The 288,358-nt window shown below is 44.6% G+C and overlaps 2 protein-coding genes across 2 annotated transcripts; both read right to left on the bottom strand.

Annotated features, from left to right (window-relative positions):
• Nucleotides 1–41,009: 41,009 nt before the first annotated feature.
• On the bottom strand, nt 41,010–126,725 carry CLCN4 (chloride voltage-gated channel 4). Its single transcript, XM_003920295.4, has 13 exons — nt 126,225–126,725; nt 124,769–125,032; nt 99,294–99,448; nt 96,781–96,880; nt 89,526–89,713; nt 86,528–86,650; nt 77,537–77,743; nt 77,325–77,405; nt 75,499–76,044; nt 71,448–71,634; nt 69,997–70,395; nt 62,990–63,206; nt 41,010–45,144 (listed from the first exon to the last, which is right to left on the bottom strand). Exons 3-13 carry the CDS (start codon nt 99,435–99,437, stop codon nt 45,054–45,056), a joined length of 2,283 nt encoding a protein of 760 aa, XP_003920344.1. The 5' UTR covers nt 99,438–99,448; nt 124,769–125,032; nt 126,225–126,725; the 3' UTR covers nt 41,010–45,053.
• Nucleotides 126,726–138,082: 11,357 nt separating this feature from the next.
• On the bottom strand, nt 138,083–270,048 carry WWC3 (WWC family member 3). Its single transcript, XM_039475502.2, has 23 exons — nt 269,457–270,048; nt 220,916–221,025; nt 216,988–217,191; nt 205,657–205,733; nt 204,753–204,832; nt 192,692–192,821; nt 188,944–189,093; nt 184,680–184,753; nt 173,282–173,524; nt 166,922–167,011; nt 165,661–166,226; nt 160,303–160,423; nt 158,715–158,789; nt 157,922–158,008; nt 156,733–156,925; nt 154,906–155,079; nt 154,380–154,531; nt 152,469–152,634; nt 148,103–148,267; nt 146,077–146,169; nt 143,641–143,868; nt 143,040–143,167; nt 138,083–141,131 (listed from the first exon to the last, which is right to left on the bottom strand). The coding sequence occupies exons 1-23, from the start codon at nt 269,735–269,737 to the stop codon at nt 141,065–141,067; spliced, it is 3,654 nt and encodes a 1,217-aa protein (XP_039331436.1). The 5' UTR covers nt 269,738–270,048; the 3' UTR covers nt 138,083–141,064.
• Between the last annotated feature and the right edge of the window lie 18,310 nt (nt 270,049–288,358).

Here is a 288,358-nt window from a genome sequence, read left to right as displayed (position 1 = left end):
TATAGATAAGTGCAGGTCTAGAGACTAGAATCATAGAATTGATGGACTCATTGGGAACACTGAGCCAATCATTTTCCTTCACTGAGGAAGAAGTAGAGGCCAGATTGTTTTGAGTTGTCCAAGGTCACAAATTTGGCAATTACTAGGGTAAGATTTAGAACTCTGGTCTCCTGCCAGTTCACCCCTGTCCACCACCTGTCTAGATTCCACCCTTTAAGTCCTCTCCAGCCTTCTAAATAAAGACTTTCCAGGTCTATGTTTGTCTAAGAGACATAGCTGGCACACCAATTACCACACCAGGTTAGTATAATGAAACCAAATTTTTTTCTCCTCAATGTTATAAGTAAACAATATTGAAGAAAACAACTTTATTCAAAGACCTGCTGTTGTATGTCATTTTGCGTAAAGTCACACTTTCCAAGAACCTATCGACAACGTTAAGTGAGGACTTAGTGTAATGGAAGTTCCAGGCTGGAGACAAAACCTGGAGCCAGCATGTTCGGTATCTGCATGGGGATGTTAATATACAGGAACAGGAGATAGAGGAAATGCACATGGTTCATGAGCTGAAAAAATTAATCAGCACAAAAAGAGTGGAAGAATGAGCTTGTAGGTTATATAGTCACAAAGAAAGTTACATGTAACAAGTATTAGCTAAGAATCTATGTACATAGATTTCTTTCTTTTTTAAGGTGCATGAATTTTATGATACCACATTTGTGTGTTTGATGATTCATTTCTTACGGAAAATACAGGTAAAGAAAATGAGGAAATCTGTTTGTATGACAAAGTTTCATGTATTCTAAGGGCTGAAATAAACTCCATGGATGAGCAATCAGTGGACTCAAAACCATTAAGTATTTTCATCTCTGAAGCTAAGGCCTCAAACAAACAGTGACCTGGTTCATATCCTATAGAGAGAATGGAGAGAGAAAAAGACCTTTCTAATTGTGAAAGCTTTTGTCTAGCTCAGCTTTGGGATACCCAAGCTGTGATGACCTTTTCTATTTTGAGGTCAGGCAGTCTGTATCAGGCTACTGGCGACTTGTCATGAACAAATTTTGCCAAAAATAGAATGTATTTGGAGCCCATTCCTCCCTTGAAAAAGAAGATGTAGACCTCCACAGCTGTTGGTATAAGGTGTTACTATTCCTTCCATTTGGAAGCAGCATCAAAATAAGCAGAACTCATTCATTAGAGGTGGCCAGAGACCAGCAGTTGCCAACATCTAAGTTGGCAGCTGCACATACTAGGAACTGTACAGTGGTATTTCCTATAAGCAAAAGAATGGATCATTAGTCCCTGACAAGTGAAAACCTATTACTTGGAATTTATGAATTGATAATTCTATTTATCACAAGTATATGATGACTCATTATTTTCCCACCCAGAAAGCAAGCAGGTTTTTTTCTTTCTTGTGGATTCCATTGAACACGTTTTTGATTGCCTGGTCAGCTGAAGACAGTCTGTTTCCCTTTTTACTGTCTACAGCATGTGGCCCCCTGAGGCCATTTATCCAGCCCCCCCACCGCACTTCAGGAAGGGGCACCTCTTTCATTGGTGGTCAGTGAGAGGAGCACAGTATGTGGCGGCCCTCCAACGGTCTGAGGGACAGTGAACTGGCCCCTGTGTAAAAAGTTTGGGGGCGCCTGGTCTATAGGTATGTCTCACTTTATGCAATAAGTAGAGTCCAGAAAAATTATGAGTGAATTAAATTTTTGAATATGGAGGCATATTTTAAATGCACAATGAGAACAAACAACTGGAATAAAGCTCGTGGTGAATGATTCTCTATTGCTAAGTCCTTGTTCTTTCACGCTGGTCAGCATAATGTCTCAGAGATAGTTTCCATTTCTTGCAGGCTGCCTCAACACTTTTGTGAGGTAGAAGAATGAAAAAATTGAATATGTGCATTTATTAATTTTCCATCTTATATGGAAATGAAGATGTTAGCACAAGTCATAACCTATTTTTTAATTTTGCAAGCTTATTAAATTTTATGTCCTACAGTATATGCTCTGTTATTTTGGCAAGTAAAAGGACAAAGGTTGAGAAAGCCTTCTAGTTGAATGTGCATTAAAATTCCTTGTTTGTGTTCACGAAGAACTAGTACTATCTCCAGAGGGATTAGGGGCCTGGGGCAAGTCACATGGGATAATGGAGTCCTCTATTGCTGAAATATATTTCCTTAGGCAAAATCTGGTTAAAATGAACTTCAAAGCCCCCTCAGATCAAGAGAGACCAGAACTTAAATGTCAGGATCAGACGGAGGTAAAATTGTGATTAAAATAAATTAAGATAGGAAAAGTCACAAAAGGCAATATTCAATTACTTATTTGCAAAGGATTATTGTGCCTCTCCTAACACCCAGCACTGCGTCAGAGAATGGGGATTCAACTATGAAATAGATACTGCCATATATTTCAAGAAACTCACAAAATAGCAATGGAAATGTACATGCAAATATGGAAACTAGGTACTATGTGAACAAGTCTAATTAAGTGCCAAAGGTCATGGGGGCTTCATAGGGATGATGACAGTTGACCTGGTCTATAAGAACTCCATTTGGTTTTCTTCAGCAAGGAAAACAGAAAATCATTCCGCACCATGGTGACAGACCCATGAGACTGAAACTCCCAGGACTGGTGGTGAGGACTGTCGGATTTTTAAAACAAAAATGATTCAGACAAGGTCTGTGGTTCTTTATTATAAATAACTTGATCTTTTTCATTAATGTAATAATTTTAAATGATGAAAAGTCAAATAGTAAGGACTTATGAAATGAAAAGCAGTGTCTTTAGCCCTGCTGCTACCTGCCCCTACCTCAGTCTCACCCCTGTAGGTGATCTCTTGTTTTCAGTTTTCTGTCATTTCTCACCAAAACTCTAAATAATAGCTCACCGAAAAATGTCAGAAAGGTGACATTCCAACTGAGAACAGCACTAAGCTCCTGGGCTAAGGTGGAGGTTGAAGGGCTACAGGGAAATGAGTATGAGCTCATCCTCTATTGTCTTATCAACTAGATTGGATAGATATTAACACTCTACTCTGGAAGATGAACATTTTGCCCAATTCCACTCTCCCTTACTTGCTGGACTCCACTTGTGATGCCCCTTGTAATGATCCAGACATGAACACCCGCTGGATGAGCCGTAGATATTGTGAGATGGTGCGCTCACTTTCTTTAGAGAATTTTCATTGTTGTACCCAGATGTAAGTACTAACCAGGCTGCTTCCCCAAGTGAAGGTGAGAGGGTTGTGCTTCAACAAGTCCCCTTTAATTGAACCTCACCTCCTGCTCTCACTCTATTTTACCTGTGTGCTTGAACCTAAAAGTCGCTTTAGGTTTGTAAGACACAATTTGACTCCCACCTCCATTGCAACTTTCACAGGAGAGTCTGGGATGTTCTCTTTCGTCTGCCAACTGGCTTTGCAGGTTCTGCTTTAGAGCTCCCAGATATTTGGTGAAATAGTTCCTTCTTTGATATGCACTCCCCAACCTCCCAGTCCTTCTTTGTTTATCCCCTTTGGTTGAGATGAGTAGGTGTATTAGCTTTCTATTACTACTGTAACAAATAGCCACGAATTTAGTGGCTTATAATTTCATTAATTTATTACCTTATAGTTCTGCATGTCAGAAGTTTTGGCACAATGTAACCCAACAGGTCTTCAGCTTACGGTCTCACAAGACCAAAGTCAAGGTGTGGCAGGGCTTCATTCCTTTCTGAAGAATCTGAGGATGAATCTCCTTCTGAGCTTATTCAGGTTGTTAGCCAAATTCAGGTCCTTATGTCTGCAGGACAAAGCTCCCCATTTCCTTGTGGGCTGTTGGCTTGGAGTCTTGTTTTAACTCCCAGAGGTTGCCCACATTCCTTCTAGTGCTTTTCTTGTGGCCCTGTCCTGCAACCCTAAGTCCCTCTTATGCTTTGAATCTCTCCTATTTCTTCTTCTTCCACATCTCCCCACCTCTATCTAGCCTAGGATAGTTCTCTGCTATTAAGGACTCATGTGATTAGATTGGACCCACCTGGATAATATGGAATAATCTCCTTAATTTAAGGTCCATAACCTAAATCATGTCTGCAAAGCCCCTTTTGGCATGTAATGTAACATACTCACAGGTTTCAGGGATTAGAGCATGAGTATGGGGGGAGGGAGGCATTCTGCCTAACATAGCGGGCACAAATACTTTTGCTCGGGCCACAATCTTCAGCTCTGACGTTTTGGATTCTTAGAAGGATTACTCTAGCTTCAATGCAGAGTGAAGCCTGAAGAAAGAGGCAGGAAACAGAGTGCCCAGTTAGGAGACTATTTGGAAAGGAATGGCAAACAATAGGGAAGTTCATCAGAAATAGTGGAAACTGGAAATAAGGAGGAAGATTTAAGAAGCATTTCAGGAGTAAATGAAATCTTTTTGACACAATCGAATATGAAGTTATACAGAAGTATTAATAGTTCAGGATGGTTCCAAGGACAGAGGTTTGGTCAGTAGATGGATAGCACTGGCACTAAGTGAAATGGGAGGCTGCCTCTCCAAATCCATCCCCAATTATTTTTCCACCCTGCCACAACCTTAGCTTGAGTCTTAATCATTATTTGCCTTGGTTTCCACTATGAGATTCCAGACATAATCCAGTTTTCTCTAAATCTTTTAATTTCTAAGATATCAGATATCTTAGCCTTTCTTGAAGGCCATGAAGCCTCCTAAATGTTGGCCATGAAATGGCTCAAGGAAAGCAACCTGTCACCTGCCTGGCTTAGAAAAGGATATTGAAGGATGCCAGAGGATATGTCATGATACCCAATAGTTAAATCCATTTTTAACTCAGAATTCGGCCCACTCTCTCTAATGAAAGGAACTTAGCATACATCTCCCATCCCTACTCCACATTAAATACTAATTGCAGCAAAGAACCCAGAAGACAGTAGCCAGCAGAGCACTCAAATTAAGACAAAGAGTAATAGGATCATAAAACCATTCTTGATATGCCCAAGCTGCATTTGGTAAGGTCCAAGCTAAAAAACAACTTTATGTGTTTCCACTGAGAATCTGCAGACCAGGAGCCCAGTATAGCCTAAAAGCAAAACTACCCTCCTCTAACTCTAAGCATGCATCTAGCTCAGGCTAGGAAGCCTATAGGAAACTAATCTCATTTGTGAGGTCTCCACCCTCATAACTTAATCACCTCCTAAAGGCCCCACCTCTTAATACTATTACATTGGTGACTAAGTTTCAACATATAAATTGTGGGAAACACATTCAGACCATAACCCCCACCATTCTTTGGGAACTTCCCACTTCTGTCTCCCCTACTGCAAGAATAGTCTCCAGAGACCACCTGTCACCTGTATTCCTGGTTATTTCCCCTTGCAGGTTCTTTCTATGGACCATCTCTCCCAGGCAAGCAGTAAGCAGTATTCTTTTTTTTTTTTTGAGACAGATTCTCTGTTGCTCAGGCTGGAATGCAGTGGCACAATCTCAGTTCATTGCAACCTCTGCCTGCCAGGTTCAAGCGATTCTCCTGCCTCAGCCTCTTGAGTAGCTGGGACTACAGAGGTATGCCCCACCACGCCCAGCTAATTTTTGTATTTTTAGTAGAGATGGGGTTTCACTATGTTGGCTGGTCTTAAACTCCTGACCTCCAGTGATTCGCCCACTTCGACCTCCCAAAGTGCTGGGATTACAGGTATGAGCCGCCACACTGGGCCGCAAGCAGTATTCTTGAGAGGGGTCTCTTCCTGAGTACCCAGTCTATTCCTTGGAAGTCTGCCTCTTTGCCAGAATGAACGTTCAACCCTGAAGCTGCCCCAATGGCAACTTTCTTTCTCCTCTTTGTCCTCACAGAGGTTGCCAGCCTCTAGACTTTAGACATGTCCAGGCAGGTGTCAGAGAGCAGTCTCTGTGTCCTCTAAACTCTGAGGGTCATTTGCCCAGATTTTCTATGGACTTTCACTCTAAGCTCTCCTCTGGTCTTGTGGCTATAACTGGATAATGTATTTCTACTGACACTTTCTATACATCCTCGAGTTTCTTCAATCAACTCTCAGCTGCCTTTACACACCTTTGAGGTGAGTGATAGGCTAAAGGCCCCTGGACAAACATAATCTCTGACCTTATCCTACATACATGATCTACCCCAATATGGTTTAGATGCTTGTCCTCACTGAATCTCTAATGTTGGAGGTGGGGCTTGGTGGGAGGTGTTTGGGTTATGGGGGTGGGTCCCTCATGAGTGGCTTAGTGTAATCCCCTTGGCGATGAGTGAGTTCTTGCTAATTCATGTGAGAGCTGATTATTTAAGGGAGCGTGGCTCCTCCTCCTCTCTCTCTCTCTTGTTTCCTCAAACTCCATGTGACACACAATGAGTAAAAGTTCCCTGAGGCCTCATCAGAAGCCCAGCAGATGCTGGTGCCATGCTTTCTGTACAGCTTACGGAACCATGAGCCAATTAAATCTCTTTTCTTTATAAATTACCCAGTCTCAGGTATTTCTTTATGGTAGTACAAATGGCCTAACACAACCCTTCGCCCTAGAATGCAGAGACTTGCCACATATTCTCAGTGTTGAGGCCTCAGTTGAAATGGGAAATAAGAAATGTCTCATTCATCATCAGGTCATATCAAATTAGGGAGCAAAACAAGCTTCCAGTATTTGAGCATGTCAGAGAGCTAGGACACCCTTAACAACACAGTGTTAAATGTTTTGTGCTTCAAGCAAAGTTTGGTCAATTGTAAAAGAAAAAAAAAAAAAAGGATTCTACAAAGGATAGGCTGGGTCTTCAGACAAGGAAGTATCCATGCCTGGTATGAAATGAAATGGGTCAAAAACAGTTTGGAGTTCAATCAGAAGAATAGCAAAGTGATGCTACGGTGGGTTCCCACATGAAAACCATTTGTTACACTCTGTTGGATTACCAGCTTGTTAATATCACCAATGGCACAGCACACACAGCACCAGGAAAACAGCAAATGTTGATATAAATGAACAAATGGATGGATAGATAGATGGGAGACAGGTGGATGGGTGGATGGATGGATGACAAACAAACCCTGAATTCAACACCCTGGGTCCCTTGGTCAAACAAGCTAAACGTTTTCATCAGTTACTTAAAAAGGAGTAACTGGAAGTTACAACAGAACCCTGCAGTATATTCTTTAAAGTTTGTGGTAAAGATTTATTCAACTTAATATTTAAATGGATATAGTTTTCTTTCCAAAGCATGATTCATCTCTTCTCAGCTGACCCTTTTATTTTCACAAAGTTCCAAGTTAAAGAACTCCTCTGGCTATGGTCATAACTTGATTTAGGAATTATCTCTATCTGGATAATGAAATCAAAATAGCTATACCCTGAATGTGGGCCAAAACAGATAAGTAACAGCCCTTGCATATTTTGTCTCCACCAGGTTTATTTCTGTCCAGGTATGCTCCATTTCACATTTGCTTTTCCTAGTGCAGAGCCATCTCTGCTATTGTTCTCAGGGGTTATCATGTTGTCGATAGTAAGTGCTAAATCATTTCTCAAGAAAAGAACACTTTCTAAGAACAATAGGAAGAGTGTTTCAAATGCAATTTGATTGATCTTTATTCTCAGATAATGGTTTCTGGTCTAATGATATGGCATTTCTTTCTCTTTCTATTGAGTGGCAACTGAATTCCCTTTTGCATTGCATAGTGGTATATTTATTGACTTACTGCAACTCTTGCAGTGCACCAAAGCTTTCTTCATCTAGCCACTTCCTTTAGGTGAGACATTTAGGTGACCTTTAGGTGAGACATTTGGGGTAAGGCAAGGGCTTCTCATGGCTTACTCATTCCCTCAAAGGAGAAGGTCTCCCCCACCATGTCCAGCATTAACTTAGTCAATAAACCTGTAAAGCCTGCTCCCTCATTGAGGCACTGTTCTGTGCCCAGGCAGTGTATGATCATTCCCCTAAAAGAGCTCATGGCGTAGGATAGAAAATGAGAGGTAAGTGAATAATCACTTCCACTCAAAAAACTTTTGTTGGATCACCTGACCAACATGGTGAAACACCATCTCAACTAAATATACAAGAACTAGCCAGACATGGTGGCACATGCCTGTAATCCCAGCTACTCAGGAGGCTGAGGAAGGAGAATTGCTTGAACCCGAGAGGCAGAGGTTGCAGTAAGCAAAGATTGTGCCATTGCACTCCAGCTTAGGCAACAGAGCAAGACATTATCTAAAAAAAAAACAAAAAGAAAAAAAGAAAAAGTAAACACTTTTGTTTAACAAATATTTGCCTCGCCTCAAGCATATGCATGGGAAAGTGGCCACTGCAGTCTTCTGAGCACAATGGCCTTTCTGAGACCTGTTTGAAAGTCATGTTTCTGCCTTCATGACTTAAAATACAACAATGAACAATCCCAAGAAAGACTTTATAATTCTTTTCCTAATCAATCAAAACTTCACACCTAGAATCCCTCCTGTTTCAGTTATCTGTTGTTATATAACAAACCACTCCAAAACGTAGTGGCTTGAACTAGCAACAATTTATTTTTTCTCATGATCCTGTGAGTTGATTCAGCTGGATGGTTCTTCTGGTCTATTTTGCCTTGGCTGGAGCCGCCCACTCAGCTATATTCAGCTGGCATCTGGGCTGGGTGAGAAGGTTCAAGAAAGCTTGACTCATGGCCGCTTGCTTCATTCATGTGGCTCGTGCCTGTAATCCCAGCACTTTGAGAGGCTGAAGTGGGTGGATCATTTGAGGTCAGGAGTTTACGAACAGCCTGTCCAAGGTGGTGAAACTCTGTCTCTACTTAAAATACAAAAATTAGCTGGGCATGGTGGCACATGCCTATAATCCCTACTACTCAGGAGGCTGAGGCCAGAGAATTGCTAGAACCCAGGAGATGGAGGTTGCAGTGAGTCAAGATTATACCACTGCACTCCAGCCTGGGCAACAGAACAAGAATCTGTCTTAACAACAACAAAAAAAGGGAAGGCTTTATTCACATCTGGTGCCTAAGTGCTTCCCCACATGGGCACTCCACGTGGTTGGTTTGGGCTTTCTCACAGTGTGGTAGTCTCGGGATAGTCAGAATTCTTAAATGGCAGTTGTCTGTAGAGAGATGAAGTCAAAGAGGCCATTCCACTTAAGGCTTGTGCTCAGAAGTCCTAGAATGCCATATTCTCCATATTCTATTTGTTGAAGCAAGTCACTAGGCCAGTCTAGATTCCAGTGAAGAGGAAATAGACTCTGCTCCTTGGTTGGTGGAGCCACATGCACATGATTGGAAGAGAAGAATTTATGGTGGCCATCTTTGGAGACCACTTCCTAATATGAACTAAATCCCCCTTTTTGTGTAATGTTTTCAAGTTACACCATTAACAATAATTTAAATATTGTGTGACAGGTTACATAAAAGAGCTAAAAATTTGTCACGACGTTGTCAGGAAAGAGGAATAATCAATACCACTTTTGGAAGGACACATCTGGAAATTCTCCACAGATAACCCTCTGTGGTAACCCTCAAACCCTGGAGCTTTAGCAGAGGTGTTTAGGGCACCTAAAAACCTGCTTCATACAGTGCACATTTCGTAGGAAAGAATAAACTATGATTAGCTAAGAGGGCTGCATTAGTCAGGGTAGTTTAATCACTGCAGCAAACAACTCCCAACTCCCAGTGGTTTTTCTCTCATACATATCAGTTCAATGCAGGCTATCAGTTAGGCTCTGTTCCACAGTCATTCAAAGACCCAGGGTCCTCCCATCTACATAGCTCTAAATCCCTGGGGCCTCCTCCACTAGATGCTCTGCATAGATCATCCCTCAAGGAAAGAGAAAGATATGGAGAATCACATGGAGACTATTGATGGACTAGGCCTGGAGATGGTTTTCAACACATTCTCTACTTAACCGTAAGGAATTCTAGGAAATACAGTCAAGTTGTATGTCAGAGAAAAAAAGAAAACCAGTTTGGTAATCAACTAGTTAGACTCTGCCACAAACTCTTACCAACCCAACCCTACCTTTCTAAAATGTAAATGCCCTCTGCTATTTCTAAACAATGCTTAATTTTTATTTAATGCTTATTAGCAGCCATTTGAGAATAATTGGATACAAGATACAATTCTGAAGAAATATCTGAGTAGGGTCCTATGAAGAGCTTTAGAGCCCTTAACCTCTAAAAGATGTTACCGAAATTTCATCCACACCTAACCCACTTTCTTAATGTCAACCTAAATAAAAACAATACTGAGCCCTATCCCCAAAATATAAGGAAGTCCGACAATGTCCTGATTTTTCTCATGACTAATTGGTTTGTTTTTTCAAAATAATTAATTCCCCTTAGAATGATTGTGTGTGTGTGTGTGTGTGTGTGTGTGTGTGTGTGTGTGTGTGTGTGTATAGTCTGCCTATAACAGGGGTCCCCAAACTTTTTACACAGGGGGCCAGTTCACTGTCCCTCAGACCGTTGGAGGGCCGGACTATGCAAGGTGTGAGACCCTTCACAGCCAGCGCTGCTGCCTCCACTATCCCAGACAGCAGTGTACAGTGTCACAGGCCCAGCACCACCTCCAGTGCTGTGTACAGGGATGGCGGTGATCAGCCTGTGACACTGTGTATACAGCATCCTGGACATCTGCAGCAGCGGTGGGCCTCTTCTGTGGGAAGCCCACTGCTGCATGTTTCCCCTATTATAAGACACCTCCTAAAAATAAGACAGCCCCCATCTTTTGGGGGTAAAATTAATATAAGACAGGGTCTTATAATAGGGGAAACACGGTGTGTAGTCATGTGGGGGGAGCCTTTTGGACAAAGGGAGGTTATAGGGGCCATGATGTTGTTGTACATTTGGGGGAGTATGGGGGCCATTGTACTGTGTAGTAATGGTTATAGTGCTTTGCCTTTCTTCCTACTTCTGCTGTTATTTCACACTGCTTCCGCTGATGTGGGGCGCCACAGCCGCAGACCAGATGTGCATCATATGACGCTCTTCTGGAGCCGTGACGCGTGCATCCTGCATCACCAGAAGTAGTACTGTATGTGAGCAATGCCACGCTTTGTGGCGCCACCGCATACAGTACTCCAGGAGCACAGGATGCAAATCGCATCCTGTGCTCCTCTCACTGACCACCAATGACAGAGGTGTCCCTTCCTGAAGTGCAGCAGGGGCCGAATAAATGGCCTCAGGGGGCCGCATGTGGCCTGTGGGCCGTAGTTTGGGGACCCCTGGCCTATAAGATAATCAACTCTAGCCCCGTACCTACAGAACAAATGCCAGAAGATAAAGGACAGGAATATAGAAAACTCTGGTGAATGCACAATTTTCCATAGAGCTCTCCACCCCTACCCCACCAAGGACACTCTTTAACACCTTCAAGCCAACTCTGACCCATCTTGTAAGTAACTTAATATTCCTGAAGAGATAGTGCAACAGTATTCTTCAGTTCTGTATTGACAAACCATATAACTTCTGGGATCCTGAGTAGTTTGGAAGAGGATATTATTTGAACAGAAAACTTGGGTTTGTATTTGCTTTTGTTTTTGTTCATTTGTTTATTTTGAGGCCCTAAGGAAGCTGGCCAGAATGTTTCTCCACCTAACCTATTCTGACACTTCAGATATTTGAGTCTGAAATTTCCAAATCTTTTATATCTGTAATCAGTTCATAGAGAAGACTGCATTTTTTTTTTTTTTTTTTTTTTTTTTTTTTTTTTTTTTTGAGACGGAGTTTCACTTTTGTTACCCAGGCTGGAGTGCAATGGCGCGATCTCGGCTCACCGCAACCTCCACCTCCTGGGTTCAGGCAATTCTCCTGCCTCAGCCTCCTGAATAGCTGGGATTACAGGCACGCACCACCATGCCCAGCTGATTTTTTCGTATTTTTAGTAGAGACGGGGTTTCACCATGTTGACCAGGATGGTCTCGATCTCTTGACCTCGTGATCCACCCGCCTCGGCCTCCCAAAGTGCTGGGATTACAGGCTTGAGCCACCACGCCCGGCCAAGACTGCATTTTTATAGGAACATGGAAATAAGGTTCGGTTAGCATAAGATTGGCTATGCTGCTGAAACAAAAATCTCAAAGGCTTAGCACAACATAAGTTTATTTCTCACTTACATGAACTCCAATGCAAGTTGGCTAGAGTTTGCCTCCATCTGGTGACTCAGGGATCCAAACATCCTCCATCTGGTGAGGCTACCATCTCAATATGTGAATTCCCAGGTTGCCATGGTTGAAAAAGAAAGATGGAAGAGGCACATCAGTTCTACACTTCTTTGGCTCATACATAACATATGCCATGTCCTCACATAATTCATTCAGTAGAAGTTGTCAGATGACCTCCTCTTAACTTCAAAGGAAGCTGGGAAATTTAGGGGAATGCATTGTAAATTTGACAAATATTAACCATTTTGCCTTATAAAGGAAATAAGACTACTTTCAGAAAATTAAACAGACAGCATTCACATATCATGAATGGAACTAGGAAGTCAGGAGTGTGTGTGCAAATGGGTGACAAAAGAGTCTGGGAGATATCCAGAACTCCATGAACAATGTATTGCTCTGGAAAAATCATTGGCTAATCTAGAGATTAACAGGCATGGGGCTCTAGGTCAGGTCACTGACAGTGTGTCCATTTTTCCTTGTCCCAAAGAAAGGATTCCTAAACTGACACTTTTGGCATTATTGCAAGGTCCTACAGGACCCTTGTTTCAACTTCAAATATAATTTAGACATGCTGCAGAAGGGAAAAAACTAGAAATAGAAGTGTAAAATTGAGATAAAGCTTCCCCTGTTCCCAAATTATAACTTGCTATGTTAATGATGTTACTAGAGAAAACGGAGAGAAAGCATGTCCTTCAGTGCTTCCTATGATGAGAGCAAAGTACAACAGATATCACCAATTGCCATCATTTCTGCCCCAGGTGAAACAAAGCCATGTGCCAGCCATGTTTGGCTACTGGCACTCCTCCACTTGCCTGCACCCCCATCTTGGAATTGGCACCCCCAGCTCCAACATTTGAAAGATAAAGAAAAATCTCAGCAATAAAGGACTTAGAAACCCACTTTCATTCATATGTGATTATTACTTGATACTATCTCATAGGAAAAATAGAATAAACTGTAGAAAAACTCCTCGTTTGCCTATCTCTTGGTATTTTGAAAGACTATCCCAAAACTTCCAATGAGATAGTCAAGACTATCAAGGAGAGGAAGTTATTCCTGATCTTGGTAAAATCCAGAATTATACCAATGTTATTCTAGAGAAGTAGGTCTGGAAAGTGATTATAAACTATTCCATGGTGTTACATTATTTCTTTTTTTACAAGGCTATTTTTAATATGTGGGATATGCTAATCTATCTGAAGATCAGGAAAATGTTTATCCAGGAAAGAGGCAGATGCTGAATCTGACGAATATAAAAACTCTTATTCCTTAAAGATAAATACTATTAAGAGAGTCGTATGATTTACTAGAGTCACCATGACCTGAACAGAGTAGCCCTTGGGACCACCCACCAGCCTCAATTCTAATTTCTTGCTATCCACCCAGTCTTTTCATTTCTAAGCCCACTCCTTGAATGCCTGGACACCAGGACAGAAAGCTTCAGGGTGGTTGGTACGAATACCCCAACCATGTAAGGTAGTGCTTCCATTTGTATCTTGTGTTATCTCTTAGTCTTTCAGGTGTTTGACTAGCTTGAGTCGATTCCCCACAGCCCAATATGTCTGATGAGATCATTCAACTTGACTTTCTGTTTTTGAAAACCCAAAACCTGGCAACACCTCCTCCACTGCCTGAACAGTCAGTTCACTGCATCTCAACTCTCCTGTCTCTCTGACTGCACCAGTAAAGATTTCTTCCCTGAATGCACCTGTACTCTCTCACAGCCAAGGGGAAATTCTTTCTACTTCTAAAGAAATAAATACATTAATGATTTGGCTCTCTGCTTGCCTATTGCTGGTGTATAGGAATGCTTGTGACTTCTACATGTTGATTTTGTATCCTGAGACTTTGCTGACATTGCTTATCAGTTTATCAGATAGATAAGCTGATTTCTAGATAGAGGATCATGGTGTCTGCAAATAAAGACAATTTGACTTCCTCACTTTCTATTTGAATATTTTTTTATTTCTTTCTCTTGCTTGATTGCCCTGGACAGAACTTCCAATGCCATGTTGAACAGGAGTGGTAAGAGAGGGCATCCTTGTCTTGTGCCGGTTTTCAAGGGGAATGCTTCCAGCTTTTGCACATTCAGTATGATATTGGCTGTGGGTTTGTTGTGAATGGCTCTTATCATTTTGAGGTATTTTCTTTCAATACCTAGTTTATTGAGAGTTTTTAACGTGAAGGGATGTTGACTTATAAGTGGGGGCTGAACAATGAAAACACATGGACACATGGAGGGGAACAACACACACTGAGTCCAGTTAGGGGGTAGGGTAGAGGAGGGAGGGAGAGCGTTAGGAAGAATAGCTAATGCATGTTGGTCTTAATACCTAGGTGATGGGTTGATAGGTACAGCAAACCATCATGGCACACATTTACCTATAAAATAAACCTGTACACCCTGCACATGTACCCCAGAACAAAAAATATTTTTTAAAAAAATCACCTTGCTTTAGAAAGAATGTAATATAATTGAACCGCTGATCATCACTTTCCAGACCTGCCTCTCTAAGATGATGCTGGTGTAATGCTGGATCTTACCAAGATTGATACAACTTATATAAACTAAAGTCATTCACCTTTGTTGTCATTTGTGATTTAACAGGAATGGGCACAAAAAGAACCCAATTCCTTAAACTACAAAGTAGCAATCACATAACTCTTTGCTTGTTAAATTTGTTCAGCTACAAAAACGATCCTAGTCGTGTTTGCCTTAAATTTCTCCCTTAGGACCACAAGAAAAATTTCATGACACAGCCAGTGATGCATAATGTGAAGCTACCACAGAAAACCATGATTTGTATTCACATCAAATCTCAGAGATCTGAAGTCAGATTGGTGAACTAGAACTTCTATTTTGCTCCCTTGCATTTAGAGCTCAAGAAGTCACTATGGGAATGAATTTTGATTCCCGTACACTCAGAAGAATAAGGATTTTATGCATTTTTGTTTTCCTGCCAGTGAAAATAACAGCAATTTCAGCTCACTTTCTTCATACCATCTGACTTGGAATTTAAGCCTTTTACTTGGATGGCTTACTATGGCCATTTATAGACCTATAATTTTACGTGCCACCTTCCTATAAAATTCACTCCGATTTGTAAACCCAAGGCCAATGATGCACAAACCAGGTGTTTGGAGACACATTAGACAGAGTAGCTCAGAGAAATGAGAACACTTGAGTCTAGGTTAACATGTTTCTTGACCCTTCCTCAGACCTTGGATTTCAGCAACTTAGCAGGGCCAACCTACACACAAAGGAGCTCCGTTCTCTTCCCTCATGTGCCTGTTGGCAGAAGGCAACTCGTATGGAAAGTGGTTTTTGGAATCCAGGTGGTTCTACATGAGGTTCTGTGCAGAGTCAATGCCTCTGCAAGGAGAAGCAGGCTTGCCCACACATGGCTTGCCTAGAGAGCATGTACTGTTTGTATTTATCTCCTTGTCTTTAGGCAGCCCACTGTCTTACAATAGCGCAGTGCAGGCCCTGCAGTTGGTATGACATCAAAACCTGAAGATGTAGATTTCAAGTGCCAGGTCTGCCTCTTATTTTCAGGGCCACTTTCAGTGCTATTCATAGGCCACCTTTGGAAGTTGTTCTGAAGAGAAGTGCCAAAGAAGAAGGTATTGGAAGCCTTTTGCTGTACCCACTCGAAACCGGATTTTCTCATTCCTTCTCCCTTCCTTCATCTTCCAAGTTCTCTTATCCCTTGAGAGAACATCGGTTATTTCTTCATCTGCCCATGTGTCAGCTGGGTTCTCCAAGAAGCATGCACAGAGATGGAGTTAGGAATGCAACACATGTTGGAGAGTAACACCTAAAAAAGAAGAATTGGGCAGAGGAAGCTTCCAGATTGTGAGGTTGACCTGGCAACTTCTCCATCAACCCAACAGAGAGCTCTAGAGGAAAGATTGCTCTTAGAGGAGTCCCACAAGCCTTTATTGCCTTGTTCAGTCCTTGGTCAGGAACTGCTCTAAGAAGTCCATATCCTTGGCTCTAAAGCTAATACAGTCAGCCAAATACACTCCTCAAAGCTTAGCAGCAAGATTTTTCTTGAAGCTTGAGAAAAGATATGAGCATCACATCTTCATGTCTGCCATGGCCAGCCACCCTTCCATTGGGAAATAGCCCCACTCCCAACTCCATGTAATTCTAACAGGGCAAGGAGTCAAGATCTCTTGCTTTCATGGTCACAGACTGAGCACATACCCCAGGGTAGGTCAATCCAAATCAGTTTTGAACATTAGGCGTGGAGTGGCCAAGGTCTCTTTCTCTGCAGTAATTAACTCTAAGGACCATAAAAGCTTGGAGCTTTTTGGGGATATCTTGTCACCACGCAGATATACTTGTCTAAGAATCAGGCTGAGGCAAGCAAAATCAAGAGATTGAACAAGAGACAAGAAAATAGAGACCTGCTGGTTACAGATAAGACACCTAAGGACCACTTCAAATCCTCTTGGTCTCTGCCCTGACTAACCCACTGCTACTGACACCAGCTCCATGTAGGCTTTGACCAGCCTCATGCAGGTGCAGCCTGACAGTGTTTTCTAACCTCAGACTCCTCTGAGACTGCCATGAGTTCACTTTCTACTCTGCGGCTTCTCTCTTGTAAGACACCTGTGGAACTGGCTCAGCACTCACCTATGCAGCCCATCCATATGAGAGACGTCAATACCCAGTGGGGCACACTTGATGAATGAGGGACAGAGTTGGTGGATAAATGCTTCCCCCTTTGTCTTCAAGAAGGGCAGTCCTAAGATGGGTTCCATAAGGCTGCCCTGAAGATCCCATATGGCATTGAGCTCCAGTTTCCCATGGTGCCACCCAACTCATTTTTGCATGCTTCTCTTAGGTCTCCTGCATTCCATTTCCCATGCTGCATCCAAAATTACCCTCACACAAGCCTTTGTCTCAGTCTTCTTGATGAGGGAACCCAGTCTATGACAACACTGTTTGAATACCTGGATCCAGCTGTTCCTGAAACGACTTCTTTGGACTTCCTAGTTCCTTGAGCCAACAAAATTAGAAAATTTTTTTTCCTTTGGTGTGTGTGGGGGTGTGTGCATGTGTGGAATGTGTGTGTGGGGTGTGTGTGTGTGTGTGTATGTATGTTTAAGCTCACTTAAGTCTTTGTGATTTGCAACCAAAAAGAACTCATCAACACAACTCCATTTTCCTCTTCTAAGTCGCCATCATACCCCCATGACACCACCACTTCTACCTTCCCAACATCTCTCTACCCTCCCAGTTAACTCTAGTAACATGAAGCAACATCACTAACTCCTCCTCATCCATCTCATCCCAGAGGTATGGGGATGCCAAATCTCCTTGGAGATGCCAAATCGCTTCCAGATATGAAATCTTTCAACCTTTTGGTGGCTTTGGATCTAACATGTGTCTCTCGTAAATGGCACACTGAGTTTGAAGTGCCTAAGGCAGGCATCCCCAAACTATGGCCCGGGGGCTGCATGAGGCCCCCTGAGGCCATTTGTCGGGCCCCCCGCCACACTTCAGGAAGGGGCACCTCTTTCATTGGTGGTCAGTGAGAGGAGCACAGTATGTGGTGGTCCTCCAACGATCTGAGGGACAGTGAACTGGCCCCCTGTGTAAAAAGTTTGGGGGCGCCTGGCCTAAGGGAACTTCAGCTGCATCCAAGCAGGAAGATAAAGAAGCCAATCTGGAGTTCTGGAGACAGACCAAGGCCAGAGACTGGGGAGGGATGGTCAAAACCAAGACCCAGGCTAAGGTAGCAGACAGAGCTTGTACAGATGAGAAGGACAAGGATGTAGCCCCGCAAGCCCATACTTATGTGGAGGAGGAGGGCATTGCTCATTGTCACCTCAAAATTACAGGCATGTCATACAGGCCCAGAAGAAACCTCAGCAGCAAAACAGCAGGTGCCATAGAAGATGAAAAAAGATTCAGAAAGTAGCAGAACTCACACTGAGTGCTCCTTTCCTCACACAGGGACCCCATCTGTCTGGGCATTGGCAAGGATCTGGACCTGGAGGTGCAAGTGAGCCATTTCAGCATCTTCAGTCACAAGATAAGCATGAATCTTCTCTCTGAGATAGCTCCTTCGTTAGTGCCAATCAGATCACTAAAGGCTATTTTTGACTAAGACAGGAACATGGTTTTGAAGGCCTAAAACTCATTTTTCTGCCCTCTCCTAGACTCAAATCTCTCATTTGTTATCCTAGATTTAACATTTCTTCATTAAAAATATCTGGGTTTGGTGGCTATTGATCACTTCCATGGCAGAGCAACAGATGTTAAATCTATTTCATTCAGAATTTGTGCACAATGAAGGACTCTGGAAATGTCTTCAGCTCAAATTGCATCAGGAGGGATTTCCAAAGGGAGAGGGCAAGAGCTGACAGCCCACAAACCTGATCTAACTTGGCTTCGAGAGGTTGGGTAAGTATGCATCCCCGGGAGGAAACAGTGTGAGGTTAGCTGAATAGAAGGGGAGGTGACAGCTGGTTTTTGAGAAGGCATTTTGATGAAGTTTGTAAGCAAGGAAAAGATACTTGCTGACAGACAGCAGTCACTGCTGTGATAGCAGATCATTTTCTGGGGCTTTGACTAGGAAAGCATTTTGTCTTAAGCAAAGCATTCATATTGCAAATGCCAGACAGTTGGCATAGGCAGCACACGGTCACGACATTTGAAACTTCAGATGTTGGAGTTCACTGCTCTTTTATTCTTCGTAAAAGAATAAAAAAAAGATTATATCGTAAAAGAAAAGACAAATTCTTTGGTCATTGTTCCCAAAACATTTGTTTGCCAAAACTGAAGTATGTATCACAAGAATAAATAGAATCTGATCCCTGGTGCTTGCATTTTGCTGGACTGTGTACTCTAGCAAGATGGTTGGGGTATGGAGGAGCAGAGGAAACTTCAAGTTGCAAAGGGCAAAAGCATTCCTTTCAGCTCCCTGATCCTGGATATCTCTTTAGCCCGCATGTTAATTTGCAAAGAGAAGCTTGGCAGTGTCCATTTTCCTAAGCCTTGATGTATTAATCTGTAAATTAAAAAAAAACAAACAACTATGGACTAGCTTAGCACAGAGGTCTCAAATGGTTCTCACTGCTTTCAACATTGTTTCAATTCATTTGCAAAATTTGCAAATCAAACCAAAGGCTGGCAAATTATGGCCCATGGGCCATATCCAGCCCACCACCTGAGTTTGTGTGGCCCACAGACCTTGCTGGAGCAAGCTGCCACTGGGAGCGAGGAGATCAGCCAGGACATCGCCCTCTGCCCCTATTTCCACTTCTGTTCCCACAACCTACCTCCCAGGCCAGTGGTGCTGATCAGGGTCCACACTAGCCACCACCTACACAGTGAGGTCTCTGCTGTGGGAAACTGCTGAGCATCAAGCAGTCCAGGACCCTCCAGCCAGCTGCCCAAGTTGAGATGGCCCAGCTCTCCAAGAGGACAGAAGGGTGCATGAGGACCTGGGTGTCACCAGGACAGAGAGCGAAACTGATCATGGTAGCAATCTTTCCCCAACTCAAGGCCCTCCCACTTCCTCCTAGAGCCTAGGGTTGGGATTCAAAGGCCGGTCACTCTTCCCCTAGAGAAAGTCTGCAGTAGATGGCACCTGAGCAGACAGCTGCCCGCCACCCAGGAGCAGCCACCCAATCAAATGGCGCAGGGCACCACAAGGCTTCTCTTTCTTGTTATCTCAGAATTCACATGGTATTCTCATTTTTACCTTTTGGACTGCAAAGCCTAAAATATTTAATATCTGGCTCATTGCGGGAAAAGTTTGGGACCCCTGGTATAAATTTCCATAAAACACTGAATCCAAAAGAGTAATCGTTAAGGTGAGGAGGAGGCTGGAGAAGGGGAAAGCCCTGAGGGCCTATGTTGGGAAATCAGAGGTTCATAACATGCATTTATGAGAAAGATGCAAACTATAGATTTATAAACCTGAATCCACACAATTCTGCAAGTTGCATTCATTTCTTACCTGTTGTGTCATCTGCACGCCAGGCTTGGTTATGTAGGGTATTTGAATGCCACCTACTGGGCACAAATGGCCTCCACTCATTGGAAACAATCATTCACACTTGAGAAAAAAGGAGGTAATAGCTGGCATCTAATTGCATTGCCTGCACTGGGTCACACTGCACAGCACAGCTGGCTGAAGGGCTTAAAGTACAGGGAAAGGTATTCTCTGCTGCAATCCAATTTCTCACTCATGCAGAGTTTCTCAGCCTCTTTGTGAGAGGGCTGTCCTGTGCTGTCAGCTGTGTCTCAGCCTCCCTGGCATCTACTCATGTAGGAGATTGAATAGTGTCCTCTGAAAAGATATGTTCAAGATCTAAACCCCAGTACCTGTGAATGTAACCTTATTTGTAAATAGCATGTTTTTGCAGATGTCATCAAGTTAAAGACCTCAGGATGAGATTATGCTGGATTTAGGTTGGGTCCTAAATCCAATGACAGATGTCCATATAAAAGAAAGGAGAGGACGATTTGAGAGGCAAAGACACAGAGGGGGAGGCCGTGCGAAGTCAGACACAGAGACTGGAGTGCTGCTGCTACAAGCCATGGAATGTCAATGATCGTGGGTGACCAGCTGGACCTAGGAGAGAGGCACAGAAAGGATTCTCCCTCAGGGTCTCCAGAAGGGACCAACCCTGCTGATATCTTCATTTTGGATTTCTGGCTTCCAGAATTGTGAGAGGATAAATATCTGTTATTTTAAGCCCCCAAGTTTGTGATAGTTTGATACATACAACAACATCAGGAAATGAATACAACCCACTAGATACCCATCACATCCTCCCCCAGCTGTGACAATAAGAAAAAGTCTTCAGATATTGCCAAACATCCTTTGAGGAGCAAAGTCACTGCTGGTTGAGAACCACTGTGTAAGCACCATGCCCTCCAATCTGAAAGGAAGGAAATCTGGAGCTCTGTAAAGGCTGCCCAGCTATTCTACAAATTGAACAGCAGACGAATACCATCAATGTGTGAGGCAGATGGGAAACACCATCAAACTGAGGGAGTTGAAATGCAGAAATGACTAGGAAGGTTCTTTTTTGTTGATGCAGACATTTTGTTGACATAGACATTCTCCATAAACCACCACTAAACACAGCAGGAACCCTTTTTAATCCATTTTGATCACAAAACGTAAGAAAATTATCATCTTTGGTTCTTTATGAGGTAGGAGGTGAGACCAATGTCCTAGAAACAGAAAGGAAACTAGTGACTATCACATGCGCCGGGAGTCCCTCCTGTCACACAAGGGTGTGTCTAGGAGAAAGTGCAACAAAGGCTTTGCTTTCGCCTCCTGACTCTTGGCCTCTCCCACTACCAGTTAAGGCAAGTTGTTAACTTTACCTCTGTTTCTGGGAGTGAACTTGGGCCACTTCCAAAAAGAGCATAGCAGTGCTGTTGCTGGGTAGAAGTATGAGCTTGAGAATCAGGCTGCCTGGCTTCAGAGCAGAGCTCTGCCATACTCTAGCTGTGTGAGCATTCTCACGCCACAAAACCTTTCCAGCCCTCATGTTCTCATCTGTAAAATGGGGACAGCCATGGTGTCTTAGTTCAGAGTGACTCAAATTGTAGTGAACATCAAATGGGCTCAGTCTAGAGTTTGACTGGCATAGTAAAGTGTTCAGGAAATATTTGCTATTTTTATCCAGAATGAAGGACATTCATAAATTAGCCAACCAATCTGGTGAGAACAAAAACTATTTCTGCTTTGAAGGAAGAAGAGCATAACATAAAATATTTCTCCTTTGAAGGAAGCAGGGGAGCAGAGCTATAAAATCTTTGGATTCCAAGTGCCCCAAAATGGAGCGTGCTTGGGCATTGAATTTTTGATTATTTGGATAAAGGATTATCCACACACACAAAAATTGTGTGGGTAATCAAAAGAAGCAATTAATCCATAAATAAGTGAACTATAATCAGCAAGTGCCATCAACAGCAGATCTCGCTCCCAGCAACAGACAACCTACCTACATGTGAGGTCAGGGTCTCTGCCCTGAGAGGCCACCAGCAGATTCATGACAGCAAGCTCTGACCTTGATTTGGTTACAGTAGTCCACAAAGCCAATTTCTGAAAGCACACAGGATAGCTAAACATCACAATGACATTGGTTCTCCAAAAAAAAAAGTCAAAAATCCATAATTTTTACTATGTGAACAGTGGGTGTATTCATTTCATATCACTGCTGTAACAAATTACCACAAATTTTGTGGCTTAAAACATCATAAATTTATTATCTCATAGTTTCAGAGGGCAGAAGTATGAATGGATCTTATGAGTTAAAAACCAAGGTGTTGGTACAACTGCATTCTCTCTCTGGACTTTAGAGAAGAATCTATTCCTTGCTTTTTCTAGCTTTTAGAAGCTTCTCACATTTCTTGACTCAAGACTCCACATCACTCTAGTTTACGTCCATTGTTTCATCTCCTTCTCTGACTCAGACCCTCCTGTCTCTTTCTTATAAGGATCCTCATGATCACATTGACCCACTTGGCGCACCCAGGATCATATCCCAACCTCAAGCTCCTTAATCACATCTGCAAAGCCCTTTTGCCATGCAGGGTAACATATTCACAGGTTCCAGGGATTAGGATGTAAGCATTCCTGGGGGCAATTTTTGTGTCTACCACAGTGCAGAAATCCTGGTGAAATGTATATCTAATCTAGGATGGTAGAAATCATGTTGGATCATAAGAGAGGACTCCTCCAATTATGTCATTTTTGAGATTGTGATTCAAAGCATTCTTCTTATCCATGAATGTACTGAAGGGCACTGAAGGCATACAGAGGTCAGGTTGAATATATTAACAGAGTCAGGGTCAAGGGCAGCTAAGAGAATACATGTGACATCCATACTAAGAGTTCTGAATAAAGAAGTCAGCTCACCTCTGGTGTAGCAAGGAAGTCACAGTGGAGTAAAAAGATTCTCAGGGGCTAGGTAATGAAAGAACAGAGGCAGCCTGGTTGTCTGGACAGGTTATAAGCATCTTAGGTAGAAGGCATCACATTGACTCAAGAGAGCTAATAAATACCCCAGTCCCCTCCTTCCTTTCTGCAGTGATAATTCTGAGACACATATTCTAAACTACCCCAGCAGCCAACAGCTGCAATTTGCGGAGTAAAGCACACTTTGCTCGTTGCCTTTCCTTTTTTGTTTCACCTCTTCCCCACTCTGTTATGCTGTTTCCTGGCATCACCTTCCAAATGAATGACTTGCACTTGAATCCCCCAAGACAGGGGATTCTGCTGTTGGGGGAACTCAAACTGAGACAGCCCCCTGGTACTGGCCACAGCCTCTTTAGAGGAACATGAAGAGAATAAAACACTTTCCCCAGTGCCTGTCATTATGGAGTGCTTGGGAGTGAGAGGAGATTCACTGTACTTTGGAAGATATCCATTTGCTGATGGAGCAGTGACAACCAGTCCAGACAGGGGAAATAAAAAAGGTTAAAGACCTGAATTCCAAAGAGACCCAAGACACAAAAATGTATCCTTAGCTCCCGATATCCCTATTTCAGAAAGACAAAGATTAGACTGTTCTTTCTCCTTCACCATATGCTCTGTCTACCCCTGAATATTAGCTTTCATCCTTTCACAATGTCTCCTCTTTTAATTTATTCAAGACTAGTCTTGACTTGTAGCCACAAACACTTTTTGAGTTATGCCAATATGTAATGCACTAAGTTATGAGGCTTTGGGATAAGGCAAAGAGGGAAAAGATATATTCTTAGTCAGTGGTGTGCTAGTAAATGCTCCAGTGAGGGAGAGGAGGAAAGACTGGTTTATAGTATTTGCCAATTTCTGTGGTGTAAACATTTCCACTATGGCTGATTTTAAGCTAGGAATACGACATCAACTCGCCCATAAAACACCTGCAAATGTAACCATCAGCTCTTGAGAGCTGGTACAAGCTAGCTTCATTATGCCACTACCCAGCATTCTAAGACTATATAGTGGCAATAACTGCATAGTCTGGATATACTATCTGCTTTGTCAGATTTACTTCCAAAGTGGAAAATGGCTCAACACCACAGAGATTTGTTTCTTATTCACATGACAGCTCTGGGCAAGTAAAGAAGTCACTGGGAATTCCTCCTCCTCAGTCATTCAGAGGCCCAAGCTGACAGCAGAGCTGCCATTATCAACACATGGCTTCCAAGGTCATTCTGGGTCATCATCATTCCAGACCAGCAGAGAGGAAGATTGCAGGGGATTGCTCATGGGCTTTACAGGCTTCACTCCTACACACATTCCATTGGCTAGAACCAGTATTGACCATACCTAACTGCAAGGGGAGCTGGAAAATGTAGTCTAGCTGTGAACCCATGAAGAAAAGGAAAACACAGATTTGGTGAGCACTGGTTATCTCTGCTACAATCACATTTTTGGGCATTCATGCTCTGCCATTTGCTGTGCCCAACAAGTTTGTATGGGTAGATGGATTGCTATATGTTATAGATGAGAAAATCAAACTTAGAGAGGTTAAATGATTTGCCCAGAGTTACACAGGTAGGAATTAGCAGAGCCTGGATTCAAAACCATGTCCATCTTATGCCAAAGTTAAAGCCCTTCAATCGATCATTTTCACCTGGCTTCACCTCTATAAAAAATGATGGCCAGAGGTATTATGATCCTAAATCAGATACCAGCTAAACGAATGTTCTTTTGGCAAGACACAGTTTTCAATCTGCCTCTCCCAGCCATCTAGCCCCAAATAAGTGAGGCTGAACGAATGCTGGGAAGATGGCCGCCTAAGAACAGCTCAGGACTTCAGCTCCCAGTGAAGGTGCAGAGGGTGAGTGGACGCCGCATTTCCAGACGAACTCTTATTGCCCACAGACCAGGAGATACCCAGGCAGAGGAGTCGCCAGCGTCGCAGTCCCAGCCGGTGCGGCTGTTTTGGCCCCCACGGGGCTGATTCCGCCCGTGTGGCTGCTGTGACCACGCCCTGTTGCCGCGGTTCTCCATACAAAAGCCACTGGTCTGGGAGCCCTCTTAGCTGGCGAGCAGAGCCTTGAGACGGCAGAGTTGCCCATTCATCTGAAATAGCGAGTCAGGCCAGGAGATTCCTAGGCAAAAAACCCGCCAGGAGCCGGCGCCACAGTTCGAGCCGACTCCGTGAGTCACAGCACGGGAGATCCCGGCGCCTTTTCAGCAGGCGACCCGAACGCGGGGTCGTTCAACTTAAAAGAAAAGACTCTGAGTCAGGGAGCCAGGTGATCAGGCTCGGTTGGTCCCACCCCTCCACCCTCAACAACAACGAAAACAAAAACAGTAATTGGAAACCCTCTGGGTTGAGCCCTCCAAACCAAGCACAGCTGAACCAGGACGGTCCGGCTCGGTGGGGGAGGGGCTTCCGCCATTACTGAGACTCTCCACCGCTACGGAGGCAGGCCCCCGTTGCCGAGGCAACCCGCCGTTGCCGAGGCAACCTGCCACAACAGAGAGAGTCCGCCATAACAGAGGCGGGGCCACCATTGCCCAGACAGTTCTAACTACGCCCATATAAAAAGGACTACAGGGAAGAGCTCAGGGCAGCTGGGCGGAGCCCACAGCAGCTCAGCAAAGTCCCTGCGGGCAGGCAGTGGCTAGGCCTGCTGCTAGCTGGGCGGGTCAGACCTGAAAGAAAAATCAAAAAAGGCACTAGTGCAACGGAAACTGATAAAGCTCCAACTCCCTGGGACAGAGACAGACAACAGGTGGATAAACCCACAAAAATGGGAAGAAACCAGTGCAAAAAGGATGAAAACTCCCGAAACCAGGACACCTCTCCTCCTAAAAGGGATCACAACTCCTCACCAGCAAGGGAACCAGACCGGATGGAGAAGGAGGGTGATGAAATGACAGAATCAGACTTCAGAAGGTGGGTAGTAAGAAACTACAATGAGCTAAAAGAACATGTTCTAACCCAATGCAAAGAAAATAGGAACCTTGAAAAAAGATTGGACGAACTGCTGACGAGAATGGACAGCACAGAGAGGAGTATAAGTGAATTGATGGAGCTGAAAAACGCAACACGAGAACTTCGTGAAGCATGTACAAGCTTCAACAGCCGAATTGACCAAGCAGAAGAAAGGATATCAGAGGTCTAAGATCAACTCAATGAAATAAAAAGAGAAGGCAAGAACAGAGAAAAAAGCACAAAAAGGAATGAACAAAATCTTCAAGAAATGTGGGACTATGTGAAAAGACCTAATCTACGTCTGATAGGTGTACCTGAATGTGATGAAGAGAATGAATCCAAGCTGGAAAATACTCTTCAGGATATTATCCAGGAAAACTTCCCCAACCTAGCAAGGCAGACCAATATTCAAATCCAGGAAATACAGAGAACACCACAAAGATATTCCTCAAGAAGAGCAACCCCAAGGCACATAATTGTCAGATTCACCAGGGTTGAAATGAAAGAGAAAATGCTAAGGGCAGCCAGAGAGAAAGGTCGGGTTACCCACAAAGGGAAGCCCATTAGACTCACAGCAGATCTCTCAGCAGAAACCCTACAAGCCAGAAGAGATTGGGGGCCAATATTCAACATCCTTAAAGAAAAGAACTTTCAACCCAGAATCTCCTATCCAGCCAAACTAAGCTTCATAAGTGAAGGAAAAATAAAATCCTTTGTGAACAAGCAAGCACTCAGAGATTTCATCACCACCAAACCTGCTCTACAAGAACTCCTGAAAGAGGCTCTACACATATAAAGGAACAACCAGTACCAGCCACTCCAAAAGCACACCAAATGGTAAAAGAGCATCAACACAATCAAGAAGCTGCATCAACTAACCAAAAAAACAGCCAGGTAGCATCAAAATGACGGTATCAAATTCACACATAACAATACTATCCCTAAATGTCAATGGACTAAATGCCCCAATCAAAAGACACAGACTGGCAAATTGGATAAAAAGCCCAAACCCATCAGTGTGCTGTATCCAGGAAACCCATCTTACATGCAAGGATACACAAAGGCTCAAAATAAAGGGATGGAGGAAGATCTACCAAGCAAATGGAGAGCAAAAAAAGGCAGGAGTTGCAATTCTCATCTCTGATAAAATAGACTTTAAAGCAACAAAGATCAAAAGAGACAAAGAAGGACATTACATAATGGTAAAAGGATCACTGCAACAAGAAGAGCTAATGATCCTAAATATATACGCACCCAATACAGGAGCACCCAGATACATAAGGCAAGTTCTTAATGACTTACAAAGAGACTTAGACTCCCACACAATAATAGTGGGAGACCTTAACACCCCATTGTCAATATTAGACAGATCATCCAGACAGAAAATCAACAAGGATATCCAGGACCTGAATACAGACCTGGAACAAGCAAACCTAATAGACATTTACAGAACTCTCCACCCCAAATCCACAGAATATACATTCTTCTCAGCACCACATCACACCTACTCTAAAATTGACCACATAATTGGCAATAAATCACTCCTCAGCAAATGCAAAAGAACAGAAATCATAACAAACAGTCTCTCAGACCACAGTGCAATCGAGTTAGAACTCAGAATGCAGAAACTAACTCAGAACCGCACAGCTTCATGGAAACTGAACAACTTGCTCTTGAATGTTGACTGGATAAACAATGAAATGAAGGCAGAAATAAAGATGTTCTTCGAAACCAATGAGAACGAAGACACAACATACCAGAATCTCTGGGACACATTTAAAGCAGTCTCTAGAGGAAAATATATAGCAATGAGTGCCCACATGAGAAGAAAGGAGAGATCTAAAATTGACACCCTATCATCAAAATTGAAAGAGCTAGAGGAGCAAGATCAAAAAAACTCAAAACCTAGCAGAAGACAGGAAATAACTAAGATCAGAGCAGAACTGAAGGAAATAGAGACACAAAAAACTCTTCAAAAAATCAATAAATCCAGGAGCTGGTTTTTTGAAAAGATCAACAAAATAGACAGACCACTAGCCAGATTAATAAAAAGGAAAAGAGAGAATAACCAAATTGATGCAATAAAAAATGATAAAGGGGATATCACCACAGATTCCACAGAAATCCAAACCATCATCAGAGATTATTACAAACAACTCTATGCACATAAACTAGTAAACCTAGAAGAAATGGATAAATTCCTGGACACCTGCATCCTCCCAAGCCTAAACCTGGAAGAAGCCGAAACCCTGAGTAGACCAATAACATGGTCTGAAGTAGAGGCAGCAATAAAGAGCCTACCACCCAAAAAAAGCCCAGGTCCAGATGGGTTCACAGCTGAATTCTACCAGACATACAAAGAGGAGCTGATACCATTCCTTCTGAACTATTCCAGACAATCCAAAAAGAGGGAATTCTTCCCAAATCATTTTACGAGACAAACATCATCCTGATACCAAAACCCGGCAGAGACTCAACAAGAAAAGAAAATTTCAGGCCAATATCCATGATGAACATAGATGCAAAAATCTTCAATAAAATACTGGCAAACCGATTGCAACAGCATATCAAAAAGCTCATCCACCATGATCAAGTAGGATTCATCCCAGGGATGCAACGCTGGTTCAACATATGCAAGTCCATAAACGTAATTCACCACATAAACAGAACCAAAGACAAAAACCACATGATTATCTCAATTGATGCAGAGAAGGCTTTTGACAAAATTCAACAACCCTTTATGCTAAAAACCCTCAATAAACTAGGTATTGATGGAACGTATCTCAAAACAATAAAAGCTATTTACGACAAACCAACAGCCAATATCATACTGAATGGGCAAAAACTGGAAGCATTCCCTTTGAAATCTGGCACTAGACAAGGGTGCCCTCTCTCACCACTCCTATTCAATATAGTACTGGAAGTTCTAGCCAGAGCAATCAGGCAAGAAACAGAAATAAAGGGTATCCAAATTGGAAAGGAGGAAATCAAATTGTCTCTATTTACAGATGACATGATTGTATATCTGGAAGACCCCATCATCTCAGCCCCAAATCTCCTGAAACTGATAAACAACTTCAGCAAAGTCTCAGGATACAAAATCAACGTGCAAAAATCACAAGCATTCCTATACACCAGTAATAGACTTCAAGAGAGCCAAATCAAGAACGAACTGCCATTCACAATTGCTACAAAGAGAATAAAGTACCTAGGAATACAACTAACAAGGAACGTAAAGGACCTCTTCAAGGAGAACTACAAGCCATTGCTCAACGAAATAAGAGAGGATACAAACAGATGGAGAAACATTCCATGTTCATGGTTAGGAAGAATCAACACCGTGAAAATGGCCATACTGCCCAAAGTAATTTACAGATTCAACGCTATTCCCATCAAGTTACCAATGACCTTCTTCACAGAACTGGAAAAAAACACCTTAAACTTCATATGGAACCAAAAGAGAGCCCACATAGCCAAGTCAATTCTAAGCAAAAAGAACAAAGCAGGAGGCATCACACTACCGGACTTCAAACTATACTACAAGGCTACAGTAATCAAAACAGCATGGTACTGGTACCAAAACAGAGATATAGACCAATGGAACAGAACAGAGGCCTCACAGGAAATACAACATACCCACAACCATCTGATCTTCAACAAACCTGACAAAAACAAGCAATGGGGAAAGGACTCCCTGTTTAATAAATGGTGTTGGGAAAACTGGCTAGCCATGTGCAGAAAGCAGAAACAGGACCCCTTCCTGACACCTTACACCAAAATTAACTCCAGATGGATTAAAGACTTAAACATCAGACCTATTACCATAAAAACCTTAGAAGAAAATCTAGGCAAAACCATTCAGGACATAGGTGTAGGCAAGGACTTCATGACCAAAACGCCAAAAGCAATGGCAACAAAAGCCAAAATAGACAAATGGGACCTAATCAAACTCCACAGCTTCTGCACGGCAAAAGAAACAGTCAGTAGAGTGAATCGGCAACCAACAGAATGGGAAAAAATTTTTGCAGCCTACCCATCTGACAAGGGGCTGATATCCAGAATTTACAAAGAACTAAAGCAGATCTACAAGAAAAAAACAAACAAGCCCATTCAAAAATGGGCGAAGGATATGAACAGATACTTTACAAAAGAAGACATACAGGAGGCCAACAAACATATGAAAAAATGCTCATCATCACTGGTCATCAGAGAAATGCAAATCAAAACCACATTGAGATACCATCTCACACCAGTTAGAATGGCGATCATTAAAAAATCGGGAAACAACAGATGCTGGAGAGGATGTGGAGAAATAGGAACACTTTTACACTGTGGGTGGGAATGTAAATTAATTCAACCATTGTGGAAGACAGTGTGGCGATTCCTCAAGGACCTAAAAATAGAAATCCCATTTGACCCAGTAATCCCATTACTGGGTATATATCCAAAGGATTATAAATCATTCTACTACAAGGACACGTGCACACGAATGTTCATTGCAGCACTGTTTACAATAGCAAAGACCTGGAACCAACCCAAATGCCCAACGATGATAGACTGGATAGGGAAAATGTGGTACATATACACCATGGAATATTACACAGCCATCAAAAACGATGAGTTCACGTCCTTTGTAGGGACATGGATGAACCTGGAAACCATCATTCTCAGCAAACTGACACAAGAGCAGAAAATCAAACACCGTATATTCTCACTCATAGGTGGGTGTTGAACAATGAGAACACATGGACACAGGGAGGGGAGCACTACACACTGGGGTCCGTTGGCGGGAAATGGGGGAGGGGCAGGGGGGTGGGGAGGTGGGAAGAGATAGCATGGGGAGAAATGACAGATACAGGTGAGGGGACGGAAGGCAGCAAACCACACTGCCAAGTGTGTACCTATGCAACAATCTTGCATGTTCATCACATGTACCCCAAAACCTAAAATGCAATAAAAAAAATAAATAAGTGAGGCTGAAGTTTTTTAATGAATGGCCCCATCAACACAACTCATAAGAGGTGATGCATTTTAGCAAACAGGGACTGATTTAACTTGCAATTGCTTCCCTCTGAAGAATGTGAGAATCCAAGGTGACTGGGGACACTCTGGCTGGCACAGACTGGAGTGAAATCGCATTTTCTATCTCAAGCATAGAAGGAGTGGTGGGATGGAGCTAGGCTCTTGGAAGGGAGGAGGGAGCTAGAGTCTCTGCAGGGCCCAATTATTAAATTGCAGTAAAACAGCTCAACAGGAGAAAAGCATACAGACTCATTTAATACCAAGTTTTACATAGCATGGGAGCCCTCCTAAGGTTATGAAGGCCCAAGGAAGCAGTTATAAGTCAGTCACTTATATACTGAATTAGACAGGGAATAGTTAAGTTGTGAATAAAGCAACTAAATTATGTGGGAAGGCTAAAAAGATAAGAGTTATTTTAACAAGGTCTGTATGGAATTCTCTCAGTTTCAACTTCCCATCCTTGATGATAAGATTGTTATTTCTTTCTGTGTAAGAAGGATGTCTTTCACATGAGAATTTCACCTTCTGCTTTTAAGAAACAAAATGAAGATCAGAGTGAACTTCTTGCACCTGTTTTTGTTGTTATTGTTGTTGTTTAAGCTCCTTTCATTCAAAATAGTCATTATGCCAGAGCAGCATATTTTGGGGTGGCATAATATTAGCTCCTTCAGAGTCAAGTTGGAAATAGTGTCCTGGGATGTCCTACAAAACCAGGGTCTACCTGTCACAGTGTCTAGACATCATCTTGGATGTCACAGCTGAAAAAATTTTTGAACTACTTTTCTAAAGATTATGATATTCTCTCTTATCTATGGTTTTATGTTTTCATTGCCCTTAGACCTAGTTATGAAATGTGCCCTTCAGATATTTTTCTACTCAGTCAACAGAATCACTTAAAGTTCTTATATTTGGAAGACAGAGAGAATCTATTAACCAAATCCAGAAATACTGAAATTTAATCTCATTTCTATTCTCTCTCCACATTGAATACCAAAGAACTTTGCAGTCAGTGGGGCACTTTTCCCCTTTGATGTGACATGTTCAGTAAAGTCACTGGCATGGGTTTCCTGAGCGGTTAGTCATTGCAGCTTTTAGAGTCTGTCACACTTCTTTGCAGGTTCAATTTGATCAAAGATACATCAGGGCACATAATATCTTCAGATTCCACTTTCATATTCATTCTTTGGAAGTTTAGGGTTTCTGAACTAAGCAGCTCCTCTCAGGCCATGAAACACCAAGCCGATTACTGTTTTCTTTGGACACGCAATGTTTTATGTGACATTTTACACAATGGCAGATGGGTCTTTTTTGGGGAAATGCTCCATGTCTCCAGAAAACTCTGCCAGGGTTACTTTCCTGATTTACTCTAAAAGGTCACAGCTAAAGAACAGGCTTTCAGCATTTATCCATTGTTCAAAAGCATATATTATATTGTTTTCATCAATACACAACATACGAGAACTGACACTGAAGAAAGATAATGGAGACACGGCTCTTTGGCCTTGAGAAACTCATAGATTTGACCCCAAAACAGTCAACCCTAATTTTTCCTCTTCAGAATTCCCACATTAGAAATCAATATTCTATATTGGCTCCAGACTAAAGAAATAAAATAGAATCACAAGTTACCCCATCTGCTTCCAGGTACTGGGCTTTGGAACTTCAAATGAAGCTGCTATGTAAAGCAGGGCCTGCTCTTGTTAACTCCTGGAGTCAAACCTGAATTCCAAAGTGCAGAGTTGAAGCCGTCATGAGCCCACATGGTCCCACCCATTTTGGAAACAGCATGTGCTTTGCCGTGACATTCTCTGGGTCCACTAATTACAAAAGCAAAACCCAAATCAGATGCTGTGATTTCCCCCAACAACAGCTCCATTTCAGAGCCTGTAATCATCGTTTGTACTTTCCCATGTCTGTCTGCGGGAGCTTCCTCCGCCTGTCTTCCCCGAGTGGCAGCTGGTGCTGTGAACGTTTGCTTGAAACAAACATTTTTTCCTGGGCATACATGTCTGTCCCCTCGCTCTGGGCGACCAGTGCACAGCCTTGAATTATGTATGTGTTGGTGTGGTTTTCAGATAGGGAATGGCAATGCCGTGGAAAGGGAGTCCCTGAGGGGGACTGAGAGTGAGGCTGGATTCTGTCACCCTCATGCCACACAGAGGTATCCCTTCCCCTTGATGAGTTTTGACTGACGATGCCTCTCTGTGTTCATCTCAGGGATGATTTGGAGCTCACATTACAATATGATTTCTGGGGCCTTTGAAGTCCCAGCTGCAGGGGTAACAGCACTGTAGTGATTAGGGGGCCAGCCCTCTCTGGGAAGGGGGTAGCTGCAGAGTTGAATGCAAAATGCAATTAAAAAGGAGCACCTGGGATAAAACCGAAGCAAGGAATGTGACTTTGGCTCCAAGCAGGAGGAGGCTCATTTAATCACACAAGAATGTTCATCTCAACCAAGTGCTTGATTCAGGAAAAGCCAAAACTTTGAAAACAAAAAATGAAATGATAACCAAAAAAAAAAAAAAAAAAAAAAATCCCTCTGACCTGCCAGCCCAGCAAAAGGATGCAGAAACTCTTGTTAACACCTTCAGGGCTGCCCAAGGAAAGATGAAGTCTGCAGAGGCTCAACTCAGGGAGCTGGTGAGGTCCTTTTGCTTTTTCTGCCATCCGAGTACCTTCACACTTCCTCAGACGTGCACAGATTCTCACTTTTCTTATCACTTCTCATGCTCATTCTGCCCCTCCGCACCCAGTCAATTTCCCAGGGGCCAGGCCTGGTTGTGTGTGTGTATGTGTGTGTGCACATGTATATGTGTGTGTGGTATTTTTCCAGTTTTAGCCCCTTACTGCCATTAAAATTTATCCTCTTTCCCAGGACAGACCAGTGGTTCTCAACTGGAGCTGCCTCTAAACCAGCTAGAGGGTTTGGTAAAACACAGAGGAGTAGGCCCCATCCCCAGACTTTCAGATTTACCAGGTCCAGGGTATGACAGAGAGCTTACATTTCTAACGGACTGCTGGGTGACCCTGATGCTCCTGGTCCAAGGGCCATACTTTGAGAACCACTGGATTAGACACACCTGTTGGACTGAAAGACTAATTTGAGCTAAGATGGGTTGTCATATTGTAGAAAAATGTTCCTGGACTTGAAGTCACGAAGAAGAGCCAAGTTTGAGCTTCCTCCAACCAGACCATCTCCTAGGTATATCAACTTGAGCAAGTCCCTGGAGCCCAGGGGTTCTCAATTTCACATTAGACTCACCCGGTGACCTTTTATAACATTGTTGGAAGATCCCACTCATGATGGACTTAATCAAAATCTCAGGGCATGGCTCCAGTGCATTGGTATGTTGCAAAATCTCCATAGGTGATTCTTCTGAGCCTCAGTTTTGTCTTCTAAATAATAGGTATACTTTTTCCCACACAGGACCATTGAGACAAACACAAATATTAAAATCCCTTCATAAATGGCACAGTGCTATTCCAATGTTAAGTGTCATTTTCTGTTCCAGAAAACATTTAAATTCTGACAGAGGCCATAAACATCTCAGTTAATATCTAAGTCAGGACAGATCATTCTGGCACAAATTAAGTTATTGGAGAAACTTGGAGGATGGAAAATCATTTTAACAAATCCACCTTATTCCACTGACACACACATCTCTCCTTGATTCTGTATTTGAAGCATTTCTTTATATTTTACATCTAGTCTAAGAAAGTTAAATTACTCTTCATGACCATCCAACGGTTTTGTGACCCCAATTTACTCTAAGTCAAGAGCCAACAAACTTTTTCTGTCAAGGACCTGAGAGTAAATATTTTGGGCTTTGTAGGCCAGGCAGCCTCTGTTGCAATTACTTAACTCCACCATTGTATCACAAAAACAGCCAAAGACTAAAACAAACAAATGAACAAACATAAAAAGCAGCCATAGACAATATGTAAACGGCTACACATGGCTGTGTGCCAGTAAGCTTTATCTGCAAAAACAGGCGACAGGCTGCATTTAGCCACGTGCTATAGTTGGCTGACCACTCCTTTAAGTTTCGAATAAAAACACAAAAATGTTCAAGTTGACTCAAGAAAGCGGCTAGGAATCTTTCTAATGAGATGTACCCAGCAAAGAGTGATTTCGTCAACATGCTTGTATGCATGGTCTGAGTGTGGGAGGCAACTGAGGAAGGATAACAGTGTAGTCACACAGGCAGCTGAAAGTAAGCCAATCGCTTTGAAATCACCAATTGGCATGAGACTTATGCCCAGGTAAGATGACTTCACTCTTCCTGGGCTCACCATTAGGTTCTCAGAAAGAAGCAAATGCACCCTTTCCCCTTAAATTGCTGTTTTCTGCTTAAATGCTGAGGGAACTCTTCCCCAGCCGTGGGGAGTCATTGAAGCAGGACAGGAGTCCCCATCAGTCTTTGCCTTAAACTAGCAATTTTCATCCAGCGTTAAGAAAAACACCGAAAGGACACCAAAGAGTGCCCCCTTTTCCCACGCTTTGTAAATCACAGTGCTCTCTTCTATACAATTAGGGGAAGGAATGGGGGAGATTTGCATACCTCCCTCCCACCCAGGACACTTGGCAATGTCCGGAGACATTTCTGGAGTCACAACTAGGTGAGAGGTGCTATGGCATCTAGTGGGTAGAGGCCAGATGCGCTGCTCAGCATCGTACAATGCACAGGGTGGCCCCAAATGTCACTAGTGCTGAGGCTGAGAATCTCTGAGATGGAGCATCATGCAGGAGGAAAGCTGTAAATGGGAAAGTTTGAGGACTGAGAAATAGGACTTACAGCTCTCATGCCAAGCTTCTCTCCACCCTGTTTCTCTGGACTGGCTCCTTCAGTGGCCCAATCACTGCAGCCATTACTCCTTTTTCCTTTGAAAGTAAGAGAATCTTAGAGCTGGAAGTAAACTCAGATCACCTGGTCACCTAAGGCAGCACTTCTCAAATGGTACTCTGCACACAAATCACCTGGGGTTGTTTAATTCTGCCTGACTCAGCAGACCTGGATGGAGCTTGCAATTCTGCATTGCTAACTGGGACTTGCTCCAGCAATACAGACACAGGTAGTCCCTAGATCACACTCTGATTAGCAAGTCACTGCTTTCAGATGATGTGGCTGCAGTGCATTAAGGTTAAGTTAGTTCTCCCAGTCACTCAACTAGAAATTCTCAAAAGAAACTTTAAAAAGACTTCCTGGACTCTCATGCTCTAGCCACCAATTTAGTTAACCGCAAAATCCACCTTTCCTCTGGCACCTTGCAGCATCCTGCAGACACTGTACCTTGGAGGCACTTTAGGAAGTCATCTCCACTGAATGCAGTCCCACTCTTTCTCCCTAGCTTTTTTTTCCCCCCGAAACAGAGTCTCACTCTGTTGCCCAGGCTGGAGTGCAGTGGTGAAATCATAGCTCGCTGCAGCGTCAAATTTCTGGGCTCAAGTGATCCTTTCACCTCCACCTCTCAAGTAGCGGGACCACCAGTACTCACCACCATACCTGGCTAATTTTTAAAAAAAATTTCATAGAGATTTCAGTCTTACTGTGTTGTCCAGGCTGGTCTTTAACTCGTAGCCTCAAGCGGTCCTCCCACCACAGCCTCCAAAAGCACTGGGATTACAGGCATGAGCCACCACATCTGGCCTTTCTCTAGCTTTTTAATGACCAGTGGAGACTCCTGCTCCACAGAGCAACTTGGTTTGGCCACTCCTGGAGAAAGTTCCTTGCTGATCATGTAAACCACTTAGCAGCCATTCCTGGAAATGTCTTTCTGGGGAGAGGCTGAAGTTTGAGAAATGTCAGAAAAGGAAACCTGTTCATCCAAAGGGAGCTAGCCCCAATTTTCACTTGGGTTTGTATCAGCTGGAAACAGGTGGAAGCCCTGAGAGAGTGAGTGTGTGCGTGAAATGAACATGGAGTCCCATAGAAGGAAGGAATGTTCTACTACCAGCGAGCATCCTCTGGATCCAACCAGTTAGGAGTCTGTGGGACGAGAATTTATGGATGTGTTTTCAATTTCTCTGACAGAATCTGTTTGGATTGAGGATGGCTGTTTCATCTTTGAAATACATGTTCCATAACAAGCGCTGGAATCACACATCAATTGCTCCCTTCGTTCTGTGAGCCAAGCCCTGAGTAAAGGGGTTTAAAAATCCCCACAAGGTGCTCTCTGCTTATTGCTCATTCAGAAAGAAAAAACATTTCTTTAATGAAATGTAATGTCAAGGAAAAGCCAGAAATAGATGCTCCCTATCTGCCTTCACATATGGCAGCTTCTTTCTGGCCAATTGACGACCAATGAACTGGGGAAGAGTTTTAACAACGGGCACACCAGGCACCCCATGCTCAGCCGAAGCATGCTGTTCCTGATGGTAGTTGATGGAGATGGACGTTTCTAGTCCTTTCTCAACCCATGAAAGCCCAGGAAACCCATACATGACCCAGGGTTTTATTTGCAAGGCCATCCGTTAGCTCTAGCTACGTCTCCAGAATTAAAATGGATGGGCTGTCACTTTGTGGACAAATCCTATTTGTTCATTCTCCCCCTCTGGCTTTTAACGACATCATGGTGACAGGAAATGTCCAAGGCCCACAAACGCTGTTCTTTCATGAGTTTTACTAACAGACTAATTTCTACATTAACACCATGCTGGAGAGATTTTTCTCTGTCTGGAAGCGCAGAGGGTATTTAGTTTTAGGTTGCTTAAAAATAAGCAAACTATACACTTTCTTATGTTCCATGAATTCTTGTTCCAAATTTCAAACTAATCAATACATAGCTCAGTATCCATGCATACTGATGCTTTTGCTCTTCAACTGAATATAAAGTTACAGACATGGAATTTTCTACCAAGTGGCTTCCTTCTATAATTTCCTATTAATTTGGAGACAGAAGGTTTTTTTTTTTTTTTTTTTTTTTTTTTTTTTTAGAAAATATATCCCTTAAGAGATCTGAGTTTTTGTTTTGTTTTGCTTTTTAGAAAAATGACTGCAGAGACTGGGAAAAAAGCATTTGGCTAGTCTGATCTGTGTTTACTTTCTGTGGCCTTATAATTAAACTAAAGTGTTACATGTTCTTTAACAACACAAAATTAATTGAAGTAATTTCCAATTAAGTCTACTGAGATGGCTTCATGATGAGAGAAGATGATAATGTCTACCATTTGCCTGGTCATATTCTATGCCAACTACTGTACAGCAATTACCTCATTTAATTCTCACAGCCATGCTCCTGTGGCAAGAGCAGTAGCTCACTCTACAGAGACGGGGAAACCCAGGCTCAGAGGAATTCAGTTCCTTTGACAATGGCACACAGAGCCAGGACTCAATGGATCCGGAACTCAAGTGCAGTCCTATCAGCCTGTGACATTGGTGTGACTCCCTGAAAACTCAATACTGAAATTCTTAGGAAATGATTCTGGCTGGGTGCGGTGGCTCATGCCTGTAATCCCAGCACTTTGGGAGGCCAAGGGAGGCAGATCACTTGAGGTCAAGAGTTCGAGACCAGCCTGGCCAACATGGTGAAACCCTGCCTTTACCAAAAATACAGAAAATTAGCCAGGCGTGGTAGTGTGCACCTGTAATCCCAGCTACTAAGGAGGATGAGACAGGAGAATCGCTTGAATCTGGGAGGCGAAGGCTGCAGTAAGCCAAGATCATACCACTACACTCCAGCCTAGGTGACAGGGCGAGATTCCCATCTCAAAAAAAAAAAAAAGATTATACTCTTTGCTCTTAGGATACCATGAGACCACAGAAGTTTCCAGGCATAGCTTTAAATGCCACCGATGCCACCAATATGCCAATGGCTTCATTTACATCTCAAACCGTAATGATTCCCCTGAACTCCAAACCTGAATGTCTAAGAGACATCTCTCATGTAGCATTTTCCAAAAGGGAGCTCCTCACCTAGTCTAGCGCATCTCAGTAAATAGCAACTTGGTTGTGCCATTTTCTACAAGTTCCATCAGCAAATCTGTTGGCTCTACCTTGGAATTACAGTTAGCCCTCCATCTCCATGGGTTCTGCATCTGTGGATTCAACTGTGGACTGAAAATATTCAGGGAAAAAATGGCTGGTTGCATCTGTACTGAACATGTACAGACTTTTTTCTTGTCACTATTCCATAAACAATGCAGTGTAACAACTGTTTACATAGCATTACATTGAACTAAGTATGCTAAGTAGTCTAGAGAATGTTTAAAGACAGGAGGACATGGGTGGACTATATGCAAATAATATAGCACTTTATATAGGAGACTTAAGCATCATGGATTTTGGAATCTATGGGGGAGTCCTGAAAGAAATCTCCCACAGATACTGAGGAGCAACTGTATAACTGGAATTCAAGAATTTTCTAGGGCAAGCTCCCATCATCACTCACCTATTTGCAATAGACTCTTTTTGTTGTTGTTGTTTTTTTTTTTTTTTTTTTTTTTTTTGAGACGGAGTTTCGCTCTTGTTACCCAGGCTGGAGTGCAATGGCGCGATCTCGGCTCACCGCAACCTCCGCCTCCTGGGTTCAGGCAATTCTCCTGCCTCAGCCTCCTGAGTAGCTGGGATTACAGGCACGCACCACCATGCCCAGCTAATGATTTTTGTATTTTTAGTAGAGACGGGGTTTCACCATGTTGACCAGGATGGTCTGGATCTCTTGACCTCGTGATCCACCCGCCTCGGCCTCCCAAAGTGCTGGGATTACAGGCTTGAGCCACCGCGCCCGGCCTCTTTTTGTTTTTTTAAGATGGAGTCTTGCACTGCTGCCCGGGCTGGAGTGCAGTGGCACGATCTCAGCTCGCTGTAACCTCTGCCTCCCAGGTTCAAGCGATCCTTGTGCCTCAGCCTTCCAAATAGCTGAGATTACAGGGACCTGACACCACACCTGGCTCATTTTTGTATATTTTTGGTAGAGAGAGGGTTTCACCATGTTGGCCAGGCTGGTCTCAAACTCCTGATCTCAAGTGATCCGCCCACATCGGCCTCTCAAAGTGCTAGGATTACAGGTGTGAGCCACTGTGCCTGGCCTATTTGCAATAGACCCTTATCCAGAGCCCTGGCTTCCAGTCTTGCTGTCCAACAGCCAGAATGGTTTGTGGACAACATGAGTCAAATCATGTCACTCCTCTGAATTCCAGGACTTTACCTGGTCCTTGAAGACTCTGAAGCATCTGCTGTGTCTACCCTCCTCCCAAAGGGAAAACAAACCCAATTTCAAATACCCCACTCCCATCCCAAGGCTACAGCCATCCACCCCTGGTGAGCCCCCAGCAGGCTAGACCCATTTCCATCTTAGGACATTTGCAGTTTCTGTCCCCTCTGCTGAGGATACCCTTTCCCCAGCTGTGCCCCCAGCTGGTCCCCTTCCCTAACCAGCAGGGATTCCTCTAACCACCCATATTAAATAGCACCTCTTCTAGGTCAAGGATCTGTAGGCATCGTTTGTTCCTTTCTTGTCTTTCTTCCAAATTTTCTGTAAAGTAGAAAGTAAAACAAACACACACACACACACACACACACACAAACTCATGGGAAAAGACATAATTCAACCCTTGTGGTTCCCAAAGTAATAAATAGAAAATTTTCTGTTGAAAGAAAGGATGAAAGAATGAATGGATGTTAAACCATTGCCCAAACTGTACTTCCCAGCCTTCACACAGGGCAAACACACACATGGCCTGTGGACAGTGTTCCTACCCAGTCCTTGGAAATGGAGAGCCTCAGTCTGAATTTGTATTTGGTCATCACCCACCCAGCCAAGAACAAGGAATTTTAAAACTGACTGAATGGACTTCAAAATCTGTATATCAGTCTTAAGGATGAGTCTTTAACTTTACTGAATAGTCCAACCAAGTCACAGGAACCAGGTTTCCAGAAGTTCTACTGTGTAGAAACACACTGTGAAATCAGTATCTCTTCCATTTACAATATGTTTGTTGTGGACTCTGTGCTTGTTTTATTTTTAAAAATAGAGTTCAAACATTTAATATTTAATAAGGTGCCAACATTTACACAGAGTATTACAATTTAAAAAAACAACAACAACACTTTGCTATGTGGTCATTCCAACACCAAATGTGAATATATCTCATAAAAGTTGCATGTAGGCTCATTCCCAGCACCTCTAGGATGGCAAATAAATAGTTATTACCGTGCCAGTGAAAATAGAGTCTGCTTAATGTTTCCCAAGTCAGATATACAGGCTCTCTCCTCATGTAAATCATTTCAAAGGCTAGAAGCTTAGTCTAATAAAACACTGCCCACACAAAGTTAAAATGAAAGCATAATATTACAATTGCATGGTAATTCAATAGTTCTCCTTGGGTTTCTCATCTTTTCCAGCTCAGAATCTAATAATGAATACTAAGGAGAATTTGCACATATTGGTAATTTAAAGTAATCAGTTCTCACCTAAGTTAAATAAACTGCTCTAAAATTTTCCATTTCTGTGACTTATTAGGCTCAAAATCTATCTATTTGGACATCTCCTTTGTAAGGTCTTTGGGAAGAACCAAATAAAGAACAGAGATTACCTGGTTCAAAGTAACAGTAAGCATTGTATATTGAATGACTGACTTCTAGCACATTCTGCCTTTCCCTAAAAGCCACATGACCATCTGTATTCCCAGGGGATGCACTAAAATCCACTTAGAAGAAATGCACACATCACTTCCAGGGTCCCCTTATTTGGTGCTTTTGTATAACACATTTGCTCAGTAAAAGCAAGAAACAGGTGATGTGTGTCATGAGAGAGTGCCTTTCCCATGATGTGTTGGTGGTTTTTTATGTTAAAAACTGATTCAGAGAGAATCCAGAGAGTTCTAGAAATGTCTAAAGCCTTTAGTTCTGGAAGAAGAAGAAAAAGAAAACATTATTCTGAAAGATGCTTATTTTATCTCCACATGTCTGTGCTATTCATCAGATCACCAGATAAAGTGGATGTAAGTTCTGCATTTGGAGACAGCAAATACTCTCAGGATCCCTACCCAAGTACATTTACAAGAAAGAGAGACAGAGCACATCAGCATGTTTCCCATGGGGTTTGTCTGAGCCCCCGGGCCCATGGGTGAGTGGACCACATGGCCAAGTTAGGACTTCACAGAAGGAAGGCAGTTTGCTGTGGCAGTCCCTACCACAGACTCCTCTTCCTTGACCTTAGTCCACCCCTCTGACTCTGGCCTTCTATTGAGGAGAGCCTGAACCCCACAATAAATTAGAGGCTCAATTTGCAAAGTAAAGTAAGACTGGGTTGTTTCAGTCAAGCAACTCTTCCCACTGTATGCCATGAATTTGCAGACATCTCTACTCTAAGCACTGGGGAAGACGCAAATCCCAAGGTCCTGCTCGGTGACCTTGGCCGGGAAGCTTATTTTCTTCTCATTCCCCCCCTTGGCCTCAGCCAGATTAGAAAGAAAGGCTGTGGTTTCACTGACCTCTGGCTATCTTTTCACTGTTTCAGCTTCCCTTTGGAAGCTATTTGTTTCAACTAAAAGGACCTCCTGATTCTATAAAGCCAGGCTATGACTAATACTCTTTCCCAGCATGCACTGACTCTGAGGAGACCACAGGGCAATAAGAGGGGAACTACATGATGTGGTCGTTAAGACTTTTTAGGATTTAAAGTCCAGGAGAACCTGACTTCACTTGTAAACGTTCCGTGGAAACCACAACACCAACACTAACATTAAGACCTGTTACTCAAGGCTTACATGCTATAAATAAGACAATGAATTTTATTCTTTTATAGGACCAATGATTAAATTCTCTACTATTGACTGGATACTGCCATACTGAGGTGGCTATTGGATGTTATTTTGGAAGGAAGGAACCAATTAATCACACAAATGTTCTTAGTGTGTCAGCATGATCTGAATTAAAATTTCTTAACTTAGAGAAAATATATATTTTGCTAATTAGAAGTTTCATGAAAACCCATTTGTAGCTTGATTTTTGTCCAACATGAAAATTCTTATGAGGGCTAAGAAATTATGGATTTGGGCTGGGACTTCTAGGTCAAATCTGAGAGAACGGATGGGGAGCAAAAAGGTTAGAAGAACATTCACAGGGGTTTGGAAAGATTGAAGACAGGAAGGGCAATGACAAGGACATAATGATGGCATCCAATATGGCAAACTTCCCCTCCCGAAGACCAACACTCTTCCTTAGTCAGATAATACGAATGTCGTTCAGGTGCCTAGCTCAATGTTTTCCTTCCCACACTAGTGTGTGGCTACCAGGAGCCACATGGCAGGCTTCCAGCCAATGGATACAAGCTGAGCATCTCTGGGGAAGCTTTCCTTTCCTGACAGACATTGTACCTAGTTGCTTGCCTCTCCTTTTCTCTTCCCATTTAGAAAGCAGACATGATACCTGATGGTTCAGGAACCATCTTTCAACTCTGATGCAATAAGCCAGAGGACAAAAGGTAAAAATGGTGAAAACAAAATAGCAACGGAATGGGGAACCCAGTGATATTATGGAGACAGTCCTGGAGTACCCCCTCTCAGGGTTCTTACTCAGTCCTTCAGTGTTTGCTGGGTTTTCTGTTATTTGCAGCCAAATGCACACCTAAGTGATGCAGCACTATCCAGTGACAATGAGATTGAAAAGGACGAGAGGCACTCAGTGCAAAGGCAGGGACAAAGACTTAAGAGCAAGGGCAAGTGGGATAATCTTACTTACACAGATCATATGGTGGATCTAATACATAGCTTAATTCTTTCCTGCAGAAAAGACTAAAATCCTGACTAAAAGAGTAAATGTGTCATTAAGTTCAAATACAAAGATGCCCGGTGCTCAAATTGGCTGTATAAAATTTAACGCTGTCCTCCTGTGCTGTGATTGCAAGTATGAAGTGCATGCTTATACATTCAAACTGGACATTTTGCATCCTACAGAGAAGATAATGGAACAGATTTAGAATCAATTTAGTATTTCTCTTGCAATCCATTTGGAGGGTTTCCCACTGAGAACTCATATGCCTCATCCTCTCCACAGTTGTATCTGATAAGACCTGAGAGGAAAAATAAGTGGTAACACTGGGTAGCCTGTTTGGACTCTTGCATATGCTACTTGTAAATGAAAGCACGCTTATAACAGACTGGGGGACTACCAGCTATGGCTCATGAAGTGCTGAGATGATCAATATTGAATGCATGGGCAAAAGCAATAAATAAATGAAGCAAATGCAATGGAGATGCAAATCAATGATTGGGTGTGTATACCCTCAAAATAACGATGTGTCCCTTTGTATGGGAGGAGACAGCACAGTACTATATGCTCCAATAGTTCATCGCGCAGGCCCAGGATGCCAGTCTTGCACAGAGAAATGATTTCTTCATACTCATCATGGCAGGCGTGCCTGGTGTTGGTTCAGAAACTGATGGATAAGCCAGATAATAGGCTGAGAACAGGAGCAAGAAATGGGATGGTTGTGAGCAAACCCACCGACATACTTGCAGCTTTCACTGTGTTCAAATTTAATTTTTCTTTTTCATCAAAGTAAGTGCAAATGTCTTTAATATGATTCAGTAACATAGCAGCAAAACTTCAAAAACCAATAAATAAGGACGCTGACATGCTGATACCCTTTTGTCTTTTGGACTCAACGCTTCACGTGTGTTTGTAAGTTACAAACATCAGCCTTGAGCAGAAGGGGTAAAAGTTTCTTGAGTCAGCATTCATGCTCCACATACTTGTATAGATCACATCATTTACACCCACCCACATGCCCCCACAGCAGTAGCAAACTCATTAGGAAACACAGCTTGAAACTCATACGGGGTTAAAGCTATAAAATGCCTAATCATTGATACTTTTGTTTTTAAAGGTTTCATTCTTCTTCCCCTCCTTTCAAACAAAGCTTTTGTTTCTGCTGTCCCCAATGCGTGATCTTTCATTGTAATAATAACATATCATTTATTTCTTTTTAAATGACACAGTCAGTGTTTTTCTGAAAATAATTGCCACCTTGTTGCTAATTAAACATGATGGATTCGGGGTCCTGGTTTGCCATCTGGGCCATATGTCTCAGAACATCCTTTTTTGTGATGATGCCAAGAAGTCTCCTGGAAAATAAACAAAATAGAGAAAAGAGGTCAGCCTTGCAATAGCAACTCATCCCTGTCCCTAAACCCCAGTGCCTTTTCCATGTGGGCACAGAGACAGACAATACTTCCCAGCTTCCCTTGTGGTTAGGCAGAGCCAATGGTGGGAGCACTGGCCAATGCCTGTGGGTGGAGGTGACAGATGCCGCTCCCAGGTCTCCTGTGCATTTCCCCCGACTCTCTCTTCTCATCTGGTAGCCAGAGACACAGGAGACAGTGAAGGGCTCTAAGGATTGACTTAGGAGCCACCAGATTCAAACACCTGGGTCCAGAGCCCACACCTGCTGCAATCCACATTGGCTCTAACATGTGAGAAAAATAAACCTTTATTGCATTAGGCCACAGAGATTGCAAGCTTGTTTATTACAGCAGTAAACCTATGATGACTAGTATATCCTCTTAAATTTCAAAACTATAATCAATTTTAAAAGGGTTTATGAAAGGCATTGTCAAAACTTGACCATACCACAGGAATTCCAAGTATAAGGTATTTTAAGTATAAGAAATTTTAAGTATAAGATAAAAAGTGATTCTATTTGTAATTCTATCTTTCTGGGAGGATAAAGTTTGACATTCATCTCTGACTATATATGTAAATTGCCTCCTCTCCCAAAATTTCATTGCTTTCAACTCATATAAACGATGCCATGGGCAGGGCACGTGGCTCACACCTGTAATCCCAGCACTTTGGGAGGCTGAGGTGGGTGGATCACGAGGTCAGGAGTTTGAGACCAGTCTCACCAACATGGTGAAACCCCATCTCTACTAAAAATACAAAAATTAACTGGGTGTGGTGGTGTGCACTTGTAATCCCAGCTACTCAGGAGACTGAGGCAGGAGAATCACTTGAACCCAGGGGTCAGAGGTTGAAGTGAGCCAATATCGCACCACTGTACTCCAGCCTGGGTGACAGAGCAAGACTCCATCTCAACTAATGGGCAAAACAACCAGCCAGCATCATAATGACAGGATCAGATTCACACACAATGATATTAACCCTAAATGTAAATGTTTACAGGCTAAATGCCCTAATTTAAAGGCACAGACAGGAAAACTGGATAAAGAGTCAAGACCCATTAGTTTGCTGTATTCAGGAGACCCATCTCACATGCAAAGACACAAGTGCAAAGACACACATAGGCTCAAAATAAAGGGATAGAGGAATATTTACCAAGCATATAAAAAAAAAAAAAAAAGCAGGGGTTGCAATCCTAGTCTCTGATAAAACAGACTTTAAACCAACAAAGATCAAAAATGACAAAGAAGGGCGTTACATAATGATAAAGGGATCAATGCAACAAGAAGAGCTAACTATACTAAACATATATGCACCCAATACAGGAGCACCCAGATTCATAAAGCAAGTTCTTAGAGACTTGGACTCCCACACAAAAATAGTGGGAAACTTTAACACCCACTATCAATATCAGACAGATCGATGAGACAGAAAATTAACAAGGATATTCAGGACTTGAACTCAGCTCTGGACCAAGTGGACCTAACAGACATCTACTGAACTATCCACCCCAAATCAACAGAATATACATTCTTCTCAGCATCACATCACACTTATTCTAAAATTGACCACATAATTGGAAGTAAAACACTCATCAGCAAATGCAAAAGAATGGAAATCATAACAGTCTCTCAGACCACAGCACAATAAAATTAGAACTCAGAATTAAGAAACTCACTCAAAACCACACAACTACATGGAAACTGAAAAATCTGCTCCTGAGTGACTACTGGGTAAATAATGAAATTAAGGCAGAAATAAATAACTTCTTTAAAACCAATGAGAACAAAGACACAATGTACCAGAATCTCTGGGACATAGCCAAAGCAGTGTTTAGAGGGAAATTTACAGCACTAAATGCCCACAAAAGAAAGCAGGAAAGATCTAAAATCAACAATTAACATCAGAATTAAAAGAACTACAGAACCAAGAGCAAACAAATTCAAAAACTAGCAGAAGTCAAGAAATAACTAAGATCAGAGCAGAACTGAAAAAAGAGACACAAAAGACCCTCCAAAAAAAATCAATGAATCTAGGAGCTGTTTTTTTTTTAAAGTTCAACAAAATAGACTACTAGCCAGACTAATAAAGAAGAAAAAAGAGAAGAATCAAATACACACAATAAAAATGGTAAAGGGAGTATCACCCCTGATCCCACAGAAATACAAACTACCATCAGAGAATACTATAAACACCTCTATGCAAATAAATTAGAAAATCTAGAAGAAATGGATAAATTCCTGGATACATACACCCTGCCAAGACTAAATCAGGAAGAACTTGAATCCCTAAATAGACCAATAACAAGGTCTGAAATTGAGGCAGTAATTAATAGCCTACCAACCATAAAAAGCCCAGGACCAGATGGATTCACAGCCGAATTCTACCAGAGGTACAAAGAGGAGTTGGTACCATGCCATCTGAAACTAGTCCAAACAATAGAAAAAGAGGGACTCCTCCCTAACTCATTTTATGAGGCCAGCGTCATCCTGATACCAAAACCTGGCAACAAGAAAAAGAAAATTTCAGGTCAATATCCCTGATGAACATCAACGTGAAAATACTCAATAAAATACTGGCAAAGTGAACCCAGAATCACATAAAAAACCTTATCTACCACAATCAAGTTGGCTTCATCCCTGGGATGCAAGGCTGGTTCAACATATGCAAATCAATAAACACAATCCATCACATAAACAGAATCAATCACAAAAACCACATGATTATCTCAATAGATGCAGAAAGGCCTTTGATAAAATTCAACACTGCTTCGTGCTAAAAACTCTCAGTAAACTAGGTATTGAGGGAATGTATCTCAAAATAATAAGAGCTATTTATGACAAACCCACAGCCAATATCATACTGAATGGGCAAAAGCTGGAAGCATTTTCTTTGAAAACTGGCACAAGACAAGGATGTTCTCTCTCACCACTTCTATTTAACATAGTATTGGAAGTTCTGACCAGGGCAATCAGGCAAGAGAAAGAAATAAAGGGTATTCAAATAAGAAGAGAGGAAGTCAAATTGTCTCTGTTTGCAGATGACATGATTGTATATTTAGAAAACCCAATCATCTTAGCCCAAAATCTCTTTAAGCTGATAAGCAACTTCAGCAAAGTCTCAGGATACAAAATCAATGTGCAGAAATCACAAGCATTCCCATACACCAATAATAGACAAGCAGAGAGCCAAATCATGAGTGAACTCCCATTCACAATTGCTACAAAGACAATAAAATACCTAGGAGTACAACTTACAAGGGATGTGAAGGATCTCTTCAAAGAGAACTACAAACCACTGCTCAAGGAAATAACAGAGGAGACAAACAAATGGAAAAATATTCCATGCTCATGGATAGGAAGAATCAATATCATAAAAATTTTTATACTGCCCTAAGTAATTTGTAGATTCAATATTATCTCCATCAAGCTACCACTGACTTTCTTCACAGAATTAGAAAAAAAAAAAAAAACACTTTAAATTTCATATGGAACCAAAAAAGAGCAAATATAGCCAAGAAAATCCAAAGCAAATAGAACAAAGCTGGAGGCATCATGCTACCTGACTTCAAACTACACTACAAGGCTATAGTAACCAAAACAGCATGGTTCTGGTACCAAAACATATATGTAGGCCAATGGAACACAACAGAGGCCTCAGAAATAAATAACACCACACATCTACAACCATCTGATCTTTGACAAATCTGACAAAAACAAGCAATGGGGAAAGGATTTACTATTTAATAAATGGTGTTGGGAAAACTGGCTAGCCATATGCAGAAAACCGAAACTGGACCCCTTCCTTATATCTTACACAAAAATTAACGCAGGATGGATTAAAGACTTAAATGTAAGACCTAAAACCATTAAAACCCTAGAAGAAAAGCTAGGCAATACCGTTTAGGATCATAGGCATAGGCAAAGACTTCATGACTCAAAGACCAAAAGCAATGGCAACAAAAGCCAAAATTGACAAATGGGACCTAATTAAAGAGCTTCTGCACAGCAAAAGAAACTATAATCAGAGTAAACAGGCAACCTACAGAATGGGAGAACATTTTTGTAATCTATCCATCTGATAAAGGGCTAATATCCAGAATCTACAAAGAACTTCAATGAATTTACAAGAAAAAAAACAACCCCAACAAAAAGTGGGCAAAGGATATGAACAGACACTCCTCAAAAGAAGACATTTATGCAGCCAACAAACATATGAAAAAAAGCTCATCATCACTGGTCGTCAGTGAAATGCAAATCAAAACCACAATGAGATACCATCTCATGCCAGCTAGAATGGCAATCATTAAAAAGTCAGAAAACAATAGATGCTGGAGAGGCTGTGGAGAAATAAGAATGCTTTTACACTGTTGATGGACATGTAAATTAGTTCACTCATGGTGGAAGACAGTGTGGTGATTCCTCAAGGATCTAGAACTAGAAATACCATTTGACCAGCAATCCCATGACTGGGTATATACCCAAAGGATTATACATCATTCTACTATACAGCCACATGCACATGTAAGTTCATTGTGGCACTATTCACAATGGAGAAGACTTGGAACCAACCCAAATGCCTGTCAATGATAGACTGGATAAAGAAAATGTAGCACATATATACGATGGAATATTATGCAGTCATAAAAATGGATGAGTTCATGTCCTTTGCAGAGACATGAATAAAGCTGGAAACCACCATTCTCAGCAAAGTAACACAGGAACAGAAAACAAAACACCACATGTTCTCATTCATAAATGGAAGTTGAACAATGAGAACACACGGACACAGGGATGGGAGCATCACACACTGGGACCTGATGATGGGTGGGGAGCTAGCGGAGGGATAGCATTAGGAGAAATACCTAATGTAGATGATGGGTTGATGGGTGCAGCAAACCACCATGGCATATGTATACCTATGTAACAAACCTGCACATTCTGTACATGTATCTCATAAATTATTTTAAAAATGCCACTTACCAGAGTTCATTGTATGGGACCAGCAAGACTGTAATATTACACAATGCCAAGGAGCACTGTTTACAAACACTGCAGTGTAAATCGTGACCTCTGGATTATACAGTGCACATCTGCACAACCATTCATAGCAACTCTTGCTTCATTCTTTTACTAAATGACCACCTGCAGGAACATATCATGCCCCTTGGGTAAAATGAAAGGTCTGAGAGAAGGAGATGTGTACAACTTCTTTGGAAAAAAGAAGTTCCATTGCCATGTAAGTTTGCAAAATACTACTCATTATATCTCCATTATACCCAAAGAAAGGTGTATGAGAAAGCAAACTCTGGTAGTCTCACATTAAAATACTGTATAGCTATTAAAATAATGAGTTTCTACTCTGTGTAATATAATATACAAAAAAATCAGAAAACACAATTGTAATATACTGTCATTTATTTAATTAAGGCCAAATTAGTCAAATTTGTCTCTTAGTGAATATGGAGGGGATGTAAGTATTTTAAGTAGTATTCAAATCAGTTACACAGTAAAATAAACACGAATTAGTGAAACTCAGGCCAGAATTCTGATGTTTTGGGCTCTGACTACACTGGACCTTAAACAGTCTTGGAAAAGGTATTCATTTCTTGTGTTGGTTTCCCAGTCTATCACAATGAGGGAGACAGAAAATACAGTCCCTTCCCCTCCATCTCACAGCAACATCTTTAGGAGAGAGGAAAATAGTGAAAGAGCATTTTAAGCAAACAGAATAATGATGATATGAATTACAAAAGCATTAAAAGAATATGTTATGACCCTACAGTGATCATTTATCTTAAATGGGGAGGAATACTTGATAAATGTAGAAAACAGGACAGAATTTGATAATTAATACTTTGTAACTCCCAATGTACTAATTAGCTTAGCCAATAATTATCAATGGATACCAAAATCATTGGGTGAATGGTTGCTGGAAAACAGAAAATTCACACAGTCTCAAAGTACTTTTCTAGAGATTGTGAACAAAGAGAAAAATGTAACTTAACAATGGAGGGCTCTGGCCATCAGTACCTCATCCAAGCAATGCAGCTTATCATCAACAAAGTCAGAAAAGCAGACTCTATAACATCACCTATGTTGGAATGCTGCCAAAAATGACTTAAACCAAATTGAATCATGAGGAAGTAATCAGACCCAGAATGTGAGACTACTGGTCTGGACTCTTCAAAGGAAATCCATGCATGTAACAAAGCTGCACATGTACCCCTGTATCTAAAATAAAAGTTGAAATTATTTTTTAAACTCTCTGTCATAAAAAAACAAAACAATGCAGGGAACTATCCTAGACAAGAGACCAAAAAGGCAAAGCAATGCCACGCACAAACTTTGATGGAATTCTAAGTTAAAATTTGAATATCAACTTGATACTGGATGATACATTGAGTTACTGTTAATTTTACATCATTATGGTTTGGTAGTTATGTAAAGAAAATGTCCTTATTCTTAGAAGATGTCTGCATCATTAATAATTGCTGAAACCTGGAAGCAACCAACATATTCTTTAGTGGGTGAGTGGATAAGCTAAACCATGGCATATTCAGACAATGGATATTTTTCAGCAATAAAAACAAAAGCGCTATCAAGTCATGAAAAGATGTGGAGGAAAATCAAAATGTGTATTGCTGAGTGAAAGAACCTGGGCTGAAAAGGCTACATACTGAATGATTCCAACTACATAATAAGCGACATTCTGGAAAAGGCAAAACTATGGAGGCAATAAAAAGATCAGTGGTTGTCAGGGTTTGGGGGATGGAAGAAAGTGATAAATAGGCAGAGCACAGGGGATTTTTAGGGTAGTGAAACTACTCTGTATCATCCTGTAATGGTAGATACATGGTATTATATATTTGTCAAAATCCACAGAAATATACAACACAGCATGCATCCTAAAGTAAACGACGAATGTTAGTTAATAATGTATTGATATTGGTTCATTGATTACAACAAATATAATAGTAATGCAAGATATTGTCAATAGGGGAAACTGCTGGGGGAGAAGGAGATATATGGGAACTCTGTACTTTTTCTCAATTGTTCTGTAAACCTAAATGCTGGTATAACCCTGAAACAAGACCTACCTAAAGGAAACAAATGTTAGCACTCTTCTTTGCAGTGAGATGCTGAGTTCTCCTGGGAAAACCCGTCTGTGAGTTTCAGTTGATAGATTCAAGGCCCAACAAGGGCTCTGGTCTCCTCACATAGGAAGGTTGCTGGGTCCAGCTGGCAGAGCCTGAAAACATTTCTTTCCATCCTAATTTGTCTTAGTTGCTTCGGGCTCAACTGTCATAATGAGGGTCCATTGCAGTCAATCAACCAGAGATACACATTTTCTCAAGGGCACTATTACCCAAAACTTTACTAAATCACCCTGCTTCTACAGTTGCAGAAGGTTTAGTGGGCCCTGGTCTCATTAGAGTTGCCCTTTTGTTTTGTCAGCCATGTATTGCTGCTGAGAAGAGCAGTCCAGGCCTCCAGACCTAAGGCATGTCAGAATCTTAGAGGCCCACATAAGAAAAAAAGGTTTCCCAATCGTGAAGAGACAACCCACAGACTAGGAGAAAACATTATCAAACTATCCATCTGCCAAGGGATTAATAACCAGACTATGTAAGGAGCTCAAACAACTCTATAGGGGAAAATTTAATAATCTGAACCCCAAAATCGGCAAAATATTTGAATAGACATTTCTCAAAAGAAGACATGCAAATAGCAAACAGGCCTATGAAAATAGTATAGTTGGATAGCTTGTAACACAAAGGGTAAATGCTTGAGGCGATGGATACCCACATTCTCCATGATGTGATTATTATGCATTGCATGCCTGTATCAAAGCATCTCATGGGTCCCATAAATATACACATCTACTATATACCCACAAAAATTTAAATATTTTTAAACAAGGTTTCCTCCCAGGGTCAGGTAAATTTTGTTCTAGCTCTGATAATTCTAACTAATTTCAAGGAAGCAGTGACAGCTAGGAAAGGTGGCTTTGTTACTGGGAAGGGTCTCTATTTATAGGCAGTCAGAAGTCCCCAGTTAGGCCCCCTCCCATGCAGTAGCAGTGAAATGAGACCCAAGCTGGGCCCATAGGACTCCTTGCACCCATCCAGCCCTCTACCTAGGAAGGTGTTATGCAGGGTTTCTCTACCTTGGCACTAGTGACATTTGGGTTGGCTACTTATCTGTTGTGGGTAGGCCATTCTGTGCATGGTAGAACATATAGCAGCACCCTAGACCTCTATCCACTAAATGCAGCAGCATCCCCATCCCCCATCATGATAGCCAAAATGTCTCCAGACAATGCCAAATGTCTCCTGTGGAGGGGGAAGAAGATTGCCCCTGGTTGAGAACAACCATCCAGATTAAAAAGTACTAAAATAGTTCTACACCAGTTGGTTTATAGCTACTGAGCTAGACACCCTAGGATGTCCCCTGCCAACCTCACACCTTATAGAACTTCATTGAACTTCCCACAATTCATAACAAATGAGTAACAAATGGGTTAATTATCTGGTGCCAGCTCTTAAATACTTTCACTGTTACTCCCAGCCAGGAGCTTTCAGACACGAAAGAACCTCTGTGGGTGAATCTATAATATACCATGAATGTGGGACACAGGAATCCCATTACCTGGCCCCATATCCTCAGTATTTTACTGACCAGGTATCCCAAAATGCAGCAGCCATTCCAGGAATCTGGATACTTAAAGATGCTGCAGTGTATCTTCCCATCACCCCCAGGTCTACTTTCCACTGTCGCTGGCCCCAAAGGGTGCTGTGCAGAGGGGACTGATGTCCTCAAGGGTCAGGGTTGGCTGGCAGAGTTCTCCATCAAAGGTCCTCCTGGCACCTGGAAGCTGACTGTGCCTCAGGAGATAGACCTGGAAGAATCCAGACGGGACTGGCTCTGCAACCAATTCCCTTTAACCTTGAGCAGCGTTTTGATTTTTAGGGTTTCACCTCCTTATTTGAAAACTGAAGGCAATGCAGGAAGGGGAAGGAGGGGATGGAGGATGGTTAATGGGTACAAAAAAACAGTTTAAAAGAATATGATCTAGTATTTGATAGTGCAACAGAGTGACTGCAATCAATAATAATTTAATTATACATTTAAAAATAACTAAAAGAATATAATTGGAATGTTTGTAACCCAAAGGATAAATGCTTAAGGTGATGGAGCCACCATTTACCCTGATATGAATATTATGAATTACATTCTTGTATCAAAATATCCCATATACCCCATAAATATATACACCCATGTACCTACAAAAATTAAAAATATTTTTTTCTTAAAAAGGGAAACCAAATGTCCATCAACTAATGAATTGATCAGCAAAATGTGGTCTATCCATACAACGCAAGATGCTTCAGCCCTAAAAAGGAAAGAAGTACTGGCACATCTTCAGTGTGGATGAACCTTGAAAACATGATGCTCAGTGAAAGCAGCCAAACACAAAAGGCCACATAATATATGAGTATATCAACATGAAATGTCTGGAATAGGCAAGTTCACAGAGACAGAAAGCAGTGTAGTGGTTGCCAAGGGCTATGGTATAGGAGGTAACAGGTAAGGGGTGTGGGGTTTCTTTTTGGGGTGATGAAAATGTTCTAAAATTGTGGTGATGAATACACACAACTCATTTTCTACTAAAAACTACTGAATCATGCATTTTAAATGGGTGAATTGTACAATATGTGAATTATTTCAATAAAGCTATTATTAAATGAATGAATGAATGAATGAATGGATGAAGTAAAGGCAATGCCCCAAGTGCTACACAAAGTCCCACTCACCATTCAGATGCTACGAATCTGTTCACGAGAGCTTAAGACAGGTGAAGTAATTATCTTACTGACTTTGACTTCTCTCTCAGAAAGTATAATTGCAAAATGAGAGGCAAGGGAACAGTGGAAGGAAGTTTTAAAAATTGAGTATTTGCAAGTGTTGGGATTTCTATTGCCCTTTCAAAATAAAAAAGAAATAGTTATAAGACCAGCAGCTTATACCTATAAGACGCCACTAAGAAATCTGTGATCAGAAGGGAAATCAAAGCAGCTGTGAGAGGTTCAGCCCGCACAGGCAGAGCACCCAGAACCTAGAGGTGTTCTTATGCCATGGGGAAGGGCTCCACCGCTGTCAACTAGTGGACAGGCTCTCATCTTAAACTGCCCTTTCACACTCTAACAATTTCCTGCCACCAGAAAGCCTGCTCAGAACAGTCTCCTCTTCTTTGGTTCCATGTGAATTTTGAAGTAGTTTTTCTCTAATTCTGTGAAGAAAGTCAATGAGTATTCAATGATGGGGATAGCACTGAATCTAAAAATTACTTTGGGCAGCATGGCCATTTTCACAATATTGATTCTTCCTATCCATGAGCTTGGAAGGTTTTTCCATTTGTTTGTGTCCTCTCTGATTTCCTTGAGCAGTAGTTTGTAGTTCTCCTTGAAGAGGTCCTTCATTTCCCTTGTTAGCTGTATTTTATTCTCTTTGTAGTAGTTGTGAATTCAAGTTCATTCATGATGTGGCTCCCTGCTTGTCTGTTATTGGTGTATAGGAATGCTTGTGATTTTTGCACATTAATTTGGTATCCTGAGGCTTTGCTGAAGTTGTTTATCAGCTTAGATTTGGGGCTGAGACGATGGGGTCTTCTAAATATGCAATCACGTCATCTGCAAACAGAGACAATTTGACTTCCTCTCTTCCTATTTGAATATCCTTCCTTTCTTTCTCTTGCCTGATTGCCCTGGCTAGAACTCCCAATACTATGTCGATTATGAGTGGTGAGTGAGGGCATTCTTGTCTTGTGCTGGTTTTCAAAGGGAATGCTTCCAGCTTTTGCCCATTCAGTATGATATTGGTTATGGGTTTGTCATAACTAGGTCTTATTTTGAGATACATTCCATCAATACCTAGTTTATTGATAGTTTTTAGCATGAAGGGCTGTTGAATTTCATCAAAGGCCTTTTCTGCATGTATTGAGATAATCATGTGCTTTTTGTCTTTAGTTACGTTTGTGTGATGAATTATATTTATTGATTTGTGTATGTTGAACCAGCCTTGCATCCCAGGGATGAAGCCGACTTGATTGTGGTGGATAAGCTTTTTGATATGCTACTGGATTCAGTTTGCCAGTATTTTTTAATTGAGGGTTTTTGCATCAATGTTCATCAGGGATATTGGCCTGAAGCTTTCTTTTTTTATTGTTGTATCTCTGCCAGATTTTGGTATCAGGATGATGCTGGCCTCATAAAATGAGTTAGGGAGGAGTCCCTCCTTTATAATTGTTTGGAATAGCTTCTGAATAAATGGTACCAGCTTCTCTTTGTACCTCTGGTACAAAAAATTCAGCTGTAAATCTTTCTGGTCCTGGGATTTTTTTTGGTTGGTAGGGTATTTATTACTGCCTCAATTTCAGAACTTGATATTGGTTTATTCAGAAGTTCAACTTCTTCCTGGTTTAGTCTTGGGAGGGTGTATGCATCCAGGAATTTATCTATTTCTTCTAGATTTTCTAGTATATTTACATAGAGGTGATATAGTATTATCTGATGGTTGTTCACGTTTCTGTGGAGTCACTGGTAATATTCCCTATATCATTTTTTGTTGTGTCTATTCAATTCTTCTCTCTATTCTTCTTTATCACTCTAGCTAGCAGTCTATTTTATTAATTTTTTCCAAAAAAAAAAAATACTCCTGGATTTGTTGATTTTTTTGAAGGGTTTTCCATGTCTCTATCTCCTTCAGTTCTTCTCTGATCTTGCTTATTTCTTGTCATCTTCTAGCTTTGGGGTTTATTTGCTGTTGGTTCTCTAGTTCTTTCAGTTGTGATGTTAGGGTGTTGATTTGAGATCTTTCTAGCTTTTTGATGTGGGCATTTAATGCTATAAACTTCCCTCTTAACACTGCTTTAGCTGGGTCCAAGAGATTCTGGTACATTGTCTCTTTGATCTCATTGGTTTCAAAGAACTTCTTGATTTCTGCCTTAATTTCATTATTCACCCAGTAGTCATTCAGGAGCAGGCTGTTCAATTTCCATGTAGTTGTGTGGTTTTGAGTGAGTTTCTTAATCTTGAGTTCTAATTTGATTGCACTGTGGTCTGAGAGACCACCTGTTATGATTTCATTTGTTTTGCATTTGCTGAGGAGTGTTTTACTTTCAATTATGTGATCGATTTTAGAGTGTTAAGTGGTGCCAAGAAGAATGTATATTCTGTTGGCTTTGGATGGAGAGTCCATAGAGCCTAGAAAAACCTAAGCAAAAAGAACAAAGCTGGAGGCCTCATGCTACTCAACTTCAAAATATAATAAATGGCTACAGTAACCAAAACAGCACAGTACTTGTACAAAAACAGACACATACACCAATGAAACAGAATAGAGATCTCAAAAATAGGACTGCACATCTACAACCATCTGATCTTTGACAAAGCTAACAAAACAATCAATGGGGAAAGGATTCCCTATTTAATAAATGGTACTGGGAGAACTGGCTAGCTATATGCAGAAAATTGAAACTGAATCCCTTCCTTACACCTTATACAAAAATTAACTCAAGATAGATTAAAGACTTAAATGTAAAACCCAGCACAATAAAAAGCCTAGAAAAAAATCTAGGCAATACCATTCAGGACATAGTCAAGGGCAAAGATTTCATGACGAAAACATCAAAAGCAATTGCAACAAAAGCAAAAGTTGAAAAATGAGATCTAATTAAACTAAAGAGCTTCTTCACAGCAAAAGAAACTATCATCAGAGTGAACAGACAACCTACAGAATGGGAGAAAAATTTTGCAATCTACCCATCTGACATAGGTCTAATATGCAGAATCTGCAAGGAACTTAAACAAATTTACAATTAAAAAACCATCAAAAATTGGGCAAAGGACATGAACAGACACTTCTCAAAAGAAGACATTTTTATAGCCAACAAACACATGAAAATAAAAGCTCCACATCACTGATCATTAGAGAAATGCAAATCAAAACCACAGTGAGATACTATCTCATGCCAGTCAGAATGGCATTTATGAAAGTCAAGGAACAACAGATGCTGGTGAGAGTGTGGAGAAACAGAAACACTTTTACACTGTTGGTGGGAATGTAAATTAGTTCAACCATTGTGGAAGATAGTGTGGTGATTCCTCAAAGACCTAGAACCAGAAATACCATTTGATCTAGCAATCCTATTACTGAGTGTACACCCAAAGAAATATAAATCATTCTATTATAAAGATACATGCACAGGTATGTTCACTGCAGCACCATTCACGATAGCAAAGACATGGAATCAACTCAAATGCTCATCAGTGATACACTGGATAAAGAAAATGTCCCTGCAAAGCATGTGATCTCATTCCTTTTTATGGCTGCATAGTATTCTGCATAGTAATATTATGTGGCCATAAAAAGGAACAAGATCACATCCTTTGCAGGGACATGGATGAGGCTGGATGCCATTATCCTCAGCAAACTAACACAGGAACAGAAAACCAAACACCATATGTTCTCACTTATAAGTGGGAACTGAACAATGTGAACACATGGACACAGGGAGGGGAACAACACACACTGGGTTGGGGGGAGGGAGAGCAACAGAATAAATAGCTAATGCATGTGGGGCTAATACCTAGGTGATGGGTGGATAGGTGCAGGAAAACACCATGGCACATGTTTACCTAGGTAGCAAGCCTGCATTTCCTGCACATGTATCCTGGAACTTAAAATAAAATTAAATTTAAAAAAACAGACCAGTCCTCCCTGGAGCACCTGCCTTGGGTAGCACCACTTAAACTGGATTATGTCCATGTTCCTTAGTAGTTAACAAGTTCCTTGGCTTTTTTTTTTTTAACACTTTTTGTGCCCTCTACAGTTCCCAGCTAAAATAGATGCCCAATATAATGTTGATTAAACCAATGTTGCTTTGAAAAAATAAGACTTATTAGTGTTTGCAAAGTGATGAGAATACATACACACACACACACACACACACACACACACACACACACACGCACACACACTCACGGAACCCTCCCATATCTATAAATCTTGGTTTTTGTTTCCTTATCTTCACCCTGGAGACAGTATCAAAAGATCGGGCATTTGCAGTTCTGAAAACCTCTTTTAAAGCTCTATGACTGTAATGTCTAAAAGTTAAGTTGATTATAACAGCACTGGGGAAATATGAATTGAGGAGCTGCCTTGGGTTCGTGCATAAATTGTGCCCTGGCCTGCGATGGTAATTATCACAAAAGAAGAAAGCCAAACATCAACCCAGAAGGAGGTAACATCAAATCCAGCAGGCTTCGTTAGTGGCATGAAATGTCCTATCTGATTTAAATCAAGTGTTTGAACTTCCAGTCCCTTTGGGTGGCAGTTCAAGCGAATTCAGTGAATTATAAACGGCCGGATCTATGACCAAGGACATAATTCAGATTCAAGCAGCTGGGTTCTTCTGCGAAAGCTACCCTGTCCAGGCCCCGATGGACCACCTAGCAGGGCTTGGGGGAAATTTGACACCGTCTCCCTTATGCACTTTTCCTTTCTAAAACTTTCATAGGGAAAATCTCATCCAAATTAGCTCTTAGCAACTGGAGGCTTCCTAGATTGCAGCATTCTGGTTCCTGGTCCAGTTTCATGATGGCCCTTGAACCCTAGACCTTAGAAATGCTGCTGGTGGTCCAGGCCAACAGTGGAGCTAAGGCTTGTGGCCATCCCAAGCAGGGAAGGCACAGGGTGAGCAAGCACATCAAACAGGAAAGCTGGCCGGAGACGCGCCTGCCCTGGCAAGAAGCCCAAGGAGATGAAAGACCCTGCAGAAAGGATCCCTTGCCAGCACTAACGCAGCAGCATCTGTGTTTGTTTAAAAGATGTAGAACGAGACAGAGTGTGATTTTGCTTTCTTGAAACACATTCGGAGCCAATTTCGGCACCCAAATCTTCACAGGAAGACTTTGTGGGGTTCTGCGAAGTGTGAGCGGGCATTAAGGGCAGAGTTTCCTGCCTGAACTGAAATTCCAATGATAACTGACATTGGATTATTATTTTAAAGGAAAGAAGAAACTGCTACACACTTGAGACAGCATGGGCAATCACAATGGTATATCTATACCAAGCACTGGAAACTCAAGTGCATAAATCGACTTCAGTGGTTCCTAAAATAGGGTCCCCAGACCAGCAGCAATGGCATCGACTGGGAGCTTATTAGAAATGCACATTCTTGGGCCTCATCCTAGACCTCAGGGATCAATAGCTCTGTGGTAGGGCCCAGAAATCTGGATTTTGCCTGGAACTTTAATCCTCTAGGGCATTTTGATCCACACTCGTTTGAAAAACCACTTGAGCACCTTTAAAATTCATCAGCAGAAATGATCTCTAGCCTTGTCAAACACAAGGACTCATTTATTTGTTCCCTATTGATTGCACCTCCCACAGGCAAGACACTCTCTGGCTGCAGTCAGAGCTAAGGAGGACGCTTGCTCTGCTGGCCAGGAGTTCTCCGGGTAAATGCGCAAATTGCAGAGCCTGTCCCCCTTTGAGCTTGCTACCAGGACAGCAGGAAGAAAGTGAAACAAACACAATTGCTCATTTAGCTACACACAGACATCCAGTCCAAGGTCACTCAACTGCATGACTAGTGACATTTTGGGCCAGATGTTTCGTTGTGGAGCTGTCCTGTGCACTGCAGGATGTTTAGCAGCATCCCTGACCTCTACTCACTAGATGCCAATAACATCCCTCCCTCCAGTCATGACTCCCAAAATTGTCTCCAGACATTGCTCAATGTCCCTGGGAGGTAAAATTATCCCATTTGAGAACTGCTGTGTTAAACTAGAGTGTGCTGGCTCTGGAAATATAAGCTATATTAGATAGTTGAGCCTCTGGAGTCTATAAAGGCCTAAACTTTATTAGGTACCAATGTCTCCAGAACCCATTTCCCTCCTCCTACTTCCAGCCCATACAGGAAGAAAATGGGCAGATAGCCCTAGATTCCAGGCTACCCTGACCAAGCCAACTCCTTCCCTTACACAAACTTTTGAAACCATGGAACCTGGGACATTAAGAGGCCACAGAATGGCCCTTAAGGAATTTCACCTCTGGAGCTACTACAGTGGACCCTCAGTCGCTGCACTGCTGGTTTCCTGATTTGTGACAATACAACAAAAGTGTCAGCACAGACAATGCTATGGGGTCATCAAATCTGTCCATTCTCCAATCATGTTTGTTTAGAAAACAAAGTTGTTTCAAACGAATTATTATTATTTTTTTTGAAACGGAGTTTCGCTCTTGTTACCCAGGCTGGAGTGCAATGGCGCCATCTTGGCTCACCGCAACCTCCGCCTCCTGGGTTCAGGCAATTCTCCCGCCTCAGCCTCCTGAGTAGCTGGGATTACAGGCACGTGCCACCATGCCCAGCTAATTTTTTGTATTTTTAGTAGAGACGGGGTTTCACCATGTTGACCAGGATGATCTCGATCTCTTAACCTTGTGATCCACCCGCCTTGGCCTCCCAAAGTGCTGGGATTACAGGCGTGAGCCACCGCACCCGGCTGTTTCAAACAAATTGATATATCGGGAACAATCTGAGCATAATATGAATTTCACTTTTGCTTATGTGTGATGTCATCCATGAGAAACTCTAGGCAAATGCAGAAAACTGCACCCACCTGAACCCAGTGGGATCAGCATACACAAAATACACCTGTCCGGCCCCCCAAACATCCACAAGCTACCTCAGTTCATACATGTGTGAGGAGCCATACTCATCCACACCTGCTGTGACCACTTCCCCTTGAGTTCAGGTTCCCCTCCTTCCACCCCTTCCCAGTAATTCATAAGTGGCAGAGCTTGTGACACTCATCCCACAGCCAACTTCAGGCCTTTTCAAGATGAAATGACATATTTCTGTTGTGTTTCTATATTTCTTAACCATTTAACTAATGCATAACATGGTACCACCACTCTTCTTTTTTCAAGACAGCATCTTGCTCTGCTGTGCAGGCTGGAGCGCAGTGGTACAGTCCCAGGCCACTGCAGCCTTGGATGCCCGGGCTCTAATGATCCTCCTGCTTCAGCCTCCGGAGTAGCTGGGAAGATAGGCGCACCTGGCTGATTTTATAAAAGTTTATTTGCAGAGATAGGGTCTTGCCACCCAGGCTGGTCTCGAACTCCTGAGCTCAAACGATCCTCCTGCCTCAGCCTCCTGAAGTGCTGAGATTACATGAAGAGCTGAAGGCATGAGCCACATCGCCTGGCTCAGTACTACCATTCTTACTAGGCTCTCACCTCTTTTATGTCATGCATCACTGATGAAGTTTTGAGTATTGTGTAACTAACCTCATTTTTCCCGGAAGTTCTGTAGTTTGCATGGCTCAATTTTTGCATAGTGCTATGATTTTGAGAACTGCATAGGTCATGTGATAGCATAACTGGCTGTACCTCCTCCCTTAGCCAAGTATCACATGGGGTGGTAGAAAAGTAACACCAAGCCCTTCTCCTGTGGCTCCGCCCCTTTTTACTCAACCCTCAACCTTCCTCAACCCAGGCGGCAGCCCAGCCTGGACCACCCCCTTCCCTGGCTGCACAGCCACCCAGCTCTAAGTCCCAAGCCCCTGTACATTTCCTTCTCAACACATTCACCACAGCTTATTGTCATTCTCTGTCAAGGACTATTCCACCCCGTGGCCCTCTACGTCCTTCAGGGCTGAGACCATGTCTCACTCATTTTTTTTCTCCCTAGGTCATTCTGGCCACATGTCAGGCTACTCACCCACTCCGCGTCACCAGACACTGCCGGAGTCCCAGTTTCCGGAAGATATCCACCACCGTCTCCATTGGGGTGTGGTCTGTGACTGTGAATGGGCTGAGGTTCAGGATGCGCCGCAGCTTCAGGGGATGTGGGCTGTTGGCTGGCAGCTCAGGGGGCTCCTCTGTGAAGTACATGATGGAATTGCTCACGATGCCCTCCTGCCTCTGTCTGGCATTCTCTAGAATGGGGCGAGCAGGAACAATAAGCCACACAAAAACCCCTTGCTGAGCAACTCCCCACCCCACACTCTTACAAAGCATCGAGAATCCCACACAAAAGGGGTTTGAAGGATGAACCACACATTCTTAATAAGGGGATTTAGCCAAACATCTGTGGAATTGGCATCTCTCTGCAGCTAATGCTGTGTGAGGGTCCCCTGCTGTGACTGGATCATTTGTTGCCAAAGTCTGCCAAGATGGGCCTGATGCAGATGGCCCCTTTGGGGACATCCATTGCTTCCCCCCGGACTCCAGGCACCCCAAACAGCCCAGGGCCCTGCACTCTGGCTTTCCTTATGCTGCTTCACCTCATCATGGACTGGAGTTTGACGTGACAAGAAACTTACTTAGCTGCCCGATGACCTTAATACATTGTTTTTCTTTTTATGAACTTATAACTGGCCCAAATGGCATTATGAATCCTGGGAGGAACAAGAAACCAATACAGCCAGGCCAGGCTCACAGCCCAGAAATGCAGCTCGATCACAAATGCGACCCTTGGGTCCAAAGAAACAACCCCAGAAAAGCTGCATCCCGCCTACACTTTGGATCTCCTGTCTTAAAAATGGGCCATTTCATGGATCTCTCAAAGAAAGATAGTAAAACTGTTATGTTAGCAATTAGCCTATTTCTGTCTGTAGAAAGGCCACGTGAAAGAAAGCTGAAGAAAAGTAGGGTAACAGGAACTCATTAGAAATACAGCTTAACGTGGTGCTAGAAACGCAGGCTATTTTAAGTCACACATGAAATAAATCCATCGGTCTCAAGATATTTCTCCAAGGCGATTTTCCTTCTGTTGGAATTTTAATCTGTCTCTTGGTTCATGGGAAAAGGTTAAGGAAAATGTACAGCAAAGCTTGCTTTAAAATGGATCCTGTTTTCTATCATACATTTCTTGCTTTCTCAAAGACTACTATTCACCTATATTGTTCTTTCAAAAATAAAATTCTAACTGCCTCCTCCAAGGCCATTTAGTGCAATAGAGTACTCTAATGGAAAACTGGCAGCATTTGGGGTCAGGCTGAGTCTGAAAAAGGGTCTCTGTTTAAAAGAGGAACAGAGGGCCTGCTGGGCAAATGCCTGCACATTATATGGGTCAGGTTAAATCAAGTTACATCAAATGGGGTATGAGTCTAACACAAATACCAGACAACTTTGATGCACAACATGTTTTCAAATGTAGACTGCTCGATATACACTGTGTACTTCTCCCTGAAACCAAGATGATTCTGTCCTTACCCAGTAAGGCAGAGAGGCAACTGGCAATACATACTTATTTGCTCATTTCCACAGACCAGCCAATTCTCTTAAAGTCCCACTAACAGGATTTCCATCAATTTCAACCATTGGGCGAATGTCAGGATTGGATCAAGTCACAAACCCCAATCAAGAGTTGATGACATGGATTTGCTGAACTCCTTCTAAAACCAAATACAATTTAATACATGGTCAATCCACTTGCTATAATACAATAAAAAACAAGCTTATATTTCCTTTGAACCTACAGATTGTGTTAGGAGCCCTGATTCTAATAGACACTAGGCTCAATGAACTCTTGCTCACCAGTGCACTCCGAGTGTCTGGGCAATGCCTAGCACACAGTAGACACAAAACAGATATTTGCCAAATACACACATTAATGAATGAATGAGTCAGTCTACTAAATGTCAGTGTATCTTGTTCTGCCTGCCACGTAAAACTGAATCTATCTCACATAAGAGGCATCAGGAAGGAAAACCCATGTGGTAATGAGTGCCAACAAAAGCATAGGCATTGGCTGGGGTCAGAGCCGGAGAGCTGGGCTATGCACCTTGCTATTCCCACAGTGGCAACTGCTACTCTCCTCAGAAAGCTTCTGCTAGGCCACTTTGGAACTCTATTACAGACTCACAGGAGGCTTCAAACTTTGCGGGTAGAGGTGCTAGGAACATGCAAAAGCCAGTGAATGGAAGAAGAACCAGCAAGAAAGTTCTTTGGAATTCTCTACTAGGGTGAACAGCTACTCTCATTTTGGACCAGAAATCATCAGACACCAGAATGCCTGCATGTAAGTTCACAGAGGGCAGAGGCAGTGTGCTGTCATCCCTGGACTCTGAGCTTCTAGGATGGTATCAGCACATGGTGGACACTTAAGAAATACTTCCCATGTGAAAGGATAAACTAATTAACTCCTCACCCAGGGGATGAGCCAGTGCTACAGGAAAAGAGACTCACAGATCCAGGAACACTTGGGAGTCTGTAATGAAAAGAAAACCAAAACAATACAACCAAAAATACATCGTTTAAAAAGACCTAAAAGACAAAAAGGAAATGAGCTAAATATCAACCATGTCTTCTTCTATGGTGATAAGAATGTAGGTACCTTTTTAAATTTTTCCCTTTGCTTCTGATTTCCCCAATATTTTGAGTGTGTATTACTTTTGCTTTGAAAAAATGTAATAAACTTCATTTTTAAATGTTTTAAAAATAACCTTTTAAAACTGTCTTTAATGTGGGAGGTTTGTCATATATTCTACTAGAATGAGACTCAGTGGCCACAGCTCTTCAAAAAGAATATACATTTTAGGCCAGGCACAGTGGCTCACGCCTGTAATCCCAACACTTTGGGAGGCTGAGGCAGGCGGATCACTTAAGGTCAGGTGTATGAGAGCAGCCTGGCCAACATGGTGAAACTCTGTCTCTACTAAAAATACAAAAATTAGCCAGGAATGATGGCGCGCCTGTAGTCTCAGCTACTTGGGAGGCCAAGGCAGGAGAATTGATTGAATCTGGGAGGTGGAGGCTGCAGTGAGCCAAGATAGTGCCACTGCACTCCAGCCTGGGAAACAGAGTGAGACTTAGTTTCCGAAAAAAAAAAAAAAAAAAAAAAAAGGAATGTACATATTATGAGCACCTGCTAAGGTTACTTAACATTCCATTTTCTAACAGCAATATGTTCATATGCCAGATGTAGAGATGGTTATTTAAAAAGCGTGGGTAAGAGGAATTTCACAAACTATGTGATAGGCCAAGAAATTTTTCAGAATTGGAAATAATCACATATTTGTTAGGGCATTAAGTGGCTTTAGAACAATCATTCTCCACTAGGTGGAGCCCTGGAACGCTGGTCACACTCTACAAGGCACAGGACAGCCCCACCACAGAGAATCATCCAGCCCCAAATGTCAGCAGTGCTGAGGAGGAGCACTCCCACTTGAATTGTGTTTTTAGGGAGGTTAACAGTCTATCATTCTGTTAATTAAAAATGCTTAGTCAGGCATGGTCGTGCAAGCCTGTAGTCCTAGCTTCTCTGGAGACTGAAGTGGGAGGACTGCTGGAGCCTAGGAGGTAGAGGCTGCAGTGAGCTATGATCACACCATTGCACTCCAGCCTGAGCAACAGAGTGAGACCCTGTCTCAAAAAAAATTTTTTTAATGCATCCATAAGACAGATATAATTCATGATATAGGTTAAAATGGAAAATTGAAAGCAACCACAGAAGTAGTCAGTACAAAGATGTTATGATAAGAAAGTAAACACTAAGGCCGGGCGCGGTGGCTCACACCTGTAATCCCAGCACTTCGGGAGGCTGAGGCAGGTGGATCACAAGGTCAAGAGATCGAGACCATCCTGGCCAACATGGTGAAACCCCGTCTCTACTAAAAATACAAAAAATTAGCTGGGCATGGTGGCACGTGCCTGTAATCCCAGCTACTCAGGAGGCTGAGGCAGGAGAATTGCCTGAACCCAGGAGGCGGAGGTTGCAGTGAGCCGAGATTGCGCCACTGCACTCCAGCCTGGGTAACAAGAGCGAAACTCCGTCTCAAAAAAAAAAAAAAAAAAGAAAAGAAAAGAAAAGAAAGTAAACACTACACAGAATAAAGAGCAGAATATTCTACAAGTTATTGTCTGTCTACTAAAGCATGGAGAAATCCCTCTATGTGTCTATGTATATATATAAACATCCCCAACAGAAAGATGTAGAGGACACCACTGTTCTCCATGACCTAGTCCAATATCTAACAGCCCTCCCAGGCATAAACCTATTTCTCCCTTGTCTGACAGATCTGACACTTCTTGTTCAGTGTTGGACGTAGACCCCTTTCTGCAAGTAAGCATCTTCCACATGCTGGAGGATCATTATTATTGGGTTGGTGCAAAGTAATTGTGGTTTTTGCCACTGAAAGTAACAGCAAAAACTGTAATTACTTTTGTACCAACCTAATAAATCATCCACCAAACCAAAAAAACCTGAGAGTTTCTTTAACTCTCCCCTGAAACTCCAACTTTCCACCCTTTAATCATCTCTGAGACTCCCCACTGAGTCCTCTTTGAACCCTTACTTAACTGCTGAACTCAAGATGAGAAGCCCCTGAGCCCTGCTGAGTACAGATGAGTCCTCATATTTGCAAAGAGCAATGAGACACAAAGGCCTATTTGCCAGGAACTTGAGCAAGAGTCACATACGGCCCCATGTGCTAGTATGTGATGGTGAAGAGAGTCACATTGCCCAGATGGTGCTAATGAGTGCTAACAAAGATAACGCTGTGCTTTGGCATTCCAAAACATAACAAAATATTTTCAACTTCATGTGAGCAGTTGCTACAATTTTTAAACATGATATGTAAGAAAAATTCTTCTTTACCTCACTTACCTTTCTTTTCTGATCCAGACTATCTTGGATCTAACTGTCTATAATCTTTGCTCCCACTTCCTCTAGAAAGTGAAATTGGAATGGGATAGTGTCTAGCTAAATGCTATCATATTTCTATACTCATAAAATAGCACAAGATTCCTCAAATATAGGTCATGCACCTGTATTTATCCACCAGAATACAGGGGCTCTTCTATTTCCACAGACCAGAAAAACAGCTTTTTGATTCCTCAGAGCAAAACACCCCTTGCCTTTGCACAAACCATGTAAATAGCACCTTCTATATTATTAGTCTGATTGAAAGCATACAGGTAGTATTTACACAGTGTGGTGCCTCTTCAGACATTCCAAACACAGCTTCTAGGAGAGTGCTTGGTTGGTAAGTTTAAATTTCTTCTCTAACCGATTGATGACAATTACTGCTTCCCACTTGATTACAGTAATAGGTTTCAGCAAAATTAGTAAGCTGCGTCTTAGCAGGTGTGCCTGGAGCTATACAATAGATAATAGATTCTGTGACATTTATTGACTTAGTTTTAAAATTTCAACCTTTGCTTAAAAGATTCTAGAGAATGAATAAAATTTTTAAAGGCTGCTGATTATAGTACTTTTAAACAAACCCAACCCTACTTAAACAACTTTAAAAAACTCATTATTTACAAGGCAATATTTACACAAAGGCACCTACCTACCTGTTAAGGAACAGGACCTACCTACCTGTTATAGCAAGGGGAAGCATCGCTGAACACTAAAACACAAAATCAATTTTTGCTTTGGGGAAGGTAAAAATGTTTGAGTGTCAAGCTAAAATGGGAGGGGGTAGCTCATCTAAACTTATTTTTATAAAGCCTTTGATGAACATGCCTTAAAGATATTTTAAAGCTATTTAACATTGGGAAGAAGTTCTAGAAATCGAAGAAGGGTGCCTTGGAAACAGGAAACAAAGGTCAGGGAGATAAGTAAGCAGTTGCATTGTGGAAATGTGTTCACAGTGGGCCATTCCAACATCAGGCCAGGAAAAGTCCCATTGACAAGCTTCAAGAATACTCTGGAAGATGTAGAGTAAAACTGTGGTGTGCACGTGGGAGCCATGCCATGGGCCTTGGTCTATTATGACATGCTGGAATGTTGTACAGATCACAGAGCAAGGACGCTGAGCAGGATGACACATGCATTTGCCGTGTGCCCGGGATGTGCTATGCTGGTCCTTACCCCTGCCACCTTGAGGCCTGGCATGACTCTACCCCTCCAAGGCTCACTGTTCCTCCTTGCCTACAATCCCAGCAACTCACAACCAGACCTCTGGCCCTCAGGCGCGTCTGTCTTAGGAATTTTCCTACCTCCTGCTTACCCTTCTGACTGAGCCATCCCTAGGCTGATGGGGCCCATGGTCTTACTTCTCTGAGTCGCCTGTCTTTGGGACACCCTGACCTGGGCATCATCCCATACTCTCCTCCCCCAACTCAACAGCCTGGCCCTCAGTGCAGCTGATTGTCATTCAAACACAACAGAAAAATAATCTCACAAAATTGGTTCCAGTGATATCTGCGCCTTTACCTGCAAGGGCCTCTAACTGTGGAATCCAATGTCATATCATAAAGTGAAGCAAAAGACTTGTGTGGTGCCAAGGGGTGTCAGGGGCAGAGAACTCACAATCTCAGCCAGACGGCTGTTCCACCTGAAATTCTCTGAGACAGCTCTGCCTGGGCCACTCCAGGCTGTCCTCTCTTCCTTCTCAGTTTTAGCCAACAATTGCTGAAAGGTGGCAGCGGAGCAAGGCCAGGGAGCTGCCTGCAAACATGCAGTCACTTTCCAACCAAGGACGTCTACCTAAGACTTGGGTTTAAAGCCTTTTTCCTCAGAGTGTGACATGGGAACCAGCAACATCAGCATTAATGGAGAACTTGTGAGGGATGCAGTCCTGGGTCCCCCCCAACCGCAAGCTCTGCATAATCAGAATCTGCTTTTGAGCCAGACCCTCGGGTGACTAGAGACATGTGAAAGCTTGAGAGCCCCTGGCTTAATCCACATAACCTCAGAAATCTTGGATAATGCTAGGGGTACAAAGTATACCATTCAGCTCTTGGCAAAACGTGAACTTCCCTCTCTTTACTCACTTATTGCGAGAATCAGTTCCCTCCTCTGGGCAAATCCAATGAGGCGCTCAGAGTCTCTGGAGACCACCACAGGGAAGCCATTGTAGTCAGTCTCTTTGATGAGCGTCTCCACATCTTCAACAGTCATGCTGTCCTGGGTGAGCACCGACAGCGGCGGCTCTCCCCGCCGAGGCCGCATGACATCAGTGGCCAGCGTGCGGTGGGTAAATTCATCTTTAACATCGAGGAAAGGGTACCCATTTAAGTGGATGTGGGCCTCGTAGATGCCTTCTTTCCCAAATGCATCAGCCACCCACTTGCTGGTCACAGCCGCCGCCATCAGGGGCACAATGTATTCCAGACCCCCTGTTAATTCAAACATGATGACCACCAATGACACTGTCATCCTGGTAACTCCACCTGCAACAGAGGGAAGGAGTAAGATTCCAAAGTGCAACCCAGGCAGCTCATAGGGCCATGATTTGGGGAAAATGACAGGCAGGCTGTAAATTCCCATCACACCTGTTCTGAGCAGACACTCTCATATGCTTCCTGCACAGGGCCTCTGGAACCCAGGCCAGGCCGGCAAATGTGGCTTTGCATTGGGGAGCCAGAAGTCGCATCTCACTGGGGCCTCTGCTCCAGTGAGGGATGTTGTGTTGTGTATTCACCCTGGCCCACACAGCTAGCTTTTTGGTGAGTGGATCCTACATGGGCTCTGCAAGCTTCTGACTAAGCAAGCATGGTGCTCTTCCAAAACCCCATAAACTGGAAAAATCACAGAGATTCTTAAGGATTATAGACAGGATACAGACCCATCTTTGTGACCCTGAATGATTAGGTGGAGAATAACCTTCTGCTAAACCATGTTTTTAATTTGCAGACGATCCCAACCTACAATGGTTCAACTTACGACTTTTCAACTTTCCATGGTACAAAAACAACTGGCATTCAGTAGAAACCATGCCTCCAGTACCCAGGCAACCATCTGTTTCTCACTTTCAGTATTCAATGCATTACAAGAGATATTCAATTTTATTATAAAATAGGCTTTGTGTTAGATGATTGTGCCTAGCTGTAGGTGAATGTAAGTGTTCTGAACATGTTTAAGATAGGCTAAGCTAAGCTACAACGTTCGGTAGGTTAGGTGTATTCAATGCGTTTTCAACTTACAATATTTTCAAGTCATGATGCCATTTATCCAGATGTAAACCTCATCGTAAGTTAAGGGTATCTCTGTGTGTGTGTGTGTGTGTGTGTGTGTGTGTGTGTGTGTGTGTGGTGTGTGCATAGTGAGCAAGATATAAGCCTTGGTGTGTTAAGCCACTGTGGTTTAGAGGTTTATTTGTTATAGCCACACAACCTAGCCTAACCTAAGTAATGCAAATGTCCAAGTCCATGTCTTTCTTCTTGGCAGCCCTCTAAGCCAGATCAGTTCCGCAGTCCCCCTCCCTGCCCAACCGTGGTCGTACCAAGGCAGGCCGCAGCCCCCACCATTGCGTAAAGCCCTGGTGTGACACAGTCTGCACCGGGTCTGCACCAGTTCCTGAAGATGATCCAGTCATGGTGATGGTATGCCAGCTGCTCCACGCCAATTCCCACCATCCTGCCTGCTATTGCACCCACAGCCATGCTGGGGATGAAGAGGCCCGACGGGATCTTGAGGAGACACAGAGAAAAGTGACATGAGAGAAGGAGACTGAGTCCCTGCTTCACAACCCCCAGGAAACACATTCCCCCTCAACAGGCTTGCATTTAGCTTCAGTCTTCAGAGGAGGTGCAACTCTGCAAAATAGGTCAGCTAGGGAAAGGTGGGACAAATGATTTGACCTGCTTAGTCAGTCATATCTACTGCGACTTAGACAGAACGCAATTTTATACTTTGATTCCCTCTCCTTCAAAAGCTGGCTGGGTTTGCCTGCTGTGGATTAAAGAATGATAAGCCCCACTGCAAATAACATTGAAAGTGAGCATCTGTCACTTGAGACACCACTTTCTCTCTCCCCTTGCCATGTCATTCAGAATGGCTTTTAAAATTAAATGTCAAGCCACAGCATGAAAATGGAAAAGAAGGACCTGCAACTGCTCCCAGGTAAAATAAAGAAGCTGAATCCATCATTGCAGCCGCCCTGGATCTTCCAGAAAGCACTTCAATGGCTCCCTGCCCTCTCTAGTAGGTGGTAGCTGAACACCCATCGGAGATAGACAAGAGAGGCAATTTCCTCTTCCTAATGAAGTGCATTTTCCAATAAGCATTCTGAATATTTTCAAGCCAGGGTAGGGGCAGCAAAGAAATAGAATGTAAACTGAAAGATTTTGGTAGCAGCATGTTCTCTACTCTGCTGGATGAAAATGCATTTTAGTTTATTTAGTGACCACACATGTGCTATAGAACATGCCTGACTCCCTGAGTTCACTGAAATGACACATGACTGCTGACCCTGGACAACGGCTGCAATGATGCCCACCCTAGGTGGTCACCCAGCTGAGGCTGGAAGCAGATCTTTAACCTAATTCAAGTGAAGTTTGGATCCTTGTGTGTGTGATTTCTAGAGTTAAAACATTCCTTAGGAAATTGTTCCTTTCTGAGCTTCCCCTTATTCTACATCATTTATATCCCTGTAACATCAAAGGAGATTTTTCTCAGCAAGCATCATAAAATGTTACCAGCATCTTCCTGAGACACAAAAACAAATCCCTTTGCTAGGAGATGACAGATCAGAGGCAGTCAGCTGTTTAATAAGGTCCACCTGACCTTGTTCATAAGGCACAAATTCAGGTTTGTATTTGACCACTACACACTCAAGTAAATAACTTCTTAGAATTTTTTTTTTTTTTTTTAGACAGAGTCTCTGTTGCTCTGTTGGCCAGGCTCATATGCAGTGGTGTGATCTCAGCTCACTGCAGCCTCTGCCTCCCAAATTCAAGCAATTCTTGTGCCTCAGCCTCCCGAGTAGCTGGGACCACAGGCACATGTCACCATGCCCAGCTAACTTTTGTATTTTTAGAATAAATGGGGTATCACTATGTTGGCCAGACTGGTCTTGAACTCCTGACCTGAAGTGATCCACCAACCTCAGCATCCCAAAGTGCTGAGATTACAGGTGTGAGCCACTGTGCCTGGCCATTAGATACTTTTTTTTTTTAAAGGCAATTCAGGTTGGGTGTGATGGCTCATGCCTGTAATCCTAGCACTTTGGAAGGCCAAGGTGGGTGAATCACTTGAGTCTAGGAGTTCCCAATGGGCCTGGACAACATGGCGAGATTCCATCTCTACAAAAAATACAAAAATTAGCTGGGATTGGTGGCGCATGTCTGTAGTCCCAACGACTCAGTGGGCTGAAGCAAGAGGATCACTTAAACCTGGTAGGTCAAGGCTGCAGTGAGCCATGATGGTGCCACTGCACTCCACCCTGGGCAAAAGAGCGAGACCCTATCTCCAAAAAAACAAAAGACAATTCAGGCAGGGAAAAATGGCTCATGTGTGTAATCCTAGCACCCTGAGAGGCCAAACAGGAGGATCACTGGAGCTCAGGAGTTTGAGACCAGCCTGGGCAACACAGGGAGACTTGGTCTCTATTTTATATTTTTAATAAAAACAAATAAAATTTAAAAGATAATTCATAGAAATACCACACAGAAAGCAAATGTAATGGAACACAAAAGGGGGTTTTGCAGTATGGATCATTTTCTGCTTCTGGTCCTGGGTGCTGGTTACACAAGTGTGCATGTTTTATGAAACTCCATCAAGCTGTACACATCTCTATATGAGCGATATACTCTAATAAAAGTTTATTTAAGTAAACAATGATAGCATTATCCATAATAGCCAAAAGATGGAAACAAATGTCCATCAAAGGATGAATGAATAAACAAAATGTGAGATCTCCAAATCATGGAATACTATTCAGCCATAAAAATGAAGTAGTGGCACACGCTACAATGTGAATGAACCTTGAAAACAAGGTGCTAAATAAAACAAACCAGTCACCAAAGGCCACATATTGTTTGATGTCATTTATATGAAGTGCCCCAAATAGGCAAATCTAGAGGCAGAACAGATTAGTGGTTACCAGGGTGAGGGAAGGAAAAACAGGGAGTGACTGCTAATGGAGATGGGATTTCCTTTTGGTGGATGAAAATATTCTAAAAGCTAAATAAAGGTGTTGGTTGCAAAACATTGTGAATGTACGTAACGTCACTGAATTGTATACTTTAAAATGATCCTTTATGTTTTGTGGATTTTACAATTAAAAAAAAAAAAGGCAATAACAACTTAATTCCAGTTTCCATAAAAGAAAGCTCTTTAGGAGGGGCTTTTAAAGTATTTTAACATAATGATTTTAAACCAATGAAAGAAGAAAGCAGCTGTCTCTTCTCTGGCTTTAGGAACAAGAATAATGGAAGCATGTGCTGTAGGGTGTGGTGTGGTAGCTCATGCCTACGATCCCAGCGCTTTGGGAGGCAGAGGCAGAAGGATCGCTTGAGCCCAGGAGTTTGGGACCAGCCTGGGCAACACAGGAAGACCCTCATCTGTACAAAAAATTTTAAAAATTCACCAACTGTGGTGGCTCATGCCTATGATCCCAGCTGCATGGGAGGATGACTTGAGCCCATGAGATTGAGGCTGCCATGAGCTGTGATCATGCCACTGTATTCCAGCCTGGGCAACAGAAAAGGATGGGAGGGGAGGGAGGGAGGGAGGGAGGGAAGGAAGGAAGGAAGGAAGGCAGGAAGGAAGGAAGGAAGGAAGGAAGGAAGGAAGGAAGGAAGGAAGGAAGGAAGGCAGGCAGGCAGGCAGGCAGGCAGGCAGGCAGGGAGGCAGAGAGAGAGAGAAAGGAAAAGAAAGAAAGCATATGTTTTCATCCACAGCTCTGCCCTTCAAACAGGATGTGTGCAAAGAGCCCATCATGCCCAGCCCTACCCAGATGGGGGATGCACTCACTCTGTGCTCCCGTCATACCAGTGTGGTTCTCGCCACAATGTCAGAACTCTGGGTCTGCATCTCTCTCTCCCAGAGCTGTGTGCTCTGCAAAGGCAGCTTCTCTGTTTGGGGATCGGTATCCCTCAGACTGAGCACAATGCCTAAGATGTAGCTGATACTCAATGCATGTTTACTGAGCCAAACTGAGCCAAACCTGGGCTTTTTCCACCACCTGGCATCACCTGGCCAGAAGCAGGAAACCTGTGGTTACCACCACCTGTTCTGGGAATGTGTGAAGTGGGTTTGATGCCTGGCTCTGTCTCCCATAGCTGTGGGTCTGATCAAGCCACTTAAGACCTCATAGCCTTAGTTTCCTCACTTGTAAAATGGGAATAAAATCTCTATTTCATAAGCTTATTGTTTATTAAGTTATTTCCTTTTGATTAAAAGAATGTCAAGTGCCTGGCACATGAGAACATTCAAGAAAGGCCAGTTCCCCTTTTTTCCATCGCAATTTTATTTTAGAGAATAGGGTGCTGTCCCCAGAAGGACATGAGAAGGACATGGGTCCCACCCCATCTTCCCTCCCTTTCACTCACCTTCATGCCAAAGGTAAATATGGTAACGACGATTTTGAAGATCAGTGCCAGGGCCAGTTGCCACATGGCTGTGTAAACACCGACACCAGCTGGCCGGTCTGGAATGTCATCCACTGGCCGAGTCATGTTGGGGTCGTTGATGTAGTCACAGAGCTGGGAAGACTCAAGGGCCCCACAGTCATTAAACAGCTCAGAAATGAGCTCGCTGGTGCTCTGGCGTGTGTAGGGATTGGGGTAGGCAATGATGGCAGTAATGGCAGTCACCACAATGACCTCCAGCACTGGGTACTTCCCCAGCCTGGTGGTCTTGCGCCTCCTGCACCAGGCAATGTTGCAGCGGATGAAGAGGGTTCCCCATAAGCCCCCGAAGACCCCAAGTAGGATGAAGGGGAAGAGTTCAGCCATGTACCAGGGTGTGTGATATTCCACGTAAAAGAGAACAAGACGGCTATTTCCAAAGGGATTGATGGATCGCAACGTAAAGGCCGCCACCAGTGCTGCGAAAAATGACCTCCACAAGGTCTTCAGGGGAAAGTAGTAACTGACCTGAGATGAAAAAGTAGAAAATTAGAGACTGGGCGGAGAAAGAGCTGCTCAGAGCCAGGCCCTCTGGTTGACAGGAAAGTCACACTCTAAGTCCAAGAGTGGACACACTCACTCCATCAGCCTGGAATTAATATGACCAAAATGTACCAGCAAAGATACTTAGATGAAGTATCTTTGTCTAGAAGTGGAATGGACACTAATCAAGGTGGGTTTGAGCTATATTTTTAAAAGAAATAAAAGTATTTAATCATAATTCTGTTTATGGCACAGAGACTCCCCTAGAAGCAAATAAGTCTCTGGATTGGATTCTACAGATGACAGAGTAGATCAGAGTTTGGAAAACTCTGGGCTGCAAGTCAACTGCAGCCCAGGGAATGCATTTCTATGGCACACGAGTTAAGAATGGTTTTTACATTTTTAATTGACTGAAAAAGGGGAAAAAATCTTCTGATTTGAATTATTCCAAAGAATAATAATATTCTGTGACATGTGAAAACTGTAAAATTCAGATTTCAGTGCCCATAAGGAAATATCTATGGAAATACAGACATGCCCATTTGCGTATGTATTGTTCACAGCTGCTCTCACGCTGTGATGGCAGAGCTGAGCAGCCTCAACAGAAATTGTATGACCCACAAAACCGAAAGCATTTACTACCTGGCCTTTTACAGAAACATTTGCCAACCTCTGGAATAATCCATTTGGGTTACCAAAACAAAAAATGCTTAATTAAGTTGGTTATGAGAAAGAGAGAGGATGCTGTAAGTCTTCAAAAAAAATCACCTTGGCAATTTTAAAAATAATACTCAAAAACAGGAATTTAACAGTGGTGGCCAGGTGCGGTGGCTGACACCTGTAATCCCAGCACTTTGGCAGGCCCAGGTGGGTGAATCACCTGAGGTCAGGAGTTCGAGACCAGCCTGACCAATATGGTGAAACCCTGTCTCTACTAAAAACACAAAAATTAGCCAGGCGTGGTGGCATGCACCTGTAGTCCCAGCTACTCAGGAGGCTGAGACAGGAGAATTGCTTGAACCCAAGAGGTGGAGGTTGTAGTGAGCCGAGATCATACCACTGTACTCTAGCCTGGGCGACAGAGCAAGACTCCATCTCAAAAAAAAAAAAAAAAAAAAAAAAAAAAAAAAAAAAAAAAAAAAAGGTGGAAATTGTGGCTCCTTAATTAACTGCAGGAATCTTATCCAATACTTCTTTGATTCTAACCCTTCAAAGAGCCTTGCTGCTCAAAATTATGATGAATTCCCTCAGCTGCCCATTCTTACCTCTTCTAGACTGAAAAGCACGCCTCCGATTGGTGCACCAAAGGCAACAGAGACTCCGGCAGCCGCTGCTGCTGAAAGCACCTACAAAACAAGTAGTTCTACATAAGCTTCAAGGCCTTCCATGAAAACAAACGTGCAAACCTGCAGGTCAGACAGCAGGAGGGGGCTTCAAGAAGAAAGTTTTGCCACAGATGGAAGCTGAGCTGGCTCACCTCTCGTCTCTTGCCCTCATTCTTGCTGTACTTGGAGAAAAGGCTGCTGAAGAAGTTGCCACAGCAACAAGCCACGTGCACTAGCGGCCCTTCCTTCCCAAGGCTCAGGCCAGAGGACACTACCAGCACCAGCGTGACTGTCTTGATCAGCAGGGTCCACTTCCCCAAGTAACCCCTGATGATGAAGCCACTCAAAATAGTCTTTATCTGAAACAGAGGATAGAGAACATGAGGGAATGAACTATTTCGATCCATGGCTAGGAAAAGAACTGTAATTCCTCTGAGGGACATGTTCAAAGTTTAGATTCACTCAATAGCATGGAACAGAGGCCATTTTCATTTTTGATTTAACTATAATATATATAATAATATATAATATATTATAATAACTATAATATATATATAATAATATATAATAATATAACTAAAACATTAAAAATTCAATGCATGGTAAATCTCAAGGATTCCTAGAGTACCAAAAGATCCTAAAGAGGACTGCATCAATCATTATCAAGGTCTTGCTTGATTTATGGCATTTTATCCCGTTCACACTACCTTTTGCTATAATGAGAAGATACATATACCTATTGATGTTAACTGTTAACTTTTGACTCTAAAAAATATCCTAGATAAAGAGATGGTGAGCTGGCCGATTATGTGACAAGGCAAGGAGAGGGAAGTAGTTAAGAATATTCTACCCCTGGCCAGGCACAGTGGCTCACACCTGTAATCCCAGCACTTTGGGAGGCTGAGGTGGGAGGATCACTTGAGCCCAAGAGTTTAAGACCAGGCTGGGTAACATAGAGAGATCCCCATCTCTGCAAAAAAAGTTTTAAAAATTAGCCGAGCATGATGGCATGCACCTGGAGTCCTAGCTACTTGGGAGGCTGAGGTAAAAGAATTGCTTGAGCCCAAGAGGCCAAGGCTGTAGTGAGCCGTGACCACACCACTAAACTCTAGCCTGGGTGATGGAGCAAGATCTTTTTGTTAAAATATATATATATCACCCCAAAATATGCCACTCTGGCAAACTACTGACTATGTTGGGTTAAAGGCACTTGAAAAACAGCAGGTGCAAGATCACCTGACCTTCATTTTGTTTCTTAAAAGCAGGAGATGAAATTCCCATGTGAAAGATGCCCTTCCTATACTAAAAGGAAGCATCATTCCTGTCATCAAGGACAGGAAGCTGAGGCTGAGGGAAATCTGTACAAACCAACCTTGTTGGACTAACCCTCATCCTCCTGGCCATTTCACCCAGCTAACAACCCTAGCCCAGGCCCCTCTGCCTTGTCACACTTTCAAAGATTACTACTTATCCAATTCAGCACATAAGTGTTCAATCTTAACTTTAACTTCATCTTTGGATCTTCACTCTTTACGAAGGCTCTCATGGCATGTAAAACTCATATTAAATAAACTTGCATGCTTTTCTCCTGCTGATCTGTCCTATATGTCAATTTAATTCTCAGGCCCATCCGCAAACCCCTAAAAAATGGTTTGCCCCTACAAGAGCAAAATGTCAATTGAACTTTAGGTCAGGAGTTGACAAATTATAGCCTATGGTCCAAATCTGGCCAACGGCCTATTTTTGCATGAACCACGAGCTAAGAATAGTTTTAACATTTTTTAAAGTAGTATATAAAAAAATGGCTACTATCCTTCTCGTGAGAATAGTTGCTCCATCTTGCTCCTTGGCCTCCAAGGTTTAATATATTTACTGTCATTGTTTTATAAGAAAAGTTTGCCAACCCCTGCTGGAGGCGATGAATTAATGAGTATTTACTGTCCAATTCATTCAACTTTTCAATATGTTTGAAAATATTCTTAAAGGTAGAAAATGAAGAAGATGCTCAACATTCCAATAACACAGGTTTGGGGAATGTAAAGATGTTTGAATCCATGATGACCCTTTTCTCTTCTGTCAAATCCTACCCTCTTGTAATGTAAAGGACTTTGACTATTGGGAGCGTTATCTTGCTCCATTTCCAGACCTTGTGCATTTTGTAAATACTAAATAATGGCTTTCTTCCTAAAGGTTCACTTGAGTCTTTGCCTAACGCTTTTAGAATTTAACTGGGTACATATCTCAATGATTAACTTCATACACCAAGATCCTCTCCACTGCCAAAATGGTATTCTTTTGGATACAAAAACATCATCAATGACCAAATTACTTTTCTACCTCCAATCACTACCCCAATTGGCTGAAATGGTTTGAATGTTTACTGCTGAGCTAGCAACTTACAAGCCTGTAATCACAGATTAATTAGACACCAAGTGAGTCAGTCAATGAAATCTATAGTCAATTTCTGGATTTCCCATTATGTAATACGTAATGGGACAAGGTTATCTCTTGTCAGTGTCATTTATCTAACTTCAAAACACCTTCTTGTGGGCATTGCTCTGCCAAGTTATCAATTTCTCAAATAGCTACTACAGTCATTCTCAAACTTGGCACTCATCAGAGTCACCTGGGGAATTAGAAAACTCTGCAGACTGGCTCTCCCCTCAGAGATTTGGCATAATTGGTCTGAGGTGAATCCAGGATATGAGGATTTTTACAGCCTCCATAGGTGAGTCTAAAATGCAGCCCAGGTAGAGAGCACTGTTCGACTCCTGAAAAGAGCAGCACAATAGAGCATTTAAGGGACAACCCTGAAACACTCATTGTTCTTTCACCAACTCCTTCTACTGAGCATCATGTCACCTTGAGCGATTTGGGGAGGGTCATGAAGAGCGCTCATCCAATAGTGTGTATGTTCCCAAGGGACTTAGTGAACTCCTTCTAACAGAACATGTGCAAGGTCTACTAGCTATACAGTCAGATGGTGTTTCCTGACCTAGCCTTGAACTCGTGGCTGACAAACTGGTGGTGGTTAGACCCATCCTTAACTAGTGGTAGTTAACTTAATTGAGCCTGTGCTCTGGGATCTCAGATCCCTTTATTTAAGGGATGTTTTATTACACCTGCCACAATCCTGCCCTTTTGTGTTGCCTTGAATAAAATTATCTATAATTTTTTGTCAGTTAGTTAATGTGGATTTAGACCCCAGGGTATAGTTTAAAAGCGTAATACAATTTAGAAAATTACAAGCATCTAAATTACCTGAGCCTTTGCCAGCCATGACATATGGTGAATTGAACAATGTAATAGGTATTTTGTAATTCTCTAAAATGATTTTATAAAATTCTCATGATCAAATTAGGGACTAAAGAAGACAAATTCATTCCCAGTAGATGGCAAAATCCAATCACTTGCTTTAATATGAATTCATAGAGTCTGAAGCTAGCAGGGCTTTAATGAAATGTACTGCAGATTTGTGACTTGGTGGTGTTAATCTGAAAATCAGAACTCTTTACAATAAATAAATATTTGTAAGAGTGTTTGCATTTTTCAATAAACTGAAACATCGACACAGAGTAAGTTCTGAGAGGGTATGATTTCTCATATAGTTGACATGACAGTGGTTCCACTGACAAAAGGAAGCAAGTAGAAAGAGGACACCCTCACCCAGCTTTCTCTCAAGTCCCAAGTGCAACAAGCTGTAAATATTCACTTTCTTTCTTTTCTTTTTTTTTTTTTTAAGGCAGGGTCTGGCTCTGTCACCCAGGCTGTAGTACAGTGGCACAATCACAGCTCACTGCAGTCTCAACCTCCTGGGCTCAAGTGATCCTCTCACCTCAGCTCCCAGAGTAGCTGGGACTACAGGTATGTACCACCACACCTGGCTTTTTTTTTTTTTTTGAGACAGTCTTGCTCTGTCATCCAGGCTGGAGTGCAGTGGTATGATCGCAGCTCACGGCCATCTCTGCCTCCAAGGTTCAAGTGATTCTGATGACTCAACTTCCCAAGTAGCTGAGATTACAGGCATACACCACCATGCCCAGCTAATTTTTGTATTGTTTTTAGAGACATGGGTTTTGCTATGTTGGCCAGGCTGGTCTTGAACTTCTGGCCTCAAGGCATCTACCCACCTTGGCCTCCCAAAGTGCTGGGATTACAGGCATGAGCCACTGCTCCCTGCCGCTAATTTTATTTGTATTTTTTGTAGAGTTGAGGTCTTACTATGTTGCCCAGACTGGTATTGAACTCCTGGGCTCAAGCAATCTTCCCACCTGGGCCTCTCAAAGTGCTGGGATTACAGGCAAGTATTCACATTTAAATGTGCTTTATAGAACTTTTATGGCGAGCATTTATTACATAGAAAGAAAAGCCATTCTTTAAATTTGCTTTTTTTTTTTTTTTCCTTTTTAGAAACGAGGTCTTGCTCTGTCGTCCAGGCTGGAGTGCAGTGGTGTGATCCTGGCTCACTGCAGCCTCGAAATCCTGGCCTCAGGCAATCCTCCCACCTGAGCCTCCAAAGTAGCTGGGATTACAGGCAAGAGCTCCCGTATCTGGCCTAAATTTGCATTTTAAAAAATGTTTCCAAGGGCATTTTCACTCTAAGTAATAAAAATGTTTTGGAAGCAAATACTAAGGAGGATGAACAATTTTTTAAATGTACATAAATACATCATATTCAAAGTTGGTTCTTACACAGCATGCCATATAGCAGCTTACAGCTGATCACCTCAGACAACGATAAACATATTTTCTAAATAGTATCTTTGCTAGAATGAAGAACAGCTTCATGTCTCAACTGAAGTCAGTTTCCATATTTAGTTGGGTGTTGACTGGGAGGAGATTCTTTTTATCCAGGAATAATTTACTTACATTTACTTTTTACTCTGCCCCTCTCCTCTAAGAACTGGGAAAAATACTGCATTCTTAGGTTAAAAATTTCCAGCTCTACTATAATAACAGGGAAGACTTTGCTATTGCTGAGTCGAATCTCCATTTGGTTTCTGAAACTTCTTTAAAAGACTCTTATGAGCCGGGCACGGTGGCTCACGCCTGTAATCTCAGCACTTTGGGAAGCCAAGGCAGGCAGATGACAAGGTCAGGAGTTCAAGACCAGCCTGGCCAATATAGTGAAATCCCATAGCTACTAAAAATACAAAAATTAGCTGGGTATTGTGGCAGGCACCTGTAATCCCAGCTACTCAGGAGGCTGAGGCAGGAGAATCACCTGAACCTGGGAGGCGGAGGTTGCAGTGAGCTGAGACCACGCCACTGCACTCCAGCTTGGGTGACAGAGTAAGACTGTCTCAAAAGAAAAAAAAAAGATTATGAACTATTTTGGAAATAGAGAAATGAATCTATCACATACTTATATATACTTAAAAGAGTATTAATAATACAAGTACCCATGTGCCCACTACCAAGTTTAGGAAACAGAAGAGTGGCTACCTTGTGTTTTCCTCCCCAGTGGTAACTTCCTCCTTTCCCTCACCACTTCCTACCACTTCTTCACCTTTCTCTATAGTTTTAGCACATACATTGTTTCATTTTAGCTGTTTATAGATATTCTATCAAGCATACTTTATGTATTCTTGTGCAACTTGCTTTTTCACTTAACATCACATTTTTTGGTTTTATCCATGTTTATTTATCCCTTGTACTTTTGTCACATAAGAAACAAGGGCTCAGCTAGATGCAGTGGCTCACACCTGTAATCCCAGCATTTTGGGAGACTAAGGCAGGCAGATCACTTGAGCCCAGGAGTTTGAGACCAGTCTGGGCAACATGGTGAAACCCCACCTTTACAAAAAGTACAAAAATTAGCTGGGCATGATGATGCACATCTATAGTCTCAGCTACTCAGGAGGCTGAGACAGGAGGACTGCCTGAATCTGGGAGTTCAAAGCTGCAGTGAGCTGTGATGGCGCCACTGCACTCCAACCTGGGAAACAGAGTGAGATGAAAGGAAAGGGGAAGGGAAGGGGAGATAAAAAAGACAGACAGACAAGATGGGAAGGGGAAAGGGGGAAAGGGGAAGGGGAAGGGGAAGAGAAGGGAAGAAGAGTGCCAGGCGCAGTGGCTCATGCCTGTAATCCTGGCATTTAGGGAGGCCGAGATGGACAGATCTCCTGAGGTCAGGAGTTTGAGACCAGCCTGACCAACATGGAGAAACCCCATCACTACTAAAAATACAAAATTAGCCAGGCATGGTGGCGCATGCCTGTAATCCCAGCTATGAGGAAGAATTGCTTGAATCCAGGAGGCGGAGGTTGTGGTGAGCTGAGATTGCACCATTGCACTCCAGCATGGGCAACAAGAGTAAAACTCTGTCTCAAAAATAAATAAATAAAAAGAGGAAGGAAGGAAGGGAGGGAGAGAGAGAGGAAAAAAGAGAAGAGGAGAGGAGAGGAGAGGGAAGAAATGAAGAAAAGAAGGCAGGCAGGCAGGCAGGCAGGAAGGCAGAGGCCGGCAGAGGCCGGCAGGCAGGCAGGCAGGCTCAACTCAGTATTTTACTGCTTCTGAGTTCAGCTACCACCAATAAAGATGCCCACTTTCGATGACAACAAAGTCCAGCCAGCACCGCAAAGACAGAAGTCATATTTGAACCCCTTGTCTATAAGGACACCAGCTGAGCCATACATCTGCAGTTCTTGGAAGGGAGAGATGGACTACCCAGCATGCCTCTTACTGCTTCTATTTTCTACCAATTCCCCATTGGCTATCTCCTTATTTGAGAAATGCTCGAGTCAAAAATGCCTACTGTTGGGCAGTGGGATCACAAACTGAGATGCTTTCGACATCAAATAAAATAGTTCAGTTATGACACTTGGTTGGAAAACGCAAATTTGCCTCCAGCACTGTGGCTCATGCCTAAAATCGTAGCACCTTGAGAGGCCAAGGCAGGAGGATTGCTTGAGCCCAGAAGTTCAAGACCTGCCTGGACAACATGGCAAAGCCCTACAAAAAATACAAAAATTAGTTGGGCATGGTGGCACATGCCTGCAGTGCCAGCTCCACAGGAGGCTGAGGCAGGAGGATCACTTGAGCCCAGGAATTTGAGACCAGCCTGGGCAAAGGAGTGAGATCTCTCCTCTATATTAAATAATAATAATAATAATAATAATAACAAAGAAAAAAGAAACCCAGGCGTGGTGGCTCACACCTGTAATCCCAGCACTTTGGGAGGTTGACGTGGATGGATCACATGAGGCTAGGCCAACATGGTGAAATCCCGTCTCTACTAAAAATACAAAAATCCAGCCAGGCATGGTGGTGTGCATCTGTAATCCCAGCCACTTGGGAGGCTGAGGCATGAGAATCTCTTAAACCTGGGAAGCAGAGGTTGCAGTGAGCTGAGATCGTGCCACTGCACTCCAGCCTGGGCGACAGAGTGAGACTGTCTCCAAAAAAAAAGAAAGAAAAAAAGAAAGAAAGGAAAGAAAAGAAAAGAAAAAAGGAAAAATAAAAGAAAAAAGAAAATGCAAATTTGTTCCAATGCTGCTCTTGTTAGGGAGGAATCTGAGCATAATGCAAATTTTATGTCTATTTTTGCAGATTTCCTCCAGGAGAAATACCAGGTAAATGTAGAAAATTGTACCCAGCCATGTAGGAAAACACAAAACACACGAGTGGAACATCTACCAGTTCACACATACACCAGGGTGCCACACCCATCTCTTCCTGCTGTCTCAACTTCCCTTCCAGTTTCAGATAACCTTCTTTATGCCCTTCACAGTAAGGCACAAGTTGCAGCCCTTCCAACACTCACTTCCACAAGCAAACTTCAAGTTCTTTGCAGAAAGTGACATATTTATTGTGGCATTTATATGTTTCTTAGCCATTTAATGTGTACAACTGTGCTCCTCTGTTTATTAGGTTCCTCTTTTTGTCATATGTGTCAGTGATGAAGTTTTGAGTATTTGTGCCCCTAATTCATGTTCCCCATAAAGCCTGGTGGTTTCTGTTGTGTGATTTTGCATGACATGATGATATTTAGAAATGTGTATGCTGCATTATAGAAGAACTGGCTGTGCTGAGAAAATAGGATGGTAATACAGCTTATTTTCGGGTTCCTGAGGCCATATTTTAACATCAACCATCAAAAATTCAGCATGACATATTAAGACTTCTTTTTTCTATCTTTCCTGAAACAAGATCATGCTGAATTTTGCCTCTGACTGTCTTTTCATGACTCCAGCCCTTTCTGCAAACTGCCTGGACCACCATCAGGGTTGGAGGGCCCTCCCAAAGGGTGTGGATTTACTGCCATCCTCGGCTCAGAACGACATCATCAAACTCTCTAGCCCACAGCCTGTGGACATTGCTAAGGCACCAACCCGAAGACGAACCGAACTGCAAGGATTACAACGATAATACCAGAACTTTTTAAATTACTTCTGGCTAAAATTCCCACCATCAGGGCTTTTCAGGAATCAGCTCAGTTATCATGATTCTGCCCAGTGGGTCCTCGTAGGTGTCAAGTTTGGTCTTGGGCACTCCCCTTGATCAGTGAGGTCACTTCCCTTATACTTTGGTTACATGAAAGTGCTGAAAACTATTTATAAGAACTCTAAATTCATGGGAGGACATTCACAGTGAATGTACTGAAGGCAGAATTCAGTTTTTTAAACACTGCTATTAGCTTGCCACCAGAAGAGCAAAACGTGGCAAGAGAGGTTTCATCATCAGTGAACTTTCACAGCAACAAACCTCCACTATTGTGTCTTTCACATTACATCACAGATGCACTGATGAGTTATTATAACGCCATGTTTATGTGTGTGGTTAATGAACTCTGATTCCGCAGGCTTTAAGAGTTGTGCCTGATTTATAAAGACAAGGCTTTTATCATCTGAGAAGGAATAGTGCAGAAATCTTGAAGACAGTGTATAAATCCGTAAGTCAGAATGCTGGGGTTCAACTCGCAGCTTAGCAGCTTGGTTACTTTTGAAGCAAGTCACTTAACCTCTCTGTGCTTTAGTTTCTGCAACTATCAAATGTAGAATAATAGTACCTACCTCACAGTTTCATTGTGAAGCTTAACCAGTTAGTAGAAGTAAAATGCTTGGAGCTGTGCTTCGCACAGCAGTGCTGCAAAAGAATTTGCTATTCTTATTATTGGTACAAAAAGTTCAGCCAGAACTCACCTCTGGTATGCCAGAGCCACAGGCATATGGTGCAAATACACGCACCAGGGAGACGGCCAAAAATGCAAACAGCAGCGCCCATAGGATGTACATTAAGTAATTCAGAATGTAAGCACTGGCACCCTAGACAACAGACACAAAACAGAAAAGGAAACATTAGCCACAGCAGACCTGAGTAGCAGACCCGAACCCTCCCCATCTGTCTTGACAACAAAAGCTTTGACAGGATTGGGCAGGTTTGGTCCCTGTCCTGTATAAACCAAGAGGCCAGCGTAGGTTTATCAGGTGTTGCTATTGCTACAGTCAGTACACACAAACAGAGCAGTGGGTGTTTCTCCGGGAGCTGTTTACATACATCTTCTACAGGGGAAGGCTCAGCAATAATGGCAACCACGGATGATGCTTGGTTTTAATCACCACTTGCATAGAGTTAATCAAAGGTGTAACATGGAAAATCCTGCCTCTGAGACCCTGGCAGATTAGTTTTGTCTTGTCTATGGTAACTTGATCTCCCTTAACTTTCATTAAGGCCACACCCAACGACAGCAAGCACCCGCACTGCCAATGAATACGGGTCGAGTCTGCATTTTAGAATACCGCTGCTCAAGGTGGGGTGCATGGTCCAGCTATATCAGCCTCCCCTGGGAGCTTATAAGATATGCAGACTGTCAGGCCTCACCCCAGAACTCCTGAACCAGACACCAGACACTCCTGTCTGGGGCCCAGATAAATGTTTTTTTAACAAGCCCTCCAGGAGGTTCTATGTGCACTAACATTCGAGCGGCGCTATCAGAGGAGAAAAACATGATCGTTTTCAGAATAAGTCATTGAACCATTTCTTCCAAGATATCTGAGGTGTGGAGAATGTCTTCTGAACCAAACATACAGTCTGAGGTCCTATGCAGGAAGGGCCTGGTCTGCTGGGTAGAGACCACACTTCTCTAGGCCTCAGCTTCTTGCCACCATCTGGATGACTTAAGTAAGGGGGGGGCAGGAAAGCAAGGTCAACTACAAATCAGGCTGTGGACAGCCACATGTGTGCCTATTAAATGCAAAAACACGTTCCAAGAGACTGCTCTGGCCTTTATAAGCACATATATTCACACCCTACGTGGTGAGAAATCGGACTAAGAAATACCTTTCACCCACTTAAATATGTACTTTTTGGAGGCTAAAAATAACTCTCACTCTTACTAAAGGTAATTCTTCGAATCAAAGTATAAATCCTAAAAACAGTCGAAAAGATGGATGGCTGTATTTCCCAAAACACACATTGCAAGTAGGAGAGTAGAAAAAAAATATGGCATATGGCCAATTCTGTCTGCCCACTCCCATCAACCAAAGTAGAGAATTTCTTTTTGGAAGTAATGGAGACCACTGAGAACGTGTGAGATTTCAAGATCCCTGTCTACTTCTGAGATTTGAAGGAATTAATTTTCAATTCCACCGAGAAAAAGGTTTAGCAAAAATGGCAAAGCGCATTCCAAATGTCTTCAGCTGTGGTAAGTCAGTCAGGCAAAAAAAAAAAAAAAAAAAAAAAGTGAAGGAAGGAGATGTATAAATAGATTACATGTATCTTCCAAGATTAGTTCTAGCTTGAGAGATCCTCACATTACCCCTAATGTGAAGCTTGGCAACCTGGTTCCCCCTCACATGGCTTTCAGATCCTTTAATAACCCATAATCATTGTGGTAACCACTAAAATGAGTTAGGAGTTAACTCTTTCCTGAGCTAAGATTTTAATAAAGCTCTGAAGCTCTAATGCTATGGGTCTGTGGTTCACCACTATTATCTCCTGTGCCTAGGGCATTCTCTTTCTAGAAGGCCCAGAACATCCTCTGTAAGGTGGTTATAAAATGCAATGGACGATGACTGAAAGCACAATGAGATGCCACTTCACAGTCACTAGGATGACGATAATCAAAAACAGGCAATAACAACTGTTGGCAGGAAGGTGAACAAATTGGAAGTCTCATACACTGCTGGTGGAAATGTAAAATGATACAGACACTTTGGAACACAGTCTGGCCACTCCTTAAAAGGTTAAGCATAGAGTAACCATCTGACCCAGCAACTCTGCTACCAGGTATATACTCAAGAGAAATGAAACATATGTCTTCACAAAAACTTGTACACAAATGTTAATAGCAACATCACTCATCATAGCCAAAAAGCAAAAGCAACCAATGACTAGATAAATAGAATATGGCCCATTCCTACAACAGAATATTATTTGGCCATCAAAAAGAATGAAGTACTGGTTCATGCTACAATAGGAAGAAACCTAGAAACATGATGCTAAGTGGAAGAAGCCAGACAGAAAACCCACACATTGTATGATTTCATTTATATGAAATGTCCAGAAGAGACAAATATAGAAAGACAAAAGGTAGATTAGTGGTTGCTCAGAACTGGCAGGCTGGGGTGCATGGGAGTGACTGCTAGTGGAGACAGAGTTTTGGAAAGGATGATGAAAATGGTCTAAATTTTGATTGAGGTAAAGGTTACAAAACTGAATATGCTACAATCATTAAATTGTACACTTTGAATGGGTGAACAATACGAACTGTGAATTTATCTCACTAAAGCTGTTACTTTTTGTAAAGGATAACTTAAAAAGATATGTTCTCCTCAATTAGAAGATATAAAAGTCAACCCTATTTCTTCAGCATGATCAACAAACCACCTTCGGTAAGAAAAAATAAAGCCAAATATGACAAAATAAAGCCAAATACGAGGCTTTGCGCACACACACACACACACACACACACACACACACACACACTGTGCACATGAAACAGTGGGGAAGGGTTTTGCAGGTAAAGTTTGAGTGACAGCATTAGAGCTAGAAAAAGCCAGTCATCCTAGCGTTAAGCCACGACCTTCAGAGCAGGCACTTGAAGGTGAAATCACAGACATCCACAAATCTCCCAGCAGCATTCCAAAGCACGTGTGGAATGGCAGTGGTCCCCAGCCAAGACCCTGACCAAACACCCACCTCTGACTGATTCACCAGCAGCTCCGACCATTTCTGCCACAGGGGACACTTGTCTCTGTCCTCAAAAGTGGTCTCATTAGAAGTCCAACAGCACTGCTCATGGCTGTACCAGAAGGCAGACAGGCAGACCCCCTCCTTCAGGTCTGTCATCCAGTCCACGGCGAGATCGATGACTCCAGCCAAGGTGCCTGGAAGAAGTAACACGAGCTATTAAGAGGACTCGCACCATGATGCAACAAGAATGAGACCAGGTGCAACATGGCGGCCAGGCAGGGGCACATCAGCAATGATGGCCCAGATTCCAGAGCAGGCAAAAAACTTGCAATGGGGCTGTCACTTACATAGGAAGCCTCTTTCATGAACCTTGCATCACTTCAACATTTATGGTGTGGGCAAGGCAGCACGAGCCCAAGGAGAGATACAAAGCTCGGTAGCTTCCACTGGGTAGGAGAGACGGGCAACTTCCGCAATTCTTCCTTTTCCAAATTTATGACATAAGGTATATACACCATAAAAAGACAGAACTCTCTCAGCAGCTTCTGGGGCAGGATCATAGAATTGCACACATTAATATTTCTCAGGGAAACATGATAATTCAGACAAAATAGACTCATAACTATGACAGCCTCGCATCATAAATGAGTAAGGTTTTGCCACCAAATGAGAACCAAACTTGGGAAATCTTGTTTATTAGAACTCTGCATTTTTTTAATTATAAAGAATTATGGGTCTATAAAACTAAATAATTACTTTAAAAACCAATAGAAATGGAAGAAAACGGAATGTGCAGTTAAATGGATCACAAAAGGCGGCCTTGGGTCTCTTTCCAGAATAATGCATTCTAGTCTCTCACAAAGGCAGAGAATGCTTTCAAGCATCTTCATTTTTCAGCCTTTTCACTCCATTGTTATTATAGGATCAGTTCCACATCCACATCCCCACTGAAGGCATCAACACCTGGCATCAGCGCTCACCCCTCCCTTCTCTTCTCCTGGTGTTGCATCAGATGCTGCTGACCTCAGCTCTACATCTCCCTCCTCCTTGGGGGCCTCGTTCTTCCCATTCCCCTTTCTTTCTCCTGTAGCTTCAGCCTCTTCCTCTCCTTGCCATCAGTAGTTAAACATTAAAAAAAAAACAAACCCTCCCTGGTTCCACTTTCCCCTCCAGTCACCATCTAATCTCTTTCCTTCCCTTGGCCCAGTCCATTCCCTCAACCTACCAGTAGACTCCCACGCAGCTAAGGCAATGGCCTTAACTCATCATGGCCTTAGCTCATTCCTCTAGAACAGGATCCGCAAACTACAGCCCACAGGCCAAATCTGGCCCACAGCCTGTTTTTGTAAATAAAGTTTTTTTGGAGCACAGCTACACCATTCAACTACATGCACTCTGTGGCTGCCTTCATGCTACAGTGGCAGAACTGAAAAGCTGAGACAGAAACCACATGGGCCACAAATCTGAAAATATTGGCTGGCCTCTTGCAGAAAAAGTTTGCTGATCCCAGTTCCAGAGCTCTCAGTATCATCTGACTCTGCTGACCACTTCACCCTTCTAGAAACATCTCTTCCCTTAGCTTCTACATCATTCTCTCCTGCTTTCCTCCTTGCTCTCTGGTTTTCTCTGCCTCCTCTAATCTTTCTGACTCCTCCACCCAACTTTAAAAAGGCCATTTCCTCAAAACTTGACCCTAAACCCTTTTCTCTTTTTATACTATGCTCTCGGCCATGGCAACCTTATTCACGTCCTTCTATTTGCTATTAGGTATAAATGTACATCTCAAGCTATGCTTTGCCAAGCACATAGAGCCCCCTGCCTATATTACAAAGCCAATCACGACATAGCCCAGCCGTCAGCTTCCAATGCCCATGGCAGACATCACCAATCAATAATGGCACACTCTACTGGATTCCCCTTCACAACTCTTTTGCCATACCCATGTCAGACACCACTAATCAATCATGACACACACTTGTGGAATTACCCTCCCAAATCTTTGCAGCAGAGCCCCAGGCAGTCAAAGCTAATGAACAGGCATTGTCAAAGAACACAAGAACACAAGTCTATTTGCCTTGGGTCTACTAGGTATCTCCACTTAAGCCCACTGCCATCCGACACTGAACTAAAGCATCCTCCTCCCAGCCTCAGCTTTGTCCCAGCTGAGAGAGGAGCCCACCATTGGCACACTACTGTGCAAACTAGAAATCTGGGGAAGCAACCCTTTTCCAGGCAAACCCCATATCCCAGCAGCTCCACCTCTGAAATCTCTCTCGAATCACTCCACTTACCCCCATCCCCACTCGGGCTATCTTTCAGATCACCATGTTGAAGTCATTACTGGCTGGACTGCTATAGGAGCCTCCTCTCTGATCTCCGGCCCCAGTCCTGCCCCATCCATGGCTTCACCACACTGTGGTCAAACAGGCTTTCCAAATGCAAAACCGACCTGTGCCACTACCCTATGGAAAGCCCTGCTATGGTTACCCATTGTTCTTGGGAGAACACCCAAATCCTCAACAGGTCACCCACCCTGACAGCTGGCCCCTCAGATCTCTCCAGCTTCATCCCTTTCTCTCACTAACGCCCCACACCCTGCCCACTCCATGTTCCTGGAATGTGCCATGCTCTCCTCTCTGCACCATCTCGGCAAGCACTGCCCTCCCCTCCTGTCAGGCTCCTACTTATCGTCCTGATTCCAACCTTCCTATCACCTCCTTTGGGAAGTCTTTCCTGATTTCCTAAGCCTGCGTTAGGTGTACTTCCCTGGCATTCCTGCGGCTGCCTGTTCTTCCCATCACCACAGCTCTCACATCCTAATATCACAATTAGCTTGCTTCCTCTCTCTCTCTCTCTCTCTGTGTGTGTGTGTGTGTTTGTGTGTGTGTGTGTACTTCCACTAGTCTATAAGTGGTAGGTAAGAAAGGTTTCATTATCTGGTTATCCTGCCACAGTGGGGGTCAGGCCTGGTATCCATATACCTATGTCAAGTACATAGCTGGCACTATATATTCATGTTGAATAAAAGATTGCAATAAATAAATGAATGAAAAATCAGAAAACTCAGGTCCATTCATTCATTCAAGGGATAGTTATTGAACATGTGCCTACTACATGCCAGTTACTAGTCCGTATCTTGGGAATACAGCAGTGAAAAGAGTAGACCCAAGTACCTGCCTTTGTGGAACTGCACCTGGGACAGGACACTGGACAAAATAAGTATATTAAAGGTTCCGCTAAAAGGTATAAGGGCCAGGCACAGTGGCTTATGCCTGTAATTCCAGCACTTTGGAAGGCCGAGGTAGACAGATCATTTGAGGCCAGGAGTTCAAGACCAGGCTGAACAGCATGACAAGCTCCTGACTCAAAAAAAAAAAAAAAAAAAAAAAAAAAAAAATTAGCCACACATGGTGGCACATGCCTATACTCCCAGCTACTGAGGAAGTGGCCAAAAATAGTTTTCAAAATAGCCAAAAACTAGAACAACAGAAATACCCATCAATGGATAAGTGGATAAACAACATGTGGTCTATCTATATGCTGGAATGGTACTTGGCAATGAAAAGGAATGAAGTACTGACACGTGCCACAACATGGACAAACTTTGAACATATTATGCTGAGTGAAAGAAGTTAATCACAAAGACCACATATTGTATGATTCCATTCATATGAAATGCCCAGAATAGGCAAATCCATAGAGACAGAAAGCAGGTTAACAGTGGCCTAGAGCTGGAAGGGGGATGGCTGGGGTGCAGGGGCTTGCTAGCGAAAGGGTATAATGGTTCTTTTCGTGATTATAAAATCCTTCTAAAATTGACCATGGTGATATTTGTACAACTCTGTGATACACTAAAAACCACTGAATTGTATACTTTAAATGGGTGAATTGTATGGTATCTGTGTTACATTTCAATAAAGCTTTATATACATATACCCATATAGCAGGCAAGGGGGTTGAGGCTCAGAGAGGAAGGGATGTAATTTTATCGTTTTAAAAATTTTAAATATCAGACAGGTTTGAAATTTTTAAGCATGCAATTCAATAATGAAATACTTGGTTTCAAATATAAAAATATATATAATTAGTCTCATTAAGTGAGAGATATCATTATTTCCTGATTTGTTTATTCTTTCATTTTTAAATTGATACATAACATTGTGTGTTTTTATCCTGTACATATTTTGAAGCACATACACCTTGTGGAATGGTGAAAACTATTTCCTGATTTAAAGTTGGAAACTGAAACACAATGAAAAGAAATCATACATGCTCAAAGAATTTTCTCCAGATCATGAAATCCTGGATGCAAGTTTGGTTCAGCTTAATGCTAGTTTGCAGAGTAAGCTAAGTAAACACTGCCCCCTAGCAACAGCAAGCAAGAAGCATAATATTTAGTATTTCATGAGGTCTTTCCACAGGGTCAAATTTAAAGCTATCCAAAGGAAAAACAAAGGTAGAGGGCTCATTATCTTGATCTTTTTAACTTTTTAAAATTGACACATAATAATTGTGTGTATCAATGTCATGTTTTTATCGATGTATACATTACAGAAAGATTTGATCAAGCTAATTAAAAATTCAATCCTACTGTTGCTTTTAACGGCAAAAACCACAATTACCTTCACACCAATCAAATAAATCATCTCACCAATTTATTTTTGTGGTGAGAATGTTAAAGTCTACTCTTTTAGGAATTTTGAAATATACAATACATGATTATTAACCGTGGTCACCATGCAATTCGACAGCTCACTAAAGCTTATTCTTCCAGTCTAACTGAAACTTACACCCTCTGATCAATATCCGTTTCCCCATCCTGCCCCCACCCCTCCCAGCCTCTAGCAGCCACCTTTCTACGACACTGGTTTTTTCAGACTCCACATATAAGGGACATCATGTGGTATTTGAAGAAGAATGTGAAGATGGGAGGGTCCTGCAGATATTCAGGGGCAAACGCGATGATCACCCCAAGTTTCATCATTACTCATCCATTCACAATCCCCCCTACTGTACAGCCAATCTTCCTTGCTGAGGCTGGTTCTGACTGTGCTGCAGCAGGCCTCAGCTTTCTTTCATGGTCCAACAGTGACACCTAGTGGGGACTCCTGATAAGCACCTGCCGAAATGCTGTGGACCTACCCATAAGGGTAGTCCAAAGACAACAGCCAGTGAGGGGACAGCTGGCCAGGCGATGAGACCCAGGGTCCTCTCCACTATTCCACTGAGGAAGATGGAAGTGAGTGGGACATGGCTCTGACTGTCCCTTCAAAGTGCATCCAAATCAAAAGAACACTATAGCCCTTTCATGTCAGCATCACCCATTCTCACCCTCTCATGTATTCCCCTGCTGATGTGCCCATGGGCTCTCCTTTTGCCCAGCAGTGCTCACCCTGGCTGCACGTTACAATCACAGAGGGGAGGGGCAGGCTGCATTCAAGCCAGAGGTACTCTCCAGAGACACTGTTTAAGTGAAGCCCGGGCAGCAGCATAATTTTTTTAATTCCCCATCCTAATGGAAATCAAGTGGATAATAAAGCCAGCTGGTCAAAATCAGATTTGTTAAAGTTAGCCCAATTGGGCTTCTAGGTCAGTCAATAAGTTTAAACTGTGCGGTTATCAGAACGTCTATTCCTATTCTGAGTTTCTTCATTTACCCTTTTTATTTCTTCTTCCTATGAGCCAAGAATAATGACACACTATAAGGTTTTATCAAATACTCTAAACAAGGACATAAAAATTCATAGCAAACTCCCACCGGGCCCACCTTCAAAGGCCTTCATAGAAGCAGCCAAGCAAAACTGGTCACCCAATACCTTGTGACAATGAAGTCTAATTCCCTGCCCTGGCTGCCACCAGTACATAACAGGAAATGCCACTGGGAAAGGAAGGACAGACATGGAGAAGTGGACAGACAGCATCTGTGACTAGTAGGAAAGGATCCCCCCTCCAAGCATTCCTCTGAGCTCTTTATGGGATGCTGAGGCAGGTGAGGAAGGTAGAGCTCTTCCCTGGCAACCAAGCCCCTCCTCCGATGATCTATGGAATAAATCAAAGATCACCTGGAAACTGAAATCCCCCGTACTCACAAAACTCTGTGCCCCTTTAGTGTTCGTGCTTTTTAGAGCACTTACTACTATGGTATAGTCAATTCCCTGATCTGTTCTCTAACCATAAGTATTATGTTGTTATATGTGATGAATTATTATTAAAAGAACCTCTTCATCATGCCAAATTTTTTACTCTTAGACATTAACCTTCATAATCTCCTAAAAGGACGTAAGTTTTAGGAAACTATTTCCATGACGGGCTGGTGCGTTTGCTATTAAAAAGATGGGTTTCCCCTCCAGACAGCATCCATTCACTCTAGAAACATCTACTGCTCACAAACATGGTGTTGGGATTCTAAAAAGGAAATATGCAGAGTCCCTGATGGTCAGGAGCCTGCCTCAGTTCCCGTGGGTGTCCAGCATGGTGCTGAGCATTGCAGAATGTTTCAAGTTCATCCCAGAGCCTACCAGTAACAGTAAAAGGAAATCTCATATGACATTTTGTTATTGAAGATCCAAACAGTCCCTGATTTTGTTGCCATCTACAAATTTGTATATGGCAAATTACAAATTATATGTATAACCAACTACAACAGAATATAAAATATGTGCTTGGCTGGGCTCAGTGGCTCCCGCCTGTAATCCCAACACTTTGGGAGGCTGAGGCAAGAGGATGGCTTGAGCCCAGGAGTTCGAGACCAGTCTGAGCAACATAATGAGATGCCCATCTCTACAAAAAATAACAAAAATTAGCTGAGCATGGTGGCACGCATGCCTGTGGTCCTGGCTACTCAGGAGGCTGAGGTGGAAGGATTGCTCAGCCCTGGGACGTAGAGGCTGCAGTGAACTGTCATCATGCCACTGCCCTGCAGCCTGGGCCACAGAACAAGACCTTTCAAAAAAAAAATGTGTTTTCAGTCAAATCCAGTAGAATAAGAAAATTCTGCATTGTGTGGACAGGCCACTAGCTCTGTCATCACAGCTCCACAGAGGCCTGTGCCTGGGCTTGTGCCTTGGGAATGCCTTATTGATGACAGATTTTAGGTTAAATATATAGTCATGCATTTTGCCCTTAGATATTTCAAGTAATAAATCCCTCCCACGGGAGTAAAAGACACACGCTCCATACTCCAAACCTCCCAGAAGGTTCATGTTTTGGGGTTTTGGCCTCAGTAGCTTCCCGTGGGAGCACTGCATGCCCATCCACGCACCTGCCAGCAGGCCGATGAGCAGCATCACCACCCATCCCGACCAGGCATCCAGCAGGCTCTTGATGAACTCCCATATGGACTCCTTGCTCTTGCTGGTGATCTAGAACAAAGCAGATACAAAGGTTGATCTAAATGTATTTTCTAATTCATGCTTTTTTCCTTGCAACTGTTTCCTCGGGAAACAGAGTAATTAAAAAAATAAAATGAATTTTATCAAGTAGCTAAATTCCCACTAATGTGATTCTTTCAGCTATGTGCTGCAATGCTAAGATGAGCTTTCTACTTTATAGAGCTATAAAGATGCCACAATAGTCTCCAAAGAATTTGAGCACACACACAAAGAATTCACTTAATTAAAAAACACGTACTAAATGTGATTTGATCTTCGATGATTTAAAAGCTGTGCTGAGGGGGACACTGGTTCAGTGTCTCCATTCTGAACATGAGTTACTATCTTCACTTACATTGCTAGGTTTCATTAAAAAGCCTCTTCAACAAAGACTTCATCTCCTCTTTTTGTTTTCAAGGTTAAATTTAGCAGCACAAACTTAGAATTAGCTGCCGTAGATCACATTTACCATATCAGATGGACACACCTATACACACCTCCTTGTGCTAACAGAATTGTATGCACCCCTGAGATCGTATTTCCCTCATAGCCTTTTAGAGCAGTGGTGGGCAAATGTTTCCTGGAAAGGACCAGAGAGTAAATATTTTGGGCTTTGCAGGCCAAATGGTCTCTGTTGCAACTTCTCGACCCTGCCACTGTAGCACAAAAGGAGCCATAAAAAATATGGAAATGGATAGGCATGGCTAAGTTCCAACAAAAGTTTATTTACAAAAAGGTACCAGCTGGCTTTGGCCCGTGGGCTGCAGTCGGCTGAGCCATGCTCTAGAGGGAAAGCTGCCTCAATCCCATGTTCTTGCGTGCTAGAGCCAAGAGGCTGCCACATCTTCATTACTTAACCTGACTCCCTTCACATTGCCCTCCTCTTTTCATGCCAGCCCTCATGCAGCAAGGGGACCTGGTCACACTGTCCATGTCACTGCTCACCCTCCTCTGAAGCAGCTCTCCCCTCACCACCAGCCCCCAGGCCGCTGGTTCCTCTCCTACCTGACCTCCCCATGGAGGATAACCTTGTGAGCAGCCCCCTGCACAACACGCTCTCCATTCACAGGGGATCGCTCTTAGTGGGGTCCCCTCTTGTTGCAGGCTCCCCACCTGCCTCCCCTGGACCTGGTAACACTGGGCACTGCCTTGGATCTTGACCTCCTCCTCCCTTCTCTTTCTGCACACCCAGGCCACCATGGCCGCTTCTAAAGCTTCAGCCTCCACTTGCAGGCAGGGACCTCATTCTCCCCCGGCCCTTCCCTCACCCTTGAACCACAGAGTTCTCGCCACCTGTGATCACCTGTCCCCTACGTAGCTCAAGCCAACGCATCTACACAGAACTCATTGGCCTCCCCACAGTTGGCCAGTCTCCCTTTGCTTCCTCTAGGCATCAAAGGCATCATCCCCGTCAGGCCACAACCTAGTGTTCCATAACCGCACTTCCAAGACCCCACTCCCCTCCTGACCCCAGCACCTCCACTGAATCCTGTTCGTGGCGCCTCGGAATGCCTCTTGACCCTGATTCCCTCTCTTCACCTGCACGTCACTGCCTTCGGTCTCCGGGACTCATTTCCAAGCTTCCTGCTTCTCCCTTTGCGGTGCATCTTTATTGTCTTCTGTGGCTTTCAGCACAAAATACAAACTCCTCTCCACCGCCAGCGTGGCCGTTCCCCATGTGGTCCTGCTGCCTCCATTTCCACACTCGCCCCTATCCCTTCCGTTGCAGGAATCCCCCACCAGACCCTCAGAGCTTCCTGAATTGCCCAAATACATCACATTCTTTCGCGCCTCTGTGACTTTAAAAAGGGGGCCATTCCCTCTGAAGAGCCAAGACTTCCAGAGATGCAAAAAAAGGAAAAGTTTTCAAAGGGGGTGGGGGGGGGGTCATTTCTGATGTTTAGAATCATTTCCCTTCCTCTGCCTGGCAAAATCTTAGTCATCCTTCAAGACCTAAATGAAATGTTACCCTTTCTGAAAAACCCTTCCCTAACCGAACCTAAAAGATCACACAGCACTTGACAGACGACCATTGTGGTCCATTTAAATATACACTGATTGCCAACTAGAAGCCAGGCACTGTTATATGTGCTTTCATATACACATAATCTCATTTCCTCTTCAGGCATAATCACCTCCATACTCATGGATGAGAAAACAGGGTCCAGAAATGGCACCTGCAAAGTTCCCTCCCTCTCCTCTACACCACATTCCCTCCATATGACACAGCGTCCTGCCCAAAGTGCCTGCTAGTACATGTATCTGCTTCTCCCACTGGCTCTTTTCTTCTTTAGACCCTAACCCAGCACATGACACGTATGTGGACCTAAGCCCCAGCTCAATAACTTTTGAATGAAAGCATTGCTTAGCCATTTGTAGTGTGTCCTTTTGTAATGTCACCTACCTTCCTGTGTCTGTCAGTGTCCCGTGACTTTTCCCTTAGCCAGTCGATGGTGTGGAAGTCCTCATACGTCCCCACGTCAGGGAATGGTTCATCGAGGAAATCCATCAGGTTTCCAGAGCCACTCATCGCTCCCGCATTGACCATGCTAATTACACCTGGGCAAGAAAACTGGTGGTTAAATATGTAAGTGGGACATGCCACAGACATGGCAGAAGAATAATCCACGTGTCCTATTTTCTTACATAAGAATTATTTCAGCATAGGCATCTCTGCTGTAATGAAATATATTCGCACTCAATTCTCATTATTCACAGAAGTTATGCTTTATAAAGTCACCTCAAATACTAAATTACTGAATACTGAACTACTGTTCCCAAGAGAATACAGAGTAAGGTTCCTGCAAACCTTTGGTCATTTTTTCATCAAACAATCAAAATGTACCTTGTTTATGTACTTCTGTTTAAAGATACTCTATTTAATAGATATTGTAGAGTCATGAACATTGACCTCACAGCCAGCAGCACTATCACTCATGCCTGAGAGAGGCTTCTCCATAAAACATGTTACAGCCCTCTTATGTTCAGGAACACTAGACAGTTTCCCATCACTGCACTACAGGGCCATTTTAAACAGCAAAATTACCAACAAGAAAAAGCACAAAACTGAAAAACATGGCACTAAATAGAACACGAAAAGCACCCTTGTTGACAGGAGGAGAGTGGAAGCAGGAAGGCAGAGCATCGCCCTCTCAGACCTCAGTGAGGAACAGGCTCTCCTGGCACTTCCTGTTGCTCTACACACACACATATCTATGAACAACCTCGAAAGCTCCACGAGCATTGATCCGGGGGCTACACATACATTTTAGCCAGTTCACAAATTTGCAAATATAGAATCTGCAAATGAGGATCAATTATATACATTCCTGAAAAACCTCACATTCTGCAAAAGCAAGGTGACCAAATGACAGGGCTAGAGGGGCAAATAGGGTTTAAATGAAAATAATGGCAATCAAAGCAATAATTGGTTCCCCTGGGAGACAAAGTGGACCACTCAGGCAGGCAGCCTGTGTGGCTGTCAACGTGGATATTCAGAATGTACCCCGACGGCACAGTGAAAATACTGGCAAGACTTTAATGAGCTGGTGGGAGCCCAGGCAATCTGCAGAGGGCAGGAGCCCTCTGCGTGAGTGGGGCCACCCTGGAGATGGGCAAGGGAGGTGGGGCAACCTGCTATGAGCCAAAAGCCATGAAAGGCTGGTGGCACACTGCCCTGGGCAAAGAGCTCTGGGACAGATGCTCATCTTTAATGTCTTAAAATGCAGTCAAAAGGGTTCCTGCTGCCAGAGCAGTGGCACAGTTGAATGTGTCTTCCTTTCCCGTCCAAGATAATAATTCCACTCCCATTATTCTAGCTCCTCTCATCTAGAAAACAATCACAAGCAAACCAACACCATCTCTCATATTCTCCCACCATCAGAGCCTGATCTGCAGATTGTACAGGAGCTCATTTTAGCTGTAGGAAAGGCTTTGCAGTGGGACCAAGGCTCACCACTAGTTAGCAGTAAAAAGAATACACTCTTACAGAGACAAGAGGTTGGATTATGCACTAAATAAAAATTACTTTGGCAAAGAGCATGGATATTTGAATTATAGGATAAGGACCATAAAAGTGCTGGAATAGATGGTTAAAAAGTTGAAGGGTAGTTATAAAAACATTTGAGTGCGGGCTTCTCTCATGTATTTATGTATGTGGAGGACTCAACCACAACCTGATGAAACTGCATTTTAATCAAACTGAAGAGTCACTACGGGCAAAGTAGGGTAATCACCTTACAAGCAATAAAGCGGTCACAGTGCTTGATTTATTGATCATAGGTGCAACGCGACTGCTTTAAAATTTTAAAAGTTTGAGGTTTGAGCCATGCCAAGTTGAAAACAATACCCGCTGATGAGTGCCCAGGGAAGGATCACATCGCATAAGTCAGTAGCAATCAATGACGTTAGGAAGAGAGTAAAATTAGAAAGCAAAGATTTCATTCTCATTTCTCCACGAACAAGATGAAAATAACCTCTTAATATATGTGGTAAAGAATATCCGTGATGGGAAAAGTGATGACAGACTGTTGACCCTCCAAGGGAGCCCCTGTCAGAAAAACCCAGTCAGCAGATAGAACTGCAGGGACTTGAACAGTCGATTATAAAGGAGTTTATACTACCTAAAATTCAACCACACTTCTTGTCAAACAACTACTTCAGGCAATAATGCTTGAAACAAAAAGTCACTGTAAAGAACAATCATATCTCTAAACTTCGATGGAACTTGCAGTGGTCCTGAGGAGAATAAACAGGCTCTGATCTGCAGAGCCTCAAAGGACTTCGCTGGGAACCCAGGAGGAGGTGGTGGTGTCTATTGTGAGGTTGGGGTTGAAAGATCATGTAGGGGCCAGGCACAGCGGCTCGCGCCTAGAATCCCAGCACTTTGGGAGGCCAAGGTGGGTGAATCACTTGAGGTCAGGAGTCCAAGACCAGCCTGGCCAACACGGTGAAATCCCGTCTCCACTAAAAATACAAAAATTAGCTGGGCGTGGTGGCCGGCACCTGTAGTCCCAGCTACTCAGGAGGCTGAGGCAGGAGAATCCCTTGAACCAGGGAGGTGCAGGTTGCAGTGAGCCAAGATCCCCATGTGGTCTCTTCAGCATGTGACTTTGGGTTGGCAGTATTTCTTACCCAGAGGCTCTGGGCCCCAAAGCAAGTGCGTTAAGAGAGAGAAGGCAGAAGCTGTACCACCTTGCGTGGCCCAGCCTCAGAAGTCAGTCTCTTTTGCCCCTTGCCCTTTGTTAAAGCAGTCACTAAGTCGCACCCAGGTTCAAGGGGAGAGGAAGTAGTCTCCACCTCTTGATGGGGAAATGGCAAAGTTCTAGAAGAGCATCCAGAAATCAGAAGTATTATTGTGGCTATTTTTTTTAAAACATACAACCAACCACCCAACTTACAAAACCTTGACAAACAGAGAGAAGTCTCGAGAAAAAAAAAAAGAGGATTATCCATCCTCATGCCCTAGATAACTTCTACAACCTGTTGGTATGTTTTCTCTGTAGATGTATCTTAAAACAAATTGGCCCTAAGACGTATTTGGATCTTCAATATTATACTTTGTCCTTCTATATTCTGATGTTTATCATAAGAGAGGCAGCATCGCACACATACTAGTTAAAACACAGACTCCAGAACAGCACTGTGTGGGTTCAGATCTCAGCTCTGTCACTTACTAGCCATGTGATCTTAAGCAAGTTGCTGGACCTTTCTTACTGTGCCTCAGTCTCCCCCATCTATGAAGTAGGTATTGCAGCAGTGCCTGCCTCAGGGTGCTGTGAAGAAGATGGAATGAGCTGACATTTGTAAAGCAATTTGTGCCTGGCATATGGTTAGCGCTTCATAAATCTTTGTTAAAATGAAAATCATGTTTCATGAAAACACCCCTTTTTTACCCCCTTGCATGTCGCCTTATTTCTGAAGTTGATCTGCTCACTCCTCTGCTGTCTGTAGCTGACAGAAGAGACCCGATGGACTCGTTGCTCAGGGAGATTGCGCTGGTCCAACTGAGCTTCTGCAGGACCTTCTGTAGGCTTCCACTTACCAAGAATCAGTGAGGCCATTAAAACATGAATCTATATGTGACAGTCAAAACATCTTTTCCTAAAAACTCCTCAAAGCATTTACTTTGAGGAGACTGTTTAGAGACTGCTTTCTTTCAAACCCGAAATAAAATACCTCTGTTCAAAGTGGTAAGACCACTAACCAAGAGACATGTACGACTCTCCAGTCTGGCTGTGTGACCACAGCTGACCCTCGCAGCACCCGCTCTCAAAAGCCAGGACCCTGGGATGCTCCCTCTCGTGCCCCTTCACCCCAGTACATGGCACAGGGAATCAAACAGCACCAGCCCCTTTCACCCTCACAGGGACAGGCAAACCTTTTGTCATTAATTAAAACTATTTGTCTCTGCTACAGATAATGTTTAGGCCTGGGACTTTACAGAAAGTTCAGCACTATCTTCACTGTCAGCTGTGATTATCTATCATTACAGAGTAGAAAAATCCTAAGAAATACACTCTTCGGTGTCAGTGAAATGAAAACTTTGAGATCCTCTTGGTGGTCATCTCACATCCTCAAAAGGGATCCTCTCAAGTTATCATAATATTTGTGACCATTATGGCCCTTAACACCTAGAAGTGGGGACCAAAAAGTTTGATTGAGAAGAGATCGAGAACTATATATAAAAAGCAACCTACAGGTAAGCAGTGAAGTCTTTTTGAATGTTTTTTGTTTGGTTGGTTGGTTTGATTTGGTTGTTGTTTGTTTTACTGCTCCATTTCTTTGGCTCGGAAACAATGAAGTCTTGGAGGAACCAGCAAGGAGCCAGCAGTCCATGCTCAGCTAAGGGAATGGGCCACAGTGGCTACTACAACGATTCCTGTTTTTCTCCAATCAGAGGAAAGGAAAACAGACATCAGGAAAATGGGGGTGAAGTCAGGCATAATCACAGGAAAAGTACAGGAAGCGAGTTATCTAGGCTCTTTCAGTTTATCCTGTTTTTCCTAGAACTGCAGTTTTAGTAAACAAAAGTAACAAAATTAACATGCCCATGTTAGCTACATTTTAGAAACTGCTCTGTGCTACTCAGCTGGCTTGGACCTAGGGGAAGGGTCTGGATTACCTGGGGGAAGTCAGCCTCTGCCCCATCTGTAACTTTCGAGATATCTGCACTTGGAGGAGCAGCAGGAAGAATGTACGAGCAGCAGAAGAAAGGTCTCACCTTGAGACCTTTTCCTTCGGATGTGTACAGATACACACAGGTCTGTAGCAGCAAACTCCTACAGCATTTTTAAAGAGGTAATTCACATACCATAAAATGTACTTTTGTAAAGTGTACAATTCAGTGGTTTTTAGCAAATTCACAAGGCTGTCCAGTTATCACCACGATCCAATTCCAGAACATTTTCGTCCCCCTAAAAGCAACCCCCTACCTATTAGCAGTTGCTTCCTTCTCCCAGCCTAGGCAGCCACTAATGTACTTTTCATCCTATGGGTTTGCCTATTCTGGACATTCCATGTAAGTAGAATCATGCAGTATTGGCCTTTTGCCTCTGGCTTCTTCCACCTAGCATAACGCTTTCAAGGTTCACCCAGGCTGTAGTGTGTATTGGTGCTTTACCCCTTTTTATTTATTGCTGAATAAGATTCTGTTCTGTGGCTGTATCACATTTCGTTTATCTGCTCGTCAGCTGACGGCCATTTGGGTTGTTTCTACTTTTGGGCTATTATGAATAAGGCTGTTAGGAACATCTGTGTACAAGTCTTTGCATGGACATGTGCTTTCATTTCTCTTGAGTATATGCCTAGGAATGGATTGCCGGGTCAGATGAGAACTCTATGTTTAACCTTCTGAGGAGCTGCCAGACTGAAATCACTTTTCTTGAGTAAGCTTTTTATTGAAGTAAACATCTATTCATAAAATGCAAAAATCACAAATGAACAGCTCCACATTTTCACAAAGGGAACTCACCCATGTATGCAGTACTCGGATCAAGGGATGAAATGTGACCAACCCTTAGCCACCCCTTCATGGCCCCCCTAGTCCCTGACCCACCACTAAGGGTAACCACTATCCCAACCTCACACTATAGATTACCGCTGCCTGCTTCCGAACTATAAAGAAATGAAATTTTGTTTCCATCTTCTTCCGTTCTACATTATGTTGTAAGATCTACCCATTTTGTTCAGTGTAACTATTTGTTCATTCTCGTTGCCCTGTAACAGGGACCACCAAACGTTTTCTGTTAAGGGCCAGAGAGTAAATATTTGAAGCTTTCTGGGCCACGTGGTCTCTGTCAGGACTACTCAATTCCACTGTTGTCATTGGAAAGCAGCCAGAGACCATACACACATCAATGCCTAGTGCTGTGTTTCAATAAAACTTTATTCACAGACACTGAAATATGTATTCCATATAATCTTCATGTGTCGCAAAATATTATTCTTTTGGCTTTTTCTCAACCATGTAAAAAAGCAAAAACCATTCTTAGCTCATAAGCCATACAAAAGCAGGCAGTGAACTGGAGCTGGCCCATAGGATCATGAACTTGGCCGACTCCTGTTCCACAGTATTTGACTGAGGAATCAACCCCAATGTAGTTATCCATTCTACTGCGGGTGACAATTGGGTGCTTTCCCATTTGGAGCCATTACACTTCGTGCTGCCATCAGTATTTACACTGTCCATAAAACGGTGTGGTTGAAGCCTTTCCACCTGTTCCCTCTGTCCTCTGCCCAGCAATGGCCAGGTGCCACAGAACCTGCCAATGTTTACGCCAGTATTCCCTTCCCAAATCAGACCACGTCGGATTATTTGCCAACTTGCTCTATTAGCTAGGCCCCAGAAGACTTGGACAGATGGAACAGAAAGTCATAAGTCAGACAAGCAAAGAAGGCCACCCCAGAGAGAAGTCCCGGCAGGGTCCCCTGCTAGCATGGGCAGGGTAGAAACTGCTACTAAAACCACCTCCGGCTCCCATGGGCCTCTCCTACAAGCTGTTCCTGCCACTTTCTCCTTCCTGTTTCCTCATAGTAACTTAACTGATAGTTGGGGGTTGCAAATCTTTCCCAGAAAGAGCCAGATGGGAAATCTTTACAGCTTTGCAGGACATATAGTCTGTGTTGCGATTACCGGACTGTGCCATTGTAGAGCAGAGCAGCCACAGACAATATGTAAACAAAGGGATGTGGCTGCCTGCCGATAACACTTTATTTACAAAAACAGGAACAGGCTGGATCTGGCCTGCAGGCTGTGCTTTGCAGGTCCCTGTTTTACACCATGGTTGTTTACTGGGCATCTGCTACCTGCCAGGCCACTGTCCGAGGCACCAGAGCTACAGCACATTTGCGGCCCTCACTTCTCAACAAAATCATTGTGATCCACAGGGATAGGTATATACAAAGACAAGTGGCCACAGTCACTCCCCTTAGGATTATTTAAGGGAAGGAATGAGTTTCCAGAAACGCAACAATGCAACTAAAGAATGTCAGAAGCAACATTTCAACCTTGAAGCTTTGGGAAAATAAAAATTAGTTCCTATTACACACACACGCGTGCACACACACACACACACACACGCAGAGAGAGAGAGAGAGAGAGAGAGAGAGAGAGAGAGAGAGGTTTCTGTAAGATCCTACAGTCAAAAAGGTTTCTCCAAGTAATTAGTGATCTGAATGCTTGAAGATTCCAGATGCCTTGGCTCATGAATAAAAATATGATCATATCGTAGTGCTAACAAAGTGTTAAATATCATCACAGTTACCTGTAGTGTTCACATGACACCATGAAATGCACAGGACACAATAGAAATTCTAGAACACACAGCCAAAGGAGAGGGCCCAAGAACATCAAATTCAGAGACAGGCCATGGTCAGATGGCATCTAAAAATAAACACCTCGAACGCTTCCTTTCTTACATATTTTCCAGGAGCCCCAATGACTCATCATAAGCAGCCTTTATGGAGTTTCCATTCTTCCAACCTTGTAGATTACGAGAGGTGCTGAACTCAGTGGCTGCTGGCTGCCAGCTCCTTGATGCTGGGGGCCCCAGTCTAAGAGGGGGTTTCACTGGAGCCCAAGACAACCGCTGGTTCAGCTCCTGCTGGTCCAACAAGCCTGTATGAGGAATGCACCCCTTTTCCCATCTCGTCCAACCTGTAACTCCTCCCTCATTGGAAAGAGAAGGCAGAACAACCCTCACCAGCCTACCAGGCCTCACCTGTCATCCTTCCCGCGGCCTTCAGGCCCTTAGCTGGAGCTCCTACCCAGGTCACCGCAACCTCCTAATTGCATAGCCCACGGCTCCAGCTCTGCCCAAGTAATGCCAGGGTAATTCCCTCTCTGACCCATGGCCGTTCCTCTGTCACCTTCAGTGGCTTCTCATCTACCCACCCTTTGACTCAAGCTCTTCCCAAAGTATGCTTGCAATGAACAAAGAATACAGAGCAAAAGAATCTGGATGCATCCGAATATCCTCTGTGTGATCCCATTTATGTCATATACAAAAACGGGCAGATATAAACTACAAACCTCAGGAATGCAGAATTCACTGGTAAATCGACAAAGAAAAGTAGAGATGTAAACACAATACAAGTCAGGAGAGTATTTTGAGGGGCAGGGAGGTGAGGGGACTGGGGAGGGGACCAAAGACGACAGCAGCAACAGTCTTTCCTGACCTTAGCAGAGACATGATGACATGGGTGTTCCTTTTACAATTTGTTCAGCTATATGGCAGTGTAGGACAGCCTGGAGGGGAGGAAAAACTCAAAGAAGTGACAAAAAGGTAGGACTGACAGTGGGGCACAGGGTGGGGGGAATTAGGGGGCAACTGGGCTCCGCAGATGGCCATGGGTGTCACCAGCTTGGCTGGGCTACAGTCTGTTTGCGTGTAAAAATGAGCTAACAAGACCACCCTACTAGGACGGTCCCCAGGACTGTTTATAAAATGCCGGCCTTGGAACAGGACCCACTCTTCATTGCCACACAACAGATATTTGCTAAATGAGCCTGTTATTGAGCAAAAGCTCAGCAGAGGGCTTGGCTCCCTAAAGGGTGCTAGAGTGGTCCAAATTAGCCATTTGTGCCTTCCCCAGAACTCTCCCAGTCCCCTTTAATTGCTAACAAAGCTGGCCACTGGCCTGGGGCAGGGGAGGAGGCACACAACCCAATCTGGCCAATGACAGTGCTCCAACCACCAGGCACAGTGAACGGCTATGGGGGTGAGCATGAGACCCATGCAGGGCCGCACAAATGGATGAGGAGGAGAAAGAAAGTCTCTCTTTCCAGAGGAGTGGCTGATTTGGGGCCACCAGCCCTAACAAGGGTCTACAGCAGGAGGGAATGAGGCCAGAGGCAGACACCAAAGTGTCCCCTTGAGACCATCTGCCCCACAGGACACTTGACAATGCCTGCAGACGTACTTGGTTGTCACCACTGGGGAGAAGGATTGCTATGGCATGAAATGGGTAGAGGCCAGAGATGCTGCCCAATGTCCTAAATGCAGGACGGCCCCCACAGGAAAGAATGATCTGGCCCCAAATGTCCACAGTGGCATGTTGTAAGAGCTGGAGAACAAACAAGCCAGAGACCCAGACAGACGCCTTCCAGTTCCTGAGCCCAGGCTCCCTACATTCCAGCAGATTCCCTGGGTTTCTTTCCCAGCTTATGTCACCTAGACCAGGGCTTCTCAAATGACAACGTACATGCACATCCCCTGGGCTTCTGGTTAAACTGCAGATGCTGATTCAGCAGGTCTGGGGCAGGGCTGAGGCTCAAGTTTCTCACAAGCTCCTGCCCCCGCAGAGGCACTTTGAATGGCGACGAGGTAACAAAGAAAGAAAAGAGACTGGGCTGACTTCAGAAATCAGGGAGCCAGGAGCAGAGGACAGAGAAAGAGCCACAGAGGGAGGGGATTAAGCAGTCATGTGCCTGGGAGGCTGAGGAAGGAGAATTCCAGAAGGGTACTGCCAGAGAGCCCCATGGTTCCCAGACCGCACAGCCAAACTACGTAGGAGCGTTTAGAAAGCCCAAGGAGGAGGCCCTGCCCAGAGTCATTAAACCGGGGTCCCTGGGGCAGCACCTAGGCATCAGCATTTTTAAAAGCTCCCCAGGTGCTGCCAATGTACGGCCTCAGGGGAGATCTGACTTCTACCTGGATGAGCCATGCATCCCTTAGGGTTTTATCAAACGGCAGATTCTGATCCTGGAAAGCTAGGATGGGGCCCAAGACTGCATCTGAGACTCCAAATTTCTAAGGCAATCCCAAGCATTGCCTGAGACCACCACACGAGGCTCTAGGAAGATTCGTTTCATCTGGCGGTTGGCAGGGTCTTGGAGATGTCTGAGAGGTGAGGGGAGGAGGGCAGTCTTGCAGTTAGTTGCCTTTGAAGAATGTCACCAGGCTGCAAGGCCGGCATTACTGTGATTATCATCAGATTGTGTCATTTCACTCCTTCTTGCTCCAGTTTCAAAGCTTCCCCACCAGCGCCTCCTATGGGGGTGGACAGGCCAGCTGGTCTCCTGCTCCTCGAATAACATAACATGCTTAAGAAATGCAATCCAACACAAATTAATAGCCATCTTCAAATTATACAACAGAGCACAGTTCTCTTAATTTACTCGTGTAAATGGAGGGAAAAACTGTTCTGGCATGAATGTTTGCGGCTATAGCAAACATTTGTTTATCTGCCTATTCACACTGCTCAGGACTAAAATATTAAAAGTGGAAGTTTAAAATACAGCAAATGTACCAGGATTTTCTGCCCCCACAATGATCTCACGCTCTCTCTCTGTCTCTCTCACACACACACGCATGCTCTCTCTCTTCTCTCTCTCTCTCTCTCTCTCTCACACACACACACACCCCTTCCCATCTCTCCTCCAATGGGCAGACACAGGAAGGAGGCATCTACCCTGTACCTCTGGCCCAGCAATGTCCTACACCAAGCATCCCTGCCACACCCCAAGGAGGTTAAAGGGAAGCTTTGACCTTGGTCTCTTCATTCACAGTTGTAATACTGCCACATGACCCCATGCACATCAACTACCCTGTACACATGGCTCTGTCATCCCCACCCAATTTCTAGAATAACTACTGTATCTGATGCTGCCAGCGCCCCATTCATATCACTGAAAACCTTCCCGTAAGCTCCAGATAATTTCCAACCATCTCGCTGAGTCTGAGGTCACTGTCACTGTTTTGAAACCCACAGAAGGTGTGGCTCTGCTCACATGGCCTGCTTGAAGTGCACTATTGGGAGTATTAATTAATTGATGACTCTGAAAAACTGAGTCTCAAGGGAAAAGGCTTGCAGGGCAAAGTCTGGAGGAAACCAGACATCTTCAAATGTCCCACTCCCTTGTCCCTTGAATGAGATTATTTCAAAGCATGTGCTTTGGACCTGTGCAGAAAACGTACTATAGCAGACCTGAGACTGCTCCTTAGAGACGCCTGTTTGCAATGGTGGCCCTTGGCTGGCATCCGGGAATTTGTATTTTGGGAGGGTTCCCACCATTCCCAGAGCTGATAAGAGTGGCCCACTGTGCCTAAATTCTTTGTCCAAATACTGTGATCTATATTGAATGCCTGCTTTCCCTCTGGGAGTCTGGAATTTTGATGTGTGCTAGGCAGAGGATGCCTATGTGACCAGCCCCTAACAAAAATCCCAGGTGCTGAGTCTCTAAGGGGCTTCCCTGGTGGACGTTTCACACATGTCTCAACCCATTATGGGCAAGAGTAGGCATGTTCTGTGTGACTCCACTGGGAAAGCTTTGCTCCAGACTTCTCCCCACAAGCCTTTTCCCTTTGTTGATTTTTCTCTGTATCTGCTCACTGTACGAAATCACAGCCATGCATATGACATATGTCAAGTTCTATGAGCCCTCCTAGGAAATCACCGGACCCAGAGGTGATCTTGGGGAACCATGACACAGCGAACACCATTTCCTAGAGTTTCCAAAGTGTGGAATGAAGCTCCAGTCGCCCATTGTGTGACATTAACAGCCCGGCCCTAATGGCTGCCTTCCATTCCTGGCCTCACTTCCCCACTCCCTTCCCAAATAAACTCGCACCAGAAACCTCCTTGCAGGTTTCACTTCTGCGAGGACCCAAACGAAGGCAGCATCACATGGCATTTTATATTTCTTCAGCCAGTGACACCTTTGCCTGCATAAACCCATGTGAGTGATTTTTACCCCTCCCACACGAATGGGCAAAACCTAGGGCTACGCAAAGAATTACCAGAAATGACATCAAAAGCACAGTCCATAAAAGAAAGAAAGTGGTAAGCTGTACTAGCTGGGCAAAGTAGAACTTTCATTTAAGAATTCAGAACCAGACGCGGTGGCTCACGCCTGTAACCCCAACACTTTGGGAGGCCGAGGTGGGTGGATCACCTGAGGTCAGGAGTTTGAGAACAGCCTGGCCAACATGGTAAAACCACATCACTACTAAAATGACAAAAATTAGCCAGGCATGGTGCTGAGCACCTGTAATCCCAGCTACTTCGGAGGCTGAGGCAGGAGAATTGCTTGAACACAGGAGGCGGAGGTTGCAGTGAGCTGAGATCATGCCACTGCACTCCAGCCTGGGGGACACAGCAAGACTCTGTCTCAAAACCAAAAAGAATTCCAGAAAATTCCGTGATACACTTTATTGATTGCTGACAATGATCAGTCGCCCAACAAAAGGGTCCAAGCTGTGCTGAGGTTTCTGGCAATTAGGGGACAACGTGGGCAGTAAAATGGCACGTCCCAAGCTTCCTGACAGAACCCTGGTGGCTTATCACGGTCTAAACCAGTGGTTCTTCAGCTTGAACGTGCATCAGCATTGCCAGGAGGTCGGGGGAAACTCAGATGGTCAAGCCCCATCCTCAATGTTTCAGATCCAGCAAGGCTTGGATGGAGCCGGGGAATCTGCATTTCTCACAAGCTCCCAAAGGAGGCTGCTGCAGCTGATCCAGGAACTGCACGTTGAGATCCACCAGCCTAGTATAGCCTTTTGTCCCCTTCCTATTCTCCTTTCTTATTCTCCACTCCTTCATGACCTGCATGCTTGTCATTGGTGTTTTAATCACTAAAATTTGTAATATTATTTATATTATTAATATTTTTAACATCAATCTTATTTAGAAACTGCATTTTGTTCAAATGATTAATTACAAACATGCTTCCTCCCATATTTGACTGTGAGCTCCTTGAGGGCAGAGGCCTGTGTTATTCATCTCTATTTACTATCTGGACCTGCATAAAAGGAAGTGTTTGCTGAACGCTGCTATTTTGAAATAGTGTCCACTAAGCCACAAAAAGCTTAGCCAGCCACACATACTACTTCTATTCTACAAGGAGTGTTATTACTACTATATCCATCAGTAGATATAAAACTCTATCAAGTAGTCAGCTATTGAATGCTTTGGACATCACTGCATAGGCATGCTCAAGAATCCACATAAGAGGCCGGGCGTGGTGGTTCACACTTATAATCCCAGCACTTTGCGAGGCCAAGGCAGGCAGATCACCTGAGGTCAGGAGTTCAAGACCAGCCTGGCCAACATGGTGAAATCCCGTCTCTACTAAAAATACTAAAATTAGCTGGGTGTGGTGGTATGCGCCTATAATTCCAGCTACTTGGGAGGCTGAGGCATGAGAATCGCTTGAATGGGGCAGAGGTGGAGGTTGCAGTGAACCGAGATAATATCACTGTACTCCAGCCTAGGTGACAGAGAGTGAGACTCTACCTCACAAAAAAAAAAAAAAAAAAAAAAAAAAAAAAAAAACACCGGGCACAGTAGCTCGCTCCTGTAATCCCAGCACTTTGGGAGGCCAAGGCAAGCAGATCACAAGGTCAGGAGATTGAGACCATCCTGGCTAACACAGTGAAACCCCATCTCTACTAAAAATACAAAAAGTTAGCCAGGAGTGGTGGCACACGCCTGTAGTCCCAGCTACTCGGGAGGCTGAGGCAAGAGAATGGCTTGAACCCAGAAGGCGGAGGTTGCAGTGAGCCAAATCACGCCACTGCACTCCAGCCTGGGAAACAGGGCAAGACTCCGTCTCAAAAAAAATAAAAAAATAAAAAAATCAAGACAAGAAAGATGTTTTATCTGTACATGTACACAGAACAAAAGGCTATGTAGGGCAGCCTGAAGTCACTGGCCATGTCAAATGTGAGTGATTTTGAAATGTGCACCATCACCCACCAGTTTTATAATATGTAGCAAAATGAAAAATCTTTTTAACAAACCTATTTTTTTTTTTTTGAGACGGAGTTTCGCTCTTGTTACCCAGTCTGGAGTGCAATGGCGCGATCTCGGCTCACCGCAACCTCCGCCTCCTGGGTTCAAGCAATTCTCCTGCCTCAGCCTCCTGAGTAGCTGGGATGACAGGCACGTGCCACCATGCCCAGCTAGTTTTTTGTATCTTTAATAGAGACGGGGTTTCACTATGTTGACCAGGATGGTCTCGATCTCTCGATCTTGTGATCCACCCGCCTCGGCCTCCCAAAGTGCTGGGATTACAGGCTTGAGCCACCATGCCCGGCACAAACATATTTTTTACAAAAGAAAAAATAATTTGTAACAATGCTTGTCTGAAGGGCATACCTTCCTTTCCTTACTTTTTTTAAAAAAAAAAAATCTCTGAATTCATCTTGTTTCTCTTGTTCCTTTTCACTCATGAAAAAAGTAGGGCTGACAAAAACAGGCGTCTTCCTGATATCCAGGCATTTAACACAGACTCCGTGGAGCTCAAGGGAGTGGACTCTGGACCTATAACAGAGGCTAAAAGCACCACAAGCTGAGGGTTCCTTAGCAGCTCAGCAAGACAAACCCTTCACTGTTTTTATCCAAGTGGAGGAGGAGAGAGCTTGAGAGGGAAACTGGCTTAAAAATCCCTTTAAAGTCTCTCAAGAAGTTTCTCTGAAATAAATGTGGATACACTGACCAGAACATTCAATATAGGAAATCTTGTTTACACAAAGATTTAAACTATGAGACTACATAATCCAATAGATAGAAGAAGCTGACAAACCCCAAGCACACACACACAAAAAGGAAGAAAACTACACCAAGGCATAGCATAATCAAATTGTTAAACCAGTGAAAAAGAGGATCTCTTAAAAGCAATGAGAGAAAAGAGGCACTTTACATACAGGGAAAGGTATTAGGCTATATAGGGCTATGAGGAAAGAGGTACCACTCCATCCCATAATAACAACGAAGCTCACAAGCCTAATGTCAAGTAAAAGAAAGACACAAAGGGATCCATCATTTCATCCCTATAAAGTCCCAAACAAGCAGAAGGAACTGGTGGTGTTATTCAGGATAGCAGTTACCCTTGGAAGGGGACATGAGAGTGGCTTCTAGGAGCTGGTCATTTTCCATTTCTAGATCTGGGCACTATTACCCAGGTGTGTTCATCTTGTGAAAATTCATCAAGCTGCACCGTTACCGTTTATGTATTTTTCTGCACGTGGATTTCAATTAAAGGTTGACCAAAGGCAATCCAAACAAGGTATCAGCTGGAATTAAATCTCACAGCTTCACTTTACAAAAGTGAGGTTTTGCATTGGCATGCTTGCAACACTTCTTTGAAGTGCCTGTGAAATACTTTCTCTTTTCAAACACCCATTGCATCCTTTCTTACAAAAATGACCTCCTACTGAAATAATTGAGGTCAGAAATCTGACAAAGCAAAGGCGCTGGAGTCGGCATTTCCCCTGTGCGGTGAGCAGAGGGCATGGGCTCCATGCTGCATTACAGGCTGGGGCATGTTTCCCTGGTGCTAGAGGCAAAGGGGGCTGCTGGCATTGAAAATGACATCCGGTCTTTGCAAATGCTGAGTGCTCAAAGTTAACGCCCAGACAGCCAAAGCCCATTAGCATTTGGGGAATATTTTACTGAAGTCTCAAGGCTATAAAGAGATACAGGGGGTTATTACATTTTCATGAAATACAGACCATTGCCCATTTACTAAAAATCTATATACCCAAATTCATCCTCAATATGCCCTAACTTATCAATAGACCTAAACTTTGCATGAAGCTCCTCTCCTCTCCAACCCAGGAATGAAAGAGAGAAAATACCATGAACAAACACGGAACAATCAGAGAAAAGTAGAGCTTCAGAAGGGGCAAAATGAAGACAGCCAAGGCCAGAGGCTGGGGAGCTGACCCAAGGAGAGGCCAGCACTGGGCCTCCCCTCCCAGAAAGTTTTGCACCCTTACCAGCCATCCGTTATCTGATGCTGCATCACTAATTACCATGTACACTGACCATTCACAGTTTCTATGCATCAGGAAGTGGGAGCGGTGTGGCTAGGTCTTTCTGGCTCAGTGTCTCTCAGGAGGTTGTGGTCAGAATGTCAGCCAGGGCTGCTGTCATCTGAAAGCAGGATGGGGGCTCCCTCATATAGCAACCAACTTGCTTGCTGGCATCCCCACAGGATGGCTTGAATGTCTCCATGACATGGCAGTTGGCTTTCTCCAGAGGGGGTGGTCCAAGGGAAGCAGGACAGTCTCTAATGTCCTAGCTTTGGAAGTCACACACTGTCACTTCCAAAGTATCCTATTGGTGACACAGGTCAGCCCTGAATGATTCCATATGGGAGGGGATCGTGCAGAGTAGGAACACTCAGAGGTAGGATGGTCGAGGCCCATCTTGGAGGCTGGCTCCCACACCAACGCTTTTCACTGCCTTATTCTACCTTGCCTGAAACCTCAGCAATTTCAAATTCACTTGAAATCATTTTGCGTCTTGCTTTTAAAATGTGGACACCTTTAGATGATGAGGTGGCCAGGACTCATTCCACCCCTTCCAGCTAACCCTCCGAACACCAGAGGGGAGAAGACAAGAAGGCGCTGACAGTGACAGGAGCCAGGTGGTAGCCTCCCAGTGAGGGGCGGAGGGCCACATGACCAAAGAGTTGTTTAAACAGGGAGAAGCTCAGAGCAAAAGGATACCCAGAAAGAAACTGTGCCTGTTTCAAAAATCTGCCTCGAGCCAGCAGAGACACTTCCTTTTTCTTCCTCCCACTTCCTCCTCAACCCCCAGCACTCTCCGTGTTCCTTCAACCACAGTCTGACTTCCATAGGACTGGGCAGCCAGTGTGTGACCATGGCAGGGTTCCTATGAACCCAGGGCCATGCAGCGGTTCATTCCACGTTGAAACTCACCCCACATGTTGGAAACAGGATGAGGCCAACCACATGTGGCCTTGGATGACACAATGGCCTCAGTGTTCTTATACCCCCATCCCAGGGGCAGGAGGGCTGGGCCATGAGGTGTCTGTGTGGCTGGTGCCAAGAGCCAAGGGTTTGGAATTTCCCCAGAGACTTCTTCCCATAACAGTAACAAGCCTTTGTATAGGGCTCGGTGTCCCTGGCTTCATTATAAGTACCTCCCCACATATGAAGTAATGCCTCCCTCAGGCCCAACATTGCAGCTAAGTTACAGATAAGCAAACTGCGCCACAGAGGTTAAGACTCACACACAGTGAGGGGGCAGCTGGATCCAGCTCAGGTCCCAGGGGCCTGTCTCCACGTCAGCAGGCAGGCCTCTGCTACCTCAGGACCCACGTACCTTCATGGAGAGGGCACTGGGGGCCACGTTTCTCCTAAACTGTGTGAGAAGAGCTTAATTAAAGGCCCCTGGGTTGCCCTCTGTGATCAGAGAAAAGGATTTTCTCCCAGTTCCGGACTCCAGGAGTCTGAGGCGAAGGTGTTGGCAGTGCGGGTCCCTTCTGGGGCTCTGGGGGAAGGATCCTTTCTTTCCAGGCTTCCGTCTTCACTTGCAGTTGTCTGTCACCTCCCTAACTCTGCTCACATGGTCTTCCCTCTGTATGTGTCTGTGCTGAAATGTCCTCTTCTTTTGAGGACATGGGTCATACTGGATTAGGGCCCACCCTGGTGACCTCATTTCACCCTCATGACCTCTGTAAAGCCCTATCTCCAAATAAGGTCACATCTGAAGTACGGTTAGAACTTCAGTCTAGGAATCTGGTGGGAACACAGTTCAAGCCATCACAGCTGCTGAAGACAGCACAGGTGGGAGATCCCTCGCTTCTGGGATCTCCACGGCCTAGCCTCTCCTTCACCATTTTCTCATAGGTTTTCGCCACCACAACCTATTTTCTGCTTACCCGAGGTTCACACCCCCTCACAGATAAAAAGAAAATGTCAGGAGCCACTCATGACTAGCAAGTTTGTAAAGGATGAATGCTGGAAAGCATCAACAGTGGCTTTCATGTGCTGCTCCTGGCATCCTTGGACGCCATGGTGAAGAGAGGCAGGCCACTCTCACCAACGTAAGGGCTGACATTTGAGCCAATTCCGTGTTTAGGGGAAGAGGGGAGGTGGTGCAAGGTGTGACTAAGCTAAGAGGAACAATCGCCCGGCTGTCATCGTGGCGGTTGGGCCTCCTATCTGCTAACCACAAAGGCCTTTTCACCCAACCAGCGCCTCCAAGGGCTACAGTGGAGGGTGAAAAATAACTTTCGCATTTAGCCAAATCAACCCAGAAGGGAAACAAATAGCTAAGAGGTAGGAAGACAGTCAGGCCGTCGGGAAGCCTTGTGAAACCACCGGACAAGGCCCAGGGGGGTGGCAGCCACAGAGAGGAGCCGCAGGCCCAGTACCCAGGGGCAGGAGCAGCCTCCCTCACAAGGAAACAGGGTGTCGGGGCAGCTCTCACATCAGCAAACTCCAGACCCATCCTGGGTGCCCCAACAGCCGCAGATGGGAAGAGGGGGACACCGTCCTCAAGGGGAGCACCCACCTGATGCCTCTCCTTCATGACCCTGCTCTTCCCACGTCATCCCAGGGCCAGGTCAAGGGCCTGACCCCAGCCTTCCAGGACTCTCCTATTCTGTGGCTTCAAGAGGGGTTCGAGTCCCATCTGCGGGGAAGGCTGTGGCCTCACATCTACTTTCAACCCAGCCAACAACAGACTGTCTGTTGAATACAGGGGGGCTGAATGCTCAGGGCTAAGGGAACAGCCAGTGCAAAGGCCCTGAGGCAGGGCAGGACCCTGTCAAGAACAGTGTGAAGATAGCAAGCCAGCAGGCAGGGGCTTCTGTGAACTCTGACTGCAGGTGCACTGCGTCCCAAAGGAGCACACACGACAGGTGGCGCAGGGTGACAAGCTCCACTTGGAGAAGGGAACAAGAGAACAGGTATGGGGGTTGACCCTGCAGGCACAGTGAACAGCCAATTCAGAGACTCAGTGGCAGGAATGAACGTGCTAGGCACGAGGACAGCAAGCAAGCTATGTACCCAGAATCACCGGGGCTACTGGTGGCCTGACGGCTTGGGAGACTTCACCCATGACAAGAAGCTGGAAAGAGAGCTTTTCAGGTGTCATGTGGGAATGTGCATGGCCATTTCCTCTGCTGTCCCTGGGAGCCACCGCCCATCAAAGGTGATGCTGCAACTAAGCCAGGTGTGTGAGGACACGTGCAGCCTCCACGCCCTGCCCTGTAGTTACACGCTACCATGTGACCCTCCCACGCCAGGCTTCTTTGATCACCAAGGGCCCACTCTGGCACCTAAGACAATATTGCTGCTAAAGAGGTTAGCTGCTCAGTCCAACTCACCTGGTCACCCTGGCCAGTCCCCATCTGGCCTCCATCCTCGCCTCCTAGTCTCCTCGCTGGCCACCTGCTTTCTCTCTCACATACCTCTGACTCTGCCCCTGACAGCAGTCAGTCCTTTTAACCCAGTCTCAACATGTCACTCCCCAACACAGGAGTATCCAGTGACTTTCCATCATACAGAGGACAATCCAGGGTTGACATCACGACTGTGTTACTGGATGGCCTGCCCCCTGCACCCCTCTGAGCACCTTTCCCACCCCGGCTCTCGAGGTCACTCTTCTTTGCACATGCTGACCTCCCTGCTTTCCACAAAGGCTTCCAGTCCTGCCCGGTCTCAGGGCCTTTTCATCAGCTGTTCCCTGAGCCCTGCGCATTCAGCCCCCAATGCTCATGTGGCTCTCTCTCCATTCGGATCTCTGCTCAAGTGCAAGCCCTCAAAGAGGGGTTCGTGCCCTCCCTAACCAGCGTTTGGGGTCCAGTGCTGTCCATCCTTTCACTCAACACACATCCTATCCAAGTTATTTCCTCTTCCTTCAGTTCAAATCAGTCCCGTGAGGGCAGAAACCTTGTCCATTTGGCCCCAGCATGTATCCCACTGCCTAGACTTGTAGGACTCAACTGAGGGCAATATTGTCCCCCAGGGGACATTTGGCAATGTCTAGAGACATTTTTGGTTATAACAACTGGGAGAGGGGGTACTGCTAGCAACTAGTGGATCGTGGTCAGGGATGCTGCTCAGTACCCTACATTGCCCAGAACAGCCCCCCATAAGAATGAATCATCTGACCCCTAATATCCATAGTGTCAAGGTTGAGAAACCCTGACCTAGATGCACAGACCCAAGGAATATTTGCTGAATGAAGAATTAAGGGACTGGCACAGTGGCTCACGCCTATAATCCCAGCACGTTGGGAGGCCGAGGTGGGCAGATCACCTAAGGTCAGGAGTTCGAGACCACCTTGGCTAACATGGTGAAACCCGTCCCTACTAAAAATACAAAAATAAGCCAGGTATAGTGGTGCGTGCCTGTAACCCCAGCTACTTGGGAGGCTGAGGCAGGGGAATCGCTTGAACCCGGGAGGTGGAGGTTCAGTGAGCTGAGATCAAGCCACTGTACTCCAGCCCGGGCAACAAAGTGAGACTCCATCTCAAAAAAAAAAAAAAAAAAAAAAAAAAAAAGGAAAAGAAATGAAAGAAACAGAAGAAAGTCATTTAAAAAATACTTATCACAATCTATAAAGGAAACCCATTCCTGCACATAAAAAAGCCACCCACTGAAAATGTGGATAAACAACGGTCTTGTTACCAAGGGAAAGTGTGTATGGGGGAAGGGGCAGGAGGGGGACTATCCCCACATACCTCTTCTCCCAGGTCAGTAGAAGAGATTCGTCATCACACTAAACCCCCCTTTGGTCTGGTACAGCAAGGGAGGTGACAGGTGGAGAGAAGGCAGGTAAGGCGAGTACCTCTGGGTCAAAGTGGCTGGGAGCTCTGGCCCATGTTACTGTGGGCACCTGAGCACAGGTTAAGCCCTGGGCTTTACCCCCAGACCTACTCAACCAGAATCTCCAACATGTCTAAGGGTGTACATTTCTTTTCTTTTTTCTTAACATTTTATTATGAACATTTTCAATTACACAGAACATCATGCAGAAGAATCCAATGAATAACACCAGTCAGACTGAACACTTGTTCACGTTTGGCTCGACCTGGTTTATCTCTTTCTCTTTCTTCATTTAACTGAACCATTTTAAAGTGAATTATTAGCTGGGCATGGTGGCTCACGCCTGTAATCCCAGCACTTTGGGAGGCCAAGGTGGGTGGATCACTTGAGGTTGGGAGTTCGAGACCAGCCTGGCCAATATGGTGAAACCCTGTCTGTACTAAAAATACAAAAATTAGCCAGGCATGGTGGCGGGCACCTGTAATCCCAGCTACTTGGGAGACTGAGGCTGGAGAACTGTCTGAACCCAGGAGCCGAGGTTGCACCACTGCACTCCAGCCTGGGCCACAGAGTGAGACTCCATTTAAAAAAATAAATAAATAAAGTGAATTCTTGATCTTGAAGCCTATCAAAGTGTGGTCTGGGACTCCTTGGGCTCCCCAAGACCCTTTAAGGGGGTCCATAATGTCAAAAACATTTCACAATATTCTGACATTGTTAATTGCCTTTTCTAAGCTCATTCTCTCGTGAGCATACAGTAGAATTGTCCAGAGGCTACATCACATGTGATATTGAGACAGATTGAATGTAGAACCAAGTATGAGAATTCATCTGTCTTCTGTTAAATCATACATTAAAGAGATCTCAAAAATCATTTTTAAAAAAGAAAAAAAGTAAATGATTGCTACCATGACACTTTGTCTCTAAACACTTCAGTATGCATCTCTACAAAATAAGACTTTTCTACATAAACACATGTATTAGCTACCTACTGCTGCCTAACAAATTACCCCAAAGCATGCAGCAGGACACAAACATGTCCCATGTCACTGTTTCTGTATCAGGCACCCTGGAGTGGCTTAACTGGTACCTCAGCTCAAGCTGTCTTACAAGGCTGCAACCATCTCAAGATTCAACTGGGGCCAGGCATGGTGGCTCATGCCTGTAATCCCAGCACTTTGGGAGGCCAAGCCAGGTGGACCACCTGAGGTCAGGAGTTCAAGACCAGCCTGTCCAACATGTCAAAATCCCATCTCTACTAAAAATACAAAAATTAGCCAGCCGTGGTGGCGTGTGCCTATAGTCCCAGCTACTCAGGAGGCAGAGGCATGACAATCGCTTGAACCCAGGAGGCAGAGGTTGCAGTGGGTCGAGATCACACCACTGGCACTGCAGCCTAGGCAACAGAGCAAGACTCTGGCTCAAAAAAAAAAAAAAAAAAAAAAAAAAAGAAGACTCAACTGGGCCTGAAGGGCCTGCCTCCAAGCCCACTCACACCCTCACACTGTCAGCAGGCCTCAGTTCTTCTCAGGCTGTTGGAATGGGCCTCGGGTCCTCACCATGGCAGATGGACCCTTCTGTAGAGCTGATCCCGCCACAGTGTAAGCAATCCAAGACAGAAAACACACCTCAGGTGGAAGTTCCTTTGCACCCTCATGGCGGAAGTGCCACCCCACCCCCTGCTGCCATACTGTCTTCATTGGAAGTTCATTACTTGCTCCAGCCCAAACCCCAGGGAAGAGGGTGAGTTGCACCTGCCAGGGATGGGGATCACTGCATCTGAGGGGCTGCAACCGCATCACAGATCGTCACATCTAATCAAAGCAGCAGCAGTCTTCTAATGTCATCTAATAGCCAGTCATATCAAAGAGTCTCCAGGTGTCCCCAAAATGCCTGTTTGTTCAAGCCGAATCCAACTGAGGGTCACAAGTGATGTTTGGCTATTCAGTCTCTTAAGTCTCATTTGATAGAGAATAACCCACCTCCCTTTTTACAATTGTCTTCCATGTTATTGCCTTGTTGAAGAGACAAAGCCAGATGGCTCACACAGAGTACCAAGGCCATGGGAGGCACACAGGAGCGTGACAGGCCTGCCCTGGGATGGCCATGGACTGAAGCCTGTGAGGACAGTGGCATCGGGAGTGGATGAAGCCAGCTGCTCTCACCCCAGCCCTCTGCACAGTGGGTCTCCCTCACCAAAGACCAACCTCCCCAGCAGGGCTTTCTCAACTCCTCCAGGAGACCATTTTCATGGTGCCAGGAAAGACCAGGCAGATAGAGCGCAGAAGCCGATAGCAAGGGAACGCAGGGGAGGGACACATCAAAGTCCCAAGCCTGGGGCACAGGGAAATGTTTTCTGGCCATCCTGAGCACCCTCCACATACACAAACACAATAAACATGTCAATGCGGCTGCCATCCCTGCTTCCTGTTTCTCAGGAGTTTCCCAGCCTGCAGACCCTCTCACTTCCATCCGTCCCTTCCCAACAGCCAAGCAGCAGACTCAGCAAGTACAGTTGGCCCCGCTTTACAGATTCGCCAGCAGCTCTTCGAGGTGAAGTGATGCAGTCACGGTCACCCTCCTAAGTGTCAAAGCCAGATCTTTAGATGCAAGCCCTGGACTGATGCTTAAAGCACGCGACCATGTCTCCCTTGAGCGAGTGTCCCTGTTGCTGTTGGTACAGACAGTTTGTGTTTGCCTCCTGCTAGCTGCATAAACATCACCACCCTCTTATCCTAACCACGTCCCACACCAGCACCAGATATCATGTCATTTCATCCTCACGGCACCTCTGAGTGGACACTGTTATTCCCATTTTTACAGATAAGGAAATGGACTCTCCGCTGTTAGGTCTAACCCAGGGTTAGAGTGAGTATGTCCAGAGACATGCTCCAGGTCTGCTGAGCACGAAGCCCCGGCAGCTTTCAACACACATTCATCTAGTGCTGTTTTTTCTCTCTTTCCCTAACACACTCCTTTCTGCCAAGCTAGCCTCCCAGTTACAAATGGCATACAAACAGCTCCTCCCCCTTTCACAGAAGCTATTTCTGGAAATTCACAGCATAAAAACACCTTCACACTGTGTTTTCCAATATATACAATATTAAGAAAGGAAATCAGATTTCTGATCAAGGGCTTGGCAACAAACCAATCATAAGAAAATGAATTCTTGGAGCCCAAAAAACATTTCAAGATCATCTAAATCCATGGTTCTCAACAGGGGGCAATGGAGCCCTCAGGGGATATTTGAAAATGTCTGGCAACATTTTTGATTGTCACAACTGGGGGCTGGTGGGAGGTTGTTGCTACTAGCATCTAGTAGGTGGAGGTCAGGGATTCTGCTAAACATTTTACAAGCACAGGACAGCCTCACCACAAGGAGTTATTTGGCCCCAAATGCCAGTAGTGCCCAAGGTTGAGACACCCCGACCTAAATCCCTTTGTTACTTTGAGGACAAGATAGTCGAGGACCAAAGACACAATGACTTGTCCAAGGTTGCACAGCCACAAAGCCAGAAGTGGAATCTAGGTCTCTATTAGATCCGCCTCTATCATCTGCTTTGATCTATCTAGGGTTGGGCTGGGGGACAAGGGAGGGTAGGGACCCGAGGATCTTAATTGTTGTAACCAAACTGAACCAAAGGAAGAAAATTGCAACAAACAAGTTACTAAATTACTGTAGCAACACATCTGGGTATCCCAAATTCTGAAAGAAATGCCTCCTTTAATTATTGATGAAAATAGCATTGCTTTACAGGCCCCCCCCCAGCGTTGCTGGTGGATCAAATTATTCATAATGTGAATTCCAATACAGTTTACTGACACGAAAGCTTCCAGAAGGGTGAGGTTTTAGAGGGGGAAAAAAAGCCACATTCTCCCCCTAAGGGTGCCCACACAAGTCCTGGCTACAGTTTCTTCCTGACCCGGAGAAAGGAATGTAAACGCTGTAGAAAGAGTCCATTAAAATCCCCAACCCACTGTCATGCTAGAACTGAAGTCACCTGACCTACCCCCCATCTGCCGCTGAGTCATCAAGCCCCTCCATTCAGCATGCGAATGATCAGCGAGGGAATTAAAAAGAACTGTGGGAATTCTCAGGTTTTGCTGTTATCTCCACCACCACCCTCTGCTAAAGATCATTTGGTTCTTAGAGATGTAGCTGTCTCTTACACTCACATGATATCTTTGGAGGCTGCAATTTATTTTTATTTTATTGGATACTGTTATTTTTTTTAATCTACTTTAAACACCTGGAAGGAGAAAACATACATTTCTGACGTACGCCTTGTAAATGCTGGAACCTTGCAAAATAATGCAAAGCAATTTAGATTGCACATCTGGCTCTTAAATTGCTAACCAAGAAGTTTCCATTCCCCAGTCCGCTTTTGCTTTGAAAGAAATGAGGCTAATTACTAAGGACAAAGGCCTGTAATTACTAACCATGTCATTATTTAAGAAGCAGAATGACAGTAGGAAAACAGTTGATAGGTACCTCTTAAAAGCCCCTCTCTCTACTTAGAATGCATGCAGTGTGGTCATTTCAGATTTTGTTCCCCCTCCGGAGCGTTTTTTTTCCTTCCCCCTGTCTTTGTGTCTGGCCCCTGCCCACTTTCTCGGGGCGGGCACGCCAAGACCCAAGTCATGCGTGGGCCTGCCACGCGCCATCCCCTGCCGGGTGCATGCAGCTGCATCAGGCAGCTGTGGGCAGCAGGCGCCGCAGCAGCCAGAGGCCCCACTTTGGGTTTTGGGGGGCGCAGCCGGACTGCAGGCCCGCGGGCCGGGCTTCACCTGCGGCGTCCGCGCCGCCGAGGACGCCGGGGAGGGCGTCTGGGCGCCGCGCGCCCCTTACCTGCAGTGCCGCATCGTGCCCACGGCCGCCCACCTGGACAGCATCCTCGAGCATCCTTTCTTCAGCGCGACGGCTGCGAGCGCCGTGACGTCACCGGGAGGCGGGCCCCACGTTGCCACGTGACCCCTTCGGCCGAGGCGGAGAAGTCCGCGCGGGGTTGGGAGGAAGACCCTGAAAGTCCGAGGAGGTGAGGGGCGATGGCCCGAAACCGTCGCGCTGGCCGCCCCACAGGGCGTTTCGCTTGATGTGTGCGGTTTGCCTGACCTTTCACGAAGAATTATGAAAAAACAACACACAGGAGGAGAAATCCAAATTATTACAGGCTCCAGGCGTGTAATAGGATTTCGAAAGAATTAGCAATAAGGGGATTACAGTGAAAGGAAATACAATTTCATGTTTTGTTTTAAAATTAGTATTTATCAAACGCAGTGGAGAAATAAACATTTTATGCAAATCAAAATGACACAAAATATAGCATGCATGGACACACTTTGCATAGAGGTTCCATGTTTCAACTCGTATATCATCTATCATACCAAATACTTCGGTTCAAAGCAATTCATTACGGAACATTATACTAATTGTACAGATGAATAATGCTTTAATTACTCTGAATAGCTGCATTCCAATAATAATTTGCATTTGCCAAAGGAAAAAATGGTGATACTGCGTTTTTCTACTACTTACTTAAATATGTGTTGGTTTAAAATTAAGCACTATTACGTGAGCATGGTTGTATTTGTGTGTTTTCTTACATCTTCTGGCGGGACATTTAATCTCTCACACATGAGTTAATTTACAGTAACTCATTATTTCACATTTTCTAATTTTTATCGCATTCTGAAGAAATGAGTCATCTTACTATCACAGAAAATATGTACAATGTCAACATTTCTCATTCACAACTGAAACAGCCTTGCCTAGAAAACCTTTAGAAAATTACAACTGTAATAATTTCATAAATTTGAAATAGCATATTTCAAACTTAAGCACTGCATGTATAAACGTTTCTTTTGCTAAAACACACAAGCGTTCTTGAAATGTAAAAGGACAAAAGACTGCTTTTATTTGCATTCCAATTGCAGACAAGTAGATTCATTTACTTTCACTTGAGTTAAAAATCACAATTTTAACATTCCCTTTGTTCACAGCCCTGAAAGAGACATGAAACCAATTGTTTTACAAGCAGGTTAGAGTTAAGTTTACTTGCTATTTATTCCAGCAGCTTTCTTTCCTGTCCTTCTATATTTAACCCTGGTCCTTATGCCATCATTCCCTACAAGTTAACCAAATTTCTGTTCAGAAGGTTAATCTCTAATTTGGGGGAAAATACAGCCCTTGACTCTCACAGCGATCAATTATTTTCAACACCAGGTTTTAAAAATCAAGAAAGTCGCAGTGTAGTTTACTAGGTCACTCTTCTCAAATTTGTTTTTCTGAGTGATAAGCAGCTTACCTTCCGCTTTCAGATTCTGAGATATAAAGTTAAAATGCTACCGCAATCTGCTCCTTGGGGTTGAGGGTCTGATGAAGGCAGAAAGTGACAAGCTCATTTTCCTGCCAAAGGCAAATGTCGATTTCAGCCTCAGGCGCCCAGAGGGCCTCGGAGGCAGGCTCAGAGCATCACGTGCTCGGCCCAGCCAGTCAGCCCTGCCCAGCCAGCCTGGTCACCTCTTGGCTCCGGAGGCCCGCAATGCCAGTGTCCTTCGCCTCCTACCCCTGGGGCATTCGTGTCCAGAGAAAACCCGGCGTCCCGGAGACAGGACGCCCCACCCTCAGAGGCTGGGCTGCACGGAATTCTGTGACCGGAGTTCGCAGAATCAATGGGAGGTGGTGGGTGTATCAGATGCCCTGCAGACTGAAGAGGATGGTAGGTAGCACAGTGCAGACAGCCTTGCTCCGTGTTCCGGCTTGGCTGAAATGACGAAATACAGGCAACCTTCTTCATCCTGGAGTAGTTTCTTTGCAGTAGGATAGTTTTCCCTTCTCTTTTTTCCAGGTGATTGCTCAATTGTAAAAAAAAAAAAAAAAAAAAAAAAAAAAAAAAAAAAATTGCAGCAAACGGGCAATTCAGACAAGGCCCATAACTGGGCCTTGCAATTCTCAACAGAATGACAGCTCTCTGAACACCCTCCAACCTCGCCTTTCAAATTGTCAATTTAGCAAAGATTAAAAAACAAAACAAAACAAAAAAGCAAAAACCAATACCACCCATGGGAATGTAAATTGAACAATTTTCTGGTGGTCTGTTCAGAATTTTTCCTACCAAATGCCTTACAAATACAGTTTCACCAATTACTCAGGGAGCTACAGCTGTTGGTATCGTTTGCTCTAGCAACTTGATGTCCAAGAATCTGCCCTGGGGCGTGGGGGTGGGTGGGGGTGGGGGAAGAAGGGTATGCAAACTCCTGACTAGGGAAAGTTTGCTACAATATTATTTATGATCTCAAAGCACTGGAAGCAAGTTAAATCTCCAAAAACAGGGGATGTTTTAAATTATAAGACATCTATGCAGTGGAAAAATCAAAACTAATATGGTGGTACACACTTACGAATGGAAAAAGACATTTGCAGTGGATTAAATGGAAAAAATTGAAGCTTCAAAGCATTATGTGCTTGCTGAGTGATCCATTGTTTCTATGTAGGTGTAATACATTTATATCTACACGTATACCTTTACAAACAGCATAGGAAATTATTAGGAAATGAATTCACTAAAGTATCAAACATGGTATCTCCCTGGTTAGTGGGATTAAGAGTGTTTTACATTTTTCTTCTTTTAAGCTTGGTGATATTTTCTAATTTTTCCACAGTGAATATGCATTGCTTTTATAGCAAGAAAAAAAATTGTTTTCTTAAAACCACCATGTAGGTATGATTATGGAATAAACAGTTTGGGCTAATTTTTTAAATGCAGGTTTCATTACTTGAAGATTCTGAACTTTTAACCACAAAGCCCTGAGGGAACAATTCCTAGCCATCCTAGATTATTCTGCTCATTAAGATCTTTAGGAAAGAAACTGCCATTCAGGGGCCATTGTAAATATTTAATCATCTGTATATCCAGTTTTAATTTCTCTTCCATTTAAACCTACTTTTTATTTTGCCCTGTGTGGAGATAGAAAGCTGGTTATTGCCATCCTTCATGAAAATATTCTTTCAATAGTTACAGAATAATAACCTTTGAGATTTTTGTTTGTTCATTGGGAACAGGGTGTCGCTCTGTCTCCCAGGTTGGAGTGCAGTGGCACAATCCTGGCTCGCTGCAACCTCAAATTCCTGGGCTCAAGCAATCCTCCCACCTCAGCCTCCTGAGTAACTTAGGACCACAGGCTCTTTCCCTTGTCTTCACAGATTTCTCTTTCCTATCCCTTTGAATCTTCTACATTTTTTCTCTTATCTGCCAGTTTTCTACAGATGTGACACAAGGTTTAGAACAGTGGTTCTTAATGGGGGATGATATTACTCCCTTTCCTTCAGGGGACATTTTTGGTAGCCACAACTGGAGTGGAAGGAGCCGTGTGCTCCTGACATCGAGTGGGTAGAGGCCAGGGCGGCTGCTGAGCATCCTACAGTGCACAGGAAAGCTCCCTCCCCACTCCCACCTCCTGGGACAATGAACACTGTGGCCCAAAATACCAATAGTGCTGAAGATGTTCCATTTCCCAGCCATTTTCAAGAGTTCCCCATTGTATGATGTGCTGGAAGCTCTGCTTCAATCTAAATCCCTTAAAGGTAGAACTCTTGGCAGGTGGGAAGTGTCATCGCCCACCTCCGAAAATAGACACAGGGAATTGCTATGGTGTTATTGCTAGGGAGGAGAACTGTGTGGCTGGGCACAGAGGTGGATGGGAAATTTTCATAGATTCGGATGCACTTTATATTTTTAAACTGACATTTTCTCACCATTAAATTATTAAAACTCACTAATCATTTATTCTATAAATGGTGGGTTTTAGAAAACCTGGAGGACCCTATTGCATCTTTGTGTCCAAGCCCCTCTCTCTATATATATATACATAGAGAGAGAGAGAGAGACAGAGACGGTCTCGCTTCGTCGCCCAGCTGGAGTGCAGTGGTGTGATCTCAGCTCACTGCAACCTCCGCCTCCCAGGTTCAAGCGATTCTCTCGCCTCAGTCTCCTGAGTAACTGGGATTACAGGTGCCTGCCACCACGCCCGGCTAATTTTTGTATTTTTAATAGAGATGGGGTTTCACTATGTTGGCCAGGCTAGTCTCGAACTCTTGATCTCAACTGATCTGCCTGCCTTAGCCTCCCAAGTGCTGGGATTACAGGTGTGAGCCACCGCGCCTGGCCAAACCCCCTTATACTGATGCAGCACGTGCACCCCGTAGAAAGAGCCTTCCTCTGCAGCACGTCACATCATCTGATTCTTGAGGCAGCTGGTTAACAGGAGTAGGTCAGATCTACTGCTGTGCACCCATTTTGCAGAGAGGCTCAGAGACAGCCATGACATCAGCCTCCTGTTCTGATGGAGGCTGGAGCACCCTGGGGTCCGGCTGGGTCTTCTCTGGCTGGGACCCCCGCTTCTTCCCCAGGCGCCTCTCTGAATATCTCCTCCACCTTTCTCGGAGCCACAGCTCCCTGGGGCCCTCTGCATAGCACTCACCAGCTTCAACCCAAATCATTTACTCACATTAACCCATGAGCTCCTGGAGGGACAGAGGGGAGCTGCACTTACCTGTTCTTTGAAAGCCCAGCGTGTAGCACTGTCTCTGGGATACGGTGTTTGTTACACCATAACTAAAATTTTCCCAAATGTTCTCTGCCAACAGCTTTAATCAGCACCATCTTGAAATATTACATGGCTGTATTACAATATTACTGCCTGTACTGTTTTGCCAAGCTTCTGCAAGCCTCACTTTTCCCTTCTGTAAAACAGGGAGAAGGAGGAAGAGTAATAGTATCCAGCACTTGGAGGTGTGTGAGGCTTAAGTGAGAACTCTGGAAAGAGCACAAGCAGCGCCTAATTGAAACTTGAGACACAAGGAAAGATGTGCACTCCTAAATACAATAGTCAAGATATCCTCTTGCATTTTGAACCAAGTGGAGAAAGTCAATAAAGACCCTACACCTGAAACACACATACACAGAAACTATGTATAATGGTCCCCGTGGCCCAGTTTATTTGTACCTACATAAACCTCCTCTTCAGAGACATCCTGGCCAAGTAACCCCTCGCTAACTGGAATTGACTGTGCTCCCTGGCACAATACTGAGGGGGAGTAAAACAAACCCCCACAGCCTGTCTATCGAAAATGTTGATACTTTGGACATTGTAATTTTATGCACTAATTTTGATATTATAAATAATATCTTTTTTTTTTTTTTTTTTTTTGAGATGGAGTTTTTCTCTTGTCGCCCACGCTGGAGTGCAATGGTGTGATCTCGGCTCACTGCAACTTCCACCTCCCGGGTTCAAAGAATTCTTCTGCCTCACCCTCCCGAGTAGCTGGGATTACAGGCACCCCCACACACACCACATGTGGCTAATTTTTTTAACTTTAGTAGAGTCAGGGTTTCACCCTGTTGGCCAAGCTGGTCTCCAACTCCTGACCTCAGGTGATCCACCCACTTTGGCCTCCCAAAGTGTTGGGATTACAAGTGTGGACCATCGCACCTGGCCAGTATCTTATCTTGATTACTGATTTTTTTGGTGCCCTCTTACATTTTGCACCCAAGGTGAGTGCCTCCCTCACCTCCTCCAAATTCCAGCCCTGAGTATCTGGTAAATTATTCTGTAAATGGGGGGCCCATCATAAAACGTGGAGATGAGGACCCTCTTTCATCTATCTTTGTGTCCTGAACTCCTTTACACCTTAATACAGTCTTCAATGAATGAATGAATGAGTTGCCTCCATACCTAGCTGGGGGCAATGCACATGCCAGCCTCCTAAAAGACTTTGGGGACAGGTAAGTGACATGGAATATAAGAATATGCAATCTAGCCTTTTCTAGGCATTCTAGGCCGTGTTCACAGATCTCAGCAGACATCCCAAAGTTCTAAACTCGGACCCCATTGCCCTGACATCTATCCAAAGGAAAGGCCTCGACTGACGTGACAAAAACAGCTTTGACATCCCTCCGCTTTTGCAGTGGAGTTGTTGTCAAGGACATCGTCTGTTCTAGAAAGCCTGAAAAAAAGATCCCGTGTACTAAAGGCTAAGAGAAATGTTGCCATCCCTTAAGAAACCATATGATGTTTTTCCTCTCTGATGATAAGAACTGTGGAGCTGCCACTATCCCCTTTTTCTCTGTGAGTGCCAGGAGACTCAGATGGTGCCAAGGCAATTCAGTAGGCCTGTCTCCTCCAATTGGCATATGCATGGTGGCATGTCGGTCAATGTTAAATAACCCAGCTTTCCAAGGGCGGGACATGGAGAGTGAGCCTTGATTCGTAGCATGTGCTGATTATCATGGTGTAAATTCTCCTGCCATAGCTTCCTTTGAACTACTGAATGGGGAGCTGGAAACTGATGCACAGCAGCCATTATTTGACGGCATCTCCACCACACACGGACAAGAGAAGTCAGTTGTTTTATTGCACCTGGACAGTGAACAGCTTTTCTCACCCCGGACTTGGCCTCTGAGAAAAACTGCTCCTTGTCCAGGTGCCTTGGGCTGGAAATGGGATTTCTCTAGAATTGCACTGCTCTACTCTGGTAGCCACCAGCCACAGTTGCTATTTACATAAAAATGAATTTAACTTAAAGGTTCAAATTCAGTCCCTCAGTCACACTAGCCACATGTCAGATGCTCAAGAGCTACATGTGGCTTGTCACTACATTTTAGTGCAGATATAAAACAATTCCATCATCGCAGATAATTCTATTAGATGATACAGTAAAGCAATTTTTTAAACAAATTCCATTGCAATAAAACAATTTGTGTTTATTACTCATTGGATTCTGCCTGTAATTGCATGGTAGAAAAAGCAATCTGGCCAGAGCGTCTGTTGGTGGGAATGATGGAAAGGCACAGATTCCAGAAGGCCATGTGCCTCTAGCCACAGGTCTCAGACAAGATGCTTCCAAATGCCACTGAATGTGCAGCCTCTGCCTTTGGACTTCACCAGGAGCCTGGAAATCTTCTAAGAAAAGAGTGGAGCATCTGATTACTTGCTCCAAAGCAAAACTTGAGATGCGATGCCAGAGTACATATGTACTGAATACAGGAACCAGTCTGTCAAAGCTCAGTGCTTCTAGGGTGGGCTGGAGCATGACCTCACCAAAGATGTTCACCCCCTGTGGTAAGTAGAAAACTTCCTTTTTAAAGTTTCCTTTCTTGTTAAATCATAAATGTGTTAATAACTTTGTTAAGCCCTATCCTATGTAGCTGTTAAACATGCCATGCTTATGGGCACATAGTACACTCTATGTCCTTGTAGTTTAAGCAAGGTATCTGTGCTGGATGTGCTCATAGGCATGTCCCTGCTCTCCATTGCTTTTACCTGTTTAGAAAAGGTGTTAAGTTGTTAGCCAATCGGGTTTTAGTTTAGACTGTGAGGTCTGGCTCCAGCCAACAGAGATCAGACACAGCAATAAGGACAACCCCAAATGCGTAAGGTATAAATTTGTGTATTTCCCTTTGTTCTTTGTACTCTCATGGCAAGATGGCTAGTGAGAGTACCCTTCCTGCAGTCCAGGAAGTAAAAATTGCATTGCTGAAAGATCCTTTGTCTCACTGCTAATTTTTCTTTGCAGCACCAAGCATCTATTTCCAACACCCCTTATTCCCAGGACCTGTGAAGATGTTGCCTTACATGACAAAAGAGATTTTGCAGATGTGATTAGGGATCCTAAGATTGTGGGGAGATGGTCCTTGGTGGCCTCAGTGCCGCCAGTGTAATCACAAGGGTCCTTATAAAAGGGAGGGGGGGGGGTCAGAGTCAGAGAAGGAGATATGACAATGGAAGCCATGATCAGAGAGGGAGATTTGAAGCTGCTACACTGCTGGCCTTGCAGATGGAGGATAGGGCCGTAAGCGAACAAATGCCAGTGGCCTCTAGATGCCGGAAGAGGCCAGGACACAGAATCTTCCCACAAGCCTGCAGAAGGAACACAGCCCTGCTGGCAGCTTGATTTTAGCCCATTTGGGCCCAGTTTAGACTTCTCCCCTCCAGAAAAGGAAAAGCGTAAATACATGTTGTTTTAAGCCACCAAGTTTACGGCCATTTGTTATAGCAGCCATTGGAAATGAACAGAGCCTTGGCTCATTGATTCATCAGGTTCCTATTTAGGGAGCCCTCCGTCTACACCAGGTAAAATGCAAGGCCTGAGAATCAGTCACACTCTGGTGTGACTGTGTTCCTCTGCCGAGTGCCTCTTATAGTCCATGGAAAAGACAGTCATGAGACAGGTCTTCCCAATCGAAAGAAGTGTTGACTGATGTGGAAAAATACTGCCAAGGGTGAATTATGTCCCCCCAAATTCATATGCTGAAGTCCCAACTCCCCAGAACCTCAGAATGTGACTATGTTTGGAGATAAGCTCTTTAAACAAGTGATTATGTTCTAACATCAGGCCGTTAGGGTGGGGCCCTAGTCCCATCTGACCGATGTCCCTATTAAAAAAAAAGAGTAGATCCCAGGGTCTTGCGTGCACAGAGTGATGACTATGTGAGGAGGCAGCAAGCTGAGGGGAGAGGCCTCAGGAAACCAGCCCTGCCAGCACCTTCATCTTGAACTTCCAGCCTCTAGACAGTGAGAAAATCAATGTCTGTTGTTGAAGCCACCCAGTCTGTGGGACTTTGTTATGGCAGCCCTAGCAAACTTATACATGTACATAGCAGAGGGGCCAGATTTATTCAGGGATGGAGACCACTTCCAGCCTTTTTGAGAAGGCATGCTTAAGCTATCCAAGGACAAGTAGGAATTAACTAAGTTGGGGACTGTAGAAGAGTGGGTCCATAGGTAGCCAGGAGGGAAAGGTTTTCTTCTTTTTGCTTCAGCAACTGCAGCAAGTAAAATTTGGCCACAGTAGCATTGTTAAAAGTTATTTTTGGCTTTATTTTTTTTGAGACAGGGTTTCACTCTGTTACCCAGGCTGGAGTGCAGTGGTGTGATCTCTGATCACTGCAACCTCTGCCTCTGGGGTTCAAGCGATTCTCCTGTCTCAGCCTCCCAAGTATCTGTGATTACAGGTGCCTGCCACCACACCTGGCTAATTTTTTGTATTTTTACTGGAGACAGAGTTTCATTATGTTGGCCAGACTGGTTTTGAACTCCTGACCTCATGATCTGCCCGCCTTGGCCTCCCAAAGTGCTGGGATTACAGGCGTTAGCCACCACACCCAGCCACTTTTCTTTGAGACAGGATCTCACTCTGTCACCCATGCTGGAGTGCAATGGCATGAACATGGGTCACTGTAGCCTTGACTTCTGGGGCTCAAGCAATTCCTCCACCTTAGCCTCCTGTGTATCTGGGACTACAGGTGCATGCCACCATGTCCAGCTAATTTTTGGTATTTTTTTTTGTAGAAATAGGGTCTCCCTATGTTGCTCAGGCTGGTCCTGAACTTCTGGGCTCAAGCAATCCTCCCATCTCAGCTTCTCAAAATGCTGGGATATGAGCACAAGACACCACGCTTGGTCTCAATTTCATTTTATGGGGAAACACTAGCTTCTCCACCAAAGTCTGAAAAAAGGTAAATAGCTTGCATGTATTTGTATTTATCTTATCTTTATTTTCTGTCTTTATGCAAAGACAGAAAACAAAATAGGCAAAAACCTATCAAGAAATATCCAAAATATATATGAGTAAAACTGTAAAGCATTCCTGAAAGACACAAAATTAGTCTTGGACAAATTGAAATACATAATACATTCTTGGATAAGAGGATTCAGCATCATAAAGACATCAGTTCTCACAAATGTGTAAGTTTAATGCAATTCCAGTAGATTCCATAATTTTTTCCATTGGAGCTGGAAAATTATAAAATTCCTTTGGAAGAACAATAAGCAAGAATATCCAGGAAAGCACTGAGAAAGAAGAAAGGAAGGAGGGCTAGCCCTAACTGATATTAAAACTTAACAACGAGCCCTATAATTAGAGCAGCTTTGCTCATAAGCACAAATTTAGACTGTGCTGAGATGTTTTCTCACCTCTGCAATTGGCAAGGACACACACATGTGACACCATTCTACTGCTGAGGTTGTGAGGGAACTGTCTCATCAATTGCTGATGAGAATACAAAATGGTAAAGCTGCTATGAGGAAATGCGGTGACACCCAGCAACATGCCACATGCATTATCATTGACCAAGAGATCCCACTTCTTGGGATGTAACTCACGAAAACCCTGGCAAAGGCCAGGCAGAGTGGCTCACACTGGAAATCCCAACACTTTGGGAGATTGAGGCAGGAGGATAGCTTGAGACCAGGAGTTGGAGAACAGCTTGGGCAGTAGGGCAATGCTGTTTCTATCAATAAAATAAAAAAGAAATCCTGGCAAAAATGTGAAAAGACGTCTGCAGAACACTTTGTTATTATTTTTGAGACAGAATCTCACTCTGTCGCCCAGGCTGGAGTGCAATGGTGCAATCCTGGCTCACTGCCACCTCTGCCTCCTGAGTGTAAGTGATTTTCCTGCCTCGGCCTCCTGAGTAGCTGGGATTACAGGTACGAGCCATCACGCCCAGCTAATTTTTGTATTTTTAGTAGAGACGGGGTTTTACCATGTTGGTCAGGCTGGTCTCAAACTCCTGACCTCATGATCCGCCCACCTTGGCCTCCCAAAGTGCTGGGATTACAGGCATGAGCCACTGTACCAGCTGGTTGAATTATTTTTAATAGCATGACTAGAAGCGACCAGAAGATGGCTGAATAAACTATGGTACATCCACTAATGTGTGCAAAGGTAAAACAAAAGGAATACCTACACGTATCACTTTGGGGGATATGGGGATGGGGTGAATGTATTTTGCTTGTGGATTGGATGTGAATTTGGGGGTGGGGACAGAGGACAGATCGTGGTGGAGTGAATAGTGGCCTTAAAGATATGTCTACCTGGAACTTGGGCATGTGACCTTATTTGCAGAGTCTTTGCAAAGGTAATTAGAGACCTGGAGATGAGATCATCCTGGATTAACCGGGTAGGCCCTAATCCAATGGCAGATGTTCTTGTGAGAGAGAAGACGGAGAGAAAGGCAGAGGGAACAGTGACGTGACGATGGGACTGAAACTGGAGTCATGTCCCTTGGAAGAGCCAAGGATTGTCAGCAGCATTAGGAGCTGGAAGAGGCAGGAAGGATCCTCCCCTAGAGCCTTTGAAGAGACACCTCGATTTAGCACTTTTGGCCTTGTGAACTGTGAAATAAATTTTTGTTGTTTTAAGCCCTGAAGCTTGTGGTAAACTGTTATAGCAGCCAATACAGACTTTGGTGGTCTCAGAGATATATCTATTTTTCTTTCTTTTTTTTTTTTTAAGAGATGGGGTCTCGCTATATTGTCCAGGCTACTCTTGAACTCCTGGGTTCAAAGGATCCTCCCAACTCAGCCTCCCAGGTAGCTGGGACTAAAGGTGTGCACCACCACCACTGGCTGGGATATACTTTTAAGCGAAAAAAGCCAGGTAAAGAAGTGTGCTTTTGTGCTACCATCTGCCCAAGAAAGGAGAGAAATACAAATACAGATGTGTTCATATTTGTGTATAGTCATAAGTATATGTACATGTGTATATGCACACATGTATATATCTGCATGTACACACGTTTACATAACTACTTATATTTTAAAAGAACAAAGCAAGGATAAACAGTAATCTCTTTTCAACGGTTACCTGTAACCAGAGGGAAAAAAATAGGGTAGAGGCAAAATAAAAACCTGACTTAGTGGGGCATGGTGGCTCACGCCTGTAATCCCAACAATTTGGGAGGCCAAGGTGGGCAGTCATCTGAGGTCAGGAGTTCACGACCAGCCTGGCCGACATGGTGAAACTGTCTCTACTAAAAATACAAAAATTAGCTGGCTGTGGTGGTACACACATGTAATCCCATCTACTCCAGAGGCTGAGGCAGGAGAATCACTTGAACCCAGGAGGTGGAGGCTGGAGTGAGTCAAGATTGCACCACTGCACTCCAGCCTGGGCAACAGGGCAAGACTCAATCTCAAAAAAAAGCCAGACATAACTACAATGAGATACCACTAGGCACCCACTAAGACGGCTATAAGCAAAAGGACATAGCAAGTGTTGGGCAGGATGTGGAGCAACTGGAGCTCCAGTGCACTGCTGGTAGGACTGGAAAAAGTGCAGCTGCTGTGGAAAGTGTGGCAGGTCCTCAAAGAGTTAAACATAGCGTTACCATGTAGCCCAGTGATTCCACTTTTAGGTATTGACCTAAGAGAAATGAAAACATATTCACACAAAAGCCTGAATGTGCAATTTCATAGCAGCATTATTCACAACGGCCAAAAAGTGGAAACAAAGTGTACATCAACTGACAAATGAAAATGTGGCCCATCCATGCAGTGGAAGATGATTCAGCTATCAAAAGGGATGAAGTCCCAACACACACTACAGCGTGGATGAACCTTGAAGGCATTATGCTAAGTGAATGAAGCCAGACACGAAGGCCACATATTCTTTGACGTCATTGATATGAAATGTCCAAAGCAGGCAACTGTGTAGAGACAGAGAGTAGATTACTGGTTGCTGGGCTCTCAGAGGAATGGGAGTTTGGAGGCTTTTTTTTTGGCGGGGGGGGGGTGATGAAAACTGGGATATTTGCACAACTCTGAACATACTAAAACCAATGAATGATACACATTAAATGGGTGAATTGTATGGCATGTGAATAACTACAATGAGATACCACTGGGCACCCACTAAGTGGGTAGTTATCAAGAAAACTATTACCAAAAAAGAAAAACACAGACAAAAAAAATCCCAATAAGTGAGTCATGTTTAGATTCAAAGAGTTGAAAAAAGAATGACGGAAGACAACTGGAAGAGAAAGCCTTGGCTATTCAGTAACAGTAAAGCATTATTACATGCTAAGATGTGATAAGGTTATTGCATGTTTTTTCTCTTTTAGTGATACATACTGAAATATTTAAAGATGAAGCAGCAAGCTGTATGGGCTTTGCTTCAAGTTCTAAGAGGAGAAGGTGGGCTGGAGGGATAGATTTGAGGGCAGTCATGACTGATGGTGTTGAAGCTGGATGAGGGCTGTGTTCAGCTTACGATTTTCTCTGATTTTATAACTCTATTTTTATGCTTAAAAACACACATTTTTTTATATATTTACGTTTCCATAATTAGTTTTTCTCCATAAAGCCACACATTTCCACTCTGTTCTTAAGGCAGGTTAGTTTAATTTTATAGAAGAAATGTTTTTCAAACAGTACAAATGACACAATTAGAAAACAGTGACAAAAACAAAGAGATGAATATTGATTATAACTTATTCCCGCAACAGAAGGCTACTTATTCCTACAATTATCAATCAAAGCTGACAACTCAGTGATTAGATGAAGTGAAAGCCAAGTTCCCTTTTACATGTGATTCTCTTTCAAAAGAACCCTGGTGGCAGGATCCTGATGGTTTTGAGACCAGAATGGCTCCTAAAACCTGGCAGCGTCTTTTTTATCTTGAGGCCTAGTAGATGGACAGATGGAAACATAGATGGAAACGCCCCTTCAGCTCATAGGACTTCACGTTTCTGGCATGTGGGGTATTTTCTGGGCAGCGTGGAGTCTGATCTAGCCAGATACTCCAAGACCACGTCATGAATGACAAGCAACACAGGGTACTTGGTATCCTTCTGTCTGCCTGGGCGGCCGCCACTGCCTGTACGTGTATCCACAGGGAACCACCTGGCTCTCTGGCCTTCCTTCGTCTTGATTTTCTTTGCTTGACATGGCTGCATTCAGCTGCAAAAGCAGGCCCAGGCAGGGGGCGGGGGGAGGTTCAAAGGAAAGGTGGCAAACACAACGGATCCTTGGACTGATATGGAAGCAGGGGCTGCATCTGTTTCTTGCATGCTAACAGTGAGATTCTATTTTTAAAAAGCTAGCCAGGCATGGTGGCTCCCAAGTCCAAGATCAGCCTGGGCAACAGAACGAGAGCTTGACTCTTAAAAAAAAAAAAAAATCAAAATAAGCTAGGCACAGTGGCTCATGTCTGTTATAACAGAACTTTGGAAGGCTGAGGCAGGAGGGTCACTTAAGCCTAGCAGGATGAGGCTGCAGTGAGCTATGATCATGTCACTGCACTCCAGCCTGGGCTACAAAGCAAGATCCTGTCTCTTTAAAAAAAATTAAATAATTAAAATTAAAAAAAAAACCCTTTGGGTGTCACGGTGGAAGGGAAGTACTTCAAAGGGAAATCTGTGCAGGCTGGGCAGTGAAATTTATGTGAAAACATTTGTCTGGACCTTCTTGCACTGACACAGTGGGTCTCCTCACATTACAATTAATAGGGGTTGGCAGAAAAGTAGCCTCAATCCCTCCCTCTTGGAGAGATCCTTGTGGGACACAGGCTGGGTGTCTGAGGGCCAAGATGGAAATGAGCTGCCCCTGACCAGCCGAGGGTCCAGCAGTGTGGATGGTTGTTCGTTGCCCTTGAAAGTTTCAACAGCTGGGGCCTGGAGACAGGGCTTGCCCGGGAGTGCTGGGAAGGACCCAGGGTGCTCTGTGTCTCCCCACCTCTGTTGTGGGCACATATAAAAAGGAATTGGCCAAAAAAAAAAAAAAAAAAGCAAAACATGCACAACTAGAGGCAGAAATACATAGCAAAAGACAAGAACTGTGAAAAGCATCAGGAGTTGAGTCTTACCACCACTGACGAATTCCATTATCCGTGATAGGTCGCGTGTCAATGAAATGCTTTTACAAAATCCACTTTTAATAAATGTAAAAAGGAAAGCAGGTTATACAAAGGGGGTAAAGCTACAGACTGATGAGAAGAGAGAGGCCTGATTCAAAGGGACATTTCCAAGGGAAGGGAAGAAAGGTCCAGGAAGAAGAGTGCCGAGTTCTGATTCCTCTGACATTTCCCGTGGCCCACCCCATGTACTCGAATCGAGGCCTCATCGAGAAGACTGCTTTTCATCTACAATAAATATGTATTAGGCAAAATATTTATATCATTTGGCATTTCAGAGAATAATGGCATATTTTTATTACATTAATTTTTTTTTTTCCTCATGAGCTAGTTCTAAGATTTCTTGAGGAATACTGGGTCAACTCCAGTACAGGGGGCCTTCTGAATCAAACCCGATCCTCTCCTGTGGACTCTCGCTGGGTAGTTCTAGTTACCCAGATGTCCTTCCCTCCCCACAAAAAAAGCACCTTCAAAGATGATCGTGTCTATGTCCTAACAGCTAGATTCACCCATGAAGTCAACCAGTATGGGCATTCCTAGTTCCTGGTTCCCTTTCACTTTCCCTCATGACACAGTGGCGTGGCAGGCGTTCCTCTGCCACCCTCCTGGTCTGTTACAGCCAGGCAGGGTAGGCTGGGGGGAGGTGGGTAGCATGGACAGCCACCAAGGACAGGCAGGCTGAAGCCCCACAGACAGCCACCATGAGCAAACAGGCTGAAGCCCGGTACACCAGAGGCTCTGGTGCCTGCTTCAGACTCACGCTGAGCACAGCAAGATGCCTCCGAAGACAACACAGAAATAAGCGGTTAGCACACGGCCCACGCCGGAGACTGACTTCTGCAACACACACACGCTTCCGAGTCACGACTGAACCACTGCAGGGGGCACTTTAACATGACATCAAGGGAGTGAGCGTGTACAATATACATGGTAAATGCACATATGATACGTGTGACAAATTTAGCATATAGTGTTTGCATTTCAGGTGTCAAAAACAAAACCAGCCCCAAGTTCCATTCTACTGCATGACAAGTACTGAAGAACAAAATTTCAGTCTTAAAATACATCTTAAAGTCAGTATTTTCCTTCAAGGAAAAAAAAGTACTATAAATAAATTACAATACAGTGAATTTGCCTGAACTCACTTCGTTTCTGTCTTCCAGCCTTTAAGTCAAATAAAACAGCATAAAAACTGTACATTCTTAACATGATACTTGATCTTTTATAAAATAACCTGTCTTCAGAGATGTCGATTTCACAACAAGGAAAAACCAAGCCCTGTTGCCGTCACTATTATAAAATATATATGTATAGATATACGTGTTTTTTTTTTTTACAAAATGTGTATATTAATAGCTTTGCACAAATATTTTAAAGACAAATTCAGCTAGTCTAAGAACTTCATGAAAATAAAACAGGCAGATAAATACTTCATGTGCACAATGCACTCGATCAGACGTCATCGGCTGGGAGAGGAGGTATGTTGATCCTTGGCCTGGTGAAGAATGCTATCTTCTCCCTGGGACCAGAGAGAATCACAGGTCAGAAGCTGATATGAAGACACGAAAAGCTGATGGCTCTCATATCAATCATGGCTTTTCTTATTCACACAACAAACTGCATTTAAGTCTCCAACAACACATGTGCTTGCATCCAGAGTCTCCAAATGTTAATTATGAAGCACCATAAGGGCAGGGGTTCCTTCATCTCCAATGTCTAGAATACTGCCTGGTGTATATTAGGTGCTCAGGAAATACCTGTCACATTAACAAATAAATTAAAAAGTGAAAACTATGTGAATATTAAAGGTATACAAAAATTAGGCCTAAAAGTCAGACCCATTTTATTCAGCCTTAACAAGGAAGGAAGCACTGTCACATATGCTGCGACATGGATGCTCGAAAACCTTCAGCTGTGGGAAAGAAGCCAGATGCAAAATGCTATGTAAGATATGATCCCATTCCCATGAAATACGCAGAAAGGCAAATCCCTAGAGATGGAGCTGGGGGAGGGGGAAGGGGAAAGACTGCTTAGTGGGAATAGGGTTTACTTTTGGGGTGGTAAAAATGTTCTGGAACTAGACAGAGGGGGTGCTTGTGTAATATAATATGGTGAATGAGCCAAAGGCTGAACTGTTCACTTTAAAATGGGTCACTTTATGTTATGTGAATTTCACCTTGATCTTTTCATGGACACAAAAGAATACCAATATATCTGCAAAAATCCAAGAGCAGGCAAAACCAATCTATACTATTATAATTCAAGGTGGTGGTTACTCTAGTGTGGAATTGGGGGTGCTGATAATGGTCGATTCTCGGGATAGTGAATTTCCAACAATTCACTGGACCATGTGTTTATGATATGCAGCTTTTCTGCTGGTACACTTTGCCTTCATCAAAAGTTAGTTGAAAAAGCAAATGTGGTGGGGTACAGCGGCTCATGCCTGTAATCCCAGAATTTTGGGCAGCTGAGGCAGGTGGATCACTTGAGTTTAGGAGTTAGAGATCAGCCTGGGCAGCACAGTGAGACCCCATCTCTAAGAAATGAGCAGGGCATGGTGGCCTGTGCCTATAGTCCCAGCTACTTGTGAGGGTGAGGTGGGAGAATTCCTTGAGCCTAGGAGGTCAAGGCTATAATGAGCCATGACTGAGCTACTGCACTCCAGCCTGGGTGACAGAGCAAGACCCTATCCAGAGGTGGGGGCACATATATGTATGTGTATGTATATCACTGTTATTTATAATGGTGAGCATTTGAAGATAAGTGGCATACTATAAAATAGAGTCATTGGGTAAATTGTATCTATTAGAGGAGACATTACAGTCAAACAAGATAACAGTACGTAGCAACATGAAATATGTTAATTTTAAAAATGCTAAATACGAAATTGAACCCACATTGTGATTAGAAGAGCCATTACAAAAAACTATAGGAAGAAAAGATAAGAATAAAAACATGAAAATATGCTCCTGGTAGTGAGGCTGCTGGCTGCAGTGGATTCCTGTTTTGTTCTCAACTTCCCCTGGGTTTTAAAGACTCATGGGGCTGGACACAGGGGCTCACACCTCTAATTCCAGCACTATGGGAGGCTGAGGCAGGTAGATCATTTGAGGTCAGGAGTTTGAGATCAGCCTGGGCAACATAGCAAAACCCAGTCTCTACTAAAATATAAAAATTAGCCGGGTTTGGTGTTGCAAGACTGTAATCCCAGCTACTGGGGAGGTTGAGGCAGGAGACTCCCTTGAGCCCAGGGGGCAGTGGGTACAGTGAGATGAGATTGCACCAGTGCACTGCAGTCTGGGTGACAGAGTAAGACTTCATCCCAAAAGAAAAAAACAAAAACAGACTCCTGTACGTTTGACCATGCCAAAGGCACCAGCGTAAGAAGGAAGCAGGGCCGAAGGGCGGCCTTGGCGCCTCGCCATACCTAAAGGTCTGCACTTGGATAGGCTCTCTGTGGCTCTGGCCGCGCAGCTGGTAGACCTCCTTGGAGGCCTTCTTCAACATCTTCTCAGCTGCCTGCTCATGTCGGTAATCGAGTTTGGTCTGTCTTGTCTGGAACAGCAACATTGGATCAACAAGATGATTTTCTTGATTTTACTTTTTTAAGGAAGAATGAGTAAGTTCACTGCCAGCCCTGGAGCCCAGAAGAACCAACCACAACCAACCAGTCAGTGAGTGGTGACCCCGGGGGGAGAAAGGCCCACCTCACCCACAACCCCCGCCAATGAATTCTTCCCAGGAGACAGTGACCGGGGTGGCTGGAGTCAGGCCTGGCGACTGAGGAACCAGAACGTTCCGCCCACAAGGTGGAGAGGGCCCTCGGCCCGTCTTCCAGCACCCACAGTCTCCAGATGCACACAGGAGCCACAGAGATGCCACCCTCGCAGCCCAAAGAGGGAGAAGGGGCTCCAAGAGCCCAGTGGTGGGGCACTTCAGGGACCACCTTCATATCTGGGATGTTCCCTTCAGAGCCTGGAGCAGGGGGCAGGGAGGCACAAGAAGGAGCTGGCCACCGGGGATCCCACCTGCCGCTCGGCCTCCCGCAGCAGGCCTCGGAGACGCTCATCCCGAAGCACCCAGAGCGGGAGGTCAGTCTGCCCGCGTAGCTGGGCGTCCTCCAACCGCTGCCGCAGCTCACGGAGGGCACAGAGCTCCTCGTTCAGCTGCCTCTGCCGTGTTCTCGATGCCTGGAGATCCAGCTCCAAGTCCAGGGAGGTGCGGGCCATGAGCTCGGCCAGGGAAGACCTGCAGGACTGCAAGAGATGCTGGCTGTGAGCCCTTGCTCCAGCCTTCTAGAAGGTTCTTCCACAATTAACAGGAGACAGGTCAGGCACACATATTTCTCTAAGCACCTTCAAGGTTAAAAAACACAGATGTGGGCAAGAGAAATGTAAATCTCTAGTTCAGTATCAAGGTTAGTAACAGCAAATTGTTTTTCTTTTTTTCTTTTTTTTTTTTTTGAAACAGAGTCTCACACTGTAGCTCAGGCTGGAGTGCAGTGGTGCAATCTCGGCTTCTGGGTTCAAGTGATTCTCCTGCCTCACCCTCCCAAGTAGCTGGGATTACAGGTGTCCACCACTACACCCAGCTAATTTTTGGTTTTTTTTTTTTTTTTTTTAGTAGAGACAGGATTTCACCATGTTGGTCAGGTTGGTCTCAAACTCCTGACCTCAGGTGATCCACCCGCCTTGGCCTCCTAAAATGCTGGGATTACAGGCGTGAGCCGCCATGCCTAGCCTGTTTTTCTTTAATGATGACCTATATACTGGCAGAAGTGTGCAGCAACGGACACTCTTATATGGGACTGGCAGGATCAAAAATGGGCACAATCTTTCTGAAGTGCCACTTGAGAATATATATATGTCTAAAGCTAACTTGTATCTGAAAGGCATTAACTGCTGACGTGCAAACGTGGTCCAATTAAGGCGTATGACAGAAAAAAACCCTAAGTCTGTAACAGCAGGAAACACTGAATAAATTATAAGGCTGGGATAAAATGTAGTCATTGTAACAAGTTGAAAAAATATATGGACATGGAAAAATCTTAATAATCCACTGTACACGGGGAAAGAAAGCATGTTATAAACCACGAGTGCTTGTTGTTTAAAAACAGTATACACACACCCACGCAAACATACAGACAGACACGTGCAAGCTTTCCTCCATATAAAAGCCTTACGCAAGCAAACATACCTATGTTCAGAAACACCCTTACAAGGGCCAAGTCTCTTGTGTGTGGAGCTAAGAGCAGCACTTCCCATCCAATGGGGGACAGAGCCCTGGGAGAGCAGTTACCGTAGCAAAACCACAAATCCATTCGCCAATCGCCAGCGACTTGAGTCAGGGCATGCTTTTTACACACACAACACTATTGTGCACATACACAGAATTTAAATGCAAATGGGGTTGTAACTTAACAAATATAAATTCTTTAAAAGCACTGCTAAATTCACAGCAGAGCTTCGTGGTTTTCACCCAGGAGAATCTGGTCCCCCAAACGACAGCTGGCAATGTCTGTGGACATACAACTGATGTGTGTGTGAGGGGATGTAACTGGTGGGTGGAGCCCAGGGACACTGCCCCCATAGCAAAGAATGAGCCCGTCTGAAATGTCAGCAGTGCTGCTGCTGAGACACACTTCTGCACTTCCTTTTTTTTTTGAGATATAGTCTTGCTTTGTCTCCCAGGCTGGAGTGCAGTGGCGTGATCTAAGCTCACTGCAACCTCTGCCTCCCAGGTTCATGTGATTCTCCTGCCTTTTTCATATTTTTATTAGAGACAGGGTTTTGCCATTTTGGACAGGCTGGTATCAAACTCCTGACCTCAGGTGATCCACCCGCCTCAGCCTCCCGAAGTACTGGGATTACAGGTGTGAGCCACCCTACCTGGCCCAAATTATGAAGTCTCGTATTCTTCCCAGTCAGCAGCCACTCCTCCATGCAGTGGAGCACAACTGCCACATGGAAATCGGGGTTTGTGTGTCTGCCTTCTTCTCTCTCTCTCTCTCTCTCTCTCTCTCTCTATATATATATATATATATATATATATATATATATACATATATACACACACACACACAAACACACACATACATGCACACAAACATATATATATATATATACATGTATACACACACACATATTCAAATGATCCTTGCCCAGAAAAGCAATATGTTGAAAAACTCAACTTTTCTAAACTATATATACTCTCCTGTCAAAAAAGAGAAAAGAGCTTATTATGTAGAAATGGTTATTATACTGAAGAATGTGAAGATCATGGATTCTCTGAAATCATACTATCTTAAGAAATATTAGCAACATTATGGCATTACATCTGTTAAGTAAACAAGAAATAGAAATACTCCCTTTTAATTTACATGACCTTAAATATGACCTTCTAAGGCTTGTAAAAATGACTTGCAGGGCAAGCACAGATTCCACATTTGTTTACAGGACACATACCTGCTTATAGCGAAGCGTTCGTCTTTCCAAAGTATTTCGGACAAAGGGGGATTTCCGGGGCAGCGTTGAGCTGTCGCTGTCACTACGATAAAGCTGCACCAAAAAGAATGATGTTCAGAAACAATTTGTCAGCAATTCAGTTCATTCTCTGTGCGTACTAGGAGTCCTGGAACAGATGATTTCCATCCTCTCCACAGGCCCTCAAGTGCACTTATGATTATTGGTGCTTGTACCAGGTCTTTGGGTTTCAATTTAAACAAGTTTCTGCTAAAATTAAAAAAAAAAAAAAAAAAAAAAAAAAAAAAAAAAACAGAACAAAGCAAATGAAACCCTCCCCCAGTTTCCAGGCTAACTGAGCCGACAAAAGTTCCATGTGATTGAAAACAACGCCGTTTCATGCCCTGCACAGGCCCACAAAGGCCAGCACGGCCCTCAGTATGGTTCCCTTTTCCTCAGTCTTTCTCATGTGCTATATTTGTGGCTTTGGCAGTCACTGGGAAAAGCAGCTTCCAAAAAAGAAACTCATCCCTGGTAGCAGGACAAGCTGACATTGCCAACTGTAGCTGCATCTATCCAGGGACAGGGTATGCTTTTAAACAGGAAAGTAAAGAATGTTATCTTTATGGGAGCCAAGTCATTGCAGCCTTCATTTGGTGGCAGGGGCTCACCTCGGGATCAGTGTGAATCTGTGTGAAATCCAACATCCCTGCCTTCATGGCCTTACTTTCCACGACAGTAAAGCTACTGAGGAAGTGCAGCAGCATACCTGCACGGCGTTCATACAAACACAAAGAAGAACAGCGACATGTCCAGGAGCATTGCTAGTAAGTGCAGCTGTTAGGCAGGCACACAAGAGCTTTTCCTCCGGGTAAGCAAAGCGCTGCCTGCTCCCACCCTCCCCTCCTCAATAAGCAGCCTCCAGCCGGCACGTTGGTGGCTTGGCAGGGACCTGGAACAAGGATGGCGGTGAGCGTGACCTTCCATCTAGAATGTCCAGCCAAGCGCTTGAGCATCAGCTTCCACAGGGACACTTTGGACCGATGGGACACCAGCAGCAGGTCTCATCAACATGGCTGAGAGGCCATTTTGGCCACCTAGGCCCCTCTCAGTGTTTACAGCATCTCCTTCGAGGGTCGGAGGCCTTATCCTCTCCAAAGATCTGCCTTGGCTCTGCCCTCAAGAAGCCAGCGCCTCCAGGGCAGGTGCCCCCTTCAGCAGCCCCAATTCAGAGGTGCAGAAAGGGTCACAGTTCTCAACCAAATGGCCCCTCCAGGCCACCGTGTCATGAGCCATTATCCTTTTTTAAAAGCCCTTTGTGTACACGTGTGCTGGCACTGTCACTCTGTCCTACCTTCATTGACCACACTGGCTCGAGGCTTCCCTCCACCCACCTTGGGGTTCTCAGTCTTGGGTGACATGCTAAAACCATCCGGGTGATTCCGCAAGTTCTGATGCCCAGGCCTTACCTGTGACCAATGGCAGGCAAATCTCTGGGGTGGTAGGCAGGTACCAGGACCTATTGAATCCCCCCATGTGATGTGACTGCAAGGTGCAGCCATGGCTGAGAACCACTGAGCGTCACCCACTGTCATCCGCAGGTTGGGAATTTACACGTGGGTGAGAACTCACTGCCCCTTCGCCATGACCCTCCAGGGCTGTGGCCCACCCTCTGGCCCAGCTGAATCCATTCAAGACAGCCCCTGCTTCCACTTGTTCCTTACACTGAGGTAGAAATGATTCTCCCTGTTTCCTGTCCATAGCTCAGGACATACACAACACTGAAAACCAGGGGAGGGGATGAATTTGAATCCTGAACAAATCCAGAATTAGTGAAGCATGGCAGAGGCTGGGGGAGGTCACTCCACAACACCAGTGTCATCACTGCATACCGATAAAGTCCATAGTTCATGGATTGGTATGACTGGTGGGAATACATATGCCTTTCAGTATAAACAGCAGAAAAAAAAATCACAAACGGGATGGAAGACAAAACATTACAGACAGTGACGAAGGAATTCCAACTTACTCTGCAAACATACTGGCTTCGTGCTCCAGGCGAGAAGGTCTGGGAACGGACAATTGTGCCACTCCGAACAAAAGGTGACCCTCGGGCCCGGCGGCTGGGCCGCTCCTTCAGGAGGCTGGCTGCTTCTTCCGGAAACAGATCTTCTGTGTTGGTTTCCTTATCAACCTAGGGGTGGTTCGTGCTTGACCATGACTTCTTTTGTAACGCAAGCAGTAAACTTATGGGAATAGCCATGTGTTTCACTTCTTCACTTGGGGGTTAGCTGTGGTACGTCCACAATGGAAAGGCTGATATCCCCCAACCCCATCCCAGCCCCTCCTCTCACAAGGATCTCAACTTTCCATTTGTTCATACAAACATCCTTAGTGCCGTCCCAGGCTCCTGATCTCTTTTGCGCACGCATATCTAGTCCAAGAGTGATTCCTACTGGTTCTGTGTTGAAGATCAAGTGGGTTTGTTGCAGTTGTCAGCAACCTTTCACCTGGGTCACCATTAGCCTGTGCTCAGATGAGTGCAGTGGGTGCCTCACCAATTTCCCCAATTCCACACCTCCCTGCCCTTAGATCTGTTCTTAACACAGCAACCAGGGACATCACAGGAAAACTGGCCAGGCCAAAGGTGGGAACATTCCAAATGTCCGTTGATGTATCAAAGGATCAACAAATTGTAATCTTAGCCACACAAGGGAAGAGCATTCAGCCATAAGAACCAACGGAGGTTTTATACATGCTAACATGTAAATCAACCTGGAAACCATTGTGCTGAGTGAAAGAAGCCATGTGCCAAAGGCCACATAGTATAGATTCCATTGCTGGAAACATCCAGAAGAGGAAAATCCGTACCACTAGAAAGCAGATTTGGTGGCTGCAGGTGGCTGGGGGAAGCGGGAATGGGAGTGACTGCTCACTGGGGACACGTTTTACTTTGGGGTGATAGAAACGTCATGGAACTAGACAGAAGTGGTGGCTGAACACCACTGTCAGTGGACCAAATCCCACTGATGCTTCAGTTTATGTTATGTGAACTTCAACTCAACAAATTATTTTAGAAAACACTAACAAAGTAGCTTCAGTCATATCATGTCACCACTGGGCTCAAACCCCATCAATTTCTCATGCCCTCAGAGAAAAGGCAGGATGCTGGGTGGGTGCCGCTTTGCTCCCTCCGTCCTCAGCACCCCCCACAACACATGACGGCTGTTCCCACCTGACCACGCTTCTGCACACAGCTCAGTGCCTTCCTTGAGGGCCTCTACTCTAACACTGCCTTCTCAGTGAGGCCTTTTGGAACCTTGCTTTTAAAAATTGTGGGGAAAAACTACACAACAAAATTGGTCAAATTAATCGTTTGTGCAGGTACAGTTCAGTGGCATCTATTCACACTGTTGTGCAACAGATTTCCAAAACTTGTTTACCTTGAAAACCTGAAACTCTGTCCTCTCCCCCAAACAGGAACTCCCCATTCCCACTCCTGAGATAAAGCAGAGACCCCATTTTAGGGGCCTGAAGACCCTTCGAGCACAGAAATATAGAAAAATCACATTCCTTCAAGGGCGATTCCAGGCACCTCACTATCCCTGAGATGTAAGTAAGTAACTTGATAAGCAACAAGGTAATAGTAGTCTAAATCAATAGCCAAGGAAGGTACAGTCTAGAGATGTCTGGTTCTCTAGAGAAGCTAAAGACATTTTGGTCGGGCACCTGTAATCCCAGCACTTTCGGAGGCTGAGGAGGGCGGATAACCTGAGGCCAGGAAATCAAGATCAGCCTGGCTAACATGGTGAAACCCTGTCTTTACTTTAAAAAAACAAAAACATTAGCCAGGTGTGATGGTGCACTCCTGTAATCCCAGCTACTTGGGAGGCTGAGGCATGAGAATTGCTTAAACCCAAGAGGCGTAGGTTGCAGTGGGCTGAGATCATGGCACTGCACTGCAGCCTGGGTGACAGAGCAAGACTCTGTCTCAAAAAAAAAAAAAAAAAAAGCAAAGCAAAGCAAAAAGAAAAAGAAATCAAAGACATCTTAACATATTTCCGATTGTCCTTCAGAAACCCAGACCCCCACCAAAGTGACTCACTGGCACAGACCTTAGATAAGAGGGAGCTGAGGACTGCACTCTGACCCTTGCTCTTTATTCTGAATCTCTTCCTGAGGGGACTGGAGGAAGTCACACCCACAAGTCAGAGCTAACCATCTTTTCTGCTGACCCCAAATTTTTAGACAAAGCTTTGCCTCACGAACCAACTGGAATCAGAAAATCTCTGAATCCACCTACGTCCTGTAAGCCCCTGCATCAAGATATCCCATCATTTTAGGCCAAAAGCAATGTGTAACCTCCATGTATTGATTTATGATTTTACCTGTGACTTCTGCTTTCCTGAAATTTACCTCTGCCTTTCAAAACCCTTCCCTGCAAGGCATGGGGAGGCCAGGTCTTAAGCATGAACTGCCTGATTCTCCTTGTTTAGTGCCTGCAAATAAACGCCATCCTTCTAGCCCTGCAAAACACCTTGGTACAGACACTTGGCTTTACTGCACTGGGTGGGTGGACCCCAGCTCGGTTCTGTAACATGCCCATGCAGCCCATCCAAGTCCCTGGCAGCCACCATTCTACTCTCTGCCCCTGTGAATTCAACTACTCCAGGAATCTCACATGAGTGAAATCATATGGTATTTGTCTTTTTGTGCTTTTCTATTTTCTTCATCAGCCACCAGTAAACTCATTAGCATATAAAAAGATTTTTTTTTTTTCAGATTCTAAGGATTTTAGGAGTTGTATGCCAGAAACCATGCAACTCAAAGAGTTGAGGACCAAATAAATATTCACAATGGCTCATTCACGAAGCATGAGTCCTCAGAGGTCATCCATGTTGTAGCATGACAGAATTTCCTTCCATTTGAAGGTTGAACAATATTCAATTGCATGGATAGACCACGTTTTCTTTATCCACTCATCCACCATGGAGAGACACTTCAGTTGCTTCCATCTCTTGGCTATTGTGAATAATGCTGTTGCTACAAACATGGATGTGTACATATTTCTTTAAGATCCTTTCGATTCTTTAGGATATACACCCAGACACATCCAGAAGCAGGACTGTGGGATCCTCTGGTGTTTCTATTTTTAATGGTTTGAAGAACTACCATACTGTTTTCTATAGCAGCTGCACCATTTTATCATCCTGACCTTTGTAAAATGTAAACATAAATCTACATTTTTAAATGTGAACCCTTTCTAAAACTGCAAAGCTCTCTACAAGTGTCTGCCCACTTTCCTGCCATTGCGTTCTCCAGAAGCACCCTTGCTCTTTGTGACGTGAGCATATGCTAGCAATGTCTCCTTTGGTGTCTCCCTCTCAAGGGTGAGTGGGGAGTTTTTCTTCTTTTTTTTCCTACTCACCCACTATACTAACTTTGTTGTATCTGTGATGCCCACACAGAAAGGGAGAATACAAATGTGGTGATGAACTAACGACTGTAGGATCTAGATGAGGTGTATAGATATTTGTTGCATTATTCTAGCAACTTTTCTGCAGATTTAACTTTTTCAAAATAAAAGCTGAGGGAAGGGAGAACACCAAATATGCCTCCCACAGCCACTTGCCCTGGCTTGGGCTGCTGCTTTTTGAGATCTCAGAAAGTCAGACAAGGGCCATGACCAGCCGCCTGGTCCAAAACAACAACTGTGAACTTGCTGTGTGGGTCACAGCTTGGGAAGCTGCTGGGGACAGATTTCACTTTGTGCTTCTGGTTGAGGGCAGGAGCGTGAGGGTGATAAAATGCTTTTGTGAGCTGAAGAGTGGGGAAATAAAGTCATGAAACAGCACTGACACAGTGGCCTCCCTAACCTTGTAGGCACTATAAACACGAGAGACTTCTCCCCTAAAGACAGGGTCACAGCAAGCTAGGAGCAGATGAGCAGAAGGGGGAAAGGACAGCACTATTCTATACTTCACAGAAGGGGAAGAGGAACTCCAAATATCTAAAACCTGGGGGACTCATGGACCCTCAGAGCCTCATTTGTCCCTGAAGGTGGGAATGGATCAGTGGTACCTATTTAAGCCATTTACAGATCTCAGGCCAATCACTTTTTTTCCTCAGCTCACAGTAAATCCAGCCTTAGCCGTGGCCCTCTAATCCAACAGCAGTGTCCATTTTATGCCACAACTTTCTTGTGTGCCCAACACTCAGGCCACTGGGCGTGTGTGCAGGTCAGCCATGTGGCTCTCCTTTCTGGGAGCCCCTTCTCTGCTTGCCTTTGGTGTATCTTCCCCCATCTCCTCACACTTCCCATTAAGAATCTGGGGTCACACAGCCTCTCCTTCCAGGGCAGTACCAGGTATATACAGCAAAATGTTTCCACTTACCTTAAGAGGTGAGGGCTGAAATTTCTCAGGGCCATAAGGCCCTGCCTGAGCAGCAAACGTGTGGCGCAAGATGGAGTCAATACCCACACAACAGGGCTCTGGGTATGGAGGGCTGGTCTGGGTGCAGTTGCTACAGCCGCTATCCACTGAGTCTGCTTGCCAACTCCTAAACATGGACATTGCAGAAGCCCAAATTGTCACCAAAAGGGACATATTTCATGCTACTCTTAGAGCGCAGTAGTAGGGGTATGCAATAAAGCCTATTTCTTTCCAATGATCAAAGACAGTTGTGTCTCTCGTAAAGTAAAAGGGCACTTCTATTTTCCAGGGAAGATAGCTCTTCAAGGACTTTCATTAAAAGGGTCTTTCTCTATCACCAATTGCAGCCACTGAAGATCCCAGAAAAGCACACCACTCAGCCCCAAATCCCTCCCAGCTCCTGTCCATCCCTGAATAGAACACCTTCCCCTTGGCATGCACTATCGCTCCCCAAAATAAATTCCTCTCTAAACTAAACTCAGGGGAAGCCACGGGGAAGCCACTGGAAAGCAGCAGGAAGGCCCTGAAAGACAGCACACTTTATGGAAAGATGTAGAAGTACAGCAATATGTAAGCATCTCCAGAGACTATGAACATAAGCCCAGGCAGCAGAGGCGCCTGTTCACCAGAATCACTCATCTATGGCATGCAGACTGCCACAGGGCCAAGGATTAACCAATAGGCTACTTCATGTGAAGCAGAAAGCGATCCCATTTGTAGGAAGTGTCCAGACCGGCAAGTCCATAGACACAGGGGACAGATTTGTGGTTGCAGGGAATGAGAGGGGAACCTGGAAGCGTATTTGGCTAGGGATAGGTAGAGTGTGCGATGAAAAGAAAATGCTGTAAAATTTACCATGCCTGGGCTGGGTGTGATGGCTCACGCCTGTAATCCCAGTAGTTTGGGAGGCCGAGGCAGGCAGATCACAAAGATAGGAGATCCAGACCATCCTGGCTAATGCAGTGAAACCCTGTCTCTACTAAATATACCAAAAAAATAAGCCGGCTGTGGGGGCCTGTGCTTGTAGTGTCAGCTACTCAGGAGATGGAAGCAGGAGAATTGCTTGAACTCAGGAGGCAGAGGCTGCAGTGAGCCAAGATCGCACCACTGCACTCCAGCCTCGCCAACAGAACAAGACGCCATCTCGAAAAAAAAAAAAAAAAAAAAAAAAATTACTCTGCCCATTCAGTCCTAAAAACCACTGAATTGTGCCTTTTAAATAGGTGAATGGTATGGCGCCCGGCGCTCCACCCGTCCCTGGCCTCCTTCCTTCCTCTGGGTTTCAGTCCGTCAGCCTTCATTGTGTATGTCTTTCTTTCCCTTTTTTCTCTTTTACTCTTGTCATGATTTCTTCGTTTTTGTGTATCTTTGCTTTCTGGCCTCCCTCTCTCTCTCCTGCCTCTGTCTCTGGTTCCTTCCCTCCCTTCCCCTCAATAAAGGTATTAAAAAAGAAAAAAACCCAACAACTTCAAGGAACTTTACCGCATCCACTCCTGGCAGAGGGCAGTGACCCAACAGCCCCACTCTCAATAAGAAACTCCAGGACGGACAGATGGAAAAGGTGAAAAGCACATGTGAGAGCTGGGAGAGAGAGTTCAGGGGGCTGCCCTCGTCCAGACCAGCACTCAATTACCACTAGAATCCTAACTTCTGGGCAGTGGTGCCTAAGGACCGCCCAGCACATTCTATGGAGGCATGGCTGAGAAAAGCAAGTGCACCTCAGAGAGAGCCATGCCACCTGGCACCCTAGCTGCCTCCCCAGAGAAAATATGCTCCCCCCTGACAGACTTCACAAGCCTTCTGCCCAAAGGCCATCGACGCTCCTTTCCCAGGAGGGCATGAGCCGGAGCCTGCCCGCCGACTGGCTCTTACCGTTCAGACACAGCCTCAGTTTGCTCCTCCTTGCGCTCCATCTCCAGGACCTCCTCCTCCGTGTACTCCAGCTTGGCCCGTTCCTCTGCCAGCTCCCTCTCCACTGCCTGCAGCTGTGCCGTGGTTCTGGCCAGCAGCACCGTCACCGCGTCCTGCAGGAGTAGGGGCACATGAGAACAGCTCAGGCCAGCAGACCCTGAGCACACAGCAGGCATCCATACTGCACACGTAAGAGGCCACTCTGCTGCCCTTCCGTGAGAAGAAACACCCCACCACATTTGTGGCGGAGACATCCATGTGGTCTTTTCCTATAGCTCTGAGGGCTCATATGTAAAAGTAGCCAGTGTACCATCCTTGACCATGAACACATTTGCATTAACAAAAAACATTCTCCTGCAATGGCCATATGGAAACTCGACTTCTTTACCCCATGACACTGACTTTACATCATGATTTCCCCAAGACAAAGCCAGTCGCAGGGTCATGAAAGCAGCAGCAATCAGCTCCTTAGAGCAGGGCCAAGTACCGTCTTGCCAGAGATGGAGACGATGCGTGCGGGCTCCCGGGTGGAGCTCTCTCCCACACACCCGGGCTCCCGGGTCCTCGGTGGCTCGGAGCTGGTGAACACCTGGACGGAGTGCCAGCGCAGCTGCATCTCAGTCAAACTGTCATAGTCAGCCAGGTTAATCTGAGCAATGCCCTGCAGGAGTGTTAAAGAAAATGCCAGAACACACACTGAATGATTTTGTCATAATGACTAGAGTCCTTTAAAATATCCAGTTCAGGAGGTCAGGTGGCTCATGCCTGTAATACCAGCACTTTGGGAGGCTGAGGTGGGAGGACTGCTTGAGCCCAGAGTTTGACACCAGCCTGGGCAACAGAGCTCTGCCTCTACAAAAAGAATTTAAAAATTAGCCGGGCATGATGATGGACAGCTGTGGTCCCTGCTACTCAGGATGCTGTGATAAACCAAAATCACACCACTGCATTCCAGCCTGGGCAACAAAGTGACACCCTGCCTCAAAAAAATCGAGTTCGCCCTTCAGTTTTTTTTTTGTTTGTTTGTTTGTTTTTGTTTTTGTTTTTTTTTGGTGAGACAAAGTCTCACTCTGCTGCCCAGGCTGGAGTGCAGTGGTGCAATTTCAGCTCACTGCAACCTCTACCTCCTGGGTTCAAGAGATTCTCCTGCCTCAGCCTCCTGAGTAGCTGGGATTACAGATGTACACCACCACATGTAGCTAATTTTTGTATTTTTAGTAGAGATGGGGTTTAGCCAGGCTGGTCTCAAAGTCCTGACCTCAGGTGATCCGCCTGCCTTGGCCTCCCAAAGTGCTAGGATTACAGGCGTGAGCCACCACACCCAGCCTACCCTTCAATCTTAACCAAAAAACACATAAAAGATTTCATTCCTATGTAAAGGAGTACAGCACAATGAGAGCAGCTGCAGAGCAGCCTGATAGATGGCTCCCTGGTCGCCTGTTCCACCCAATCAGAAAGTGGTGGAAAGGAACAGACAGGGCAAAGAATGGCCATCTTGGAGTGCTAGACCAGGCTCACAGCTCTACTGCCCCAGTGAGCCAGATCCTGTCAGGAATCTCTGCAATTGGAAGAACGCTACACTCCTTAATTGTGCCCCTGAGTGGACAGGACCAAGGGAGAACACTCCAGCCACGGAAGGAATCCACCCTGGCTTCCCACCTGGGATGCACCCCAATGGCCAGGATACTGAGGACAAACTGTGGATTCCCCTAAGGCCTTGCCCCAGAGTTGCCAGGTAAAATGCAGGGTACCCAGGTGAATCTGCACTTCAAATAAACAACACAGGGTTTCCCTTCGAGTCTTAAACACTGTATGGGGCACACTCACGCTTTAAAGAGCATGTATCATTTATCTGAAATTCGAATGTAGCTGACTATCTTGTATTTTTATTTGCAAAATCTGTCAACCCTATTTTGTTCCCTGGACTGAAGATGAGGCTGCCATGGAGGCATCTTACGGGTTTGCGAGTACTAGTTGAAAGAACACATTTAAAGTACAAGACGCTTGATGACATCACTGTTTGGATCATCCCCGTTTGTAATTCCAGCCAGAGACCACTTAACATGTCTGCAACTTGTAAGCAAGCCACCACAGGAGAAAGGAAGGCTGGCAGAGGGGAAGGGAGGGAAGGAACCAGAGACAGAGGCAGGAGAGAGAGAGGGAGGCCAGAAAGCAAAGATACACAAAAACGAAGAAATCATGACAAGAGTAAAAGAGAAAAAAGGGAAAGAAAGACATACACAATGAAGGCTGACGGACTGAAACCCAGAGGAAGGAAGGAGGCCAGGGACGGGTGGAGCGCCGGGCGCCATACCAGCAGTTCTTCCTGCAGCTGCTGGGTCACTGAACACACGTATAACTGAAGCGACTTCAATGTCAATGCGCTGGAATGCACAGGGATCCTGAACACTTCATTAAACACCAACGGCACCTGGAACTCCAGAGCCTTGGAGCAGTAAGTGCTGGGCGTGCCTGAGTCCAGTGGGGGCAAGTAGACGCGGATGTGGCTGCAACCAAAATGGGGAACGGAAGAGCACGTGCAGGTGGCGCTCACCTATGGCATGGTCCCAGAGCAGGCCCAACCTACACAATGCGTGCAGGCCCTCCCCCCGTCCATGCAGCCCACTTTGGGTGCCTGTGGCTAGAGTTGCAGAGTCCTTTGCAAAAAGTTCCTTTCTCAGCTAAGCAGAGACCGATGTGCCCCAGGGTGGGGGAAGTCACCCACAAGGAGGAGGACTTCCATGCCTGGGCTGAAGACAGTGGACACTTCCATGCCCTGCTGCTCCCCATCGTTTTGGGAATCACCCCTCAGCTCTCTCTGCATGTCTCCCCCACTGCCTTCTCAGCCCATCACCCATGGGGGACCCTGTGTTTCCCACCCTCCCTGCCCCCAGTCAAGCACATGGGAAGGGCTGAACCCTCTGTGAGTGCTGCAGAGGTCATGAGGGTAGCCAAACTCCAGCTGCTCACACTGACGGGTAACTGAGGCATTTAGAAGACTCACCAAATCACCCTGTGACTTGAACGGACCATTACAGGCGTGGTCACCTGCTTGGGTAAGTGGGACCCTCTATCGGGTCCCCATCTGGGGCCATGGAGCTCAGAGAGGCCACAGTCCCATGACTGAGGCCAAAGTCACCAGCTGCTCCCAATGCCTATTTCCTTCTCCCTGTTCAGCCAAGGACTCCCTGGTCCCAGACAGAGGTCCCCCAAGATCACAGGGCAGAGCACAACAGCATCAGCAACTCCTATCCCCAAGAACAGGAAGACGCATTCAGCGCAGTCCTGCACGCCGCAGGCAAGTGCTTCCTCCGCACTGACATGGCACACACTAGCCTGGCACCGGCACCTGCACCAGCCTGAAACCATTCGCTAGACTCTCTTTAGGACTTTACAATTCAGACAGACACTCCCTGGTGCTTTCCTGGAAACTGGGGCTCCCAAACTGTCTTTTCCTCCCCAGCCATGTGGCCGGCTGTGCAGCACCCTGAGGCCTGGCTTACACTTTGCAGTCTTCCTTCACCGCCAGCCCTGCCGGATTCTTCAGCTGCAGCACATGCACCAGGAGACACTCACTGCTGCTGTCGCGCCTAGGAAACCAGATGCGAGTCATGGATGGCAGGCGCCCATGGGAAAACCATCCTTCCAACTCAACTGCAGCAGCGGCCATCCACCAACTGGGATTCTGCCCCCGACCCATCCCCAGGGGACATCTGCAATGTCACAACTGTGGGGAGGAGGTGGCACATAGTGGGTGAAGCCCAGGTACGGCACAGTTCCCATAACAAAGAATGACCAAATGCCCCCCGTGTTGGGTGGAGGCACCCTGGACTTCAGTGACAAGAGTGAGCAAAGGAAACGGCTGGGACCCCAACACCCTGTCTCCCTTGGGGGGGGGCCTCACAGTCTGCCTTTACTGACACTGTAATCAGAAACCAAAAGTTGCTGTGCTGCCAACCAGCTGGTTACCTTCTTGGGGGTGAGAGAGGGAGCCCACTACCTGTGCTGCAATGAGCAGAATGAACTCCCGGCAGATACAGGCACAACTGTCCTGGAGAGCCACACTCTGCTGGGGCCCCCAGCTCCAGGAAGTGGTGGCTCCCAGTTGTGAACCTCCATACTGGAAGATGGCAGTGGAGCCACTTTCCCTGTCACTCTTTCCTGCCACCTCTGTCCCCTCACCTGAGACCTCAAGTCACAAGGGTCCCTCCAGCCCTATGTGTGCAGGTGGGAGCCATGGGGTGGGCCCAGTCTCCAGCCCAGCCTGAAGGGCAACAGGGTAGGGTCTGTACTCACAGGAGTCCCACGTGGATTTGGGGGTCTCCATTACTGGCCGTGTCTGCGTAGGTAGGCTCCTCAGCATCTTCATTCCTGAACACAGGGGGAAATGCAACCAAGTTCATTCCAGAGGCAACCAATCGCTGCAGAATCTGCAGAAGCTCCCTCATGCTATGAGAGGGCTTTATTAGATTGTGATGTCAGTCACTGAGTTCATCACGTGTCTGAAAGAACAGGGCAGGTACCCAAAATCCATGAGGCATCTCACTGGGTACCCACCTACAAACTGCTGGGGCTTTTTTTTTGTTTTGTTTTTGAGATGGAGTCTGGCTCTGTTGCCCAGGCAGGAGTGCAGTGGCACAATCTCGGCTCACTGTGGACTCCACCTCCGGGGTTCAAGCGATTCTCCTGCCTCAGCCTCCTGAGTAGCTGGGATTACACCATGCCCTGCTGATTTTTGTATATTTAGCAGAAACAGGGTTTTACCATGTTGGCCAGGTTGATCTTGAACTTTTGACCTCAGGTGATTCACCTGCCTGGGCCTCCCAAAGTTCTGGGATTATAGGTGTGAGCCACCACGCCCAGCTTATTTCTTTTTTATGTTGTTCTTGTTTCAGGAAAATAACTTTGCGGCTGGGCACAATGGCTCACAACTATAATCCCAGCACTTTGGGGAGGCTAAGATGGGTGGATCACTTGAAGCCAGAACTTAAAGACTAGCCCATTCAACATGTTGAAACCCTGCCTCTATTAAAAATACAAACAAAATTAGCCAGGTGTGATAGAGCACATCTATAATCCCAACACTTGGTGAGCCCACAAGTTCAAGTCCAGCCTTGACAACATGATGAAACCCCATCTCTACTAAAAATACAAAAATTAACCAGGCATGGTGGTTCGTGTCTGTAATCCCAGATACCTGTGGGACTGAAGTGGGAGAAATTCATAAGCCCAGGAGTTTGAGGCTGCAGTAAGCTATGACTGCACTACTACACTCCAGCCTGGGCGAGAAGAGCCTGTCTCAAAAAAAAAAAAAAAAAAAGAAAGAAAGAAAGAAAGAAAGAAAGAAAGAAAATAAGAATAAGAATAAGAATAAGAAAATAACTTTTCATACATTTTAAAACCACATGTGATACTTGGGGAAATGTCCAAAAATTAACTTTAAGTGAATTGTCTTCTAGAAACCTGAGACTTAAACTGTATGAAGAAATAATGCCATCAAAGATGCCCGATCAAAATAAAGCATGGAATTCTAAAAGGTGCTGTGTCACTGTGAAACCATTCCCGTAGCTAAGAAAACAAGGAAGGGAGGAAATTCATTTCTAATGAATGAATGTCCCTTCCAGAAAAGCAGGGCTCTCCTATATACTGATTCTCCTTTTTGAGCTCCATCAGACTCGAGCCTTAGGCCCCCAGGGCCAGGGAGAAGGACTTCCTTCTAAAACCCAATCACCCAAAGGTGAAAGAAGCTAGAAAAATATCCTACTCCTGGAAAAATAAACAAAGTGTCAATGTATGAAAGTTTCAGTATGGAATCTTTTCGTGATTGCCAGTAACACAGGTGATTCTGTGGAGGGAGAAGGAAATAGCAAGACTGACTTCAGACCTTTTGGTTAGAGGTTCAAACACCCCACTGTCGCTGGCTAGCGAATAATCTGACAGGCACGCGGAGATGCGGCGTGCCCTCCTCTCCAGCCTCTTGGCACTGTCTTCTCGAAGAGTCACTGCTGCAAATAAGGGACACACACAGGGTCAGGAAATAAGAGCACCGGGGACCAGGGTCCTCGATGCCAGAGCACATGCTAAGTCCTTGAGTGCTCCAGAGTCACCAGGACACACACACACGTGGAGACATGCTGTGCTCTAGTTGTTTTTCATATTGGAAAATTGAAGAAATGAACTTCTGGCTACTTCTTGGATTCATATATCTCTTTCCACCCCATTAATGAGCACACAGAACATAAGATGATGGTGATTGGCCCCTCAAATGGCACTTTCTGAAAGCTGCTCACACCCACGAGACAGGAAAGCAGCATTACCCCGATGGGAACAGAAGCAGCACTCACCAAGAAGTCATGGTTTTCATTCCCTTCTTTATGCTGTTGTGTATTTTCCATGTTTTGTACAATAAACATAAACAAATACTGATTTTACGCTCAGGAAAAACCATTTATCCAAGTAAACCCTAACAAAAATTAGCAACCTTCAAAGCAGAGGACACAGATGAACCTAGACTCAACCTCTGAAAACACCACCTAGGAGGCCTGTGGCCCCAGGGGAGGAAGCCAGGGCTCAGGCCTGGCTGTCTGGATGACCGCAGGCAGGAGCCTTCCCAGCCACTCTTCTGGGTTAGCAGCTACTATTCCTGGGCAGCTTATTTTTATCTTTGACATCTATTTCATTCAAGAGCCAAAAATAGCCATTGAAATGTTTCCTTTGAACATTTCATCAGCCATTTCTACCCACTTCCTCATGGCAATAAGTTCCTTTTAACAAAACCAGTACAAACATGCAAATGGCCTTCCTGCAGTAACTGCAGCTGGGATCCCAGGAGTCTGTTTTCTGGAGGGGCACACTTGGCTGGAACATAGAATCAAACTGGAACCCCAGCTGGGCGATCCACTATTGCTGAAAGCGCCTCTGCACTTTTCTTTGTCTAAGTTCTAGAAACGAAAGGTGTTGACATTTCTGCCTTCCTAAACTGAGTCCACAGGCGACCATCTCTCCTTTCAACCAAATTATCATTCATGCCAATGAAATACAAATATGTTCAACAGCGCACAAAACACATGGGGCTGCAGCCTTTGGCCTCGTGAGGTCAAATGGAGGCCCAGTGAACCTCCCAAAGGCCTGCCATGACACACCTTGGGGAATTCACTGCTTCTTCCTCATCAGCCAGGACTGGAAACTGGCCTCCATCCTGGGATGGCCAGAGGCACTGCTTCTCAGGCAGAGCAGGATTCCAGAAGCCAGCTCTCCTCTTTATCCCTGCCACACGGAAGGACCCAAATGCCTGGCCCTCAACTACAAATGGAAGCCCCTCCATCCACTGCATCAATACCCAGCAAAGAAAACCACCACTCCATTTACATTCCCAGCCCTGACATGCATGGTCCCCAGACCCAGCTGTAGATGCTCGCAAGGAAATAGCACCAAGCAACAAGCCTAAGCACCTGCAACTCCCCAGCCCAGGCCACATGTATCTCTCATCATTGTCTCCATGCAGAGAGGAAAGAAATGAAGGAACTAATCCTCGAAGCCCAGGCTGAGTCACTAGATCCACAGAACATGTGGAAGTAGGAATTGCCAAGAGGAACTCCCATCGGCAACTGGCCAGCTGAGAAAAAGCACAGACCCCATGTTCCATACCCTGGATGTCTGCCCTGGGGCTTCAAGGCACAGAAGTGGACCCTTGGGAGCACTGTCAGGGGGACAAGGGTCAAATCTTACCCATGTTCATGTGAAAATCTCTTTACTCCCTTTTCATCATTCAGTACAGACAGACAGTAAGAGCCAAAGATGTGAACACTGCTTGGTAAAAAGGAAGAAAATAGAGTGAAAACCACAGCACAGCAAAGCTGCCAGGTGACACACGACAGCAATGAACACCATTACATTCCAGAAACAAACACAGAACAGAGGAAATGAACAGTGAAAGCATCTAGGAAAGTTCTTACACAACTTTAGCAGCCGTCATGAATATTAACAATGAGATAATGATGAGGACAAGTGCTAAGTTGCAGTGAATCACAGCTATAAGATAACCCTCCTTGGCCACACCCCAGCCATCCTGAATACATCAATCCGCAGCAGAAAGGTGTGCCCAGGGCCTGAGCAACAACAGTGAGTGTGGGGACTCCCAAGGCCACTTACAGTGAGCACTTCTGTCGAGCCGCATGAGAAGAGATTAAAAAAAAAAAAAGGCACAAAGTGAAAACACTGCAGAATTTAAGCCAGCAATATTAAACAGAGTATCAGTATCATAAAATATCAATAAATAGATGACCAAAGTCAAGATTTTTATGGGTTTTAATTAGTAAATACTAATGGGTAGATGAAAATACGTAAGTATTTCATAATAATAACACATCTGACTTTTAAAAAAGTCCAGGGTAGACAAAACTTAGCAAAAATGCTTAAATAGCATGAAAGATTACAGTGTATTGCCCCACTCTTCTGACCTGCCTTCTGCTTCCTCTGATTGATTGAAAATACAAGGAAGAAATCATTCAGAGGCTCCTTTGCAGATTTGGACAACTTTGATTATTATCATACAAAAATTTTGTCTTACTAAGATATGCTGAGGGCCAAACTAGACAGCACGGTTCCCAGCACAGATGACAGGGGATGCGGCGGGGTGATATGATGAGCACCACTGGGCTCAGCCATTCCCACAGCCTCAGTGAAGTGAGGAACCCCCTGTGTTCATGCCTAAGCTGGCTACCCAACCTGGCCCTCTGGGGACACCCAACAGGGTCAATTATTTCAAGTTTCTAAGGACACAAATAAATGTCCTTAGAACGATGTAATATATGAAACCACCACAAGATGGCAGTATCATAAAAACCCACCTCTAGGTGGCAGTGTCACACAAGATCCCCCACCTATATCATATAAGAATCTACCACCAGGCCGGGCGTGGTGGCTCAAGCCTGTAATCCCAGCACTTTGGGAGGCCGAGGCGGGTGGATCACGAGGTCGAGAGATCGAGACCATCCTGGTCAACATGGTGAAACCCCGTCTCTACTAAAAATACAAAAAAATCACCTGGGCATGGTGGTGCGTGCCTGTAATCCCAGCTACTCAGGAGGCTGAGGCAGAAGAATTGCCTGAAACCAGGAGGCAGAGGATGCGGTGAGCCGAGATCGCGCCATTGCACCCCAGCCTGGGTAACAAGAGCGAAACTCCGTCTCAAAAAAAAAAAAGAAAGAAAGAAAGAAAGAATCTACCACCAGAGGGCAGTGTTACTTGGGAATTTATCGGCGGTGCCATATAAGTATCTGCCACCAGATGGCAGTGTTATACAAGAATTCATCACCAATGTCATATACAAGTCTGCCACACGATGGCAGTGTAACACAAGAAATCATCACGAATACAAGAAATCATCACGAACCACATGTAAAACTCCACCACCAGATGGTAGTGTCTACACACGTAAGGAAATAACTTGCCAATCTAAGTAGTTTGAACTATTATAGCACCTGCCACCGAAAGTGAAGGAAAAATAAATAAATCAGGATATGAAATTAAATCAGTCCTTTTCCCTCCCACTCTGCCTCTCCTCTGACCCAAAGGGGCCGTTGGGCCTTGTGCAGATTTTATGCCTAACCTGACTGAATTCTGGAATCTCAATCCCTTAAGGAAAAGGTGGTAGGGGGAGAGGAGGGAGACTAAGAAAAAAGTCCTGATTGGATACTTCTTTTTTGACTGAATGGAATAAACATGGCGCAATGAAGCTGTGGTTATAAAGAGGAACATAGTGAATGAAGGTTACCTGCACATGTGGACTTCAGAAACAACGTATCTGGGGATACCAAAGTGTGTTTGTAAACCCAGGGGCAGACACGAAAATAACAGAGATGCCAAAAAGCCACGGGGCAGTCTCAGAACATGGTGGCCTCTCGTTATGCACATAAGCGTCAACAGACTACTATTTTATAGACATGATCAACCTATCTATGATCTACCAATCCATCTATCTCTTGGGTAACAGAATGGTGGTGAATGGAAGGGGTCACAAAGGTTACTGTGTTCAAGGGTGGAAAAGGTGAGACTCAGTCCAGGGATGAGCTCAAGGTCACACAGCTAAGAGTGGACAGGGCAGGAACAAAATCTTGGCCTTCCAGGTGCTAGGTTGAAGCCGCTTCCACTACACCACACCAGTTCTGCTCTCTAGTTGCCTCAGCCCTGTTGACATTTAGGGATGGAACATTCTCTGTGGGGCTGGGGGGGGCCTGTCCTGTGTGTGGTAGGGTGCTTAGCAGCATCCCTGGCCTCCACTTGCTAGATGCCAGGGGCATCTTTCACCCCCTAGTTGTGACAATCAAAAATGTGTACAGACATTGCCAAGTGTCCCCCAGGGGCAAGAGGCAAAAACACCCCAGGCTGAGATCCACTCTGCTGCACGAATTATCTAGTGCTTGCCTAAACAGAATGTTGAAAACATTTTTGCTGTGCAAATAACTCAATTAAATGGGCTGAACTTCAGGAATGGGAGACCCTGTTCTTGATAATCTTTAAAACCAAAGGAAGATCAAGTTGCCACAGGCTGGCTCAGGAAAGCATATGGGGTCAATATTCCCTTCAATAGCAGTCTGATTTTCTAAGCAGGCTCCAAGCTGAAAGACCCTGGCTCCAGGGAGGAGCTGAACTAACACCAACCGTGTGGATGAGGCTCCACAGAGCTCATGTTTCTCGATTTGAAGAACCACCTGAGAAACCAATTCAGCAGAAATGACTGATATTTATGGGCATGTCCTTTGAAATTACACAATTATTTTCACTTCCACATTTGATAGAATTATATTCTTGAAAACTATGAGAACTAAAAAGATAAAGAGACAATGTCGAAGCCACGAAAGAAGTCGAGATTTCCACTGGCTGCGGCCAGACAGCAGCTAGTGTAGCAGTCTACGGCGGACACACACTGCAAAAGTCATGAAGGCCCTGGTCCATCTCTAGAAGCCTCTGAATGTAGAAGACTGTGTGCTTCTTACCCTGGTTTTCAACAATTACTTTTTGAAAACAAGCCAAATACCTAGGAAAGACAACTTTGTCAATTTCAATGATCTTTCCCCAACACAGACCAGAAAGGGCAGGTGTGTGCCCTTGCTGATCCCATCCATGTTCTTAAACATAAAGCTCACCATGGACCTGGAAAGCCAGCCGCCCTCACTCTGGCCCCAACAGTTTTCTCCCTGTAGCTAACCCTCACCCAACAGGAGGCTACATCCACACTTACTTCCGCCCACAGGAGCACCGGCCGGTGGGGGTCCTCGATCCTGTGGCCCTTCCCCGTCTCCAGAGACCCCGTGTGGCTGAAGGGCTGCTATGCCTGGCAAGTCTTCGTCCCCCAAAGCTGAGGCATGTGCCCGCAGTCTGTCCATGGCACCCAGGCCTGGCCCCTCAGAGCTGTCCGCCAGCTGCGCCAGTGGCGAGTCCCGTGAGGTAGGGAGGAAGGGTGTGTCCAGGGGCGAGCTTGGGGGTGACAGCGAGGAGAGGGAGGAGCGGGAAGACAGCGATGCCAGGGACTGGGGTGTGTCCAGGGACCGCCTCTGCTTGTGGAAGCCCGAGGGGCCTGGGGGCTCTGAAAAGGGGGCATCTCGCCCCAGTGAGTCGAAGGGAATGAGGTCGAAGCGTAGAAGTTGGCCACCCTCAGCGTCAGGCTTCTCGTATTGTGGGAGGCCGTAGATGTCAGTGAAGCTGACCGAGCTCAGGGAGCCCCGGCTGGAGGCCAGAGACCCACGGCTGGAGGCCAGGGACCCGCGGCTGCTACCCGAGGACACCGTCAGGGTGCTGGCACACAGGCTGAAATGAGACAGCATGGCCATCTGAGATGGCAAGGCAGCCGCCCCCTGCTCACCCTGAGAGTACAGAAAGGGTGGCAGAGAGCAGTAGGGAACAGCAGATCCCATGCCCAAGTCCCAGTCCCAGTCCCAGTCCCAGCTGGAATACAAACTAGCCAGGTACACCTGGTCAAGCCATTCACCCCCTTGGCACTCCCATGGGCTCACTAGGGCTGGGATGAGAACAGTTCCCACCTCGGACATGGTTAGGAGGAATAACTGTGAGAATGACACATCTAAGGCCCTTGACATTGTGCTCTACCATATAGTGAGGGCTGAGGAACATGCACAGGGCCATTCTGGAGCAGCCAAATCTTACTATCTTAAAAATATTCAGATCCTTTAAAAATAAAATAGAATAAAAGTGAGCATATATATAGATGTACACTTCTGAAGCTGTTAATCAGGTTACAAAATCCTTGAATACATTTTATTTCAGGCCTCTTATTTAACCTGAAGCCAAATTTGGTTCTCTCCATATTCCTTGAGTCACACAGTAGCATGTGAAAAATATAATGTATCTGCTCTTCCATCCCGTGCTAACAACACTTCAGGCTAAGCTCCAGTAGGACCAAAATAAGCTGAGAGAAGCAAGTTCCTGTACCAGTCATTGGAACACAATGATCAAATACAGTTTTCACTTTGAAAAGAACCTACCTTTTTAACTGGGACTGCAGATAGGATGTCAGGCGGGTGGCTTCTTCCAGCTGCATGAGTAGACAATTTCTTTTTTCCTGAAGCAGAATCCTGTAGGTAATGTAACAGTCAATGAGTACATTTGAAAGACAGGGAATATATTTTCATAACAAGACACTCCACTATCAATTCCACCCAGCTGAATTAGGTTGCAATGATCACCCATTCTAAAAGCACCCAGGTCACAGGTGCCAAGATCACAGAGACTGCTTTTGTCCCATTTGAAAAATACATCCCAGGCACCCTGAGCAGTGCCTGCCGGAGCTCCAGGCACAGTGCACAGAGGAGGGGACGCATGAGAGGAGTGGATGCAGGAATGGGTCAATGTGTGGGTAGGTGGCTGCGTGAACAACAGGTAGACAAATGGGTGGGCAGCTAGATGGGTGGGTGGCTGGGCAGGTGGCTGGATGAGTGGATGGCTGGCTGGATGGCTGGCTGGGTAGGTGAATGGCTGGATGTTTGGCTAGATGGGTGGGTGGGTGGCTGGATGGGAGGGTGGGTGGGCGGCTGGATGGGTGGGTGGGTGGCTGGATGGCTGGCTGGGTGGGTGAATGGATGGATGGCCGGCTGGATGGGTGTGGGTGGCTAGATGGGTGGGTGGGGTGGCTGGATGGGTGCATGGGTGGGTGGCTGGATGGGTGGGTGAGGTGGATGGCTGGCTGGCTGGCTGGGTGGCTGGATGGATACCTGCTTGGATGGATGGGAGAACAGGTAGGTGAGCAGAAGGACAGATAACCAGCAGATGAGCTCAAATGCAGAATACATAGTCATCTGCTGAAATTCCTTGGAGCAAATCAGATTCCTTCATACTAGGCCTCCTTCTAGTCAAGAACAAATATAATTCTACAATCTATACAGTTAAAACATTGGAAGCAAATGAAACAAAATAGCAGCTGTGGCCATCTCCAGGTCATGGGGTTGGAGGTATTTTTGTTTTCCTTCCTTCTACTTTTTTCTACTTTGTACTTTCCTAGAACAAAATCTGTTCCTACTACAGAAATCCCATAGCCTAAAATCAAGCTCACCCCAGACAGGTACTTGATAAACAGTTGCTGGACAAGTCCGTGAATGTTTGCCTCTAGACGGAAACACTCCTGATTTACAAACCAAATGATGACACTGTGACGTGTGGCTGCAGTAGGCACCCTTAAAGCCTTCCTCTTTCCACCAACAGGAAAGGGGACGTGCCCGACAGGTTTAAGGAGCTTGGTCAGGTGGGGGTCAGAGGAAACCAGAAGCAGTGTCTGACAGTAGCCTGGGACTCAGACAAGCCTACCTGGCCATGAACTCAGGAGCTACGTGGCCTTAGACAAATGTCTCACCCTCTCTGAGTACTTAATTTCATTATCTGTAAAAATGGAGACCACAATTTCCAGCTCAAAGAACTCATGCTGAATAGATAAAATAATGTATGGCAAATGAGGACTGATCAACAAAGACCAACTATCATCCATCAAGGAAACAGATGCGCCACCAACTTACAATAAGGAAGACAAACCAGTCTGAATTTGTTTACAAGTTTCAACCAATAAATCCTAATGAGCCTTTGTTTCTCTTGATGCAAACAAAATCCCAAATGGTGCTGTGTGTAGTTCAGCTGGCGGCACAGTACAAGCACTGTCCTAAATGAAGCCACGACACAACCCACTTTCAAGTTCAGTATCATACATTAAAACCAATGGTTTTCAAAGCATGATCCAAAGACCCCTGTGATCCCTGAAACCCTTTCAGGGATCCTATGAGGTCCCCTCCTTCCCAGTGGCATATCCATAGGCAGTCAGATGGTCTTCACATATTCACTCAAAATAACCCTATCACAATGGGCTTTAAAAAAGGAAAAAAGAAAAAAAAAAAAAAAGCCAAATGTGTCAAATGCCAAAGCAGCTACCCTCCAGCAAGCCAGACACTAAAGAGCTACAGAACAATGGCAAATCAGACCACTCTTCTCACTATGGCTTTTTGTTTTAATAAAGTTATTAGTCATAAAAATGTTACTAATATTAACACATAATAGGATTTTATTGTCTTTTTTATTTTTTGAGATGGGGTCTCGCTCTGTTGTGCACGCTGCAGTGCAGTGGTGTCATCGCAGCTCACTGCAACCTCCACCTCCCAGGCTCAATCCATCCTCCCACCTCAGGCTCCGAGTACCTAGGACCACAGGCATGTGCTGCCACACCCAGCTAACCTTCGTATTTTTTGTAAAGAGGAGGTTTTGCCACATTGCCTAGACTGGTCTTGAACTCCCTGAACTAAATCAATCCTCCTGCCTCAGCCTCCCTAAGTGCTGGGATTACAGGAATGAGCCACTGTGCCTGGCCTATTGTTATATTTAATAAATAAATATTTTTAAAATTCTCCAGGGCTAACTTCTAAATTAGTAAATACTGACATAAAAATCCACATAAACACTTGATATGTCACTGGGTAGGGAAAAAAGAAAAACAAAACAAGAAGGAAAAATAACTTTAAAAAATCACAATAAACAAAAGCTCTTTGGGATCCTCAGTATTTTAACACTGAAAGGAGGTCCTGGCCAGACGCAGTGGCTCGCGCCTGTAATCCCAGCACTGTGGGAGGCTGAGGTGGGTGGATCACGAGGTCAGGAGTTGGAGATCAGGCTGGCGAAGCTGGTGAAACCCCATCTCTACTAAAAATACAAAAATTAGCCAGGCATGGTGGCGGGCACCTATAATCCCAGCTACTCAGGAGGCTGAGGCAGGAGAATTGCTTGGACCCAGAAGGTGGAGGGTGCAGTGAGCCACGATCGTGCCACTGCACTCCAGCCTGGGTGACAAAGCAAGACTCCTCCTCAAAGAAAATTAAAAAAGAAAGGAGGTTCTGAGACCAAAATGTTTGAGAACAACTATAATAAACTCTTGAGCAGAATGTTCCAAGATTCCACTTACCTATGATATCTTAATTTTTAAGGGAAATGTTTTGATAACTTGTACAAACGATAGTAACATTTAAAAAGCAATTGTGAAGCTCCACTGAGTGGCTCTGTGTGTGTCACAGTAGGCGAGAAGCACTGCCTTATTCCTTACTGTTCTTTGGATTCTACCCCTGCTTTACAGATGAGGAAACTCATACAAAGTAACTTGCCTCCACTATGCAAGTTCAAAGCTTGGTCAGGCTGGCTTGAACCCAAAGCCAAGGCACATTTTACTACTGAAAAACATTTACTATGATACTTACATCCTACCTAATGCCTATCAAGCGAGATATCCTCAAAAACCTCATCTTTTTCAGAAGATGGAGAGTAGAGAGTTTTAAAAGGAAGTTCACAATACACCCCTCATTGGGCTTTGGAGCTGTAACTTGGAACCCACTCTCTGTATCACACTCTCTCAAGCGCCGGGACACTATTAAATCACAGAGGACCCCAGGGGCAGAGACACCACCAACAGAGCGTATCCAGTGGCAAACAGTGACCAGCCCCAGAAAGCAATTTGTTGTAGGGAATTTACCAAAGCCCAGTCCAAGGCTATTAACTTTTTTCATAATGCTTTTCAGAAAGTCTAACCTAACCTGAATTCTATTAGCTCAAATCTCAAATTAATAGAAACTAAATTGAGTTCTTACTGAAAACTGACTCCACTCTTGAGTGACCAGGGTAGAATTTCCAACCCGTCGCTAAATACATCGGCACATTCCAGTCCTGTCCATTTTCACACACATGACATATAGATACATTTGTACGTGTGCACGGTTTTAGACTGTCTTTACTCATGATGTATTTTCAGATTGTTTTATCTGTAGCGAAAAAGTTTAGATCGAACTGCCCGCTACTAGCCAATACATTGCATTTGTTACTATACTGAACAGGCGCATTTCGGAGCATGAGAGAGACAGTGCATCTGCATACAAGACCACCCATGAGTGCCCACGAGTGCCCACATGTGCAGTCTAACTTGATGCTTGTTATTATGAAAGTTGCAGATGACCAAAAACGTAACTTCCTTACCAAACAGGGCGCATGCTGGCAATAAATGAGACACCTAAAAACTGGCTGGGACATAAACTGCTAATACGAGGGTCTTAGACATTTGCCTGACTTTTGTACATATTTTTTCAACAAAAAGAAAAGGGGATACAGTTTCCTGGCGGAAAACTGGCCAGGGCCCAACTCCTAAAGCACACAGCCTTGTGTCCCCAATTCAAGGAATATTTACTACTGCTATGAAAAGGAGCAGGAAAGTAAGCTAACAGATTATGAAAATATATAAAGTTGAATTTATTGTCTTTATTTACTTTACATAAAGTACTTTATTGTAAAGATGCCATTCAATTATAACAAAGGAAAATGTTATTTCAGGTTTGGCAAAACCGACTTTTTTCTTTTTCTTCTTTTTTTTTTTTTTGAGACAGAGTCTTGCTCTGTCACTCAGGCTGCAGTGCAGTGGCGCGATCTCAGCTCACTGCAACCTCCACCTCCCGGGTTCAAGCAATTCTCCTGCCTCAGCCTCTCAAGTAGCTGGGATTACAGGCCTCTACCACCATGCTCAGCTAATTTTTTTATATTTTTAGTAGAGAAGGGGTTTCACCATGCTGGCCAGGCTGATCTCAAACTCCTGACCTTGTGATTCGCCCACCTCGGCCTCCCAAAGTGCTGGGATTACAGACATGAGCCACCGCACCCGGCCCGAATTTTTGCTTTTTGATACATCTTTAATTTTCAATCACCCCTATAATAAAAGCAGCCATCCTTGGAAAGAGAATTTCTCAGGATGGCAAACATCTTGCAACAGAGTCCTGGGGTTCTCTGCTGAACATCAGTATCTTGTATAAATGCCCACCACGCACTAACATGAGCAAACTAAAATAAAGGATGTCACAAGCGTTGACAGGAGCCATCTGAGAGATTATCTAGGGTATGTGACCTTCACCTCAAGCCTGCTCCCTCAGCCCAGGAGACAGGCACCAGCTCCCTCCAGAGACGCTGGCTCTGAGCAGCTGGGAGGCCGCCACATGTATCATATGCTGGGGTGGGAGGCCCAACGAGTGGGAGGCCTGAAGGAGGAGCACATCTCTCTCTTTGTCCCCCTGATGACACCCCCAGCCCAGCACATGCCTCCCATTTGCTGCTGATGACATTGCAGCTGAGATGGGCAGACTGGGCCCAGTTCCACAGCTGGCACAGCTCAGCCTTAAGGTGCTAACCTCACTCTCTCTCTGCCCCTGGGCCATGCCAGGTGTCCTCATGCTGCCAGGCTATGCTGGGGGAAGCCTCCTACCATGTGGCCCCATGTTGGTAAACTGCAAGCACCCCTCCAATGAAGGGAGGTGACATGGAGAAATGCACCCTGTGTGCACTGGCACAGAAGGTCCAGAGCTACAACAGCCCCATCCTCATGCGATCTGCGTGCAAGTGCTTAGCACACAGGGATGTGCTTTTCTGGCCAATGTCATTTAGTAGCAGATTCAGGAAACACACTTGGGGCGATTAGGTCCTGGTTGAGGACTTGAGTCCCAGGATTCAGCACCTGGGCTGGTCCCACATGAGACCCCCATGTGAGTCAAAGCTGGTCCGGCTTTGCTGTCCCCACCTTTGAACCCAGGCATAGGGGCTAACACTGGCTTCATGGAGGGCTACAGACTTTGACAGTAGCCACAGTCAAGGGAGCATGGGTGTAGGGCCCTGAGGGGCAGGCAGCATTTGTGGGGCCAAGTCCACCCCGATTCACAGAGAAGCAACAGGAGCTCCCAGGCCCTCCTATGCAGAATGCGCAAGAGTACAGCGGAAAGCTTCAGCTGCACAGTCCCTTTTCACATTTAGATTCCACTCGCAGTTTACTCAGGGTGAGGTGACAGGGCAAGCCACCATCTCAGGAAAAATCAAACTCCTCTGCCTAGGACTCTGAGTTCAACTCTCCAAACACCACCGCTTCCCTCTGAGGCTGCCGTAAGCCCCTAGTGTCAAACCACAGACTTGTCTCCTCTGAAGATGACCCACGAACATGCAAGCATAAAGGATGCCCAATATACAGAAGACCATTGGGAAATAGTAGGAGTAAGAGCATCTGAACAGATCAAATCATCCAAGTGTCTATTAAATTCTCTGTGGAGCTGTTCATGTGAGCTCAAGGGGACAAGATGTTAACATGATGGGGAGAGGCTGTTCTCTAAAGCCCAGATGATAACCACAGAGAAACTGCTGTGAAGTGTGGAAGGCAGGCCCAGCCTTTGACATAACCTGCCATCTCATGCAGAGAGAGGCTCTGAGTAATTATCAAGAACACCCTCCAGCCACACGCAAGCCACCCTGTGTAGTCTTTCCAGCCAGCTTTCTGCTGGAGGTCGTGTCCCCCTGTGACCCACCTCTCCGTGGCGCCCTGTGCAGAGGTGGCCCGTGCGTGCCGCAGCTCCTCTTCCAGGCGCTCCCGCTCCTCCTCCAGCCGGGCCACGTCTCCCTCAGAGCGCCGCTGTGCGATGATGAGCTGAAGCTCCTGCAGCAAGGCCTCCTTCTCCTTGACAAGCTGCAGCCGGTCCCTGTCAGCCTCGGCCGTGCCTGGCCACGACTCATTGTCAAGCCGGGCCAGCTGCTGCTGGATGTTCGACACTCTGCGAGAGAGACAGGGAGAGAACAAGGACATCGCGGGCTGAAAACGCCATCTTTACAGCTCCACGTCTCACACTGATTCTGTAAACTCCCTCTGCCAAATAAGCAGTGAAATGATTGCACCAAGTGACCTTTACACTCAAAAGGATTTGGAAACAATGGGTCCTAAAAAATGGTGCAGAAGTCCTTTACTGAAGCTCTCTTAGCCTGAGATTCAAGATGACAATAACCCCATCGTGCTGGTTCCAAAGAACTCGCAAAAAGGCCAGCAGCCCTCAACATGCCCATGCTCTCTCTGGGTGGCTCAGACTCCTGATTTCCTATGTGAAACTGTCCCAGAGCAAGAGGGAGTCTGCTTGTTTCTCCTGCTCATCCTCATCAGTAGCTAAACAGCATGTTGAACCCCGCAAAATGCTGCCGGCCTCCCGCCTCCTCAGCTGTGCCTAACCATGGACAGCCACCTTAGCAAAATAGCGAAAGAGAAATGCACTCATCACGTGGCTCCAGAAAGGAAAACCTTTGAAGCCTCGTGCTCCATGTCTTCTGGTTCTGTGTGCTTCCTGCACTAGAGCCCCTGGCCACACATGAATTCAAAACACCTTGCAGAGAGCAAGTGGGAACTCGACAAAAGCTGAGTGCATTGCATAGTGAACAAACATGCCTGTAAATATATGAGAGGACAAGAGGCAGCCCTGTGAGCGTGGTTGTTGGCAAGAGATGATGTGGGTGGATGCAAAGAGCCACAATCCTCAAGGTGGAAAAACAGAGGCTCCTATCAGTTTCCACACCTAGAAATTTCCAAGTGCTTGCTTGGCTAACAGACCGCATTACTTTTTGTGTCATGAGGTGCTACTGAATGCACATTAAGTGAAACAGATGTGGCCTGTATTTTTAAAGCATCCTTTAAAAATAAGACTAGAAAGTAAGGTTAAAGATGAGGGATATCAGTTTCTAGGGAGAAATTAGAAATGCCAAACTCAACCTGAACCCCGTGCTGTGGAGGACACAGTTTGGCATACTCGACCAAAAACAAAATCCAAACAGTTCTCTGAGATCACCAAGAGCTGTGAGAACAGGGATGCGGCAGGCACACGCAGCACTGTATCCTCCAAGGAAGATGCAGGGCAGAGGTGCTCCTGAGACTGCATCGTCCTGTGCCCACAGTACATGGCACTAATCACAGCTGGCTTCCTCCCTACTGGGTCTAGACCTCAGAATCTTCCTCTACACTATGAGCCATGTGGATATCCCCAATTGACTAGTACTGCCAGACACGTTAAAACCTGCTGCCCAGCCCTGTGCCAAGTCAGGCTCCCTAAACTAGGCACGAGCACAAGCACAAGTCCATGGATTCATGAGGATCGGGTGCGACTCCCTCTCTAGGCACCAAACCAGTCGGAAAGCCCACAGTTATGGAAAGAAACGGGAGTACAAGTTATAGTTTAAATGTATGCATTTTACTCAAGTTCACTTCTCCAACAAGGTAAAGAAACTAGTTGAATGTCAGTAGCTTTATTAGACGAGTTATTTTCTAACTTAAAACTAATTTCCGGAAAATGTGTTCGAAGATGGTGCCAAACAATGTCACCAGAAAAACTAATGACAGAGGCAGCTGAACAGGGCTAGGAATCCAACTGGGCTTAAGCGTCCACGTATGCCTAATTAGTGTAATTAAAATTTATGGCAGTCATATACCCAAAGCCCAAGGAAAATACACTAGAAGCAAACCCACAAATAAGTCAGTGCCAAATCAGACATTATACCCAATGACATTTCTGGAACATTCTACAGTAGACCAAGACAAAAAATAAATATAAAAGATGAAGACCAATGAGCAAATCTGCATCCTCATACTTTTTTTCATTTCCATTTATTTGATCCACAGGAAAGTCTATCTGAGCCCCCGCTATAAGTTCACCCGATCATTTTGTCCTCATACTAATTATCATGCATATAACATAAACAGATGTATTTTACAAAGCACTCCTTTTGAGTTTTCTGAGCCTTAACTATGAAGAGATCAAGATTCCATTTGAGTCTGCCAGCTCTAGGTTAGCTGCTAGCCTACAAGGATTCAGGTTGTTGAAGGTGGCAGAAGATCCAATTCCAGATAATCACACCCTTTCCAGGAAAATCTCAAGTAATATGCACTGTCAGAAAAAAAAAAAAGAATGAGGAAGAAAAATGAATTATAGGAGGGAGGAGAGGCAGAGGCAAAGGGCAAGTTTCAAAAGACCTTCCTGCTGCAGGCATAAAGAAACAGAACAGCAGCCCAAATTAAACCATGTCCTGTCACTTCCCACAGCTGGCAGGAAAAATATGCAAGGACATATGGCAAGGGACGACCTTTCTAGCAGCAATAAAGTCTGGATGAGGTTGACTTCTTGCAACCCATCTGGAAATGTTGTTTCGGCTGTGCCGAACACTAGGCAAACATTTCGGTGCCTAAGAATTGTGGGGCCTGAATAATATAATTTCAAAACAAAAATAATCTCTTCTTCATTTCAGAGCTATACATTAATCTAGAAGAAACTGGTATATATTGGAAAGTGCAATTTCTTTATTTGTCCCCATGTTTTAGGTATGAACATTTGGGGCCTGCTTCAGCAAGGTCTAGAGAAGCACGTCTGTCTGTCTGTACTGGAAGCCAAAAGTACTAGGATTCCTTCAACAATCGATTGTTCTTATGTTCCCACGGGCCAGACAAGACACCGCTGCCTTTAAAATCCTATGCCTTGTCTACCTTGCCATGGGCCGGAAACGAGCCATCTGCAGGGAGTATCTTTAGTATGTTAGGTTTACTTGAAGAAACAGACTTCCTGCCTAAGGCTAAACACAGATGTACTGAGTTTCAATGCACCTTCTTCTACTTCCACGCCAGACAGCTGATCCACTGGTTGGAGCCTCGCTCCTGTAAGTGCTGTTGTTCCAATTTTGGATATTAAAGGAAAAACAATTTCCAGAAAGGCTTTTCTTTGAAATATCATCTCAGTGACATTAAATACATGGAAGCAGAGCAAGGTCATGGTTAAAGTTTGCAAACAAAACTTTCCCAAGTTTATTTGTAAAGAGAACTAATAGCAGCTTAAAATTAGAAAGAATTTTTTTTTTCTGTGAGTCAACTACATTCTTCAGTGATTCTTATTTTTGATAGGTAATACATTTTATGGCCTATATAAAATCTCTCCCAAATGCTTTTAAAAGCCTTAAAATATATGTCCCCATGTCCTGATAGTGAAGAAAGCAAATGTTCAATCAAGCATGCAGGTTTATTTATTACGTGATTCCCAAATTCTATTCCCTGAGCAGGCCTAATGTAGACAAACATAAAATACGAATCATTTTTCCCTTATGATTTTTGCCCAAACACCTTTTCCGTTCCAACCCAGGGACCATTAAACCACGAACGGAAGTCTGCATTTATGCCGCAGAAATGACTTAGACTCTCATGATTCACATGAAAATCTTAAATACGATTTGCATGTTTATAGGAAAAAAAATGCACTTTTAATAATAAAAAGTATTGAGGCATATCAAGAATAATCCCCAATTATTTGAATTTATACAAAAAAATCTGCACTCTACAGTATCATTTCTCGTGTTACTAAAATCCCGCTGCTTACTGGAATAGCAAGCAGAACTCCAGGCAGTCCACGGTCCTAACCCATGGTGAAGAGTCGTGAGAGATCCCAAAGGCACATTCCAGGACGTCGTGTCAGCTTAGAGCCTCATGCCTTCAGATTGCAATTATGGCTACAGGTTTGATATGTCTTACATTGTCTCTTAGTTTTCTTGTGGTAAATACCCATTTAAATAAAAAGCAAAGGTTAAAGAAAACATCAGCTGAGATCTAAGTCAGACGAACAATGACATCACTTCAGCTGATTGAACTAAGTATTGATAAACCAGTGTGCATTCTACTCAACTCTTAATGTCAGAAGTTTGAGAAGTCTGAATCTAGAATATGTGGGATAAAAAAGGTCTACTAATACACCAATATCTCACCCTGTCCTCGACTTCCCAGCCCTGACATATTCTCCCTTTGCAACAGACAGATCTTCAGAGAGCAACTGCATCAAATAAAAAGCAGGAAGTCTACAGGCTTCTTCACATTGACCCGAATGCGGAAGACAGAGCTGCAATGGCAAAGATGCTTTTCCTTATTTCTCACAATTGTGCCCCACCCCTAAAACCCAGATATGAAGTCATTTGAGAAATGAAGAAAAAATTCAAGTGATTGATCAAATTCAACTGGAATCATAACACTACAGTGATCCCCAACAACTGATGAATAGCAGGCCTGATCCTGGCAACAAAAACTAAGAGGCAGAGAAACTGGATGGACCGAATGTTTTGTTCCTATCTGGACTGAGAGTGTTTCTATGGCAACAGCTACAGTTTGTCCACAGTCCTGGAACAAGTGCTCTTAAGTTAAAAATAAGAAGCCATCTGCGTCACCGGGATTGCTTCAAGAAGACTTGCTCTTTCTTTCAACTTCACTTTTAAAATTTCTAAATTTTTAAACAAGTAATGTGAAAATACTATCGTTAGGTCTGCCTTGGGAATCCTGAAGGGAAAGGTGCAAGCAGTCCTTTTGGTACATTGCACAGGGCCCACAGTTAAAAATACGAAACTGGTCATCATGATAGGGATCATCTGACCAGAGAATTCTCTAGAAATCACATCACCACTCAGAATTAAGAATTCAACTTCCACAAACTTCCTTTAAACCTGAATATATATGAAATCCAGCTGGGTGGGGTGGCTCATGCCTGTAGTTCCCAGCACTCTGGGAGGCTGAGGCAGGTGGATCACTTGAGGTCAGGAGTTCAGATCAGCCTTGGCCAACATGGTGAAAGTCCATCTCTACTAAAAATCCAAAAATTAGCCAGGTGTGGTGGTACATGCCTATAATACCAGCTAGTCAGGAGGCTGAGGCACAAGAATCACTTGAACCCGGCAGGTGGAGGTTGCATTGAGTCAAGAGCACACCACTGCACTCCAGCACTCCAGCCTGGGTGACAGAGTGAGACCCTGTCTCAAAAATAAAATAAAATAAATCTGAATATATATGAAATCCCTCATTGTCCAGAACTCAGCATTTTTGACAATTTCCCACATCTTAAAAACAATCTCAAATATATATGTGCAAGGAAAGACCTCCGAAATGCATAAGGCATAAACTTCTCCACTGTTTAGAAGTAGCAAACCACAGGAGGTTCTGCAGAGGACAGGCATGATGGCTCACTTTGTGTGTCAAGTTGCCAGGGCTAAGGCATGCCCAGATAGCTGGTAAAACATTATCTCTGAGGGTGTCTGTGAAGGAGTTTCTGGAACAGATAATCATGTGAATCAGTGGACTGCGCAAAGAAGAACCACCCTCACCACCTCACGGGTAGGTACCATCCAATTCATTGAGGGACTGAATAGAGCAAAAGGGTGGAGGAAGGGTGAATTCTGTCTCTCTTATTGAGCTGGGACATCTACCTTCCGCCCTCAGACACCAAAGCTCCTGGTTCTCAGGCCTTCAGACTCTGAGACTTACACCAGGACCACCCAGCCACCCCACTCCACCCTCCACCCCCCAGTTCTTAGGCCTTCAGACTTGGACTGAATTACACCACTGGCTTTCCTGGGTCTCCAGCTTGTAGATGGTAGGACTTCCTGGTCTCCATAATGGCGTGAACCAACTCCTATAATAAACCAATCTCTCTCCTTTCTCCTCCTACCCCCACTCTGTAGAACCCTAATGCAGTAGGGAAGCTAAGCCTGCAGGGTGAAATGATTTCAGAAATGAGAGCTGGGAGATTAATGGCCAAGGGCAAAGTAGCAGAACAAAAGGACAACACTGAATAGTGGCACTAATATAACAGAAGTCCACATGGGCAGGAAGAAAGGGCACATGCTGTCCATTAGGCTCAGAATGAGGGAGCAGGGAAGAACGCATTATTCTTTGCTACCATTGCCACTAAAAGCAATACATTCTTTTTCATGCTTTGGTGGGTTGATGGGGGTACATGATGTCTTCCTGCTCATAGCACACCACTTCTCCAGGGACACTCACAGGGATATCAAGGACACTGTGTCCCAGCCTGGTCAAGGGGGCTGAGTAAAGAGTCCACAGACAGGACCTCAAAGCTGCCATGCTTTGACTGTGGCACTCAGCACCTGGCTCCTGGAATGTTAATGTTTGTTCTACAAGACTGAGTTCTTGCCGGAAAACCACTTGCCACTGCTCTCTTCCCAGGTCTATATTGTTCTCCTCACGTGCCTCATTTAGAGACAGTCTAACAGAACACTCAGAAAAAGCACTTGTAATGAAATCACTGATCGGGTGCTGGAGACCTGATGACATCAACCTTCCTAGCCTTCCATCTGTCTATGGGGATGGGACAGAGGGGAGCTAATATGGTCCTACATAGCCACAAGCTATGTAAAGTCTAGGGCCTCACCTGGGCTGCTGAGGGTTCTGTGACCTACAGCTGAGTAGTTCACATGGTGGGCAGGCACTTACTGGTCAAGCCTTTACTATAAGAACCAATGTAGAATGATCAGAGGCAGAAACGATCACTCCAAGGGAACTGGACACATGCACCGCCCCCCCCATCAGGGAACCAGAGCCTGAGGGAGCTGCAATCAATGACAGCAAACTGCCATCTCCGCTGCAGATTCCACTGACAAGAACACATCAAGAATGTTTATAAGCAGCTTCAGGTCCACTGAACACACCAAACTCATTGTCAAAACCAAGATCTGCCTTTGAAACAACCCTCCACTTTACCATGAGCCTCTGGAAACTCTGTTCCAGGCCATCCTCCTCCTTTAATTCCAGGGAGAGCAGCATCTCTCTTGCACTTCCCCCAGGCCAGTCAAATTTAAGAGGGGGAGTGTGCTGACGGCATGAATTTAGGACTCCCAGCTTGGTATTTTGCCAAGTAAAGATTTTGGAAAAACCAATTAACATCAACTATCATCATTAGTTTATAAGAGAAAGTTGTTTTAACAGAAAAAAATATATAATACGCATATTAAATATGTATTATATAATATATGTATGTATTGAATATATTAAAATATATATTACATGTATGTACATATGTCTCCGAATGAGAGAGTTCTTTGAATGGAAAGCAGCGAGTGGCCTTCGGGAAAACCTGCCGCTGGCCCTCCTTTTCTCCATGCACCATGGGCCAGGGACATCTCAGGCTGGGCTTGGGATGCAGAGGCCTGCCTGTCAGCCAATGGCACCCCTTGCTTTCCGTTCCTTCACAGCCACTGGGCCCGTAGAGACAAGTGTCTTCTCAGGTATACTTCCTCTTCTTGTTTCCTCCAGCGCCAGCCATCGTCTCTTGGACCTGTTACCACACCCTCTGGCCAGTCTCATCCTTGCCAGGCCCTTGATTGGACTTCCTCAGGCTCAGTCCTCGCATCTCCTCCTTTCTCCCTGTGTTCCATCTCCCAAGGTGAGCTCAGCTGCTGGGTGACTTCATCTCTATGCCATCTGGGTTCCTCCAATGGCCCTCCTCCACATACCACCATCTGAATGGCTCACACTTAACTTTCCCAACTCCAAGGTACCCAGCAATTCTGACACCTCTTCAGGACATCATGGCCCCCATGCCATGGCCTGTCTCCCTGCTCACGCATCCTTGATTCCACCCTGGCTGGCCTTTGCCTTGCAATTCCAGGTCAGTCCAGCTGCTGCAGACTGACACCTCACCCCCACTCCTGACCCCCACTCCTACTTGAGAAAGCCCATCCCCAACGGATGGGCAACTGGAACCCCAACACTCCTTCAGGGCCCAATTTCAATGCCATTTTCTCCAACGTCCAAGGAGAGGATTGATTATGGAGTTCAAAGGCTAGTAGCCCTTTCAAATGTCCATGAAGGCCAAGAACTGTGAGTCTAGCTCAGTGTGTTGACGTATCACACTTTAAACATAGTCATTGAAAGGGAGAGACCGTTCCCTGTCTACCTTCAATCCCTAAATGCACCGACGTCTTGAAGCCCTTTCCCTTCTCAAGTCAAGGTGAGAGACCCCAAGGCTCACACCTGGATGGAGGTTTGAAGAAGGGACCCAGGAGCAGAGCAGTTGGCCTGGAGCTGACCTGGCCTGGGGACTGCCCTGGCTCACCCAGTCCTGGGGCAAAGGCCAAATAGCAAATGCAACCACATAGGACCCTCATTTACTCATTCAATAAATATTCACTGAGTATGTAGCTGCTGGGCTTACAGCAATGACATACACTCCCTGTATTCATGTGGGTTATTTACATTTTCACAGGGAGAGACAGGTAATAAGAAAGTAAACAACACTTAGGTAATAACATTTGCTCAGCAAATGCGGGGAGAGGGGCGAGAACGGGGTGGTGCCATTTTCTTCAGGATGGTCAAGGAAACCTTTCTAACAAGGTGATCAAAAGGAGAGCAGAGGTCATGTGACAACCTGGGGAAAAGCCACCTCATTCCAGGCCAAGGGCACTGTATGGGTTTGCTCTTTTCTGCCCCAAATTGCCATAAGCTTAATGGCTCAAAGCAACATCTATTATTCCCTTACTGTTCTGGAAGGCAGAAGTCGAAAATGTGTCTACAGGGCTGTGTTCCTTCTGGAGGCTCCAGGGGAGAATCTGTTTCTGTGCACCTTCCAGCTTCCAGGGCTTGCCCATGCTCCCTGGCTCCTGGCTCCATGCTCCACACTATTCTGACCTCTGCTTCCAACCTCACATCTCCCTCTCTGCTGTTGACCGTCCTGTCTCTCTTTTATGAGGACCCTTGTGATGACACTGGGCCCGCCTGCATCATCCAGGCTTATTCCCCCATCATCTCAGGATCCCTAATCTAATGACATCTGCGAAGTCCCTTTTGCCACAGAAAGCCACATCTTCACAGGCTGTAGTGATCAGGATGTAGACACCCTGAGGGGCCATCATTACGCCAGCTGCAGATGCTAGGTCAAGAGTTGGCTCAGTGGGGAGGACGCCCAGTGGGAGGCCCAAAGGGCTGCTCAGTGCAGGCACGCTGGCACGTCTGAGGAACACCGAGGGGCCAATATGGCTGGAACAGGGTGAGTGAGGCATGAGTATCAGGCTGAGGCCTGTGAGTCAGCAGGTGACCTGCTCGTTTAAGCCCCTTGTTGTCCACGCATCATGAAAATTCAGGAGCAAGACAGGAAGACGCCCCAGGGCAAGGTTTCTGGCCCTTGGCACTGCAGCCATGCTGGGTCAGGTAAGTCTTTGCTGTGGGGGCCATCCTGTGCACTACAGGATGTCGAGTGGCCACTAGATGCCAGAAGCACCTGCCCCAGAGTTGGGACACCTAAACACATTTGCAGACACTGCTGGACGTCTCCTGGAGGGTTAAGGCGTCCCTCCCTGTGTGGAGCACCAGCTCGCTAGTGGGAAAAGGACAGGCAGCACCAGTGCAAGCTCACCCGGGTGGAGCTGAAAAGACATCTCTGAGTTTTAAACATTCCAACACAGCACACGGAGGCGTTGCTGAGATGTCCCTCCTGCCACTGGAAGGTTGAACCTTCCCCTGTAGCTGCAGTGCATTTCCTAACAAGGTTCTGGGCATCTTGAAATAATATGGTATTTTATTCAAAAGAACTGATGAAGTACTGTGCCTGTCCCTTGAAAAAATTTTCTTAAATACTTGACTTTTCACCCAAACGTATTATCCCAACATTTAGGTTACTCACCGTATACTGGCACCATCTCTAGAAAACAAAGAAATTACTTGCTATGTTTGGTAAATGTCACAGCCAAACACGTAACAATCACATTCCTAAGTGTAGCAACGATCTATTTGCTGCGTTTAATCCAGCAAAGCAAATTCCAGCACCCACACTCTGCAGCTCCACCAGAAACAGGCGAGAGCAGAGGAATACATTCAGAAACAGAAGAGACAATCGTGCCTCACAAACTCTGGCAGGCTAAAGAGAAGGAATGCATGATAAATGAAGAATGTCACCACAGAGACGATCAGTACTGGCAAATGAACTTGGCACCATTCTGTGGGGAAATTTAAAGCCCACTACAAGTCCATCCTAAAAAGCCAAGAGGCACTGGTTAGAAAACCTCCTAGAAAACAGACGGCCCAAGTCCGTTTCAGTTGGCCCTGAAGCACTGAATCATATGATGGGCTTTTGTTGCTATTTTTACAGTTTTAAAAAAGCCAACAAAGTAGCTTTCCAGACATCCATGAATGGTACAGTGTGCTGAGCAAGCCCAACTGTTTAGCTTACAGAAAGAACCCCTCACCCCACCCGACATCCTGCTCTCGCTGCCCCTCAAGATAATATTTCATTTGTGACTCAAGAAACTTTTTTAAAAAGATATGCTTCATACTTTTCTGAAGCACTTATTTGGAAAGAATTGGGTTTTAAGACTCCTTCCAGAAGACACAAATGAGAGAAAGTCTCTAAAAAGAGAATGCAAAAGCCAGCGAGGATAAGAATAATGAAAACAGGAGCCCTGTGCGGGAGAGGAGACACAAGGCGCCCTGAAATGCTGCACCACGCGAGGGTCTGGAAGCCTCTCAGCTTTCTCCATGTCCAAGGGTGAAGACTGGGAGGGAAGGAGGCAGGGAGGGAAGTGAGGAAAGAGAAACACAAGTGCACAAACTGAGTCAAGCCGCAATTTGCAAGAGGCCAGTGGTTTGCGACACATGACAACACAAATAGAATGAAATCAATTGGGTACTGCTCACCTGTTGACCTAATGCTTATTGAATGTCTTATAACCAAGATACATGGCTTTGCCCATTAGCCTATAGAGTCAGAAGCCACACACATGAAATATCAAGTGGTTTCACTTACGATACTCTCCGTAATTGATTCTCGGTCTATTGGAAGGAGGAAAGGGAAGGAAGGTAGAGGTTCTAAACTACGAGGGATGACAGCACCAAAACAGTTTCTATTGTTATGGAATCACATCTGCCTGTTTGCAATATTGTGAATTGCACATTTTAAAAGCACTTGAAATTTTCTCATATGTGTGCATTAAGCTACATGTAAATGAAGATCCTTGACCTGATATTCTGTCAGATGGTGTTCTCCAATCAGATGCAGGCAGTCACTCACCGGAACTCTGCAATGCCTCCTTCCACGGGAGAAAGTAAGCAAGCAGAAGGTGAGGTTGGAAAAATGCGCTTCTTACCTCTTTCTGGCTTCTTCATACTGCCAATTAAGTCTGACTCGGTCTACAAGTCTTGTTTTATCATCAAAGACAAACTTTCCGGAATAGAAGAGAGAGAGAAAAAAGAAAGGAAACACATATTAAGAACATATTTCCAAATTAGCAACTTCACTTAAACTTTCGGCAACAATGAGAAATACTCTTCATCTCTTTCACTTTCAATTTATGCAAGGTCTGCAAGGAAACACTGAATAACCCTCTGTGGCCTCCTGTGGCTGGGGGAGGGGGCAGGGAGAGGGGAAGACTCTTTTTGCCTAAACTGGTAGGATTTTTTTTTTTTTTTTTACAGCAGCAGCATATCTATCTATTCTGTAATTCCAAACAACCACCACAAATTAAGTTTTAGAAGAAGTAGGAGATTACTTAGTAAAAGTTGATACAGGCTGGGTGCGGTGGTTCACACCTGTAATCCCAGAACTTTGGAAGGCCGAGGCGGGTGGATTGTGAGGTCAAGAGATCGAGACCATCCAGGCCAACATGGTGAAACCCCTTCTCTACTAAGAATACAAAAAATTAGCCGGGTTTGGTGGCACGTTCCTGTAGCCCCAGCTACTCGGGAGGCTGAGGCAGGAGAACTGCTTGAACCCAGGAAGGGGAGGTTGCCGTGAGCCGAGATCACGCCACTGCACTCCAGCCTGGTGACAGAGCAAGACTCCATCTCAAAAAGAAAAAAAAAAAGTTGATACAAAGGCAAAAACCAGTCACCCCATTTTGTGCAGTACATTCTCTAATTCCTCAGTAAACGTAAAATAATGATGTTCTACTGAGAAGCCCCACGGTCTGAGGAAGCTGGACTAGTTATGTGAGGTCTGGGCTGGTGGATGCCTTCTGATGCCACAAGGCATGTAAAAGAACCAAGGACAAAAGGAAAGCCAGCAAGGTCTCAAAATGCCAGAGCTCAGGGAGTACCACGATAGAGTTAGCCTCTACATGCAGTGCTCTGTGGCGAGAAAATGTACTTAAATATTTTCATACCAATTCTATGGAGGGCAACAAAATCCTACACAAAACAAAAAAAGAAATGTATGGGAAGTAACTGTACTACACTTTGGTTAATCCTTTCCTCATTCCTGCAAATATTCATACAACTCTAGTTTCAATAAATCGGCTCCATCTGTTGTCTGACCTTACTAGACCACATATTATGACCACCAAGTCTTTATGTTTTTGAAATAACTTCCCATCAACAAGTATCTGAAAATATTTAACTTGAATGATTAGCAACGAATTTATCAATACTAGTTTTGATCTATTGATGAAAAATTTCTTTGCAAATTTATTGCCTTGAATGACAAGATGAAAAAGTGCCTTATAAGGGAATGAGCATTCTCCAACCAGAGTAACAATTGTTCATGGTTTCTTTTTTTGAATCAGGGTCTCACACTGTTGTCCAGGCTAGAGTACACTGTGGCAATCACAGCTCACTGCAGCCTTGACCCCTTGGGCTCAAGTGATCCTCCTGCCTCAGCCTCCCAAGTAGCTACGACTACAGGCATGAGCCACCATGCCTGCCTAATTTTTGGTTTGTAGAGATGGGGTTTCACCATGTTGCCCAGGCTGGTCTTCAACTCATGGGCTCAAGCAATCTGGCCACCTCAGCCTCCCAAAGTGCTAGGATTACACATGAGCCACTATGCCTGGCCATAATTATACATGTTTAAATGGTCTCATCCAATGCTCCTCTCTGGCTTCCTCAGTTTAAATATATTTAAGTGGCAGTGCCACAGCTCCAAAAACTGTCCACAGTGGAGATGAGCTACTTGCCATTTCAGTCCCCTATTTATTAGTGACCTCACAACCAACTCTTCATCAAGATCAATGCACGTCATCTCTCAAACCTCTTTTCAAAGCTGTATGCACCTCTCTCTAAGCTTTGATTTTGTAGTTGTCTTTGACAATTAAATGCACATTTTAGTGAAAAGAAAAGACAGCCAAATGGATCCAAGGGACTCCTGCTTCATAATTCCTATGCAGCCCTATGGCATGTGCAACCCTGTGGTTGCAAATATCCAGTCTCAAAAAGTGCATCTGATATATAGCAATACCAACCCCACAAAACAGACTCAACACAAGCACAAAGTGAGGTAGGCAGACTTCTAAGATGGCCCCAGTGACCTCCACCTCCTGGGATTCTCCCCGTGTGAAATTACCTCCCCTTGAGAGTGGCCTGGGTCTATCACTTGACTCTAACCACTAGAACAGAGCAAAGGTGATGGGAAGTTGTTTCTGTGAATAAGTTACAAAAGACTTTGCCCTCTGTTGTGCTAGCAGACTCACTCCGCTGGCACACTTTGATGAAGCAGGCTGCCATGCTGGAGCAGCCCACATGGCAAGAGACTGAAGCCCTCAGTCCAGCAACCTATGAGGAACTGAATCCTGCCAACAATCACATGAGCTTAAGAGTGGCTCCTCCCCCAGGTGAGCTTTTGGATGAGACCACAGCCCTGGCTGACACCTTGAATGCAGGTTCCTGAGAGAACCTGGAATAAAAGACCCAGCCCAGTCTCCTGGACCATATCAAGCATGAGAGAATAAAGGAGCGTTGTTGTCAGAGGCTAGGTTTTGGGGAAATCTGTTATGCAGCAATGGTTAGCTAATACAGTCATAGCCTTTTGATCTATTTTTTTTTTATAATAACATGATATGGTAGAAAGTACAGGAGTTTAGGGATGAGAAATGTTTCAAACCCAGACCTGCCTCTCCTTGGCTATAAGACCGTAGGTAACCTGGCATCTCAGTCTCCTGCACATCAAACGATGGGAACAATTATTTAAACTGAGGTAACAGCTACGAACCTGCTGACCCAGGGTCACCCCAGTAAACTGCAGGGGCTCATCAATAGTGAGCAGTGACTACTAAAGCAGCAGAACCAGCCACCACTCATCGCCTGACATTTTTAGAAGGGCTGACCTAAATCACTGGAGAACCTTCTATCTTAACTGTTTCTCTCAAACTAAATTCTAATTCTAATCTTACAATAAGCAGCAATGAATTATTCACGAATTCAATGAGTCTTATACTTGTTTCCTTCTCTCACTCCAAAATCTTTAGGCAAAAATGCCAAATATTTTTGAATTTCAGATTCTTCTGTGTGTATTCCAGATGGTGACCATATTCCCTCATCCAACGAAGATGCCTACTCAAAAATGGCCAGGTATACTTTTGAAACAATGCAGGCAAATTTGAAAACAGGACTGTTCCAGGACACCCAAGACATGAAGAGCCATGATTTCCTAACTCCCCTCAAAGAGGCACTATTGGCCAAGATTTCAAATATTAATTAGCTAATTATTTAAACCCCAGAGTTTTCCATCAATTGTTTCTTTCTCCTTTTCTTTTATTTATTTAATTTTGGGAGATGGTACTGTGCATTCCAGTGATACCTCATCTTTACTTAATAATCCTTAAAAAAAAAGAAGCTCCTTAGACTGCTTCTCCATTTGGAAACTAATTAACGTCAAACTTCACTCAATGATATTACAATAGTAGCGCCTTTTAATATCCACCACCCTGCTTCAAATGGTGATTTTCCTAACTTTGGTTTTGTGGCTACTCAAGACTTCACCAATTAACAAAGGAGGCATTATGACATTCTTCCAAGTCTCAAACAAAATGGCTTTTAATTCAATTCAATTTCCTGACATTCTTTTAGAAGAGTAAGAAACAGCAATAAAGCAACACCCAAGGTGGCACAGCTATAAAGTCTTTGGAAATCAGTGGTCTAAGGCAGGGATCAGTAACTGTGGCCCTGGAGCCAAATCCCACCCACTGGCTGTTCTGTAAATGAACGTTTGGCCAGCTTGAGGCTCTAATCTTACATGCCGGCAAGGCATCTCTGTGATGGCTGCCTGTACACTACAGTGACAGGGTGGGGCAGTTCCAGCAGAATGACCTGCAAAGCGTAAAATACTGACTATATTTACTATCTGGCCCTTCACAGAATAAGTGTGGGGACCCATGCTCTAAAAAGTCATACGTCTGTCAAAAGAACAGTAAAACTCAACTCTCACAAGGAGTCCGTCATTTGTAAGAGTCCAAATCATAAGGGCAGCGGTATAAGCAATTCAATTATATTGTGAGACACAGTACTTTTTCTTCAAACTTAATGGCACAAAAGTGAAGATATTTCTCAAGTGAACGTGGAAAATTACACCAAACCAGTGATGGCAACACTAACGCAGCCATCCCCTCTCCCGATGCATTTCTTCCCCTGGTGCGCAGATACCTCCCCGATGATATCAGTCTGGGAACCCGCATCACAGAACTGCTGGGGTACGCCAGCATCACCAGGCACGCCTGCGTGGTGAGGGAAGTCCGCTAGAGAGTCGGTGATGGAGCAGCTGTTCTTGAAGCTATCGGTCAGCTTGGCCAGGCTCTGGAACAGAATGAGATGAGCTCTTTGAACCGAGATAGTGATGTTTCTCTTCCCTCCAGAAGTGGTCTTCTCATTTATGTTTTAGGTCTGCTGCTTTATATATTACTCAACAGTTGCCTCACCCCACCCCATGCTCGTTAGACTTCACATAAATGCCCTTCATCACATGTGCCTCTAATAAACTTCTTAGTCATTTAAATCACATTGCAAGTAAGTCCCTCTGGCAGCATGTGAATCAAACAGTGGACATTATGGTACCATTTGTACTGGTTCTTAAACCTTCATGTTTCCCAAAGAAAAATATAAGTATTTCTATCCAAGATGTAAATGAGTCTGACAGAGATAAATGCTGCCTTGAGGTCGTAATAGAAGAACCACAGGGAAGGGGGAAGCAGCTCCCAGACAATGCTCACGTATTTCTTTTCAGTTCATTCAGTTGTTGTTTTAGCTTACATATTTTTTATAAACCTGATTTTTCAGTGATTCTACATGGTAGAAAGTAATCTCCTATGTATGTTGGTTTGCCAAAAATTAGAGTAAGTATGCATTCTGGCATGTGAAATCTCTCCGTGTGACAGTTTTAAGCAGAAATTTTTAAATCCCACTTTTTTTTTTTGAGAGAGAGAGGGTCTCATTCTGTCACCCAGGCTGGAGTGCAGTGGCACAATCATAGCTCACTGTAGCCAAGACTTCCCAGGCTCAAGTGATCCTCCCACCTCAGCATCCTGAGTACCTGGGACTACAGGTACGCCACCACACCTAGCTAAACTTTTGTTTGTTTGTTTGCTCGTTTTTGTAGAGATCAGATCTCACTATATTGCCCAGGCTGTTCTCCAAGTTCTGGGCTCAAGCAATCCTCCTGCCTCAGCCTCCCAAAGTGCTGGGATTATAAGCATGAGCCATAGCACCCAACCAGAAATCAGATTTTTGACCATTTCTTTTAGACCTCTAAATATATTCACTTTCAGCAGATTTGCCATAGACACCAGAACCAAAAACGCCCAAGTGCAATAGAACTCACGAAACTGGTTTGAGATGGAGACAAAGCCTTCTTGGGAAGGGCCAATAGAGTTAAGTTCACATAAGAAAGGCAAAACAACTGATTTAATTTGGACAGAAGAAGACTCTGCCTGTGCGTCTTCCTGGAGCTTCTCAGAGTCTGAGAAGCTATGGAGAACTCAAAGAAGGTGCTTGGGCCTGAAGCTGCTTCCAGAAATTCTATCTCCTGCCTCCACGGTGGGAACTCAAGCAACGCAAATGAGTGGCTGGCCCTGGTGCTGCACATGTGGCTCAGAGAGGCCAGGGCAGGCAGCCCTGCTTGGCCTCATGGCGTAAAGCCTTTGTGTCTCTGCCATGGAATGCAACCAAGTTCAGCCCGGGGTGTCGGTGATGGGTAACAAACACAGGGCATCATGTTTGATGTCAGCTGCGCAGAGACCTCAGTAAACGGTAGCTATTCTCAGTGCTACCTGTTTGCCAAAAAAATCTAACGATTAACCATCCAGCTATCACAACCTGTAGAGTTTATCTGTAAATACATATTTCTGGGCCCTACCTCCAGAGATTCGAATTCAGTGAGTCTGGGGTGGGGCCTGGTAATTTGCATCTTCACAAGCACCGTAAGGACTCTCTGCAAGTCCCTGACGGCCTTGACCTTAGGAAGCACTGCCCAGGCAGGGTAGTTTTTTGTGCAGCTGTCTCATTTTGGCTCCGAGTTTGAGCTTTGCTTGATCTGTCCTGTGGGTCTTACACTCTACAGAATCTAGACACATGCCAGCAGGCAATAGGTGCTCACTTAGGGAAGCAGATGAAAAATAAAAGCTGTAACAGAAAGCACTGAATGCATTCCAGCACTTGGCGCCATGAGGTCATGCAGTGCTCCCAGCCTTGGCCTCTCTGAGGCCACCGTGTGCAGCACTAGGGCCAGCCCCTCAGATGCCTTGCCTGAGTTCCCCACCATAGAGGCAGCTTTTTGCATTTGCAAAAGCTCAACTTTTTCTAAAAATAACAGAAACTACAAGAGTTCAAGGGGAAAAAACATAAAGCAATATAAAGCTATAATGATCCCAGCTATACAATACAAATGCACGCACATAGTGGGTGGATACTATGCAACAATATCAAGGGAAGAGCAGCTCTCTGTGTACAGATATGGGGAAAGGTAGAGGATATTGCTGTTAATCGAGGAAGCTGGTGTTGAAGAGTATCACAGACCTGGCTCTGCATGAGGGCAGCTAAACACATATTCTTGTTTTTGTGTGCCCACATGAATGCTGGGAGGGTAGGCAAGAAGCTAATAAAGGCAGTTAGGGGCAGTAGGAGGATGGAGCAATAGCAAGACTTCCTATCACATACCTATGGAATTCTCCTGATTATTGAACAATATGAATGTATCACCCATTGCTGGGAGTTGAATTATGTTCCTCCAGGAGATATGTTTAAGTCCTAACCCCAGGAACCTGTGAGTGTGACCTTATTTGGAAATAGTCTTTACAGATGTAATCTAGTTAAGATGAGGTCATACTGGATTAGGGTAGGCCCTTATCCAATGGCTGGTGTCCTCTCAGGAGAGGAAATTCAGACACAGAGACAGTCATGTGACTATGGAGGCAGAGATCACAGTGGTGTCTACAACCCAAGGAAGCTGGAAGAGGCGAGGAAGGATCCTCCCCTCCAGGCTGCAGAAGTGTGACCCCGCCCACACCTTGATTTTGGACTTCTGGCCTCTAAACCTGAGAGACCAAATTTCTGTTGTTCTAAAGCCACTCAGTTTGTGCTACCTTGTTATGGTAGCCCCAGAAAACTGAAACAGCCTCCAAATCCACAGGTTCCACATTTCCAGATTTAACCAACCACAGATAGCAAATATTCCGAGGGAAAAAAACAAAAACAAAAAATAACACAAAGAAAAAAACCAATACAGTGTAATATCAATGTACATAGCATTTACACTGTAGGAGGTATTATAAGTAATCTAGAGATGGTTTAAAGTATATGGGAGGGGCCAGGCATGGTGGCTCATGCCTGTAATCCCAGCACTTTGGGAGGCCAAGACAGGAGGACCGCTCAGGGCCAGGAGTTTGAGACCAGCCTGGCCAACATAGCAAGACCCTGTCTCTACTACAAATATGTAAATTAGCCAGGCATAATGGTGTGCACCTGTGGTCCCAGCTATTCTCGAGGCTGAGGTGGGAGGAAGGCTTGAGCCTGGGAGGTCAAGGCTGCAGTGAGCCATTTTTGTGCCATTGTACTCAAGCCTAGGTGACAGAGAGACCCTGTCTTCAGAAAAAAAGAAAAGTACACAGGAGGATTGTGGAGCTTATATGCAAATACTATACCATTTTTTACAAGGGACTTGAGCATCCAATGATTTTGGTATCCTGGGGGATGGGGGTGTGTCTTGGAACCATTCCCCCAAGGATACAGAGGGATGACTACATACTTACTTAAATACACTGGGGGATATGTATATATGTATGTGTGTGTCTTTATATTATATATACATATATGTTATATACATAATAACTATTTAACACGTAATACGTAAGTATATTAAAAACTTCCTAAAATAAAACACGTGAGCAGGCAGGCAGCTTACATGCATCAGGTCCCGCCTCTCCTTCTCGCCTGTGCAAATAGCCTTCTTGATGGTCCGGAGCTCACTCATGATAGCCTGAGCCTCATCCAGTTTGTAGCTGGTATGAGTACTTGACATCTTCCGATCAATCCTGGTTAAAACAGAAAAATCAATGTCATTTCACATGAGATCCTAGCATTCCATTAAACATACAACTACAAAAACCCGAAAGCTTCATAGAAAGGTGGAAAAAGTTAAAAGCAATATTTTGGCAAAGAAAAAGAAAGACCACATGGAAGCTTCCCTCCTTCCCGGTCAATACAACACCCTCTGCTGCAGGAGCACCCTGGGCAGGTGAAGACATTCGAGTCGGGAGGCCCACGTCCTCCGCTAACGATCAGGCAACAAGATTGCTGGCTTGAGTAATTTCCCGAGACTGTAAACTCCTCTCTCTGAGAGGAGGACATGTTTAGCCCCAGGTTAGTGGTCAAAAGCTTTGTTAACTAAACATATGAATGAGATCTGTGTACAGGACGAATACATGGGACACAGCAAGAAGTAGTGAGCTTTCAATAATGGTGCCTTGTACAAAACCCAGCAACTCTTCTGTCTCTTAAAACTCTTATTTCATTCTGGTTCTAATTTATTACTAGCTCTCTTTCTCCTACCAAAGTCTTCAATTCTTTCCTTCAATCCAAACGCCCATCCAGGGAAAATGACAACATCCCTCCCTCCCTTTTTCCTCCCCTTCCTCCCACCTTTCCTCCATGCTTCCATCCTCCAAGCCAGCTCCTGTGCACAACAGGCCGGGCTCTGGGGCTGGAAGCAGAGCACAGAACAAAACAAGACTTGGTTCTGCCTTCAAAGGGCAGGTGGCCTCTGGAGCATGTCCTTTGTCACGTCCCCTACACCTGAGGCTCCAGTCTGGGAAGCCTTAAGGCTAAGGAATTTGAGAAATTTTGGTCCAGAGTGGAATGAATTCTTTCTCTGGAAAGCAACTGGCTTCCTTCAGGTTCCAGGTCCTCCAGTTCACAGGTTCTGGTTTCCAATATTTCCCTCCATGTTATCCTGAAAACCTGGATCATTCACTGCCAGTCCAAACTCCCTGGCTCACCAATCACAGGAACCTCTGATGTGCTGTTGGGTGCAAGTGGCACCCAACTCTGCCACTCACTGGCTGTGGGGCCTGGGTGAGTCACTTCCCCTCTTTCCACCTGCTTCCTCCTGTCTCAAATGGGGACACTAAAAATACTTCTCCCATGGGATGGGCATGAGATTTAATGAGAAAATGCGAGGAAAGGGCTTGCTTGGCAGGAGGCCTGGTGTGTGGTGTTTGCAGTGATTGTTATTATCTGGATAATGCAGAATCTCCTTACTCATGGGAAAAAAAAGTAAATAACTTTCCAACTCTGGTATTTTATTATCATTAACAAATTCCTTGCCAAAATACGTCAAAACTCAAGCAAAACTCGGCACCGGAATCAACCTGAGCTATCAGCATCCACGGCCTAGGAGGAGGGCAAGTAACACAAACAGGAAGCCACTGCCTCCCTTTGAATAGCGCTCTGGGGCTCAGCAGCATTGCTGTGATTGCCATCAGCTACACATAAAATATTTATGAACACTTGTCCTGAGTCCTGCCGCGAGGAAAGCGGGTAGGAGCACTCCGTGCATGCTGAATAGTGACACTCCCAAATGCCAACGTGGCTGGACCCTGCAGGCACTTCCATAATGGCTGTTACAGACTTGTAGGTTTCTCAAATACACACTGTCTTGTCTGTTCCTACAAAGCAGAAGTCTTTATTTATATGTCTTTATTAAAAGGTCCATATATCTTTTTTTTTTTTTTTTTTTTGAGATGGAGTTTTACTCTTGTTACCCAGGCTGGAGTGCAATGGCACGATCTCAGCTTACCGCAACCTCCGCCTTCTGGGTTCAGGCAATTCTCCTGCCTCAGCCTCCTGAGTAGCTAGGATTACAGGCAGGAGCCACCATGCCCAGCTAATGTCTTGTATTTTTAGTAGAGACAAGGTTTCACCATGTTGACCAGGATGGTCTCGATCTCTTGACCTCGTGATCCACCCGCCTTGGCCTCCCAAAGTACTGGGACTACAGGCTTGAGCCACCGCGCCCGGCCTAGGTCCATATATCTTTAATGATAGAGTGTTCCATACCAAAAGTTAAAACAAGTGAGCATGAACTAAAGTTTGGGCAGTGGGCATGTTTTTTCCTTTTATTCTGCTCTCATTAAATCCCTTCTTTCACAGAACAGTTCATCCAAATGATCGGGGTGGTGAACTTTAACAGTCTATGTCACCTGAGGGCCCTTGTGAGATTTGGCAACAAAGTAGAAAAAGTTCCCAGCACAATACCAGCAGGTCACTTGATGGCTACTAAAATGTGGGCACCAATAGCAAGAATGGTGACAGTAGGCATATAAACCCATTGTACATTTTCAAAACTCTTTTGTTTGACCCTCAAAACCAGCCCGACTTCCACCAAAATGGCTGGCCTTCTCATTCACTGCTGGTAACTTAGCCAGACCTATAGAAGTCAATTGCGGTACTCAAGGAAGGCGCTACCTTGTACTACCTTAGCTGTCCTAGCTTTGCAACAAAAAAAATCAATGTAATTCACTGAAATTTGCACAGAGGGCGCTGTGTGGCTGAATGATGTGAAGGGGAAAAACAGAGACAGAAGTCTGAGGATAGAACCGGGCCCCAGAACCCAGCTGATCACCAGAACAAATATCGACTCCAGGGGTCCCTACTGAAGGTGAACCCCTATAGGTAGAACTAGGAGATTCAATGATCCATCAACCAGGTCCTAGAAGCACCAGACTGGAGGAGCCTCTTATTATTACTCTCCACTTCAGGAGCTCAGGCTGGGGGTGAGCTCCTTTACAGACAGCCATTCTCTTTGAGGGATCTCAAAAACACCAAGACATGATGTAGGAAATAGAAAACAGAAGCAAAGCCTCTGTGTTTTTCCACAGCAGATGCTGTGTGGGGAACCAAGAGTCTTGAATGCAAGACAGAAATAAAAGGCCATACATTTCAAAGCACTAAGGCTTATTTTAAAATAGTTGACCTATGAGGTGACAGGGTCTTTGCTGCATCCTCTCACTTAATCTCCCCTTAGGAGATAAGCATAATCTCCTCAGATTTGATGATGATGAAGTTGAAGCTCAGAGCAATTAACTAAATGGCCCAGATGACAAGTGAGTATCTGGCAGAGCCGGATTCAAACCCACAGACAGACTCCAAAGCCTGCCCAGAATCATGGGGTGTGGTGCTGCCCCTTTCTGCTGAGCATGGCATCTGCCACTCTCAGAGTGGGCAAGGCAGGTCCAGATGTTTTTTGTTTTTTTTTTTTAAACAAGGGCAAGCTATGTTTCAGAGAACTCCAACCACCTCCATTTTTCAATTGTGATCAAAGGACGGTAAAGGTTTTCTTTTACTTCTGCAAAATTCATTTATTTGAGCGCTCTCTCTCTCTCTCTCTCTTGCTCTCTCTCTCGCTCTCTCTCTCTCACTCTTCCCTATAAAACTTTGGTTCAATTTAGATGATGTGCTCAAATATTTGGTATTTTTAAAAAATATCAATGTATTACAGTTCATTTTAAAAATCACAAGATCTGTGACTGCCAAAGAACTGTGTTATTCTGTTAATTTTAATTGAGTGCAAGAAAGTGCCTTTACCATACATCACAAATAAAATGATAGAAAAGTGGTAACTGCTAAAGGAGAATAAACAAGGACATCAGTTATTATGCAGTATGAAAACAAAATTCAGTGCACAGATGCACAGTCTTCGTTTTGCACCCTCTACATTTTGCATTCAGCTTCAGGGACATTAAGTTATTTGCTGAGGGTAACACAGCAAGTAACAAGCAAAGTGAAGTTCACGGCCAAGGCCCCCCACACTAGGACTTGTTGGCTCCATCACCTGGTTTGCAATATATTCAAAGTCAAAGCCTCTAAATGCCCATTGCGTCAAACCTGAAGGCCACCCATATCACCAGTCAAATGTCATTCCAAAGTAAACTGGTGCTCTTTATGGTGTGCTTTTGAAAGAAATGGGTTGGAGAGAAAAGGAGAAGATACAGCTTCAGATGAGGAACCTCGTGTGACTGAAAAGGCATTTTAGAGATGTTTATTGTCAACCTCTACCTCCTGCCACCCTAAAGTTTCCATACTGGTTGCTCAATTTAAGATGTCAAGAGAACTGCACTAGTAAAAATAAGAGTAAAACCGCATAACTTCTTAACCCCACATCTTGAAGCAAAGAGCTGCCAGGGCTCTAAAGATATTCTGTGTTAATATCACAGATTACAACCCAAAAGAATGGAAAGGTTTGTTACAACTTCTGCCTTCTCCATCAGCAGCTCTGGCAGAGGGCCTTAGGTGAACTTCAGAAAGCTTCCGGCAGCTTTCTATCAACAGCAGGACCTGTGTGGAACACCAGACCTGTCCCACAACCGAGAACAATGCTCTTTTTGTTTCCAGACCATTTCTGTACGTTTCACTGTTATCTGAGTATTGCTGGGGTTTTCGCATGGGCCGTACCTTAGGTGCTATGCTAATGGGAGATCCTTACTTTAAGCCTGTTCTAACTGAACTATCCCATTATCTCCTGAAACCACTAAATCCCTTCAGACAGAAAATGCTAATATGCAGTAATGCTTCATTCTGGTATTGCATGCTTAGAAGGATTTAGTGCCTCGCCTTTAAGGAGACAAATGGGTTTAACATCACCCAATTGGGAAGTTAATCAAGAAATCAATGAAGCAGAGTCTCACCTAGTGCCTAAGAATGTACCTCATGGAACCTAGTTAGTGCAACATCTGGTGAGCATCCCTTTCTGTGATTTGAACAGCAAGGACTTCTTAAAACCAAGGCCAAAACACAATACCACACAAAATGCGGAAGAGAAGGCCATGCTAGATGACAGTTAGCAAGATGGAGACTGGGTGATGTCTAGAGGCCTCTCTGAGTTCCTGCAGCCCAGGGACAAAACTTTTGGCCAAGGAAAGATCTGCCCTCACTCAGTGTCCCAGTGTCCAAGAAAGAAATGGACCCTGTGATGGCTACTAGCAGGCAGCAGCAGCGACTTCAACCACTCCCCCCAGCACCCAGTCGATCTGCATTTACTCCCAAGCCCCACCCTGTGCTGGGAACCAGCTGGGTCTTCAGGATGAAGCAGTGAACAAAGCCAAGTCCTTGTCCTCGTGCAGCACGATTCGAGCCAAGGAGACAAGACAATGAAAGGCACATCCTTAGGTCAGGCAGTCACGAATGCCTTCAAAAAAAATGAAGTTGAGTTTGGGGATAAAGTGAGACCGAGTACTTTTTTTTCTTTTTTAAGATGGAGTTTCAGGCTCTTTTGCCCAGGCTGGAGTGAAGTGGTGCAATCTCAGCTCACTGCAACATCCACTCCCCAGATTCAAGTGATTCTCCAGCTTCAGCCTCCGAAGTAGCTGGGATTATAGGGGCCCGCCACTATGCCCGGCTAATTTGTGTATTTTTCAGTAGAGATGAGGTTTCACCACGTTCACCAGGCTGGTCTTAAACTCCTGACCTCAGGTGATCCACCTGCCTGAGCCTCCCAGAGTGCTGGGATTACAGGTGTGAGCCACCACACCCGGCCGACAGAGTACATTTTTAGATGGATGGTTAAGTCAGGATCTCGCGAGATGTCACTAAGCAAAGGCCCATGGAAGGGAGGGAGCAGGCATGTGAGAATCTGGGGTAAAGAGCATTCCAGGCAGAGGGAGCTGCAAGTACCCATGGTAAAGGCAGGACATCCCTTTCAAAGGTGAAACTAGAGGGAAATGAGGCAGGGCCAGGGGTCAGCCTATGTAGAGTCTGGCTTGTGTTCCAGGTGAGAGAGAGCCACAGGAGGAACACAAGGAGAGCATGAGCTATGGAAGAACCCCGTGGCTACTGTGTAAGGATGGAGACTCCCATTAATGCCTGGCCCAGAGTCATGGTGATAGAAGCTGTGAAAAGGATCAGAGGCGGGATGTGGAAACAGCACACCATGGACAAGATGATCAGGCAGTATTCCTCAAAATCATATTCTGCCATCAAGCCAGTGCTCAGGGACATTATAGATGTCATGGCAGGAAAAGCCTCCAATAACACAAGCAGGAAACGCAGAGAAAAGCAATGTTAAATGAGCTTCCCAGCTGTAGGACAACTCAGAATCTAACGTAAGGGGCTGGGAGCAGAGGCTCACACCTGTAATCCAAGCACTGTGGGAGGTCGAGGTGGGTGGATGGCTTGAGCCCAGAAGTTAGAGACCAACCTGGGCAACATGGCAAAACCCTGTCTCTACTAAAAAATACAAAAGTTACCTGGGTGTAGTGCTGTGCACCTGTAGTCCCAGCTACTCAGGAGGCGGAGGCATGAGAATCACTTGAACCTGAGAGGCAGAGGTTGCAGTGAGCCAAGATCGCACCACTGCACTTCATCCTAGACCACAGAGCGAGACTCCATCTCAAAAAAAAAAAAAGTAATAATAATCTAACACAAGGTACATTCTAGAGCTCTAGAGTTTCAGGCAGGAGCTATAGAGGGGAATTTGCCTATATCGGTTGATACACTTGACCCGTTCACGCACGTCACCCAGTTGGGAAGCATTGCATGCATCCTGGTCCTGAGTCTTCCCTTTGCCTCTGGACACTAGTAGTAAGTTTACAGTAAGATAATTTTTCCAAAAAGTTTCAGAAACTTCAGGGCAAGAGTCCAGGAGATCTCTCACTGGAAAAGCTCAATTTTTCTGAAAACTTTAATTACTCATTATAAATGGTGCTCCTATTTTCTCAAGACTTTTATAAAGGCCTCAAGAGAAATGCAAATTGAAACTACACTGAGATACTATCTCTCACATATGAGACTGGCAAAAATGCAAATGCTTATCAACACATCCTGTTGGCAAAGCCACAGGAAACGAGAACACTCATATGTTAGTGGTAGGAAGGCAAAACGGGGTAACCCCTCAGCAGAGGAATCTGGCCGTGTCCAATACAAGCTGAGTATCCCTAACCTGCAAATTTGAAAATCAAAATGCTTCAAAATCTGAAACTTTTTAAGCATTGAAATGACACTCAAAGAAAATGACCACTGAAGCATTTCAGGTTTCAGATTTTTGGATCAGGGATACTGAACTAGTAAATATAATGCAAATATTTCAAAACCAAAAAAAAAAAAAAAACTGAAATCCAAAACACTTCTGGTCCTAAGCATTTCAGATAAGAAATACTCAACCCATAATACAACAAATACATTCACCCTTTAACCTATCAAGCCCGCTTTCGGGAACTTATCCTGAAAGATACACATGCATAACTTATGTAAAAAGCTGATGAGAAATGTTATTAATATAAATGAAAGCATTGGGCCAACAAGGCCAGAACCTATCGATAATCTTCACACCACAAAAGGAAACAACCAGAGAGTGGGTGCCTCCTGATGGAAGTAACAGCACCACCTAAAAAACATTTTTAGTCAAGAAAGAAAAGAAATCCAGCTTGAATCAGATCGAGCCTTTCAAACAATTTCGCCCATTTGCATCAATAACAAAGGACAAAGGAACATGTTCAATGGTATCGTGTGAATTTCAGCAGCAAAACCCAACATTAGGGAAATTCTATAGGACAACCTAATTACTTTCTCCAACAAATAAGCTATCAGGGGGAAAACAAGGAAGGAGAGAAGAGACGAAAAGACTTAAGAGACACATCAACCAAAGGCACTCTGTGGCCCAAACTGGACCCAAACACCTGAAGAAATAGGAGAGCTCACTGGACACAAGATGCCTGCTAAGTAGGATACAGGAATTATAGGTATTTTCAAAAGGAGTCCATAACTTTAGGAGACGTATTTATGGATTAAATGAGATTCTGGGATTTGCTTCAATGAGGCAGTGAGAGCTTAGCAAATGGGGTGGGGTCACCACCGAACCAAGACTGGCCGTTGTGCAGGTAAAATGGTGTGAGGGTTACAGGAGGGTTTCAGTATACTATTCTCTTTACTTTTATGTTTGAAATTTTCCATCATTAAAAGCTTACATATATACACTTCACATAGATACATATATAACACACATACACGTGTACATACTGTATCATTAACCCAGTGAACATATCTGTGGCCAATTCCTCTCTACAACAATCAACAATGTATATAGATTTAAAGTAAAATACAAAGGTTCTTTTTTCCTTACTTGGACCCAAGTGTAATGATGAATTTCCTTGCTAGCCAGGAAATTCACCAAGATAAACAAGGCAAGTTTAAAATGTTATTAAGCAGCCAAACTCCTGGTGAGGTACTCTGGAAAAGAATACACTGGATATTCTGGGAAGCAAGAACAGCAGGAAATTTTCTGGAGGAAAATCTCGGGCCACTGCCTTAAAGCAATATTGGTAATAAAATCAGAGACGCTTCATTTTTATGTACAACAGCTCACGTGCTATCTGTACTTGTAGTCAGGATTTCCCAGTAGAGATGGGGTAATCACATTTTCAATGCTTGAAAAGACTTTTTAAAATTTCTCAATAAAAAAATATACATTTGCATGATTCGGTCCAAACATAAAAGCCCAATGTTCAATACTAGAAAAATCATGAGGCTGCTTTCATCTGATAAGCCATGGAACTCAGAGAAAGGCTACCAGATTATCTTCCACTTCCAAAAATATTTTAAGAGTGGCACGGGTGCCTGTGTTTTTTCTTCCTGTGAGGCTGTGTCTGTCCCAGAATAAAGTAAACCTGCATAGTGACAACGCAGTCTCAGACACAGCCGAGGCATCGTGCCCAGGAAACAACGTTTCTCAGCAGCTCCCTCCCAAAAGCCAACTTGCCCCCTGGCCAGGCATGCTTTAGGGTGGGCCCCTCAGGACCAAGGCCAGGTCCAGAGCCTTCCCCAGGCCACTCCTTGGCCTCCAGGGGGAGGGTGGGTATTCTCATGAGCTCTGGCAGGCAGGAGGAGCCTCCCCTTGGCAAGGGGCAAGTTTACAATTGCTGTTCCCAATCGTGGGATCTTGATAATGAAAGCAGCAGAAAGAAAATCCAAACAGCACTGGCCCGTCTCTCTTCCAGGAGCACAACTTGCGCTCCGTTTTGGCTGCAGGTGTAAAGTTAAAATTCTCGCTTTCTGGCTCCCGCTTCTCTGACTAATGCCCCTAGGGAAACAGAGGCTGCCTTTTCCTCTTCTTGAAACCACTGCAACTACAAGAGATGAATTTACATCTTAACGACGCCAAGGAGAAGGGGGTTTTCTCACTCAGCAGCACATTTTATTTTCTAGATCAGTCCATCTTCAGCTGACTCTGCTATTTGGCCTTTGTCTTCAAGTAAGGAAATGGGGTTCACCAGGATGATGGAGCCCACGCAAAACAACAGGCGCTGAGCCCAGCGACCCACTACAGAAACCACAGCCATGAGAGAAGTCCCAGACGTGGCTCCCTGCTGATGCTCAGAGATTCTGAGCAAACTCAGACTCTTTCTGAACCCCAGTCACCTTCCTCAGAGCTGCAAGTGAGAATGACATTAACTGCAACCTCTGGCATGCACAATGCCTAAGATTAAAACTACGTATTAGGCCTGGCGCGGTGGCTCACACCTGTAATCTCAGCACTTTGGGAGGCCAAGACGGGTGGATCACCCGAGGTCAGGAGTTTGAGACCAGCCTAGCCAACATGGTGAAACATCATCTCTATTAAAAATACAAAAATTAGCCAGGTGTGGTGGCAAGCGCCTGTAATCTCAGCTACTGGGGAGACTAAGGCACGAGAATCACTGGGACCCCGGAGGCGGAGGTTGCAGCGAGTCAAGATCGCACCACTGCACTCTAGTCTGGGCGACAAGAGCAAGACTAGGGCTAATAAAAGGAAGCTCTGACTATAGATCCAAAATGCACACACACACACATAGCTGGGTAATGGCAGAGAAAGCAAAAAGCAGGCAATTAGGTTAAAAGAATTCACATCACACTAAATACATTAAGAGGTTCATCAAAAGCCATCTTGTGGAGGAGCCTTTGGCATGACAGTGTTTCTGAAGAAATCATCTGAACAGCCCTTGGGGTCAGAACCAGAGAAAGTCAAGCCCCTCGAGACAGGACCCAGCTTACTTTTCTTTTATCTCCCCTGGTGCCCATGTGACCTTAATAAAAAAGCAGACACACAAAGAATCCTGAACTCACCCAATCCTGCATGATTGAGAAAGTCTATCTCAACCTCATGTTAAACAACAGGATTTGACTATCCTTCATATGAGGCCGAGATAATTACATCTGTCCCTCACACTCCTTTATTACCTCCACATAAAGAGTGGTGCTGCAGTCACGTGTGTCACTGAATTCATCTGCACACAGGATGAAAAAGGGCGACATGCTGCCCACCTGCATCAGTAACAGTCACCACACGGAGTCGGGCTAATTGTTTCGGGCTGGCCATGTACCAGGTGCTAGTGCTGTCCCCTGCACAACTGAGCACAATGACTGCTGTTATGGACTATGTGTTTGTGTGTCCTCCAAATTCTTAGGTGGCAGCCTTACCCTCTAATGTGATGGCATTTGAAGGTGTGGCCTTTGGGAGGCAATTAGGGTTAGATGAGGTCACAGGGTGGGATCCCATGATGGGATTAGGAAAAGGAAGAGAGACCAGAGATGTTGCTCTCTTAGTCAGGAGAGGATACTGTGACAAGATGGTCATCTGCAAATCAGGAATCAGGCCCTCATCAGGAACCAAATATTGGACCTCCAGCCTCCAGAACTGTAACAAACAAATATCTGCTGTTCAAGCCACCTTAAACAGTATGTTATTTGTCATAGCATGCCAAACTACCCAAATCAATCACCATTTACAGATGAGAAAAGTAGATGCAGAAGGCATGAAGCACATGGCCAAGTTCAGCAAGGAAAGTCAATGAATGGAGAGAATGGCTCAGCAGACTTTCAGAGCCACACCAGTGCCATTTCTAAAATACCACCTTCAGTGCATGAAATCTGCTGACTTGACACAGCTCACCAATTATAAAAAATTCATTCCCAATCTCTTGGTAGGGATAAAGTTCTAATTGTAAAAATGAGAACAGGAAGAAGACCTATAGACTCGAATGGCCAAAGGAACTTTCTGTGATAATGGAAATCTATCACCTATGGTATTCAATACAGCAGCCATCAGCATGGTGGTTCTCAACTGGAAGTAAATGTGTTCTTTAGGAGATACCTGGCAATGTCTGGAAACATTTTTGCTTGTCACAATGTGGGTGGAAGGTGCTACTGGCATCTAGTGGGTAAAGAGTAAAGACAATATTCCCTTGTTTGTTTTTTTGTTTTTTTGTTTTTTTTGAGATGAAGTCTCGCTCTGTCACCCAGGCTGGAGTGCAATGGCATGATCTCAGCTAACTGCAATCTCCGCCTCCTGGGTTTAAGTGATTCTCCCTGCCTCAGCCTCCTGAGTAGCTGGGATTACAGGTGCCCACCATCACACCCAGCTATTTTTTGTATTTTTAGTAGAGATGAGGTTTCACCATGTTGGCTAGGCTGGTCTCAAAACTCCTGACCTCAGGTGATACACCCGCCTCAGCCTCCCAAAGTGTTGGCATTACAGGCGTGGCCAATCTGGCCAAGACAACATTCTACAGTGCATAGGATACTCCCCCCAAGACAAGAATGATCCAACCCCAAATGCCGCTAGAGTTAAAAGGTGGAGAAAATCTGCAGTAGCCACATGTCACTACCGAGTACTTCCGATGCAGCTACTGGGACTGGGAAACTAAACTTTTAATTTTCTTTTACTTTAAATGTCAATTTTAGAACAAAAAGTTTAAAAGACTAAAACTAAGAAAAAGTCAAATTTAAATGTAATTAGCCATGAGTGTCTTACACAGTTAGAGTAAATGTGCATAAACATAAAAATAAAGGTCTTGTTTCCCAAGTATTTCCACTGAAAGCAATGAAGTATCTCCAAGGAGAAGAGAGATTCTTAAATTAGCATTGGAAAATAATGAGCAGAAATAAAGGCATGAAAGTGAAGGTCATGAAGCTTTGGGACAAGTGTCCAGACAACTCACTCTTGCAGGGTCTCCACCCCCTTTTCTTTGTACTGCAGTTCCTGCTTCATCTGGGTCAGCTCTCGTTTTAATCTGGAAAGCTAAAGACAAATCATATTTTTTTTTTCCAAAAACCAGCTCTGAAGAATGATTTCTACAGTTGTTATTAGCACTGCCATCTGAGTTTCTACTCAGCTTGCAGTTCAGGGGATCATCTAGTCTCACTATGAACTTCCATTCACATGCATAAGCAGCCTTTCTAGAAGAGCTGCTGTGCTTAGATACAAAAATCCCAGACGACTGACAGGCTCTTATGCAAGTGGGGAACCAGCAACTATTTGCATTTTCAAGGTTTACGCATTACATTAGTCAAATTTACTAAGACATTCTTCATCTTTCCTTCTACCTACTCCTCTCAGAACCCATACATGAAACTGTGTCTAGAAGCGTGCTCTCTGACTACCTGAAACTCAATGGCTCCTGGAGTGCTTCCTAAAACAGATCCTGGGACCTGCTCCACGCCCATGTCAAACTCAGGGGCTAGGCCTGGAAGCTCGTACTTGGAACAAGCTATCCTGTATTTTTCTTAGCTATGATAAAATTTCACTGCACTAAAAGATACACCCTGATTCAGGGAATGACACATCAAGAGAGGAGCAGACTTCATTGCCAAGATGTTTCTTGTGCTTTGTCCCAAATGCAACAAAACTGTTTCCCTTCCCAGACAACCAAGACAAGGGTCTGAAGAGATGAAACATGGTATTTCAGGTGTCACCAGGGAAGGAGTGTCAGAACCCGTCTGGTCTAACATTGCTACAGGAGCAATCCCTCCATGAGGAGTCAACCAGAGGACACCAGCAGTGGCCTAGGCTGCGAGGGCCCAGGCTTCCATCCACCTGGTTGTAAAAACATGGGTTTTACTCACCCTATCCCGACGACTTGCTATTTCTGCTTTAATTTGGTGTGGGTCATACTTTGTATTTGTTGAATATCCAGAGAATGCTAAATAGAAAGAAAATATTTTATTTTATAATGGGTCCTTCAAAATACATACGCATAAGGAACTGACTCACGGCATTTAATTCTAAATCTCAGCTTTATGAGTGGGCACTGGCTCCTAAAGAACTGACATTTAACATCCTCAAATCTTCCTGATGTTTGATATTTGCATCAGGACTTTCTATAGGATCTCATATAATAAAATATATGGCTATAGGTCAGTCAAAAGTCTGTTTAGTTCTACCATAAAACTTCTAGAGTTAAGTACCATATAGACATGGGAGAATACGGAAAGAGGTATGATGATGATGTAGGAAACTATCCTTAATATGTGAATAGCACATGCAGTGTGAACCTATTTTTACTTTCTTTTAAAACACATACACAGAAATCACTAGAAAGATAGAACCAAAAAGTTAACTGCAGTGATTCTCAGTGGCTGCATTAAAGATTATTTTAATTTTATTTTCTTCACACCTATATTCTCCAGATGAATAATTTTTCATGCAAGAAAGGAAAAAACCTTAGAAATTTGTAAAATAAAAAAGACAGATTTCTGGTAATACGTCAGCATCTGGCTTGAGAAAAAGATGGGTCCCCAAGTTGTTTGCCCCACAGAAACCAAAGTGAGGCACTCACGCTTTTACTCTAATAACTTGCTTTGATGAATGTTTAGCTAAAAGACATCACATAGCTCAATGCTTTCCTAAACAATGCAGTGTACATGATTTAAAGTCTTTTTACAGACACGGCATCGTTATCATGAGTAACCAATACCTAGGGATGAATAAGAGCCACAGAGCTGTTTACACGCTAGGCACAGTCAGCAAATTTCTGTGCACAGAGAGATGCAAGCTTTTTCCAGTGTTACAGCAGCTGGAGCAGCGAGTGGCTATTCCTAATTTCTGACACCTCATCCACCGCCCTGTGGTGCTTTTTCCTGATGCTTCTGCCTCCTCTCTTCAGGTTTCTGAAGCCATGGGCTCTGTATCACTACTGTGTGGCCTCCCTTCTTTTGCTTAGCTGGTGGAATGATGGTCTGTCTTCACCTGTGAACCACCCCACTCGTGCCATCTGCCTCCCGGTTAACATTAACATCACCTGCTCGGAAGACACATCTGCAGGGACAGAGTCCTTTCTTTAACTCCTTTGATGTGAGAACCAAAGGCTGGCTGTCATTCAAATAACTTACGTGCCAGCAACAAGAAAACAATTCAAAATCATTTGCGGACTATATACTGCAAAGGATGGCTCAACACCAAGTAGATTCAACAGCACAATTACTTCAAACCTCAATTAGAACCACATTTGAAGTTCATTTGAGCAGTCGGATCTCCTATCTTAATAACAGTTCCATGGAAAATCTCTAAGTCCCATTCAGTCAGAATTCAAAACAACTGAATCTACTGGAAATAAACAACTGGAGGAGCTAAATGTTTGTCAACTTGATCTGCAATTTTCTTATACTTAGACTCATGATCTCTCAAAGACACGGAGTAAAACATTTTACAAACAATTCTTTCTTAGACAATACTGCCTATTTCCGAATCCTACATCTTTCATCTTGCCTGACTCTTTGGTTTCATTTAAGATCAGTAATGAAAGTAACATCTCCAACAATGCCCTCAAAAGACAGAAATAATTTAAAGAAGAATCTCCACATTAAACTCCTGGGACTTTAAGTTTCCCAGATCTGAGCTAAAAGGCCTTTTACTTGGGATAGAGATAATACGCAAATGAGGCTATGAGGTTAGGGCTTGCTGAATCCTGGCTTACAACACTACAACACAGGTGTCAACTTGTCATCTTGCAGTGGGAGGGACACAACACCAAGAGTTATCACCTGGGATCTTTCCCATTAAAGGTAAAAAGTAACCCTATCGCCAAAGTTCAACAAAGTTCACTGCAATGTTAAACATCAGTACCAGCCCGGCGCAGTGGCTCAGTATTTTGGGAGGCTGAGACAGGCAGATCACGAGGTCAAGAGATGGAGACCATCCTGCCCAACATGGTGAAACCCTGTCTCTACTAAAAATACAAAAATTAGCTGGGCGTGGTGGTGGGGGCCTGTAATCCCAGTTACTCGGGAGGCTGAGGCAGGAGACTCGCTTGAACCCAGGAGGCAGAGGCTGCAGTGAGTCAAGATCATGCCACTGCACCAAAAAATAAAAAAACAAAAAAAAACAAACAAAAAAAAAACACAACGCATCAGTATCAAACTTCTTCAGTCTGCGCAGGTTCATAAAGAAAATTAGCAAAGAGACTTGAAATACATAGGAGAGGTGTCTTGGATACTGTTGGACATCTAAACAGTAACCTTCCCCCATTTCTCCTTCCTATGTCCCAGAACCCTGGAGGTGTTAGGTACCCACCTCTTCCCAAAAGACTCAGCCCAGCCTGTACCCACTCCTAGAGGGAGAAACTGACAAGCCAATAACACCACTGAGCCACTGAATCCACCTCTGGGGAATCCCACCCCACCTCCAGAGGACTCCGCTATGTGACAATAAATTTCCTTATTGTCCAGGCCCATGAGAATTAGTCTTGTTTGTTGTAGCTGAAACCATCATAAATGACAGAATACCTTTTAATTATATGGATCTCATTCATGTTTACTTTTGCTATGATCTCTATAAAATTATAAAATTCCAGGACTGGGATAAGGGAAAAGTCTACTCAAGTACTTAATATGGTGAATACATTTTATCTTCAAATGCTAAGCATAGTTGTGAACACTGGCATAACTTTTAATAATATAATCCAATTTATAAATAAAATTCTCAGTTCCTCAGATCTCATGATAAGTCTATGAGAACCATTTACAGAGTCTAAGGAACAGCTCAGGACTCCAGACCCCGTAACAGCATGCACTACACAATTTTTTTTTCTTTTGGAAACAGGCCAGAGCACAGTGGCATGATCTCAGCTCACTGCAACCTCCACCTCCTGGGTTCAAACAATTCTCCTGCCTCAGCCTCCCGAATAGCTGCTGCCACCACCCAGCTAATTTTTTGTATTTTTAGTAGAAATGGGGTTTCGTCATGTTGGCCAGGCTGGTATCAAACTCCAGACCTCAAGTTATCCACCCGCCTCAGCCTCCCAATATGCTGAGATTACAGGCATGAGCCGCCGCACTTGGCCTTCCACAACATTTATAAAAAGGAATATCTTCCTCTATTAAAACATGTCTCCAATCTCAAAGCTTATGATAAAGACCAGAGTTTCACCTCTGAATCTTTCTTCTCTCTTGAAAAGTTGAGTGGACAGAGCTATTAAATAGCATATGGAGTCTGCTCAGGCATATAACATTGCCTCAGATGATAATAATAACAAGGTTATAGCCTAGCTGAACCACAGCAATGTAAATTATTATACCTTGCTATTATAGGATGCCTTTCACATTTATTTAATCTATTCTCATAAAATCTTTGTGAAGGTGAAATAATACTTATGTTTCCTTGCCCATTTTATAGATTAAAAGACTCAATTTGTAGGGACTTGATCTATAATAGGTTATGCCATCATTCATAATAGACTTTGTGTCTAGAATTTGGGATCCTGTGGGTCAGATGCCAAAGATCCTTCAATTGGGCTAGCTTTCCCAGAAGAAGACATGGCCTTCCAGCTCCACAATGCCCACCACCCAATAGGTGAACTTGACCTGTGTATTTAGCACTCAAAATGCTGCAAATCCCATACTTAACTCTCAATTTCAATTTTACAGATTACTGAATGGGGAAATGCACGTGTCCATGTGTCTATCTGTCTCTTTCTCTCTTAGGTACAGGAATCCTCTGAGCTATGTGGAACCTAAGGTCACCCCAGGGAGAAGACATTCTTGAAAAGACCAGCAATCCTTCAAAGACATCCTCTGGGCCAGATTGCTCCTGAGGACCAGGTGTAGGCCTCCAGGGATCAGCATTGTTAGGAGTTGCTCAAGGGAGCCAAGAATGACTCTGGGTGAAAGGCTGACAAGCTCTGCTAGGTTCCAGGTTGACAGGTACTATTTACTAGAGAGGCAGATGGAGAAATGCACAAGGCCATCAAAGTGGGCAGGATGGGTTGTTTTTTTTTTTTAAAGGCAATATAAGCAAAGGACCAAATACAATCAAGTAAGGCCACCTGGGGGTGATCTACAGAAGTAACCCAAGATACTACCAAATCCTAACCAAGAATTCTCTTTCCAGGACAGACTAGGGGATTATTTCTCAGGAAACACATGTGCCCTGCTGCAACTTTCAAAATCAAGCTTGCCGACTAATACATGGGAAAAATGCTCCATGATCCCTTTTCCTCCTGCCCACTCCAACATGCTTGTGTGAAGGAAAACAAAAGGTTGAATGGGAATAGATTGCCTACAGCCCTTTTCCTAACCAAGACAGCAAATGAGAAATCCTTCAACAGTGAGAACACCAATGAGGCTGGGTGTGGTGGCTCACATCTGTAATCCCAACACTTTGGGAGGTGGAGGTAGGCAGATTCCTTGAGTCCAGGAGTCTGAGACCAGCCTGGGCAACATGGCAAAACCCCATCACTACAAAAAGTACAAAAATTAGCCAGGTATGGTGGCGCGTGTCTGGACTTTCAGCTACTAGAGAGGCCGAGGTAAAAGAATCGCCTCAGCCCCGGAGATTGAAGCTGCAGTGAGCGGAGATCACACTACCACACTCCAGCCTGGGCAACAAGGCGAGACCCTGTCTAAAAAAAAAAAAAAAAAAAAAAAAAAACAAAACAGAGAGAGCACCAACGGAAGACAGTCATTGTGAGACAGGCTTGAAGCCTCAGAAAGAATGCCAACAGGACTGATGGCTGATAAGGTCAAGCTTCACCACCACCTAATCCAAGAATTCAGGGTGGGTCAGCACTTTCTCACCAGAGATAAGGCTGACTCTTTCCCAGCCACCCAGAAACACTTTCGATGTAGACTCTGAGTAGCTCCTAGGAACTAGGATAGTAAACAAAGTCATATTCCTGCTGCTACAAGGGCCATTCACACTCCATCTAGCCCAGTGGATTTCAACCCTGGAGATCACCTGGGAAGCTTAAAAAAAAAGCCTGGTCCCACCCAAGGCCAGTTCTATCAAAATCTCTTGGGGTGAGTCCAAGCAGCAAGTTTTTAAAGATTCTAGCTTGTAGCCAGGGATAAGAACTATAGGTGTAGACCAGGGATTGGCAAACTTTTTCTCTAATGGTCTAGAGGGTAAATATTTTTGGCTTTGTGAGCCATACAATCTGTCTCAAATACTTAATTCTGCCATTGTAGCTGCTATAGACAATAGGTAAGTAAATGTACATGGCTGTGTTCCAATAAAACTTTATTTACAAACACCCACAGTGGACAGGATTCAGCCCACAGGCTTGACATAGTTTGCAGACCTGAGGTTTAGACTATCATTCTACCCTATGAAAGAATTTCTTCCAAAAGGTCCTGCAAATGATCATATATGCTTCATCTGAATGTGTCTGGGGAATAGAGTTTCTCAGAAAGAATAAAGGAATAACTCCAGGCAAAAATGTGTCTGAGATACTGAACATATTCAGTGTTAAAAAGCAGGCAAATAGAAGAACACGTTGCAATAAAGAAAGTAAAAGAAAACTCTACAAAATGTAGCTGTAGAAAAATTAGCAGGTATGTCTCAGAGAGAATGAGTTCATTGTTGAATAGTGTCACCTCAGTGTTCTAGAAAGCACAACTGAGGCCTGGGCACCACCAGGCAGCTAGCTCAGAAGCTCATAGAAATGAAGCAGAGTTGGGTTCCTACCCTCATGGACACATGTGTCCAAAGCACCCAGCCAAGTATCTGAATTTGCTTGCAGGGACAAAAAAGGTCAAGACCTGGATGTTCTTAGTTACCAGATGGCTCAATATTGACACAAAATCTTTCCTCTCCAATGAACAAAGTTTTCTTCCAATGATTTCCACATCTTGAGGGAAATGTGTGAAGGGTATAGGTGAGATGCACTTCCCCTTCCCACCTCCTGCTCCCACATTAGAAATGGCTGTTCTAGTTAATTCCTCTGTTCACACATTATTGCCTCATCTTTCCCAGTAAGCAATCATTAGGGATAAAATATGTTCCTGCCAGGCGTGGTGGTTCACGCCTGTAATCCCAGCCCTTTGGGAGGCCAAGGTGGGCAGATCACAAGGTCAAGAGATCGAGACTATCCTGGCCAATGTGATGAAACCCTGTCTCTCCTAAAAATACAAAACTTAGCTGGGCATGGTGGTGCACACCTGTAGTCCCAGCTACTGGGGAGGCTGAGGCAGGAGAATCACTTGAACCCAGGAAGCGGAGGTTGCAGTGAGCAGAGATCATGCCACTGCACTCTAGCCTGGTGATAGAGTGAGGCTATGTTTCCAAAAAAAAAAACCACCATGTTCCCATCATTTAGTATATACCAACAGCAGGTGCTAATAGCTGTTGAAAAATAAATGAACAGTTTAGTGATCCTACATGGGCCATAGAAAAGTCAAGATCTAGAAAGTGCTGTGCCTTACACTTGCCCCTTTTATTGCTGCAAAACTGCCAGAAAACTTGTCAATTTATAACTAGTCTTTATTTTCAGATAACCACAAAGTTGGATGGGGGAACCAAAAACATCATCAGCTGTTCTCAGTGGCCTCTTCCATGTCTAGGAAACTATACAGAGCACTGAAGGCCACCAACGCACACAGATTTGGGCTCAAATCCAACTTCTACCATCTGCTGGGTATGTAATCTTGAAGAAATAATTTAGCCTCCCTGATATTCAGTTGCTCGTGTGAACAATAAAGAAAACAGCACGTACATGACAACACTGATCAAAGCAATGCTTAGGCAACACTTAGAACAATGCATAGAAAACACCAGTTCATTGGATATCGGTCCCTTTCACTTCAAGTCATTACCCATGAAGGAAGTAGTAGGAATTAAGTCCAGATGTTATTCTGTTCACAGTATCAGAAAAAGGAGACACCTCCTGTGTTAAATGACTAGCACTAAAAGAGATCTGGACAGTGAGACCCATGTGGCTACAGAGTCAACGTGTGCTATGGAAGCTGACATCAGCAGCTCCTAACATGGGTCCAGGCCCTCTGGCATGGGTGTACAAGCCATCTGTTAGATCATGGTCACGCCAACGGGATCACCGCATTGGACTTTATTCTGTGGCCAGAAAGAATTCATCTGAGTCCATTCTAGTGGGGTTTTCCCTGTTGTTAACTGGTAGTTCGGGATAAAGGGCAGATTGAGAGAGCTTGGTGGAAGCCCTAGGAACAGCAGCAAGTCGATAAACAACTTGGATCAACTCCTAGATTCCATTCATAGTTGGCGTTTTCCCTGATAAGCTGATAGGCCCCAGGAAGACCCACTGGAATCTCTAGCCCTTTCATGAAAACAGGCAGGCCCACTTTTGGCCTCGAAGGCAACCTACACAAGTGGAGGAAGAGATGGTATCCACACAGAGACTTCTGGCAGGTCAGGAGATGGAATCTAGTGAGCACCTTAGGACCTCAAGTCAGTAACAGAATCATCAGCTTTCTCTGCTGAAGAAAGATACTACTTCAAAAAGAGCCTCTTGAGTATATCTTTTTAATGGGCATTAATAAAATCCCATAAGGCACAAGAAGGAATGTAATTCAGTGGAATTCCCTATTTGCCCAAACATCAAAGAAGTGAAAAGCCCGTGAAATCTGGATCCCATAGGATCCTGTAGGGTTCTCAACTCCACAGGATGCCGAAGTACTGAATAGCCTTAACCTACAGCTTGGCACTACACTGGGATTCCCCCTCACTGCTCCTCAGAGTGGATGTGGAATCAGACAGGATGTTCAAATGCCTACATCATTAAGGGCATCCAGTCCAGAGTCCCCACACACACTGCAGCTGAGTTCCTGGCTGCACTGGTAGTAGCCAGTACATAATACACACTTTCTCTAGACTCAATTTTTCTTTCTTTCTTTTTTAATAGAGACAAGGTCCTGCCAGGTTCCCCAGGGTAGTCTGGAATTCCTGGGCTCAAGTAATACTCCTGCCTCGGCCTCCCAAACTGCCGGGATTACAGGCATAAGCCACTGTACCCGGCCTCAATTTTTCTGTTCAATCATTGGCAAGAAGCATCCTGCCAAGTTTTCCTGATCTGTACTCCTTCCATTCCATTCTTTGAAAGACTGATTTGAGAGCCTCTTTGGACACCTAACCAAACCCAAGCATCTAAGAGGTAAGGTACCCAAAGACTGCTGGAAAGAAACACACTATTAGGTTAGATTATAAGAACGGCTAATATTCAGCCCTTTTTTAGATATAAAAACGGCAATTTTATACCATTCAACCTAACTCCTACCAAGCAGCTTTCTGAAATGTTTAGAATTGCTAACTATATGGTCTCAGAACCAGTTATAAGCCAATACTTCAGCTAGGGTGACATCAAGGCACCAAGTCCATGGGGTTCTGATCATCAAAAAGACCAGCGGGGCACAGTGGCTCACACCTGTAATTCCAGCACTTTGGGAGGCCAAGGTGGGCAGATCACCTGAGGTCAGGAGTTGGAGACCAGCCTGTCCAAAATGGCAAAACCCCATCTCTACTAAAAATACAAAAATTTTCTGAGCATGGTGGCAGACACCTGTAGTCCCAGCTACTCAGGAAGTTTAGGCAGGAGAATTGCTTGAACCCAGGAGGTAGAGATTGCAGTGAGACAGTGAGCCAAGACCGTGCCACTGCACTCCAGCCAGGGTAACAGAGCAAGACTCCGTTTCAAAACAAAAAACAAACAAACAGACAAAAAAGACCAATATTTTGGGCCATAAAAGTCATCTCAATAGATTTCAAAAGACTGAAATGTTACATAGTCTCTGACCACAATGGAACTAAGTTAGAAATAAACAACAACATATCTTTAAAAGGTCCTACTAACTTACTTCTAAACAACCTATGGGTCAAAAACCACCAAAAAAAGGAGAAATTACTTTGAACTGAATGAAAATGAAAATATAGCATATCAAAATTTGTGGGATGCAGTTAAAGTAGTTCTTAGAGGTGAATCCTTACCTTTAATGGCTACGTGAGGAAGTAAGAAAGATGTAAAATCAGTGACCTAAATTTCTACTTTAGGAAGCTAGAAAAGGAAGAACAAATTAAAGCCAAACTAAGTAGAAGGAAAGAAATAATAAAGAAGAAAAACCAGTGAGATAAACAGACAAGAAATGAGAGAACAGGGCAAAAGCCAGTGTATTGTAAAGATAAAAATAAAAATCAATAAAAGTTTGGCTATACTGATTAAGAAGACACAAATTATTAATATCAGCAATTAAAGAAAGGACATCACCTCAAAACCTACAGAGATTAAAAGGCTAAAAGGGGAACTGTACAAACAACTTCATAGACTTGACAGCTTAGATCACTGGGCAGCAAACTCCCTGTGGACCAAAGCTAGGTTGCTACCTGTTTTGATACTTCTAGTGGAACATAGCCAGGCACATCTATCTGTCTGCATGTTGTCTCTGAGTGCTTTTTCACTATAACCACAGGGTAGAATAGTTGCCACTGAGATTGTATGGTCCACAGAGTCTACAATATTTACTATCTAACCCTTTATAGAAAAGTTAGCTGATTTTTAGATTAGGTGAAATAAACAATTCTTTGAAACACAAATGCCAAAACTGATTCGAAAAGAAGTAACAAATCTGGATACCTCCCTATTAAAAGTATTGGATTTGTAGTTAAAAACATTCCACAAATGACTCCAGGTCCAGGTGGCTCTTTTGGTGAATTCTATGAAATAGTTAAGAAAGCACTAATACCAATCCTACACAAATTCTTTCAGAAAATAGAAGAGGAAGGAACATTTCCCAATTCATTCTATGAGGCCAGTATTACCCTCATACCAAAATGAGAAAAAGACATTCCGAGAAAAGATAACCGTGGAGATAAGAAACCGGCCTCTAAAATTCTGCACAGAGCTGACCTATCACATTCTGATGGAAAGTTAAAAACAAAACAAAGCCAAAAAAAAAAAAAAAATCAGGTATGTGCCAATATCTGCAGAGATGGAGATAAGATGGCTTGGAAGCAACACATCATTAAACCTGAGTTCCCAGTTTCCCTCAGGATACATGGTAATAGAAAGATCTTCAATTCCTATTGCAGAGGGAATACCCCACCCCTGGCCACAGCTTCTAAGGCTTCTGCTCCCTCAACAGTTACTGCAATAAAACAGAGCACAAGATATGTGGCCCCTTGGCCTTACCTCCATTCTGACTTGCAACACAGAATAAAACTATGGCTATGTCTTTAATGTCTGCCATGGCAACATGGCACTAATAGCACAGGAAAGGCCCCAAGTCTCAAACACACAGGTTTTTATAAAATTCAACCCAGTGGTACCAACTTTCACCCATTCTTTCCAAGCTCACGAATGCCCAGGACAGTCACAGTCGTGTACATCTGTTGGGGGCTGTTGAGGGTGTCAGTTCTTCTGGGAAGGAACTGGCTCATGTGGTGACTGACTGTGTGACAGCAAGATGTTTTGGGTTCTGAGAGTGGACCTGGTTTCTTCAACTCTGAGCAGTTGCTGAGTACTAATGAAATGGAAGGCCCCCCCGACCTCCCCTGGCAGCCTCCAAAACTAAAGAGAGAACCCTTTAGAGAACAGCTCACAGTACATGGTCATCTTATCTGAGGAGCAGAAGGAGAGTCCCCCAATTCTCTGGGTTCTACCATGTTCCTCCTCCTTCCATGTACTGCCTAATAAAGCCTAAAGCCCACAAGAGGACTCTACAAAGAGACAGGAGGCTTGACATGGCTGAGGTCTCCTGAGTCTTACCACCCAGGATGAATGAAACCACTGTGTGGATTTCCCAAGAGATCATCCCAGACAAGCAGTGTTAACTGCAGTGGTCTCTGAGGGAAGCCCTCTTCAAAACTGACATGCATGAGACAGGAGGCTGGTATACATTGCTACCTGAAATTTTGTTTGTTTATTTTTTACCTTCCCTACCAGAATGTGAGCTCAAGGGCAGAGAACTTTCCTTCCTTAGTCATCACCAACCATAACCCAGTGCCTGGGCACAAAGTAAGCCCTTGATAAATCCTTGCTACAAGAGTGGCTACTGGGTGCCCATCTGATTTCAGTGCTGAATACTGATGACCTAACAGTGTGCGATTAGAACCTTTATGAAGCTATCTTGCTCAAGGAAGGTTCAGTGTTTCCGGGTAACCTAGCAGAGAGATGGCTTTTAAAGTCACAATGGCTTTTAACAGGAGACAAGTCAACTCACAGCTGGCATAGGAGCGGCTGTCATCCTCACACATTTTGTGCAGCTGCTGGTATTCCTCCTGGGCCAGCTCAAACCGCTGCTGCTTGATCTGGTAGATTTCTTTCTTGGCATTGAGAGCCTCCTGGGCTACAATTAAATATTCCTTCAACATGCGCTCTTGCTCTCGCCTCCACTGTTCTCTTGGATCTTCAATCTGGGTAAGCTCTGAAATTTAAAAAGGCTAAAATATAAGTGGCTTAAAAGTAAAATCCTTAGGTTGACCAACAGTCATGCAGTGATATAGCTCATCAATGTGAAAGTTAATTAATTACCAGGATGCATATTATGGAAGATTTTATATCACCAACCTTTCCAAAGTGTGGAACACTTTCTATTTATATATCCGCAGTGAAGTTGAGAAGGAAACTCTACAGACGTGAAACAGTCCATTGCAGGAGGGAAGACAATACGAGATGACGTTTTCACCAACAAATAATTATTTCACTTAAAATAAGCACGGGAGGAGATGAACCCACGTGAGCTCAGAACTGTCACACTAATTGCTATTTATGACCTTTTCCTCATTGACTCCTTCTGCGTGAGATGATGGAAACTCTACTGTGTCCCTGGCCTGGATGGCCCCCTTCTCCTTTCAATTCTCAGACCAGACCATGCAGTCTCTTCCCATTTCTCACTGACTTCCTTGCCTCCTCCCACCATAGCTTCCCTCACGTCTACTCCTGCTTCCTCCCTGTCCAGCTCTCCAAGGGCCTGTGCCTACCTCCAGCTCCAGCCCCTCTCCCCGGCTCCAGCCTTTCATTCCTGCCTGCCTTCTGGATGCAACTCGACAGGGATGGACCCAAAGTCTTTCCCAGCCATTCATCCAAAGCAGCCCTCATTCTCAACACCACCTTTCCCCATTAAGAGCAAAACAAAACCAAACCCCACACAGCACATGCCTGCTTCTCCTGTCTTCCACTCACGGGGAGCTGCATCATCTGGATCTAACCGTGGGGACAGCCTGGGAGTGCAACCTGGGACTCATCCTCAAAGAATCCCACTCCTCTTCCTCCCGAAACATTCAGTGGGTTATGAAGAACTGGAGGTTCCTGCCCCTGGATACGTTAATGACTGGCGACACGCCCTTGTCTCTGTCTGCCCTTACTTCAGACAGACTCTCAGGGCCTTCTGGTCTCATCCCACCAAAACCCATCCTCAGTGCACTCTCCAAAGTGACCTTCCTAACTGGGCTGCAATGGTGTCATGCAGAAACCTCTTTAAAAGCACAAAGTCCAATCTCCTCAGCCTGATCTAAGAGTCCCGAAACTCGCTCATCCGCTTCATCTCTACTTTCTGTCCTTTTCCCCAAAAACATCCTCTACACAGACTGAACTTCCGTGAAGTCCCCAAAGATGCCTGGCTGGCTTCCCAGTGCCTTTGCCATGCCGACTCAGTCCCCTTCTGTCACAGGAAGGCCTGCTGTCTTCCCAGACACGCTGTAAAGGCACCTCTTCTCTGAAGCCTTCTCTGATCCTCTAGGAACACACGTCTCTCCCCTGCTTACGTGGGCTGCCCTTCTTCCCCCTCACACTGGGCATATAAGTGTTTTTATATCCTTTCTGTTTCCCACCTAAACTACAGCCTCTAGATGGCAGGGACACAGCCTTGGTCACCTTTATATTCTCAGGGCCTTTCACTCCGTACGTAAAACAGAGTGGTTTGTATAAACCATATACAAAGGAATACAATTCCATAAAAAGGAATAAAGTTCTGATACTTGCTATGACATGGGAAAACCTCAACAACAGCTAAGTGAAAGACGCCAGACACAAAAGGCCACATAGCAGCTGATTCCATGTCTGTGGAGTTGCCTGTTCTGGGTATTTCATAGAGACAGAAAGCAGACTAGGAGTCACTAGGGGCTGGGGGAAGGGGAATAGGGAATGACTGCTTAATGGAGATGAAGTTTCCCTTTGGGGTGAGGAAAATGTTCCGGAATAAGATAGAGGTAATGGCTGCGCAACACTGTAAATGTACCAAATGCTACCAAACTGCTCGCTTTAACAATGGCTCCTTTTAGGTTCTGTGACTTCTACCTCAAAATGGTTAAAACGGTAAATTTTATATTATGTCTGTTTACACACACACACACACACACACACACACACACACACACGCACATACACACAAAGGTGTGCTTGCTAGAATTTTTCCAGGTAAGTTCTCCTTTGGAAATACCCTATCTGCTTTCCTGTCAATATCCTTTGCTCACCCCTTCACACACCAACCCAGGGCCCCTCCTAGAAAGCCTCTCCAGGGCTTAAAAGCTCACAGGAGAAAATTTACAAACCATCCAAAATCAGAGTCCTGCTCTTGTACCAGAGATGAGATTCAGTGGGCCTGGGGTATCCATACCACCTAGCCCCAGGAAGGACAAAGCCTGTTAATGAAGTCATGGGCATCTGTCCAGGTCCACAGCATGGTGGCCCTGTGAAGAGAGCAGCTCTCACATGTCAGGAGCTGCCCCTTAAGACTACCAGCTGGGAAGCCTAGCTCAAACGGCCACATTTACCCAAACACACACAGCCATGAAGTGCCAGGTTGGCAGAGGGCCACTGGGGCCTCTCAGCTTCTCTTCTGCCAGGTACTTGCCCTGTCCAGCAAGCAGCAGGGCCACCTAGAAGTCCTTCTGCCACCTGGACCTGCCTGGGAGGGTAGCAGGGCCATAACGGTATGTATCCCCTGTCTCCAATCACCACTGCCCAGCCTCTGCATAAGAGCTGCAACTGTGCCCAAAAATGGCTGCCAGGCACCAAAACCCCACTGACCCAAGATCTGAGACAGGGGACTCAGATATTGGGCACCAGCAACTGACAATGCAGGAATCAGTCCTGAAGACACCAACCTGGGTCGATTACATAGTGGGGACACGAGGAGCCATGGGACTGGCCTAGAAAACAGCTTCAAAATCACTCAGGTGGGGGTACCATGCACCCTCAGACCCCACAGCTGTCCCGCACTTCACCAACCGAAGGACAGAAAGTAAGTCAAGGGGAAGCCACGCTTCATATCCTGGCAGCAAAATGACAATGGCAGAGCCACTGAAGGAAGCCAGAATGAAGAGAGAGAGTGAAAAATGGATTCCCAGCTGGGACCCCATCGAAGAAAGCTGACGAAGAGACAGCTAAGATGGAGGGACAGAGAACAGATCTAGAACAGGTTGTTACACCCCAGCACCACTGACATTTAAGGTCGCCTCACTTTCTGTTGGGTCTCGGGGGACTGTCCTGTGCATTGTACGGTGTTTGGCAGCATCCTTGGTCTCTACCCATTGAATGCCAGCAGCACCTCTCCCAGGCACAGCCATTGAAAATGCCTCCAGACAATGCTAAGTGTCTGGGGTGGGGGAGGCAAAATCACCCAGGATGAGAACCACTGCTCTACATAGTTCTACAAAGGAGGCTGGCATGGTCAAAGACTCAACATTTTTGCTATGGTCTCTATACCATTTCCTCCCTTCACACACACACGCGCGCGCACACACACACACCAAAAAAGTTTGGTGCATGAAAGCTAAAGTTAAATGTATAAGACAAGATGAAAGTAAACACTTGGGCACTTATTATTCCAGTAACTTGTCAGATCCACTCTGCAATAAATAACTTTTTCATTATGAGAGGTATTTCTATTTCCAGGTGCCTGGGAAATTTATTCCTTGTATTAGTTATTAAAACCCTCCATTAAACATATTATATGTAGTCCCCAGCAAGACATAAGCAAGGTATAGCTACAGAACTGCTTTACTTTGTGAAGAACTGAGCTAATGAAAACTTTGGATTATATTTATAAAACCCAATTTAATGCTACATTGGATGGTAACGATTGTTTCACTCTACAGAAAGTTTTTCGCATCTCTGATAGAATGCCACAGATTTTGCACACTACTTACTATTTATGTGGTCCATGTAGTAAACTCCAATTTGTTTATCATATACAGTTTCCCATCCTAAAGGCAGTTCATCCCCAACACAATCGGCAAAAGTCAATGGCTTTGTTATCCTGCAAAATAAAAATTATGAAAACAAACTTGAAAGTCAGGTCAGTTTTGTATAACTTTGCTTTATCTAATCTAATTGACTGCTTTTGCTCCAAATATTTGGTTGGAAAATTCACCAGCTTTGTCTAAATAATCAATAACTGTATTAGTACACTGGCAATCAGAAACACCAGTATCTCACAGTACAATTTTAAATATGAGCAAAAAGAGATACTTGGTTACTAACAAAACAGGTAAAGCAAGCATCTTCTTTCAAGCAGCATGTTTAATGAGGTGATGACAATGGAATGTAGCTCTTCCAGAAAAATCAGAGAGCACCTATGCTCTGTTCTCATTCCCTGAGAAATGTTCCCTCACAACTTTCAGTTTCCATACATTACACACGAACACTGGCTTCAATCTATATAAAATGCATTTGCAATACTTTCATCTACCAGTGGTCATGAGTTAATAAACATCAACCATTGGCCAAATGCAAAGAGCCAAGCAAGGTACCAATACAATGAGACCCCCCACTAAATACTTCCTGTATTTCTTATACAGTAGGAATCAGAAATTTCAGAGTCTTTTTTTGTTTTTCTGGAGAAAAACAACAAAAGCACTTTGTCTACAGGCATCTCTCCTTGAAGAAAATCTGATTAAGGAAGTTTGGGCTTGACGAGAGATAAAGTAAAGAGTTTTCAGATGGATTTTTAAAAGTAGAGCTTTACCCTCCCTGATCCCCCATGATCACGCTGATTGACAAGACAGTGTTAGGACCACAGCTGTCATATAAAATGAGACACACCTATAATTGTCTGAGTCTGGGCAGCTATCTCTTGGGCTGTCTCTATAAATGCACACTGACTGCTATGCATGGGAATCCGATCACCTACATTTCACTAAGTCAATCCTCCCACCTCTTCTGTCCCTGGACCTGAGAAACTGACACAACCACAGCCAAGCCCCAAGGGACCAGTATGAATTTTGGACACGTGATTTCCTTCAACTGGTTTGACAACAAGCCTGTCTTTCCCCAGGAGCATTTAAAAACTGATAAACACCATCAGAACACTAGTTTTAATCTTCATTTTAAACACATGGTTTTAAGAAGTTAGAGTCAATATAAAAACAAGAAATATATAGAAGGTGAAATACGTCATATATGTCCTCCCAAACATGATGCACTCAAAAACTCGCATCACAAGGTGAGCTGACTGTATGCAGTCTGTCCCATCTCAGGAACTGATGACTGCAGCACAATGCCTTTACCAGTCAGGAATGGTGTGCTGTACCGAGGGTCCTAGTCAGGCAGATAACAGCAGGCTGCTGTGCATGATTTGGGTCCCTAAATGGGACCCAATCACAGCAAAAACAACCCTACTTTAACACAAACTGAGTTCTGAGCAAATTGCTGCTATTCTAACATAATGATATTCACAAAGAAGCCTCCAGAGAAAAATGCAAATGCACAGGTACATTCTAAGCACATTTACATATATGATCTCATTTAATCAACAAATATTGGCCAGGTGCAGTGGCTCACATCTGTAATCCCAGCACTTTGGGAGTCCAAGATGGGAGGACTGCTTGAGCCCAGGAGTTCAAGACCAGCCTGGGCAACACAGCGAGCCCCATGTCTACCCAATTTTTTTTTTTAATTAGCTAGGCCCACACCTGTAGTCCCAGGTACTAGGGAGGCTGAGGTGGGAGGATTACTTGAACCCAGAAATTCAAGGCTGCAGTGAGCCATGATTCACTGCACTCTAGCCTAGGTGACAAGGCAAGGCCCTATTTAAAAAAAAAAAAAAAAAAAAAAAAAAAAAAAAGATCAAGTAAACAAATATAGGTGAGAAACCCATCATTATAGCACTGCGGAGCCAAATTCTGGCATGATTTTCAATAACAGCACTGAGAACGTCTAGATGTATTTTCCTAATTGTCATTCCAAAACATTTATGGGCCAGGGATTTCATGTTTTTCTCTTGTATAGCACATCCCAACTATCATGAATACTCTAAACTTTACCAATATCAAATGATATTTTTCTCCCAAGAAAGCTCTTGGCAGGTAACATTACTTCAGTCTTGAATAAATCACTTCAGAGGAGTTATTCAGTTCTAGAGTCTATTTAATTACATCTTTTTTTTTTTTTAAAGGCTGGTCAAGTGAAGCAGTGGGAGAGGAGAAGAAACAAAAAAAATCTGTAATTGGTTGTGATCAATTGGTTGTAAACAGCACTGCACTCAGGCCAGTCAAAGGAGAGCCAAATAAATCTTGGTTCCTCTTTCATCGTCAGAGGAGAAATATCTGGAGGTGTAGAACACTGGTGTTCTTTTGGTGGTAACTTTTCAGCAAGGACTGTTTTCTGGCTCTTGCTGGCTAAAAAGCATGGTTCCTGCATGTCAGGATGAGGTCAGGGTCACCCAGGAGAGATCTCGGCCTCATCTGGGGACAATCAGCAACCTCAGTGAGGTGGTCGGCTTCATCCTAGACAATCCCATGATCCCTTATCCTGCCGATGATCATCCTCCCACTTGAGTGGAGCCACTGATGTCCAAAGACTGTTCCCCAAGCACAGTGGCTCTCCATGCAGAAACGCACAGCACTGGGCTGGGCATGGTGGCTTACACCTATAATCCCAGCACTTTGGGAGGCCAAGGCAGGCAGATCACCTGAGGTCAGGAGTTCAAGGCTAGCCTGGCCAACATGGCAAAAGCCAGTCTCTACTAAAAATACAAAAATTAGCCGGGCATGGTGGTGTGCACCTGCAGTACCAGCTACTTGAGAGGCCGAGACATAAGAACTGCTTGAACCCAGGAGGCAGAGGTTGCAGGGAGCTGAGGTTGTGCCACTGCACTCCCACCTGGGCGACAGTGCGAAACTCCACCCCCCTAAAAAAGAAAAAAAGAAATAAATTCACGGCATTGAGTTTGCCAGGGCAAACACCTTGGGCTGGTGTGAAAAGTCCTCCCCAAGCCAAGCCTATACAAAGCTTCTGGCTCTTTCTGCTTCAACTCCCTACCCCGCCACATACACACACACACACACACACAAAATATCTTTTCCAGGTAAATGAGTTTGTTCACTCACCTTCCAAAACATCACACTCATTCCAGTTTAAGCAACCTGTTCTCAGTCTTTCCTGGGCCTGTGGAGAGGCTTTCTCCTCCCCTCTAATATCCCAATCCAATCAGCCCTGCAAAGGCCAGCTCGACCCTACACAAATCATCACTGCCAAACCCCGACTGTCTCCACTGCCTGGGAGCCACATCCATTCTCAGTCACTGGGCACAAAACACCACTTGTGGTCATGTTTCTGACATTTGTACACATCCTCCACATAAATGAAGGTTAGCTATTTAGTCTCCTCACTCAACCAGACTCCAGCAGGGATCTTGGAGGAAAAAGCAGCTTTTGATACAAGAATAATCCCAAAGCACATCGGCTTTACTCCTAAGAGAGTCCTTCACGTCTTCGCTCAGAAGCCATGGCCATGCTGCCTCCACATACACACACCTGCAATTTCCGACACACCCCTGAACTGACCTTCAATGCCAGATTCACACTTCTCAGGATTTCCCAAGGAACCCAGAATCCAGACCTTCGAGTGGGAAAAAGTTCAGTTTGCAGAGCTCGGCATCTTTAGGTCCATCCATGTCATATGGGCAATTTTTACATTTTGCTGCGTGGTTTAAAAACTGTCATTGGTAGAGACACAGAAGTATCTGATGGTAGAGCCAAGGTGAGCCACAGATGGAGGAACCAGCTTTGTGGGCCTCACAGCAGCCTGGCTTACATCTGGTTTAATGTATTTTGGTTGTACTATTTTATCAAAATAAAAGGATAGAAAAAATGAAAACGCTAGTGCTGGCACAGGGGCTGTATGAACTGTATACAGTTAAGAGAAAAGTAGAAATTGCTGGATGTGTGGAAAGGCTAAACCCTTAGATAACCTTACAGGACTAAGTTGAAATCAAAAAGAAATTTGATGCAGGCGAAAAAGAGTCAAAAATATGTCAAGGACTATGTGTAAAGTCGAAAGCAGAATTGCAGATGTTCAAATACTTACGGTTCTTCAGGAAAGGAGCCCTGAGCTATCCCCTTCCCCCAGGCACAAAAGTCCTTCAGCTTTCCCATGCTTATTCACATGTATAGGAAAACAAGGGAATGGCAATACTGCAGTTTACTTCCCTCACAATAAAACAGAAGAGAAAAATTAAAAGTGGAAAGGTGCGCACTATCACAAGCAGGAGCACAGAGAAATCAGCAGTCCATTAGTAAGTGGAAGGAGACAGGAAAGTCTACAAACAAAACAGGAGAGCTCAAACCACACAACTGCAGACATTTAGCTTCAAATGAAAAAGACCCTGACACCTCAACATCTCCCAGATTCTCCTCTATTACAGCATCATCCAATGACTCAAACTCTCAAAGGCATCAGGAATTTATTTACACCTAATTTTAATTCTCCAAGCTATTTTCACACCTACCAAAGATATAGGGCTTCTAATCTTGTGGTTAAAGTGTCACCAGGGGGAATATTTTCTATTTTTGTAAATGTCATTTTGTTTTCCCCAGAGACAGGGTCTCACTCTGTCACCCAGGCTGGAGTCAGTGGCACAATGATGGCTCACTGTAGCCTCAACTACCCGGGTTCAAGCAATCTTCCCACCTCAGTCCCCCTGAGTAGCTGGGACCACAAGCATGTGCCACCACACTCAGCTAATTTTTTTTTCTCAGTAGAGATGGAGTCTCACTGTGTTGCTCAGGGTAGTCTTACACTCCTCAGCTCAAGTGATCCTGCCACCCTGACCTCCCAAACTGCTGGGATTACAGGCATGAACCACCATGCCGATTTTCATTATATTTGATTTTACTAGTTCAAATGCTAAGAACATAATTAAAAAGTAAAGGTAGAACTAAAAAATAAGCACTTTGTTCTAAGATCCCTGTTTCTCTGAGTATCATACTCCCCTACCCCCAATTCTAGTCAGTTTCAACTGTGATGGGGTTCCCAACATTGACAGTAATCCCAAAGTAGAGCATTCTGGAATATTCAAGGTCAGTAGATCAGCTGGTTAGGGCAGTTGCTCATTTCTGACCTTAGAATCCTTTTTAATACATGGAAATAATATTAGATAATACAATTTGAGCAAATAGATTAGCAATTCAATTTGTCTTCTTAAAAACATTACTAAGGCTTCTAATAACTTTAAAGATCAAATTTTTTCTGAAAATCATAAAAAGCATCTTTATTAACTACCCAGTGGGGCATCACTGGTGTCCAGGTAGGACCAAGATGGGCAGGGGATATCAAAAGGAGAGAGGTGGCTAAGAAGGGGAGGAAGATGGGGTGCAGGCTAGCAGTGTGCATACTGGTATTTCCTCTGAGGTTCTGTCTTCACCTACAGAGATGCCATCTCGGGTTCTGAAGTTCTTATCTCCCCAAAAACCTGATGCTAGATTCTCCCCACCCACTCCTTCCCAGTCACCACAGACAGACTGGGGGAATTTTTGTTTCTATTACAAAAAATTTAGGAGACGCTTAAATAGGAGAGAAATGTTCATTCACACCACTGCCCAAAGGCAACCACTATTCCTATATTAGTGTGTTTTTCTACATTTTTTAAATAAATTGTTTCTGTTTTTTTCTGACATACTCATGATCACACAGTATGTGCAATTCTCTATCCTGCCTTTTCCACTTAACTTTGTAACATGTTGATTAATTCCTACCTTGAGTCTTTCCAAAACTTACTGGAGCTAGCCTACCCCTAGAGCATAGGAATTCTGTCCCCCTTGTCATAAATTATTTGTAAACATCACATGGAATAGCTGAATAGCTCAAACTCCTTAAGAACAATGGCCCCATCTCAATCGTCTTTGAGCTGGTCCAAGACAGGGCATGAAGCAGGTGTTCAATAATTCCTGCTGAATAAATAATTTCCATTTGTACAAATCCTTCCCTAAAGGGATTAACGGAATTTGCCTAAGCACTCTCCTACTATTGACATCTACCTTATTTCCAAATTTTCACTAATATAATACACGTGAGAGCCACTCATGCTTGGAAAACAGTTCAGCCATTTCTCAAAACACTTAAACACAGAGTTATAACCATATGATGCGACAATTCTACTTGTAAGTATATACACAAGATAAATGAAAACATATGTCCACACAAAACATTGTACATGAATTTTCATCGCCACACTGTTCACATAGCCAAAAGGTGGAAAAAACTAACAGTCATCAACTGATGAATGGATAAATAAAACATGGTCTGTCCCTATGATGGGACAGTATTTACACATAAAAAGGAATGCAGGAATATATGCAAGGGTTGGGGCACTGACCCCCACGAACTTTCAAAATCCATGTACAACTTTTTAATCTCCAAAAACTTAACCACTAACAGCCTACTACTTACCAGAGTCTTACTTATTAAGAAAATAACAAGGAAGAGAAAATACATTTACTATTCATTAAGTGGAAGTGATCATCATAAAGGTCTTCATCTTTGTCTTCATACTGAGTGGGCCAGCATGGATGTGGAATGGTTGGTCTTGCCCTTTCAGGGGTGACAGAGGCAGAAGAGTAAGTGGACCCATGCAGTTCAAACTCATGTTGTTCAAGGGTCAACTGTACTGATACATGCCACAACACAGATGAACCCTGAAGTCACTGTGCTGGTGAGAGGCCAGACACAGGGGCCACATGCTGTGAGGTTCCATGTTGAAACGTCCAGCATAGGCAAACCCATAGAAACAAAAAGTGGCCAGTGGTCACTAGGGGCTGGGGGAAAGAGGGAATGGAGAGTGACTGTTAATGGGTACAGGGTTTCCTTTTAGAAAGAAAATGTTCTGGAATTGGATAGGGTGATTGTTGTACAACCTTGGGAATATACTAAAAACCACCGAATTGTATACTTTAAAATGGTGATTATGTCACATGTGAAATATATCTCAATTTTATAAAAATGATAAAAGGAATATCTGTGTCTATAAAGCTCATAAGCTGTACTTATAATTATTCTTTGAAAAAAATTCCCAGAACCAAATTTAAAGGTCAAAGGACATGAAGCTTTTACCTTCATATCTTAAATTTGATGTCAAAAATTCAGACCATAATGTCTACAGGGAATATAACCACTCAAGATCCAGAAGTCTTGGATTCACATTTTAGCTTTTTTTCCTCTCTTCTGTGTAGTACATTTTTTCCATAGCTCATATCATACTAGATACAACGTCATCTACTTATTGCATTTCAGTTGGGTATCACCTCTCATCTTTTAGCTCTGTCAGTGTCCTTATTTACCAGGCACCCCAGGTCATCCACGTGGGTATGTCCCAGCTTTCTGCTCTTTAGTGTAAGTAAGGGAGATGAGCTGATAGTAAATGCATGACACATGTTGCGAAAGCACTCTCCCATCACCTCACACTCCCATCTGCAAAGACAGAAGTAGTCTTTTTCACTGCCCTCTGGGGATATGTTTAATGTATTCAGGCCCAGGCTCCAGATGAATCCACACGGCCTAAGCAGGCTGACCTTCAGGGATCAAGAGGTTTGATAGCGTTTTTGGAAGGTGGGGGACTTCCTGGGCCAGCTGCCACTGTCTCTTCATCCCACCCCCACAACAGCATCAACCCCAGGGTCACTCGTTTTCTCTGCCCTTAGCCACCACCCAGAGAGCCATTGGATGCAGATTCGCCCCTTCACAAACCACATTTCTTGGTTCAGCAGAGCAAACAAATACAAGTTGCTGGTCATTCCAGGGCCAGAGAGGGGAGAGAAGGAAGAAGGCGCAGCCCAGCTTCTTTTGTTCCCTTCTGCCTACACCTATTCCATCCTGCTGGGCCCCTGGAGAGAGGGGCACCTGGACCATGTGGCTTTAAACAACACAAATAGATTCCCCCACAGTTCTCAACATTAGAAGTCGAAATGGGTCCATGGGCCTGCGTTCCTTCTGGAGGTTCTGGGGAGAATCTGCTCCTGTACCTTTTCCAGCTTCTACAGGCCTCCTGTAGTCCTTGACTAGTATCCCCTTCCTTCCTCCATCTTCAAAGGCAGGATGGCCAGGCGAGTCTTTCTCAGGATGCCATCTTTCTGGTTCTCTCTATTCTGTCTCCTTCTTCCACTTATACGGACCCTCATCATGACCACTGGGCCTGCCCAGATCATCCAGGATCATCTACCCTGGGCAGAATCCTTAACTTCATCACAGCTGCAAAGTCTCTTTTGCCATGCAATGTCAACATATTCACAGGTTCCAGGGCTTAGGGACATGCACATCTTGGAAGCCATTATTCTGCTGACCACAAGACAGCAGCTGGGTTAACTGCAGGGCCAGAGAGTGGTGGTCAGGGCAGTCAGTGGCAGACCCATGTCTTGAAGCCCACACCCTCCCTGGACCAAACTGTAGGAAAGTGAAGGTGGGTAGCAGAAGGCGGAGCAGCGAAAAGGGATGAATGCTGCTGATCCCTCACATATTCTCTCCATCAAAAGGAGGCCAGGGCAATGCTCTGGCGCTTGTGCTACACCTTCCAGTCTCAGGGAACAAGAAGATCTTTATAGTTCGAATTCACGTTTGTTAAAATGCTATTCAGAGAGGATACTATTAATCTTGGTTTCAGTTCCAACCCAATCCTCAGGAAATCCTAATGACTTCCTCCACCTTTTCTAAGCTACCTGGCTCACAGTGAGTTTCAAAGCCCGCCGGAACTTGGATGCCAGCCCACTTGTGGTTACTTATGTGGTGAATCTGACCCTGTTTGCTGTGCTAGTTGCTTCTCCAAGCCTTTGGTGGCAAGCATTTACACTCAGAGCCAAGGCTCTCCCGTAGCAGTGAATGGGTCCCTGAGCTCCCTGAAATTAGAAAGAAACGTGGCATTCATCAGATTCGAAGGGATGTAGATCACCCCCCCAAAAAAGTTTATAAGTTCTTTTAGAGAGACTCCTCATTTCTATATCAAAGTTTGAAATAGTAGTGAATGTACCACAAAGCTGTCACACGAATCCTGAAAAGCCATTTGGAATAATCATTTAAAGTGTGTGTTTTCACCCAAGGTATTTATTTAGAATATGCATAGGAATTGAACTGGCTCTTGTCATCAAGTCCAATTCCAGAAGACTAGAATTTAGGGCAAAGAATAATTACACCTAGAACTCAATCTAAACATTGCATCAATGTATTAACATAGCATGAGTGTCCCGACTGTTAGTGATAGAGCCTCAAAACTAATCATTCTTAAATAACATTTGTAATTTCCATGCGGAAATATTAAGTCCTCTTGAGAATTAAAAAAAAAAAAAAAAACAAATTATACATTGCCAGTATTTTCATTGTCTCTAACACAAAACTATCGTAATTCATGGACAAATTCCCATGCTAATATAAAAAGAAAACAGCTCTTCACGTGTATTTCAAGGAAAAAAGGATGTTTAGAGGCTTTATGAATGGCAGTAAATCCATAAGACAAGAGACCATGGATGCTGGCAGGTGTTTTTGCGGGGAGGTAGGGAATGACCACAGAGAATCAGATGCAGGTAAACCCCTGTGCCTGTGTAGTGTAAACCTGCATTGACAGAGGACAACCAGCCTTAGAGTCTTCAATCTGAAACATGAAGAGCACACCACCAAGATCTGTCTCACTGCTTCAGTGGTGACAAGCTGTAGCACTGTCCTTTAGCCCTCAACCATGTCCATCTCACTGAGACTTTTCTACATTACCATGAGCCTCCCAGGACACAATTCCTCTCACTGGCACCTACATCTTCCTGAATGTCTACCTGCAAAGCCAGGTGTCAGCATGTTCTGCAGGGCATACCTTTTCAAGGTGAAGCAATGGGCCAGCCAACCTGACAGAGGTGGGGGAGCCTATTCACAGCCAACTCGCCTGAGTTTGAAGGTCACTGTTATTGATAATCCCAGCAGGGATATCGCTTAGGTCATAAAACCCCAGTGAGAAACATGCCAGATGCATCTTTTAATTGTCACAATGAAATTGTACTACCCTATCAGTAGAGCCAATACTTAAAAACTGCCTCCTATGAGTCAGCATTTGTTCCCCAAAGCAATGGAGCCGCAACAGTGCTACATGTCCACCAAACCCCTGCTTCCTTTTCCTCTTGGGCCCACACAGATCACACTTCACAGTCTCTCTCCGTTGCAGACCATGGACTGCCCAGACCATGTGACTGAGCTCTAGACAATGGAATGTGGGCAGAAACCATGTATACCCCTTCCAAGGCTTGTCCCAGAAGCTTCTGGCAGGATTCCCCATGCCTTCCCTCTTCCCTTGCCTGTGGGCCCAAAGCAAAGAACCGACTGGAAGATGGCAAAGCCTCAAGAAATGGGCAAGCCACACCAAAGAAGCAGCCTGGATCTCCCCCCTCACCCGCCCCATGCCCCATACTAAACTGACATGAGTGAGAAACTTCTATTCTGCTAAGCAATGAGACTTTGGAGCTGTTAGTATAGTTAGCTGGCTAACACACTTGGAGATATGGACAAAGGAAGGAAATAATCAGAATTTGTGAAAAGTCTGAATATTTCATCTCATTTGATGACATGAGCATCTTTAGTGATTCACAAAAATGTTAGCCAAGTATAGCCATGTTTTGGAGAGAACTGGTTTGTCCTTCCCCACTATGGAGTCCTGCAAGGCAGGGGTAAGAAAGACCACTGCCCATATTTCCATTCCGGACAGTGCTTCTCACTTTGTAGCATAGTCATCATTCGACAGGGCTACCTCCCCTAATAGTCTGTGAGTTCCTTGGAGGAAAGGATTCACCTAAGCCAGAGCCCTCAAACACAAGAGTCCTTCATTAAAGTGTTTGGTAAATTAATCCAGCCAATTTCAGGAACTGATACCATAGAAAAACCAATTTGGAGCCAATTAACACTTAAGAAAGAACTGGAAGGGGACAGAAGGGCATTTTGACTTTGATTGGGATCACAAGACCTAGATTATAAGAAATGCAGGACTCGGGAGGCTAGAGCACTACAGGATCATTCCTCACTCGGACAGCTCTTTTTTTAGACAGATCTATCCTTGGAAGAAAGGTGACTTTCATCAGACTACCAGAGCTTGACGGAACATCCCTGAGTACCTCAGGGATGTTCCTGTTTACACTTTCCATGCCACCTTTTGATCTACAATCTGGTTTCCTGAATGTAGGTCTGCCCACCAGAAAGGGAGTATCCAGAGAAGATAAAGAGACAAGATCTTAGCAAGATGTTCTATCCTCCAGCAAAGAATAAACTGTTCTAAGAAAATCAGTCCAGGAGGTATTCAAGAAAGCCAGAAAACCCCCGGGCTCTGCTGCCCCAGTGATCCTACCGGTTCTCAGACGTGTTCAGGCACTGGTGCAATGGAAGTCCAAACACCTGAAAAATGCCACCAAATAATGACTGCATACGTCTAAGGTCCCTCAGGATATATTTTATTGAATCATAGACATAGACGGCAATAATTATTTAAAACTTGAAGGGAGAAAAACTCCAAACTGTGGAAACTATACTTTAAGTCATTCCTAGAGGATGAGCATAGGCAAATGACTCAGTCTCGCTGTGCCTCCGTTTTCTGTTTTACTATACGGTAGTGAAGCAGAAGGCCAGAGGCTATTAGATTCTCCAGTAATGTCTGTTTTCCTTCCATTTTACTTTTTGCCTCTAAAGACTGGGAGAATGTTATTATTATTCTGATTTAGCAGCATAATACTGTATGAAGTGAACATAACCTAAAAGCAAGCTGACCTGAGGCCAAAATTTGAGGCTACCACTCAAAGGAAACCAAATCCAGAGGGGCGCCCAACTACAGCCAACATCTGAATGTCCCCCAGCAAGGGTCCCTCTGAGACAATAACAGAGAAAAGGAATTCCTGAGCAAGCCCATCAAGAGCACACTCCTGAGCTGATGTGAAAACACTCTGTTCACCTCCATATATAAGCTCTATTGACACCATTTACAGGAAAATAAAGATAAACTTTAGCCCAGCTGGTACAAAGAATTCTCCGGGGCAGCACTGTCCAATGGAATCAGAATGAGAGCCTACATACTTAATGCAAAACTTCTTAGAAGAGTAAAAATAAGTGAAATGAATTTGAAAACATTTTTTATTTAGCCCACTATACTGCAAATACTATCATTTTTACACGTAATGACTATAAAAATTATAAATGGAATACTTTTCATTCTTTTTGTGAATGGAGTCTTTGAAACCCAGTGTGTTTTACAGATTAAGCCCATCTCATTTCAGGATTGACCCAATTCAAGTGCTCATTTGCGTGTGGCTGTGGCTAATGCACTGGATATCACAATGTCAGACTCTCAGGTAATTCTACAGTAATTTTATTCTGCAAATGATCACAGGTGCACAGGTGCATCACTTAAGAAAGACCTGGCCTGAGATGCCATCCTCCACAAGCCACTAGTGGGAATTTTGAAGGAACCACATTTCTAAGACCACAAAACCACATACAGGGAACGCCTGGCTTCCCTCCAACCCCCTCATATCTATCTGCATTCCCAGCAACCCACGGGAACTGCTATCCCCAAACCTGGATTGTTCTTTCCCTTTGCCAAGCTTCCCTCCCACCCCTTTCCTGTTCGAATGCTAATGCTTCTTCTAAGATGTGGCCCAGATTCCTCCTGTCCAGACCCAGCCAGAAGCACGCTGGCCTTTCTTTGGCCAACCCCAGCACTTGATCTCTTCGGTGGCATTTCTTAAAACTCTAAGTAGAATGCAGTCATTAATAAATATTGCATCTCCCCTAGTACGAGTTCCTTCAGGGCAAGGCTGGCATCTCTTCCAATGCTGACCTGACCCCCACAGGGCTTCAGGGCTTGCCCAGTACGTGCTCCACGGCATATACAGGATGAGTCAGAATTACTTGATCAATGCTGACTGGAGTCTGCCACCCAAAATGGGTTGTCTATGGCAGCTCTAGAGCTATTTGTAGATGGTACTGGTCTGGACAGGAAATGCTCATGAGTAGATGTGTAGATTTGAGGCTGGAGAGACTGGATCACAGGGAGAATGGGCTACAGTATGACAGATGCATGGCTTCCTCTTCAGGGACTGGGCATAACAGGTGCTCAGGAGCTGTTTACCAGAGTGATCGGAAACTCAGGCTTGTCACATTAAGAATGGCATCGTGGCTGCAAAGCGCTAAGAGGGGAAGCCAGTGCAGGCTAGAGGACCTCATAAGGGGGCTCCCAAGTCAGCTCCGAGCCTTCATTCCACAGCTGCTTACAAGTCCACAGGCACACAGACCAGCCCTCCATAGCCAGCCCCTTCCCATGGACCCAAATGGGTCCTCCTCACTGGCTCCAGACCAGGTTGGCCGGCCACCAGGAAGAACCCCAGCCACTGCAGTTCCCTCATCAGGGAGGGCAGAGAAATGATACCACCCAGGAGAGTCTGACTTCTGAAATATGCCTTTCCCTAAAAGGAACCAGCCAGTGGTGGTCAGGCAAGTGGGACTGGGGATGGCAGGAGACAATGGGCATGTTCTACAACTTGATTGTGATGACGGCCACAAAGCTGACTAAAATTCATAGAACTGTACTACAATGGGTGCATTTTATGATATGGAAATTATAACTCACTAAAGTTGTTTTTAAAATATATACACACACACAGAGGTCCTTACTGAATACTCCATTTACAGTGAGGAAAAAATAATTTAAGGATTCCAAGTCATATGAAATACTTGAGGAAAGAAAAAAAAAAAACACAAGACTTGGATGCTATCACTAGCTTCACTGTCATCTCACTCACTTGAAGCTGTTAGACGCATCTGGAGATTTTTATGTGTAAATTCCATGTCATGGCTGGTGGATGTTCCAGAATATCTTCCAAATATCTGGACACATGTTGAAACATTCCCAAAACTAATTACTTCCAATCCTTTGTGTTCATTCATCCCATTACTCTCTATCTCAGGGCCCTCACACCATAGTCACAGCCTATCAGTGAGCAGTGAAACTGAGTGAGGAGGTCCCTGGCAGTATTTTATTTTAAAAAGAAAATATTAAAACACATCACACTTCCTAGGGGCAGTACAGTATGTACATGTCATAAAGTTTTCTTTTGGTTGTGTATGTGATTAAAATAGGCTCCTTACTTTTGGTGACCATCCACGGTACTTGGACAGGCAAAGCTGCAGGACATAGATATGTCACGTAAATACTAGAGCACTGAATGTGCAGAGCCACTGCACAGGACACTGCCAGGTGTGCAAACGAACATGGCAGCCACACAGCAAAGCCCAGCACTGTGCTCAGCCAAACACTTAATCATCAAGACAGTTTGAAGAGGCAGGTCCACTATCACCACCCCCATGTTGCCTAGGGGAAACTGAGCTAGGGACACACACCTGAGAAGTGGTGAGACCAGGATATGGGCAAGGGCACTCAAGGACTCGGAAGCTGTGCCAGAGCCAGCCAGCTCCCTGCATTTCCACATGGAACTCAGAGAACGGATTCCAAGCAAGCTTCAGGGGTTCCAAGAGCCCTTTGTAGGAAGAAGCATAATGTGTACCGTATTCTGCTTTTAAATAATGTTTTTATCTCCTTTACCCTCTTGACAAATTTCTAACAGTGATTACTCTGGTGAGAGTCTAGTTAGAGAAGTAAACCATCAATCAGCCTTTTACTTTTCATATTGGCAAAATTTTAGCTGGGAGTCTTAACACAGTCCTTTCAAAATAATACAGTATTCTAATATTTTGGTCCTTAATTCACTACTGAATACAACAGGAAGGGATATTTTAAAATAAAAAAAGGAGAGATTTTAAGGAAGGATTTGGGAAATAAAGAAACAAAGAGTAACAATGGACGGAAGAAGTAAATTCAACTGAATTGGGCGAGGAAAACGACACTGGCCAAGGACAGCGAAGGGGCTGAACAACAACATTCTTTAGAAATGGCATCACAGGGAAGGCGACCCAGGATGCGTCTCAGCCATCCGTTCAGACGACAAGCGGCACACAGGGTAGAGATGTCACAGTCCTTTGGGCTCCATAGTATCAATTAAAGCTTTTCCAATATTGCCAAGATCAAGTCCCCTCCCCTCTCTGGTTTGTATTGGACCCCAGTTGCAGAAAGTCTTACACTAGGATTCCAAGGGTAAGAACAAAAGGATTTTATCACCTGCCTTTTTTGGCATTAATTAACACCCTCCACTTGGAAAAAAAAAACCAAACAAACAACTTTCAGCAGTCACTTAAATCGTTTTCTTTGGGGCATGAGGATTCCACTATTTATAGATGCATCACTGTATATATCACCAACTGAATCCATGAACAAAAGCACGGGGTGGGGGGGGGGTTGGGAAATGCCAAGCATCTGTGACCTCCAGTCATCCAGCCTGCGCATATTAATTATGTGTCAGGAAAGGATGCAGAGGAGAGCAGCCGCCCCAGGCACTGGTTCTTTTTAGGTCTTGGATCTCTCTGGGAATCTGAGATAAGTCATCAATCTCCTGCCTGGAAAAATGTGCCTTCACGTACACCCAAGATGCTGCCTCAAAGATATGCAAAATGCTACCAGTCTGGGAATTCCAGTTTCAGGAACCATGTTCTGAAAGCTCCAGGCACAGGGGAAGAGCCACCCAGGCAAACAAGCGCAGCTTGTGGGGATGGGTGAGTTTTAGCAGCAGTCGGTTCAAGGCCCAACAGGAGCAGCAAGGCTGCTTCTCACCTGCCTGGGAAGGGAAGGAGTTGGGGATACTTGAGCCATGATGGGCCAGTCCCAGATGACCTGGGACCCGCCCTAGCCCCACCCAGGTGGGGTGAGGGTGGGTGTGGTGAAAGGAAGCCTCCCGAAAAAAACATGGGCCACCCTGATAAGGAGATGGGTTCTGCAGATGGCAGGACGCCACTGGGAAGTGAAGCAGGGCTTGTCATCAGCAGGTCTACTTTGTCAAAAGAGGCTGCAGGGAACAGCAGGGAGAGAGGCTAAGGTGTGGGCAGAAGGGAGCCCGTTGTCTGAGCAAGTCAGGAACAAAGGGGTCTGAACAAGCACTGGGCCAGGACAATCCTTCTTGACTCTGCCAGGAGGCCACTGCCCAGGAGCTTGGCCATCATCTCAGCTCCATACCATTGCAAGAGGGACAGCAACACCAGCGGTCACTTTCTAATCATTTGTGCCCATTTTCATGACCTTGATGGTTTCCCTGTTAAGTGGCATAGGGAGGACATGGAGTGTGACGTCTTCTGCAGTGTCTCTGCATTAATGCATGCCCATCAAAGTGGTAACTCATGATGAGTGTAAAGATTTCTACAATGCTAGGTTCCCCTTCAAGAAGGCAGGAATGGGGTGCCTGCTGCCTTTATCACAGACCTCTACCAGGGGCCTGACACACAGGTATGTCAAATGAACAGGTTAGGCAGACCAGGTGTTCCTGGTCTCGAGATGTCCTGAGGATGTAGGAAGCCCCCTCTAAAATAACAGGCACTGGCCAGGCACAGTGGCTCACGCCTGTAATCACAACCCTTTGGGAGGATGAGTGGGGTAGATCACCTGAGGTTAGGAGTTCAAGACCAGCCTGGCCAACATGCCAAAACTCCGTATCTACTAAAACTATATAAATTGGCCAGATGCGGTGGCTTACACCTGTAATCTCAGCACTTTCGGAGGCCAAAGCAGGCAGATCACCCAAGGTCAGGAATGAGTTCAAGACCAGCCTGACCAACATGGAGAAACTCCTCTCTACCAAAAATACAAAATTATCTGGACATGGTGGCACAGGCCTGTAATCCCACCTACTCATGAGGCTGAGGCAGGAGAATCACTTGAACCCGGGAGGCAGAGGTTGCAGTGAGCCAAGATCACACTATTGCACTCCAGACTGGGCAACAAGAGCAAAACTCGATCTCAAAAAAAAAAAAAAAAAATTTACTGGGCGTGGTGGCAGGTGTCTGTAATCCCAATTACTCAGGAGGCTGAGGCAGGAGGATTGCTTGAACTTGGGAGGCAGAGGTTGCAGTGAGCCAAGATTGCGCCAGTGCACTCCAGCCTGGGCAACAAGAGTGAAACTCCGTCTAAAAAAAAGTCTAAATATAAATATAAAACGAAATAACAGGCACTGATGGAGGAACTCTGTCATTTTGCTCAATATTGACTCACAAGAATCAACAATAACAACAAAAAACAGTCAGAGCAGGACCATGGGCAACAACATTTGATCCAAAACACGCGGAGGCCAGACCCATCAGCAACCGCATGAGGTAGCTTAGTAGGGAGCCCAAAATCCTTCTTTAGAAGTCAAGTTCTTCACCCGGAAGAACACAGGAAATACTCAGCATCATAACAATTATTCCAAACTCTATACTACATGGAACCAAACCAGTGGGTGTCACCATATGCCCCTGCTACTCTGGCAGAAATTTCCGGATCCTCAAGCATCTGGAAGGCTATTATCATACACACTGAGCCTCTCCAGTACCACCACTGAAACCTGCATGCAGCCTCGGGGAAGCTGGTGTATTCTTGGCCTGGCTCACGTGCACTGGGCCAAGTCCATCTGAGGCCGACTGTGCATGCTGAGCAAGAATGAGTTCCCTTGGAGGACACACACAGCCATCTGCAAAGGTTCCTCCAATCTTTACACCACCACTAGGAAGCCTGCAGAATCAGCTTTCAGCCATACAAACAGGGAGGCCTGTGGCTGTGCCCTGAGCTCCTTCTCTTGGCTGATGCACGTGACCATGAGGCAGGAATAGAAGCCCCACCTGGAGCCCTGGCTAGGGAGAGCTGAGCTTCGGCTGGGCAGGACAGCTGGCTGGTCAAAACAAAAGAACAACACCTAGTTGTCTCCAAGACTGAAAGCAACACTGAGAATAAGTAAGCCGCCATTTTTCTGAACTACATTTGCTCTCTCAGACTTGTCCATGCATATCCCCAAGACTGAGCCAGCAGCTGAGGGTTCAGACTGCCATCCAAGAGAACTGTCAGGTAAATCAGGCTTGCTTAATTATGTTCAGAACTGCCTGGCCACCCATATCGCTGGAACACTGCTTATCAGGTCTCCACAGTGAGTTCCTTTTGCTGACGCAAACCTCAAGTGCCCGAGGTTGCCTTTGTGATGGCAGAGGGGACATGTCAGAAGGAAGGGGTAATTGCCAGGTCCAGAAACCAAGGGAGGCCAAAGGGTCATATTCACCTGGCTTTCAGACATGATGGTCCAGAAACCGAAACTCAGAGAACAAGGCTGCAAGGGCAAAGGCCCTTTGTCTTTGCATCTTCCAAAAAACCAGTCCAGTGCTCTACACTCACAAATGACCTTAACTCAGTCTTCTCACTCCAGGCATCCACAGCCCCCTTTCCCTGGAGAGCCTCACCACAAGCCCAGGCAACCCTGAATTTTCACTGAAGGGCAAGTGTCTTCAGATGCCCCCAACTAGACTCTGCATACCACAAAGTCAAGGACCACAGAGGTCCTGTCTCCCAGGACCTTCCCTGGAGTGTACTATACTCAGATGAATAGATGAGTGGAGGGAGAGATGGAGAAAGGATGGAAGGAGGAATAGAAGGATGAACTAAAGGATGAATGAAGGGATGAAGGCAGGCATGGCTGACTGGACAAAGGGAAGGAGGGAGGGAGGGAGAGATAGGTAGGTAGATGGATGGATACAAAAAATGAGGGAGCTTGTTATGGAGAAAACACCAAGGAAGTGGCTGGATAGTCACTCCACAGAGAGGTTACCCATGATGTTAATCAGCCATCTTAGCAGAAGCCAGGAAGAGAGATGGGCTTACACCAGCAGAGACACTGCCAGTTTGAACTACAGGGACAGAGAACTTGGAAGGGAATGAAACAAGGCTATTGGATATCTTGGATTCTATAGGATGCGGCCATAGATATATCCAGATGAGTACATGGACTATTCTTCAAGAAAGTCAAAGAATCACCCCAAAGACAATTCAAAGACCATCTGGGTTGCCACTCCCACACAGGGCCAGGGGACAAGGCCATTCATCCTCAGTTTCAGAGGGTGGGGACCTCACACAGCCAAATGAGGGGTACCCCACAGAGCTGTGAGGGTGATGCTGCCATCCCCATGGGCCTGGAAAGTAGGGCACCCACCCAAAGAGGATTATTCTGGAGCCTTAAGATCTCATGGAAGTTGTCTTGCTAGGTTTTGTACTTGCTTGGGACCTGCTTTCTTTCCCAATTCTCCCCTTGGAACAAGAATGTCTATCCTATGCCTGCCCCACCATTGTATTTTGGAAGCACACAACGTGTCTGGTTTTACAGGTTCACCGCTGGAAAGAAATTTTGTCCCAGAATGAATCATACCTTGAGTCTCACCCGTACCTGATTTAGAGGAGATCTGGATGAGGCTTTGGACTTTAGAGCTGACACTGGAATGAGTTAAGACTTTTGGGGCTGTTGGGATAGAATGAATATATTTTGTATGTGAGAAGGACATGAGTTTTAGGAGGCCAGGAGTGGAATGCTATGGACTGAACTGGGTACCCTCAAAATTCATGTTGAAACCCAAACCCCAAATCATTTGTAGATAAGGCCTGTTAAGGGGTGATAAAGGTTAAATGAGGTCATATGAGTGGGGGGCCCTAATCCCATAGGGCTTGTGCGCTTATAAGAAGCAAGACACCGAAGCATGCTTGCTCACTCACGTGCTCTCTCTCTCTCTCTTTCGCTCTCACTCTCTTGCTATCTGTCCCCCACTCCTTTGAGAGCACACAGTGAGCAGGTGGCCATCTGAAAGCCAGGAAGAGTCCACATCAGAAACCAACTAACCAAGATAGAACTGGATCTGGGATTTCCAGCCTCTAGAACCTTGAGAAAACAAATGTGTGTCACTGAAGCCTCCCAGCCTGTGGTCCTCCTATGGCAGCCCAACCACATACAGACAGCCTGGCTCCAGTGTCAAGGGCAGTGGGAGAACCCTGCGCCATCAGGAGAAGGAGTGTAGGGGAAACAAAGGAGTAGGCAGAGGCCGTGGACAACTGTTCACTGGAGTATTTTTCCCAAGCAGCATATATTTTAAGGTCTAAAATCTTGTAAGACGTTGGCACCCTTCACAGTCCACTAATTGCACTAGCGTAGGGATTCTCAACCAGGGGCCATTTTGCCTCCAGGGCACACTTGACAATGTCTGGAGATACTTTTGTTTATAACTAACTACAGAAAAGAAGTGCTCCTGGAATCCAGTGGATGGAGACCAGGGATGCTGCTCAATATCCTCCAATGCTCAGAGCAGGCCCCACAAAAAGAATTATCCAGCCCCAACTGCCACCAGTATCACCTATGATCATTCTCTAAATTATGTGAGGAGCTTCAGATATAAACATGTGCATCACAGTACTACTTACAATAGAAAAAAAAAGGAGACAAGCCAGTGTCCAGTGATAAAGATGTGATTCAACAACTTACTGCATATCAACAATTATCTATAGTTAGTCCTTGGATACCTGGCTACATATGAGGCTCTGGTTAGGCACTGTGTATGGAGGGGAAAAAAAACCCACAAAACCAGAACTCCTGCCCTGGTGAGGCCTATCTGGGATAATTTTCAAAATGTGCTCAATAAGACATTGTAATAACTTGGAAGTACTTTGACTAAATCGTTAGGAGAAAGGGTGGCTATAAAATTACTTGAAGGTCAGGCACAGTGGCTCACGTCTGTAATCTCAGCACTATGAGAGGTCAAGACACGCAGATTGCTTGAGCTCAGGTATTCAAGGCCAGTCTGGGTGATACGGCAAAACTTTGTCTCTACAAAAAATACAAAAAATTAGTCAGGTGTGGTGACATACATCTGTGGTCCCACCTACTCAGGAGGCTGAGAGGAGGATCACTTGAGCCTGGGAGACGGAGGCTGCAGTAAGCTGAGATTGCACCACTGTACTCCAGCCTGGGTGACAGAATAAGACTCTGTCTCAAAAAAAAAAAAAAATTACTTGATATATAATCACATTTGGGTTTCTTTATTTACAAAAAGAAAAAAGACTAGAGAAGACACCCCAATACAGCTGTAATTGTCAGTAGAGGAATGGATGGGATTGTGGTGTGTGTACAAAACTAAAAGCCATTTTTAAAAGGAAGCTTTCAACCAGAATCTAAAGTAGCCTCCTCTTCCCATGATCCCTGACGATAAGTGGAGCCATAATTGAATTTTTTTGAGTTCTGCTCTTCTCTGCCTTAGAGAGGGTCAAGCCAGGTGGCGAGAGCTGAAACCACATGACTCCAAGACTGCTCAGGGCCACCTGCACACTGCAGAAGTGTTCCGCCTGGCTTGCTGTGTTGGCCCTGGGGTGCTCTACCAATAACCCAACAGGTTGCCAACATTAAAACTCAGATTTCATTTCAAAACCCAGAATGTCTAACTCCCTTGAAAATCAGAAGGGGACAGGTGTGGTGGCTCCCTCTGGCACTGTAGGAGGCCAAGGCAGGAGGATCGCTTGAGCCCAGGAGTTCGAGACCAGTCTGGGCAACATAGGGAAACTCCATTTTCTTATTAAAGAATTTTTTAAAATTAAAAAAGAAAATCAGAAGGGCTGGCACACAGGGATTACAGTCCCCAAAGACAGTAACTGTTTAAAGCTGACTATGGCTATCCCTTTAGAAGGGGCTGCTCACTAGTTCACCACAGTACCCACCACTCCCTGTTACCCCTCTGTCAGCTTGCCATCTGGTTTTAGGCCCAACCCCAGTGGGCATTTGTCTGTAATGACCATGCCAAGGCACAGAGGTGGGCAAAGTCTTCCTGGCAAACAGATGGTATGTACAGAGAGCTCCTGCCAGGCAAGGCATGCATGAAGCTTGGTCTAAATGATGCTCGCAAGCCTTGGGCATGTAATCTTGGCTAAGGATGAGAGGGCTTGGGGACCGCACCCTAGGAAAAGCACTATGAAAAAACTGCAAAATGCTATTCATTTGTTTAAATATTCACTGCAGGAAAGCTATTTGAGATGTTCAGTGCCAGGAGTTAACCTCAAGGAATTCAGCTCACCGGGGGACCAAATACATAACAAATTGCCACTATACAACAGATTCACTCAAAGGCAGGGACCACCTATGGGAGCTGAGAGGAGAAAGCTACTCGACACAAATACAAATTATTTTTATGGTCAGCAGAACATCAAACCTTATCCCCAGCCTCACTCCCCATACTCCATTCCCATTCCCATTCCATGAAAATAATACAATAGCATTTCTAGTTATTCCACCTCTTTCCCCTCTACAAACCCCATTTCTATTCTCCAAGGTCATGAAGGGGTTGAAATGATCAGCAAACATTCACCGGGCCGGGCGCGGTGGCTCACGCCTGTAATCCCAGCACTTTGGACGGCCGAGGCGGGTGGATCACAAGGTCAAGAGATCGAGACCATCCTGGTCAACATGGTGAAACCCTGTCTCTACTAAAAATACAAAAAAATTAGCTGGGCATGGTGGCACGTGCCTGTAGTTACAGCTACTCAGGAGGCTGAGGCAGGAGAATTGCCTGAACCCAGGAGGCGGAGGTTGCGGTGAGGGGAGATCAAGCCATTGCACTCCAGCCTGGGTAACAAGAGCAAAACTCCATCTTAAAAAAAAAAAACAAAACAAAACAAAACAACAACAACAACAAAAAAAACGACATTCACTGGTTATTGTAAGCAAGATGGAGTCCCATAGCCAGTGAATCTCCACCCCGGCCAGGGGCCATTTGGATTGGGATTTAACTGGTCTGTGGTGGAACACAGGAAACAGTATTTCTGAAATGCTCTTTAGATCATTTGAACTGGAAGTCCAGGTTGAGAACCACTTGTATGAGTGAGGCTCACAGGTAAATATTCATCTGTCCCCCACATGCCTCAAATCTAAATGGACAGGGAAGATTCCAGGTGAGCAGGGTCAAAGTGTGATACTGTGGTATACGAAGAAGTATACATTTGCTTCTGCCCCAGGGCCCTGGCACACAGCTCCTAAAACCCTTGGAATTTCCTGAGCAATACGGGTACTACACAAGAGATTCCCTCAAAGGCAGGAACACAGCTATGGGAGGTACATCTTTTGTTCTGATATTTCATCTGTGACCCTGGAATCCTGACACAGAGTTCCTAATCCCTTGGGATTTCCTGAGTGATGGGAGGTCTTTTTTAATTAGGTGGTTCTTGGTGGGCTCCTGGATGGGGGCTGGACACCAGAAAAACCAAGCCATGGTTGGAAGTTTGGAGAAAGGAAGAAAGGCAGAGACTGAGTTAATAATCAATCATGCCTACGTGATGAAATCTCCACAAAAATCCCTTTAAAGTGGCAGGTTCAGACAGCTTCCGGGTTGGCAAACACATCTGTGTGCATCCCAACTCCATAGGGGCAGAAACTCCTGTGCTCAGGAGCCTTCCAGACCTCGCCCTGTGTGTTTCTTTATCTGGCTGTTTGTCTGTATCCTTTATCATACATTTTACTCACACAATAAACTGAGGAACGTGTCTCCCTGAACTCTGTAAGCAGTCCTCACAAATTAATCAAAACCAAGGAGGGGGTCATGGGGATCCTAATTCATAGCTGATCAGTCAGAAGTAGGAGTGACAATCTGCTACTTGTGACTGGCATTTGAAGTGGGGGCAGTCTTGTGGAACTGAGCCCTTAACCTATGGGATCTGACTGTAACTCTAGATAGACGGTGTCAGAGGTAAGTTGAATTACAGGATACCAGTTGGAATCCAGTGGAGAAATGCTTGGTGTGTGAGAGTGCCGACAAGTCTGGGTGACTTGGGGTGAAGCATTTATTGTTTATTTGTTCCTATACTGTAAACAGGACCCATATATGGAGAGCACATGATAAGTAATTTTCACCAGCATCTGTTTTTCAAACTGAGAATTCCACCTTGAATCATGAAAATATCTTCGGAACTGTCATCAAATAATTATTCATCCACCCAGCTGTGGAAGACTGGGCACTGCCACTTGCCAAGTGCAGGAAAAGCTCTGAGAAACAGGACAACTGAGGGCAACCCCTGACAGCATACAGTCTGGCAGAAAGGAGAGAAAACAAAAATGCCAGCCAAATATATAAACTCAGTATACTTCTGCATGGAGTACACAGTAAAATGCAACAATTACACCAGAGCCAGCCTCTCCTTTTATGGAGGGAGACAATGGTTCTGAAATAGTAATGAATCTTTAAAACTGACATACAGAGCATGTGCTAATGCATGACATATATGGCTGACCAAGAGACCGAAACAGATTTTCCTTTGCCTTCTTCCCTGTAACACTGAATATAATATATATAAGATAATCCTATAGAAAATGCACAGCAAAAAAATACATTTTGCAAAAAAATTTTAAAAATAAATAAATAAATAAAAGCCTTTGCCCTGACGTGGAACTTAACAAAACACATGCATTCATGTGGAATTGAACCCTTCACAGTGCTCTTTTTCTTCCCTTTTCCCACATATCAATATCTGGTCTCAGGAATCCCTATGTTGTTCCCAACATCTGTGCATAACTAATTTATTTTAGACCAGTGGGAGACAAGGGTGGGGGAAAGGGAGTCAAACTGATGCAGAAGGTGACAGGAAGGAAGAACAACTCACATGGAATACGGCAGGCTCTCCAGCCCCTATGGGTCCAGGAGCAACAAGGGAACCACTAGGGTGGATGCCAGATCCATGGATGGGGTTTCCTCATAAGAGTTCCTATGAAGCAGAAAACCCTGGGAACCCTGTCTCTTCTGCCCCCATGCCCAGCTTGCTATCAGATGGAGGACTTCTTCCATTAGAAAGCTCCACCAACAGCCCCAGAACCATCCCACTTTCTCAGTTTTGAGCTTGGCCCTCAGCCATGCTTTGGAATTTAGGGTACTTGGGGTGGGAGCAAAGCAGGCTGAAGATACTGTTCTTCAGGGTAGAAAACCTCAATATGCCACACTGACACGATTGAAGGGACATTTCAAACAAGTACTGAGAGTGCTCTCCCAACCAGACGAATCCCCACAGAACTAAGCATTGCACAGCTCAAGGGCTTATGCATGAATGCTGGGGTGCCTTTCAGGTGGACAAAGTATCACCTCCTGAGAGTTCGGACAACATGACAAGTCTTGATGGTACCTTGATGGGGTGGGCCACCCTGTCACATGAGCCATCGGGACAAAGGGCAGCCTACTGCACATTTCACAAATGCTCTGCAAGGACATTCCAGGAACGGGGAGCAGGGAACCGGGAGCAGGAAGCTGATAGCAGCTGATTCTCTGCAGACCCACTGGATTCTCTATTTTTGCTTTTTTCAAAATTTCCTTTGAATACAGGATTCTCTTGTTGATGTCATCTGTTTAATCAGGTCACCAGTTACCTTAAACAACTGCTTTGCCATGTATTAGTTTGATGTTTGTTCCCTTTGGGGTGGGGATGTATTATGAGACTCACCCGAGTGGCTTGAGGGACAGGGCTGTGTTTTTTTTTTTCTAAGAACGCTTCCCAGGTGTGTTGTAAGAAGCCCCAAGGAGTGAACTGCTGGTCCGGATCAGTAGTGCTCGAGGCTGGTTGCTAATGGAACCCACTGGGAGCACTTTTCAAAAAAAGGATGCCACTTGAAATTCATTTATGTAGTAAGTATCTAGTAATACATATTTATATATTTTAGTCTGAATATATAAAGAACTCTTAAAACTCGAAAACAAAAAGATAAACCAATTTTCAAATGGGCAAAGGACTTGGATATTTTTCAAAATAAAAAGATAAATGGCCAACAAGCACATGAACAGATGCCCAACATCATCAGTCACTGGGAAATGTACACTAAAACCACAATAACATGCCACTTCACACCTACTAGGCTAGCCATTTTTTAAAAAGCCAAACCATAAACAGAGACACAAAATAACAAGTGCTGGCAAGGACGTGGAAAAGCTGGAACCCTCCTATATTTTTGCCAGTGCAAAAGTAAGACAGTGCAGCCACTGTAGAAAACAGCCTGGCAATTCCTCAGAAACTTACACACAGAATTACCATTTGACCCAACAATCCCACGCCTAGGTACAGACCCTAAAAAACTGAAAACAGGGACACGAATACTTCCACCTTTATTTCATAGTAGCATTTGACAATAGTCAAAAGGAGGGAAACAACCTAAATGTCCACCAACTGATGAACAGATCAAAAAAACATAAACATAGCCTAGCCATACAATGAAATATTACTGGGCCATAAAATGGAATGAAGTTTAGCCAGGAGTGGTGGCATGCAACTATAGTCCCAGCTACTCAGGAGGCTGAGATGGGAAGATTGCTTGAGCCTAGGAGGTCAAGGCTGCAGTGAGCAGTGATTCACACCACTGCACTTCAGCCTGGGCAACAGAGAGAGACCCTGTCTCAAAAAAAAATAAAATAAAATAAAATTAATGATGTATTTGACACATGCTACAATACAACATGGATGAATCTTGAAAACACTGTGCTAAGTGAAAGAAGCCACAGAAGGGCATATATTCTATGGTTCTATTAATATGAATTGTTTAACAGAGCAACGTCTCGCCACCTCTGATCACTATTACTAATATCTGATTTCTGAAATACCTGTGAGAACAGAACTCTCTACAATAAACAGATCTGGAATATCATAGGCTTAAAGCCACAAGTATCATTTCTATCTTGAGGTTGATCTTGCTCCTCCAATTTCCCGCATGAATAGGCAAATCGATAAAGACAGAAAGTAGAATAGTCACTGCCTGAGGCTTGGGGTAGAGAGAAATGAGCAGTTACTGCTTAATGGGTACAGAGTCTTCTGGAGTGATGAAAATGTCTTAGAACTAAAGACAGTGGTTGCACAACACTGTGACAATACCAAACACCACCGAATTGTACACTTCAAAATAATGTTTAATGTTTACTTTTATATTCTTTTTTTTTTTTTGAGACAGAGTGTCTCACTCTGTCACTCAGACTGGAGTGCAGTGGCACAATCTCGGCTCGCTGCAACCTCCGCCTCCTAGGTTCAAGCAATTCTCCTACCTCAGCCTCATGAGTAGCTGGGACTACAGATGTGTGCCACTACACTCAGTTAACTTTTGTATTTTTTAGTAGAGATTGGGTTTCACTGTGTTTAATTTTATGTCATGTTAATTTTACCCCGATTTTTTTAATGGAGGAAAGATGGATATCAGGGGGTTTCCTGGGCCCTACTGATCAGAGCCTCCTAGGATGGCACAGGTGTGTGTGTGTGTGCGTGTGTGTGTGAGCACGCACACACACACAAATACAAATAAATACAAATGTATAGCTCTCAGGTTAATCTAACATGCAGCTAGGATTGACAAGCACCAAATTAGGATATTGTATACACATACACACGACCTTCAATATACAAGTGGAGGCCAGGTGCAGTGGCTCAGGCCTATAATTTAGGAGGTTGAGGCAGGCAGATCACTTGAGGCCAGGAAGGTTAAGACCTGCCTGGCCAACATAGTGAAACCCTGTCTCTACTAAAAATACAAAAAATTAGCCGGGTGTGGTAGCACACACCTGTAATCCCAAGTACTCAAGAGGCTGAGGCATGAGAATCGCTGGAACCTGAGAGTGGAGGTTGCAGTGAGCCAAGATTGTGCCACTGCACTCCAGCCTGGGTGACAGAGCCAGATTCTGTCTCAAATATAAATATAAATAAATATATATATACACATATGTGTGTGTGTGTGTGTGTATGTATATATATGTGTGTGTATGTATATATATATGTGTATGTATATGTGTATGTATATATATGTGTATGTATATATATGTGTATATATATGTATGTATATATATGTATGTATATATGTGTGTGTATATATATATGTGTGTGTATATATATATATATATATATATATATATATATATATATACATATACATACACACACACACAGTGTGTGTGATATGTAGAGAGGGCACTTCTGTGGCCAACACCTCAGAGTTTCTACCTGATACTATACACATCATAAAGAGTATAACATTTCTGCCTGCTCTCTCTTCCTAGAAAATATGCATTTTAAAACAATATAAGTAGATGTGCAACATTCAGCAAATGAAGGTAATGGCCACATCACAGAGATGAGGCACTCGAAAGCAACATAACCAGAACAGTGAATGGATTCATAATCATGCCCCCAAAATAATGGACACAGTTTAGTCTGCATAGTCTTCAAACAAACCAGAGAGTGGTGGTCACAAATCAGCAGACCACTGTATGCTCATTATGAACACCAAATAAAAGCAAATATGAATATGAATGAGCTCTTAGGAGAACCAACAAGACCAGACGGGCAGGTAAAACTTCAGTTGTAGCCATGGCCAGCTCAACAAAAGAAAGAACAATCTAACTTGGAGCTGGCTACCATCTGTGGTTAGAGATGTTATTCAGCAGGAAGGACCCAGCCACATGACTGCAGATGGGCCAACACTTTTGATTCGTGTGGGAAATCTGAGGAGTAAGACCAGCCTCAAAATAGAACTGATGCCTGTGGCTTCAAGCCTATGATGTTCCGATTCTTTTCGCCGTTGAAGAGTTCTTAGAGGCATTTCAGAAATCAGGTGTAAGTAACAGTGGTCAGAGATGGTGAGACATTGTCTTATTAAACAACTCCACTGGAGTAGAGGTAGTTACTATGAAGGATCGCTGTACATAAAATTCATTTGGTCCTTTATTAAACAAACTATGCTACAATTGACACCTTTTTTACACACCTTCTTTTTCTTGCTTCTGGAGAGTTCTTAGTTTGATCCCATCTTTTGATCCCAGTAAGCATAGGACCTAATTAGTAACAGATGGCCTAACAGTCATACTTCTGTTTCATCTTTACTTTCATAGCAAGCCATGGGAGGAAAAAAGAACTGAAGAACATCAGTTTCTTTAAAAGCCATTCATTAATATGAGAACTATAACTTTAATGTAGGGCTGCCTTTTTGGTGAGTAAAAAACCCAACCACTTCTTACACCTCCCAGCTTTGCAAACATTACCAGCCAACCACTTCACAAAACCAATTCCAGTAACTTCTATGCTTGAGGTACCATTATGTCATTCGGTACATTGGTTTGCTTCATGGAAAATTTCCTGATTTTCATTTATTTCAGTAGTTTGGAATACGCCAAGATACTCACTTTCTTTAACTCTGGGTGGAGAGGTAAAGCAACCCAACACGAGTTGGACATAAAAAAGACTATGGAGAAGAGAGGAAGGACCCAGAGGCGTGCTGACTTTTTCTGCTACACAATTGATACTGAAGAGCTCCCAAGGAATCCAAGCAGTCTGTGAACTTCCTGTGGGTTTGGAAAGCGTTCTTCCACAAACTAATCGTTTGGGTCACAGGGTGAAGGAAACAGCTTAGCTCTGGCTCCCCACCACCTGGTTGGGATTAATCCACATGGTTTTATAACTCCAAAAAATGAGACAAAAGTAGCATTTGTGCTTGAAGTGAAAAGCTAGGGTGTTATTTTCACTGATGCAGAAAAGGGATGACCACTCCAACAGATGAGAGAAGGGCTACTAACCACTCCTAAATAAATGGGAAGAAAGTGATGCGTTTCTCTACCTTACATAACAAGAGAAAAAAATGGCCCACCTTAAGAAAATGCAGACTTTGGATTCCATCAAATATTTACTGAGCTGGCACTAGGTTTATAGCTGAGACACTGACAATGACTCAGGAAAAACAAGTATTTTATCAGTCATGTGCTTACCTAAAACTTCAGTGTCATCTATCTTTTAAAAGGAGCTGAGTGGCAAATAGCATAACAAAGAGAATTATCTCTAGTAGTAATTCTCAAGCATAATAAGCACATGTGCTCCTACATAAAAATTGAAAGTAAGTCTGTCTAAAGCCTTGAGGTAAAGCTGAGGGCCGGGAGTTGTTCAAACAGGAATTATTGGTTCTGGCCACTGCAGTGGCACTTAAAGTGCAAGAGCTACTCTGTCCTTTGCCTGTAACTACATGTGAACGCAAGAAGCTATTCTTGGTAATCCTTGACATTTTTGTCAATATGCCACATCCATGGTGACATTTTGGAGGTTTACGATAAGCGTTCAGGGAGGTGGGGTTTAGTGCTTTGGCTTTTAATACTGAGATTAACAAGATGACAATCTTGGGTTAACCTGGCCAGGTCAGTCACAGAATGACATATCTGGAACGCCTTTTGAATCAGTATTATCTACAGCAAATCAAATAGCGCCACAGTGCTCCTGAAGAAAATGTGCAATGTTACCCTCGGGGAAAAATGTTAAAGCACTATAGAGTTGGTCACCATGGACTTCAGTCACCATTTTAGATACAAACCACCCAGCTATTAGAAAGCAAATGATCATCACTTCTTTTTTAAAAAATAATAAAATATCAGTTTCTAAACAAAGAACTTAAAGCATTACACAGGCATTCCAAAAGCACATATGAATATTCCCTAAAGACACTGTCTTTTTTTGAGACAGAGTCTAGCTTTGTCATCCAGGCTGGAGAACAGCAGTGGCATCATCTCGGCTCACTGCAACCTCTGCCTCCCAGGTTCAAGCAATTCTCCTGCCTCAGCCTCCCAAGTAGCTGGGATTATAGGCATGCCACCACAACCAGCTAATTTTTGTATTTTTAGTAGAGACGAGGTTTCACCATGTTGGCCAGGCTGGTCTCAAACACCTAACTTCAGGTGATCAGCCTGCATACACCTCCCAAAGTGCTGAGATTACAGGCATGAGCCACCACGCCCTGCCAAAGACACTGTTTTTTAGGACACAGCCCAACTCCTAAAATAACAGGCACATCATGAATGCGCTGCACAGCACTTCCTGATCCACAGAATGCCTTACAGCACCAGCAGCAAGGCCAAAAAGCAGTCTGGGAAAAACCCCAGCTCCTGTGCTGATCCACGCATGACAGCCTTGATATCCACTTTGGCAGAACTCTTTACTCCCCAAGCCAGCAAGGATTCTGAGGGAGGGTTTCAGGAGCTAGGGTGAAGCAGACAGAGGACCAAATCGCAGGGTCCAGGTCCTCAGAAAGCCGCCCTAGTGCCTCCTCCTTGGCCTAAGCCCCTATCGCTCGGCCCCAGGGGCAGCTGCCATCTCAGACTAAACCAGTCTTCTTACTTCAGCTCCTGCCCTCCTAGTCCCCCTCAGCAGTCAGAAAAACCTCCATGAAATGTTAAGTCTCCCAACAGAATAGCTCCCCTACTTGCTCAGAGTCACACCCAGAGACCCTGCAGTGGTCCATGAGGCACTGCCGCAGCCGCCTCACCCCATCACTGTCCTGCTGGCCCACTGCTTTCGTCTCAGAACCTGTAGCTCCTTCTCCTTGAAAGCCTGTGACCCTAGACACCTCAGGTTCCCTCCTCCCCTCCTACAGGCATCTGAAAAACAATGCCTCTCCTGCCGCCCTCCACAAAATGGTCACCCACCCAGCCACAGACCTGCCAACCTCACCCTGCCAGTTTGTGCCTTGTAATATGGCGACATGCTCAGTTATTGCTATTTGCCACCACTGCACCGGAAGCGCCACATGGGCAACGCCCAACGAGAACAGCTTGCTACTGGAGCCCCGAAGTAGGTATGAGCCCCAGCTCTGCTGACTCAGGGCGGCTCACTCTCTAGGGGGGGTTGCCCTGCACAGCAGGTGTGGATGACACCCCTGGGCTCACCCACTAGGTGCCAACAGCACATACCCCATCCCTCCAAGTGGGGAGAGCAAAACAATGTCTCCAGACAGTGCAAATGTCCCAAGGGGCTCAGCCACGCCTGGCTCAGCGTTACCACTGTTTTAGTGGCATTTGTGAACCTAAGGTTGGGAAGATCTTTTTTTTTTCTTTTTTGAGACAGTCTTGCTCTGTCACCCAGGCTGGAGTGCAATGGCGCGATCTCGGCTCACTGCAACGTCCACCTCCAGGATTCAAGAGATTCTCCTGCCTCAGCCTCCTGAGTAGCTGGGACTACAGGCACCTGCCACCACACCTGGCTAATTTTTGTATTTTTAGTAGAGATGGGGTTTCACCATGTTGGTCAGGCTGGTCTTGAACTTCTGACCTCGTGATCTGCCTGCCTCGGCCTCCCAAAGTGCTGGGATTAAAGGTGTGAGCTACCGCACCCAGCCAGGTGGGAAGATCTTTTACAACCTTGGGCACAGGCTGCCAGCAATATACCGAAGCCAACTCTGTATGAAATGTTCACTGTCTTCTGCTGCCTCTCTCTAACCAGCTTCACCCACTTTCCCATCTCCCACCACTGGCCTGTGACTCCACAAAAGCAAGGACTTTCCCAGGCATCAGTATGGACAAGCTGCCCATGCCACCCTCAACTCTGAGCTGTGAGCTTCCATTCGAGACCCAAACAGCACAGAAATTTGGGCAAACTTAATTTTGTCTCAAAAGTAAGTTCACCTGCACATTTAAACATACATTGAAAAGCTGTTGGTACACATACGACAACTGCCTCCGAGGTACTGTACAAGAGTGCTGAGATATGGCTGAAGATCTTGACCTTGAATCAACTTCTATTTTTTTTTTTTCAGACAAGGTATTATTCTGTCACCCAGGCTGGAGTACAATGGTGATCATAGCTTATCACAGCCTCAAACTCTTGGGTCAAACAATCCTCCCACCTCAGCCTCCCAAGGAGCTGGAACTACAGGCATGTGCCACTACACCCAGTTAATTTTTAATTTTTTGTAGAGATAGGGTCTCCCTATGTAGTCCAGGCTGGTCTCAAAGTCCTGGCCTCAAGCAATCCTCCCGCTTCAGCCTCCCAAAGTGCTAGGATTACAGGCATGAGCCATTGTACCCGGCCAACTTCTATTCTTAACATCTGTCCAGTATTAAGTGACTGCTAGTTATGCAACAAAGTCTAATCATACAATATGAATTGCTTTCAGTCTCTAGCATCACTGAGTACTATAATTTCCAAGTTCCAGAATACTATGTCACTCCTAGAAATCAGTAATTCCATACATACTCAGAGTATTTTCAGATTTGTGACCAAACTAATGCAGCAATAATGAAAGTGTATGACACAAAAGCATTGGCTGTACAGTTCTGCATTGCTTGACGATGAGGATATATTCTGAGAAACGCATTGTCAGGCAATGCTGTCATTGTACAAACATCACACACTGGGCTTACACAAACTTAGCTGATACAGCCTACTGCACACCTAGGCCATACAGTAGAGTCTAGTGCTCCTAGGATACAAACCTGTACTGAATACTGTAGGCAATACAGTAACACAATGGTATTTCTGTGTCTAAATACAGCTAAACATAAAAAAGGTACAGTAAAAATACAGCATTATAATGTTATGGGATGACCACTGTATACACAGTCCGTCATTTTGTTGCAAGACCATATTAACATAGTAAACAAGAATAACATCGGCCAGGCACAGTGGTTCATGCCTGTAATCCCAGCCCTTTGGAGGCCTAGGTAGGCAGATCACTTAAGGTCAGGAGTTTGAGACCAGTCCGGCCAACGTGGTGAAACCCCGTCTTTACTAGAAATACAAAAAAAAAAGCCAGATATGGTGGTACACTCCTGTAATTCCAGCTACTTAGGAGGCCGAGGCAGGAGAATTCCTTTAACCCAGGAGGTGAAGGTTGCAGTGAGCCAAGATCGTGCCATTGCACTCCAACCTGGGCTACCGGGTGAGACTCTGCCTCAAAAAAAAAAAAAAAAAAAGATAGAATGACATCAATCATGGGGTGGTAAACTGTACGTGGGTCAATTCCAGCCTGCCTCCTGTCTTTGCAAGTAAAGTTTTACTGGAACACAGCCAGGCCTGTTCGTTTCTGTATTGTCTATGGCTGCTTCTGTACTATAGCAGCAGAGTCAAGCAGTTGCAACAAAATCCTCATGGCCTCCATCTGCAGGTCCCTAGGGTTTAAAAAAAAAAGAGGGAGAGAGAGAGAAAAAAAATTCCTATGGCTTTCAAAGCCTGAGATATTTACTATCTGGCGCTTGACAGAAAAATCTCGATGGCTCTGCTCTAATCTGTTATCTCTCTTTAGTAACATTTCACTTCCAGCAACTTCGCTTCCCCAGCCACAAAATCATGAGAATGCAAAGAACAGCTGCTTGGAGAGGAAAAATAGTTATCATAAATTCTGAGCACTTGTCTTTACACTGCTAAGCCTCCAGTGCTACCCAACTACAAGGAAAATAAGGAGGCAACTCAGAAGCAGAAGTGGAATCATGGAGGGAGGAAATTTTGGTTTTTTGTTTGTTTTTTTGAGACAGGGTGTCACTCTGTTGCCCAGTCTGGAATGTAGTGGCGAGATCTTGGCTCACTGTAGCCACTACCTCCCAAATTCAAATGATTCTCCTACTTCAGCCTCCCAAGCAGCTGGGTCTTCAGGCACATGCCACCACGCCCAGCTATTGTTTGTATTTTTTATAGAGATAGGGTTTTGCCATGTTGCCCAGGCTAGTCTCAAATTCTTGGGCTCAAGTGATCCACTCACCTCAGCCTCCCAAAGTGCTGGGATTACAGGCACCCAGCTAAAGGTGCCTGTTTTGATAGGCAAAAGACTAAAGACGCTGAGGTATCCCAAAGCTGAAGGACTATTTAATATGACCACAAGGACCAAGAACATGTGAGTGCCTGTTCTCCACCAGACACTCACCTAAGACCTTTACCTAATCTTATCGAGTCCTCAAAATAACCCGGAGGGCAAATACTTTGTCCCCATTTTATGGGAGAGGAAACTGAGGCTCAGAGGGTCCAAATAACCTGCCTTAGGAGACACAGCAAATGGCAGCCCCGAGTCAGACTCAAAGCTGTCCATGTCTGAAATCAGGGCTACCCACACCTAGGTAGTCCCTGCAGTTAGTGGCACAGTAAGTAGTAAGCCCTCACTAATGTTTTCAATAGATCCATGGAAACTGTAACTTTAAGTGAAACAACACATAAGGAAACCAATTTGACCAAGGGCTAATTGGTATTAACTAGAGTTAAGTCCCTACAGCCTATTTCTGGTCACAAACACATCACCAAACTTCTAAATAAAGACCCCTAAACACTTCTAATATTAAACATTGAAATAAATGTGTGCTGGCCTGTAATCCCAGCTACTCAGGAGGCTGAGGCAGGAGAATCACTTGAACCCAGGAGGCAGTGGTTGCAGTGAGCCAAGATTGTGCCACTGCACTCCAGCCTGGGCAAGAGAGCAAGGTTCCATCTCAAAAACAATTAAAAGAACAAAAATAAATGTGTGAAAGAAAAGAATGTTAACATTTAAAGGCCAAGTATTAATTGGTCATTTATCCACACAAAATTCACTTGACTCCAAATACTGCCAGGTAACCAGATATCATTTCAACTTTATAAAACAAATAGTGGTACTAATGAGTCATCCTGTAAGATAAATGCCTCAATGAAAAAGTTAGTTGCCTTAGTGAAAAACCCACTATATTTTTAATCTAGTAATGATGACTGGGTTGTTACATGGTAGTATCCTCCCCTTACAGTTGGCAAGACTCCTGGGCAATGTTAACATGCGGCTTCTTGGCAAGGTTCCCTGGCAATTGTATGGACATTTTGAGAAGCCCAAAAACACTTTTTGCATGGTTAGAGGCTGCCAAGTCTAATATACATAGTCTGGTTTCCCCAACTACCAAATCAAGGTAACCACTTGAATTTAAAAACAGATTTGCTTTAAAATTTGTTTGTAAACAGCCAGGCATGGTGGCTTATACCTGTAATCCCGGCGCTTTGGGAGGCCAAGGTGGGTAGATCATTTGAGTTCAGGAGTTCCAGCCCAGGCTGCCCAGCATGGTGAAACCCCATCTCTACTAAAAATACAAAAATTAGCCTGGCATGGTGGCATGAGCCTGTAGTTCCAGCTACTCAGGAGGCTGAGGCAGAAGAATCACTTGAACCCAGGAGACAGAAGTTGCAGTGAACCAAGACCATGCCACTGCACTCCAGCCTGAGTAACAGAATGAGACTCTGTCTAAAAACAAGCAAACAACAACAAAAATTGTTTTTAAACAACTTTATTGAGGTATAATCTACATACTTAGATTACTTAAACTCTCCCATTTTATATGTAAGATTCAATGTTTTTTATAAGTTTACTGAGTTGTACAACACACAATCCAATTTCAGTACATTTCCATCACCCCAATGAGATCCCCTCTGCCCATCTGTAGTCACCACCCTTTCCACCCCCAGCCCCAGGCAACCACTAATCCACTTTCGATCTCTATGGATTTGCCTTCTCTGAACACTCTGCAAAAATCAAATCATACAACTATGTTGTGTCCACATCGGCTTCTTTCACTTAGTGTCACATTTTTTAGGTTCATCTATAGCTCCCCTTTACATGTGAAACTTATGTACTACTTGGGGAATGTATCCAGTGGCTGCATACCACAGTTTAAAGCTGGGTTGGGTATGAGGGCAGGGGTGGAGAAAGCATAGAAGGTTCTCCCTGAATTACTGTTGATTTAATCTCTTATGATATACCTGAGCTAGTGATGGTGAATATGTGAGTGTGCATTCATTCAACGATAACAGAGTAAGTGCGTGGCAGACATCTCTCAGGGTGTCTGCTCACTTCAAACCAAGCCTCCATTATTCTGGGAACCACAGCTGGGCTTTCAGAGAGCTCTAATCCTCCTGAAAGCATATGCAAGCTTCTGCATGCTGGTGCCTTTTTCTGAACACAGAATCCCTACCTTGTGTCAGATTTCCCAGGGTCCATGATTCCAAAATCCTTTAGAATCCCTGCACTCTACCATGAAGCCTTGGAGCAGGTCTAACAAGGCTGTCAACTACACAAAAGAATACACACCAAACAAAGATGTTGGACAAACTTACAAAGATTAGATTGAACCATACAAATGCCAACAGTTTAATAGTTCTAAAAAACCACTGGAACTGAAAAAGAACATTACTGGAAAAACTGGTAAAATCCGAGTGTCTAGAGTTTGCTTAATAATGTTATCAAGGCTGGCTTCTTAGATTTGACAAAGAAACATCACTACAGAATATACCATGGTGATATTAGATGTTAATAACAGGGAAACCATCTAATCTTTGCAACTTTTCTGTAACTCTAAAATATTCCAAAATAAAAATATTTGAAAACAAACAAATCTTAAAAAATGGGTTGTATTCATTCCATGCCTACAACTATCTCCTAAGGCAAACACGAAAAACAAAACTACAGAGAAAATAACTGTACATAGGCAGTATTATAATTTTAGTACTTACATAATAAATAGGGTGAAAAGGAGATAAATATTTAATAAGTGAGGGAATAGCAGCTCGGTGGCAGCCTAAACCTCCGATCTTATGCCAATAATGAAAACTACAGGGTGGCAAGGAACAGAAAACACATGAGTGAGAATGCCTTAACTGGCTGCAAATAACAGAAATTCCAATTCTTCTGGCTTTAAAGGATAAAGAGATGCTGTTATCACATTTCGTGTAAGAAAAGGTACTGAGATCAGACAGCTACCAAAGCTTAATTCATCCATCCATCCACCTTATCAAAGACATAGACCTTCCACTCTGCCACCCTCAGCTTCTCAGCCAGCTCCCTCCTGATTTTGGGGGCACTGGTGTGGCTGCCCACCTCCAGGTTTCCATGGAGACAGAGCATCAATTAGCAGGAGTTACTTCCATGTAGGTCTATGGAGACAAGGAGCCTTCTCCCCAACTATGCCTGTCTCATACCTCCCCTCACAGCTTGTTGAACGGGTCTGAGTCATGTGCTCCTGCCTCAGCCAATTGCAAGCCCAGATGCTGTATGATTGGCTTAGAGCAATCTCAGCCACCATTGATATTAAGGGCTAGATTAGTTGTTGCTGTGAAGGGGTCTATCCTATGCACTGTAGGATGTTCAGCAGCATCCTTGACCTCTACCCACTGGATGCCAGCAGAATCTATCCCCAGGTACAACAATCAAAAAATTTCGGCCGGGCGAGGTGGCTCACGCCTGTAATCCCAACACTTTGGGAGGCTGAGGTGGGCGGATCACAAGGTCAGAAGATCTAGACCACCCTGGCCAATATGGTGAAACCCCGTCTCTACTAAAAATATAAAAATTAGCTGGGCGTGGTGACCTGTGCCTATAATCTCCACTACTGGGAAGGCTGAGGCAGGAGAATCTCTTGAATCAGGGAGTCGGAGGTTGCAGTGAGCCAAGAACACGCCACTGCGTTCTAGCCTGGTAACAGAGCGAGACTCTGTCTTTAAAAAAAAAAAAAAACAAAAAAAAACAAAAACAAAAACAAAAAAAACCCTCTCCAAATGTTTCTGAATGCCCTGGGGATAGGGGGAGGGAAGAAGGAATCCTCCCTTGAGACCCACTGGCTTAGGGCAATCAGGACATCACCAGGAACTGCAGACAGGGTCATATCCCCAGAATCCAGAGGTGTGGCCACCCCAATAAAATGGGAGCTCTGACTGCTTGCAAGGAGGGACTGCTCTTGAAAACATCAGAATACTGTACATGAGGAAAACTCAGTGAAATACGGCAATACACAAAGGATCATTATAAATTAATTAAAACCGGTCTCTACATGCATAATTACATTCAGCAAATATTTATTGAGAGCCTACTATATGATAAGTACTATATATAGACAAAGCACAATAAAATCTAAATGAGTTAAAGATTAGATTTATTTTTAAGCTATAAATAACTAGATCTCTGCTTGGTTCCTTCATTCTCAATCTCTTTTTCACTTTTTATTTTGGAATCGTTACAGATTCATAGGAAGTTGCAAAGAAATATACAGGGAGAGCCTTGTGAAATGTATGACACAGGCAAATCTATAGAGACGGAAAGCAGATTAGTGGTTGCCAGGGGCTGGGGCATGGGGACTGACTGCTAATGAACACAGGGTTTCTTCATGGAGTATTCAGAACTACATAGGGCTGATGGTTGCACAATCTGGTGAATATGCCGAAATCCAGTAAACGGTACGCTTTTATTTTTTTGAGATGGGGTCTCACTGTGTCATCCAGGCTGGAGTACAGTGGTGCAACCTCAACTCACTGCAACCTCCGCCTCCCAGATTTGAGTGATTCTCCTGCCTCAGCCTCCCGAGTAGCTGGGATTACAGTTGCCTGCCACCACGCCCAGCCAATTTTTAAATGTTTTTTTTAGCAGAGACAGGGTTTCACCATGTTGGCCAGGCTGGTTTTAAACTCCTGACCTCAAGTGATATGCCCACCTCAGCCTACCAAAGTGCTAGGATTAGAGGTATGAGCCACGTGCCCAGGTAAATTTTATAGTATGTGGATTATATCTCAATTTTTTTTAATGGGGATAATTTTCAGGGCAAATCCAGTTGACCTCATACTCCAAGGATTCCCCCATGCTGAAGATAGGTACCTGTGCATAGGACAGAGCTCTAAGTGACAGAAAAAACACGTCTCCTGCAATGACTATATGGTTTCCTGGCCAAGCTCCCGGCCACCTGGAAACACCACACCCAACTTGGTAGATGCTCTCTCTCCTGAGAATGGAGCCTCGGGTAGAGAAGCTGCTTGGGGCACCTCCCGCCTGCTTCAAAGATCCACCCACTGCCACTGCAGGGCTGGTCACCCCAGGCTTGGTGCAGCCATCTCCCCCGCTCACTTTCAACATCAACATCCCTCCCTCCTCTCCATGCTTTCCCTCAGTCCCTTCCACTTTAAAGAAATGAAAATAGAACCCTGCAGATGAAAAATGCTGAAGATCCCACGGCTCCATAGCAGCCTTTCAAGATGTCCTTGCTCTGTATGTCTAGATTCTGAGCAAAGGCTGAAGCATTCTACTCTTCTCACCCCTTCTTCCTCCACAGAAGGGGGAACTCAGTGGCTTGGGGCACTGAATGGCTCAGAGCATCTCAGGCAGCCCGATCTCTCCCTCCACACACAAACACCCACGCACATGCACACACATGCACACACACACTCAAACGGCCAGCTCTCCTGATTGCTGCAGAACACTAAAGTGTGGACAGATGCATTTTCTGTTCCACTGCATATATGTATATTCCTGACAGTCAATACCTATCAGTTAAGAGTATTCCAAGAATTGAAGAACACACTTATAGTAATATATGGTCCCAGTTTCATATACTAGTTTGGGGATTTTCATGTAAATATGTTTGACATTTGTTCATGGAAACACAGAAACAGGCCTCCGTTGCATAGTATCTCAGGAACTGACAATAGGTATAAAACAAATTCAGCCGCTAAAGATGAAGCATTGTAACCAGGCAGAAGTAGCTCAGCAGTTCTCAGCCAAGGGATGCTGCCTGCCCCAGGGGCCACTTGGCAATGTGTGGAGACATTTTCGAGATATCTGCGGGTGAGGGAGTTTGCTACTAATATCTAGATCCAGTGGGGACAGGCCAGGGATGCTGCTAAACATGCTATGCTACATATGACAGCCCCAACAACAAGGAATTAACCCACCGCCAGGGTTACTTTAGACCAGGGTCATGTACAGGATTGCCCGAGCCCATGAGTTGGAGGCTGCAGTGAGCTATAACCATGCCACTGCAGTTCACAGCCTGGGCAATGGAGCAAGACCTTGTCTCCAAAAATAAAACAAACAAAAAAAACACTTTCTTAGTTTGGACACCTTTTAGGACATTGCTCATCAGCAATACAGTAACTTGACCAACACAACATGCTTCTCTATGTAACCGAGTTATTGAACACACAAAACCACCACCACCAATGAAAGCTTCTGAGCGGGGTTAATAAAAGGCTTTTCAGTTGCCCCCAATGAGTCCGTCTCCTCCTTAGGTGCTAGTGAGATTCCCTTGCTGCCCTCCTAATTTCACCTGCCTTCGTTTAAGCATTAGCTAAATCTTCTGCACTGAGTTTACTTCACAATGTCTCTGACACAATTCCCGCCTTTTCCAGTCTGAGTGACCCTGACTGCTCTAGCTCAGGCCTGTGACCGCCTAGAAAACCTCCAATCGTTTCCAACTGGCCTCTTCTCTCAGAAAGCCTACCTCTCCCTGCCCCCATACTTGGCTAGCTCATCAGGTATGTTTGGTACAGCACATCTGATGCGAGTCCCAATGTGAGTGACATTTCATGCTTGCACAAGAAATAAGGACTCTCTGGGAATATTGTGTGAAGCCAGGGAGAGAAAAAAGGTGTAAAATGCTTCGCACAGTACCTGCCTGAGCATGTCATAAATGTGAGCTGCTGTGGTTGTTATACAGACACCAAGCCGACCAGATGCTTCCATTCTAAGATGACAATGCATGTGTGGGGTAAGTTTTTTTTACCGATGCTGTAACAAATTGCCACAAATCTGTTTAAAACAACACAAATTTATTATCTTACAGTTCTGGAGGTCAGGAATCCAAAATCAGTTTCACTCGGCAAAAATCAAGGTGTCAGCAGGTCTGCATTCCATCTGCAGGCTCTAGGGAACAGTCCATTTCCTTGCCTTTTCCAGCTTCTAAAGACTGCCTGCATTCCTTGGCTCATGGCCACTTGACTCCAACCTCTGCTTCCGTTGTCACATCTTCATCTCTGACTCTGACCTCGCCCTCCTCCCTCCCTCTAGTAAGGGTGCTTGTGATGACAGTGGGCCCACCCACATAATCCATGATCATCACATCTGCAAAGTATCTTTTGCCATGGAAGGTTACTTATTAACAGGCTTCAGGGATTACAACGTGGACATCTTTGAGGGGACACTATACCACAGGAAGGATTAAATATCAAACAATAATGAACTCAAGATCAAATTAACTAGTGGGTATAGCAAGGTGCAAGGCGCACACAGTTACCTAGCCAAAGGAGGTTCAAGAACAGACAGGGGACCTGGCTCAACTCCATAGTGGAACAGATGCTGATCTTATTGGCTATACGAAGTGAGGCCACTAAGTCAGTCTCCCTTGGCCTCAGTTTTATCACAATTGCCTATACCTCATGCAGCCATCATGGGCTTTCAATGAAAAGATTAATGCAATTCAAACTGAAAAAGCTGATAAAGGAAAAAAAGAAAGAAAACATCCATGCAAATCCTAGAGCACTCTGCACGTGTCCATTACAATCACAGAGCCAAGAGATCCCTACAGGGAGAAACCTGCAGGCAGGAACAGCATGGTGAGGCCTCGTGGAAAAGGACAGAAGCACAAGGTAAGCCCCATGGCAGCCTGTCTGGTGTTGCTCAACACTGGAGTCCCAAACCCTGGAAGAGTCCCTTAGACTCAGAAATTATACAACAAATGAACAGTTGTTGAATGAATGAATGAATGAATGAACAGAGGCAGGATGCTTAAAAATGGGTGTGGATTGGCAGCTGGGTGGCCTTCTGGAAAGAGCACCCAAACAGGGGTCAGAAGACCCAGCTCAAGTCACTTGCCCTTCTAATAGCTGGCAGAACATACCCCTTGGCTGTGGCTGTCAAGTAGAAAAGAAAATTTGAACAAGATGATCCTAGCTCTTCCAGCCCCAAAGCTGTGGGACTCTGAGCTGCATGCTCTGGTCTTAGTCTTACCTCCCTTACAGGACATCTCTGGGTCAGTCGAGTTGATTCATTCCCTCATTTATTCCGCACACACCCAGCACCTCAAGGCCAGCACTTTTCTCCTGCTCCCCCTTATGTTGCCCAGATCTTCCTTTTTTCAAAAAAAAAAAAGCCCGCACCAAAAAAACAAAAACCAAACTACAAAGTTAGCTTATCATTTCCCTGCATGAGTCTTGTGTGGTTTACATTAGTGGCACACTAATATATTAACTGAATATATTAACTCAATATACCTTGACCACTGTATGAAAAGCTATTTACCAGTTGGGTGCGGTGGCTCACACCTGTAATCCTGGCACTTTGGGAGGCTGAGGCGGGTGGATCACCTGAGGTCAGGAGTTTGAGACAAACCTGGCCAACATGGAGAAACCTCATTTCTACTAAAAATACAAAAATTAGCCAGGTGTGGTGGTACACACCTGGAATCCCAGCTACTTGGGAGGCTGAGGCAGGAGAATTGCTTGAACCCAGAAGGGAGAGGTTGCAGTGAGCCGAGATCACATCACTGCACTCTAGCCTGGGCAAGAGTAAGACTCTGTCTCAAAGAAAAAAAAAAAAAAAGTATTTACCATTGAACAGAAAATATGGGAAGAACTATTTTTTGCCTCCTTTGTAAATATTCACTGTCTTTGACAGTTGTGTTTACAAGTACGTTTTGCAGGGCTGTGTGGGTATTATCCTATAGATGGACTGAGTGGATCACCCTATAGATGATCTTGCTTTTCTATTGCCAGAAAATCATGAGAAGCCCTCACCCAGAAGGATGCGCAAAGACAAAGACAACCCCAGGCTCAAGTGAGCCCTCCTTTTCTCGGAAGTGATCATTATCCGAGAAATTGAATCAGTCCTAGGATGCCTTGCAACCATTGTTGTCTTCATTTCATGTGTCTGTCTGCCACCTCTCAGACCAGCTTGGTCTCCACATACTGTCCCTGCATACAGAAGGCCAAGAATCTCCATAAATATTGCTTCACTTTATTAGATTTAAATGGGGATAACTGAATTCAGTAGAATTTAACTTTGCTTTTATTCCATCAGATTCGCTTTATCAAATTTATGGGAAAGGCAGACACCATTAGCCAAAGGATCTGGGCTGGAAGTCAAGAAGCCTACCGTAGGCTCACCAGATGACCATGAACATGTCTCTGACCCATGGTCTCCTGAAGTAGAACCTAATCAGAGATGGTGATATGCGTTATTTCCACTTCCCAAATCAGAGTGAAAGGAAAGAGAAAGAAACTTGCAGATTTCCAAATATCTGGGAGCTATTTTTGAAAATGAATTACTTTATTACTTTTCCTTTCACTTTTATTTCAAAAAAAAAAAAAAGAAAAAAAAAAGGAAGGAAAGGAAAAGAAAGATATTAGACCAAAAAATGAGGCTTGGTGATCTTAATGGAAGCAAGAGACACTTCTTTCAGGGACTGAGCCCTTACAGCAGGCGTCCCCAAACTACGGCCCCCACAGGCCGCATGTGGCCCCCTGAGGCCATTTATCCGGCCCCCTGCCGCACTTCAGAAGGGGCACCTCTTTCATTGGTGGTCAGTGAGAGGAGCACAGTATGTGGCGGCCCTCCAATGGTCTGAGGGACAGTGAACTGGCCCCCTGTGTAAAAAGTTTGGGGACACCTGCCTTACATCCTTAAAAACAAGATGCTCCCCATGATCATACAAACACTATCACCTTAAAAAAAAAGAAAAGGGAGAAATCATTACCTGTTTATCAGAAAGCTCAACCAGGACAGTTTATATAATCCAGAAATAGACTCTGTGGGATAAATATAGTCAACCTCCTATTAGTTAATACTGAATAACTAAATAAAGGTTCCAAGAAGGTAGAAATGATGTTATTTGGCTGTTAAATGGGGTCAACCTAGCAAATTCCAGAGCCATGGATTGTTTTCCCCTTAAAGCAAAAGCCTGTTCAGAGGACTTTTAAGATACCACAGAATTCTTCCATGTAGCACAGGTCAAATCCCATCTGGTGAGCAAATGGGTCCCCAAGAGCTTATGCTATGACATGATCTTGCTCTTCCGCCATCTGCATGATTATTTACACTTTGATCTCAAATGTGATATTGTCCATTATACTTAAACTGCCCACAGCTGGCATTTCCAGTACTGTACAGGAAACGGAACATGAGGTTTCAACCACTCAGTCCATCTATAGGATAATTCCCAAGCAACCATGCAAGACATACATGTAAACACAACTGTCAAAGATACTGAATCTCTACAAAGGAGGCAAAAATGTTCTTCCCATATTTTCTGCCCAAATGGTAAATACCTTTTCATAAGGTGGTCAAGGTACTCTGAGTTAATATATTCAGTTAATATGTTAGTGTACCACTACTGTAAACCACACAAGATTCACGCAAGAAAATTACCAGCCATAGAAATAAGTTAAGTTTGTAGTTTGTTTTTTAGTGTGGGTTTTTTGTTTGTTTTTTGAAACAAGGTGTTACTCTGTTGTCCAGGCTGGAGTGCAGTGGCACGATCATGGCTCACTGCAGCCTGGATTTCCCCAGCTCAAGCAATCTTCCCACTTCAGCCTCCTGAGTAGCCAGGAATATAGGTACACACTACTCCACCCAGGTAACTATTTTGTTTGTTTGTAGAGACAGAGTCTCCCTATGTTGCAAAGGTTGGTCTTGAACTCCTGGACTCAAGCAATCTTGCCACCTGGGCCTCCCAAAGTGCTGGGACCACAGGCATGTACCAGAACACTTGGCCTAACTTTGTAGTTTTTAACAAAGTTTTAGGGTATGATTCCCAGTGAACTATGAACAGTATATGCACAGTATCAATCTACAGAAATAATTTAAATCACATGCAGGTTTTTTTGTTTGTTTGTTATTTGAAACAGTCTCACCCTGTCACCCAGGCTGAAGTGCCGAGGCATGATCTCAGCACACTGCAACCTCTGCCTCCCAAGCTCAAACAATTCTCCTGCCTCAGCCTCCCAAGTAGCTGAGACTACAGGTGCACACCACTACAAGGCCTGGCTAATTTTTGTATTTTCAGTACAGACAGGATTTCACCATGTTGGCCAGGCTGGTCTTGAACTGATCTCAAGTGATCCTCCCACCTTGGCCTCCCAAAGTGCTGGGATTATAGGCATGAGCCACCACGCTCAGCCAACCGAAGGTAGGCTTATAATCAAACTAATAAATTAGGTTTTTAAAATATTGAGATTGTATATATATCTGTAGCCACATCCATAAAGATTTATCCTTAGGCTTGTATCTTCTTTGTTGTAACTTTAAGAAACAGAGTCCCAATAATTTCACCTACATGCTCTGAGCTGGCAATATCAAATGTTAAACACAACACTGAATGGAATTACTATAAAACTCGAGAAGAGATTTTGTTTATAACCGTTGAACCATATTTTATGCTATACAGTTTTTACTAAAGTTTATATGAAATGATGTTTAAAGTCAACAACAATTTGCACTTAACCTACTACATTCATTTATTCCACCATAATTTTATTTTCTTAAAAAGAATCAAAAGCTATTATTTATTTGCTTTTCTCCTGTCGGGTCTCTATGTAGAAGCTGTTTGGTGAAAGTACTCATATTTCTTGAATACCATTTTCCAATTGTGTGACTCAAATGGGACTTAAAAAGGGTTTTAACTCTCAGATGCGCATAGAGAAAACACTGCCCTCTGACATACAGTTCTTCCCATATAATAAAAGTTAATTACAACTTTAAAGGATAACCCGCCACCTATAAAACTCGGCCAGGTTCTGTTTTGAAAGAGGAAGAAGAATGACTATTACAGCCTTCAGCCGACTCCACTTAAATGTTTGTGGCTTGCTGAACATTCCATACATATTTCGGGCAAGGTATTATGGGAGCTGAAGTTCAAGCTGTCCCCTGCTGAATTTTTACTCACTATAAAAACAACATCTCATAAAAGTACACGCATGTTTTTACTTTACAAAAAAAGGTAAAATACCCATTTTTGTTCACCCAATTGACACTTTTAGCATTAGAACGGAGACTTTTTAAAAACCTGTAACAAGTGATTGTCTGGAAAAAGTGAAAAATGTTATTCAGTAACAAACTGATTTCTGGAAAAAAGGAATATAGGAAATGCGTCTGAAATACAGGGAAAGCAAGATTCTCCAAGCTGGTTTCTGTATGGTCCGCTCACGTTTGTCACAGTTTGTACCATTAAAAGAAAAATCCTCAAACTGATACCTTTCAGCATGAATCTCCACTCCAATATAACCACAACTGTTTTATATTACCCTCAGAAAGTGAGCCTCAGCCTTTTCTAAGCAAAACACTATTTTCAATTGGTTCATTTTCCAGTTGTTTAGGCTTTTAACATACATACGGTATCAAAGGGCACTGCATTCCAAGCAGTTCTACCAATTCCAGAACCATCCAAGGCTTGATCAAACAGCTGGGGCTCTAGCCTTTGGTTAAAATTATAACATGATCTCACCTGATTTTCAAAATAACTAAGCATCTTTTAGCCCATAAAATTGTACTAGGATTGATATAGGCCAGAGGTCTGCAACATTCAGTGAGAATGTTAGGGAACCACGACCTTTTTGTTTTGCTTTCTTTTGTTTTTCCCTGCGTGAACTCAGAAATCTTCAAACAATTCAGCAGCTTCTCTCCTCAAAAGTTTATTTTCAAACGCCAGCACCATGCAGGCCGCCTTCCCAGTGCAGGTAGGAGGAAGCAGGCACAATGTCACCACACTGGGCCTTTGCAAGTCTTCAAATCACTGGGAAGCCTGTGGTGTTTCCTTTTTGGCACTCAGGCCCTGGGAGGAGAGTTGCTCTAGAAAGGGCAAGACATCAAAAACCTGTGGAAACACTTGGTGTCCACAGAATTCCCAAGTCCACACAAAATACGTATCTGTAAAAGCAGATGAACAATCAAAACCAGTAGATGATCAAGCAAAAAGTTAAGGAAAAGCTTCATTACATGAAATTAATTAAATGAGATCTGGTAGTGCTTTCAGAAGAATCGGTTTTTACTTAATGATTGTGTTTTTATATGTGAATAAGATAGCTTTGTACCCCATGCATATCTTGCACAAAAAGGAAACTTAAAATACAACTCTTGTTTTTCGTTTATTCCAAAAGCATATGGGACTAATCATATTGCATTCTGGCTGCAGTACAGAAGGCTATTTCAAACAGAGTTTTAACTCACGAGTTTCAAGGCGCTAAAGAGCAACCAACAGAGTTTGGGAACAGACTTCTCCAACTCCAAAAGGGTTGGGAATCCCTCAAGGGCCCATCTGGCATTAGGTTTTGGATGGAAACCAGCCCGAGCCCGCCACACGGGGAACCCGCACCCCAAAGCTGGGGCGCACGTTTGTGACCCAAGGTGACAGCTCATCTCGACACCGCGGGTCTGGGAACACCTGCAGAGCCAGAGCCCAGGCAGTGGGCAGCAGACGCCCGGGACTGGGATGGGCGAGGCTACCACAGAGAAAGGAAAAGAGGGCCATCTGTCAGCCCTTGGAGAGGAAATTCCAGGCGCCCAGTTCCCAGGCGCCGGACAGCGGGTGACGTGAGGGAACCAAATCAGAGGGTCCGCCCAGCAGCGGGGAACCGGGAGGTGGCCGGCCTCGGCGCTCAGAGGACCCGAGGCCTGGAGCGGGGGCACCTACATTCTTGGTCAGAGCCCTGGGAGTCAGGGTATTGGGGGGCGGATCCTCTCCCGGGCCCCGGGAACCAAAGATCTTCACCCAGCCCCGAGGGCGTCCTGGTGTCTCCAATCCTCTCCCTGGGCCCAAGGGATGGGGGCGCCTCGATCTTAGCCAGGACCGGAGCACTCCAGGGAGTCCCCCGGTCCCGGGGATGGAGGCGCTCCGAACTCTGCCCGGGCCCGGGGGCTCTCGGCGGCCCCGCGCTGGGCGGGGCGTGTCCCCAGCGCATCCGCGGTGGCGCCGGCCGGCGGCCCGGGTCGTAGCGCCCGCGCCGGGTCTGGCGCCCCCAGCCGGCCCGCTTACCGGTCGCGGGGGTCGATCCACGACGTCTGGCGCGTGTTGTGGTCAATATAGAAGACGCGGCCGTCGTAGTCTCGCGCCTCCTCCCAGCCAGCGGGCAGCGGCAGCTCGGCGCTCTCCCGGACCCGCGGCGGCGGCGCCGAGGGGGCGGGGGGCGTGGGGACCGCGGCAGGGGGCGCCGGCGGCGGCGGTTCCCGCTGGGGCTGCGCGGAAGGCGGCGGCTCCCGCGGGGCCTCCCGCGGCTGTCCCCGCCGTCGCCGCCGACCTCCGCTCAACCAAGGCATGACGGCGCGGGCCCCGCCGCCGCCCGGCCGCCCCACGCGCGCCGCCTCCTCCGCCAGTACTAAGGCCCGGCGCCCGGGGCGCGGGGGCGGCCGCGGGGAGCCGCCCGCCGCTCCCGGCGCATCCTCCGCCCGGCGCCCCTGCACCGGCGCCCGCCCGCCCGCCCTTGCGAGCCGCTGCCCGCGCAGCCCACTCCGTTCGGGTAGCCCGGGTGGCCGCCGCGCGCGAAGTCACAGCCTAGGAGCCGCCGCTGCCGGCCGCGCCTCCGTTCCCGCGGCGCGCCCGGCCATCTTCGTTCCTCAGCGCGGCTCGGGAGGGAGGGGGCGGGGCGACAGCAGGCCCCGCCTCTGGCTTCCCCGCCCCGTTCTCACCCAGCCCCGCGGCTCCTCCCCTGCCGGCTGCTCCTCCCGAATCTCCCACGGAGGCTCCTGCTCCTCCCGCCGCCTTTGCTTCTCCACCCACTCTCACTGCTCCGCCTCCCCGGCCCCGCGTCCTCCGCGGCTCCCGGTCGCTGACTGCTCCGCCCCCAGTCTCCCTCGGGGTCCTCCTCGGCGCTCGGCTCCTCGACCCCACCCCACCCCACCCACCCCTCCGCCTGCTCCTCCCACTCCGTCGTCCTCCCTCCAGCTGCACCACCTTCCTCCGGCCTCGGGAAACCGCACGGGGGCCAGGATGGGCGCCGCCGCGTCAGTCCGCCCCCGGGCCCCGGCTGAGAGGAAGGTGGGCGGGGAGGACGAAGCCCCACCCGGACTGCGGGCGCGGCCTGCTTGGGGTGACTCCTCGGGCGCAAACAATTCCCGAGAGAGCGGGCAGTCCCCTCCCTTCACCCGCTCCGGGACTCTGGCTGTCTGGGGAGACCCTCTGCGCACTTGCGGGGAGGCTGCGCCCTGGGTCTCCCACACAGCCCGTCTGGTCCCGAGAAGGTGGGAAAAGCCCCTGAAGGCGGGGCCGAGGGAGCTGAGGAGCTGCGGGAGCCCGCGGCCGGTCCTTCCGGGCGGCGCAAGGAGGACGCCACTAGAAGCGGGCAGCTGGCCACTTCGCGTCCCCCGCCAGGACAGCCCCAAAAGGGCTGACCTGGGTCCCCACAATAGGCGGGAGCTCCTTGACCTTCCCTGAGTCTTCACCCTATTTGTGGGGTCTGATTGTTTTGAGCGGAGACCCAAGTAGACCATTGCTAGGGAGGAAGCCGACCGACTCCCGCAGCTTTCAGCATAGACCGCAACTAATGTTTCACAGGCTCCCAGCTGGAGCTGGAGCTCAAGCTCCAGAGTTAGGGCTGTGTCTTGCTCTAAACCCCCTACCTACTTCAGCTGTGGGTCGCCACAGCCGCAGCACGTTAGGCCAGGAAATGCAGGACAGTATCGGGAGATTTTTAAACAATTACAGTGATAGAAAAATACCTGGTAGAGCCTGATTAGAACCCAGATACATAGGGGAAGAGACTGGAGGAAAATGTCCCGAAATGCTCACAAGAGTTGGCATTCCTTTGGCTGGATTTTTAAACATTGTCTGTCTTCCAATTTTTTGTAAAATGTTACCATTTTATTACTTTTATGAGGGGAAATGTTGTTTTAAAAAAGAAGAATGGGCCGGGCGCGGTAGCTCACACCTGTAATCCTAGCACTTTGGGAGGCCGAGGCGGGCGGATGTCAAGGTCATGAGTTCGAGAGCAGCGTGGCCAGCATGGTGAAGCCCCGTCTCTACTAAAAATACAAAAATTAGCCGGGCATGGTGGCGCGCGCCTGTAGTCCCAGCTATTCTGGAGGCTGAGGCAGGAGAATCGCTTGAACCTGGGAGGCGGAGGTTGCAGTGAGCCAAAATTGCCACTTCACTCCAGCCTGGGCAACAGAGCAGGGGCAACAGATTCCGACTCAAAAAAAAAAAAAAGAAGAAGAAGAAAAAGAAGAATGTGGGTCTGGGTCTGGTGGCTCACACCTGTAATCCCAACACAGAGAGGGTGGAAATGCAGCTTCAGAACTGCCATGTTCTGAAGGGCTCACACCTGTAATCCCAACACTTTGGGAGGCTAAGTTGGGAGGATCACTTGAGTTGGGGAGGTCGAGGCTGCAGTGAGCCAAGTTTGTACCAATGCACTCCAGCCTGGGCAACAGAACAGAGACCCTGTCTTTAAAAAAAAAAAAAAAAAAGTGAAGGTATAGCAACGTCCAAGAAAATATCCAAGGAAAGTCTTTTCTCCCCCTCCTCCCGCTACAACACAGAAACTTTCTTGCTCCCCAAGTATCTACCCCTACCTGAATGTTCTATGTCACAAATTCCACTCCAAGAGTCCTTTTAGTTAAACATGCACAATTATTACGTGTCCAGGGGAAAGAGGGGACCATAAAAAAGCAAATACTTTGTGATGTCGCATGTGCCAGGGAATGCCCCAAGTGCTGAGTGTCCCTGCTCTGACGTCTTCCCTTCCAGTTGGCATGGTTTCTCGCCAACGGGGCTGCCACTGCCATCTTACCTTACCACCCAACATGGTCGTTCTGAAGTTTCATTTCTACCCTCCCCGGCCCTTTTAGAATCTCACAAATCTGGACACAAATCTGTCACTCAAAAGTACTTTGAATGGGGATGGAGCATATTGGAGTGAAACTGACTTCTGCAGAGAGTCGGTGGAAAGAGAAGAACACATACACCACACATCGAAGGACTCAGAAGAAAAGCCAAGATTGAAAAAAGCATCAAGTAGAGCAAGGGGTAGGGGAAGCTGCATCCAATTAGGAGTTCAAAGAGGCAGTGCCCAGGAGTCTTCGCTCAAGGTGAAAGAGCTCTACCCATTCAGGCAGGCAGCAAATATGTGTGGACCTCCCATTCGCAGACACTGCGCTGGGTGTGGAGAGGCTGCAGAGAAGAGGATAGTCTGTGCTCCAGCCTGCGCTCCCTCAGGGACTAAACACAGAAATAGGCCCTTATGATACAATTGTGACTTGTCCACAGATGAAGCCAGAGTGCCAGCCTCAATTTGGGGACTCATGGGAGGCTTTGTGAGACCAAAGGGAAGATGGCTCAGATGAGGAAACTGAGGCTCAGGTGTTCAGATTCCCAAGTTCTGAGCTCTTGCCTCTTGGCACATGGAGCTGCTGTCATGAAATTGTTTACTTGTAGAGCTGCAGGCTCCCTTCTTGTGGAGGACTGTGAGGATGACCCTTCACTAACAGAGATTTCTGAGAGGTTACACCCACCCCCAGGAGCTGACCGTGCAGTTTCCTTGCCTTGGTGGGACAAACTCGAAGGCCCTTGACACCTCAAAGCTCCCCATGGGATCAGGCTGAGGCTGGACTTCTCCCGAAATCACAGCTCTGCCAGCTCCTGCCCTGCCCAGTTCCGCCTCCCTTACCCGTGTATAAGCATGGCTCCAACCAACCACTCACTCAAGAATCCCCATCTCAGGCACCCTTTCTAAAGAGCCTGACCTAAGATAGGCTCCTGCAGACTTGCTGTCATCTAAGCACTTAGCAAATACGAGCTCATTTAATCACCATAACATCTAGAGGCATTCCTGCTGTCAGTTGCACATTAATAGAGGCCAAAGGAGTGTGACATGGCATACCAAAGAAGAGAGATTGGAGACCCTCACTGAGAAAGCTTAATCCACATGCCCACCCACTGCCACTGGACGCTCTCTGCCTGAGAGAACAGAAGCGAGGCTACTGCATTTCTCCTCCTAAAAGGGGCTGAACCAGAGAGGAAGAGGCCAGCACTTAGGGTGACCAGACCTCTTTATTACAGCATTAGTCCTTCTCCACTTGAGTGCAGTGTTAGCCCCAGGCGTCTGCTGATCGTCCCTAAAGACTTGTGAATGGAGATGGGAAGGAAGAGAAGTTGGTAGGGGGGATGAAGGAACTCTTGACTTCCCAGCTTTGCCATAAATCGGGAAATATCTCTCTCTCTCTCTCTCTCTCTCTCTCTCTCTCTCTCTCTCTCTCCCCCCCCCGGGTGTGTGTGTGTGTGTGTGTGTGTGTGTGTGTGTGTGAATTGTTAGAGAGAATAAGGCCTGTCTTTCTTAGAGTCAAGCGGGGCTTTCCATATTGGACTAAAAACCACATGCACACACAAAACACTGCAGGGTAAAGGAGTCTTGAGTCCTAACTGAATGCACAATTCGACATTCTTTATTTCCTCCACATTAAAACCACAGCCCTGCCAACAGCAAAAGCATGAACATCGTAGTGCTCCATCCTCCCACCAAGACTTCACATGGAAAAGCAGTTCAGGAAAAATCCACTTAGGCTCTGGGGAAAGGAGATGCAAATGCTTTTGTTCTCCTCCCAGACCCTCTGGGAAATCCCCTTTCTGAAGCTGTTAAAATGCACTGGTCTCTAACTCGCAGAATACTTTCCTTAAAATGATGGTTAAGGAGTAACTCCAACACAGACAGAGCGTGAAGATGTTTACTATTAGATTCTGCCTTCTCTCCCCAGCCCTCCCCTAAAGGATAAGCTTTATTTGTAAAAAGGAAAGTACAAAATGGGATCTATACACATTCAGTAGTTAATAAACATCTAGAAAAAGAAAATCTGTGAAGGGTACAATCACCAAGTGTAAAATGAGAAAAATAAATATCTCCAGAGAAGGCTTGCCTACCTTGTATAAACAATCAAGTGTTCTAGGAAGCGGCAAGTTGGGTAATTCTACACATTGTGCTAAGAGGAAAACGGAAATGGGCTGGATTAGGTCTGAAGAAGAAATGGTTCGTTGTTAGGCATTCTTTAAATACTGGAATAATTACTCAATTATGGGTGTTTCTCATATATTTAAATAATGCAAATCCACAAGCACTGGAGGAGATTAAAAGATGTTGTTCTTGTTCATTCCTGTCTTGCTAGTTTAGGGGCATCAAAGGAAGAGTGAGTTGCAAAGATCCCTAAGTGGACCTCTCCCCAGGCTCAGGAGTTGGAATAGGGACAGGGTGAGGTTATTTCTTGGTGTTTTATTTCATGGCTTTATGTAAAGACATAAACTTTAGACACTTATTTGACTCATTCAAAAAAGCCACTGTTTAGATTTTGTGTGTGGATGGGAAGCACTTTTCTCAACTGGGACCTCCTTGATTTGTGTCGATGCGTCCAGTTTGAAAGTTTAGGTTTTTCTCATGTCCTAATCTTCCACTCCCAAGACATGCAGGGTATTCCCAAAACGTCAGCTGTGTGGATAAACCAGCTAGTCTGCGTTTGGTTCATTTCAGTGCTTCGTTCCCCTGTGTCTGGGGGCGCATCACAAAACATCATCATCCTTGGAATCAGTAAACGGCTGTCATGCTTTAGGAACACTGCATTTGTGCCTGGGTGATTAAAAATCAGATGTTTTAAAAATGTAGACCAATTTCTCTCCCAAACTTGGAAAACTTGGAGTCACTCACTTCCTCTCCAGGTCTCCTCTTCCAACCTTACACTTTTACTTATTTTCCTTCCCTTCCCATGGGTTCCATTCAACAAAATGTGAAGGGGCCAATTCAAAATGTATTCCAAGCACACCATAATTTTAGGAAGAGGCAGCGGCTGTGAGCCAGCACGCCTCAAGATGCTTCCTCCTGGCTGGTTTCTTTCTTATTCAGGATTAGGACTCTGGTCCCCTGTGTATTTGGAAAAACAGATACTTAAAACTGCAGACCTCTGCTTTATGAGCCAGGCAGAGCAGCTCAGAAGTCTCAGGCTTGCAGAGATAAGAAGGAAAATTTATCTCACTCACAAATGAGCAATCTTTGTTTTTCATTTGGTGACACTAGCATTAAAATTAGCCTCTCTTGTAGCATGAATGGAACCATTTCTGGACACAGGTAACCTTACTGGATCCTGAAGCAACACACCCAACATGATTGTTATATATCAGCAACTTAACTGGGGGGTGATGGTGTCCCCCAGGGGACATTTGGCAATGCCTGGAGACATGTTTGCTTGGCACAACTGGGAGAGTGGTGCTCCTGGCATCTAGTAGGTAAAGCCAGAGATACTGGCACACATCCTGCAGTGCCCACAACAAAAGCCCAGCACCACAGAGAATGATCTACCCCAAATGACACCAGTGCTCAAGTCAAGAAACCCTATGAGATATGTATAATTTGTCTTTATTATTTTTTTGAGACAGGGCCTTGCTCTGTTACCCAGGCTGGAGTGCAGTGGTGCGATCACAGCTCTCCGCAGCCTCCAACTCAACTCCCAGGCTCAAATGATTCTCCCACCTCAGTCTTCTGAGTAGCTGGGACTACAAACATGCACCACCACACCTTTTTTGTAGAAAAGGAGTCTCACTATGTTGCCCAGGCTTGTCTCAAACTCCTGGACTCAAATGTGTAATTTAGGAGAACATTTATACTGCCTAGACTTTATAGTGGGAAAACGAGGCTCAGCTAATGTAAGAAACTAGCCCAGTATGACCTGGCCAGTGCTAAAATGCATCAACCCTAAGACTGAAGCCCAGCTATCCCATCTGATCTCCTGTATTCATCAGGGCTGTACAGAAAAACAGATGCAATATAATACGTGTGTGTGTGTGTGTGTGTGTGTGTGTGTGTGTGTATCTATCTCCAAACTTCCTCTCTCTCTCTCTCTCTCTCTCTCACTCTCTCTCTCACACACACACACACACACACACACACACACACACAGAGAGAGAGAGAGAGAAAGAGAGAGAGAGAGTGTGTTATCATAAAGAATTGGCTCATGGACTTATGGAAGCTGACAAACCCCAGGATCTGTAGTTGGCAAGCTGGAGAGCTGATGTTGGCACAGTTCCAGCCCAAGTCTGATGGCCTGAAAACCAGGAGAGCTGATGGTGTCAGTTCCAGTGTGAAAGTGAGCAGGCTTGAGATCCAAAAAGAGCCAGTGTTTCAGTTTGAGTCCAGACGCAGGAAAAGCCCAACATTCCAGCTCAAGCAGTCACACAGCAGAAGCACATTCTTACTCAGCCTTTGTGTTCTAGCCAGGCCTTCCACTGATTAGGCAAGGCCCACCCAAACTGGGAAGGCAATCTAAGTCCCTCAGTTTACAATTCGAATGTGATGTCATCCACAAACACCCTCACACACACACACCCAGAGTAATGTCTGACCAAATATCTGGGCACCGTGTGGCCCAGTGGCCCAATCAAGTTGACACATGAAATTAACCATCCCAGCCGGGCGCGGTGGCTCAAGCCTGTAATCCCAGCACTTTGGGAGGCCGAGGCGGGTGGATCACGAGGTCGAGAGATCGAGACCATCCCGGTCAACATAGTGAAACCCCGTCTCTACTAAAAATACAAAAAATTAGCTGGGCATGGTGGCACGTGCCTGTAATCTCAGCAACTCGGGAGGCTGAGGCAGGAGAATTGCCTGAACCTAGGAGGCGGAGGTTGCAGTGAGCCGAGATCGCGCCATTGCACTCCAGCCTGGGTAACAAGAGCGAAACTCTGTCTCAAAAAAAAAAAAAAAAGAAATTAACCATCCCACTTCCTGACTTTATAACTAGTTTTTCGTTGTTGTTGTTTGTTTCTATGACTCTTTCTTTTTCTCTCTTCTTTTTTCAGACAGTGTCTCACTTTGTCACCTAGGCTGGAGTGCAGTGACACAAACATGGCTCACTGCAGCCTCAACCTCCCGGGCTCAAGCAACCCTCCCCTCTCAGCTTCCTGAGTAACTGGGGCCACAGACACAAGCCACCATGCTCGGCTAATACTTTAACTTTTTGTAGAGATGGGGTCTAACTATGTTGTCTGGGCTGATATCAAACTCCTGGACTCAAGTGATCTGCCCGCCTTGGCCTCCCAATGTGCTGGGATTCCAGGTGTGAGCCAATGCATCTGGCCTGTTTCTAGGACTCTTTCTGCTCACAGTGTGGCTGGTGGACCAGCAGTGACAGCATCACAGGGGAACTCATTGAAATGACCACCCCAGGGCTGTTAGTTTGAAAAGTATCATATTACACCCCATGGAAGAGGATGGTGTGGGGTTATAGGTATTTAAAAAAACTGACTTTACAATATTGAATCACACAGCCATCTGGGTAGTATTTGCCTTACTTCACCTCATAATCAAGAGGGGTTTATTTATCATTTAAGAGGTGCCAAACCCTACGCCAATCCCTGAGCAAAATGTAATCACAAGCCACTTTCACGCTTGCTCTACGTGATAAGGACATTGAAGAGCCTGGATCTGTTTGTGATTCAGCTTTAGGCTTGCACGGGAATGTACAGTCTGACTTCCCTGGCCCAGAAGTAGAAATGGACAAGAAGCCAGCTGCAGGCCAACCACACTGTAACAGAGCTCGACTTTTGCCTTAGCTTCCTATGCATCTCCCTTGCCTGATGTCCCAACCCAGGGGCGGGTACATAGTTTGTGCTCTACATCCTGCAGTGCAAAACGAAAATGCAGGACCCCTTGTTCCAAAAAAAAATCTCAAGAATTTCCAGATGGTAACAATAGGCTGCTAAAATAAGCACGGGCCCTTTGGAGCACCAGAGCCTGTACAATTGCAGAGGCAGCAGCCCTTTAAGTGGGCTCTGTCCATACCTTTGACTTCTAGTCAGGTGCACTTTGAAAATTCCAAAGAGACAACAATTTTCAGTGACAGCAGAGGAGACTGTTTTGGGGAAAGCATCTCTGTCCCTGCAAATCAAACTACTTGCTGCCCAAGCCTCCTCTGCCAGCACAGTTACCGCCCCAAGGTCAGCATGACCCTGTTGGCAGGAAGACCCTCCACTGCTCTTGACTCTCTTGGTTCTCTGGTCCTGGGGATTGAATTGTGCTCTCCCACCCAACAAAAGGATATGCTGAGGTCCTAGCCCTGGGTACATGTGGATGTGGCTGTAGTTGGAAATTGGGTCTTTGTAGATGCGGTTAAAATGAAGTGATACTGGAGTAGGGTGGGCCTTTAATTGAATATGACGGATATCATATCATAAAGGAGGGCAGAAGGGACGCAGACACCAGGGTCACGTAAAAATGGAGGCAGAGATTGGAATAATGCAGCCACAAGCCAATGAATGCCAAGGATTTCTGGCAAGCACTAGAAGCTGGGAGAGAAGCATGGAACAGATTGTACCCTGTTGTCTTCAGAGAGAGAGAGAGTGTCCCTCCCTCACACCTTGTCCAGACTTCTGGCCTCCAGAACTGTGAGAGAATCAATTTGTGTTGGTTTAAGCCACCCAGTTTGCGGTACTTTGTTACAGTGGTACTAGGAAACTAACATGCCTGGAGACTTGCCCCCAGGCTCCCGCTGCTGCTTCAGTAGGGAACAGAGTCTATAGCACTCTGTTCAGGGGGTCCCAATCAGTGCAGGGAAATCACAGGAAACAGAAGCCTGCCATGATAGCCCCTAGAAATCCCACCAAACCCGGAATCCCCAGACATGACATGCAGGACCTCTTAAGTACAAGCCATAAACTGTAGCAGCTTATATCCAGCATAGACCAGAGGCAAACCAGAAATGCCCACATTGGCCATGAGTTGCTTAAAGTTCAGATTTACCTTGGATCCCTGGCTATACAACGTGTCGATGGGCAAAGTGGCTCTTTATAGAAGCATTAAAGATAATCCTCAAAGAGTAATGAAATTAGAGTTAGAATGAACAAATAGAAGAACTTATAAGGATTGACTAGATCTCGGCTTTGAGCATCACTGGCTGCTAACATCACAAAAAGAAAGATGGCCAGATCCAGTCTATGGCACTTTATTATAGCAGACAGAATGGACTAAGACACCAGGATTTCTCTTAGTAGCACATCATGTCTCTTTCTCTCTCTCTCTCTCTCTCTTTTTTTTTTTTTTTGATGGAGTTTTTGCTCTGTTGCCTGGGCTGAAATGCAATGGCGAAATCTCGGCTCACTGCAACCTCCGCCTCCTGGGTTCAAGCAATTATTCCACCTCAGCCTCCTAAGTAGCTGCAATTATCGGCACCTGCCACCATGCCCAGCTAATTTTTGTATTTTTAGTAGAGATGGGGTTTCACCACGTTGGCCTGGCTGGTCTCGAACTCCTGACCTCAGGTGATCCACCTGCCTTGGCCTCCCAAAGTGCTGGGATTACAGGCATGAGCCAATAGCCCCTACTGAATTTGTATTTGTGCTTACTTGTTAATATCTCTTCTCGAACAGTGGTACTCAGTGTGGTGACTTTGCCTCCCAGAGACATTTGGCAATATCTGAGACATTTTTGATTGTCGGACTGTGGAGAGGGAAGAGGCAAGGTGGTGCTGCTGGCATCTAGTGGGTAGAGGACACTGATTGTAGGCTGCTAACCCTCATTCAAGGCACTGGACAACAAAGATTTACCAGCCTAAAACATTAATAGCATCAAGGTTGAGAAACCCTAGGCAAGAAGCAGCAGGAGGAAAAGAGCCATGTTTCATTCTTCACTGTCTATCCGCAAAGAGCAGGTAATCAAGATATATTTGTTAAATGAATAAAGAACTATCTTGTTAATCACCAACATCACATCTTCTTGTTAATAAATGACCTCAAAATCAGTGCTCGTGACTCGGGCAAAGCCATTTGAGGTATCCAAAATTGAATATTATTTGTAATATTCATAAAAAGGTATCTTCCTGTTGATGTCACAAAAAGAGAGATGCCAGACACGATCTGCCTTTAGGGAAGAAAAATACCACCACCTCCAAGAAAATTCTGCCTCAAAACCCAAATCTGATTAAAGACTCTAGAAAGATTCCATGGATTCCAAAGGCCTTCATTAGCAAATAGAAAGGACATTTATCTATCTATCTTAGGATTCCTTTAAGTGCAAAGGTCTTTAGAGCTGGAGGGAAAAATACACATCTTAAGAACAGATAAATACAAAATTTCAAGTGATCTATGCCATCAACCTACAAACATCCACGTGTATGTAGAAGAATCAATAACGTGTACGACTTAAAACTAAGTGTCAGGGGCCTTGAGAGAACCTCCCATAAATTATGGCATCTTGGACATAGCAATTGTGAATAGGGTTCAAGTACTCCACTATGGTCACTGACAAGAATTTAGTCAGGGTCCAACCTAAATCTTGGGTGTGTACACAGACTCAGTTACTAGGGTGGTAACAATCAGCTGTAGGAGGGTGAATCTTTCAGCTCCAGGAGGATTTAGGGAAAGTACAGAGACTCTTAAGAGAATCAAAACTATAGGATTTATATTTGGGGTGCAGAAAGAATCTGTGCATATTTGACGTTCCATGCATTTATAAAGTTTAAAAGAATTTCTAAGCTTTGGAAATCACTGTAAAATATATAACTGAGTAAATCTGTGATCTTAGTTGAAAACTGTTTTTTTGTTTTGTTTTGTTTTGTTTTGTTTTCTTGTCACTGTCTTGAGGCTCATGAAAACCAAATCATATACAGTGTTGGAACATTTTAAGAGAACTTAAGTTTCGCCATGGAAATTTAATTCCTCACATTTAAAAGAGTTGTTTGTAGACTTAGGAATGTATTTGTTCATTGAGACAACTGAAGTAATTAAGAAGGGAATTGAGTGCAGTCTGCTACAAGTTTTAACTGTATTTTAAAATGCATGAAGGTGTTTAAATTTGTAAATAGGCCTTTTCCAAAGGCCCTTTAAAAGTGGTTGCTATTATTCTAGACTTAAAATAGAATTTTAAAAGAAAAGAGAATAATAAGGTTTCTAGACTGAACTTAGAAGGTTAAGGAAAAACTAGGCATTAGAACTCGTAACTCAAATAAATTGACTGTGAAATTTGTAAACCTGAATAAATCCCTTTTTGTGCACACACAACACTCTTGAAGGCTATGATCAACATTTCTGAAAGGCCTTACAATGTTCAAATTAATGTGCTCATGTAAAAAAATTACAAACTTAACTTTGCAATCCTATGTCAATGACAAACCATATTGAAATATCAAATTGAAATACCATATTGTTTATCAGATAAATTCCACCCTAACTCAGAAAGCTTGCTCACCTCTCCAGAGTCTGCCTGAAGCTGATAAGATCTGATATGATGCAAGTTGCCTTTCTGCTAAGGTACTTGTGTATTTGTTTTTGCACAATCTGAATCTAACTTTCTGCCTTTTTTTTACATTCTCTCTCATTTATAGATTTGTGTGCGTGTGTCTGTGTATTTGTGTGTGATTTGGTTGTCATCTGAATAAACTGTTTCATCACTAACCAATTGATTTATGCACCTTATAAAGAACCAGCTTAACTCTGTCACTTTAGCTAGGAAGTGTTGATGGAAGGTCCTAATAATGCTGTTTGCAGGCATATGGGCTTTGGAAGTTACCAAGCTCTGATTGGCTGAATTCCACTGTGGTCTGATTGTGGCCAACAACAATGTGAGTCAGCCATTCTCTGTGGTCCACAGAGCAGCACCATCAGCATCCTCATTAAAAATGGGGATTCTCAGCTGGGCGCAGTGGCTCACGCCTGTAATCCCAGCACTTTGGGAGGCCAAGGGGGGTGGATCACAAGATCAAGAGATCAAGACCATCCTGGCCAGCATGGTGAAACCTTGTCTCTACTAAAAATACAAAAATTAGCTGGGCATGGTGGCAGGTGCCTGTAGTCCCAGCTACTCGGGAGGCTGAGGCATGAGAATCCCTTGAACCTGGGAGGCAGAGGTTGCAGTGAGCCGAGATTGTGCTGCTGCACTCCAGTCTGACGTTAGAGCGAGACTCCATCTCAAAAGAAATAAATAAAAAAAAAAGCGGAGGGAGTTCTCAGGCCATACCCGGGGCCCACAGAATCAGAACCTCCTGTTTAACAGGTTCCTTGGAATCAGAAGCTGCTCTTTAACAAGCTCCTCAGGTGATTCCCATGCACATTAAGTTGAAGAAGCATTGATGAAGAAGGAGAGAAATGGGTGGGGTTAATAAAAAGAAGCATCAATCTAGACAAAAGTTCAAGTAACAGTAATCACTGTTTCAGCAATGTTGCTTGAGTTTTATGCTCAACAGCGTGCATAGTAGCATTTATTTGTTTTCTTTTTCTTTTGTTCTATTTTTGAGATGGGGTCTTGTTCTGTCTCCCAGGCTGGAGTGCAGTGGCACAAACATGGCTCACTGCAGCCTCAACCTCCTGAGATGAAGCGATCATCCCACCTCAGCTTCTCATGTAGCTGAGATCACAGGCATGTGCCCTCATGCCTGCCTAATATTTTTATTTTTATTTTTTGTAGAGACAGGATCTCACTTTATTGTCCAGGCTGGTTTTGAACTCCTGAGCTCAAGAGTACTTGACCACGGCCTCCCAAAGTTTTCAAATTACAGGTGTGAGCCACCACACTCAGCCTTATTTGTTTTTAATGCGAAGCTGACAATTTCCAATTCAATTAATTCTGTAAATTCTCTCTGCAAATTATTAGATGATGTATGTATCTTTGATTGAGTTGATGTAAACAGTGCTTAGGTGATGGGAACATAAACATGTTACGTTAATGGTTTGGCAAAAGTCTCCCACAATACAGAAAGGGGCAGGGGAATGGGGTATCTTCAGTAATCAGCTGAGGCTCTAGCACCCTAGGAATGGCGCCAAGAAGTGGGATGAGCTTCAGGTGACTGAGCTATCACTCTAGAAAAAGTCCTGGATGGATTAAAGAATGCCCCAAATGTTTTTCTGTTCCTCTCATCAAGAAGTGGAGTCTATTTCCCCTATTCTGGAATGGGCTTGCCTTGGGACTTACTGTAGTCAATATATTATCGTGGACGTGATGTCCTAAAACTTCCATACCCAGGTTTAAGAGAGCAGATGCTTTTGTTTTCTTTCTTTCTTTTCTTTCTTTCTTCTTTCTTTCCTTTCTTTCTTTCTCTCTTTTCTTTCTTTCTTTCTCTCTCTCTGTCTCTCTCTCTCTCTCTTTCTTTCTTTTTTTGATGGAGTCTTGCTCTGTTGCCCAAGCTGGAGTGCAGTGGCTCAATCTCAGCTCACTGCAACCTCCACCTCCTGGGTTCAAGCAATTCTCCTGCCTCAGCCTCTGGAGCAGCTGGAACTACAGGCACATGCCATAACACCCAGTGAATTTTTGTATTTTTAATAGAGACGGGGTTTCACCCTATTGGCCAGGCTGGTCTTGAACTCCTGACCTCGTGATCCACCCCCCCCCCCTTGGCCTCCCAAAGTGCTGGGATTTCAGGTGAGCCACCACTCCCAGCCCAGTTTTCTTACTTTTGGAAGCCAGCCACTGTGTAAGAGGTCTGATTTCTCTGAGACTGCCATGCTGTATGGCAGACCAAGCCAACCACGTGGAAAGGAGCACTGAGATGTCAAACAATGTAAGTTAAGGCTTCTTGCACCTACCATTCTGGACAGCTGTGCAGCCCAAAGCACAACTGCAGCTGATGTGACATGCAGCAAAAGAACCAACTAACTGAGCCCTGCCTGAGTTCCCAACCCGTGAATCATGACCAGATAATAATATATTGTTATTTAAACCTTTAATTTCAGAGGTGATTTGTTACACAAAAATAGATATCTGAAACTAATATATAGGCCTTTCCAAGGGCAACCTGCTTCCTATTTGTCACAGAACAAAGCTAAAAAGAGTTCCTCAGGAGTCCAATGTGGCCAAGCAGTGCTCTCTGAACATTTTTTTCTTTCTATAATTTTTGTTGAAATATAACTTGACTGCAAATAAGTGCACAAATCCTAAGTGCAAACCTGAAAACATTTTTACAAAGTAAACTCACTCATAGAACTGGCGCTGCTCGGCAACTGAGAGGCCTCTCAGGGACTCCTCCAGTCCCTATGATGGCCGACAAGGGTTACCACTCTCTTAACTTCTATCAGCACAGGCCATTCATGCCTGTTCTTTTTTTTTTTTTTTTTTTTTGCCCGGGTGGGAGTGCAGTGGCACAATCTTGGCTCACTGCAATCTCTGCCTCCTGGGTTCAAGAGATTCTCCTGCCTCAACCTCCCCAGTAGCTGGGATTACAGGCACGTGCCACCACACCTGGCTAATTTTTTGTATTTTTTTTTTTTTTTTTGAGACAGAGTTTCACTCTTGTTACCCAGGCTGGAGTGCAATGGCGCGATCTCGGCTCACTGCAACCTCTGCCTCCTGGGTTCAGGCAATTCTTCTGCCTCAGCCTCCTGAGTAGCTGGGACTACAGGCACGTGCCACCATGCCCAGCTAAGTTTTCGTATTTTTAGTAGAGACGGAGTTTCACCATGTTGACCAGGATGGTCTCAATCTCTTGACCTCGTGATCCACCTGCCTCGGCCTCCCAAAGTGCTGGGATTACAGGCTTGATCCACCGTGCCCGGCAATTTTTTGTCTTTTTAATAGAGAGGGTGTTCACTATGTTGGCCAGACTGTTCTGGAACTCCTGACCTCATGATCCACCCACCTCAGCCTCCCAAAGTGCTGGGATTACAGGTGGGAGCCACCACGCCCAGCCGAGTTCTCATGCCTATTCTTAAATATTATATCAGCAGGACACATACCATCTGTATGTGGCTCCTTTTTCTCAGGTTTGTGTTTATGAGATTCATTTGTGCCATTGTGTGTAATTGTAGTTCATTTCATCTCAGTTATGGCTAGTATTCCACTGTGTGACATACCACAATTATTTGCGTATGGGCATATTTTATCTAAAACAAGGGTTGGCAAACATTTTCTGTAAATGGTCAGACAGTAAATATTTTAGGCATTGTAGGCCATCCATCTCTTTTGCAACTACAGTCATTCCTCTGTATCCACAGGAGATTGATTTCAAGATACTCCCTCAGACACAAAAATCCACAGATGCTGAAGTCCCTGATATAAAACAGTCCAAATGTTTTTCTGTTCCTCTCATCAAGAGGTGGAGTCTATTTCTCCTCTTCTGGAATGGGCTTGCCTTGGGACTTATTTTAGTCAATATATTATGGTGAAAGTGATGTCCTATATCATCCTCCTGTAGATTTTAAATCATCTCCAGATATTACTTATAATACTTAATACAGTGCAAACGCTGTGTCAATAGTTGTTATTCCATATTGTTTAGGGAATGGTGACAAGGAAACAAAGTCTGTACATGTTAAGACACAACCATTCATGAATTTTTGAATATTTTCAATCCAATAGTGGTTGAATCCACAGATATGGAGCCCACTGATGCAGAGGGCCGACTGTACTCATCACCTCTGCCATGGGAGTTTTAAAAACATTTTATCATTTTTTAATTGACCTGTAATGATTATGGTAATTAGTATATTCATCGCTTCAAAGATTTATAATTTCTTTGTGTTGAAAGCATTCAAAATCCTGTGTTCTGGCTACAAAAAAACATATACTGTTGTTGTTAACTATAGTCATCCTAGAGTGCCGTAAAACACCAGAACTTATTCCTCCTATCCAACTGAAATTTTGTATCTGTTAACCAACCTCTGGCTATCTTCTGCCCGCCCAGCCTCTGGCGACTGCTATTTTCCTCTCTACTTCCATGAGATCAACTTTTTAAGCTTCTGCATATGAGTGAGAACATGCGGTATTTGTCTTTCTGTGCCTGGCTTATTTCACTCAACATAATGTCCTCCAGCCTCATCCACGTTGCCTCACATCTGCTGCTATAGTTTGAAGCAGCCCTAGACAATATGTAAACAAATGGACATGGTTGTGCTCCAATAAAACTGTCTGTATCAATGTCAAAATTTCAACTTCATTTTCTTTCTTTCTTTTTTTCTTTCTTTCCTTCCTCCCTCTCTTTTTCTTTCTTTCTTTCCTTTCTTTGTTTTCTTTCTTTCCTTTCTCTCTTTCTCTTTCTTCTTTCTGTCTTCCTTTTTTCAGACAGCATCTCACTATGTTGTCCAGGCTGGCCATAAACTCCTGGGCTCAAGCAACTCTCCCACCTCAGCCTCCTGAGTAGCTGGGACTACAGCCGCGTGCCACTGTGCCCAACTCTTGATTTTTTTCTAACTAGTTATAAACATTTAAAAGTACTGTTTTTGCACTATGTGTTTTTCACAGTATTTAAAAAAATCTAACTCAATGGTGAATTTTTTTAAAGTTTCCAAATGTTGGCAAGGGCACCGGAAAACAGGAATTCCAGGGAATGCAAAGTGGTACATTTTTGGGGGCTGGCAATGGGGCCTTACATATATATTAAACACCTTACAAATGTTCATACTCTTTGACCATTCCTAGGCATTTATCCAAGGAAAATAACCAGAGATGTGCATAAAGATTAATGAGCAAGGACGTTCATCATAGCATTATTTATAGTATTGAAAAATTGGAAACAGACTCCAACTTGCAGTTCTGCCAACTGGGCAGGTTGGGTAATACATCCCCTACCCTCCATATTTCTCCAAATACATAGGCATGCTGTATAAAATAGAATGCCAACATAAAATACACAGACAAGCTAGGAAGAAAAATCCCTTTCCTCGATCAGAAGGAGGTTGTATCCAAACTTAGGCACTCACCGTTAAGGGCTGAGGTTTTCATTCCAGCAGTAGAGTAAAAGACATGACATTGAGATGTTAACCCTGCAAGACAGGAAGCGGGGTGGAACTGAGACTCCTGCATAAAGCTGGGACATGGACCGATCACCTCTTTCATGAAAGGGAGGACTAGGTAAACTTCTCATCCTCCCAGGGAAGTAGCAAGTAAGCTTTTTTTTTTTTTTTTTTTTTTTTTTTTTTTTTTTTGAGATGCAGTCTTGCGCTGATGCCCAGGCTGGAGTGCAGTGGCATGATCTCAGCTCACTACAACCTCCGCCTCCCCAGTTCAAGTGACTCTCCTGCCTCAGCCTCCCGAGTATCTGGGATTACAGGCACCCGTCACCACTCCTGGCTAACTTTTGCATTTTTAGTAGAGATGGGGTTTCACCATGTTGGCCAGGCTGGTCTCCAACTTCTGACCTCAGGTGATCCGCCCACCTCAGCCTCCCCAAGTGCTAGGATTACAGGCTTGAGTCACCGCGCTCGGCCAAGGAAGCTGGTTTCTGTGGACACTCCAAGGGACGGAATGTAAAACAATCTTAGAAGAAAACAGAATCTCAAGTGCATGCAGAGTTGTGGTGTGTGAACGCACACTATCCTTGTGGCATGAAAATTCCAGGGGAGAAATTAGTGGAAAAACTGGCCCCAGCCCAGTCCCTGGTGTATCTGGCAGAAACAAATGTAATCTACTCTTCAGGGCTCTTCCATGACCCAGGGCATCCAAGGCTCCCACAGGAATAGTCCTGCTAAAACTGAGAAACCTACCATGAGGGAGAATCGGTGGACACGACAAACTTGAGAATTAGTAGCCTGAGAAATTAAGATAATAAAACTATCTGAAAAAGGCCATAAAATAATTGATTTCCATTGATTACAAATATGAAATAATGAAAACTATAATAAAATAACAAGGTTACTGTAACCAAATAATGAGACATTTAGCAAAAAACAAAACAGAACTTCCTGGGGGGAAAAAGTATGTCATTGAAATGAATGCAATGAATGGGTTAAATAGTTAAAGAGAAAATTTGTGAGCAGGAGAAATAGATTTGAGAAAATTACCGTGAATATACTACAGAGGGATTAAAAGGTGGGAGAAATGAAAGTTTAGAAGACATAAAAAATAAGAGATAAGGCTGGCGGCAGTGACCTATGCCTGCAATCCCAGCATTTTGGAAGGCCAAAGTGGAGGATCACTTGAGCCCTGGAGTTGGAGAACAGCCTGAGCAACATGGCAAAGCCCTGTCTCTACAAAAACTACAAAAATTAGCTGG

Source organism: Saimiri boliviensis, chromosome X, assembly GCF_048565385.1.
Source record: "Saimiri boliviensis isolate mSaiBol1 chromosome X, mSaiBol1.pri, whole genome shotgun sequence".
NCBI lineage: Eukaryota > Metazoa > Chordata > Mammalia > Primates > Cebidae > Saimiri > Saimiri boliviensis.
This window is presented reverse-complemented; position numbering and strand designations above follow the sequence as displayed.

Coding starts and splice junctions, on each gene's coding strand:
- CLCN4 (XM_003920295.4), bottom strand. CDS start 99,437: ATGGTCAATGCGGGAGCGATGAGTGGCTCTGGAAACCTGATGGATTTC. Junction 96,881..99,293: donor ACACTGACAGACACAGGAAG/GTAGGTGACATT, acceptor GCTTTGTTCTAG/ATCACCAGCAAGAGCAAGGA. Junction 70,396..71,447: donor GGGGGCTGCGGCCTGCCTTG/GTACGACCACGG, acceptor CCTCTGTTGCAG/GTGGAGTTACCAGGATGACA.
- WWC3 (XM_039475502.2), bottom strand. CDS start 269,737: ATGCCTTGGTTGAGCGGAGGTCGGCGGCGACGGCGGGGACAGCCGCGG. Junction 158,009..158,714: donor CAAATCCACGTGGGACTCCT/GTGAGTACAGAC, acceptor CTGGTTTCCTAG/GCGCGACAGCAGCAGTGAGT. Junction 148,268..152,468: donor TTCAGCCCTCACCTCTTAAG/GTAAGTGGAAAC, acceptor AACCACCCCTAG/GTTGATAAGGAAACCAACAC.